At 37.8% G+C, this 284,834-nt stretch overlaps 23 protein-coding genes and 1 pseudogene across 36 annotated transcripts; 12 read left to right on the top strand and 12 right to left on the bottom strand.

Annotated features, from left to right (window-relative positions):
* Nucleotides 1–12,152: 12,152 nt before the first annotated feature.
* LOC108037907 (telomerase Cajal body protein 1 homolog) lies at nucleotides 12,153–14,018 on the top strand. The gene is made up of 4 exons (XM_017114581.2): nucleotides 12,153–12,249; nucleotides 12,305–12,956; nucleotides 13,017–13,205; nucleotides 13,258–14,018. The coding sequence occupies exons 1-4, from the start codon at nucleotides 12,231–12,233 to the stop codon at nucleotides 13,931–13,933; spliced, it is 1,536 nt and encodes a 511-aa protein (XP_016970070.2). The 5' UTR covers nucleotides 12,153–12,230; the 3' UTR covers nucleotides 13,934–14,018.
* On the bottom strand, nucleotides 13,934–14,689 carry LOC108037918 (actin-related protein 2/3 complex subunit 4). The gene is made up of 2 exons (XM_017114594.2): nucleotides 14,073–14,689; nucleotides 13,934–14,019 (listed from the first exon to the last, which is right to left on the bottom strand). Exon 1 carries the CDS (start codon nucleotides 14,577–14,579, stop codon nucleotides 14,073–14,075), a length of 507 nt encoding a protein of 168 aa, XP_016970083.1. The 5' UTR covers nucleotides 14,580–14,689; the 3' UTR covers nucleotides 13,934–14,019.
* A 5,965-nt stretch (nucleotides 14,690–20,654) lies between these two features.
* On the bottom strand, nucleotides 20,655–108,272 carry LOC108040678 (stathmin). 7 transcript variants are annotated; one of them, XM_044460290.1, is made up of 8 exons: nucleotides 108,096–108,272; nucleotides 107,036–107,144; nucleotides 60,755–60,838; nucleotides 51,663–51,832; nucleotides 24,589–24,774; nucleotides 24,378–24,524; nucleotides 21,009–21,164; nucleotides 20,655–20,878 (listed from the first exon to the last, which is right to left on the bottom strand). In XM_044460290.1, exons 2-8 carry the CDS (start codon nucleotides 107,061–107,063, stop codon nucleotides 20,792–20,794), a joined length of 858 nt encoding a protein of 285 aa, XP_044316225.1. In that variant the 5' UTR covers nucleotides 107,064–107,144; nucleotides 108,096–108,272; the 3' UTR covers nucleotides 20,655–20,791. The 7 variants fall into 7 exon arrangements, with proteins under 7 accessions (XP_044316225.1, XP_044316226.1, XP_044316227.1 ...); XM_044460291.1 differs by lacking the exon at nucleotides 108,096–108,272 and adding an exon at nucleotides 107,779–108,014; XM_044460292.1 differs by lacking the exon at nucleotides 60,755–60,838 and having other exon boundaries at nucleotides 108,096–108,270.
* A 1,507-nt stretch (nucleotides 108,273–109,779) lies between these two features.
* LOC108039136 (prolactin regulatory element-binding protein) lies at nucleotides 109,780–111,858 on the top strand. The gene is made up of 4 exons (XM_017116061.2): nucleotides 109,780–110,209; nucleotides 110,274–111,215; nucleotides 111,282–111,444; nucleotides 111,498–111,858. Exons 1-4 carry the CDS (start codon nucleotides 110,069–110,071, stop codon nucleotides 111,581–111,583), a joined length of 1,332 nt encoding a protein of 443 aa, XP_016971550.1. The 5' UTR covers nucleotides 109,780–110,068; the 3' UTR covers nucleotides 111,584–111,858.
* Nucleotides 111,859–114,166: 2,308 nt separating this feature from the next.
* LOC108039134 (Krueppel homolog 1-like) lies at nucleotides 114,167–132,546 on the bottom strand. 4 transcript variants are annotated; one of them, XM_017116059.2, is made up of 5 exons: nucleotides 131,401–132,546; nucleotides 121,602–121,821; nucleotides 117,568–118,268; nucleotides 115,886–117,252; nucleotides 114,167–115,398 (listed from the first exon to the last, which is right to left on the bottom strand). In XM_017116059.2, exons 3-5 carry the CDS (start codon nucleotides 118,249–118,251, stop codon nucleotides 115,071–115,073), a joined length of 2,379 nt encoding a protein of 792 aa, XP_016971548.1. In that variant the 5' UTR covers nucleotides 118,252–118,268; nucleotides 121,602–121,821; nucleotides 131,401–132,546; the 3' UTR covers nucleotides 114,167–115,070. The 4 variants fall into 4 exon arrangements, with proteins under 4 accessions (XP_016971548.1, XP_016971547.1, XP_016971549.1 ...); XM_017116058.2 differs by lacking the exon at nucleotides 121,602–121,821; XM_017116060.2 differs by lacking the exons at nucleotides 121,602–121,821; nucleotides 131,401–132,546 and adding an exon at nucleotides 119,756–120,077.
* Nucleotides 132,547–178,439: 45,893 nt separating this feature from the next.
* On the bottom strand, nucleotides 178,440–181,363 carry LOC108038716 (Krueppel homolog 2). Its single transcript, XM_017115542.2, has 5 exons — nucleotides 181,233–181,363; nucleotides 179,697–179,945; nucleotides 179,385–179,634; nucleotides 179,197–179,330; nucleotides 178,440–179,133 (listed from the first exon to the last, which is right to left on the bottom strand). The coding sequence occupies exons 2-5, from the start codon at nucleotides 179,900–179,902 to the stop codon at nucleotides 178,908–178,910; spliced, it is 816 nt and encodes a 271-aa protein (XP_016971031.1). The 5' UTR covers nucleotides 179,903–179,945; nucleotides 181,233–181,363; the 3' UTR covers nucleotides 178,440–178,907.
* A 1,046-nt stretch (nucleotides 181,364–182,409) lies between these two features.
* On the top strand, nucleotides 182,410–183,707 carry LOC108038717 (protein-lysine N-methyltransferase CG9154). The gene is made up of 4 exons (XM_017115543.2): nucleotides 182,410–182,826; nucleotides 182,897–183,043; nucleotides 183,099–183,258; nucleotides 183,312–183,707. Exons 1-4 carry the CDS (start codon nucleotides 182,803–182,805, stop codon nucleotides 183,680–183,682), a joined length of 702 nt encoding a protein of 233 aa, XP_016971032.1. The 5' UTR covers nucleotides 182,410–182,802; the 3' UTR covers nucleotides 183,683–183,707.
* Nucleotides 183,650–184,390, bottom strand: LOC108038718 (prefoldin subunit 1). Its single transcript, XM_017115544.2, has 3 exons — nucleotides 184,225–184,390; nucleotides 183,988–184,130; nucleotides 183,650–183,925 (listed from the first exon to the last, which is right to left on the bottom strand). The coding sequence occupies exons 1-3, from the start codon at nucleotides 184,252–184,254 to the stop codon at nucleotides 183,718–183,720; spliced, it is 381 nt and encodes a 126-aa protein (XP_016971033.1). The 5' UTR covers nucleotides 184,255–184,390; the 3' UTR covers nucleotides 183,650–183,717.
* A 1,579-nt stretch (nucleotides 184,391–185,969) lies between these two features.
* LOC108038714 (farnesol dehydrogenase) lies at nucleotides 185,970–187,097 on the top strand. The gene is made up of 2 exons (XM_017115540.1): nucleotides 185,970–186,917; nucleotides 186,983–187,097. The coding sequence occupies exons 1-2, from the start codon at nucleotides 186,138–186,140 to the stop codon at nucleotides 187,022–187,024; spliced, it is 822 nt and encodes a 273-aa protein (XP_016971029.1). The 5' UTR covers nucleotides 185,970–186,137; the 3' UTR covers nucleotides 187,025–187,097.
* A 491-nt stretch (nucleotides 187,098–187,588) lies between these two features.
* LOC108038713 lies at nucleotides 187,589–189,279 on the bottom strand. Its single transcript, XM_017115538.2, has 4 exons — nucleotides 189,212–189,279; nucleotides 188,954–189,131; nucleotides 188,013–188,894; nucleotides 187,589–187,958 (listed from the first exon to the last, which is right to left on the bottom strand). Exons 2-4 carry the CDS (start codon nucleotides 189,001–189,003, stop codon nucleotides 187,679–187,681), a joined length of 1,212 nt encoding a protein of 403 aa, XP_016971027.1. The 5' UTR covers nucleotides 189,004–189,131; nucleotides 189,212–189,279; the 3' UTR covers nucleotides 187,589–187,678.
* LOC108038709 (F-box/WD repeat-containing protein 5) lies at nucleotides 189,128–191,725 on the top strand. The gene is made up of 3 exons (XM_017115534.2): nucleotides 189,128–189,975; nucleotides 190,030–191,454; nucleotides 191,509–191,725. Exons 1-3 carry the CDS (start codon nucleotides 189,514–189,516, stop codon nucleotides 191,590–191,592), a joined length of 1,971 nt encoding a protein of 656 aa, XP_016971023.1. The 5' UTR covers nucleotides 189,128–189,513; the 3' UTR covers nucleotides 191,593–191,725.
* On the bottom strand, nucleotides 191,666–192,333 carry LOC108038715 (E3 ubiquitin-protein ligase PPP1R11). The gene is made up of 2 exons (XM_017115541.2): nucleotides 192,070–192,333; nucleotides 191,666–192,016 (listed from the first exon to the last, which is right to left on the bottom strand). The coding sequence occupies exons 1-2, from the start codon at nucleotides 192,269–192,271 to the stop codon at nucleotides 191,733–191,735; spliced, it is 486 nt and encodes a 161-aa protein (XP_016971030.1). The 5' UTR covers nucleotides 192,272–192,333; the 3' UTR covers nucleotides 191,666–191,732.
* On the bottom strand, nucleotides 192,177–208,893 carry LOC108038710 (QRFP-like peptide receptor). 2 transcript variants are annotated; one of them, XM_017115535.2, is made up of 5 exons: nucleotides 208,493–208,893; nucleotides 201,545–202,140; nucleotides 197,825–198,441; nucleotides 196,898–197,151; nucleotides 195,040–196,836 (listed from the first exon to the last, which is right to left on the bottom strand). In XM_017115535.2, exons 2-5 carry the CDS (start codon nucleotides 202,010–202,012, stop codon nucleotides 196,583–196,585), a joined length of 1,593 nt encoding a protein of 530 aa, XP_016971024.1. In that variant the 5' UTR covers nucleotides 202,013–202,140; nucleotides 208,493–208,893; the 3' UTR covers nucleotides 195,040–196,582. The 2 variants fall into 2 exon arrangements, with proteins under 2 accessions (XP_016971025.1, XP_016971024.1); XM_017115536.2 differs by lacking the exons at nucleotides 195,040–196,836; nucleotides 196,898–197,151 and adding an exon at nucleotides 192,177–192,256.
* LOC108038712 (NADH dehydrogenase [ubiquinone] flavoprotein 1, mitochondrial) lies at nucleotides 193,011–194,925 on the top strand. Its single transcript, XM_017115537.2, has 4 exons — nucleotides 193,011–193,128; nucleotides 193,338–193,694; nucleotides 193,751–194,585; nucleotides 194,651–194,925. Exons 1-4 carry the CDS (start codon nucleotides 193,017–193,019, stop codon nucleotides 194,835–194,837), a joined length of 1,491 nt encoding a protein of 496 aa, XP_016971026.1. The 5' UTR covers nucleotides 193,011–193,016; the 3' UTR covers nucleotides 194,838–194,925.
* A 4,718-nt stretch (nucleotides 208,894–213,611) lies between the features above and the next one.
* On the bottom strand, nucleotides 213,612–216,762 carry LOC108044005 (protein RCC2 homolog). Its single transcript, XM_017122851.2, has 4 exons — nucleotides 216,635–216,762; nucleotides 215,427–215,823; nucleotides 214,790–215,371; nucleotides 213,612–214,733 (listed from the first exon to the last, which is right to left on the bottom strand). The coding sequence occupies exons 2-4, from the start codon at nucleotides 215,769–215,771 to the stop codon at nucleotides 214,197–214,199; spliced, it is 1,464 nt and encodes a 487-aa protein (XP_016978340.1). The 5' UTR covers nucleotides 215,772–215,823; nucleotides 216,635–216,762; the 3' UTR covers nucleotides 213,612–214,196.
* Nucleotides 216,763–221,113: 4,351 nt separating this feature from the next.
* On the bottom strand, nucleotides 221,114–224,257 carry LOC108044003 (sesquipedalian-1). Of its 2 annotated transcripts, none has more exons than XM_017122848.2 (5): nucleotides 224,043–224,257; nucleotides 223,764–223,913; nucleotides 223,361–223,696; nucleotides 223,074–223,292; nucleotides 221,114–221,831 (listed from the first exon to the last, which is right to left on the bottom strand). In XM_017122848.2, the coding sequence occupies exons 1-5, from the start codon at nucleotides 224,140–224,142 to the stop codon at nucleotides 221,521–221,523; spliced, it is 1,116 nt and encodes a 371-aa protein (XP_016978337.2). In that variant the 5' UTR covers nucleotides 224,143–224,257; the 3' UTR covers nucleotides 221,114–221,520. The 2 variants fall into 2 exon arrangements, with proteins under 2 accessions (XP_016978337.2, XP_016978338.2); XM_017122849.2 differs by having other exon boundaries at nucleotides 224,039–224,138.
* Nucleotides 224,258–224,587: 330 nt separating this feature from the next.
* Nucleotides 224,588–225,930, top strand: LOC108044004 (protein slowmo). Its single transcript, XM_017122850.2, has 2 exons — nucleotides 224,588–224,709; nucleotides 224,820–225,930. The coding sequence occupies exon 2, from the start codon at nucleotides 224,890–224,892 to the stop codon at nucleotides 225,535–225,537; it is 648 nt and encodes a 215-aa protein (XP_016978339.1). The 5' UTR covers nucleotides 224,588–224,709; nucleotides 224,820–224,889; the 3' UTR covers nucleotides 225,538–225,930.
* A 3,146-nt stretch (nucleotides 225,931–229,076) lies between these two features.
* Nucleotides 229,077–242,747, top strand: LOC108043998 (phosphoribosylformylglycinamidine synthase). Of its 2 annotated transcripts, XM_017122841.2 has the most exons (4): nucleotides 229,077–229,171; nucleotides 229,460–230,558; nucleotides 232,336–234,612; nucleotides 241,907–242,747. In XM_017122841.2, exons 2-4 carry the CDS (start codon nucleotides 229,469–229,471, stop codon nucleotides 242,602–242,604), a joined length of 4,065 nt encoding a protein of 1,354 aa, XP_016978330.1. In that variant the 5' UTR covers nucleotides 229,077–229,171; nucleotides 229,460–229,468; the 3' UTR covers nucleotides 242,605–242,747. The 2 variants fall into 2 exon arrangements, with proteins under 2 accessions (XP_016978330.1, XP_016978329.1); XM_017122840.2 differs by having other exon boundaries at nucleotides 229,104–230,558.
* On the bottom strand, nucleotides 242,674–246,103 carry LOC108044000 (FAST kinase domain-containing protein 1, mitochondrial). Of its 2 annotated transcripts, XM_017122842.1 has the most exons (5): nucleotides 244,024–246,103; nucleotides 243,587–243,866; nucleotides 243,264–243,538; nucleotides 243,015–243,210; nucleotides 242,674–242,956 (listed from the first exon to the last, which is right to left on the bottom strand). In XM_017122842.1, exons 1-5 carry the CDS (start codon nucleotides 245,747–245,749, stop codon nucleotides 242,749–242,751), a joined length of 2,685 nt encoding a protein of 894 aa, XP_016978331.1. In that variant the 5' UTR covers nucleotides 245,750–246,103; the 3' UTR covers nucleotides 242,674–242,748. The 2 variants fall into 2 exon arrangements, with proteins under 2 accessions (XP_016978331.1, XP_016978332.1); XM_017122843.1 differs by lacking the exons at nucleotides 242,674–242,956; nucleotides 243,015–243,210 and having other exon boundaries at nucleotides 243,439–243,525.
* A 475-nt stretch (nucleotides 246,104–246,578) lies between these two features.
* On the top strand, nucleotides 246,579–247,484 carry LOC108044002 (metallo-beta-lactamase domain-containing protein 1). Its single transcript, XM_017122847.2, has one exon. The coding sequence runs from the start codon at nucleotides 246,667–246,669 to the stop codon at nucleotides 247,348–247,350; it is 684 nt and encodes a 227-aa protein (XP_016978336.1). The 5' UTR covers nucleotides 246,579–246,666; the 3' UTR covers nucleotides 247,351–247,484.
* A 155-nt stretch (nucleotides 247,485–247,639) lies between these two features.
* Nucleotides 247,640–250,068, top strand: LOC108044001 (myotubularin-related protein 2). Its single transcript, XM_017122844.2, has 2 exons — nucleotides 247,640–249,289; nucleotides 249,346–250,068. Exons 1-2 carry the CDS (start codon nucleotides 247,756–247,758, stop codon nucleotides 249,669–249,671), a joined length of 1,860 nt encoding a protein of 619 aa, XP_016978333.1. The 5' UTR covers nucleotides 247,640–247,755; the 3' UTR covers nucleotides 249,672–250,068.
* A 450-nt stretch (nucleotides 250,069–250,518) lies between these two features.
* Nucleotides 250,519–260,960, top strand: LOC108038450 (beta-1,3-glucosyltransferase). The gene is made up of 6 exons (XM_044460288.1): nucleotides 250,519–251,491; nucleotides 251,548–251,684; nucleotides 255,348–255,645; nucleotides 257,184–257,316; nucleotides 257,628–257,781; nucleotides 260,432–260,960. The coding sequence occupies exons 1-6, from the start codon at nucleotides 251,099–251,101 to the stop codon at nucleotides 260,958–260,960; spliced, it is 1,644 nt and encodes a 547-aa protein (XP_044316223.1). The 5' UTR covers nucleotides 250,519–251,098.
* Nucleotides 260,961–264,898: 3,938 nt separating this feature from the next.
* Nucleotides 264,899–265,633, bottom strand: LOC108039494 (trypsin delta-like). The gene has a single exon (XM_017116521.2). The coding sequence runs from the start codon at nucleotides 265,631–265,633 to the stop codon at nucleotides 264,899–264,901; it is 735 nt and encodes a 244-aa protein (XP_016972010.2).
* A 525-nt stretch (nucleotides 265,634–266,158) lies between these two features.
* On the top strand, nucleotides 266,159–266,405 carry LOC108039493 (annotated as a pseudogene).
* Nucleotides 266,406–284,834: the final 18,429 nt, after the last annotated feature.

A 284,834-nucleotide genomic window follows, 5' to 3' on the forward strand; every position in this document is an offset into this window, starting at 1 on the left:
ATTTTTAGAACACACTATGTGAATACTTTACAAAATGGCACCTTAAATTAAATAGTAGCAAATGTGTAAGCAGCATTTTCAAAGGACCAACAACTTGCAACCTCTATAAGAGCGCAAAAAAATTTTGTCCCAAATTGTTCATTTATTACAATATTCCTCTTCAAAATCAAAAACAATTAAAATACCTAGGAGTAATATGATGAAAATTAAACTTCATCAAACAGGCTGAATACGGCTTACAAAAGGCAACAATGAAACTAAAAGAAATACATCACATTTTTAAACCAATAATCATTAAATAAATGTAAAATAATTGACCTATTCACATTGACATATAGAAAGCTAATTCAACCAATTCTTCTCTATGGGCATGTAGCTTGGATGAGTCTGAGCTCTGCTCAAATGGAACATCTATGAACCTTCGAAAGAGACATACTTCGGAAGTCAACAGGCCATCAAAGAAACCGAGACACTCTCCACTATGTATCTAATAAAGCATTATATTCTGTAGCTAAAACAAAAAAATAGATGAAATGGCGGTTCAAATCTTAGAAAAATTCATCTCAAACTATAACATAGAACAACGAGAAATTCCTTATAGACACTCTACTGAATTAATCACACCGATCTTTATAAGACAACTAGATACAGTTGGAATCCTTACAATCAAAATAGAGAACTAATATTTAATAATAGGAAATTCCAATCCCTCAACCCTTATGATGGGTTAGTTTATATCTGAATACGATATAAATTAAACTCTAATCCCTCTCTGTAAATACAATGTAAATACACCCCCTAATTATAAGAAATAGCTATAAGACAAACCCAAATCATAACCAATTAATGTTCTCAGGTTTTTTTCTCCAAGAAAAATTTTTTTTACTGAAATTGAAAAAATGATACTACATAATTACATAAACGAAACAAACAATAAAATAAGTACAACAGTACAAATGTAATCATATATCCCAGTGCCTAATACCCTGATAAGCATAAAGCGTAGGGTTCAATATAAATTTAATTTACCAGTAAGCTTGAAATTTGTCACACATGTTTTACTATAGTAATAATATACTCTCTTTAATCTATGGAGTAAGAAACCATAGAGTAAGAAACTATATAGAGGTTTCATTTGCTCTGCCCGGGCCTCTGCCAAAGCTCTGCTGAGAGCCATGTTCGAAGCTAACTTCTTCAAACTTCGCCACTTCTCACATGTGCGAAGCACAAGCAATAGTATGGGGAGTTTTCGCACCAATCCTTAGGAATAAGAGCGACCAGTGCAACAATAAGAATTCACCATGGGCATCGTTTCAAGCTCGATTCGAACAAATGAAAAACTCTTTTTTTTTCGTTTTTCCCCTTCGTGGCATCACTGGCAAAGTCACTCGAGAGCGCGGGCAGAGCAAATGAAACCTCTATATCATTTCGATTTTGTCCTTTTACAATACAGCCTTTACATTTATTCGTATTTAACTTTAGGCGCCATTTTTTGAAATATGTGCATAATTGATCGAGATACGAATTAAGGTCCGTTTCTGCACTTGCGATTCTGGCTCCTAAAGCGAGAAGGAGTATATCGTCTGCATATATTAATGGTTGAATGCGAGCAGTTGAGGATGAGTTTGGGTCTATTTGGGGATCGGGTATATCACCTAGATAAACATTATATAGTGTAGGAGCTAGAATTGATCCTTGAGGAACACCTGCTGTTATTTTTCGTATCATTGAGCGTTCTGCACCATCGGGGCTGCAGACGAAAAATGATCTTTGCGCAAGATAGCTATGTAGGATCCTTGTAAGGTTTATAGATTAACCCGTTTGTCCACACGGTATCAAAGGCTTTTTTGTGCTAGATTTCCAAAGATAAAGCTATTTGCAACTGCTAGGGAGTGGTTTACGGATGTATTTTCTCTAAATCCGTATTGGAAGGGTTTGTGAATTGAATTTATATTCATGTGCTTTTTTATTTGGCTCAATAACATTTTTTCAAATAGTTGGCTTATAGCCGAGGGAATGGATATTGGCCTGTAACTTTGGAGTCGATCTGGCTTTTCCTTGTTTTTCGGAATCGGGATGACTCTACTGCACTTCCAGCTATTGGGGAAATATCCTATGTTATAACAGTGATTAAGTAATTTAGCAAAGTGACTAAGGATTAACATGTTACACTTTTTTAGGAGGAAGTTGCTAGAACAGTCAGGTCCTAGTGTCTTTTTTCCGTTTCCGTTTCTTATCCAATCAAGAAGTTCTTCGACATTAGTAAAACCAAGTTGAAGTCTAATATGTTTGACCTGTAATTTGAGATTTCGTCGAAATTGTTGTTTATTGAATTATTGACATGGGTGGTGTACTGTTGTAGAGACGAACAGCTCAATGTCATGTTTTCGTTTTGTTTGTGTATCTGTTCAAATGACCAAGCTATCGCATTGACCTTTTCAAATTTGGAATGTATGATTTCAGCGTTGGTATATCTATATTATTCTTTTCTATTTCTGTGAGGTGTATATCATAACTTAGGAGTTTGCTTTCTGAACCTTTGTTTGACAAAAATTTTAGGCTTATGTTTTGAGGTTTAATATATTTAATTTGATTTTCTACAAATTTTAGGTGGCTTATTTTAAGGTGAGTGTTTATTTGCATAGAAAGGTTGCTTATAAGTTGTTTTATTTGCAACTTTTTATTAGTTGGTAAGGTTGTTTGCCACTTGAAGAGCAGACGTCTTATTGCTCGGCGATTTTTAATTAGGTTTAGGCATAGGCGGCTGGGCCTAATAGTTTTGATTGCTCTGGTTGGGTCAGACACAATTTTTGGGATGGCAGCCGAAGAGTTTAGAGCCTGTTCTAGCGCTCGATTGAGTTGTTCAATATGTGCATCAATGTCAGCTGAGCTTAGATTGTTATTGTTTGGGATGTGGCTTATGTTTCTTAATATAGTTGTATTCTATAAGAGATCGTTCATTTCTCTGAAATTGTGTATGCACTTGGGGTCCGTCTGTGTCAGGTGGAATCTTTCCAATCGTATTTTTAGTTCCACACCAAAGTGGTCTGATGCAAAGTCTTTGAGGACTTTACAGCCATCACCTAGATCGGCGGGAAGTTCATTTGAACATATGAAGAAATCTATTGACGAATGCCTATTATTTTGGTTCTGTCGGGAGTGTTCTTCCGTGGGATAGAGAACGAGGCTTGGTTGCCCCAAAAGGAGTCTATAATTTTGTTTAGATCTGATGTGCACAAAGGATCTTTTGGCCGCTTGTAAAGTGATACGACAACGACGTTGTGACATAACCCATTTGACAGATTGTAGTTTATTTCTACGGCTGTTGCTTCTAAGAAGCGCAATTGTCCCATTTCTATTCTTTGGTATTTTGTTCCATTTTTAAGGCATATGGCATCTGAGGAACTTCGATTTTCAGTTTGGAGAACATGACGTTGCTCTATTCTTGTATCTGCTGCTCTAGATAATTGTCGAATAAACTGATAATGGGACAGTGTAATTAAGTGTTTTTGATTTAGACGGTGCTCAGCTATGAGCATGACCTCTGGTCTATGTTTATTCATTATTGAAGGATTCTAAAGGGTTTGTTTGTCTTAATCTGTTTTCCATATGTTTTTTAAGCTCACTGTTGGTAGTAGCTACTTTTTGTTGTGTTTGTACTTTTTTTGCAGTGGGTTTTGCTGCTGCCTGTTTGTTGTCATTCGTTGAGAACAGCGATTAAAAACTCTTTTCTCCCCTGATGAGTAAAAGGCTTTTTGCTTTGCTTATTACGCGTTCAATTTTGATATTTGTGGTTTTCCTGTTTTTGATTTGTTTTTCCCTAACTGCGATTCGGACTGGACAGACTTTTGCATTTGCAGTGTGGGCCCCCTTGCAGTTTACACATTTTGCTTCAGTTTTATCGGACGGATTTTCGGACTCTTTTATTGCGCATTGGCCAGGACCATGAGGAGCCGTGCATTTAACGCATCTATATCCCATATTCCAATTGCTGGCTACATGGGTGTATCTTTGACAGTTGTGACATTGTCTAACTTCGTTTTTGTTTTTCTTTAGCCCCTCTACCACTATGCGGCAGTTGAGCAAGGTTTTAAGATGGAAAACTTGTTTCATTTCTTCAATTGTTTCTACTTGGACTAACCAGAATTTATTTTTAAACGTCTTTACTGTTATCGATTTAATAAGAGGCAAACTTTCTTTAAGGGCCGTTTGTATATCGTCGGCTTTAAAAACCTCATGAGGTAGTTTTTTGATTACCATTGAGTGTTTTCTTAGTTCCTTTGGTGTGTATGAAAAGTACATTAGTTGTTTTGCTGTTAGTAATTCTTTAGCCTGAAGGTAGTGCTCTAGGCAAAATACCCTTATGTGCAATAGGTTTTTGTTCATTATGTTCAAGGAAAACTTGTTGTCTTTAATAAAATTGCGAAACATACCTGTAAGTATCTTCGGCTCGGCGTTATATACTACAATTATGGGTGGAATCAGTTTTTTCGACGCAGTCATCTTTTGGGCTCCTTGGGACCTTCCTGTCTGGGGTGTTTCATTGACGGTATTCCTAAGGTTGTCGTGGCGAGGGCTGCTGGTGCTCACCGTCTTTTTGTTGATTTTTGGTCGCTGCGTGCCGTCCGGAAGAGACGGGAATTCGTTGGCGTTATAGGTAGGCGCTGATGCATTTATAGTTGTTTTCTACTTCTTTTTTATTGCCCCGAGGTTTTTGTTGTTTTCGGGCATTAATTGGTTGGCTTTCCTGACGTAGAAGCTCAAGTTCGTCCATTAATCCCTTCAGTTGAGATTGGGTAATAGGAGCATTTTCATCAGTTTCTTCCTTTTCGTCGGAGACGGAGGATTCATCACTGCTGGAATTGAACAATCTGTTCTCCGGCGTCACCATTGCCAAGGGTGGAGTATTGCCCAATATCCAGGCTGTTCTGTTGCCCAAGAAGACCGAGAAGAAGGCTTAAACGTTCCAAAAGCAAAGCCAACTACATACTTGTACATAAACATACCCAACCGTCCTTTTCAGGACGACCAAGTTTTTACCAAAGAATTTTTATGATTTTCAAATAGAACATCAGGCATCAAAAAGTATTTCAAATAAAAACAAGAAAGGAAAGCTAACTTCGGGCGGAGCCGAAGTTGATATACCCTTGCAGAATACTCTGTAAATTATATTCTCCAAAATTATTCATATGATGCATTCTTAATACTCATAAAAAATCCCAACTTCCTAACTTTAAAAACACCAAAGTTATGGCATTTCCAATCCAGTTATATGGCAGCTATAGGATATAGTCGGCCGATCCATATGAAGTTTGGTAGGTCGGATTGATTGGCTAAAAATAAAACCCATAGAAAATCCCAACATCCTAACTTTACAAACACCAAAGTTATGGCATTTCCGATCAATCAGTTATATGGCAGCTATAGGATATAGTCGGCCGATCCTTATGAAATTTAGTATGTCGGATTGATTGGTCAAAAATAAAACCCATAGAAAATCCCAACTTTCTAACTTTACAAACACCAAAGTTATGCCATTTCCGATCAATCAGTTATATGGCAGCTATAGGATATAGTCGGCCGATCCCGGCCGTTCTGACATATATACTGCGTGCAAAGGAAAGAAGGGTGTTTGCAAAGTTTGAACTCGATAGCTTTAAAACTGAGAGACTAGTTTGCGTAGAAACAGACAGACGGACAGACGGACATGGCTATATCAACTCAGGAGGTGATCCTGATCAAGAATATATATACTTTATAGGGTCGGAGATGTCTCCTTCACTGCGTTGCACACTTTTGACCAAAATTATAATACCCTCTGCAAGGGTATAAATATGTATCTAGTGAACACAGTATATTGGGTTTTAAAAATGTTCGGGAAATTAAATAATAATTTTATTGTATAACTTTGTGAACTTGTGTTCCTATCAGTTAAACAATACAAAGAAATGCATTGGAAAATAACAATTCAAAAATCGAACCAAGCGAATTTAATTTTTAAGCTCAAAACCCTACTTAACTGTAAAATAATAATAGAAGCTTACAAACCTTATCCAAATGAGATTAAGCAATGACACAAATGCCAAAGATTCCTACATGTCGCCTCCAATTGCAATATGCCCTATAGATGCATAAAATGTACAGATACACACGCCCCAGGGCAATGTAAAATCAAACAAGAAAGGAAAGCTAACTTCGGGCGGAGCTGAAGTTGATATACCCTTGCAGAATACTCTGTAAATTATATTCTCCAAAATTATTCATATGATGCATTCTTAATACTCATAAAAAATCCCAACATCCTAACTTTAAAAACACCATAGTTATGGCGTTTCCACTCGTTCAGTTATATGGCAGCTATAGGATATAGTCGGCCGATCCTTATGAAATTTGGTATGTCGGATTAATTGGCCAAAAATAAAACCCATAGGAAATCCCAACTTTCTAACTTTACAAACACCAAAGTTATGGCATTTCCGATCAATCAGTTATATGGCAGCTATAGAATATAGTCGGCCGATCCTTATGAAATTTGGTAGGTCGGATTGATTGGCCAAATATAAAACCCATAGGAAATCTCAACTTCCTAACTTTACAAACACCAAAGTTATGGCATTTCCGATCAATCAGTTATATGGCAGCTATAGGATATAGTTGGCCGATCCCGGCCGTTCCGACATATATACTGCGTGCAAAGGAAAGAAGGGTGTGTGCAAAGTTTCAATTCGATATCTTTAAAACTGAGAGACTAGTTCGCGTAGAAACAGACAGACGGACAGACGGACATGGCTATATCAACTCAGGAGGTGATCCTGATCAAGAATATATATACTTTATATGGTCGGAGATGTCTCCTTCCAAAATTATAATACCCTCTGCAAGGGTATAAAAAGGTGACAACGAAGTAGAGAATGAGACAACCCAAGCCCGATGCATTAACTGCAAGGGGCAGCACACAGCTAATGCTAAAATATGCCCAAAAAGAATCGAATTACTAGAAAAAATAAACCGTAAACGAACTGAAGCTATAAACAAATCGACCCAAATCATACACAAAATGTTACCTCAAAATAAAATAACCCAAGGCAAAAGCTTTTCTTCCCTATTCAAAACAAAGTTCCCATATTAAGAAATTAACAATATGGCTTCCGCGAGGGAAACAACTTTATTTTTGAAAACATCCACCGTAGACGTGCTACAATAGCTTGTGCACTTGATTTCGAAAAGGCATTCGATACAGGCTGGACTCAAGGCCTGGTCATAAAATGATTAACATTTATAGATTCAACCCCAACACCGCAAGATTAATACAAAACTACCTAACAGACAGAACCTTTAGCGTTTCCAACCTAGATGGCACAGCAAACTCTATGTCCAGATTTATAACAGCAGGAGTGCCTCAAGGCTCTATACTGGCCCCCATTTTGTATAATATATATTTAGCAGATATGCCGTCATACGGACCACACGAACCAAATTCGTCCACCCGAATAATTAAACTTATTTATGCTGATGACATCCTTATCTTAGGGTCTGGTGCGTCCGCTCACCAAACCGAATCAGAAATGAACAAATTTTTAGACACACTATGTGAATACTTTACAAAATGGCACCTTAAATTAAATAGTAGCAAATGTGTAAGCAGCATTTTCAAAGAACCAACAACTTGCAACCTCTATAAGAGTGAAAAAAAATTTTGTCCCGAATTGTTCATTTATTACAATATTTTTCTTCAAAATCAAAAACAATTAAAATGCCTAGGAGTAATATATGACGAAAAATAAAACTTCATCAAACATGCTGAATACGCCTTACAAAAGGCAACAATGAAACTAAAAGAAATACATCACATTTTTAAACCAATGTCACACTCATTAAATAAAAGTAAAATAATTGACCTATGCACATTGACATATAGAAAGCTTATTCAACCAATTCTTCTCTATGGGCATGTAGCTTGGATGAGTCTGAGCTCTGCTCAAATGAAACATCTATGAACCTTCGAAAGAGACATACTTCGGAAGTCAACAGGCCATCAAAGAAACCGAGACACTCTCCACTATGTATCTAATAAAGCATTATATTCTGTAGCTAAAAAAAAAAAATAGATGAAATGGCGGTTCAAATCTTAGAAAAATTCATCTCAAACTATAACATAGAACAACGAGAAATTCCTTATAGACACTCTACTGAATTAATCACACCGATCTTTATAAGACAACTAGATACAGTTGGAATCCTTACAATCAAAATAGATAACTAATATTTAATAATAGGAAATTCCAATCCCTCAACCCTTATGATGGTTTAGTTTATATCTGAATACGATATAAATTAAACTCTAATCCCTCTCTGTAAATACACCCCCATTCCATTAAAAAATGTAAATACACCCCCTAATTATAAGAAATAGCTTTAAGACAAAACCAAATCATAACCAATTAATGTTCTCAGGTTTTTTTCTCCAAGAAAAATTTTTTTTACTGAAATTGAAAAAATGATACAACATAATTACATAAACGAACAAACAATAAAATAAATATAACAGTACAAATGTAATCATATATCCCAGTGCCTGGTATTAGGCTAATGATAAGCTAAAAGCGTAGGGTTAAAACTCAATATTAATTTAATTTACCAGTAAGCTTGAAATTTGTCACACATGTTTTACTATAGTAATAATATACTCTCTTTAATCTATGGCATAGAGTAAGAACAAAGACCCATATAAACAAATGAAAAACTCTTTTTTTCTGTTTTTCCCCTACGTAGCATCACTGGCAAAGTCACTCGAGAGCGCGGGCATAGAGTAATAATGTATAGAGCCGTCATTTGCTCTGCCCGCGCTCTCGAGTGACTTTGCCAGTGATGCCACGTAGGGGAAAAACGGAAAAAAAGAGAGTTTTGCAAATGTTCGAATCGAGCCTGAATCCATGCCCATGGTGGATTCTTATTGCTGCTCTGGTCGCTCTTATTCCTAAGGATAGGTGCGAGAATTCCCCATACTATTGCTTGTGCTTCGCACATGTTAGAAGTGGTGAGAAACCGAAGTTTGAAGAAGTTAGCTTCGAACATGGCTCTCAGCAGAGCTTTGGCAGAGGCCCGGGCAGAGCAAATGAAACCTCTATATAGTTTCTTACTCTATGGCGCGGGCAGAGCAAATGAAACCTCTATATAGTTTCTTACTATATGACCAATTTATTTAAAGCAGTCATAGCATAGAATAAGAAACTATATAGAGGTTTCATTTGCTCTGCCCGCGCTCTCGAGTGACTTTGCCAGTGATGCCACGTAGGGGAAAAACAAAAAAAAAGAGAGTTTTCATTTGTTCGAATCGAGCTTGAATCGATGCCCATGGTGAATTCTTATTGCTGCACTGGTCGCTCTTATTCCTAAGGATTGGTGCGAAAACTCCCCATACTATTGCATGTGCTTCGCACATGTTAGAAGTGGTGAGAAACCATGTTCGAAGCTAACTTCTTCTAACTTCTGTTTCTCACCACCCCTAACATGTGCGAAGCACAAGCAATAGTATGGGGAGTTCTCGTACCTTTTAATCGCTTTTTCATCACCAAAAATTCATCACTGCTGATTAATCGGCGATGAAACTTCATACAAATTAGTGATGAATTTAACATTGGCATGTCCTAGGAGTTACTCAGTGAAAAATTCATCACTCTTTAATCAGTAATTCATCAATCTTTTTTCAGTTTTTCATCACTCTTTAATCAGTAATTCATCACTCTTTGAACAGCGTTTACTGATGAACATGCGATGAACGAGTGATTAAAATGCGATGAAATAGTGATTAACGAGTGATGAATTACTGATTAAAGAGCGATGAATTCATCACATTTTCATCAGTAATTCATCACTCTTTAATCAGTAATTCATCGCTTTTTCATCTCATTTTCATCGCATTTTCATCGCTTTTTCATCGCATTTTCATCGCTTTCTCATCACTTTTTCATCACTTTTTTTTTCATCAGTAAAATTTATTCAGTAAATTTTCATATAAATTTCTTTTTATTTTATTACATTATTTCGTTATTATTTCATTTATTTCATTACATATAACTAATTAATTTAACTTAATTCAATCTACATATGTATGTATGTACGTTTTCAGTTGACTCGGAGGTGTTGAGGATGTTTCGGTTTCGGTGCTCTTTTTTTGACTTCGTGCTTTATGTACTGGCTCTTCCTGACCAAGTATATCTAAAATAGAAAAATTATTATAAAATATATAAAAACTTACTGCGTTTCTTGTTTTGCCGCCGGCCAAGTCCAGCTTAGTTTATGATGGCCCAACAGTTTTATTATAAGCTTCGCCTTAAATAATGAATAAATATATTAACAGTATATGTAGGTACAGTTCAAAATAATTAATAAAATAACACTTACCTAAATTTCTGATAAATTTAGTTATAAAATTTCACAAAAAATCTCAGTTTCGATCTGTTCTCTCCGTTTTCTCAAATGCAAGTGCACGTAAAAACCGCGAAAACAACTTCAGTTGAAAACAAGGCGCCGTTAATCCTATTGTTCTTTCCTTTGCCTAATTTGTCTTTTCATGTTTCGCTTCGCGAAATACCCTTGCAGACTTTGCCGAAATTGCTAAAACTGAAAAAATACCGAAAGGAATGAGGTATACATAAACAAACTAGATATGCATAGTTTCATGTCAATAGCTTTTATTCTGCAAAATTGTCATATACAAATAGGAAAAAAAGGGATATTTTCGCAGCCTTTAACAATTTTTCCCACGGAAGCAAGCGCTTTTACCCTAATCAAGATATGCGTAGATAAATAAGACTTGGAAAAATTTATGTCAGTAGCTTACACACTGCGCGAAATTCTGAAAATCATCAAATTTGGACCGATTTGATCCTATGGGGGCTATAGGATATAGACGTCCGATCGTCACGCGCTTTTACCCTTATCAAGGTATGCATAAAAAAATACGATTTGGAAAGATTCATGTCAATTGCTTATATACTGTGCGAAATATCCTAAAATCATTAAATTTTAACCGATTTCACCCTATTGTTCCTATGGGAGCTATAGGATATAGACGTCCGATCGCCAAGCGCTTTTACCCTGATCAAGGTATGCATAAAAAAATAAGCTTTGGAAAGATTTATGTTAATAGCTTTTACACTGCGCGAAATATCTTCCATTCTTGCAAGTTATATCCGATTGTTCCTATGGGAGCTATACGATATAGACATCCGATCTTTTAAACTGAGCTCGCAAACGGTATTGAAACAGACGGACAGACGGACGGGCGGACGGACGGACAGACGGACGGACGGACAGACGGACAGACGGACGGACGGACAGACGGACAGACGGAAAAGACGGAAAGTCACTTGAGAGCGCGGGCAGAGTAAATGAAACCTCTATATAGTTTCTTACTCTATGCTTAATGGCAAAGCAGAATGCTACATTTATTTTTCACTCAATGGCTTTACAGACACGTTAACATAACCCAAAAATGAGGGGAAGAGAATAACATGCTAAAAATTAGAGAAAACACAACTTTGTTATCGATATAACATGAGTGAAAGAGATTTGTGTTGAGAGCACGTTGTTGTATGGGTGAAACGTCGAGCCTCGTGTCGTCACGTCAGGCAGAGCGAACCGTTGGATTATACTGGAAATCTAATTGGCGGCTTGAAGTGTGGTGAATGTATTGAAAGTAAACAAACTAATGTTTTGCAGAGACATCATTTAAAGAATTAGGAGTTTGAATTGCCATTGATTTATATCTAACCCCTGAGCCACATTTCCCAGAAAAACCCAAAATTTCTACAAATTAAGCCATATATAAGCACATTTTTTGAATTTTATTTATGAGGCAACGTTGCTAAATGTTATTTGGGTTCTTTGAAGTGATAATTGGGTTATTTAACAGTACTAAAGTATCATAAATCTCTCAAAATATAACCAAGGCCCGCCAAATGTTTTGAATTCAACCCCTACTTGCTATACTCTTCAATCGCACGCAGCTCTTACGGCGGTTGTATCCTATTCCTGGTCCCTCGCACATGTTTGAACAGCTGATATTTTAACCACACCGTTCGAACATGGGCGTCGGGCCGGCGTCGAAAAATTGACAGGCAGAGCAAATGACGCCTCTATACGTTTCTTACTCTATGACTAGGCTTTAAATAAATTGGTATATTTTTGCACCCCAAGTACGGTTACACTGAGCTTGAGCGGCAAAAATGAGCGAGATGGGCGATTGTAAGTGGAATTTTAAAAACAAATACCAAATAGATAAACATAACTACATCTACAGCCCTTAACTTAAGCACATCCATGTGCGAAGTGGAGGCGTCCATGCTAAACCATAACGTGAGTTTCAGCAGCACAATGGTTACATCCACAGGGGATATTTCGGCGGCCAAACTCAGCGTGACTCTCTCAGAGGCGGAGATATTAAAGCTGCGTATGCGACAGTCTGTGAACGACAGTAATTGCTTGGATGCATCTGGGCCCATGGAGACGAGTCTTGAGGCTGAGACCTCTCAGGAGTTCGAAGAGGAGGGGGAGAGTGGGCGCGTTATCGACATAGATGACACTTTGGAGCTGACTTCGGCCAATATACAGGTTGTGCCGGAGTCACAGGCGCTTGTTGAAGATGTACTCCTCGAGTACTTCCGCGGCAGGCTCGTGGAGCTGGGGCGACGCTGCTGGACCTCGTCGCCGGAAGCCCAGCACTACACCAAGGGCTGCTACTGGTCCCCGGACGGCACATGCATCCTGGTACCCGTCCACCTAGACGGCATGCACGTCATGGAGCTGCCCACAGATCTCTACTCCGCGTCAACAGTGCAGCCGTCGCGCCCCCTGACCAAGCTCCAGTCAGCGGTACACGTGCCCGAGGGCGGAACCGTTTACGACTGCGTCTGGTTTCCACTCATGAACAGCCAGCAGCCAGACTCTTGCTTGTGAGTAGACTGCTAGTTGGTGACCTGTCCCGGTCTTACTGCCAATGAAATCTCCCCTAGTTGGCTGGCCACGCGGCAGCACGAGCCCATTCACATGTGGGACGCCTTCGACGGCGCACTGCGATGCAGCTACAGCGGGTATGATGCTGTGGACGAAGTCATGGCAGCCATTTCTTTGGCCTTCTCCCACGACGGCCAGAAAATCTACGCAGGATACAAGCGGTGCATCAAGATCTTTGACACGAGCAGGTGAGCCAGGAGATGTGCTCCGTTCGCCCATTAATCTTCTTCCACTTGTTAGACCCGGACGACTGTGCGATGATTACCCCGTAAAGTTTGCCATCTCTTGCATTGCTCAGAGCACTGACCACCCCCACACTCTGACCTGCGGCAACTGGCACGGCTATATTCAGCATTTTGACGTGCGCTGCAGTCCCAAAGAGGGTCCTCTTTTTACGCTGGGCGGACATAAGGGCGGCATCACCCAACTGCGATATGGCGGGAACGGGTCCCGCGAATGTCATCTGTTCAGCGGAGCTCGCAAGTGCGGCAAGATCCTGCAGTGGGACATGCGCAACTACAAGAAGCCGTTGGTCGAGTTCCAGCGCCATGTAGAAACCAACCAGCGCATTCAGTTTGACATCATGTGTGACTGTCGTTGGCTAACCAGCGGCGACACGAGAGGGTTCCTAAATGTTTGGGATCTCTACGAAGACGGAGAGGCCTCCGTGCTGCCCCTGCACTCAGACTGCTGTAACGGAGTGGGCTTCAACCCAGTAATGCCGGTTTTGGCCACCAGCTCGGGCCAGTACCACTTTACAGACCAAAATGCCCATATGGACAATGTCACTTTCAACGACTCGGCTGCGGAGGGGGCACCTCCTGAGGCGAATTCGCAGCAACTTGAAGTGGTCTACGAAAACTCAGTGGTCTTGTCTTGGTGCGGACCCACAGCAACCCAGCAAACACTGAAGTAGTAAATTATACAAAAGACGTCTTTATTCTTGAATCGATTTTGAAATACTTAAGCAAAGTAAACTAGGCGAGATGGGGTTGCGTTCACCTGCAAGGAGTTTATTAGTGGAGTGGGTGACTTTATAAGCTTGCCGCACTTACCTAAAAGCGTTTGAGGAACTCCTCGGCGCAGGTGCGGGCCCTTGCGTTGACTGCGAGCTTCATCTCGCTGATCTCCTTGTCGATCTCCTCCATGAAGCTTATGACGAAGTCCACCAGCTTGTGCTTGTACATCTGCTCTGTGTGGAAGTTAGTAATCAGGAAGCTGATGTCGTAGCCCTCAATTGGCTTTCGACGCAGGATTACAAAGGACTCGGCGCGGCGCATCATGAATCTGGTAAACTTGTGGCACAGGATGCGCTCGATCTCGTCCGCCTGCTTCACAGCGATGCTCACGCGCACCGAGTTGATCGAGGGCTCAATTAGGACCTTCTCGCGTTCGTTGCGCGATACCACGACGGGCGTGAGGACCAACTCCTTGCTGGAGCAGATCTCCACCTCCGGTTTGTTGTGGCGCTCCACGACCTGCGAGGGGAAGTCCTGTAGGCACATCGCTGCAGTCAGCGAGTGGCGCACGGCTGTCAGGTAGGGCTTCAGTGTGGCTGCCATTTGTGGGTGTCGGTGTGAATTGGCTGTGCACTTTTTACTTAATTTATTATGATTCACACCCACAAAGTTAATCTGCCAGGAAAAGTGTGACCTTGCGTCGCTACCAAGGAAATACCAAAAACGAAGGCGGCTCTACAAATAATACCGAACACTGAAGTAACTAACAAACAAATAGGGTATTCCGTATGCGACTGAATCGTTGAGAATTAAACAGCATTTGTTTCTATCCGCTTAAAAGAGTTGTTGGAAGAAAACAAATTGAAAATAAATAACGTGAAAATTAAGTTTTTCCGTCAATAAAATGAATAATAATGCAAAACTAAATTCAATCTTAGCCTTATAAACCCACGGAGGACATTGTAGCGGAACGGATGGAATTTTTAAAAGATGTGAATCTCGTGTTCCCACAAAGCCACCATCCAAAAACAACTGACAGCTGTCGTTGGACAAAATCAATTCAAATTTCAAAACACATTAAGAATAAATAAACAATTATTTTGCCGGTGACGCAGCAAAATAGGGACGGATAAAGCAAACAAAAAAAGAATTTAGTGCAGCCATGTGCCTTAAATGACCAAACATTATCAAAAATTTAAAAAAAATTTAAATTTAAGTTCTTTGTACACCGGCTGTCTCGACTTGCCAAGGTACTTGAGAATATCTTTAAGGGGCCCTTCCTGAAAATGTTTTTTGATTTGTTACTGTTTGTCAACAGCTGATTGACAGTAAGACCGTAGCGCACTGTGATTTAATTAAGCATAGTAATCAGATCAACAAAAACTGTACGCCAGTCATGAGAGAGAGCGAGAGGCAAACAGCTGGCGTTAACTTTTCGTCAGGCTTTTTTTCACCTCGGTACTCAGATCGACGAAAAAATACCAGAAAATTACTTCGCGTTGCCAACCACATGAAATGAACTTTTGGTGAACCCTAGCGCAAAGAGTAAAAAATTTAATCTTTTGGCGTGCCCTTCTCACTGTGCAGCTATGAACTTGAAATTAGCAAAAGTTATCAGTAAATTAAAAAAAACAACTGTTAAATTTAAATTGTATTGTTTTTTAATTTCTTTGTACAGCGACAGACTTGTCTTGCTAAGGCAGTTGATAATATCTTTTCCGCAAATACGATATTTCCTTACCAAAGTCCTTCTTATCATCAACTTCGATACGTGTTGAGGAGATCTGGGGGTTGACATTGTCCTTTTATACGATCCTTACGCTTTCCTGGCCTCTCAAATCCATGGATTAGCCAGTGTGCCCTGCATTTTGCAACTGCGTGGGTCCTTTAAATGCGGCAAAGGACTCCGAATGGAAAAAATGGCTTCTGAGCATCCTTTCCCCAATGTTGACTATCGATTTGCCTTGATGCTGCTTATTAAATTTTAATTTTTGGACACATGCGGTTGATTTTATTTTTACCTTGTAAAGTCAAACATCTTTTCCTTTATTTTAAGGCACTAAAACAATTTTAGCTATAAAATTAATCATTATTCCATTAAGATTATAGAGGCAAATGTGATAATTAAAAAAAAGTGGCCAAATCGATAAAGTTTTAACAAAATAGTTAATTAAAACCCAAGTGTGCCAATAATTTTGTTCAGGCAAATTTGGTCCATTCTTTGGTTTTTTATTTTTAATAAATTATTTATAAAAGAAAAATTAATGAAGTCACTTGTATTTAACATAAAATTAATGATTCTATCTAAAAATATTTTGTTTTATTTTAATATCAGCATATTATAAGAAGAAAAATAGCCTCAAAGTTTAACATGCTTGCTGTGCCAATAATTAAGTTTGTCACTGTACATAAAATGAAAATAAACATTGTATTATTGTCTCTTATTTAATTTCATCGCACTCACTATTTTTACCCGGTTCTTTCGGCATTCAATTTGCTCTCCCTATGTGTGAGTTCGATGAGTTGAGTACAGCGGCGGCGCACACATTCATTCACATTCATTGCATTTCGCAGCCGATTCATTCAACTCATTGGTAGATGAATGTCTCATAAGCCGTTTTGAATGCGGCTGCGCAGCCCTTTAATGCTTATGTAGGGATGCTTAACTGATGTTTCTATAAACGCTCGAATTTTTTGTGCTGGCTTTTCAACTGGCTTTTTCCTCACTTGCCCAAAAGCCAGCGAGAGAGCGCTCTACAGCAACCCCTCTACAACCAACCGCTCTGTATTCACAAACATTTCGCGCTGTCTAAATATACTCTTTATTTTAAATTCTAACATAATTAAAAATACTTATTTTGTATTTCCTTTATTATTATTCGAATGTAGTGTATTTTTTAGTAATGACCAAATATATCTACGTATATAAAGATACATAATGTATTTCATACATGACTTCACATTGGAATAATGGTCATTTGGGTATTCAGCGTGCGACGTGTGAACGATTTTTAGGAGCCTCAGAAATTTTGCGAATGAACAGAATAAATATTTTATATTTATTGTATTTTAAATATATGTATTTAAAAATATGTGGTATTTTTATATTATACGTATTATAATAACATTATTTAAAATTATTATCATAATATAAATTAAATGTATATAAATAATTAATTATTTAGAAAAAGAAAAACCTAAAGGGGAAACAAAAAAGGTTTGCGTGCTTTTCTATCTAAAAAAGCTTCAAATCAAATCTAAAAGGCACAAAATCATTAAACCAAATGTTATTTTTATACGAAATACTTAAAATATATATAATTTAAAAAAAATGTACTTGTATTATATTTAAATATACTCCTAGGGTAGCTAAATTTTGAAAATTAAACCTACCCTGTAAAAATAAATAATAAATATTTGTATATGTATTTGTATATTAACTATTTTATTTATTAAATATACTAAATAATTAAAATAGTTAATATGTTAAATATTCTATTAAATTGATTAAATAATTTAAATAGTCAATATATTAAATATACTATTAAATGCAGGTTGATTATATTAGATATTTGTATATTCGTATATTCGTATTTACTTTAAATATTTTAAGCCATTAAATAAAAGTTTAATATATTTGAATTAAAATTAAATTTAATATTTCCATAAATCATTAAATCAAAGTTTAATATATTTGAATAAAAATGAAATTTAATATTTCCATTTTAAAGTTAATAAAAACAGCCTTGGATAAAAAATAAAGCGAAATATATTTATTTAAACATCCTTTAAATATATTTAATTTAAATATACTTCGCTTTGTTTTTGTTTAACAATCATAGTAAATTCAAATATATTAAAAATATTTCAATATATTTTTAAATTTAATCAAGTAGTTTTATATGTTTTGTACTAAAAGTTATGTTTGTAGCTTTAAGGCAGGCTTGTACCTTGTGAAGTCAAAAAAATCAAATTTTTTTTTTGGAGTTTCGGATACATACATGTTTTAATTTTACTCTCCTAAAATTTCAAGTCGAAATCTCTTGAATTACGAAAGTTATCGGCCGTTTGGTGGACCGGTGTCAAGCGCGTTGCCATTATAGTGAAAATTTTCAAACGCGTTTTTCTCGAAACCATGTTTTCCGAGTTGGCGGAAGTCGTACAAGCCGCAAAAATTGAGCAATCGTCATGAAATTTTTTATACATGTTCCTCAGAAGTATGTGCATGGTATAGACTAGGATCTTTTGAAAATATTAAAAATTGTTTATTTAAAAAAATAATGAGTAACGAAAAAATGAGGAAAAAACCGATTTTTTTTTCAAAAGCTCATAATTTTTGCATTTTTTATGTTTTTTCAATTATCCTAGTTGAAGCCATGCGAGCAAGTGTACAGATTAAGAATATATTCGTTTTTTGCGTTTCAGATTATTTCTTAAAATTCCAAAAAATCCGCCATGAGGACGAGACATGCCGCCATTGTTCGGTACTCCCCCTCCCCCCTTCGCTTGGATCGCACTCAAAAAAATTGTGTAGCTTCAATAAACTGTACCCTACAACTGGCTAAAATTTTATTCCCACACCTACCATACTTTTCAAGAAATAAATTCCAGAAAAGGTGCAAGCCTGCCTTAATTTAAATATGCAGATATTCGTTTTTAAGGTTAATAAAAAGGTTTTCCATCAAGCTTCATTGCGACATGTATGTACATAAATGCAATTTAAATAAACATCCTGTTCAATCATAGAAGTTCTTTTGTCACACAATTAGTTTTTTAGTCCAGAAATGATTTCTGTCCGAAAATCGTCTTCTCGAACAAATACGCACACATACGCACTTGCTTATTCGTGCAATTCTATTTTTAGATTTTTATGCATATTTATGCATCTTAGAGATTATATTGGTCTTTGTTTCAACCGAAGCTTCGCGAAGTTGGCTTCGAACATGGCTCTCAGCAGAGCTTTGGCAGAGGTGCGGGGAGAGCAAATGAAACCTCTATATAGATTCTTACTCTATGACAAAACCTTCACAAAGTATTCCCTAATACCTTCAATAAATAAATTGTATAAGTTAATTGTAAACCACAAATATAAGTATGGGGACATACTCTCGTTCTCCAAAGTGTTTTGCTCGATGTTGCGAGTACAGTACATATGCGCCTAGGAAATAGTGGAGCAACTCTGCCACACGGATAAAGCCCCATCGCATGGCGCCATTTTTTTCTAACTCGATAGGAAACTTGAGGAAAGTTTGTAAAAATATATAAATTTAAAAAACAAGATTCACCAATTATAAATATTTCATTTATTTGTTTTACGCACTTTTATTATACAATTGTTATAAGTATTTTGCTCGCGTATGGTCAGTTATCTGTGGCTTATATGAACTTAATTTATGCGTGAACTTAAAAAATGTGTTTTTTTAAGCGATCGTATTTCTGGCATGTGTAAAGAACATTTTTCAAAAATGTATCGCTCTCTTCTTACTTAAAAGATTCGTACAGCTGATTATTGCATTAGATTATATTGATTAGCCATTAATATACATATCATAAATTGAGTAAATATCAAAGCATTTTTATCAATTGTATTGATGCTTTACGTTTATTTGTTCACTTTTCTTGAGTATGTTTGAAAGTTTTCGTGTCTGGGTAATTTTTTGGTCTGTGCGTGTGTGTAGTTGTTTTGCCATTGCTCTTTTTATTAAGAGTTTTATATTATTGATATTCATTTGTAGAAGCCATACTTTTACACGAGTACACATTTATAACGGTATATAATTTAAATTTAAGCTATCCTTTAAAGCGTTCCTTGGTGCAAAACTAAATAAAAAACCAGCAGGATGAAAAAATTTGCCTAAATATCCCATTTGTCTCACTTTTTTTCTATTATAACCCCATTCAATGTTTATAAATTTCTAAAAATAACTCGACGTTAGACAAAAATGCATTTCCATATAATACCCACATTTATGTATGCTTATACATATGTAGTTTGTTTTCATTTATATTAATGGTTTTTAAACATGTCTGTGTTGTATGTAAATAAAACCAAAATGTTTTTTGTGTGTTTTACATTATTTGATTTTTATTAAAGTTTTTAAGCATTTCTTATGTATTTTTTCTGTTTGACATTTATTTTATAAATAGAAAATGCGAAACTTATAAAAAATAATTATCTGTTAGTGTTGAGCTATTCAGCAAATATATATATTTTTTTAGCAAGTTAGTAACCAAAAATATTTATTAAATTATACATAAAATCATATATTTATTTAAGATATTTTGAAAAATGATACCCTCGAAAGCCATTTATCGATGCAAATACATCGCGATATTTTTAAAAGTATTAAAGTAAAAAATTAAAATAAAGGAAAGTCGTGAGGTAAAAAGTTTTAAGCTTAAAAAAACTGAAAGTCAAGCTGAAAATATTATTTCATTTTAAATTTTAAATGACAGGCTTTAAATTTTAATTTTCTGGCAGAGCTTTAAAGTTTAAATATTGACTTCCCATACTATTTATTTTTTGCAATAATTTGCCGTAAGCATCATTTCTTTTTACTTGAACTTAGCGTTTTACTGTTTGTGAGTAAATGTTCTTTCGTTATTCGGCTCAATTCGCTCAGAGGTGCTTTAAGATTTTCTTCTTGCCTTTTCGTTTCTTTCTATAATACTTGAGAATTTTGAAGAAATTGGTTTAATTTTAAATAGTTTTCTTGCTTAAATATGTGTTGGTGTATTATGCAGTGTTGCTATTCTTTTTGTAGTCGCCATGTTTGCAGTAAGTGAGCACAGCTCTCGATGCAATATCGACCTCTCTAGCCGGATGAGACAATGGGGTTCTGCTGGCCATCTATTTCCTGGGCCTGGGCCTTGTTCTGGCGCACTAGCTCGGCACGACGCTCCTAAAAGTACAAGAAACGATGAATGATTAGTGGGGATTCATTATCCAAAGGAGCTGGAACTGATGAAACAACAACAACCAAGTGCTACTCGAACAATAAGGCAAATGGTTGCTTTTTTGAGGGAACGTACGAGTTTTTGGACTTTTTCAATTTTCTTTTGCAATTCCTTCTCGCGCTTTTGCTCTGCGGCGAACAATTTGTTCTCATAAATGCGAGCTTTCTCCTCGAGCTTTTGACATTCCAATTGATCGTTCTGCGATTTGATTTCGGCAATTTTGATTGTGTTCTAAATGAAAGGATATAAGAAAAAAACCAAAAATTATATGCACACATGATTAAACACTTATTTACATAAAATCAAAATAAAACAAGAAAGGAAAGCTGAATTCGGGCGGAGCCGAAGTTGATATACCCTTGCAGAATATTCTGTAAATTATATTCTCAAAAAACTTATATGATGCACTCTTAATACCCATAAAAATCCCAACTTCCTACCTTTACAAACAGCAAAGTTATGGCATTTCCGATCGTTCAGTTATATGGCAGCTATAGTCGGCCGATCCCGGCAAGCCGAAGTTTATCTACCCTTGCAGTTTGTACAATTATCTCAAAGAAATATTTTGATAAATAGAAAAACAGCAAAATACAAATTTGTTCACATTTATTTTTTTTATATACTACCTTGAATAAAAAGAGAACTTTTGGGAAAGTTTCAAGCAAATAGCTTTACTGAGGGACTAGTTTGAGTAGAAATGGACGGACAGACGGACTTTTTACTGAAATTATAATACCCTCTGCAAGGGTATAAAAAGTAAGTGTACTTAAAATGTAATATATTCTAGAACATATTTTTACCTAAGTTATCTAAAAATTGTACTTAAAATTATAAACAAATCGTAAATTTAAAAAACATTGGTTATATATACATATACAATTGGATTATTTGGGATGTCGTTACAAACGACATGTCTGAATCCGTTTTACCTCAGTGTCAACTCTTTTGAAGCCTATACAGCTTAAAGGGGGAGGGGTATGGTTAATTCGGCCAAAAAAGGCCTCTTTTTATGAATTTTGTCACACGATACGGTTAATGTGAGATTAATTATTTTATAACGTACAGGCAGGGTGCCCGCAGCTTCGCTTGCGATGTCTTAAGTTTGCATTATTTCTGTCTCCATACAGGAAGCTCTTAAATTTAAGACAATATTTTTTTAAATAGTGCATTTTATGCAATGTTTATATCGAATAATAAGATTAAAAACTACAAAAACGCATTTATATATGTACAAAATGCAAGTATGCTAATTGGTATATCACAACTGCACATAATTAATAAAAAACAAAATGATCATTTAAATGTAAATCATTTATGACGATACTAATTAAGAATAGTAAAAAACGAAACTAACTGGCATAACTCACCAAATTTTTAAGTTAACATCAAAAATATCAACAAGTTTGCACATTCTATAGAAAAAATAAAAATTCCGAGAAAGGCGAACTAATATAATAATATTATTGCTCACATACGGTTATACACCAAAATACACGGTTATGCTAAGAAATTTTCTTGATACGACTCTGACCAAATTGAAAGTTTCCCCGTTAACTTCTTCTTTTGCGCACTTGCTACACTCTTTCCTTTCTCTCTATCTACTGCGATCTCCCGCTCTTATGTTTCCTAACAGCGCGTGGCAGAACACTGTAAAAATAAACACCGCAAAAAACAATTTGAATGGTATATTTTTACTACACTATCAAGATTTTCGCCAAAAAAACGTCTTTTGAGTATTCTGGCAGCAATAACTGTAAAGAGCACTTAAATTCGATAATAGATCGCCTTTTTGCTTAGTTTCTTTGTTTAGAAGATAGCTAGAGCTTTGGTAAAACCATCAAATGAATCGTTAAAGCTTAAGGAAAAACTTTACCGAAGGAATTTTTGATACTCAGTTTAGAAGTGCCATTTTTCGACGTTTGAAGATATTTTTTGCTAAATTGTAATTTTAGAACGGGTGTTAAAAATAGTAAAAAGGCTTAAATCTTAGCGGTCAATTTTTTTAAACATTTATAATGTCTTAAACTATTTTTGGGCGCAAACACGGATTCGATTGGTTAAACGATTTAGCGTCAAGAATTTTTGAAAGGAAATTTGACCTTTTTTCCAATTGAAAGCGATTGGGGCCACTTGGGGAGCCCCAATAAATCTTAGCAAATCAGTTTAAAGTTATTAGAATATAATAAAAATACATATTAATATTGTTAACCAGTGGTTTTGGCTGTGCGCTGATTCCCAGTTTTCTTACTGATAGCTTTATATATAGAGATAAAAGTACAACATTTAAACTAAGTTCTCACAAATTTTCATCGAAAAAAAAAATAAGCCGTTCGCAGCCAAGTTTCGTAAGCGCCTCCAAGGAAAAAGGTTTTAAACAAGAAAGGAAAGCTAACTTCGGGCGGAGCAGAATATTCTGTAAATAATATTCTTTTAAATAATTCATATGATGCATTCTTAAAACTTATTAAAAATCCCAAATTCCTAACTTTAAAAACACCAAAGTTATGGCATTTCCAATCGTTCAGTTATATGGCAGCTATGGGATATAGTCGGCCGATCCCGGTCGTTCCGACTTATACATACACATACAGCGTGCAAAGGAATGAAGGGTGTGTGCAACGTTTCAATTCGATATCTTTAAAACTGAGAGACTAGTTCGCGTAGAAACAGACAGACGGACAGACGGACATGCTTATATCAACTCAGGAAGCGATCCTGATCAAGAATTAATGTACTTTATAGGGTCGGAGATGTCTCCTTCACTGCGTTTCTTTCTAAAGGTAACTAAAGGTAACAATTTTTGAATTTTTGGTAACACTTTGAATTCAAAAACGTGATTTTAGCCTAAAAATTCGTGATTAGCCTAATCAGTAAAAAAAAAAACTTAACGTCAGTACCTGAGGATTTAGGTACAAAAATAGTGTGCCAAATTACAAAACGATTCGTCCAGTAGATTTTACAGGATCGTGTTCACCGACTTTGAAATGACAACTTTTCAGGAGAGCGTTTTAAAGTTTTCGACACCCGAAAATCGAATACAAAACGAGCTAACTCACCTACGTTCAACTACCTACATATGTATAACTTCGGAAGTTTTACTCGGATCAATCTAAAATTTTAACGCAATATTCTTCAAATGTTGTGCATTCAGAAAAAAAGGCAAAACAAAATTTAAATACCATTTATTGTCAAGAACATTAGAATGAATACAAAAAATGTTGATGGGCTTTGTGAAGACGAAAAGAATATTTCATATCAGATAAAAGATTATATACCAAAGATGGTTGTGCTTTTCCGATTAATAATAATCATGGCTTGATTTCTTTCTTAATCATGCAGATTTAGGGATGCGTGAGTTAAATAAAAATGTAATTTATATGTTTATTGAATAAAAGAAACTAAAATCCTTCAGTCATCTTGGTCGACAGCCACATGCACACTCACATGCTCTTTTAGACGATCCAACATTTTCTTAATATTTTCATCACGCAAAGACTGGGCAATTTTCAATTTTTCTTCGATTGCCTTCTGCTCGTTGGCCTTCTGCTGCTCAAGAGTCTCACGCGTCTTTTCGATCTCCTGCGCATGAATCTGTTTTTCGTTCAAATTAATAAAAATATTTTGTCAAGAATAGGATTATCATAAAACATTTAACCTTCAGCTTCTCCTTCATGTCACTGATGATGGCGTCTCGTTTCTCTACATGCTGCTCCATTTTAGACTCCAGCTGCTCCTTGGTCTGAGTTATGAACTCATTGGTAATCTCATCCTTTTTGCGAGTGGCTTCCTCAACCTTGGCAAGCTTGTTGGAAATATCAGCCATCTTCTTAGCTTCTAAAGACTGCAAAAGCAAAATATTTATTTGGTTAGATGTTTACCAATTTAAATTTAGAGGGAGACTGCTATGTAAAAGGCGGAAAAACTGAAAATCTGCTAATATCAAAACTAATTGTACATTGATCGAAAGGTATTGCCATACTAATTCTTTTCAAAAAGTTTTTGGGTTTGGAGAAATAAAGGGAAAGAAAAACAAGAAAATAATATAAAGATTTTAAAATATCTAGTTGTAAGGCGAGAGCAGGAGCCAATAAAGCTTTAATTCGCTTTTCCGAATTCTCCCCGTCTCTCGCCTCTTAGGTTAGCATAGGGTTTAAGAGAAGTTATATGAAAATTAAAGTCGAATTCGATCGACGACACTCCATTTCGTCGTCGCTCAACTCGCACATTTTCGCCCCCATATGTATGTATGTAAATACGTAACTACACCAACCCAAGTTCGCTTTTGTTTGTAAACACATGGTGAAATAATAACTTAAAACAATAGTTTTATTTAATATAAAATAAAAAAATCTTTTAATAACCGCTTTTTCTGATTTTAGTAATATACTTTAGCAACTTTATTGACAACTAAAGTCAAGTCGAGGTTATAGTAGAGGCACTCGACTGAAGTGTTTCTCCTTGTTTTGTTATTCATTTTTAAAAAATGGGTGGCAAGTTCCACATATTGAGAGAGTTTTTCAGCAAAAAGCCATTTGGGAACTCCAATTTGTAAAATACATATACATATATGTATGTATGTACTTCAAAAAGTCGCTAAACATCTTAGCTGTATCGTGAAACCTGGAGCACCCAAATATCATAGCGACTAATGGCGACAAATCTAGTAGCGGGGCAAAAAAATATGAGGCGGCATTATCCGATAATGCCGCCTCATATTTTTTTTGCCCCGATAATGATTATCGACTATGTTAAACATTTTTTATCATGAAAATAAACTTAATTTAATACTTCGTATGATAGCCATTATTTTTTATGGTATCGGCCAAACGTTTTGGCATATTTTGAATAATTTTTTTGGTGTATTCGGGGCCAATTTTAGCCCACTCTTCCTGAAGCCGTTCCTTCAAGGCCGATATGGATGAAATTGGCATTTTGTGGACACGGCGGTCCAACTCACTCCACAAATTCTCAATCGGATTGAGATCAGGCGATTGAGGAGGCGTTTCCAAAACTTTTGGACAGTTATAAAGCAGCCAGGACCTAACCTTATGGGCCTTATGTTTCGGGTCATTGTCTTGGTACAACTTAAAAGTCTCGCCAATGCCCATTTTTTCCGCCGACTGCTTCAAATTCTCCTTCAAAATTTTTAAATATTGGTCCTGGTTCATAATTCCTTCAATAAATACAAGATTTCCCACTCCTTTTGCGGAAATGCAGCCCCAAATCATCACACTTCCGCCGCCGTGTTTTACAGTCGGTCTTAGGTGTTTTTTTTGCAGCTCCGTATTTGGTTGCCGCCAAACCATGGTCTTGCCGTCACTGCCAAAAAGGTTAAATTTACTCTCGTCCAAGAAAATTACATCGTCCCACCAGCTTTGGTCCTTTTTCGAGTACTCCAGGGCAAAATTTTTCCTTAACTTCCGGTTACGCTCAGCCAGCAAAGGCTTTTTGCGAGCGACTCTGCCGTTGTACGGTACAACTTGTACCCATGGTTTTTTATGGTACGACGAACGGTTTGGGCTGAAACGGTCTTCCCATGGTCGGCGAAGAGTTCGGCCTTCAATTCTGGCGCACTAAGTCTAGGATTTTTCTTCACTTTTCGGACTATTTCCGCTTCTTCGCGCTCAGTCAATTTTTTCGGTTGTCCTTTTTGCTTAATTGAGGCGACTCTTCCCTCATTTTTAAACCGTCGGACGATGTCACCAACCGTATTCGACTTCATCTCCAGGATTTTGGCAGTTTCCTTGTAAGTTTTGCCCTCTAAATGCAGTTGGAGAACGAGTTTTCGCTGCTCCAAGGACGAATTTTTGCTCTTACGGCCCATCTTAAATTTTGGAGCTAAAACTTAGTATATTTGTCTGTTTGCTGTCAATTATTGACACATAGATGTTGGCTTTTCTGGGAAACCCATTTTTCGCGCTAATTTTTGGGTTTTTGGAGTTGCCACAGGGTTTTTTTTGACGACGTTCAAAAAATACCGAATACTAAAGTAACGCAAATTTTGAGCTTTTTTTTGTTTATATATGTTTCTTCTGTAAATTTTAAATAAAGTCTCAATATATATATACCTATGAAAAGGTAATATTACCAACTTTAATACCACATTAAAAAAAAATTGTTTTTTCTTAGTCTTGTACATTTTATTTGCTTTTGAAGTTTAAAAAACAAAAAACCGAATATTAATGAGATCCACTGTACATGTTCTTCGTAGGTCAGTGTGTGTTCGCTGCGTTCCTAGAATGTCATTTAAAGTAGGCGACGCATTGGCGAGACATATTTTGGAACATTGGATTGTAAATGCGCAGTTAGCGGGAAAATTGAGTGTCTGCTACTGAGTGAGGTCTGATCGTATGCCGCGAACTGAGTGAGAACAGAGGCAGGAGCAAAGAAGGAATTGGTAAAATTGAGCTCTGCGTTTTCGTAGGTCAGTTCGATTTGCGGCATAGAGACGAGCAGAACTTGCTGAGCTTTGAAAATTAAATAAAAATGAATCCGTTACCAAACGAGCCCCCGATATCAGAAGTGGGATCGGCTGAGCCTAGAGTTCAAGATTCAAACCAGATCCTCGCAGCTCTTGAAGCACAGAACCGGAATCTAATGGACATTATCAAATCCATGCAGAATCCAAGGCCGGTAGCAGATGCAAGGCCTGTACATGTTGCTTTGCCGAAATTTAATTCTGTGCGGGAGCAGGCATACTGGAGTGAAGGATCGCTCCAATATACGATGTTTTAAATGCGTCGAACTGGGAAATTACGCTAGTTCATGTCCTAAAATCCGGACCAGCGGAAATGAGATCTCCTTCGAGAAGCGTGAGGACATTTGCATTGTTTCCCCGACCAAGGGAATAATAAAAGCATCCGGTGAGTCAATACTATTTTGCTTCGACTCAGAAGCTGAATGTTCGTTGGTCAAGGAAAGTGTTGCAGACAAGTTTAAAGGAAAGCGACTTAACATGATGTTTTGATTGTGGCCGAAACTAAGCACGAAGCTTTAGATCGTGCTTTAGATTGTGCTAGAAACCTTGAGCAAGGCTGGATTTTCATTCAGTGTTCCTTTCTTAAAACTAGTATAGAATATCTGGGGTTTGAAGTGAGCAAAGGACAGATTCGCCCCAATCCACGCAAAATTCAAGCGCTGACAGAATTGGCACCCCCAAAAACGGTTACGCAGTTAAGACAATTTATAGGGCTAGCATCTTACTTTCGGCAGTTTGTACCAAAATTTTCAGAGACCTTAAAAATACTGTATTCGCTCACTTCAAAGAAAAATTCAGATTTCGTTTGGCTGTTAGAGCATGAAAGAATTCGCTCGAAAATAATATCCGTTTTAACCCAGGAGCCGGTGATAACCATATTCGACCCTCAACATTCGATTGAACTTCATACAGATGCCAGCGCAATTGGCTATGGTGCAATTTCGCTTCATAAAATCGACAAAAAGCCCTATGTTGTTGAATATTTTAGTAAATTCACGTCACCTGCTGAATCAAAATACCACACATAGGAGCTTGAGACTTTGGCAGTCGTCAATGCCATTAAACATTTTGGTCATTATTTACAGGGGCGTAAATTTGTTGTATTTACTGATTGCAATTCGGTAAAAGCTAGTCGAACAAAATCGTATTTTTCACCAAGGGTGCATCGATGGTGGGCTTTTCTACAGTCGTTTGATTTTGACATTCAGTACACGAAAGGAGAAAGAATGGCACACGTAGATTTTTTATCAAGGAATCCGATGATTAAAGAATGCAAGAGCGTAGAGAAAATTGTTGAAAAGCGAATTGAATTGACTGAGGTAACTGACAATTGGATAGTTTCTGAGCAACAACGGGACCCTGAAATAGCTGATTTATTAGCTAAGCTTAAAAATAACGAATTGCCGGAAAATTTAGATAAAACTTATGAATTGAGAAAAGGCGTTATATATCGAAAAATACAAAGGAACGGCAAAAACAAGTGTTTACCTGTAATACCTAGGGCATTTAGATGGGCAGTGATTAATCACGTCCACGAATCTATTATGCATTTGGGTTGGGAAAAAACCTTGGATAAGGTATATGGGTTTTATTGGTTTGAAAATATGTCGAAGTACGTTCGAAGGTTTGTCGAAAACTGCATTACCTGTAAACTAGCCAAGCCACCGGTTGCGAAAATTCAGGTGGAATTACATCCGATTAATAAGGTCGAAATTCCGTGGCACACAGTGCACATAAATATTACTGGAAAGTTGAGTGGAAAGAACGACCTAAAGGAGTATGTAATTGTTTTGGTGGATGCGTTCACAAAATTTGTTTATTTTCATCATATCTTAAATATTGACACAGAAAGTTCTATTAAAGCCCTTAAAGCCGTCGTGTGTTTGTTTGGTGTGGCTACTCGAATTATAGCGGATCAGGGCCGTAACTTTGCCAGCTCAGGATTTCGTGATTTTTGTTCTTCCCAAAAAATTGAGCTTCACTTAATTGCAACGGGCGCGAGTAGGGCAAATGGCCAGGTTGAACGTATTATGAGCACACTTAAAAGTATGTTGACCGCTGTCGAAACAAGTCAGAGATCGTGGCAAGATGCATTGGCCGAAGTACAGTTGGCAATGAATTCCACAGCTAATCGAGTCACCAAGGTCAGCCCATAAGAAATGCTTATCGGTAGGGAAGCTAGACCTTTCGGCCTATTGCCAATAGGTGAAGAAGAGGATAATTTAATTAATAGAGAATCCGTAAGAAAACAAGCTAAGGAGAATATGGAAGTTAATGCTCGTTACGACAAACGTAGATTTGATAAGAACAAAGCAAAAATAATTAAATTTAACGTTGGAGACCATGTATTGTTGAGAAAGGAAGAGCGACACCAGACAAAACTTGACCCAAAACATAAAGATCCGTTTGAAATCATTGAGTTACTAGATGAGTAAGAGAACATATAAGAGAACATATAAGTATGCGCATGAATTTTTGAGAGCATTGCCGAATAGACAAATAAGTGAAGAAGTTGATGAAGAATTCGACGACTCAAAAGGAGCTGAGTCTGATTCCCAAGTGGGAAATGAAGATATGGATGGCACTGTAGGTGCTTTGGAATCCCAAGAGGGGATTTAATGACCGCACCATAACAGATGGACATGTTATGGCGGGGGTCAGTGGTGACCGCACCATAGCAGAAGGACTTGCTATGGCGGGGGTCAGTGGTGACCGCACCATAGCAGAAGGACTTGCTATGGCGGGGGTCGGTAATTTGGTGTGAATGAAAATGCACAAGTTGATAAAGTTCATAAGTTAGTATGAATTGTTAAATATGGTTAAGAAATAAAAGTAATGTAAAGAATGTTATCAAGAAACTTATTCGTTTATGTTGGTCCAAATGCCTCAAATTATGTGAAGAAATTTTAATGAAGAGAATAAAAATGAATTACAACTGATATGTGAAAACTGTGTGATTTAAAGGTAGCACTCGAGGACGTGTGATTTGTCAGGAAGGCCGTGTCGGAGAGGCAATTACATGTTCTTCGTAGGTCAGTGTGTGTTCGCTGCGTTCCTAGAACGTCATTTAAAGTAGGCGACGCATTGGCGAGACATATTTTGGAACTTTGGATTGTAAATGCGCATTTAGCGGGAAAGAAGCATAGTAGCGGAAATTGAGTGTCTGCTACTGAGTGAGGTCTGATCGTATTCCGCGAACTGAGTGAGAACAGAGGCAGGAGCAAAGAAGGAATTGGTAAAATTGAGCTCTGCGTTCTTGGAGGTCAGTTCGATTTGCGGCATAGAGACGAGCAGAACTTGCTGTGCTTTGAAAATTAAATAAAAATGAATCCGTCACCAAACGAGCCCCCGATATATATGTATAAGTTAATCACAGAAATATTTCTACATTTTTTCCGAGAAATATTGCAACATTGTCGATGGCAACATTGCAACATTTCAATACAACGGTCAAGAGCCCGAAAGTTCAATAACATAAACACGCCAAGAACCCCCAAGTTCAATAACATAAACACACGCATCCGGTCAGCAGCCACAGCGCAGTACCAAAATGCCGATTCTGCAAACCTTGCAGTTTCAGCCGCTCCACCAGAACTAGGCCACCGCCGCGGTCTCTTCCGCGACGTCGACGTCGCTGCCCCAACCCACAGCTTAGATCAGGGAATTTTTAAATGAATAAAATCAGTCTCAAATTGAACTCCGAATAAATCAAACGTTCAAAACTTATTTTTTGGGTTTTTATTATCCTGGAAATTAACTGGCGCCCGAACAGGGACCAACGCGAGGAAAAACGATTAAGTTCCTTTTAGTGCAAATAATTAAAATATTTTTGTGCGACTCCGTTGGCCCAAACATAAAACCTGAAATCAGAGAGACTCCTTGGCAATTAATTTTGCAAGCTGAAGACGGTAACCGGTCGGTGAAAAACAAGTTTACTGATCCATCGGTGGACTACAAGTACTGTCAGGTACGCCCGCAGGACAACCTCTACTAAGTGTGAATCGCAGGATCCCCAGTAGGAAACAAAAAGGAAGACATCCGGATCACCAGGAGGTGTAGCCACATCATGATAAGTTAAGTGAATAGTGAATAAGTGAAGGCAACCAAACCAAAAGTTAAACCAAAATAAAAGCAAAAAATTCTCTACACTAAAAAAAAAAAATTTTTTATAAAAATCAAAAGTTAAAAATTTAAAATAAAATTTTAAAGTTAAAGTTCTAAAATTTGAATTCCATTTAAATTTAAAGTGAATATAAAATTTAAAATTAAATTTAATTATTTTGAGTTATTAAAATTTTATTCATATAAAATTTTTAATTAATAACCATTTTTAAATACCAATTGAATTAAAGTATTTTAAAGTATTTAAGTGATTTAAATTTGATTAAACATTTCTACTACTATTTAAATTCGAATTAAATTACAAAATTAATTTAAGCAAATGAAACATTCATTCCTTATCATATAAAAAAAAAAATAATAATTAATTTTGAAACTTAATATTTATAAGAATTATACTTATCAACCATTTTTATCGTAAGACAGACCCATGAAAAAAATCTCCTATGGCCAATCGGCATAATCTTATACGACCACCCGTCATTGATTTACAACCTCAAGAACAACCTCAACATCAGCCAGAACAACTTCAAAATTTAAATCAGGAAGAACAACGTCCAGCTAACATAGTTCAAAATCAAAGACAAATTCATAGACAGGAATTACATCAGGAACACAGAGACAATATGGCAGCATTAGAGTTACAAGAAGCAGTCAGACAAATAATTGCTGAACAATTACCGGTCCTATTACAACAAGCTCAAAACACAGGATTCGATTTTGCACAGATTCCAAATCAGGAAATTTCCTATGAAAATCGAGCTAACCTCGAAGGTTTGGATAGGGTACCAGACATCGTAAAAAGCTTAAGGGAATTTTCTGGCAACCCAACAGAATTCAGTTCTTGGAAAAAGGGTGTGGATAGAGTTCTTAAAACATATGAACACACTGTAGGCACATCTAAGTATTTTCGGATTCTACATACCATACGTAATAAAAACACGGGAAACGCAGACACTGCGTTAGAATCTTATAATACTCCACTCAACTGGAATGCCATTTCTAAATGTCTAACTTTGCACTACGCAGATATGCGGGATTTAGGCACTCTTGAATACCAAATGACAACTCTATGTCAGGGTGCTCACCAGTCGGTAGAGGAATTTCATTAGTCAGTCTACAAACACCTTTCGCTTGTTCTTAATAAGGTTGGATGTATGAAATTAGGAATGGAAGCCGAAAAACTCATGACGAAAATGTAGAGGGACATTTAGATTTATCTCGTCTTCTCGGTATGAAGGAACCAACCGATCTTCCTTCAGCTTTACATCTTTGTTTAAAGCTAGAGAACCAAGCGTTCCGTGCAAACCATGCAGTTAATAGAGGGCAACAATCCGGATTTAGAAACGTGCCTTCCCAAAACTTACCACATTCACAACCAACCAGACCACAGCCAAGCAGGCCACAGTGGTCATTCCCCATTAATAACCAGTATCAAAATCCTCTAGTTCCACCTAGACAAAATAATAATATGTTTAATCAACCACGACCCCAGTTCTACAATAACAATCAAATTCCACCAGTCCCACAATATACTGCAGTTCGACCTTCAGGAAACTTTACTCCGACTCGACCTTTGGCTGTAAAGCCACAACCACGACCAGAACCCATGGACATCGACAGGACCATGCAATCAAAACATATCAATTATATGAACAAACCCATACGTTTCGAAGCTGGTAAAAGACCACCAATGCCTCTAAACGAAGCCGTAAAAAAATCCAGAAATTTTAATATTCAAGCAGCCCCTCACACTTCTTCAGAAGTGGAAGATGAAACACCAACCCTTGACGAATATAACGAAACCATAAAATCACAGGACGAATCACAATCTGAATATCCCGAATCCCTAACAGAATATTCTGAATCCATAAACCAAGCCGACCAAGAATACCAATATGATTATACCTACCTTCATTTTTTAGACTAACAAACTCCTCATTGCCATATTTTGAATGCAAACTGAGGAGTGGAGAATATTAATTGATACCGGTTCAAACAATAATTACATCTTGCCAAAATTCGTAAAAAATCCTATAGAAAATAAATGCCCGTTTGACGCCATCTCGGTTGGCGGAAGTATTAAAATTACACATCACAAATCAGCCAATTTATTTAACGACCCTAATACAACAATTAAATTTTTTTTATTACCGACTTTAAAAACATTTGATGCCATTCTGGGAAACGACAGTTTAAAAAATTTAGGAGCAATAATTAACACTAATACCAAATCTATGCACTTAAAAAATGGAAAAACAATCCATATTAAAGAAAAAAAATTCAAAGCTGTAAATTTAATTATTCCTCGGACAGATCATCTTACTGGGACACAAAAATCAGATCTTAACCAACTTATTCAGAAATATCCGAATCTTTTTGCAGAACCAAACGGAAAATTGACTTACACAACAAACGTGAAAGCTGAGATACGTACAAACACTGACACACCAGTCTACTCGAAATTTTATCAATATCCAATGGCACTCAAAGACGAAATTGACCGACAAATAAAAGAACTTTTAGACACCAATATAATACGACCCTCTAGATCGCCTTACAATTCACCAGTGTGGATTGTACCAAAAAAATTAGATGCCTCCAATGTAAAGAAATATAGAATGGTAATAGATTACAGAAAATTAAATAGTGTTACAATAGCAGACAGATACCCGATACCAGACATAAATGCAGTTCTTGCACAACTGGGAAATAATAAAATGTTTTCTGTGTTAGATCTCAAAAGTGGGTTCCATCAAATTCTTTTAAAAGAAAGCGATATAGAAAAAAAACAGCCTTCTCCGTGAATAACGGAAAATTTGAGTTCACAAGACTTCCATTTGGACTGAAAAACGCACCATCTATTTTTCAGCGTGCCCTAGACGACATTCTTAGGGAACACATAGGGAAAATCTGTTATATTTATATCGATGACATAATTGTCTTCAGTCCAGACGCACAATCTCATTCAAAAAATTTAGATACAATATTTGAAACCTTAAATAATGCTAACATAAAATGCCAATTGGATAAATGCGAATTTTTCAAAAATAAAGTTGAATTTTTAGGATTTGTAATTTCAGATAAGGGAATAGAAACTAATCCAACAAAGGTAGAGGCCATCGCTAACTACCCCATTCCCAAAAACGTTAAGGAATTAAGATCTTTCCTTGGACTGTCAGGGTATTACCGACGATTTATTATGGGCTACGCTGCACTAGCAAAACCACTCACCACATTACTTAGAGGCGAGGATGGGAGAATTTCGAAGAAAGCTTCATCGAAGAAATCTATTCACTTCAACAACGAAGCCATTCAGGCCTTTAATAAATTAAAAAGCACCCTAATTTCAGAAGACGTAATATTACAATATCCAAATTTTAACGAGGAATTTGTATTGACAACAGACGCCTCCGATCACGCAATTGGAGCAGTACTTTCACAAAAAGACAGACCTATAGCTTTCATATCTAGAACACTATCTCAAACCGAAGAAAACTACGAAACGGCAAAGAAAGAAATGTTAGCCATTTCATGGGCAGTAAAAACACTTAGAGGATATCTCTACGGTGGAACCAAGGTTAAAATCTATACTGACCACGAACCACTTACACACGATTGTAATTGGAAGGGAGGGATAGCGATCAAGAGATGGAAATCATATCTTGACGAATATAATAAAGAATTACTTTATAAACCCGGAAAGGAAAACATAGTGGCCGATGCTTTGTCTAGGATCCCCATAAGCAACCAAATTAACTCATTAACAGCAACACAACACAGCGCGCAGAGCTCTGGTCATAACCTTATCCCCAGCGTCGAAGTACCAATAAATGCCTTTAAGAATCAGATATTTATTTACAAAGAAAACCCCCCCGACTACAAATTTACTATTCCGTTCCCCACCTTTCATAGACACGTTATAACTCGACCAGACTTTCAGAATATTGATCTTATTGAAATATTAAAAAAACATTTAAATCCGTCAATCCTAAATGGAATTTTCACATCAGAAGAGATAATGGGAGAGATACAGCGAATTTATCCGGAACATTTCGGATCCATTAAAATCAGATTCACACAAAATAAAGTAGAAGATTTGACAGAAGAAACTAAGCAGGAAGAATTAATATTAGAAACACATAACAGAGCACATAGAAACGCAGAAGAAAACAAAAACCAACTTGCAGAAAAATATTATTTCCCCAAAATGAAACAAAAAATAACAACATTAGTCAAACAATGCAGGGTATAGCCTAGTATCCAGATCGACAAACGAGTATGCTAGCGTAAAAACTTTAATCTTTCCAGTGTGACCAAAATTTCGAGAGTTCATCGGATTTAAGCGTGCTACGGTCGTACTGACAATCAGCTGGGTTTGTTGACAATCAGTTAAAATTCAAATATCGTACTTGCGGGAAAGAGCCTTTAAAAGATATTATCAAATACCTTGGCAAGACAAGTCTGCCGCTGTACAAAGAAGTTAAAAAACAATACAATTTAAATTTAACAGTTGTTTTTTTTTAATTTTATGATAATTATTTGCTAATTTAAAGTTCATAGCTGCACTTTTATTGTATTTTTTCGTACATTCTGGACCTAAAAAACATTTTGCTCTGACAAGAGGCACCCCAGATAGTATTAATGTTATTTTGTCCTCACATGTAAACACCTGCAATCGACTTTTGTGAGTTTTTTGAGTTTTTCCCTCCATTTCTTATAATGTTCAGTGAGAAGCGCACGCCAAAAGATTAAATTTTTTAATCTTTCCGCTAGGGTTCACCCAAAGTTCATTTCCGCAGACTGGCAACGCTATGCAATTTTCTGGTATTTTTTTCGTCGATCAGGAGACCGAAGTGAAAAAAAGGCCCGACGAAAAGTGAACGCCAGCTGTTTGCCTCTCGCTCTCTCTCATGACTGGCGTACGGTTTACGTCGAAGTGGATACTAGGCTTATGTAAAGAAGGCAAATATGATAGACATCCCCCCAATCCAGAAATTAAAGAAACCCCAATTCCTGAATACCCTGGACACATAATCCACATTGACATATTTTCAACAGAAAAGAAATTAGTATTGACCGCAATAGATAAATTTTCCAAATTAGCACAGGCAAAAATTATAAAATCCAAATCCACTGAAGACATTAAAAAACAGTTACACGAAATAATATTCTACTATGGAGTACCCAAATTTATAGTAATGGATAATGAAAAAGCTTTTAATTCAGCATCTATTACCTTTATGATGAGAGATCAATTAAATATAACCATTTTTAAAGCTCCTCCCTACAAAAGTTCAGTTAACGGACAGATTGAACGATTTCATTCGACCCTTTCGGAAATAATGAGATGCCTTAAAACCAAACAAATATACAACACCTTTGAAGAATTATTAGACAGAGCCATTTACGAATACAATTACACAATACATTCAGTAACGAAGAAAAGACCATTAGAAATTTTTTTTGGCAGAAATATTAATACCGACCCAGAACAATATGAAAAAAGCAGGCAGGATAACATAGAGAAACTTAAACAAAAGCAATTAATAGATTTAGAAAACCACAACAAAGAAAGGAAACCTATAAAATCATATCTACCAGGACAAGAAATATTTGTAAAACAAAACACCAGACTAGGCTCTAAATTATCCCCACGTTTTAAAAAAGAAATTGTCAAAGAAAACAGGAATACAACTATTTTAACAGAAGCAGGAAGGGTAGTTCATAAAAGTAATATTAAAGGTAACTAAGTCCGAAAACTCCTTAGGAAATTTTTGTCCACGCCAGTCCGAAACAAAAAAAAAAAACTTAAAAAAAAACAAAAATATAATAAATAAGATTACCTATAACGTTTACAGCTGTTGTCCGCTTGGGGTTATCAGTCCGTTCGTGAGTGATCGGCCCATAACCCTACAATACCGTTGTTTAATGAGACATTTTTGTAATTACAGGATGTTGTTTTTAATAACGCTGATACCAATGGCAATCGCGACCACCGACATAACAAATTATACCGATGCACATACTATAACAATTCATAAGGGTATAGGAAAATTACAGATATCAACAATAAAATTAATTCACGTCATAAATTTAAAACAGATTGAAACGGAACTATTACAAATAAGAGAACACACAATAAACAGATTACAAAATAGTTTACATTATCACACTCTGACACACGAAATAATTCAATCACTTTCTGCTCTAAGCACACTTACCCTAACAACAAAAAGCCGTCGAGCTAGGTCAATAAATATGATTGGCTCAGCTTGGAAATATATCGCAGGTAACCCAGATCACGAAGATTTAGTTATGATAGAAAGTAACCTCAATAATTTAATTAAAAATAACAATGACCAAATTATTATCAATAATCAGCTTCAGGACAGAATAAATAATTTAACAACCACTTCCAATATGCTAGCAAATTCAATTCAAAAAGACAGATTTTTTAATAATGATATTGCGTCGAGCTTGCAAACGCAAGTTAGACTTATGAAAGAAGAAATAGGAAACATTAAATTTGCAATACAATGGGCTAAAATTAACGTAATTAATACTCTTTTATTAAACGAACCTGAACTTAACGAAATAAATAAAATATCTCAAAAAAATAACATTACCTCGTTTTCAATTGAGGAAACACTGGAATTTGTTGATGTGTCTGTCTTACATAATAAAACAACCATAATTTACTTAATAAAAATACCTGAACTCGAACCAACTAACTATGAAAATCTTCTTTTAAAGCCTGTCATCAGAAACCAATTAATAATACATTTAGAAACTAATGAACTTTTTATATCAAACAATGTAATACTAGGCCTACCCCATGATTGTAAAACTTCAAACTATGTTAAAATTTGTAAAAAAGGAAAAATTGTTAATTTAAGTAATTCAAAATGTATTTCAAAACTAGCTCAGGGCAAGGAATCGCTGTGTGATTATAGTAACTCGGATGTAGTGTGCATACATACAGAGTACACACTGTACCATCGGCAACAATGTTAGCCAAGTCTGCAGGATCAGCACTCTTCAAGTGCAAACGTAATTTGACCACACACGCCATCAGCGAGTGATAAGTCGCGCCAGTTTATTCCCACAGCTTGGCGACTGCAACAAATATATCCATGTATGCACATAACATTCCATTCTCTCTCTCTGGGCACCGTTCTCAGAGATAAACATAAGCTAATATATAAGGCGGTTGCGTCGCTGCCGGCTTGACCGACAGCGCCGACCGCGCAACATAGAGCTAAGCCCAAATAGAATATAGGCCGAGCAGTCTAGAAACGACGGCAAGACAACGAAGTATCAATAAAAATAAATTATAAATTAAAATAAAACCAGTGCGTTTATATTTCTAACTAAAGTGCTGTGAACCATAAATTATATCTTAACATGGCGACCGTGACATGGATTTATGTCAAGCAATTAAAAACACTGTTAAAAAGTGATAAAAAATAAACAACAAAAAAAAAAATTTTATTACAAATAAAAAACACTATTGTAAAAAAAAAAAAGAGAAGAAAGAAAAAAATCATCAACAAAAATTGAAGAAAATGGTTATGGTTGTGTTACTACAAGATTATGAAATGGAATAATATATGGTACACAAAAAGCTATGAAAACTGAGTTGAAACGATTATGATAAAATATATCGAAAAACTTTAACGTTGAGAAAAGAAAACACCCTGATTAAAGGAAAACGGCCTGGAACCCTTCTTTTATCCTGCGACACATCAAATAAAATAGCTTGTGCGATGACCAGCACCGGCACCGCCCGAGTCCAAAGGGCCAGGAATATCTAAAAAAAAAAATAATAATTATAAAACAATTCAAATCATCAAAATAAAAAGGAAATAACCTGTGCGAGGACCAGCACCGGTACCGCCCGAGTCCAAAGGGCCCGGAACATCAAAAAATAATAGCCTGTGCAAGGACCAGCACCGGCACCGCCCGAGTCAAAAAGGCCCAGGACCTTGAAGACGAGAAGATACTAAGGACAAGGATGCAGAAGAACAATTTTTTTTGTATATATAAATATATTATAAAATTGTAAGTTTGAGCTGTACAAGAAGACGGCCCGAATTAGAACATTTTTTTGAAAGGCAGGAAAAATAATTTGTAAAAAGAATGGAAAATAATATAATAACGTACAACCAATTTTATTTTTAAAATATTTGTGTTATTTTGAGCTTTAAAAAGAAGATGGCCCAAAAAGATTATAAATAGGCAGGGAATTTTGAAAAAAAAAAGTAGTAAATATATTAAATATTAAATGCGAATATATGTTTGAAAATTAATTTTTTTTTCAAAATAAAAAAAAAAAAAAAAAAATTTATAAAAAAAAAAAATAAAAATGTAAAATAAGTAAACAGAATATAAGAATTAAAAAAAAAAAACTATAAACTTTAACAACATTTTTTTTAAATTACAATATTAGCATTGTCTTCTATTATTCTTTTAACTCCCCATGCAAAATTAAAAAATTACAATGGGTTGGTTCGGCTCAGACGACACCCAGTCTACGGGAAATAAAGCTAATGTTGTTAATAATGTTCAAATAGTTGATCATACGGATGCTATTAAGTCAATGTGGATACTACTTTTGATCCTGACAATTAGTAGCGTTGCTCAATTCGTGCTCGCATTATACGTTAAACATAATAAAATAATTAAAAGACGTTATATAAGCAGAGCTAACGACTTGGACAAGGTTTAAATTCATTTATCTTTTTTTTTACCCTATTGGAGAAACACTCATTTTTTTTGCATCTTTCTATAAAAGACATACATTTAAATATATTGTCCACCTAACAAGGATGGACCGTAAAACGAAAAATAATAAAAGGAAAGGAGGATTAAGAAAAAAGGCATTTAAAAGAATAGCCGCCATTCGAAATGAATTAGCAGCCAGTGATAATACATCATGGGAACAAGCATGTGAACTTCACGCAGAGCTAGACTCCCTAAAAAAAATTTGTAAGCTCTAAACTAAAGAAAAATCAAGAACCCGAAAAATGTTACAAAAATATTGAAATCATCGGGGAAACTGTTGACAATAAATCTCCTCCAAAAGATAAATTTTTGCCAGTTCTTAAAAAGGAATGCCCGGCAGACTGCCCAGGCCCTTTATTGTCACCATACTGTGAATACACATGCAAACACACAAAGCCCCAAACATACTGGTCTGTAAAATAATAAAATAATAATAAAAATAAAATAAAAACAAAAAAAAAAATTTTTTTTTATTTACAAATCTGTTTTTTTATTATGGATACAAACAGATGTATAGAAAAAACACGGGAAAGGGAACCCATGTTCGATTATAGAGTAAGATCTATCCTCGAAACACTTTGGAACCCCATCTCAGTGTATGAACTAGAAATTGAATATATGGAAAAATTCAACCTAAGTAGTTCCCCATTAATACATTGTAATAATACGCAAAAAGCTATAGTATTATCAACAATACAAAACTGTAAGGTTTTTTCCGTCATTGACAAAAATGCATTGCTTGGCAATATAATAATCTTTAAAATTATTATGAAATAAAGCCTAATGGATTGGAAAACTATTTCTGATAAATTAAAAGAAATAAGAACAAATTTCGACAAGTCATACAAATGTCTTTCGCAAAACCGAAATGTTCAGGGAACAACCATACAAAAACACGCTAAAGTTCTAGTAGACAGCTTTAATGAAGCACGCCTTATAATTTACGAACACAGAGATAAATTATCCAGTAAACACTGGACAGATATCTCAAAATTATTATCTAAATTTAAAAACAATCTTAAAAATATAAAAGAAAAATATAAGTTAGACATTTTAATTCCATCTATCCTTAATACACCATTAACATTTGAGGAGGAATTGAAATTAGAAGAAATAGAAGATAAAGATTCCGATACGGAAAATTTAGTCGAAACAAACAAAGAAACAGAATTCCCAAAAACCGAGGACATACACAACCTGACTATTCCAGCGGTATTAACGCTGACCGAACTGTCGGATTCCGAAGAAAATATATCATACGAAAATTTGGAAAATAATATAATCAATATGACGGACGACTCGATTGCCAATAGAGCTTACATGAAGGAAATCAGCTCGGCAATTCCAGAGTTCGATGGAAAAAAATCCACCTGCAAAGATTCTTAACAGCATTGAAATTGGTCAACCTTACCAAGGGACCATACGAAAACATAGCTGTTGAGGTAATCAAATCCAAAATAGTTGGAACAACATTGTACAAAGTACAAAACGAAACAACTATTAATAACATAATCAGTAAACTCCAGGTCACTATAGTGGGCGATTCTTCTGACGTTGTAAAAGCGAAATTATTAAACATATACCAAAAGGGAAAAACGGCTACGCAATTTACAACTGAAGTAGACAATCTACGGAAACTATTAGAAGCTTCTTACATTGACGAAGGATTAAGTGCCGAACATGCAGATACGTTCAGCACAAAAGAAGCCATTTCTACAATGATAAAAAATTGTGAAAATGTCAAATTAAAAACCATTCTGGAAGCAGGCACATTCAAAACAATGAATGAAGCTGTTACAAAATATATTCATTGCAGCACGGAAATGACAGGAAATGCAAACAACATATTTTATACAAATAAAAATAATTACTTCCGTGGTAATAACTATAGAGGAAACTATAGAGGAAACTATAGAGGAAGAGGCTATGGCCGAGGATATCACCAAAATAATTATAATAACTATAATCATTATGATAATAATTACAATAACCGAGGCCGAGGAAACTATCGGGGTCAAAACCGCGGTAATGGAGGCAACAACACAAACTACACCAATCAAAATGGCAGAAATAACACTGTGAGAATGGCTCAAACTAACTCGGAAAACGAGGAAGCTCCCTTAAGAAGTCAACAATAAAAAACAACACAGTTCACTCTATTACTCTTAATTTAAATATATTTGTAAAAGTAAAACATGAACTTACACAAAAATCACTCACCTTTTTGATAGACACCGGAGCGGATATTTCTCTCATTAAAGAAAATTCCGACAACTTCATTGATACGGACTTCAATAACACTATACAAATATCGGGAATAGGCAAAGGCTCAATAACTACAATAGGACTATCATTTATTGAATTAAGAACAAGCAATTATATAATACCACATAACTTTCATATAGTTCCCCATAACTTTTCAATACCGGTAGACGGAATAATTGGAATAGACTTCATAAAGAAATTTAATTGTATATTGGACTTCAATCAAGATAATGACCTTTTCATTTTAAGACCTGATAATTTAAAATTTCCAATAAAAATTCCAATTCTTCATAACATAGAAACTAACGAAATAATTATACCAGCCCGCTCCGAAGTAATTAGAAAAATAAATTTAACCGAAAGTAATAAAACCCTCCTAATACCAAATCAAGAAATTGAAGATGGTATATTCATAGGAAATACAATTTCCGATCCCCAAACCACATTCGTCCGAATTTTAAACACTACAAATGAGAACAAAATAGTTAACCTTAAGAACATTAAACACGAATCTATCGACAACTATAATATTGTCCATTTAAATGGCACAAATAGAAACGAAAAAGTCATCAATAAACTAAAACAAAATTTTCCGACTCAATTTAAAAATGTCTTAACAAATCTTTGTTCAAAATATAGTGACATATTCGGTCTTGAAACCGAACCGATATCTACTAACAATTTCTACAAGCAAAAATTAAGAGTAAAAGATGATGAACCCGTGTATATAAAAAACTATAGAAGTCCACAATGTCATAAAGAGGAAATAACTAAGGAAGTGGACAAACTTATAAAAAATAAAATAGTAGAGCCCTCAGTATCAGAATATAATAGCCCTCTGTTACTTGTTCCAAAAAAACCATTACCTGACTCAAAAGAGAAAAGATGGCGTTTAGTAATTGATTATCGCCAAATTAATAAAAAACTTTTAGCAGACAAATTTCCACTACCTAGAATCGATGATATACTTGATCAATTGGGCCGAGCAAAGTATTTCTCTTGTTTAGATCTTATGTCCGGATTCCACCAAATTGAATTGGAGGAATCGTCCAGAAATATAACTTCATTTTCAACGAGCTATGGCTCTTATCGTTTTACACGATTACCTTATGGCTTAAAAATAGCCCCAAATTCTTTCCAGCGTATGATGACAATTGCATTTTCCGGCTTGGAGCCATCCCAGGCATTCCTCTACATGGACGACCTAATAGTTGTAGGATGTTCAGAAAATCATATGTTGAAAAACTTAACAAACGTCTTTGAACTTTGCAGAAAAAACAATCTTAAACTACATCCAGAGAAATGCTCATTTTTCATGCATGAAGTGACCTTTCTTGGTCACAAATGTACAGATCAAGGTATAATGCCAGATGACAAAAAATTTGAGGTCATTGAAAAATACCCAGTCCCCACGGACGCTGATAGCGCCCGCAGATTTGTTGCATTTTGCAATTATTATCGTCGATTCATTAAAAACTTTGCAGATTATTCCCGTCACATAACTAAATTATGCAAAAAAGGTGTTAAATTCGAATGGACACCAGAGTGTCAAAGTGCTTTTGATTACTTAAAGAAAAAATTAATGAGTCCAACACTACTTCAATACCCCGATTTTTCTAAAGAATTTTGCATAATCACGGACGCAAGTAAGCAAGCTTGCGGAGCAGTCCTTACACAAGAACATAATGGCATACAGCTTCCTGTATCTTATGCATCGAGATCATTTACTAAAGGAGAATCCAATAAAAGCACAACGGAACAAGAACTACTAGCAATACATTGGGCAATTAACCATTTTAGACCTTACGTTTATGGGCGACATTTCCTAGTTAAAACAGACCATAGACCATTAACATTCCTCTTTTCCATGGTTAATCCAAACTCTAAATTAACAAGAATAAGACTAGATTTGGAAGAATACGAATTTACAGTTGAGTATCTTAAGGGAAAGGACAATTACGTTGCTGATGCGTTATCTAGAATAACCATCAAAGAACTAAAAAACATACAAAAGCAAATTTTACAAGTCACTACAAGAAATCAGTACAGACAGAATAAACCCTGCGCAGGGAAAAATCAAGCACAGCTGCCTAGGCAGTGTGTTGAAAAAGCTTCTATGCCCAAAATATACAACGTCCTTAACAACGACGAAGTAAAGAAAGTAGTGACCTTGCATTTAAATAATTTCAAATGCTATTTTAAGCATGGTAAAAAAGTTATTGCAAGAATAAATGTTTGCGATCTATATACCAATGGTACATTTGATTTAGGTCAATTTTTCCAAAGGCTTGAAAAAGAAGCCGGTATATACAAGATCAGCCAACTTAAAATGGCACTGTGTGAAAAAATCTTTGAAAATATTTCAGTTGATTCGTTTAAAAAAATGGGCAATAAAATATTAAAAAAATTAAGAGTAGCGCTACTCAAACCAGTGACCATAATAAAAGATAAGAAAGAAAAAGAAGCTATACTGTCTGAAAACCATGACGATCCACTACAAGGCGGCCATACCGGAATAGCCAAAACCTTGTCAAAAATAAGACAACATTTCTATTGGAAAAACATGTCTAGGGACATAACGAACTACGTAAAGACATGTCCAAAATGCCAGAAATCTAAAATAACTAAACACACAAAAACCCCATTAACTTTAACAGAGACTCCAACTATGGCATTTGACAGAGTAATTGTTGATACGATAGGTCCATTACCAAAATCGGATCAGGGCAATGAATACGCGGTAACTTTGATATGCGACTTAACGAAATATTTAATTGCCATACCAATACCAAACAAAAGCGCAAAATCAGTAGCTAAAGCTATTTTTGAAAATTGTATTCTAAAGTACGGTCCAATGAAGACGTTCATATCGGACATGGGAACTGAATATAAAAATTCAATTATTGAAGATTTATGTAAATACCTTGGTATAAAAAACATAACATCTACAGCGCACCACCACCAGACATTAGGAACAATAGAACGTAGTCACCGAACACTTAACGAATACATTCGATCCTATATATCCGTTGATAAAACAGATTGGGACATATGGCTACAATACTTCGTCTATTGTTTCAATACAACACCTTCTATGACACACAACTATTGCCCCTATGAATTGGTTTTTAGCAAACATCCAAATTTAAGTACATCTTTTAATTCAACAGATAGAATAGACCCTTTATATAACATAGATGACTATACTAAAGCCTAGTATCCTGATCGACGAAAACCGTACGCCAGTCATGAGAGAGAGCGAGAGGCAAACAGCTGGCGTTCACTTTTCGTCGGGCCTTTTTTTCACGTCGGTCCCCTGATCGACGAAAAAAATACCAGAAAATTCCATAGCGTTGCCAGTCTGCAGAAATTAACTTTGGGTGAACCCTAGCGAAAAGATTAAAAAATTTAATCTTTTGGCGTGCGCTTCTCACTGAACATTACAAGAAATGGAGGGAAAAACTCAAAAAACTCACAAAAGTCGATTGCAGGTGTTTACATGTGAGGACAAAATAACATTAATACTATCTGGGGTGCCTCTTGTCAGAGCAAAATGTTTTTTAGGTCCAGAATGTACGAAAAAACACAATAAAAGTGCAGCTATGAACTTTAAATTAGCAAATAATTATCGGTAAATTAAAAAAAAACAACTGTTAAATTTAAATTGTATTGTTTTTTGATTTCTTTGTACAGCGGCAGACTTGTTTTGCCAAGGTAGTTGATAATATCTTTTAAAGGCTCTTTCCCGCAAATACGATATTTGAATTTTAACTGCTTGTCAACAAACCCAGCTGATTGACAGTACGACCGTAGCACGCTTAAATCTGATGAACTCTCAAACTTTTGGTCACACTGGAAAGATTAATGTTTTTACGCTAGCGTAATCGTTTGTCGATCAGGATACTAGGCTTAAAGAAGCAAAATTTAGACTAGAAAATGCTTACAAAAGAGCAAGAATTATGCTAGATAAAAATAAACAAAAAGAAAAATCTAATTACGACAAAAACACTATTGATTTTAAGTTAGAGATAGGAGACCAGGTTTTATTAAGAAATGAAACCGGTCATAAATTAGATAACAAATATTTAGGCCCTTACAAAGTGGTAGAAATAAAAGAAAATGAAAACATAGTAGTAATGAGCGATAAAAATAAAAAACAAGTTGTTCATAAGGATAGGCTTAAAATTGTTCATGTATAAATACTTTGTTATCTCGTATGGCCTGATCAACCATACGGGTACAAAAAAAAAGAAGAAGGAACTTTACAACAACATTTTCCAATTATATTTCCAATTTATATTTCGTAATTTTACTTTTAACTACAATTTTATAATTTTTATCAAATTTTATTACATTTTTATTGACATTTTATATTCTTATATTTTCAAATAAACCATTTTTGATACTTAGTATGACCATTGTAATGTCATATATAAATACAAATATATATTCGCATTAAAAAAAAAAAAAAAAACATCAAATCAAAACATAAAAAAAAAAAAACAGACAAACAAACAAAACGAAAAAATAAAAATATAATTTCTTTTAAGACTTTAAGAATATATATATATATTATGATAAAATAACTTCATATATTACGTTATTTTTTAAAAGGAGGGAGATGTAGTGTGCATACATACAGAGTACACACTGTACCATCGGCAACAATGTTAGCCAAGTCTGCAGGATCAGCACTCTTCAAGTGCAAACGTAATTTGACCACACACGCCATCAGCGAGTGATAAGTCGCGCCAGTTTATTCCCACAGCTTGGCGACTGCAACAAATATATCCATGTATGCACATAACATTCCATTCTCTCTCTCTGGGCACCGTTCTCAGAGATAAACATAAGCTAATATATAAGGCGGTTGCGTCGCTGCCGGCTTGACCGACAGCGCCGACCGCGCAACATAGAGCTAAGCCCAAATAGAATATAGGCCGAGCAGTCTAGAAACGACGGCAAGACAACGAAGTATCAATAAAAATAAATTATAAATTAAAATAAAACCAGTGCGTTTATATTTCTAACTAAAGTGCTGTGAACCATAAATTATATCTTAACACGGACCACATTGAACCAATAGAGGAAATAGACGATGGCATACTACTCTTAAATGACTTTAACGGCAGCCTAATTTCAAACAATATTTCACATCAACTCAGAGGAACTTTCATGGTTACCTTTTTAAACGAAACTATAAATATAAATGGAAAAAATTTTACAAACAAAGAAAAAGTAATAATGAAACCCGAAATCCCACGAATTCAAATTACCCCATTGCAAGCACAACGCATTCAAATTCTGTCATTAGAAGCATTGGAAGCTCTACATATCAAAAATAGAAAGCACTTACAAACCTTACAGAATGATTCTACAATAAACCGAATAACCACAGTAACATTAATTTGCGCCATTGTTCTTGCATTGATCGTATTAAAAAACTGTATTCACAGAAAAGAAAAAGTAATCCTACATATTCAAGAACCGCCTCCACAAATTTTAAACAACAAAACTAATATTATAAATTCCTAAAAAAATAATACCAGAATTTAATAATATTCCCTATTTCTAACACCTCTTGAGGACAAGCAGGTTTTTAAGGAGGGAGAGTTAATCACAGAAATATTTCTACATTTTTTCCGAGAAATATTGCAACATTGTCGATGGCAACATTGCAACATTTCAATACAACGGTCAAGAGCCCGAAAGTTCAATAACATAAACACGCCAAGAACCCCCAAGTTCAATAACATAAACACACGCATCCGGTCAGCAGCCACAGCGCAGTACCAAAATGCCGATTCTGCAAACCTTGCAGTTTCAGCCGCTCCACCAGAACTAGGCCACCGCCGCGGTCTCTTCCGCGACGTCGACGTCGCTGCCCCAACCCACAGCTTAGATCAGGGAATTTTTAAATGAATAAAATCAGTCTCAAATTGAACTCCGAATAAATCAAACGTTCAAAACTTATTTTTTGGGTTTTTATTATCCTGGAAATTAACTTATATGTCGGAGATCAAGTACATGTTCTTCGTAGGTCAGTGTGTGTTCGCTGCGTAAGTGCATTTCCTAGAACGTCATTTAAAGTAGGCGACGCATAGGCGAGACATATTTTGGAACTTTGGATTATAAATGCGCAGTTAGCAGGAAAGAAGCATAGTCTCGGAAATTGAGTGTCTGCTACTGAGTGAGGTCTGATCGTATTCCGCGAACTGAGTGAGAACAGAGTCAGGAGCAAAGAAGGAATTGGAAAAATTGAGCTCTGCGTTCTTGGAGGTCAGCTCGATTTGCGGCAAATTAAATAAAAATTGCTTTGAAAATTAAATAAAAATGAATTCGTCACCAAACGAGCCCCCGATATATATGTACATATATTTAAGCCGCCAGATTTGTGGACGTTATAGTAGATCTAGTCAAAATTTGAAACAGACGGCCATGGATCCTTATCAAAAATATTAATCTTTTTAGGTCTGAGACGTCTGAATTTTAACGATTGTAATACACCCTTTTACTCTAAGAGTAACACGTACATATGTATAAAGTGTACTGAACAAAAACTAATGAGTAGTATCTGATCATTTTAGGGTAGTTGATTCTGAAACAGGTAAGATTATATGGGAACGATTAGGAACTCATTTAAGACGGGCTTCACGATCGCATCGATAAACAACATCACTTTTTAAAAAACCTTCATTTCGCAGATATGTACAGTGGCTCACAGCTTAAAGTATGCACTTCAAACCCCTAACTTCAAACTTCCATAGTGTTAAAACTATTGGGCGTACTGCAATGTGGTGTCAAATTAAAGATGATATTGTTTAGATTAAATTAGTGACTTCATTTATTGTCAACTTTTTCATTTTATAACCAAAACATAACAAAATAATAAAATACTGCTTATTTCTACCTCACAGCTTATTTCATGCAGCACCAAAATATAAAAATATTTGGAAAGTATTTATTATACCCGTTACTCGTAGAGTAAAAGGGTATATTGTATTCGTGCAAAAGTATGTAACAGGTAGAAGGAAGCGTTTCCGACCCTATAAAGTATATATATTCTTGTTCAGGATCACTAGACGAGTCGATCTAGCCATGTCCGTCTGTCCGTCTGTCTGTCCGTATGAAAGCTGAGATCTCGGAAACTATAAAAGCTAGAAGATTGGCATTTTGCATGTAGATTTTAGGAGTTCCTACGCAGCGCAAGTTTGTTTCAAAATGGTGCCACGCCCCCTCTGACGCCCACAAGCCACAAGCTGTGGCCACAGTTTTGATGCTATTATGAAAATTTTAATTGATATGAATTTGTTTCGTCAATACCTATCGATTGGCCTAATAAAAGTTTGCCACGCCCACTCTAACGCCCAAAAACCCATTAAACGCTTAAGCCTGGCTAGCGCCTACATTTCCGCCTTTCATGGCGCCATCTAACGGATGACTTTGGAACAGCTGGCCGAGGTGCTCAACAGAGTCAACGTTAATTCTCGATAAGGATTGCTATTAAAGGAAATTGCGATGGTTTTCATTTGTCAATACCGAACTATATCCCAAGAACTATGCAAATCAAATCAAGTTAGCCAAATTGGAGGTCTGAGTCAAACAATGGCGTATGTGTGTATGTATGTAAGCATATACATATGTATGTATTTACATTGTCCACAGTTGCAATTGCATATTTATATTAAGTTGTTTAGCTGAGTAACGGGTATCTAATAGTCGAGGCACTCGACTATAGCGTTCTCTCTTGTTTTTTTTTTGTTTTTTTAGTATTTAGTGTGGCAGCCTTTAGTGTCTATTAGCGCTTGAAGCCTTTTTGGCATCGAATCCACTCATTTTTTCGTCAGATCGGCTGATATAATGCTCCTCTCTTTGAAAAGAGCATCCTACAGCTGGTATTTGTTCGAAATGGAGTATTTTCGAATATTATTCTCCAAAATTGCTCACAAATTTTCGATCACGTTTAGCTGTGGAGATTGAGACGGCGGAATCATCACATGGGGACAGTTGTAGCTCAGCCAAGACTGCACAATACCCGCCTTGTGCTTTGGATCATTGTAATGATAAAAACGGAAATTTGACCTTATTCCCAGATCCTCCGCACTTTGCAACAAATTGTCCTTGAGAATATTGAGATATTTCATTTTGTCCTTTGTAGACTCAAAAAAGTCCAGTTTTCCTGGACCAGCAGCGGACATACAGGATTCCGCCGTCTCAATCTCCAGATCTAAACGTGATCGAAAATTTGTGAGCAATTTTGGAGAATAATATTCGAAAATACTCCATTTCGAACAAAAACCAGCTGTAGGATGCTCTTTTCAAAGAGAGGAGCATTATATCAGCCGAACTGACAAAAAATTAGTGGATTCGATGCCAAAAAGGCTTCAAGCGGTAATAGACACTAAAGGCTACCACACTAAATACTAAAAAAAACAAAAAAAATATATACTTTCCAAATATTTTTATATTTTTGGTGCTGCATAAAATAAGCTGTGAGGTAGAAATAAGCAGTATTTTATTATTTTGTTATATTTTGGTTATAAAATGAAAAAGTAGACAATAAGTGAAGTCACTAATTTAATATAAACAATATCATCTTTAATTTGACACCACATTTGATGCAGTACGCCCAATAGTTTTAACACTATAGAAGTTTGAAGTTAGGGGTTTGAAGTGCATACTTTAAGCTGTGAGCCACTGTACTTCATTGCTATACGATAAATATTCATTAAGGGTCGGAAGTTGCGAACTTTTGACTGAATTAACCCGCTTCAAGGCCATAACAATTTTTTATTTTACGCGCTGAACAGAATTTTTACCAAACTTTGTTGGGAGACTTTTAAAAAATGTTTGTTCAATTATTATTTAAAAGGGAATATAAACATATTGATATCACCAAAAATTGGCATACCAAAGCAAAGTACCGAACTACAAAGTTTGGCTTCTAAAAATGATTCTTTTCTTTAAGCGTATAAGAGTAAAGTCTGCACATTGAAAAATCAAAATCCAAAAAATGTTTTTTTAATAGGTTGTAGTTAGGATTTTAATTAGCAGGGAGATTTAAATGTGTGTAGACTCACAATACGACGCTCTTCTGCCGCCTTTAGCTTTTGCTCAATTTCCTCAACGCTCACGTTCTTCCCGGGGGTCACCGGTCGCTTGGGAACGGCCACGTTGGGTGCCGGCTCGGCCAGGATGACCTCATAGCTCAATCCTCCGCGGGACTTCTCCTGGCATCGAATCTCTGTGGCTATGGACAAAAGAGAGTAGGGGAAGATGGTTAGAGTAATTCAATACTTGTGCATTTGGGGTGCATCGGATGGTTGTGGTTTAGGGTGAACTTCAGTCACCCCTAACATGTCTTTACCCCATCAAAGAAATATGACGTCATTTTTAAACTTGCTGCCCTTGCTTAAATTTCGGTCCGCCGACCGATTCACTGAACCCAAAATCAAGAATAGCAGGCGTTATCTTAAGTGTGAGAAATATAATTGCTACTTGTAAAGGGCATTTTTTATGGTGTCTTTATGTCAAAATATTTTTTATAATATAATAATAAAAGGGCGCTTAAATAATTAAGAAACTAACTTAAACCGATTTAACTTTTCGAATAATATTTTTTTTTGCTAAATATTAAAAAGCTTTTGAGTAAAGGACAGTCCATATAATAGTATTACTGTGATAGGATTATTATCGAACTATTGACCTGGTTTGTAAAATAAGCAATCAAAAATAAAATGCCATTAATTAAAAAACATTTTTGATTAAAAAGGGATTTTTAGGATATTTATTTCTATAGTAATGAAAGGACAACTAAACAACTTAAACAAATGACTGTTTAAAGCGGTAGCGTCTTTTTTTAGAGTGGAGTCTTAAATAAATTTTAATGAATGCTTGCTAATTCGTCTGCCAGACCAAAATAGGCCAGAAGTATAGAGACAAAAATAAGTCGACAAAAAAAAATTCCATCTATTTAAAGTATTTTATTGACAGTAACGGATAGAAAAAAAAACAATACAGGACAAAATTATTCCGTAGGCAGAAAAACTCAGAAAAAGCAAATGTCTTGTTGAGTTTATAACATGGAGTAAATCATTTGATTTTTTTTAAAAGTAAAGGGAAGTTTTGCAAATCTTGATATCAATGAAAAGTCTGTTTTACAAATTTAAAGTAAACTCAATTTTTTTGATCTTGCCTTTATATAAGCATTATATTAAGCATTACATTTGCGAAGTCTTAGAAATAATAAACAAATTATTGTATCAGAAAATTTAATATCAAGTCGTACACCCCACTAACGTTAAAAGTATCCAAAATCAGAAATTGCCGTTTATTATGTATTCGTGAGATTAAAAAAATATTGCTCATTTTAAAATATATATTTTTGTTTAACTCTCTCTCTCGAATGTATGACATTTAAAACCAAAGATTAATAATTTATTTCATTGTTTTATATATTTTTCCGATTGTTCCTTAGCATCTACATATGTATATGAAGTGATCGATCCAAACTAAAACATAATTTCTCAAAATATTAATATCACTATTTCTCGGAGCGATAATATTGCTTACAAGTTTTTTTCCGATTGTTGTTTAAGCTATATGAAGTATCGTCTGGAAGATTTATCCAGATAGCTTGAAAACTAAGAGACTGACAGACAGATGAACGGACGGACGGATAGTATACATAGAATGGCTAGTTTGCCCATTGTAGGTGTGCGTACAGCTTTTGTGTGGCGACTCATTGTCGCTAGTAGTTTTAAAATGCACAGTAGCTGAGAAAAAGGGACACACTCTGCTGCTGAACATGGTCTGATCCATGATACAATAACTTACTTACTAAACAGTTCCCATCTCACTCGCACTCATTGTTTTAATAGTAGGGTACCAAAATTTTCCGACGAGACTACCTTATGTTATTGTATCATGGTCTGATCGTAGAGCGCTGACTGAATGAGAGAAACAGAGAGGGCAATATACATTGCAGGAATTGTGAAATTAGACAGAACTCTGTGTTACTGAAGTCAGTTGGGAAGCGTCTCTTGCAACGAACAGAACTTGCTGTGCAATTATACAAAAAAGTGGAAAGAAATGAGGGATCTCCGTCATATACAGTGGGGTGCAAAAGTGAGTACATGTTTGCATATTTCACATTTCGGAGCGAATTATGAAGAAAACAGTAAAGCAAATGGAAAAAATGTTTATTCTCTTTATTCATATAATTCAAGTTCAGATCAAGTTTGAAAACCGCACCGATCGGATGGAACAATCGGATATAACTTGCAGGAATGGAAGATATTTCGCGCTATTGACATAAATCTTTCTAAATCTTATTATACCCGTTACTCGTAGAGTAAAAGGGTATATTGTATTCGTGCAAAAGTATGTAACAGCTAGAAGGAAGCGTTTCCGACCCTATAAAGTATATATATTCTTGTTCAGGGTCACTAGCCGAGTCGATATAGCCATGTCCGTCTGTCCGTCTGTCCGTCTGTCCGTCTGTCTGTCCGTCTGTCTGTCCGTCTGTCTGTCCGTATGAACGCTGAGATCTCGGAAACTATAAAAGCTAGAAGATTGGCATTTTGCATGCAGATTCTAGGAGTTCCTGCGCAGTGCAAGTTTGTTTCAAAAAGGTGCCACGCCCCCTTTAACGCCCACAATCGCTTATATACGATTTTAAAAATTTAAATATTTCGGAAAAGTAAAAATGCAGTTTTATTGTGTTTATCAATACCTATCGAAATGTAGAAGAAATTTTTCAAATCGGACCATTCGTTAAAAAGTTATGCGTGATCAAAGTTTCTATCTCCATCTCCCTCGCACTCCCTTTACCTGAGTAACGGGTATCTGATAGTCGGGGCACCCGACTATATCGTTCTCTCTTGTTTTTTTATGAATACCTTGATCAGGGACGTCTATATCCTATAGCTCCCATTGGAACAATAGGGTGAAATCGGTCAAAATTTGATGATTTTCAGAATATTTCGTGCAGTGTGTAAGCTATTAACATAAATTTTTTCAAGTCTTATTTATTTACGCATATCTTGATCAGGGTAAAAGCGCTTGCCGATCGGACGTCTATATCTTACAGTTTCTGTAGGTAGAATTGTTAAAAGCTGCGGAAATATCCCTTTTTTTATATTTTTATATGAAATTTTTGCAGTATAAAAGCATTTGACATGAAACAATGCAAATCTAGTTTATTTATGTATACCCTATTCCTTTCGCTTCCTTTTCAATTTGAGCCATTTCAACAAAGTCGGCCAGGGTATTAAAACTTCGGCTTGCCGAAGTTAGCTTCCGTCCTTGTTACTATTGCCTTTTTGAATGTTGTGTTAAATTATTATACCCTTGCAGAGGCCATGTCCGTCTGTCCGTCTGTCCGTCCGTCCGTTTCTACGCAAACTAGTCCCTCAGTTTGAAAGCTATCTGCTAGAAACTTTCCCAGAAGTTGTCTTTCTGTTGCAGGTAGTATATAAGTCCGATCGAGCCGGATTGGGCGACTATATCATATAGCTCCCATAGGAATAATCGGAAAAAATTCAAAAAAATTATAACTTTGTTGTTTTTAATTTTTTATTATTCCTTGGGAGTTGGTAATATTTAAATATAATAGAATTACGGTTTTAATTAAATTAAAATCGGACAACAATATCATATAGCTGCCATTGACACGATAGCCAAATCCAGCGCAAAACGACATAGCTTCATTGTTTTTAGTAATATAGGAATATACATCGAAATGTACCCGTTTTGTAATAACTGCAAGGGTATATAAACTTCGGCTTGCCGAAGTTAGCTTTCTTTCTTGCTTAACTTGCATTTAAATTGTTTTTTTGCATGAGTCAGCAGAATAACCGTTGAAAAAGTAAGCTTGGTGAGTGTGGAATAGGAAGTGGAGTTCTTAGCAAATTATGTTAATAGCCTTCATTTGAAATTTAACATTTTTCCATAAAACAAGGGTGATTTTAATTATAGTGACCTTAGTGTAATTTTTCCATGGGAAAATATATTATTTTGCCTCCTGTCCGTTTTATAACAAACTACTTCATAAAAGTGGTCAAGCCAACAACTTGACTTACCATTTAAACGTAAATCGATAGCCACCATTGTGAATCACAGACAATAATACAAACACGGTAGTACGAATTAATAATAAAGAATTTTAAAATAATATATTTTTAGTCCTTCTCACGAAGCTGTTGTCGCGCAGATATTCGCTTGGCAACTGAACCAATGGACGAACGGAGTGTCTAAAACTGTGATGAAACCGGCAAAGGGCCACAACCATGCGGCACAAAAATGTTGCACACTCTCACAGTCCTTTGGGACTGGTCTACAGAAGTTTGTCGTGTAGCATACTTATTGGTATATGCTGCTCAGCCAAAAAACAAACGGCGTCCGTCGCTTCTATGTTGTTGTTAGTTTCCGGCGACAGTCGTCTGGCAAGCAAACGCCCAATGCACCGCCAATGGGGCAGTCAAGTTGAGGGCCCTAATTGGTTTTGGTTGCCAGCTGAGCTCGACATCATCACCAAAACGAACGGCCTATGAATTGGGCAAGAGAAACTAAGCTGGAAACAGGGAGTGGCTGCAGGGATTGATTCGAGTTTGAATATGGATTTTTGGTTTTGCCAGCTGAAGATCGAACTGAATTGTTAGAAGTTAGTAAACAACCCAACACAATTCTCATATTAAACAACATCTAAAAAGCATAGGGCTGAAAATAAAAAATCTTGGCATTTTTTTCGATTAATCGCGCACTTTCCATTTTATTACTGAACAATCCCTCTACTGATCAGTGCAATTTTTACATGTTGTCGATCTTTTTAGAACTAAAGCTATAACTTCCGCAGGCCGAAGTTTTAAAACCCATTTAGTCATACCAAAATGAAAGACAGCATGCACTGTAAGAATTAACTGCGGGTATCATTATGGTGGGTATGACAGCTATACAATTAAATCAACTCAACAAATGGATTTCCCTGAAAACAATTAATGGATCTTTGTCAACATTTGTCAACATTGTTCAGCTAAGTCTGATTTGCCTACATACTCTAAATCCCGTTGGAAACTTTTGGGTCAGGTTATAAACACCCCCTGTAATGGCCTTCTTTTCTATATACATATATAATTATTAAGGCATTCTTAAAGCACAATTCGCTTTGAAACAAAACTGCTGATTTACCCATTGCTAAGCAATTTTAATAATTAAGCTTTTTGACTACCAACTTAAGAAAATTGTTTTTTTTTCGAAATATTTGTGGCTTACTGTTTTCCACAACATTCATTCAAATTTTTTTTTCTAACAACTATTTTGAGACTTTTTTATACCCTTGCAGAGGGTATTATAATTTCAGTCAAAAGTTTGCAACGCAGTGAAGCAGACATTTCCGACTCCATGAAGTATATATATTCTTGATCAGCATCACCAGGAGAGTCGATCTAGCCATGTCCGTCTGTCCGTCTGTCCGTCCGTTTCTACGCAAACTAGTCCCTCAGTTTTAAAGCTATCTGCTTGAAACTTTCCCAAAAGTTGTCTTTCTATTGCAGGTAGTATATAAGTCGGAACGAGCCGGATCGGGCGACTATATCATATAGCTGCCATATAACTGAACGATTGGAAAAGCCATAACTTTGGTGTTTTTAAAGTTAGGAAGTTGGGATCATCTATGGGTTCATAAGGATTTCATAAGGATCGGCCGACTATATCTTATAGCTGCCATATAACGGAACGATTGGAAATGTCATAACTTTGGTGTTTTTAAAGTAAGGGAGTTGGGACTTTTTATGAGTATTAAGAATGCATCATATGAATATTCTGCAAGGGTATATCAACTTCGGCTCCGTCCGAAGTTAGCTTTCCTTTCTTGTTTGTTACTGTTACTGCTTACTTCAGATGTATATCGTGCTAATAAAAAGAAACTTTTAAGTCTATAGATTAAATTTAAATAACAATTTTTTTTAATAAAATTTGTTAGATTTGATTCTCACCTTTACATTGAAAAAAATTTAAATGAAAATTACACTTTTTACCTTACCTAAGTATTTATTTCTGCAAATATCTTTCCTATATACTCGACCAGCTCAGGCTCTAAAAACGTTCTATTAAGTGATTATTAATAAATTTATTTATTTAGAAAGAAGAAATCAAAAGTCAGTCGGGCAAAAAAAAACACAACGAAATTGCCGTAAAAATATGTATAGAAAAGGTCAATGCACTATAGATTTTTTTATAGTTTTCGTAGCGCTATTTGCTGCCCTTTCCACTATTATGTTCTGCCTTTTTGTTTATTTTGTGCATTACTGGCGCAATTGAGGTCCTCTTAGACTGAGTAAATAGGAGCCATGTTTTTCTATATTTGGCGCAAAGTCGAGTAAGAGAACGATAGCATAGTGTAATTTTAATTATATTGTAAAAAACTTCAAAAATTGATTCCGAAGTTTTCATTTTCTAAATGGACAGTAGAAAGTAACACAGTCTAAAAGGATTTGAGAATGGTAAAATCGGGAAATCCTTCAAAAAAAAACACTTCAAAATGTTACAAAAATCCAAAAATTGAATAAAACAAGAAAGGAAAGCTAACTTCCGGCGGAGCCGAAGTTGATATACCCTTGCAGAATACTCTGTAAATTATATTCTCCAAAATTATTCATATGATGCATTCTTAATACTCATAAAAAATCCAAACTTCCTAACTTTAAAACAAGAGAGAACGCTATAGTCGGTTGCCCCGACTATCAGATACCCGTTACTCAGGTAAAGGGAGTGCGAGGGAGATGGAGATAGAAACTTTGATCACGCATAACTTTTTAACGAATGGTCCGATTTGAAAAATTTCTTCAACATTTCGATAGGTATTGATAAACACAATAAAACTGCATTTTTACTTTTCCGAAATATTTAAATTTTTAAAATCGTATATAAGCGATTGTGGGCGTTAAAGGGGGCGTGGCACCATTTTGAAACAAACTTGCGCTGCGTAGGAACTTCTAAAATCTACATGCAAAATGCCAATCTTCTAGCTTTTATAGTTTCCGAGATCTCAGCGTTCATACGGACAGACAGACAGACAGACAGACAGACAGACAGACGGACAGACGGACATGGCTAGATCGACTCGGCTAGTGATCCTGATCAAGAATATATATACTTTATAGGGTCGGAAACGCTTCCTTCTAGCTGTTACATACTTTTGCACGAATACAATATACCCTTTTACTCTACGAGTAACGGGTATAAACACCAAAGTTATGGCATTTCCATTCGTTCAGTTATATGACAGCTATAGGATATAGTCGGCCGATCCTTATGAAATTTGGTAGGTCGGATTGATTGGCCAAATATAAAACCCATGGAAAATCCCAACTTTCTAACTTTACAAACACGAAAGTTATGGCATTTCCGATCAATCAGTTATATGGCAGCTATAGGATATAGTCGGCCGATCCCGGCCGTTCCGACTTATATTCTGCGTGCAAAGGAAAGAAGGGTGTGTGCAAAATTTCAATTCGATATCTTTAAAACTGAGAGACTAGTTTGCGTAGAAACAGACAGACGGACAGACAGACGGACAGACGGACATGGCTATATCCACTCAGGAGGTGATCCTGATCAAGAATATATATACTTTATAGGGTCGGAGATGTCTCCTTCACTGCGTTGCACACTTTTGACCAAAATTATAATACCCTCTGCAAGGGTATAAAAATAACTCACCGTAGTTACCTTTAGAAACATCTTTACTAATAAACAATTTTGTTTTAAATTTTTATAAGTTAGGAACCAAACTCGGATTGATTGGCCAAATATAAAACCCATAGAAAATCCCAACTTCCTAACTTTACAAACACCAAAGTTATGGCATTTCCGATCAATCAGCTATATGGCAGCTATAGGATATAGTCGGCCGATCCCGGCCGTTCCGACTTATATACTGCGTGCAAAGGAAAGAAGGGTGTGTGCAAAGTTTCAATTCGATAGCTTTAAAACTGAGAGACTAGTTTGCGTAGAAACAGACAGACGGACAGACGGACATGGCTATATCAACTCAGGAGGTGATCCTGATCAAGAATATATATATTTTATGGGGTCGGAAACGTCTCCTTCACTGCGTTACAAACTTCTGTCCAAAATTATAATACCCTCTGCAAGGGTATAAAAATAGTATGATCGCGAAACTCACACCTCCATTTTTTTTGTATTTCCTCCGTACTATGAGTGAGACTTCGGATATCCAACTAGCACAAATAAAGTTTCTATATATCATGCAACACCGCAGTCCAGTTTAACGAGCGGTTAAATTACTGAGTCGCCATTGTAGTTTTTGTTATGGAGGTCGGATCTGATGGTGTGTGTTGTGTGCCTAAGATTGTTTTATGGCCAACGGACGTTTACTTTATTAGTCGTCAGCATGCAAGGTGGAGTAAGGTTCTGCTGGTACGACATACATGTGGGGTGGATTGCCGGTAAAATTAAAACAATCTATGAAACCAGATACCGAAACGTTCGTCAATGTGGCGCCGCACTCCGAAAGTCCGCTCATCGATTATTTTAGTAAGGTTTAATAAGGGAGTCTTCTAATTGAAGGAAATTATTAATCTTTACGTGATTTGATTAATATATAGATTGTATTAAACTTTAGCACTGTTAATAGAATATTTTGAAATATATGAATAACTCTTAAAGAAAAGGAATCATAAAATAATTTATGCTTAGTCGTATATCAGTCATATCTGCCAACCCAGGTAAAAATCATGTTATTCATTCATTAATAATATAACAATAATTAAAATTTTTTTGTAGCCAACAATAGAACGAACGTTCGTTCTTGTTCTTAAAATTATTATTGGCAGACAAAAAAAAACCGAATGAGTCACATCACATCGGAAATCGAAATTTAAACTATTTATATGATGTTTTTAAAATGTACCGTTATTTAAAGATAACGAACAGATACATCATTCAAGTTGAAAAATAAAACACATATGCTTAATTCGTAAGCCACAAATCCCAAAAAAATCAAAAAAAAAATTGCCAATAGAAAACAAATTTTATATCCCTTTTCGTAATCCAGGGGTCCACTTCAACAAATCATTGATATGAATCTTCATGCTATATTTTGACTGTAAACAAGTGTTATTATTAAAAAAAAATTATATGTTATACTTACTTATAAATTTGACTTTCTTGCTGAGCCGCGGCTGCTTGGAACGAATCTTATTATTTTTCTTTATTGGCGCAGATCTCCTTGACACTATTTAATTCCAAAGAGCAGGGCCACATTTTGGAAAGCATGTTTAGAAAAAAGTTTAGTTTTTTAGAACACATTGCTTACAACTCGTTTTGAATATTTTCGATAACTGTTTGACCATTTATCTCTGAAAGAACACTATAGTCGGATTCCCGACTAAGGGATATTCGTACTCATTTATTGACGGGTGTTCAAAATATTACAAATTTTACTTTTTGATGAATAAAATAATTCCGTACTTCCGTACTAGTTAGATGTGCAGACATTATGATTAAATATTTTATGTTTTAATACATTTTGGTTTACATGTGTATCAAGATTGAAGAATTTCCGTTTGAAAGACTTTAAAATACCCAAAAAATGCATGCACATTAAAAGCAAAAGTCATCCTTGTTTGAATTGCTAACCGCGAGAAGGACCTTTAAGAATGTACTACAGATGTGACCACTAAATTTAATATCATTTGAGAGCTATCAAGCAACTGGATCATTACTGCAAAGATCTGTGGTTGCACGATTTAACAAAATATATTATTTATAAACTTTAAAATTAAAAGTTTACTTTAAAAAAAATTGAATTGGCGAAATGGTCAAGGACATGATAGTTGGCTGATTGAAACCCGTTGAAGAAAGATTTCATTAATAGCTCTTGATAGCTTAGTTTGTTCAAGCTGACTTCATTCATGTATTTCTTATTGTTTAATTTCTTTGCGACTGAGACAACATTATTTTGGCCGAATCGTGTGATTTGTTAAAACACGTCTGAGATGCGAGGTAGCTAAGGCGAAAAAAGTCCATAATGTAAATAAAATTGTATGTTAAGGCAAGTTAAACCTCGCACAACAACATTTTGGATTAGCTCTGGTTAAATTTGTAAGAACTAGGAAATCCAGATTTGAGAGTTTATTCAAACTGACTGTCAATTAGATGGGTATGTTGATATACTGTAAACAAATCAATTTGAACAATTGAACAAAAACGAAAATGTTGAGAGCAAGTATTGTGGCAATAGAGGAGGACACTTGAAAGAATAAACATTGACGCAAGAAAGGACCCTTAAAAGATATTCTAAAGTATCTTGGCAAGACGATAATTATTTTGTTCATAGCTGCTTTCTCAAACCATAGATGATCGTAGAAGCACACTGCTCTGACAACAAATGAGTCAAAAGATTTAATTTTGTATTCTTTTTGGTTAGTTTCAGGTGGTTTGACGATTTGTATACCGGGGTGAGAAGAAACCCCGACGAAAAGTATTTTTTTTTTTTTTTTTGCTTGATCTTAAAACTAGACTTACGGACCAATTTAACGACCTTCGATTATCCTCAAAACACCTACCCCATTTATGTGGGGAAAGAAAGAAACGATTGCTGATGGCTGACAGGATGAGTGTTTTATCCAATGAAAATCCAATTGATTGGGCTGAGGTTCCTCACCCGCAAAGCAAACGAAAAGATTATTGCTCGTCAAAGAGAGAAATTGCAAATTAAATTTACGGCGAAACAAATTGAACAAAAAGGTGGACACATAAATACAAAACAAGAGAGAACGCTATAGTCGGGTGCCCCGACTATCAGATACCCGTTACTCAGGTAAAGGGAGTGCGAGGGAGATGGAGATAGAAACTTTGATCACGCATAACTTTTTAACGAATATTCCGATTTGAAAAATTTCTTCTACATTTCGATAGGTATTGATAAACACAATAAAACTGCATTTTTACTTTTCCGAAATATTTAAATTTTTAAAATCGTATATAAGCGATTGTGGGCGTTAAAGGGGGCGTGGCACCATTTTGAACTTGCGCTGCGTAGGAACTTCTAAAATCTACATGCAAAATGTCAATCTTCTAGCTTTTATAGTTTCCGAGATCTCAGCGTTCATACGGACAGACAGACGGACAGGCAGACGAACAGACGGACATGGCTAGATCGACTTGGCTAGTGACCCTGATCAAGAATATATATACTTTATAGGGTCGGAAACGCTTCCTTCTAGCTGTTACATACTTTTGCACGAATACAATATACCCTTTTACTCTACGAGTAACGGGTATAAAAAATTGTCTTACTGTAATGGAAAGGCTATGAAACTGAGAGAGAATGGACAATAAAGCTGAAGGAATTTGGATTAAATTTATAAAAGGTGAGTAGACGAAGGTCACAAGTCGGATATTTAACATCGGAATTACATCAAGAGCTCTAGACTTTTTCAACGTAATAGGGTATCACTCAATAATCTTGCACATGACTTTACCTCTTTATGAAAAAAAATATATTCGGCTGCGACATTTGCTTTAAAAAACCAAACTCATTTTTCCAACCAAAGTAGAAGCAACCTTGTTCCAAAAATGCTTTAGTTCTCATTCAACTAAAAAGAAAAGTTCATCGGGAATACACAATAACACGAGATATACGAATGTACAACATATATGAAAGGCTATAAAATCGTCTAAGCAAAATCCTAATGAAGAACAAGCAAGATCACTTTGACCAAATGTTGGAAAATGCAAGTCCAGATGCATTGGCCAACTACTCTTTATGGAATCGATTAAAAAGACAGGTCACCCCGAAGTCTCCTATTTAAAAAGCTCTTCCCAATAAAACCCTTAAAAGTCTTGTATTAGTCCTGTAGTTTTGAGGCTGAGTCATTAGCCAAGTGCATGGAAATCTGCAGTCATATCGATTATTCCCAAGCCTGGGCGGCTCACCGAAGTAGATGCCAATAAGTCATCTACCTGCACTGGGAAAAATTATGGAAAGGATGTTGGAAGATCGGATTCTTAAGCTAGAAAGCGTGAGCAGAGCTATTCCAAAGTAGTTTGCCGGTGCTCTTCTGAATGGAATGCCTTAAACTAAATCTAATAATCGAATTCAAGTCAAAACTGTAGAAGTCGCCAAAATACTATAAGTTGTAGTGTCGACATATATAAATAACAAGAAAGGAAAGCTAACTTCGAGCGGAGCCGAAGTTGATATACCCTTGCAGAATATTTTGTAAGCTATGTCATTTCTGATCGTTCAGTTATATGACAGCTATAGGATATAGTCGGCCGAAGCTTATGAAATTTGGTAAGTCGGATTAAAATAAAACGCATAGAAAATCACAACTTCCTAACTTTACAAACATCAAAGTTATGGCATTTCCAATCAATCATTTATATGGCAGCTATAGACTTTTATAATGCGTGCAAAGGAGAGGGTCGGAGATGTCTCCTTCACTGCGTTGCACACTTTTGACCAAAATTATAATACCCTCAGCAAGGGTATAAAAATATATAATAAAACTGAGGAACTAGTTTGCGTAGAAAGTGGACGGACAGACGGACATGGCTAGATCGACTCTCCTGGTGATGCTGATCAAGAATATATATACTTTTTAGGGTCGGGAATGTCTCCTTCACTGCGTTACAAACTTTTGACTGAAATTCATGCTTTTTATTTGTGACATTCACCAAATAGCTTCGCCGTAAAACCAATATAAGAAATATTAATTATGTTATGTTATGCGTCTGCATCGTTAGGAACATGCAAAAGACAAAAGGGCGACCAAGAGCCTACTGTTTGGATAATGTAGAAAAATTCGGCTTGTACGTGACACAGTTGCACGTGTCTGAATAGGATATACATACATATGTTACATCTTGTTAAGCATTGTGGAAAATATAGAAACTAGAGAAATTTAGTTATGAAAGAGACAAACGAACTGATGGAAGGAAACACAAAAATTTATTAAAAGCGTACTGATGTACGTGATTTAATAAAATTAAATTAGTTGGAATTAATAGCACGGGAACACACTTATGTGCAATTATAGATTGATAATTAATTTTTATTACTTTAGTCCAGCTCTGTTAACAAAAAACAGAAAAGTAAGCAAACTTTGAAAAACCGAATATTATATCTGCAAATAAGTAAATTTCATCTAGTTTCATCTAGATAGTTTTCAAACTGAGAGTCAAGATTTCGTAGAAACGGACTGACAGACAGATCGACTCTCCTGTTAATGATGATCAAAAACACAACAAAAGGAATCTGAAGTTGCTTAATCAATTATCGGGAAAGTGGTAAACAAAATTTTGTTATGTAAAACAACCTGACCACAATATGTTGGCGTGCGAAAATTTAAGCGGCGCCTAAAAGGCGGCAAGTTCCATTTGCCTGTGACTAAGTCGCCAATTGTTTTTAGGTTGCCACAAGGACATTTCATTAATGAGATGCACTAACACCTAATCGGAACAATTTTCCTCGTTACGGGCATAGAACTACTACTAACGTATTCAAAGTACGATTCCCTATACTGATGGTGGCACCATGATGCCGATACGATTTCCATGCGCCTTTTCTGCCAGACTAAAATGATTCTGTCGTTGAGTTAAGTTGATTTGCAGTCTCTATAGTTATATCTCCGACTTTAGCTATCGCCCTTGTGTCGCGCAATTTATCTTAATTGATTTCTGACGTAGGCTAGAGCAGAGAATCAAGGATGCAGTTCCATTTGGAAACCAAACCATTTCACTTAAGAGCATTAAATGTTATTAATGTAATTTTTGCTGCTTTTACATACAAAGTGCTTGTAATTTATCTAATTGCTCGCCTGGTTAATAATTACCCTTACAAAGCACAGCAATAAACATTTTTTGTTCTACTTTTCAAATTGTACGTTAAGGGAATAATATTTTTATACCCTTGCAGAGGGTATTATAATTTCAGTCAAAAGTTTGCAACGAAGTGAAGGAGACATTTCCGACCCTATAAAGTATATATATTCTTGATCAGAATCACCAGGAGAGTCGATCTAGCCATGTACGTCTGTCTGTCCGTCTGTCCGTCCGTCTGTCCGTCCATCCGTTTCTACGCAAACTAGTCCTTCAGTTTTAAAGCTATCTGCTTAAAACTTTCCCAAAAGTTATCTTTCTTTTGCATGTAGTATATATTAGGTTGTCAAAAAAGTCTTGCGGTCTTGGTTACAATAATGCGATTCAAGTCAAATATGCGCCGTTTTGTTCGATGACGCGTTCCCAACGAGATGCCCCTCTCATAGAAGCTCGCTTCCCTATTGGCAAAAAACTCGGAGAGCCAATTTTCACAGGACTCTCTTGTGGCCAACTTCAGACTACCAAGCGCGTTCGCCATGGACAGAAACAGGTGGTAATCACTTGGTGCGAGATCCGGACTATACGGTGGATGCAAAAGAACCTCCCATCCGAGCTTCCGGACCTTCTGGCGCGTCACTAAAGATGTGTGTGGCCTGGCGTTGTCCTGGTGGAAGACAATTCATCCTCTGTTGATCAAAGGTGGCCTCTTTTGCATGAGTGCTGTCTTCAAGCGGTCCAGTTGTTGGCAGTACAGGTCCGAATTGAGCGTTTGGCCATAGGGTAGCAGCTCATAGTGGATTATTCCCTGCCAATCCCACCAAACACACAGAAGAACCTTCCTGGCCGTCAATCCAGGCTTGGCCACCGTCTGGGCCGCTTCACAGCTTTTCGACAGCTTTGAAGCTATCAGCTTGAACCTTTTCCAAAAGTTGTATTTTTATTGCAGGTAGAATATAAGTCGGAACGAGCCGGCCGATCGTCTATATTATATAACTCCCATTACAACAACCGGAAAAAATTGTTTTTATATAACTTTGTTGTTTTTAATTTTTTGTTATTGTTCTTTGGGATTTGGTAATATTTAAATAGAATGGAATTACGGTTTTAATTGTATTAATATCGGACATCTATATCAAATATCTCTCACAAAAAAATCGAAAAATTAAATAAAATATATAAGAAAAAAATGTATTTTGCTGTTGTTTTATTTATCAAAATATTCCTTTTAGTTTTGTCAAAATCGGACAACATCGTTTCTATTGCAGCTATATGACTGCAATATAAATTATGGAATTACGGTTTTAATTAAATTAAAATCAGACAATCAAAATAGCTGCCATAGAAACGTGGGAAAATGCAGCGCAAAGTTGACACAGCTTCATTGTTAATAACTACAAGGGTATTTAACATTCAGCTGTTTGACTGCAATAGAAACTAGGGTTGTTAATAATATATCAAAATATCAATATATCGACATTTTTTCCTGAAAATGATATATTTATATCGTGATTTTTTATTTGCCCAAATATCGGAATTGCGACATTTTTTTTTGTTATTATACCCGTTACTCGTAGAGTAAAAGGGTATATTGTATTCGTGCAAAAGTATGTAACAGCTAGAAGGAAGCGTTTCCGACCCTATAAAGTATATATATTCTTGATCAGGGTCACTAGCCGAGTCGATATAGCCATGTCCGTCTGTCCGTCTGTCTGTCCGTCTGTCTGTCCGTCCGTATGAACGCTGAGATCTCGGAAACTATAAAAGCTAGAAGATTGGCATTTTGCATGCAGATTCTAGGAGTTCCTACGCAGCGCAAGTTTGTTTCAAAAAGGTGCCACGCCCCCTTTAACGCCCACAATCGCTTGTATACGATTTTAAAAATTTAAATATTTCGGAAAAGTAAAAATGCAGTTTTATTTTTTTTTTATACCTATCGAAATGTAGAAGAAATTTTTCAAATCGGACCATTCGTTAAAAAGTTATGCGTGATCAAAGTTTCTATCTCCATCTCCCTCGCACTCCCTTTACCTGAGTAACGGGTATCTGATAGTCGGGGCACCCGACTATAGCGTTCTCTCTTGTTATACCCTTGCAGAGGGTATTATAATTTTGGTCAAAAGTGTGCAACGCAGTGAAGGAGACATCTCCGACCATATAAAGTATATATATTCTTGATCAGGATCACCTCCTGAGTTGATATAGCCATGTCCGTCTGTCCGTCTGTCCGTCTGTCCGTCTGTCCGTCTGTCTGTCCGTCTGTCTGTTTCTACGCAAACTAGTCTCTCAGTTTTAAAGCTATCGAATTGAAACTTTGCACACACCCTTCTTTCCTTTGCACGCAGTATATAAGTCGGAACGGCCGGGATCGGCCGACTATATCATATAGCTGCCATATAACTGAACGATCGGAAATGCCATAACTTTGGTGTTTTTAAAGTTAGGAAGTTGGGATTTTCTATGAGTTTTACATTTGGCCAATCAATTTGACGTACCAAATTTTATAAGGATCGGCCGACTATATAGTATAGCTGCCATATAACTGAACGATCGGAAATGCCACAACTTTGGTGTTTGTAAAGTTAGGAAGTTGGGATTTTCTATGTGTTTTGTATTTGGCCAATCAATTTGACGTACCAAATTTTATAAGGATCGGCCGACTATATCCTATAGCTGCCATATAACTGATTGATCGGAAATGCCATAACTTTGGTGTTTGTAAAGTTAGGAAGTTGGGATTTTCTATGGGTTTTATTTTTGGCCAATCAATCCGACCTACCAAACTTCATAAGGATCGACCGACTATATCCTATAGCTGCCATATAACTGATTGATCGGAAATGCCATAACTTTGGTGTTTTTAAAGTTACGAAGTTGGGATTTTTTATGAGTATTAACAATGCATCATATGAATAATTTTGGAAAATATAATTTACAGAGTATTCTGCAAGGGTATATCAACTTCGGCTCCGCCCGAAGTTAGCTTTCCTTTCTTGTTTTTTGATATTTTTGTCTTTGGTCACTCTGAATTCCAAAGCGACATCGAGTGAAAGAATTCAGGCACGAAATAAAAAATTGAGTGTAAAATCAAACTATACGGATAAAAAAAACGGCGTCCCCCATCAAATGTGTTGTGTACGACTCAAGAAGCAGGATGACTGACGCACACATAACGCAAAGGGTATTATTAAAATCCCTAAACCCTGCATACTGGTCATAAAATATATATAATAAAATACTATTGTTTTTAAAAAGAAACTTATTGTATTTTTATTGTGAGCGGTCAATTTTTTCATTTAAAACAAAAAATAACAAATATATCGAAATTTTTATCGTTTTATCGTCGATACGATATTTTTAAAATGTTCGACAACCCTAATAGAAACGATGGCAAAATGCATCGCAAAATATAAGCTTAGAAATCGAAATCTAGTCGTTTTGTAATAACTGCAAGTGTATATAAAGTTCGGTTTGCCGAAGTTTGCTTCCTTCATGGTTATGTATGTATTTCGCAAAGCACCTTAATCTCCTTGTAGACAGAACTGACTCCCATCAGTTAAAATAGGCATGACGTATGTCATTAGACGTTTTTATGTAAGACTCGGCTCTGTCAATAAATCAATAAATGCCGTCCTTTGTCGTCATTTCCCTTGTGTATTCGTTGGTCCGTGTGCATATTGCGCAATCACTTCGCTAAATTTATGTGTGTGTTTGCTGTTGTTTGCGGCGATTACTGCGTTTTAATGTCCCAATAGAATAATAATAAATATAACAAGAAAGGAAAGCTAACTTCGGTCGGAGCCGAAGTTGAAATACTCTTGCAGAATATTCTGTAAATTATATTCTCCAAAATTATCTATATGATGCATTCTTAACACTCATAAAAATCCCAACTTCCTAACTTAAAAAAACAAAAAGTTATGGCATATCCAATCGTTCAGTTATATGGCAGCTGTAGGATATAGTCGGCCGATCCTTATGAAATTTGGTAAGTCGAATTGATTGGCCAAATATAAAACTCATAGAAAATCCCAACTTTCTAACTTTAGAAACACCAAAGTTATGGCATTTCCGATCAATCAATTATATGGCGGCTATAGGATATAGTCGGCCGATCCTTATGAAATTTGGTAGGGCGGACTAATTGTCCAAATATAAAACCCATAGAAAATTCCAACTTCCTAACTTTACAAACATCAATGTTATGGCATTTCAGATCAATCAGTTATATGGCAGCTATAGGCTATAGTCGGCCGATCCCGGCCGTTCCGACTTATATACTGCGAGCAAAGGAAAGAAGGGTGTGTGCAAAGTTTCAATTCGATATCCTTAAAACTGAGAGACTAGTTCGCGTAGAAACAGACAGACGGACAGACGGACGGACGGACATGCTTATATCAACTCAGGAGGTGATCCTGATCAAGTATATATATACTTTATAGGGTCGGAGATGTCTCCTTCACTGCGTTGCACACTTTTGACCAAAATTATAATACCCTCTGCAAGGGTATAAAAATCAGTGCGTTTTTTAAACAAGCGTGTAATATAGACATTATACGAATTTAAAGCGTCAAAAACGTCCTGTGTTGTAGTATGTAGTTGTGCTGCTAAAATTAAATTCCAACTCCATGAACAGACGGTGACTCACCGCTTGCCGGCTGACTGGCGCCACAGCCGATGCACAAAAAGAAAAATCCTTTATTGCCAACTCTTTTCTTGACGATTTTTATGTATATTCCACGTCGTTCCGAAAAAAAGCTAACGTGCTACATAAAATAATATGAGGTGTGTAACAAACGAGTGAGATTAAATCATATACTTATAATCTTATAATCATTTTCATAGTTGCTTTCATTTCATTTCTCCCAAAATATGACTATCGAAAATTATATATATTGATCTAGTCAAAATACAAATTTTAAGTTATTTAATTATATGTTACGAAATGACATATTATAACCCGAAGGTTAAATACCCTTGCAGTTATTACAAAACGACTAAATTTCGATTTTGCGCTGAATTTTGCCATCGTTTTTATGGCAGCTATATGATATGGTTGTCCGATTTTGACCAAACTAAAAACGTAGTTTGATATAGTAAATAATTTCTATATCTCAAAGGAACATTTTGAGAAATAAACAAGAAAGAAAAGCTAGCTTCGGGCAGAGCCGAAGTTGATAACCCTTGCAGAATATTCTGTAAATTATATTCTCCAAAACTATTCATATGATGCATTCTTAATACTCATAAAACTCCCAACTTCCTTACTTTAAAAACACCAACGTTATGCCATTTCCAATCAGTCAGTTATAAGGCAGCTGTAGGATATAGTCGGCCGATCCTTGTGAAATTTGGTAGGTCGAATTGATTGGCCAAAAATAAAAACACATAGAAAATCGTAACTTCCTAACTTAACAAATACCAAAGTAATGGCATTTCCGATTAATCAGTTGTATGGCAGCTATACGATATAGTCGACCGATCCCGGCCGTTCCGACTTATATACTGCGCGCAAAGAAAGAAGGGTGTGTGCAAAATTTCAATTCGATATCTTTAAAACTGAGAGACTAGTTTGCGTAGAAACAGACAGACGGACAGACCGACAAGCTTATATCAACTGAGGAGGCGATACTGATCAAGAATATATGTATATACTTTATAGGGTCGGAGATGTCTCCATCATTGCGTTGCAAATGAAATTATAATACCCCCAAGGGTATAAGAAGGGAGAGCTAAAAATAGTTGCACCGACTTGGCAGCACTGAACTTTGTTTTTATTTGTATTAATTTATCGATATATACTCTGAAATTCAAAAAAATATATATTTTCAAATCCCCGTCGATTTGGATATTGGTAGTTAGAAAATTTAATACTTTGAAACTTCAATAAGACAAAACTAAAACTTAAGAAAGGCAAAACTAAATATATTAGGGTAACACCATAAATATGCATACATTTGAGTTTTAAAGTTAAAAAGCCAAAACACAAAAGCTGAAAACAAAATAAATAATTTGCATTTCTTATGGAATTATTTTGAAACCTAAAAGGTGTTTTCGCAATATTCGCAATAGATTATGTCAGTAAAAACTGTTTTGTCCCAAAAAATCTTTTAGGAAGGGGACGTGGCCCAATGGTCGAAATGTGTTTCCGAGACAGACGGACCTACCTAGACCTAATCTACTTTTGATAATAAAAGTAGTTCAGAATTTAATTTAAGGTTAATTTGTTCCTGTTTGACGAGTACGAGTATTTCCATTCAATACACTAAAAACCACTTTCAGATTTTTTGGTCAGACTGTTACCAGCATTAATTCTTACCCGCTGGCAGAATTCCGGGTGCTCGGCACGTGTGGCAGAAGCACTGCATAACGGAGTCGCGTACTAATCCAATTAGCATGATGAGCTCTAGTTCCTTTCACACAAGTAAAGAACTGGATGTGCGCTGCTGGGATATGTGTGGACTTCTACTACCGGTGTATTTTATTACGGGTCGTGCTCGCTTTTTTGGGCAGCACAAAAAATCAATTTATTTTCACAGCGATTTCGATTTTTTACAAGAGGGAGAGCAACCACTTGAAGATGGGCCGAACTTCAGTTTCAATATTAAACTGTTAAGCAACTGAGCAGTTCTGCTGAAAAGTGTGCTGTGAATTTCGTATTTGATATTCGCGACGTTGATTTTCTTGTTATTGTTGCTGCGGCTTTAAGTGGAATCCTTTGAAAACGACGGAACGAGGCAACGAAACGTAACGAGCACAGCGAAAGACAAAGACCAACTAAATTATGCCGAAGTTAATTTTTCAGCAGCAGGCGAATGACTGGCGACCAGTTTTTGCTGGCGCCGGAGTGTCGTCGAAGTCGGAGTTGGCGTCGGCGTCGTGGGGAGGCAAGGACAATGCACAAAAGGACATACCCCATTTACGGCCCGGCGGGGGCGGTGCCAGCACCCCCAAGTCAGAGGCGTAAAACAGCTAGAAGAGAGCCGAAGAGCGGCCAAGAGAGTGTGAACGAGCACAGTCTGTTTGTGGGGGTTGTATTTGATATTTGGCGAGAAGTAATAATGCAAATTTTTTGCTTTACTGAGATGAATACTAATCTTAAATTTCCTGCGTTTTAAAAAATGCACTTTATCATTAAATTGCTGGGCCTATTCCTAACTTTCGAAATTGCGAAATAGCCAACTTCGAAAATCGAAGCCTGCGCAGTAAAGAAAATCGGGAGGAGGTTGAACTGAGAGCAATCGATTGGGAGAGCGGAAGTGCATTCGGAAAACCAATTCGAACTTTAGGCCAAGCCAATAATGCACCGACACCAGTTTATTTTTATAAATTCTGGCGATATTTAATGTATGAATTATACAATATTTTTTATCAAAAACCTCAATAATATTGCATTTATTTTGAATATGTCCCACAGTTTTCTCGGATCATTACCGCCTAATAACAGAATCTGAAGTAATATCAAAACGAAAAGTAAAAACCTATGTATATATGCTTAGGAAATACCTTTAATAAATAAAAGATGTTCTTGCCAATTTTAATCCTGACTACGAATTTTGTATTTTTTGTCTAGTTTTACTGTCTAAAATTCAAGAAATTAAATGGATTTCAAATGTTATTGAGAAAATAAAAATAAAGCGGTGTAAATTAAAATTTTTTAAGGCTTGAAATGGCATCGCAATCGAATAACGATATCGAAAATCGATGCCTTTAAATTACACAACAAATGTCGAAAATATACGGGAATTGGCAAAGCGGTGTCGATAGCAGAGAGTACGAAGAAAAGCGAGAAAACAACTATCTTAGAACAATAAATAAAACAGCGATGACTCAAAAAGCAGCCAAATGCGAAGAGTGGTGACGAGTCAGATTTTGTTCGTCGACTGCACTATGGGCAAAAAGTACATTTTTTTGCCAAATATCGAAAAAAGTGAGCAGAATTTAAATTGAAGGTGATACATAATAGTTTCGATTTAAATTGAAAATGAAAACACTCTTTCTTAAAATAACTTGTTTAAAAGTACGTGTAAGTCCGTTGAGCAAAATTTTCTCCAAAACAAGAAAGGAAAGCTAACTTCGGGCGGAGCCGTAGTTAATATACTCTGCAAGGGTATACAAATGTAGAGCAGCCCATTTAATATTGGTTGTTCAAATTATTGTAGACAACCCCTTTTCCACTTAAATTTGGTTTGTCAAGACCTAAAATTTCCCGTTTGGACATTGACGCACCATGATCAGTACAATAAAATGGCCCTTACGACACCAAGCTTGTTACCGGCAGACCCCTATCTACTTGGGTCCTATGGTTAATATAGAGACAGACTGTTTAACTACTATCGCTTTTAAATTCTTTTACTAATACCCATTTTGTGTTAAATACATTCAGAGAACTCAAAAATTTGTTTTCTAGCGACTCAGAAGCTTGTGAATATTCACATTACCATGAGTAAGTTTATGAATTAAAGTAGAACGTTTGGCTAGAAATGGAAGGTTAATATAAACAAGGATAAGAAAACATAGTCGTTTGCCGCTCGGGATCCCAATAAAAACAGACAACCACTAAACCAAGAAAAAAACGAAATTTACATTTTTAAAAATTATCTCTTCAGAGAGTTCAAGTGCACCGGAAAACCAAGCATTCGTTTCTGGAGTAAATTGTCTATATAATTTTTAAAGCTGGTACTACGGGTTTCGGTATTTTAAAGTAGGTGTGGTTGATTGTAGCAGTCTTCCTATACACAGAGAAAATCATTAATCAGTTATTTTTTCATAACTACTTCTCCACTTGAGGCATACCAATTTGATATTTTTCTAAAAAAAAAAAAGAAAATAAAATTATAACTTCGTTGTTTTTTCACATATACTCTGGTGTTGGACGGTACGGTTATACTGTTATACAAATTGGGTAGACAAATCATTTAACTGTCATACCGACGATGGAAAAATGTATCGGAAAATCGACCAGCTTAATTGTTTTAAGGGGGGGTATAGTATTTAAATTTTTTTGTTGTGGACTTTTTTTAAATTTTTTTCTGAATGCACAACATTTCGAGATGTTGTGAAATGTCGATCCAAATAAAACTTCCGAACAATTAAACGTAGGTAAGTAAGGGCGTTTTATATGCAATTTTTTGGGTGTCCCAAACTTTAAAACGGTCTCCTGAAAAGTTGTCATTTCAAAGTCGGTGTACACGATCCTGCAAAATCTATCGAACGGATCGTTTTGAGATTTTGCACAGTATTTCTCTACCAGATTCCTCAGGTAACGCTGTCGAGCTTCTTTTTTTTTGAAAATGTATTATTTTTAGAGCAACAAATAACTCGATGTTTTGGGCGAAAATCGGGGTTTTTGACTTTCAAGTGCCTTACAAAATTTAAAAAAAAATGTAAAAAAAATAAAAACTCGACAGCGTTTTCTGAGGAATCTTGTCCTTGCAATTTGATTTTTTCATATCAGATGATTCTGAGAGCAATTATCATGTACACCGCAAAACTTGTTTTCTTCGAGGCGCCGGAGATTGTCTGTATCTCACTCAATTTTTAATATTTTTGGATGAAAAATCCACACATGTTGTTTATATGTTGCCCTATCACATGCAAAAAACAAAATTCAGCTGAGACTATCCGTATCGCCAATAAAAATTCTTTACGTAAAAATTCTTTACGATTTTGCACCGAATTAACTATAAATCAAAAATTAAATATAGAACATTTACTTTTTGTATATAAACATCAGCTAAAGAATGATTGCTTTCCTACCTTATTCATATCAGATTGATATGCTATACTCATTGTTACTATGTTATTATACCCTTGCAGAGGGTATTATAATTTTGGTAAAATATGTGCAACGCAGTGCAGGAGACATCTCCGACCCTATAAAGTATATATATTCTTGATCAGGATCGCGTCCTGAGTTGATATAAGCATGTCCGTCTGTCCGTCTGTCTGTCCGTCTGTCTGTCCGTCTGTCTGTCCATCGGCCTGTCCGTCTGTCTGTCCGTCTGTCTGTTTCTACGCGAACTAGTCTCTCAGTTTTAAAGATATCGAATTGAAACTTTGCACACACCCTTCGTTCCTTTGCACGCAGTATATAAGTCGGAACGGCCGGGATCGGCCGACTATATACTATAGCTGCCATATAACTGAACGATTCGAAATGCCATAACTTTGGTGTTTTTAAAGTTAGGAAGTTTAGAATTTTTAAGGTTTTTATTTTTGGCCAAATCATCAATCCGACCTACCAAATTTCAAAAGGATCGGCCGACTTTATCGTATAGCTGACATATAACTGAACGATTGGAAATGCCACTCTTTGGTGTTTTTAAAGTTAGGAAGTTGGGATTTTTAATGAGTGTTAAAAATGCATCATATGAATAATATTCCTAATTTAAAGTTAGGAAGTTGGGATTTTTAATGAGTGTTAAAAAGCATCATATGAATAATTTTGGAGAATATAATTTACAGATATATACATACATATTCTGCAAGGGTATATCACCTTCGGCACCGCCCGAAGTTAGCTTTCCTTTCTTGTTATGGTATTCATTTCGTATCAGTTTATAATTATTTTTATTTTAGGGTGTTATGTTTTTTCTAGTTCCATAGGCAACTTTATTTCGTTTTGGTGTAAAATTTAAAAACCTGATTTATTTTATAAAATCTTTTTATAATTTATTAACCCTTCATTTCGTACCATAATAAATCGAAATCAAAAAGATTTGCAGCCTTTTTATATTTTTCAAAGACTTTTCGAAATAAGATTTGATATGCAAATCATGCCAATGTTTCGTATCCGAGGTGTGTTCAAAAAGTACCCGGAATTTTTAAATTACGCCGGTCTGGAGAGTCAGGTTGTAATTTATAATTATACCCGTTACTCGTAGAGTAAAAGGGTATATTGAATTCGTGCAAAAGTATGTAACAGGTAGAAGGAAGCGTTTCCGACCCTATAAAGTATATATATTCTTGTTCAGGATCACTAGCCGAGTCGATCTAGCCATGTCCGTCTGTCCGTCTGTCTGTCCGTATGAACGCTGAGATCTCGGAAACTATAAAAGCTAGAAGATTGGCATTTTGCATGTAGATTTTAGGAGCTCCTACGCAGCGCAAGTTTGTTTCAAAATGGTGCCAAGCCCCCTCTGACGCCCACAACCCACAAGCTGTGGCCACAGTTTTGATGCTATTATGAATATTTTTAATTGATATGTATTTGTTTCGTAAATACCTATCAATTTGCCTAATAAAAGTTTGCCACGCCCACTCTAACGCCCAAAAACCTATTAAACGCTTAAGCCTGGCTAGCGCCTACATTTCCGCCTTTCATGGCCCGTGGTAGCGCCATCTAACGGATGACTTTGGCCAAGGTGCTCAACAGAGTCAACGTTAATTCTCGATAAGGAGTTATATTAAAGGAAATTGCGATGGTTTTCATTTGTCAATACCGAACTATATCCCAAGAACTATGCAAATCAAATCTAGTTAGCCAAATTGGAGGTCTGAGTCAAACAATGGCGTGCATATGTGTTTATGTATGTAAGCATATACAAATGTATGTACATATTTACATTGTACACAGTTGCAATTGCACGGCAAAGATAACTCCTTTCAAAGAAAGCTATTCGCTATACCCGTTACTCGTGTTGTGCAAACATTTAGACTTTAATATACATAATACTATTTAAGAATGTATGTGTTTAGCCAATATAAGTATGTATGTTTAATATTTCTAGTCAATTTATTGCACTCAAAAACATAAACATAAACACAGCTGCTGGTGCAGGACAAAAGCTGCCTGCGCTAAAGCAGCGCTGGTGCTGATGCTCGTGCTGTAAAGCTGCCAGCACTAAGAGATCGCCGAATTCAAATTGATAATTTGAACTTTTTGTCTTTTTTTCCTGTGGTCACTATAATTCACATTATGTTTAAAAAAAAAAAACACAAGAAGGTATATTTATATTAAGTTGTTTAGCTGAGTAACGGGTATCTAATAGTCGAGGCACTCGACTATAGCGTTCTCTCTTGTTTTTTTTGTGTTGGTATACACTTGCCAGAAAAGTATGCGTACAAACATGTCCAGCCACTTTGAAGTTAAAAAAAAACGTGTTAAAAAAATCTTAAAAATTGCATTTTTATTTTAACAGATAGTGTATTTATTCACCTTTCGTTTGATGTAACTCTTAATTTCTAACACTTATATTTTTCCTAATATTAACAAAAATGTACAAAATGGGCTGATTTCGCATCAGAAAAAGTATGCGTACAAAAACAAAAATCATCAGGAAACTCCATATTTTTGGCAAAAGGACTTGAATTTAATACGAAGTCGGGTACCCCTTTCGTTTTAGGACTTCATCCAACCGATTTGGCATGGACTGGACCAATTTCGTTGTGTCCTCCACCGATATTTTATTCCATTCCTGGACCATCACATCCTTCAGCATATTCTTTGATGTAATGGTGTGCTGGCGGATTCTGCGCTCCAGGAGGTCCCACAAATGCTCAATGGGATTGATTTCTGGGGACTGCGGTGGTGAATTTAACTGGTTTTTCACATTGTACAGCAACCAAAGCTTCGTATTCATGGCGCAATGCTTTGGGTCGTTGTCCTGTTGGAACCAATAGTCATTCTCCAGTCCCAGTTTCGTGGCGCTTTGGTGTAAATTTTCTTTTAGGATGTTGATATACACCTTGTGATTCATTGTGGAATCAATGAAAACAAGATTTCCAACTCCACTGGCCGCCATACATCCCCAAACCATTACACCACCACCACCGTGCTTGACGGTTGGGGCAAGGTTTTGGATATCGAGGGCTGTACCTTTCTTTCGCCACACAAGCTTACGGCCCTTTATCCCGAATATGCAAAACTTGCTTTCGTCGCTAAAAATCACTTTTTTCCAGAACACCTGGGGCTTGTTATTGAATTTTCTGCAGAATTCCATTCGCTTGATTTTGTTGACCTGTGATATTAGTAGCTTCTTTCGCGCAGTACGGCTGTAATAGTCTTCCTTCTTCAAAATTTTGCGTACAGTGTCATCATGAAGATCCTTATTAAACTTGTCCTTAATATCCTTTGTAATTTGGGAGGCTGTTTTCCTTGGATTTATTTTAACAGTCTTCAAAACGCTTCTCTTCTCACGGTCAGTGAGCTTTGGTGGTCGACCAGAGCGGGGTTTTGACTCACAGGAGCCCGATAAATTGAAATTTTCAAGGACTCTTTGCACAGAGGAGTGTGATCTGCCAACTATCCCACCGATTTCCCGAAGAGTTTTCCCTTCATCACGTAGTTTTACTATGATTTTCCTTAAATCATAGTCAATTTCTTTTGTCTTTTTCCCCATCATAAAAATAACGTCTGGTTACAAGATGAATATGCCAGAAATGATTAGAAACATGTAAACAAATTTTGATTTACAGTTATCAATGCAAAAACAGCAATTTAAAAGCTTTAAATGCAGTTCTTTTTGCATTCCTGTCTTTTGTACGCATACTTTTTCTGATGCGCAATCAGCCCATTTTGTACATTTTTGTTAATATTAGGAAAAATATAAGTGTTAGAAATTAAGAGTTACATCAAACGAAAGGTGAATAAATACACTATCTGTTAAAACAAAAATGCAATTTTTAAGATTTTTTTAACACGTTTTTTATACCCGTTACTCGTAGAGTAAAAGGGTATATTGTATTCGTGCAAAAGTATGTAACAGCTAGAAGGAAGCGTTTCCGACCCTATAAAGTATATATATTCTTGATCAGGGTCACTAGCCGAGTCGATATAGCCATGTCCGTCTGTCCGTCTGTCCGTCTGTCTGTCTGTCCGTCTGTCCGTCTGTCTGTCCGTCCGTATGAACGCTGAGATCTCGGAAACTATAAAAGCTAGAAGATTGGCATTTTGCATGCAGATTCTAGGAGTTCCTACGCAGCGCAAGTTTGTTTCAAAAAGGTGCCACGCCCCCTTTAACGCCCACAATCGCTTATATACGCTTTTAAAAATTTAAATATTTCGGAAAAGTAAAAATGCAGTTTTATTGTGTTTATCAATACCTATCGAAATGTAGAATAAATTTTTCAAATCGGACCATTCGTTAAAAAGTTATGCGTGATCAAAGTTTCTATCTCCATCTCCCTCGCACTCCCTTTACCTGAGTAACGGGTATCTGATAGTCGCGGCACCCGACTATAGCGTTCTCTCTTGTTTTTTTCTTCAAAGTGGCTGGACATGTTTGTACGCATACTTTTTCTGGCAAGTGTATATGGTGAGTCGTTGACGTCGTTTAACAGCTCCTGAGCGATGTTCATGCGTTTTTTTGGTCGAAATTCAGCAGTTTTGGAATGAATTTTGCTGCCTCTCGTGTCATACCCAAAACATTTCCAAAAATGTTATGACATGAGCCAATTGATATGTTAACCTTATCAGAAACTTCTCTAATTGTGATTCGGCGATCATTCATAACTATTTTTTCCACTTTTTTTACATTTTCATCGATTATTGACGTGCTGGGTCAACCAGAGCGTTCATCATCTTCAACGTCTTCGCGGCCATCTTGAAAACGATTATACCATTCGTAGACACTGGTTTTTTTCATAGCAGACTCACCATAGGCCTTTTCTAACATTTCACACGCTGTTTTAAACTTTATTTCATTTTTTAAGCCAAATTTAATACAAATTCTTTGACTCTTCAATTCTTCCATTGTTTAAACAATCAAAAATCGCCGAGCTCGTAAAACACGTCAAACCTCAGCGACTACCACAGAAAAAGTAAACAGTGAATATAGCTGAAAATTTTATCATACTTTAGGGCATGTATACCAACACAAAAAAAATTATAAATTACAACCGGACTCTCCAGACCGGTATAATTTTAAAATTCCGGGCACTTTTTGAACACACCTCGTAATCATATTAATGTGCGGTTTCTCATCAATATTTTTAATTGATATCTTTTCATAATAAATAAGATTATATAAAAATAAACGTTTTGATAAAATTTTTATATAAATCGAGGACGGAAGCTAACTTCGGCAAGCCGAAGTTTTAATACCCTTGCAGACTTTGACGAAATTGCTAAAACTGAAAAAGTAGCGAAAGGAATAAGGTATACATAAATAAACTAGATTTGCGTCGTTTGATGTCAATTGCTTTTATACTGCAAAAATGTCATATAAAAATGGAAAAAAAGGGATACTTTCGCAGCCTTCAACTATTTTTCCTACGGAAGCTATAAGAAATAGACGTCCGATCGGCAAGCGCTTTTACCCTAATCAAGATATGCGTAAATAAATAAGACTTGGAAAAATGTATGTCAGTAGCTTACACATTACGCGAAAAATTCAGAAAACCAACAAATTTGGACCGATTTCACCCTGTTGTTCCTATGGGAGCTGTAGGATATAGACGTCCGATCGTCACGTGCTTTTACCCTAATCAAGGTATGCATAAAAAAATACGATTTGGAAAAATTCATGTCAATTGCTTATATACTGTGCGAAATATCCTAAAAATCATTAAATTTTAACAGATTTCACCGTATTGTTCCTATGGAAGCTATAGGATATAGACGTCCGATCGCCAAGCGCTTTTACCCTGATCAAGGTATGCATAAAAAAATAAGATTTGGAAAGATTTATTTTAATAGACGGACAGACGGACATGGCTATATCGACTCCCCTATTGATCCTGATCAAGAATATATATACTTTATAGGGTCGGAAACGTCTCCTTCACTGCGTTACAAACTTCTGACCAAAATTATAATACCCTCTGCAAGGGTATAAAAATGTATAAGTGAAAAAAGAGAAGTCAATGAATATCAAACTGGTTATCTGTGTATACTATCACCGTTTGCTCTTAAAATTTAAGTCTACACTAGTATTTCGAATTCGTTTCTGTTGTGGAAAACTAAACTTGACTCTTACCACACATCCAAATAAAAAATACTTCATTTTTTAATTGACTTCAACAAACTTCTTCAAATTTATCTTCCTTTGACCACAGTAGATTAAAGTAACAGTGGCGGGACACGATAAGGTCGACAAGGATATAGGCTGTACTTTCAATAGCTGAACGACGCCAGCCAAACTCACCGCACTTGGAACGACCGATGAATCACAATGTTAATGGAGAAATGGGGTATGCCAATAAATACTGTTCGGCCTTGCCATCAGCATACTGACAGCACTGAAAACTAAGCAAAATTATTAAATATGTAATAATGCACAGACTAACAAAGCAAAACAGTTTCAAAATAAATTTACTCCAGCTGATAGCGTATTTCGACAGTTTTAGGTGTCACATCTGCTGAACTGCAGTGCTAACACCACAAGTGGGGAGCAAGCAGTATTCCCGCCACCCGCTAACAGTTTTCACGCTCTCTTCCGCTCTCTCAAATATATGAACTGCTTTTTTGAAATATGCAGTGACTTCATAATCAATATGTCTTATAACTTCTAAAGTAATGCTGCAATGGAAAATTTGGTGTATCGATAGATATTGACCAAAAAAGTCCTTTTTAGTGCGCTTTTGATATATACCGATCAATATCTGGCCCCTACCAGGTCTCTGAAAAGATTTTAAAGATTGTTGGCGTTAGAGTGGGCGTGACGACACTTTGAAATAAATTTTGCGCCGCGTTAAATCGCTATGCTAAATTCCAAATCTCTAGTTCTTGTGGCTTCCGAGATCTCGACGTTCATACGGACGGACAGCTGTTGATCCTGATCAGAATAAATATAATTTATACCTCTTACATACTTTCCAACAAACACTCTATGAGTTTAAAAATTAATGAGAATTTATTCCTAATTTAATGAAATTTAGTACTAATTTAGTCTTGATTGCCTCGACCGCCAGTTCAAAAGCGGGAGAACATTTTTAGCGGCAGTTCTAATTTCGACTATTTTGTCGCTTTTTTTCTATTTTGTTTTTACATTTGAGAGAATTTTTGAACAGAGAGAAATCGATAGCTTACCGTTTTTCAATATAAATTTTAAATTATTTAAATGTAAAAATGATTCGTATTTGTAAATATTAAATTTACTTTTAAATAAGAAAAGTTTATAATGTGCCTTATATTTGTTCGTCATAATATTTAATATCAGAAATTTTGTGTGTTGAAAGTCGATCGTCAATAGCTTTTTTCTTGTTTGATATCAGACATTTCTGTTTTAAACATCAATCATTCATTAGTATTAGTCGTAGCTAATTCTACTCCTTTCTATCCTTTTTTATGCCATAAAAGGGACTTTAGTAACATTTTCGATATTTTGAATATATTTATTGATTACTAAATTTGTTTATTAGGATTTTTTCCCAATGCATCCTCACTTCTTTTCGGCCATTAGAGTGATGACCCAATGTTTTAATATTGTAGTTATGCATTTTAAGTCTGATTTTTGGATGTCTAAAATTATGGAGTTTGAAAGGGAAACGCCAAAAACTTTGGTACTTTATAAAGAAAAATTTTTAACGTTGATGACAATAAAAATAATAATTATTTTTAATAGCATTGTCAGCCGTAATAAATTAAAAAAAATTTTCCTTCGTAAAGCTCAAAAATAAAGTAAGGACCAAAAGAAAAAGAATATAAGCACAATAAAATAATAAAAAGTATGAGCAAATTGCCTTTTTATACCCGTTACTCGTAGAGTAAAAGGGTATATTGTATTCGTGCAAAAGTATGTAACAGCTAGAAGGAAGCGTTTCCGACCCTATAAAGTATATATATTCTTGATCAGGGTCACTAGCCGAGTCGATATAGCCATGTCCGTCTGTCCGTCTGTCCGTCTGTCTGTCTGTCCGTCTGTCCGTCTGTCTGTCCGTCCGTATGAACGCTGAGATCTCGGAAACTATAAAAGCTAGAAGATTGGCATTTTGCATGCAGATTCTAGGAGTTCCTACGCAGCGCAAGTTTGTTTCAAAAAGGTGCCACGCCCCCTTTAACGCCCACAATCGCTTATATACGATTTTAAAAATTTAAATATTTCGGAAAAGTAAAAATGCAGTTTTATTGTGTTTATTAATACCTATCGAAATGTAGAATAAATTTTTCAAATCGGACCATTCGTTAAAAAGTTATGCGTGATCAAAGTTTCTATCTCCATCTCCCTCGCACTCCCTTTACCTGAGTAACGGGTATCTGATAGTCGCGGCACCCGACTATAGCGTTCTCTCTTGTTTGGAGTGCATTTTATAGATATTGAAAGCAACTCTCAGCATAGTGGGGATGTGGAAAAAGATTTGATTGTCATTGCGACTTCCACCCATCGGTTTAACGCCTCGATCTTACTAACTATAAAAGCTTATTTTGTCCCAGGGTTTTCCGCTGGAATATTATACGCCAACCCTCGCTCAGTTTGTCAGCTCCTACACATGCACACTTTCGTGTAGTTTCTGTGTCTGCTGGCGACTTATTTTGTTATAGCCTTATGCATGACTCACAGGGCCTCCCCAACGAGCACTCCATCCCCTCGCCCTTAGCCACCCCCAGTGACTTTTTTTTCGAAAAGGCGCAACTAACATTTTTGTTATAACAACTGTCGCCGTCGTCGTCAGCATAGTGGTATTTGTAGTCTCGTCGATTCTTGCTAAATAAAACCAACAACCACAACTAGCCTCCAGCAATCAATTGCCTCCCCCTTGAGAGAAAAGTCCATGCTAAATTAAGAGCTGAACGGAGGTTAAAGTCTATTTGCATGTTTAGTACAAACTACAAGTCCAACTCCTTTAGCCAACCCAAAAGTCACCATATGCACAGAAAAAAAATAGATTTAAGAAATATTTCGTAAAGTTATCTTTTGTGGCTAAACTTAGAACAAATCAATTTTATAATATCCGGTAAAAATACAACATACAGTAAATTTTCTAAAAAATTTAAGACCCATGTAGTTTGTTTTTGCGTTTTATATTGTATTGACGGTTGCCTACACTGCTACAAAAAAATACTTTATATTCGCCTTAAAACTAAAAACAACTTTTGGGAATGTTTCAAGCAGACAGCTTTAAAACTGGGGGACTAGTTTGCGTAGAAACAGGCAAACTTTATAGGGTCGAGAATGGTCTCCTCCACCTCGTTGCAAACTTTTGACTGCAACTATAATACGCTCTGCAAAGGTATAAAAATCATAACATTTTGTTGTTCTTTGGAATTTAGTAATATTTAAATTCTATGAAGTTATGGTTTTAATTTAATTAAAATAGGACATCTATATTAAATAGCTCCCATAGAAAAATCAAAAAATAGTAAACATAAAAATAAAAAAAAAATTTAATTTGCTATTTTTATTTTTATCAAAATATTCCGTTGAGGTATAGTAATTATTTACTCTATCAGAATTATGCTTTTAGTTTTGTCAAAATCGGACAATAATATCATAATCGTCTTTGACTTTCAAAGTGAACGGTCGTGTTTTTTTTTCTGCGCTTCGAATTTTGTATTTTGTTTTCGTTTATTCCCATCGGTGGGTTTTATAAAAACAACATTAAATTTTCTTTCGGTTATTTAAACATAAATTTAAACTCCGTTCGCTTCGCGAGTGCACTTTGTATTGATACTAATAAATTGTTTTAGTTTTTCGTAATTCTTATCTGTGTTTTCTATCCTATTTATATCCCCGCTGTTTCTCTTTTGTGCATGCACTTTAACTTATTTACGCTCCCGCTCTCTTGCTCTCTTTGCTTTGAAAGTTCTAAGCGTGCAGTTTCTGCGCTCTTGCGGTACTTACATATAACTGCTCGTTTATAAATTTCAATTTGCTTTCTTGGTACAGTGGTCCCAATAAATATAAAATGAATAATACAAATTTTGTCTGCTTCTGCAAAAAATGCAGCCTCGTAATCAGGGCTGACCAGTCTAATATGACTTGCTGGCTGTGTGAAAATATGGTCACACCAAGTGCGCTGGTTTTACTGGCCGGACAAGTGATGACCTTTCGAAGGGGCCCAATTTGCAGTTTTGTTGTGACGCTTGTGTCGAGGTTGCGAACGAGATGAAATCGTTCATGCGCCAAACTAAAGGCGGCCTGATGAGGCTGATTAGCTGTTTCGGAGTTGCTAGAGATAGTTTTCGCCGAGCTGATGATCTCCTCTCTGCGCTGGACTCGCAGTTTAATAGTCGTAAGCTATTAGAAGAGTCCCCTAAGCGCAAAAAGGCCGCTGGTGGTAAGGAGCAAAAGGGGAACACCCCGCAACCGAAATCAAAAGAACAACAGAGCATTCCGGCGGATCAGCAGCTGATTTCAGCAAACCCTCAAATGTTGCTAAGATCAGCAGCTAAAAAAGATTCGGTATCCGAACAATCCGTTACAGAATGCATGCAACCAGGGACTTCTAAGAATTCCGATTTGTCCGTAGTGGTTTCACAATTAGTGGATCCACCTATCTCTCAGAATGTAGCATCACCACCACAAGGGACTACTGAGTCCGGACAACCGGCTCAAGTTGGTTTTGCAGAAACAATGTCTGCTCCACCAAAATCCCTTTTAGTGGTTCCACTAAAGAAACAAATTTTCGTTTCTCGGCTTTCCCCTGATCAAACATCTTCTGATGTATTGTCTTATATACAAGACAAAACTAAAGCCGATTGTAATAGTGTAAAGGTGGAAAAGTTTAAGTTTTCTTATGCTAGAGACATTTCATCTTTCAAGATAACTGTCCCTAACGAGCTTTTTGAAGTCATATGCTCGGGCGACTTTTGGCCGGATAATATGGTTGTAAAAGAGTTCAAGGCTAAGATAAAGAAGAAGGGGCCCGTGGGAGTAAAACTTCCTAGTAGAGGCCAAACCAGTGTACCAATTTCAAAAAACTAACTTCTAACCTCCTTCTTTCCTATCAGAATGCAAGAGGTTTGCGTAGCAAACTCACTAAATTGTATTCCGATAGCCTTTCCTTTGCATCTCGTATTATTGTGTTCACAGAAACCTGGTTAAAGCCGGAGATCTTTAGCTCCGAAGTTTTTCCAGGTAAGTACACAATATATAGGTATGACCGTCCCTCTAGACGTGGAGGTGGAGTCTTAATTGGAATTGATTCAAACTTTCCGTCTGAGGAGTTATTTTTTTGATGAATTCAATACCATTGAATTTATTTGTGTAAAGTTATCGCTTTCTGGTAACTTTATATACATAACTTGCTCTTATATTCCGCCGTTGTCTGAACTTCCTGATTATTTAAATCACCTATCCGTTATTAAGTCCGTTGCAAATAAGCTTTCCGATAGGGATCAGTTGATAGTTCCAGGTGATTTTAATATACCTGGAGTTACTTGGTCCACTGAGGATGGATCGAATGTCTTACTACCTATAGCACAGCATGATTTTATTGATGGCCTGCTTGACATATCTCTATCTCAAGTAAACCATGTTCGAAATTCATTAGGTCGCCTACTTGATTTGTGTTTTGTATCGAATCCTGAAGGTGTGTTTCTGTCCAGAGTAGCACCACTCACGCAACCTGAAGATCCATATTACCCAACAATCGAACTTTCATTTGATACGGGTAGAGTTATAGAAGAAAAATCAGAAAAATCCAAACGAATACATTGTTTTCGCAAGGCAGACTTTCTGAGGCTTAATAATTTTATTTCTGGCTTTAATTGGTCTGATCTTTACTTATGCAATAATATGTCCGATGCAGTTAATGTTTTTTATACTGCAATAAACTCATTTTTTAATTCCTGTGTTCCGTGGTACTATCCGTCAACGCCCAATAAATCACCTTGGTTTAGCAAAGAGTTGACACACTTAAGAAATGTAAAGTCCAGACTTTTTAGGAAATATAAAAATACCGGTTCTCAATCTGCTTTTACTAGATATTTAAGTGCTCGGTCAAGATTTACCGTGCTTAATGCTCAGTGTTATAATAGTTACTTAAACCGTTGTAAGGTCCAGTTCTCTCAGGACCCGAAACAGTTTTATAATTTTGTTAACACCAAGCGTAAATCTAATTCTTTTCCTTCCTCGCTGTCGTTCGAAAACATGACGGGAACCACAGATCAGGCAATAGCCGATATATTTGCCCAATTTTTTCAAACGACTTACTCTACTTTAGATTATTCATCTCAGCCTTATTCTTACACCATGCCCAAGTCAAACCTCATATTCTGTCCCACTTTAACAGAAAGCTCTCTTCTTTTGGATCTTCTTCGTATTAAGCCTGTTTATTCGCCAGGGCCCGATGGTATTCCTGGGTGCGTGCTTAGGTATTGCGCTAAGGCCCTGTGCAAACCTCTTCACAAGTTGTTTACCTTATCTCTAGAAACGTCCCAATTCCCAAATATTTGGAAGGAATCATTTGTTATTCCTCTTTTCAAAAAAGGCAACAAGTTAGAAGCCAGTAACTACAGAGGTATTTCTAAGTTGTCAGCTATTCCTAAGCTTTTTGAAACAAGAAAGGAAAGCTAACTTCGGACGGAGCCGAAGTTGATATACCCTTGCAGAATATTCTGTAAATTATATTCTTCAAAATTATTCATATGGTGTATTCTTAATACTCATAAAAAGTCCTAACTTCCTAACTTTAAAAACACCAAAGTTATGGCATTTCCAATCGTTCAGTTATATGGCAGCTATAGGATATAGTCGGCCGATCGTTGTGAAATTTGGTAGGTCGGATTGATTGGCCAAAAATAAAACCCATAGAAAATCCCAACTTGATAACTTTACAAACACCAAAGTTATGGCATTTCCGATCAATCAATTATATGGCGGCTATAGGATATAGTCGTCCGATCCTTATGAAATTCGGTAGGTCGGATTAATTGGCCAAAAATAAAACTCATAGAAAATCCCAACTTCCTAACTTTAAAAACACCAAAGTTATGGCATTTCCGATCGTTCAGTTATATGGCAGCTATATGATATAGTGGCCCGATCCCGCTCGTTCCGACTTATATACTACCTGCAATAGAAAGACAACTTTTGGGAAAGTTTCAAGCAGATAGCTTTAAAACTGAGGGACTAGTTTGCGTAGAAACGGACGGACGGACAGACGGACAGACGGACAGACGGACGGACAGACGGACAGACGGACGGACAGACGGACATGGCTAGATCGACTCTCCTGGTGATGCTGATCAAGAATATATATACTTTATAGGGTCGGAAATGTCTCCTTCACTGCGTTGCAAACTTTTGACTGAAATTATAATACCCTCTGCAAGGGTATAAAAATTATTACTCCTCATTTGCAGCACTTTTGCAGATCAATTATTTCTCCGTGTCAACACGGATTTATTAAACGTAGATCCACAATTACAAACCTTCTAGAGCTCACTACATTTGTGATAAAAATACTATCTTCAATAGTAGTTTTCAAACAGATGTCATTTACACTGACTTTAGTAAAGCATTTGACTCTGTAAATCACTTACTTCTTATTCATAAACTTGACCTTTTAGGTTTTCCAGTTGATCTGCTTAAATGGATTTCAAGTTATCTAAATGGCAGGTCACAAAGGGTCCTTTTTAAAAATTCAATTTCTGAAATTCTCCGTGTTACCTCCGGTGTCCCACAAGGGAGCAATCTGGGTCCGTTACTTTTTACATTATTTATTAACGATCTTCCCTCAATTATAAGTCATTCTCGCGTACTTATGTACGCAGATGATGTTAAGTTGTGCCTGCAGTATAAGGACATTTCCTGCCATTTAGACTTGCAATCCGATCTAGATAATTTTCAAAACTGGTGCCGAGATAATTTACTAAATTTAAACGGCTCCAAGTGCAAGCTGATGACTTTTTATCGGGCCAATCCGATATACGCGACTTACACGTTAAGTGGCAGCTCTTTGGATAGAATAACTCTTGTAAACGATCTTGGCGTTCTCTTGGACCCTAAACTAAAATTTTCTAATCACATTTCGTCCATGGTTAATAAAGCCAGAGGAGTGCTTGGATTTATTAAAAGGTGGTCAAAAGAATTCGATGATCCTTATTTGACTAAAACTTTATTTATTTCGCTAGTCCGTCCGATTCTGGAGTATGGGTCTCCCGTCTGGAGTCCACAATACGGAATACATATTGGTCTGTACAAAAAAACTTCCTTCTTTTTGCTTTACGGCGCCTAAACTGAGATGCAAATCTTATCTTACCTTCTTATTCTAGTAGACTTCTTTCGATTAATTTACCGTCCCTAGCCAACCGTAGAACGATGCTTGGTACTATCTTTATTTATAACCTTATACATGGTGATATTGACTGCCCCGACTTGTTAAGTCGGCTAAACTTTTCTGTGCCAAGTAGATTAACTAGAAATTATATTCCCCTAATTTTAAATCATTGTAGATCTAACTATGCCTTGCATGAGCCTTTCAGAGTTTTATGTTCTGACTATAATAGACTTTTCCCTGTAATATCAAATCTTGACTCTCTGCCGCTCCTAAAACGATTAATACTTGCTTCATTGGCACAAGATTGATATAACTATTACTTTTTTCCCCGGACCTTTACCTTTATTTTCCTATCTCGCGTCTATCCTATCGCGAATCGTGCCGTACGATACACGGCTGCGCCCCTCGGTCGGTTGAGCGGGTAAGTGGGCCGTAGGACTCAGCGCTTAAAAAAAAAAAAAAAAAAAATATAGCTCTCATAGAAACGATGGCAAAATGGAGCGAAAAATAGACATAGCTTCATTGTTTTTGTCGTTTTGTAATAACTGCAAGGGTCTATAAACTTTGGCTTGCCGAAGTTGGCGTCCTTTCTTGTTATACCCTTGCAGAGGATATTATAATTTTGGTCAAAAGTGTGCAACGCAATGAAGGAGACATCTCCGACCCTATAAAGTATATATATTCTTGATCAGGATCGCGTCCTGAGCTGATATAAGAATGTCCGTCTCTCTGTTTCTACGCAAACTAGTCTCTCAGTTTTAAAGATATCGAATTGAAACTTTGCACAGTAATATGTCGGAACGGCCGGGATCGGCCGACTATATCCTATAGCTGCCATATAACTGAACGATTGGAAACTTTGGTGTTTTTAAAGTTAGATTTTTTATTTTTGGCCAACTAATATAATTTACAGAATATTCTGCAAGGGTATATTAACTTCAGTTCCGCCCGAAGCTAGCTTTCCTTTCTTGTTTTTTTTGTTTTAGAGTCTTTTTGCCTATTTTGTAATACACAAATTTAGATTTTATATAAATAAGTCTAAAATATAAAATCTAAATTTGTCTTTAATACATTAACTTTCTTCAACTTTTGTCAGAGCTCGCGCGAAACACGTCCGCTCTCTTCGGCTGCACTTGAGTTTGACAGAACTTTTTTTTTATTGTGAAATAATAACGAAATGGTAACAAAGATAGGTGCACTGTTACCTAACTGGGCAACTTAAACAAATCAGAAATAATGTACAGAAAAATTAGTTATGTCAGCAGCACATAATAAACATAAATTATAGAAAAATTATTTAAATTGAGCCCAAGGATATACGAGATAGCTAGGCTGTTAGGATGACCTTCAAGCCTCTATTTTTGTTCAATCGCCCGAATTTTATCCCCAATTTTTGGTACTTTGAAGTCGCGCTCGATGTCCGCCGTTCTCATGTACCATGGAGCTCCTGAGATCCTCCTTGGCTTGAAGTACCCGTATTTTGTTGAGGTGCTTTTTAGCTGTGATACCGTACACCTGTATTTCGTAGAAAAGGCTCGGAGCTAGAATGCACTTGAAAATTCGAACCTTGTTGTCCAGCGAAAGCTCGTTTTTAGCGGAGAGTAGCCAGGACATGCGATTTAACTTAGTTTTATAAGAATGCAGCAGCGACTTGACATGGCTTTCGAATTTGAGCTTTCTGTCTAGAATGACTCCTAGACATTTGTGTGATGTTGAGTGAGTTAACATTCTACCATTTAGCGTCACACTCGGGCAGTTTCCGAAGGTCACGTTTGCGCATTTAACTGCATTGATGCACACGTTCCAAATCCTAGCCTATTCCTGAAATGCATCTAGATATTCTTGGAGACCTATTTTTGCCAGATCGATGGAGCTGTTTCTGGTGAGCACCGCGGTATGGTCAGCGTAGGTTGCAAACAGCGTATCCCTTCCTGCAAGTGCTGTGATTGGCGAGTGGGTTGGCATGTCGGGAGAGATTATTGTATACAATGTAGGGCCACGCACACTACCTTGTGGAACACCCGCTTCTATAGGCTTGGTCGACGACTTATATCCATCGGTCGCCACATGAAAAGAGCGTCCTTATTAGCAAGAAAAGCTGTGGTGTTAGCAATTTCTGGCTTTGTGAAGAAGTCCGGGATGCCGCACTCTGTCAAAAGCTTGCTGGATATCTCCTCCAAGGCTTCCAGCGCAAAGTTGACAACTCTATGTAGTTGCTCTGGGGTGCCATGCTGTCTGCGGAACCCAAACTGGAACTTGGGAATCGCACGGGTGACAGCCTCAACACTCAGCATTCTGTTTAAAATCAACCTCTCCATTATTTTTCCTAAAGAAGGAAGAAGACTGATAGGCCTGTACAAATCCACATTTGATGGTTGCTTTCCTGTTTTGAGTATCATAATGATGCTCGCCGGCTTCCAAGCCCTCGGAAAGTATACCAAACGCAAGATGCTGTTGAAAATGAGGACCAAAAATAGCAAAGCTTGATCTGGAAGTAGTCTGATGGTCCTGTTGTCCAGCAAGTCCTCGCCAGGGGCTTTCTTCACTTCTAGTTTCGAAATTAGATGCTTAACTTCGTCCAGCGTGACAGGATCTGCTGGCAAAGCCATTTGAAACGGGGTTTCTAGTGACTCCGCAATCATTCGTCGATGGCTCTCTGGCGCAATGTCATGTGGCCTAAAACGTTGCTCTAAATGGTTCGCAAACACTTCTGCTTTGTCACTACTAGTGCGGCACCAGCCTCCTGCAGGGTCCCTAAAAGCAGACTTTGTTGTGGGTGGCGTCTTGTACCTTTTAGTTATTGCTATCGAGCAAGTTGCCAATTTGGATTTGTTTCCTGCGGGCCAGCACTTTGTGAAGACGATTGGCCAATCTATTGTGAATCTGCTGGATTCGAGCATCACCAGTTCTGGCGTACTCTCTTCTGACTTTGCGCTTAATTCGGAGGAGTTCGATGATTGCAGGAGGAAGCTGAAGCTGTCGTTGTTCATTCGCATGCTGCCGGTTTCTAGGAGCAGCTCTTGTTGCAGCTTATGTTAGCTGGTTCATGAAGATATTGATGGCGTTGTCAATATCCTCCTCCTCTTGAATTTCCATGTTAAGGTCCAACTCCTCCTCCAAGTGCGCCTTGAAAATTCTCATATCGGCACCACGAGCGAGTAAACGATCCCGTAGTGGCTTCCTTAACGGAGTAGCGTACATTTCAGGCAGTATAGGCGTATGATCCGAAGAAAGTTCGTGGAGCGTTCGGACATGGATCCTATTGTTGTTGATGCCATTGGTAACAAAGAAATCAATTGTTGATGGTGTAATTTGTGGGTTGTAAAAATAGAAAGTGGGCTCTACCGATGCAACAATCTGGTATCGGCTATTCGCTACTACTTCTTGCAACAGTTTGCCTCTGGAGTATGCCCTCGGGTTGCCACTCGTGGGGCCCCACCATGCATTTTTGGCATTGTAGTCACCTCCAGCAATAAATTTGTTTCCAAACTCGGAGAACAGGGATTCAAATCCCACTCTGGTCCATGGTACATTGGGTGGGAGATACATGGCCGAAGTTTCAACTAGTCCCTCCGTTGTTAGCAGATTTACTCTAATCTATTGCCTGTCCACAGTTGAGATAGAAGGCTGTGGAGTGTAGCTCAATTTGGAACGCACAATGACTGAGGCGCCACCTTTGACGTTCCCGCTGGGGTGAGAGGTGTGGAAAAAAGAATATCCTGGCAGAAATATACGCTGTCCTTCTTTTATATGTGTTTCAGTGGCTAGCATGACATATATATTATGAGCACAGAGGAATAGCCGGAGCTCTTCAGAATTCTTAGCCAGCCCCCGTGCATTCCACAATCCGGTTTTTATAGTCGGATTTATCATTTTGGCATACGAGAGATCAGAACCGTGACCAGTTCTCGAAATGCCTTGTTTGCCTCCAAAGTTTCTTGAACCAGCTTAAATAATTGGTCAATTCTTCCGTTTATCTCCCTTATGGAGTTCTCCAACGCCAGGAATTTATTATCAGGCAGCACGTTTGGTTCTCGCTGGGTATGTTTAAGACGCTCGCTGGGTAAGAGCGCTTGACGTTGAGCCCCTTTGGGGCGAACTACCTCAGCGTAGGAAATATTGCAACTGACAGTGCTAGCAGGGATGAAACTCCGAGTGATGTCCTGGTTATGTTTTCCTCTCGAAGTGTTGCTGGAGGTAAGGAGCCTTGGCTTTGGTTTTATCATTCTGCTTTTTTCAGCCTGATCACCTCCACAGTTGATGCACAAATAGTCATCACTAGTGCATAGTGCATTTGAGACATTGCAAAATTTCGTTTCTACGAGAAGCGCGGTCGACAGTAATCCTATACATGCCAAGTTTATGTAGTTTTAAGACCTCTGTCGCTTGTGGCCCTTGTTTAAGATTGACGAAAAATAGGTTTTGCCGAGTCTTGTCATCATCTTCAGCGTTAATCTCAATATTGCGCCAGTCTGCCTTTCTGGGACAATAACGCACGAGTCCAAAGCCATTTCCAATTTTAGGGGGTTGTCAACATTAGGCACACAAATTGCTGGAGGCTTGCGACCCTTTTTTGCGTTTGTTTATTTTCATTGGCATCTACAGGTGTTTCTGGCTCGTCGTCAGAACCAATTTCTGGTATGTCCATCTGCATAACATGTCTACCTTCTTCGTCCAGAGCTGCAAAGCGGTTATTACTTAGTGCCGCTGCCTTCGAGGGGGATGCCGAATAATCCAATCTCCCCCTTGGGCTTTTCGCGACCTTCACCTTAGCTTTAGTGATGGTTTTGGGTGGGCTTGCAGAAACTTTAAGCTTCTTGCTTACGAGCTGCTCATGGGATTGAAACAAACATTTTTTCCTTTGAGCCATTGCTGAGAAGAAGTCGTTCAACGATGTATTAGCGGTCGTGTAGCCAAAGCCGGGGAAACATTTGAACCCATTGTAGAAGCCACAGTATATGTAGAAGCAGATATCAAACTGCTTTGAGATGTAAATATTGTGCAGATAACGCTAGTATCACTGCTGGTTGTAATTGTCAGAGACGAGGTAGTTAAACTAGCCGATTTGCTATGGTAATCAGCATAAATTTGGGAAGAAGGTGTGCTGCTATCCATTTCCGATTAGGCAAAGAATAGAAATTAAAAACAAAGTCTTTAAATGTCTTAACTTGCAGCCTCACGCCAGGCAGTGCGAGCAAGCGAGAGTCAAATTCACAGTAATTGCACTTTGGTTCAGTTTGTTCAATTTAGCGAAAATAATAAAGACACCAGAGGGCGGTGTCTAAAATTAGATTGCGCGCAGATAAGAGATCACGAATAACACGAACGTCCGAAACAATTGCATAAACTCAAAATAAAACAAGAGAGAACGCTATAGTCATAATAGCATCAAAACTGTGGCCACAGCTTGTGGCTTGTGGGCGTCAGAGGGGGCGTGGCACCATTTTGAAACAAACTTGCGCTGCGTAGGAACTTCTAAAATCTACATGCAAAATGCCAATCTTCTAGCTTTTATAGTTTCCGAGATCTCAGCGTTCATACGGACAGACAGACAGACGGACAGACGGACGGACGGACATGGCTAGATCGACTCGGCTAGTGATCCTGAACAAGAATATATATACATTATAGGGTCGGAAACGCTTCCTTCTACCTGTTACATACTTTTGCACGAATACAATATACCCTTTTACTCTACGAGTAACGGGTATAAAAATCCAATTGCGTTAGTTAAAGAACAAGATTCCTCAGGTAACGCTGACAAGTTTTTATTTTTTTTATTTTTTTTCCGATTTTTTAAGGCATTTGAAAGTCAAAAACAGCGATTTTCGCCTAAAACGTCGAGATATTTGTTGCTCTAAAAATAAAAAATTAAAAAAAAAAAAAAAATCGACAGCGTTACCTGAGGAATTTAGTTGAGAACAACTGTGCAAAATTTCAAAACGATCCGTCCGATAGATTTTGCAGGATCGTGTACTCCGACTTTGAAGAGGGTAACTTTTCAGGAGAGCGTTTTAAAGTTTTGGACACCCATACAAAACGAGCTAACTTACCTACGTTCAACTGTCCATAAGTTCGGAAGCTTTACTCGGATCGATCTAAAACTTTAACACAATATTCTCAAGATGTTGTGTATTCGAAAAAAAAAAAAAACAAGAAAGGAAAGCTAACTTCGGGCGGAGCCGAAGTTGATATACCCTTGCAGAATACTCTGTAAATTATATTCTCCAAAATTATTCATATTATGTATTCTTAATACTCATAAAAAATCCAAACTTCCTAACTTTAAAAACACCAAAGTTATGGCATTTCCAATCGTTCAGTTATATGTCAGCTATAGGATATAGTCGGCCGATCCTTATGAAATTTGGTAGGTGGGTTTGATTGGCAAACAATAAAACCCATAGAAAATCCCAACTTCCTAACTTAACAAACACCAAAGTTAGGGCATTTCCGATTAATCAGTTATATGGCGGCTATAGGATATAGTCCTCCGATCCTTATGAAATTTGGTAGGTCGGATTGATTGGCCAACTATAAAACCCATAGAAAATCCCAGCTTCCTAACTTTACAAACATCAAAGTTATGGCATTTCCGATCAATCAGTTATATGGCAGCTATAGGATATAGTCGGCCGATCCTTATGAAATTTGGTAGGTCGGATTGATTGGCCAAATATAAAACCCATAGAAAATTCCAACTTCCTGTCTGTCTGTTTCTACGCCAACTAGTCTCTCAGTTTTAAAGATATAGAATTGAAACTTTGCACACACCCTTCTTTCCTTTGCATGCAGTATATATGTCGGATGCCATATAACTGATTGATCGGAAATGCCATAACTTTGGTGTTTGTAAAGTTAGGATGTTGGGATTTTCTATAGGTTTTATTTTTGGCCAATCAATCCGACCTATCAAATTTCATAAGGATCGGTCGACTATATCCTATAGCTGCCATATAACTGAACGATTGGAAATGCCATAACTTAGGTGTTTTTAAAGTTAGGAAGTTGGGATTTTTTATGAGTATTAAGAATGCATCATATGAATAATTTTGGAGAATATAATGTGCATAATATTCTGCAAGGGTATATCAACTTCGGCTCCGCCCGAAGTTAGCTTTCCTTTCTTATTTTTTATCTGTTAGTTGCCTAAAACCTCTAAAGTTTCAAATCGATCTGATTAATACGAAAGGAGATACAGGTTTTAAAAGTTGCGCCCTTCAGTGTAATAGATATTTTTTTTTTAAACTAATTTTTTGAAGCCCGCGGACAAAAGTTATATTTATACATAACGACAACAACACCAATGATCTTAACACTAACAGAATAAATGCACTTTTTAATGTTCATGGTCCCGGTCTTGATAAAAAATTGTCTTAAATGTGTGTTATTACCCCTTTTTTTTAATTACTTAGCAAAAATGTAATCAAAAATTAACAAGAAAGGAGGCAAGCCGAAGTTTATATACTCTTGAAGATATTATAAAACGACTACATTTCGATTCCTATGCCTGCATGCTGCATTTTGCCATCGTTTCTATGGCAGCTATATGATATTGTTGATCGCTTTTGACAAAACTAAAAGCGTAATTCTGATATAGTAAATAATTACTATATCTAAAAAGAATTTTTTGATAAATAGAAAAACAGCAAAATAAATTTTGTTGTATTTTTTATTTATTTTTAATTTTTTGCTTTTCCTAAAGCGATTTTAATTTAATTAAAAAAGTAAATCCACAATATTTAAATATTACCAAATCCCAAAGAAATAAAAATTTAAAACAACAAAGATATACTTTTTTAAATTTTTTTTCCGATTGTTCTATATGATATAGTCGCCCAATCCAGCTCGTTCCGACTTATATTCTACATGCAACAGAAAGACAACTTTTGGGGAAGATTTAAGCAGATAGCTTTAAAACTGAGGGACTAGTATGCCTAGAAACGGACGGACGGACGGACGGACGGACGGAAAGACGGACGGAAAGACGGACGGACAGACGGTCTCGAAATAAATTTAAATTTATAAGCTAATAAATATTTCTATACTTCATATTTAAATTAAATAATAACCGCCTCAGGGTATTAAACTACGAAAATCTTGAAACGTAATCTGCTGGCCCAAAAACGTAATTATGGAGAAACCCCTGAACCACTCTGACCAGAAACTTTGGCTGGAGTTGCTCCTTGTTTGGTTAGGGCTGCATTGTTGCCGCATTTCTCAGATGGAACCGCCACTCAACTTCCGGTTCAATAAACTTTTGCGAAAAGTGTTCGCGCACATTGTATTCCTCCGACCTTTTTCGCTCTCGCTCCTTCTTCTTCTCTATATAGAATTGTATATATATACTGATAACGATTTTTCCTAACTGAACTGTTTAGTTGTGAGTGTGGCAACAACTGAATTTTATTAAGCGCTTTAAAGTAGGTCTCGTCTGTCAGTGTTTGTCTGTGAGTATAGGCAAAGTTAACTGCAACGGTTTAGGGGACTTGGTCCGATATGAACCTTTTACGGCACAAATTCTGTAGTTCCGCAAGAGGTATTTTACTGTGTACACGTTTCATGAGGGAGTTCTAATTACAATAGTGGTACACATGGCTTCCAATTGAGGAAATTAACGACAAATCATCTATTTAAGTTTAATTGTGCTTATTTCTTCTAAAATAGGAAAAACCAAAATGATTGTCAAATTAATTGAATTTGGCTTAACTAATATATTTACAATATTTATGGGCTGGATAGGGTTCTTTGGTGCTGGTCATCATTCGCTTATAAATAAAAAATGTAAGTCAATAATTTTGCGGGAATTCTTTAAACAATAGTTCGATAAATTTCGTAATCTTTGAATATACTTTTATTTTTTTTTTATTTCAGCACTTAAAGTGTTGTTGCGAAAGTTAAAGCATGATATTAATTTTATAAATTTAAAAAGGAACCATTTAAACATTGAATAAATATTCTAAAATTAACTAATATTTCTGATGTGTACAAGTTCTAAGTATGGTATTCTATTAACTTAATTGTGTTGCTATTTTAGTAATAGTTCGAGTCAATGGACTCTTAATCCACGTAGTGACGAAGCGCACCCACTTTAAGAAAATTGAAATTTAGTGTTTTAGCTGTATTTTTATACCTTTGCAGAGGGTATTATAATTTTGGTCAAAAGTGTGCAACGCAGTGAAAGAGACATCTCCGACCCTATAAAGTATATATATTCTTGATCAGGATCACCTCCTGAGTTGATATAGCCATGTCCGTCTGTCCGTCTGTCTGTTTCTACGCGAACTAGTCTCTCAGTTTTAAAGATATCGAATTGAAACTTTGCACACACCCTTCTTTCCTTTGCACGCAGTATATAAGTCGGAACGGCCGGGATCGGCCGACTATATCCTATAGCTGCCATATAACTGATTGATCGGAAATGCCATAACTTTAATGTTTGTAAAGTTACGAAGCTGGGATTTTCTATGGATTTTATATTTGGTTAATCAATACGACCCACCAAATTTCATAAGGATCGGCCGACTATATCCTATAGCTGCCATATAACTGATTGATCGGATATGCCATAACTTTGGTGTTTGTAAAGTTAGGAAGCTGGAATTTCCTATGGGTTTTATATTTGGCCAATCAATCCGACCTACCAAATTTCATAAGGATCGGACGACTATATCCTATAGCTGCCATATAACTGATTGATCGGAAATGCCATAACTTTGGTGTTTGTTGAGTTAGGAAGTTGGGATTTTCTATGGCTTTTATTTTTGGCCAATCAATCCGACCTATCAAATTTCATAAGGATCGGCCGACTATATCCTATAGCTGCCATATAACTGAACGATCGGAAATGCCATAACTTTGGTGTTCTTAAAGTTAGGAAGTTGGGATATTTTATAAGTATTAAGAATGCATCATATGAATAATTTTGGAGAATATAATATACAGAGTATTCTGCAAGGGTATATCAACTTCGGCTTCGCCCGAAGTTAGCTTTCCTTTCTTGTTTTTTTTTTAAATTCGCGTCGGATAAGACCGATAGTCCCTTTAAAAATTAAAAGAAGATTTTGAGGCTCACTTCAAAATGAAAATGATTGTACCTTTGTTAGTGTAATCGATTTGATTGTGTTAACAGATCGAAAAAATAATGCTGTACGACTTTTTAAAAAGTTATTTTAGCGGGAAAATAACCTAGATTTAAAATGCCTAACTTTCTAAACTTTGCTTATTTGGCACGCTTTGATAGAAAATGTCAGTGTTTTAAAAAGATGGTCGAACGAGAAAATTTTTAAAACGCATATTTATGAGGAAACCCAACATAATTCCAACAAAGGGAAGATAATTAATCATTACCTGCGGAACAAATTATGTATATTTGGTATTGCTAATAATGTCATTGGCTGGAATTAACGCAAATAAATAAAAACAAAAATGCGCAATCAACAGAAAACAACGAAAAAATTGTATTTAATTTTAGTTTTAGCATGCGAAATATTATTATTAATGAGGATTTTATATTTAATTTTAGGATATGCAATTTAAACTTTATTGAATTATTCTTACTATTTATGGAATCAGGAACGCTGCCTTCTCCCTGCTACTCACTTTTGCGAAAATTCAATATACTGATTTAACGGTAACTCCTCAAGTAACGTGTTTAACATAGATAACCTAGGCATAAAACCTTGGGAAAACTTGTAAGCGGATATATGTACATAGACTGAATTAAACAAGATTAACTTAAATTAAATTACATTTTGGGAAACTCCGCAATGGCAATGAAGGTACGTGCTGGCAGACATTCTCCTAGTTCTTTACTTGTGCAAATAATTATATATTTCTATCATGTCGAGTCCGCAATATGTCATCATCGGCATCATCCCTGTTCTGTTGCAAACTTTCTTTCTCCAGTCTGGTGATAAAAAACTTTTGACTGTCGTTTGAGCCGATATTTCACAATTGGGGGTGACAAAAAATCTCTTTCGCGCAAATTCGGTTGATATTTTATGAACTTTATGAAACAGTTATTTTTTATTTTGCTATAGCAAAAAACCCCGTAATTAAACATAGCGGTTTTTGTTAAAGTTTTTTTAAACACCGTTTTATTAAATCAGAAATAAATAACACCTCTCACTAGCCTATTTTAGTTTTTATAGTGAAATATTAAATTAGTTAAGATTGAAGCAATTAAATGAAATAAAAACAAAGGAAAGCTAACTTCGGGCGGAGCCGAATTTGATATACCCTTGCAAAATACTCTGTAAATTATATTCTCCAAAATTATTCATATGATGCATTCTTAATACTCATCAAAAATCCCAACTTCCTAACTTTAAAACCACCAAAGTTATGGCATTTCCGATCGTTCAGTTATATGGCAGCTATAAGATATAGTCGGCCGATTCTCATGAAATTCGGTAGGTCAGATTGATTGGCCAAAATTAAAACCTATAGAAAATCTTTCCTAATTTTACAAACACCAAAGTTATGTCATTTCCGATCGTTCAGTTATATGGCAGCTATAGGATATAGTCGGCCGATCCCGGCCGTTCCGACTTATATACTGCGTGCAAAGGAAATAAGGGTGTGTGCAAAGTTTCAATTCGATATCTTTAAAACTGAGAGACTAGTTCGCGTAGAAACAGACAGACGGACAGACAGACGGACAGACAGACGGACAGACGGACATGCTTATATCAACTCAGGAGGTGATCCTGATCCAGAATATATATACTTTATAGGGTCGGAGATGTCTCCTTCACTGCGTTGCACACTTTTGACCAAAATTATAATACCCTCTGCAAGGGTATAATGATCAAAAACTGTTTTATTTTTGCTAAACTATGTATATACTGTAAACAGAGCTATTAGTTGCGTTTTTTTTCGTAACGTGTATCTTTTTTACGGGCCAACTGTACAAAAATTGGACAATGCGGCACACGGGTTTTCTTTAAATACCGCCAATTAGTTTCATAAAAAGTTTGAAATACTGAAAAGTCTATAGTTCTTATACCCGGTACGTTACTTGTAGAGTGCCTTTTACTATTGTATTCGTTGAAAAGCAAGTAACAGGTAGATGGAAGCATTTCCGACCATATAATGTATACATATTCTTTTTTAGGATAAATATTTTTTCGTACTATTTTCGATGTACCAAAAGTCAGAGTAAATGAAATTTCGAAATAAAAACAAAAATGCCGTGGTGTTAATGCCAAAATGTAATACATAATTATACATGCTCTCTATTTGACTTATAACTTTGTATTTAGAGTTTTGAGCAACACAGTGCATTAAATAAACTCCTCATTACCTCCTGTGATGGTGCAAAGCTATAGGTAATGAATTATGAATTCATAAGAGATCTAAAAATAGATCTTATGAACAATAAAGAAAAATACAAGAAAGGAAGCAAGTCTTTGCAGGCGTTGCAGTTATAACAAAAATTAAATATTTTTGATAACGACTTTATATCAATTTTATAAAGCAACACTAACACCAAAAATTTTTAAATGTAAACTCTAAAAACATTAAAAAATCGTTTTAATAATAACAAGAAAGGAAAGCTAACTTCGGGTGGAGCCGAAGTTGATACACCCTTGCAGAATATTCTGTAAATTATGTTCTCCAAAATTATTCATATGATGCATTCTTAATACTCATAAAAAATCCCAACTTCCTAACTTTAAAAACACCAAAGTTATGACATTTCCAATCGTTCAGTCATATGGCAGCTATAGGATATAGTCGGCCGATCCTTATGAAATTTGGTAGGTCGGATTGATTGACCAAAAATAAAACCCATCGAAAATCCCAGCTACCTAACTTTACAAACACCAAAATTATGGCAGTTCCGGTCAATCAGTTATATGGCATATAGGATATAGTCGTCCGATCCCGGCCGTTCCGACTTATATACTGCGTGCAAAGGAAAGAAGGGTGTGTGCAAAGTTTCAATTCGATATCTTTAAAACTGAGAGACTAGTTTGCGTAGAAACAGACAGACGGACAGACGGACATGCTTATATCAACTCAGGAGGTGATCCTGATCAAGAATATATATACTTTATAGGGTCGGAGATGTCTCCTTCACTGCGTTGCACACTTTTGACCAAAATTATAATACCCTCTGCAAAGGTATGAAAATATTTTATGAAGTGTAAAACTTTACCTTAACGGGGTATATACCTTTTTTTGTCGAAAAAATTAAATGAATGATTATATTTTCTAAAAGTTTAGATTGTTGACAATGTTTATGCAAAAAATTTTGAAAAAATATTTAATAGTTTTTAAGGTGTGGCTGTTTTCCTTAAACGCCTTTTTTTAAAGAGCCTTGCGGTGATAATTCCCCAAGACAAACGGGTCAACTGATACCGAAGTAGTATCCTGTACTTGAACGAACGTTTTGAAAAAATTTGTAAACAAGTGTTTTTGATCAGCATTTACAGGCGAGTCATTATAAACATGACACTTTTTGAACATATAATTTTTAACGTTTACGCCGATCAATTGGCCACCTTTCTAGTTAAAGTAATTACTTTGAGCTTGCAAAGCCAAAATAATTGATTAAGCAAAAAAAAAATCACAAACCCAGGGCTTTAAACGAGGAGGCTGGTAACAAACACACTTAAAAACGAGGACGGAAGCTAACTTCGGCAAGCCGAAGTTTTAATACCCTTGCAGACTTTGCCGAAATTGCTAAAAGTGAAAAAGTAGCGAAAGGAATAAGGTTTACATTTGCATCGTTTCAAGTCAATTGCTTTTATACTGCAAAAATGTCATATACATATAGAAAACAAGAAAGGAAAGCTAACTTCGGGCGGAGCCGAAGTTGATATACCCTTGCAGAATATTATGTACATTATATTCTCCAAAATTATTCATATGATGCATTCTTAATACTCATAAAAAATCCCAACTTCCTAACTTTACAAACACCAAAGTTATGGCATTTTCGATCAATCAGTTATATGGCGGCTATAGGATATAGTCGGCCGATCCTTATGACATTTGGTAGGTCGGATTGATTGGCCAAATATAAAACCCATAGAAAATCCCAGCTTCCTAACTCTACAAACACCAAAGTTATGGCATTTCCGATCAATCAGTTATATGGCAGCTATAGGATATAGTCGTCCGATCCTTATGAAATTTGGTAGGTCGGATTAATTGGTCAAATATATAACCCATAGAAAATCCCAACTTCCTAACTTAACAAACACCAAAGTTATGGCATTTCCGATCAATCAGTTATATAGCAGCTATAGGATATAGTCGGCCGATCCGTATGAAATTTGGTATGTTGGATTGATTGGCCAAATCTAATACCCATAGAGAGTCCCAACTTCCTAACTTAACAAACAGCAGAGTTATGGCATTTCCGATCAATCAGTTATATGGCAGCTATAGGATATAGTCGGCCGATCCCGGCCGTTCCGACTTATATACTGCGTGCAAAGGAAAGAAGGGTGTGTGCAAAGTTTCAATTCGATATCTTTAAAACTGAGAGACTAGTTCGCGTAGAAACAGACAGACGGACAGACAGACGGACAGACAGACGGACAGACGGACAGACGGACATGGCTATATCAACTCAGGAGGTGATCCTGATCAAGAATATATATAATTTATAGGGTCGGAGATGTCTCCTTCACTGCGTTGCACACTTTTGACCAAAATTATAATACCCTCTGCAAGGGTATAAAAAGGGATACTTTCGCAGCCTTTAACAATTTTTCCTATCTCCTTTAAGATATAGACTTCCGAGCGGCAAGCGCTTTTACCCTAATCAAGATATGCGTAAATAAATAAGAATTGGAAAAATTTATGTTAGTAGCTTACACACTGCGCGAAATATTCTGATAATCATCAAATTTGGACCGATTTCACCCTATTGTTCCTATGGGAGCTATAGGATATAGACGTCCGATCGGCACCCGCTTTTACCTTGATCAATGTATGCATAAAAAAATACGATTTGGAAAGATTCATGTCAATAGCTTTTACACTGCGCGAAATATCATCAATTCTTGCAAGATATATCCGATTGTTCCTATGGGAGCTATAGGATATAGACATCCGATCGGGGCGATTTTCAAACTTGATCTGCGTACACATGTTTTAGGACGAGTGTGAAAGTTTCATATGGCTAGCTTTTAAACTGAGCTCGCAAACGGTATTGAAACAGACGGACAGACGGACGGACGGACAGACGGACATGGCTAAATCGACTCCCCTATTGATCCTGATCAAGAATATATATACTTTATAGGGTCGGAATCGTCTCCTTCACTGCGTTACAAACTTCTGACCAAAATATAATACCCTCTGCAAGGGTATAAAAAAAATGTATAAAGTACAAAAGCATTTTAGCCGAATATTTTCATATTAATAAAAGGATTTTTATATTATCATTTGCATTCAACAATGCATATGTTTAAATTAAAAATAAGTAATTTGTCTATATTTACAGCTGTGTTCACAGAAATAGCAGTGCGACAGAAGAACAACTATAAAACGGTTTTTTGGAATATTCCTTTTTGTAAGTTGATCTATTGCACATTGATTTTGTAAAATGGAACATAGAGATAAGAAATAAGCAAACGTTTCGTTAGATTCGCTTTATTTTTGAGTTATTTTGATATTTTTTCTCACATACCAATAGTTTTGGCTGTTCACCGAAATAGCAGTTTTTGATTTTGTTTCGCGAAAAGTGCCGAAATTGTTTGTCATTTTGTGAAAAGGGAGTTTAATTGAGTTCATTATTATAGTTAATACGACAATATACTTTTACTACGCAAAAATTTCACTTTAGTGGGTTAAGGACTTCAATGCTCCAAGCGAGAAAGGGAAGAGATCATTCGGCTTAGAAAGGAGGGCAGAACATATAAAATTATTCTAAGACTGTTGAAATGTTCTGCCAAGATGTTGTCCGATGCCATAAAATATGAACCGAAACCAAAAAAACGAGGTGGGATTCGCAAAACCACAACTGGAGAGGACCGACGCATGGTACGCTTCAGCAAAGTTAATCCTTTTGCTTCCTCTAGGGATATAAAAGCAAATATTGGCTTGGGGATCAGTGATGTGACCATTCACCGTCGACTTCTTGAGCAAAATTTGAATGAGCGAAGTTCACGGAAGATGCCATTACTTGGTAAAAGGCATATAAAAGCCAGGTTGGAGCTCGCCAAAAGCCACTTGAACTGACTAGTATCCAAATGGCGTATTATCCTTTGGACAGATGAGCCCAAACTGGTTTTATTTGGTGGAAAAGGATCAAGACAATATTACCGTCGACCTCCAAATACAGAGTACCACCCAAACCATACACTGAAGACAGGAGAGCACGGTGGCCTTAAAATCGTGGTATGGGCATGTTTTTCATACAACGGTGTAGGTCCCATACATATGATCGATGGGATCATGGAGCAATATACATATGCACAAATACTTAAAACTGTCATGCAGTCGTATGCTGAGAAAGAGATGCCTTTAATTTGGACATTTCAGCTGGACAATGATCCTAAACATACCAGCAAGGTGGCCAGGGAGGGGTTTATTAAAGAAAAAGTTGATGAAATGCTATGGCCAGCACAGTCCCCGGATTTAAATCCGATTGAAAACTTGTTGGGAGACATCAAGCGCTACGTATCAAAGAAGTCCCCGACTTCTAAGCAGCAGCTTTGGCAATTTGTGCAGGAGACATGGAGCCAGATTCCCCTCAAGCGTTGTCAAGGATTGGTGGACTCAATGCCACGTAGGTGTGAGGCTGTGATAGCTAGTAAAGGCTATTTAACAAAATATTAGATCATAGATGAATTGTATTTCAGTAAGAATAGGTTATTTATAAGATATTTTGAAATTTATTACATTTTTTTGTTAATTGTTTACTTTGACTGCTATTTCAATGAACAGCATAATATATACTTTTTTTGTTGTTATTAGCTATATCTTCTAAAGTGTTTAAGTTACCCAAATGAAATAATTGTTTTATTATTTATAATTAAATACTCTAAGCCTTTATGGAAAAACTTGTTAACAAAGTAGTGTTTGTAATAGTATTTTTTAATCTTAAACGTGCAGGTCGTAAGCACTGCTATTTCGGTGAACACAGCTTTATATTAAACTAAATACACTTATATAAATATAGTTAAAAATGTTGAGTTCATATAAGAAGCTAAATAATAAGCAAAACTTTAACTATACAACTACAGTAGAATCCGGTTATAGCGACTTTCAAGGGACTGACGATTTTACGTCGTTATACCCGGATGCACTAACCATATAAGTTTGTATAATATAAGTTTGTATGGGGACCAACCAAACCATCTAGTTTTTGTCGCAATAACCGGACGGACACTATAAGCGGAGTCGTTATAACCGGATTCTACTGTATATGCATCTATAGGTGCAAATAGTCACCTATTTTTTGCTCCGTGTAGTTGGGTAAGTTATGTGGTAAAATTTAAGAGTATTGCAAAAAAGAGATACAATTAATGTAAATTACCTTCTGTGTTGCCATTATTGTTCACCATTTTAAAATTTGTTTTCAAAGGTTTACCAAAAGTTTAAAAATATAACATGAAACTATACGAAAAATCACAAAATCGAAAGCTCTGAAAATAAAGAAAACACACATAACATTAGAACAAAGTACTAATTCCTTGTACCTTGTACATATTTTCTAACGAGTAGAAAGGGTATCCTTTTACTCTACAGTAACAGGTATGCAAGCGACAATAAATCACCTGATAAAATTGACTTTAATTCCTTGCCGTTGCTTTATTAGAAAATACCTCATTGTAGCTAATAATTAAGGGAGTTACATTTCAATTAGAACACATGAGAATAAGCTACTTATTGACTTTTTAAGGGCTCAATGTCAACGCAACGTCTTAACATTAAAATAAAAATGTTTGGTTTTTGAATAATTTAACAACACAAAATAAACATACCATTACAAACGGCGAGACTAAATTTAGTCTTAAGCTTAAGCTTTCTTAATTTACCTTATAGACGACCACCCTTATGTACACACAGGTGTAAATACACATGGTCTAAAAATTGAACTAGCTTTCAATGGAAGAAATATATTTTTTAACAAAATTATTACTGGCTATGTGTAGAGTAGCCATTGCGTTGAAATAAAAAGGTTTGGTTTTTATATATGTGTATTTACTGCACAAAAAACCTATCATTACAAATAGTGACAGAGGGGTTATCTTATTTTATCTAATAAACTCAGCTCACCAGAACTCGAGATAAAAAATAAACGAATTAGGCCTAAAACAGGCAAAAAATTAATTTACACTTTAAACATTAAGGGTGGAAATGCAAGTGCACTAAAAAATCGAACTTTCCTCTCTGGCGCAAATCGTCGTTTAAATTTTGTAAGCTAGTGCTATGACGGAAGACAAAAAACACAAAGCAAAAAACAGCGCTGGCGTGGAGTTCCAGTTCTTGCAACTGCGCACTAAGGCGTTAAAAAGGGATCTTGAACCGGCTCATTCCAGATTACATTCAATGTTTGGAGACTACATTTGTATGTAGTTTGTACATGTATGTACCTTCGTGTTCCTCAGCAGCACAATTATTTTGCACACGCACACTTATTTAAAATATTCAAATGAAGGCAGAAAAACTAAAAGTTCAACATTTTCACAGTTAATGTGTTTTGAGAAACGTTCGTCCCCTTTTTTCCCGTTGAGATCGCGTCAGCGATAAATATACGAATGAACAAGAAACCGAAAGCAGAAAGGAAAACGAAAGCATCGGCGAAGCGTCTCGGTCGGTAAGCACCAGCTGTGCCTTGTTGTTAATGGAGAAGCTGCGCTTAGTGTGAAAGAGATGGCATCTGTGCCAAAGGTGGTTCATTTGTTTGTTTGGCTTGGACGGTTGCAATTCAAATGACAATTTCGAAAGTATGTACTCTTTAAAAACCTGAGGAGCCAAAACAAGCTTTAGCCTAGTATCCTGATCGACGAAAACCGTACGCCAGTCATGAGAGAGAGCGAGAGGCAAACAGCTGGCGTTCACTTTTCGTCGGGCCATTTTTTTACGTCGGTCCCCTGACGAACGAAAAAAATACCAGAAAATTCCATAGCGTTGCCAGTCTGCGGAAATGAGTTTTGGGTGAACCCTAGCAAAAAGATTAAAAAATGTAATCTTTTGGCGTGCGCTTCTCACTGAACATTATAAGAAATGGAGGGAAAAACTCAAAAAACTCACAAAAGTCGATTGCAGGTGTTTACATGTGAGGACAAAATAACATTAATACTATCTGGGGTGCCTCTTGTCAGAGCAAAATGTTTTTTAGGTCCAGAATGTACGAAAAAACACAATAAAAGTGCAGCTATGAACTTTAAATTAGCAAATAATTATCAGTAAATTAAAAAAAACAACTGTTAAATTTAAATTGTATTGCTTTTTAATTTCTTTGTACAGCGGCAGACTTGTTTTGCCAAGGTAGTTGATAATATCTTTTAAAGGTTCTTTCCCGCAAATACGATATTTGAATTTTAACTGCTTGTCAACAAACCCAGCTGATTGACAGTACGACCGTAGCACGCTTAAATCTGATAAACTCTCAAACTTTTGGTCACACTGGAAAGATTAAAGTTTTTACGCTAGCGTAATCGTTTGTCGATCTGGATACTAGGCTTAAGAAACACCTTGCACCTTACCCCAGGTAGTATTAATGTTATTTTGTCCTCACATGTAAACTCCTGCAATCGACTTTTGCGGGTTTTTTTTTTTTCCCTCCATTTTTTAAAATGTTCAGTGAGAAGGGCACGCCAAAAGATAAAATTTTTTAATCTTTGCGCTAGGGTTCACCAAAAGATAATTTCAGGTGGTTGGCAACGCGAAGTAATTTTCTGGTATTTTTTTCGTCGATCTGAGTACCGGGGGGAAAAAACGCCTGACGAAAAGTGAACGCCAGCTGTTTGCCTCTCGCTCTCTCTCATGACTGGCGTACAGTTTTCGTCGATCCGAGTACTAGGCTTAATTAAAGAAAATGTACCAATTGCCTCATCTGGTGTTGGAGGCCAACAGCTGAAATGTTACGTTGACATATACTGATTGCTATGAAACTAATATAATTGATTTTATTTAGCTAAATACCCATTTTCAATCAGACTTTTTGTTGTTACCGAGTTCAAATAATGTATAATAAATATATATTTTTAAATAACGGTTTTTGGACAAGACCAAATTTTTTTTTTGTCTGCCGTTGAACAGTCTTTATTGTCTATCGATGTATCGATAGCGCGCTCTGTCACCGCTTTTCAGTGTACGTGGATTTTAATACAACTTTCACGGGCTCAAAACAAAAAAAAATTGGCTCCTAATGAGAAGCGGAGACTGAAAAGAACCAGAGTTCCCCAGCAAGCGATTGTTTCAAGCCTTTTGACAGTTGGAGTTTGCGAGCCGTTGGCCAAATTAGATGTGCCTGTCCTGCATCCTGAGCTGATAATCTAGAGTCCACCAAAATCCCCAGCCCCTGTATTCGGTCGATTTATATATACATATATTATTGATAATGGCCCCAACCCGCCGACCCAGCGATGGCCTGCTGGCCCGTGTGAACTTCCCGCTGTACGCAGTTGACATGCTGACCAGCCGCCATATCCTTGTGGCCGGAGGTGGCGGCTCCAGTAAGACAGGAGTGGCGAACGGCTTTGTACGGTTTGCCTACAATCTGCGCTTATCAACGTTTTCCCCTAATGACCGACCTGTCTTTCCAGGAGATCTACGAGCTGTACCACAATGGGAGCCACTTTTGCGCGGAGGAGGTGCTGCGCCACGAGACGGGGGCCAACGTGGTGATGAACTTTGCGGTACGCAACGGTGGTAGGAGGGGATACCTGTGTGCTGGCCAGGAGGCGCACTGCCAAATGTACTACGTCCAGCCCCGCGTTCAGTCCGAGGAGGAAGGGAATGGAAACGGAGTCGAGGATGGAAAGCCCGCTGCGGCAGAACGGCCACACGAGAACGGCAATTTGCGCCAACGCAACGCGCACTCGGGTGTAGAACCGGTGGCCAACGGGCATAAGCAACCCCTCTCCACCTCCGACATACTGCGGCAGTTTCAACGGCTGCGCTTCGACATCCAGGCGGCTGATGTCGTACAGACGGACTTCCTAAAGGGTAGCGAGCCTCTGCAGCGCGTGGTGCGCATCAGCGGGAACGGTAGACTAATGGCTACTGGCGGCACGGACGGAAAGCTACGGGTCTGGACATTTCCTCATATGACCCTTGCCGGTGAGATGGCTGCGCACAGCAAGGAGATCGATGACCTGGACTTCAGCCCCGACAGCAAATATATTGCCAGCATCTCCAAGGATGCTCAGGGCTTGATGTGGGACCTGGGCAGCGGTCAGCTGCAGCACAAGCTGCAGTGGAAAACGCCTGAGGGGGCCAAGTACCTGTTCAAGCGGTGCCGCTTCGGAACCGTAGAGGCCCAAAAGGACCACTACCGGCTCTTTACCATCGCGAATCCTTTGGGAAAGGTGGGGCGGCAGCGTGGATTTCTACAGCACTGGGATTGCGCCAGCGGGAAACTGCGGCAGGCTGTTACTATCGACGAGAGCCTTTCGTCACTGGCGGTGCGAGATGATGGGCGATTTGTTGCCGTCGGCACGATGTTTTCGGGAAGCGTATCCATGTACATAGCATTTAGTCTGCAGGTAAGAATAGCTCATTGTTATGGCGATTCAGCTAGTATTACACTTATTTTCGTTTCCGGCTTGCAGCGTGTGCTCCACATTCCCCATGCACATTCTATGTTTGTGACGGGACTTCAGTTTCTACCCATCACCAACGAGGAGGGACCGCCCATCTCCAGCGACACGGAAGCAGCCGTTCTGTCCATTTCTGTGGACAACAAAGTTTGCATCCATAGTCTGCCCCAAAGACGTAAGGACCAAATACACCAACTTTGAAATTATCTCACGTTAACTTTCTTTCAGGTACAATACCCGCCTGGATTGGAATTGCCTTTTTGATCGTCATGATTTTCGCGGTTTTTGTGCTGTGCTCCTACATTGGCATCTGATGTTCAGCCGCCAAAAGGGTGTTTAATTAATTTACATTATTAGTTTTAAAACAGGGTTTAGTTTTTCAATAACCCACAAGTCCCTTCAACACTTCACCTCATCCCACCCTCCCTCATGTTAATTAATTTAAGTGTATAGTTTGTGCCGGATGCCTTATCTCTTATAACAATTAAAATGTTTGCTTAGTTTTATCATAATTTTGCTTATCTTTGTAGCATCCGTAAATGAAGCGATGCTCGCTGTACATGATTAAAAAAACAATTTTATTTCATAATTACAAAAGAAACTCGGTGGGGGACAGCAGCAGTAGATTTAGCAGTTAAATGAAATGTTAGGTAATCGAACTGTGGTGGGTTTAGCACACCAATCTTGTAGTCACAAATAATTGATATAAAATGAAAAGTTAAGTCCATTCGTTTTTAATGAAATTATTACGTTCTTTATAAAGGCTAACCATTTTATTTATAGTATCTGAAAGGTATGGGAATCACGGAAAAGATATTTTATTTAAAACCAAAAAAACAAAGTGATACAAGTTTTAATTTATGGATGTGCACATCAAGTCTAAGAAAATTCATTAGTTTAGCAGAAATAGCGATAAAAATTAAAATTTAATTATTACTTTGTCCCGAAATTATTGCATTCAACAGATCGAAATGGAAAACGTCTGTTCCGCTAGCTTAGCGGGAAAATAGATAAAAACAGCTATATTTTCCATGCTCACTGTTTTAATTTCTCGGACAGGTAAAGTCTTTGTGAAGAAAGTTTAAAAGCCTAATAATAAGTTCAAAAAACAAGTTCGCCAGGGGAGAATCATTAATCTTTCTAGTGTGACAGCGTTTTTGAGAGTTTATCAGAATTGAGCTACGGTCGTAAAGCGGTTTGACAGGCAGTTAAAATTCAAAAATCTTATTTGCATGAAACGGCCCTTTAAGGATTTTCTTAAGTACATCGGCAAGACGAGTCTACCGGAGTACAAAGGAATTAAAAACAATTAAAATTTCCTGTGTGTTTATCAGAATAGAATGTGCTATAGTACGACTACTACCAGTCATTTCTCCAAACTCAAAAAATAACATCCTTTGAGATGGTTGTATAATAATTTCTGCGATTAAATAAATTTGTTTTTTAAACAAGTTGCAAGGGGCGAGAATTGCAACGTTCGACTGTTTAAATCTTTCAAAAATTTTAATGTTTAGTACCTTAAAATAAATAAGTAAATAACACTCACCTGAATTTCTGATAACTTTTTAAATGTTATCAAAAATAATGTAAATGCTTATAACTTTATTAATATTTAAAATTATGTTTTAATTATTTATTTATTTATTTTGAAGAGCTTTAGAAATATTTTCCATAAATTAATAAACGAAAGAAAAGGTCAAAATCTTTTCAGCCAAGTTCGCCTGAATTGTCGATGAACAACCTAAGTTTAATACTTTTGAATGTGTGGAGTATTTACCAATTTGTAAGTTTGTCAAAAGCTTAATGCCAATTGCAGTAGGCAGTCCGGCTGAATTGTCGATGAACAACCTAATTTTAATACTTTTGAATGTGTGGAGTATTTACCAATTTGTAAGTTTGACAAAAGCTTAATGCCAATTGCAGTAAGAAGTTTTCAGCGCAGTTAAGGCTTACGATATTTTTGAAAAAAATTATAGCCTCTTTCGACCTATGGGGATATAATTAAAGTTTTAAAAAATTTCAATTTTATAAAAATCTATGTATATCATAGCTGCCATAGGAACGATCAAAAAGATCGGCATAGCTTCTTGGCATAAAAATCGAAATATAAAATTAATTAATTTTATGGAACAACTGCAAGGGTATATACAGTTTTCTACCATTCTTGTTACACCCTTGCGGATCGTAGTATAATTTCAGTCAAATGTTTGCAACGCAGTATCTCTTCACTGACCCTATAAAGTATATATATTCTTCATCAGCATCAATATAGGAGAGTCGATCTAGCCATGTCCGTCTGTCCTTCCGTTTCTACGCAAACTAGTCCCTCAGTTTTAAAGCTATCTGGTTGAAACTTGCCCAAAAGTTGTATTTCTATTGCAGGTAGTATATAAGACGAATCGAGCCGGATCGGGCAGCTACATCATATAGCTCCCAAATGAACAATCGGAAAAAAATTAATTGTTTTGTAATAACTGCAAGGGTATATAAACTTCGGTTTGCCGAAACTTGCTTTCTTTCTTGTTCAATATAATATAGCTCTTGGATAACTTGGATGCACAAAAAGGGTCAGACATTTTCAATCTGAAAAGAACGTAAAAATATTAAATAATTTATGAACTCGGATTCCAACAAGTTACATGCATTCTTATAAAAACTTTGCCATTCTGCCTTACTGGCTTAGACAGCTCCTTTTTTTAAAATTTTCACTTTCACACTGAATATAATTAAATATATCGGAGAGTAAAATGGTTCTTTGAAAATTATGTAACAGGTAGATGTATATTCTTAATCACGATCTGACACAGAGCAAGTTTATTTCAAATATATACCGTCCTTTAAAAAAAATCCATTTCTAGTATTATACCAGTTCCTGTATTAAAAAATGATCATACAAATATTTTGTATTACACGCTTGTTTATTGACTTTCTGATTTCATTTGCGATGTTTCTTGCAATATTTTACAATTTAGACCTTAATATTTAACCTTCGTTTATAAAAATTATGTTCTGGCGCACTTAATTTTAATTGTTATCTTCTCGTTTGAAAATGTATAAACCTAATTATGCTTGCTTTCTTCATTTTTATCAGTTCAATGTTCTCCGTTTGTAAAACTAATATTACCAATCCGTGATTATTACTTTCTTATTTAATGTCTATGTGCCGTTATATATAAAATATAAAATGCATATAAAATGATGGGTTCATAATGTCTAAGATGGCGCTGACACTATTGGTGGAGGAGAAGGAAATAGTTTGGCGAGCAGAATTTATTACAATAATAAATAAGTATTATGTGTATTTATAAACATTAAGTGCCAATGTGGCCTTTTGCATCCTTTATTATTTGTGTAATCATGCACATAACTTGTTAATGTGTACGGTTTAGGGTTGGAACTTGTTAAATGATCTTATTTAATTTTATCTTAGTTATGCTAATGCATAATGCCAATTGCTGCAATTTGACTAAGTGGCAACACAGGAAAACAAACTATATATGCCAAAATAAAATGAAAATATTACAATCTTGGAAACCTATTTTAAAATCAAACATTTAACAAAAATTGGACCAGTCACCTTGAGTTCCAATAAAAAAAGTAATAGTAATTTTAAAAGAAATTTTATATTTTTATAATACTTTTGGCATTTTATATTTTCGGTGGTCGAAAACAATCCCTCTGCTTTATACCTCTTCGTTTATTTTTGGCCTAACCTCAAACTTCAGAGAAAAACCTTAAACTAATTTCAGTTAGAATTTGCTTGGACAGTCTTAATGCTGATTGGGGAGATGCCTTGCACCCCTAAGAGGCCTTAGCGAATTGAATGACCGAGCTCATTCTTATCACCTTGCCCCCAGGTCCCTCCCCGGCGCCAACGGAAGCGGCGGCACTGGCGGGGGCGGGGCCATCCCCACCAGCCCCCAGAGCCTTTTCAGACTCTACCTGGCCGTCGTCGCCCTTGTTCATGTAGTGTTTGCGCTTGCGCAGCGGCAGGGTCATCACATTGCGGTCGGCCATCATCAGGGAGTCGCTTTCTGGCGAGGAACTCCGCTCTGGGGACTCCGTGCTGGACCGTAGTCCAATTGCCGCCTCCACGCGTCGCACGATATCCGGATTGGGTAGAGCGGATCTGAAAAAATTGAACAAATAGTTAGTAAGCTAGATTGCAGCTTATTTTTACCCCAACTCGACTTAATAGCAAAACATATTTCATTTATATGATTACTTGGTTCAAATTTAATGTAATTAGGTTTAGCTCGTTTTATTTGTGATACAAAATGACTGTTTTAGGTGGGCAGTAACATTTCTACTAATGTCCCGTTTTACTTCATACCTACGAAGCTTTGTAAGGATATTCTTTGACAGTAAGGGATTGAATAGAAACAACAAAAAAATAAAAATCAACAGTTTAGTTTTAACAATAATCACATAGGAGAACAGAAATAGCTAAGCTGTTTACACAAAACTACAGAAAATTAAATTTTGTATTATTACATTATATTCAGCTCTATAACTTATTCTAGAAAATAAAAGACGAAACAAATAGCACGAATTTTTTAAAGAAATGTGCACATAAGTTGGTGGATTGGTTTGAGTTGAAAGACAATAATACTCACTCATATTTGGGGACCGGCGCATAGCCCTTGTGCAGTCCGTGGCGAGCGAGATCGCCCCTTTTGAAGTGCTCGATCAGCATGGTGGCTTCATGGGTGTCATCGTAGTTGGCCGCGAGATCACTGACATGTAGGGTGGGCACCTGTTGCTGCTGGGTCTGCGTCTGCGTCTCCGTGGGAGGTAAGTTGTGACCACGGCGGAGCTGCATCATTTGCCATGCGGCTGCGTGTACGTCTTCATCCTGGACCTGGTCGTCGTGATGGCGACGCGCCATATTAGCTGCTTCGAGCAGGGCGGGATTAATCGTGGTCCCCGAGGCTTGCGGCTGAAGCTCCACAAGACCCTGAGGGGCTTGCGGCTGAAGCTCCACAAGACCCTGAGGGGCCTGGTAGTATCCTATAGTCTGCACTGGCGCCTGACCCTGTTGCATGCTCAAGTCCGTGGGCAGCTCCTCGTCCGCATAGCTGTGCGCCGGTTGAGCGCTTGATACACCACTGTCCCGGCTCAAGGCATCCGTCTCCATCTGGGCGGGCAGGTAGTGGGCCGACGTGGGTGGAGGCGAGGCCAGGCTGCTGGCCGATGGCGAGTACGTGGAGCTGAGCGAACTGGGAGAGAGTGGCGAGGAAGAAGCAATGGAAAGTGCTGCTGGCCCGGCTTTGGATCCACGCGGCTGACGTGCCTGGCGGGCCTTCTTTGTGACCGGTGGCGAGCTGGGCGGCGAGTGGTTGCTGCTCTCAGAGGTGCTGCCAACTCCTTGCAAGGACGGCGACCCGGAAGAGGAGCCCACGGATGGCAACGGCGCTGCTGACTCCGCCTCATCTTCGGGAATCTCGTTGGCGTGCCCCTTAATGTGCGCCTCCATCTCCTTCTTGCTCTTAAAGGTCTCGTCGCAAATGGTGCACTTGTAGCACTTGGAGCCGTAATGCTGCACACGGTGCAGCTTCAGCACGTGGTTGTATCCAAAGTCCCGGAAGCAGATGTCGCAGTGATAGGGCTTTTCGCCGGTGTGCGTCCGGGAGTGCACCTTGAGCTGCTTGGAACAGGTGAAGCCCTTTCCGCAGCCCGGTTCCGGGCACTTGTACGGCTTTTCGCCCGTATGCGTACGCATGTGGATCACAAGCTGGCCGGACTGGATGAACGTCTTCTCGCACACGGAGCACTTGTGAGGACGCTCGCCGGTGTGTATGCGCATGTGGCGGTGCAGCTTCCCGGAGTGCTCGAAGGCCCGTCCGCACACGTCGCACTTGTACGGCCGCTCTTTGGTGTGGATGCGCCGGTGCACCTGCAGGTTCTCCTTTACGCTGAACAGCTTGTGGCAGAACTCGCACTCGAACGGACGTTCGCCGGTGTGGGTACGGTAGTGGCGGATCTAAAAGAGTAGCGTATAGGATTATTAGCTTTAACATTTCACGAATCTTTTAAGTTGTCTTTCAATAAAAAAAAGTCATCAAACTATCGAACTCAATTTCGTAAATTTTTAAGGTACCTATCTTAAAGATAAATTGTGAAGCATTTATCGTTATAAAGACATAATATTATAACAGTTTAAAAATATAAAATATTTTTCAGCCTTGTTCTTATGGTAATAATTTACAATTTTACAAAAACTAATCAAAAATCCCAAGTGAAACATAATAACTAACAATTTCATAGATTTATAGGGGTTGTTTGGCGCGAAACTCACCAGTCTGGCAGGAACGGCAAATGTCTTCTGGCACACGTTGCACTGATACGGATCGGCTCCGGCAGCCACGTTGGCCAGGGGCTTGATGGTCGGGCTCTTGGGTATGCCAACCGGAAGACCCGCATCATTCATCTCTTTGGCCGTCGTTGAGGCGGACGCAGCGGCTCCAGCGCCCACTCCAGCGTTTAGCGAGAGGTCGGCGTTCTTGGCGTGCGACTTGGTGTGCGAGGTGTGGGCCGACTTGCTGCCAAAAGTCATGCCGCACTGATCGCACTTGAACTGCGGCTTGTTGGCGATCGGTTTGCGCACCTGGGACACAGCTGCTGCCGCCGGAAATAGGCCGGTCGGCTCCGTCTTGATCGGCTGAGCTGCTGTGACCGGCGTTGGAGCAGTCGTCGTAATACTTTCATGTTGCTGCTGCTTTTGGTGCTGCTGGATTGCCAGTTGGTAGCTGACGAACTGCTGCTGCTCCTGGTGATGCTGATCCTGCAGCTGCAGTTGCAGTTGCCGCTGCTGTGGCGTCTGCAGCAGCTCGAACTGCTCTTGCTGGCCACTGGACGGCGGCAATCCAAGGTCTACACTCGCGGTCCTCGCCGTCAGCGGGGGCGGCACCTGAAGACAGAACTGCGCCTGACTAGATTGTTCCGTTTTTATGAGCAGCTGGTTGGCGGAATAGTAAACCATGTTGGATGTGGTTGAGTCTGCATTGGGAAGAACGAAGGAAAAAAATTGAAATTAGATTTTTAGGAAACAAATACAAGTGTACAAGCAGATCATTTCATTTGTAAGTTGAATGGTTTTTGTACCTTATTTACACTTTATTCAGAGAACACCCAAATAACATAATGATCTAATTTTTAGGAATTATAATTAGCATAACCCATGTATTCATCAATACATTGCATTAACTCATTTTTATGTTTTCTGAGTGTATTCTACATAGAATTAAAATGGCTGTGATTAGTTTTGTCAAACTTTAACGACTATTTAAATTTATCTTTAAAATTGTTTATTTTTAAATAACAAGAATTTATTGGTTATATGAACTTATACCAATTTAGTATTAAAACTTTTTTGGTATATTTTTGTTTGGTTGTTTTGGAAATAATATTTATATATGTAAGCAGACGAGTATTCTAGTTTGGACCATATTGTTGCCATTTGCTCTAAATATAACAAATTAAATGGCAATTGCTTAATGCAGGTGAATCTAACTCATTTTCCTATATAATCCTGAGTAACAGTTCGGTCGATCCTAATCTGCGTCTCAGGAAAATAAAGAAAATACCCCCCACAGAACTGTTCAAACGGGTGGTTGGAAAAGCCTCGTAACGAGAAAGAAGAAGGGGGTTAAAGGGGAAAACCCACCCCTTAAATTTATTCTACGCACTTTTTGTTATTGCCGGCCGGAGTTTTCCAAAATAGGAAAACGTAAAAGCTTATGAAAGAGAGGAAAACTGTAAGCGAGAGAGGAAGGGCGTGGGGAATTGGGAAGAATTTCATTGAGACCCTTGCATTTTAAAAGTCCCAACTGGGATATTTGGGAGATATTATTATATGCCCTACGGTTTCGACCCGGCATATTTTTCTATCCTGTTCCTCTCTCTCTCTCTCCCATTCTCTTGTTTACTAATAAGATAGTATGAACCCCCACACCTTACCCCAAAACGAAAATTGCGTATACCAAAACAAAATGGCGTCGTAAGATAACTTTTTTTTTTACTTGTTTTGGAAAACACAAATTTTCGGCGACATTAGCCATTTACCTTTTGCCGACGATTTTTTTGCTTGAGTCTTGGATATATCCAACAACTCAGTGCCCGATTTGTGGAGTACATCTTTGATCCAAATATGTTTGGGTGCCCAAGTTTTTTTATCATTCTTGCTTTCGGTCATCTTAATTAGTTTTATTAATAATAATATGACTTTTAAAATTTTAAAGTCTAATCGTTACATAGGAAGTCTTACAAATTTGAAGAGATCTTTTTTATATATTTGTATATTATTAAACTTATTCATTGATTTGGGTTACAAAATCAGACTTTAGCTGAACATTTTTCAGTTTAAGGGTATCAGTCCATGGTTTTATTTGTCGGCAGTCTTCAGATTATTATGTATCCAGTTTTATTAATGTTATTAAGTTATTTTGGTTAGGTTTGACGTTTTTAGACAAGAATTTTCATTTGACGAGTGATTTTTTCTTTAATCAGATTCTTTTTGATGATTTTAATAATTTTTTTTAAATCCTTCGATTGTTGCACGGTGTGTTGGTAGGTCTGGATATTTTGCGGTGGCTGCTGCTGATGGTTGCGGCATTGGTAATGACCGCCTTGGGCCGAGCCCTTGTTCATGCGCATTTTTCTAAATGATCTCAAAATATCATTCATTGAAAAGTCGGTCATTTTAGAGGTATAGACCACATACACGCACAAACTCTACAAAATTTTTACATCGCCGCTCACGAGGTTTTCGGTTTGATGGTGTATCGGAGACTGGTGGGTGAGTTCCCGAAATATCTACCTCAAACCTAAAAAGACCTCGACACGGAAAAACCAACCACCAACAAAAATTGTCCCATTAGATCCGAAATTTCCCCCAATTGGAAAATGTTTGAGTAAAATTTCAGGGAAATTTAAGACTTGTTCTCTGTTTGAGTGGTTCGCGATTAGAGATGAAGTGTAAGTTTACTGTACTCCAAAATAGTTAGGTAGTCATAAACTGTTAATTGCTATCTGAGCTACCTGTCACACTTAAAAGCCATTCTTAATGAAAAAATTAAATAGCATACGCATTAAATATAGAAAAATCTCTTTATTGAAAAATATTAGAGTGAAATGCCAAAGGGAATTTCTCACTTTTTCCCTGTTTGAGCGCTTTGCGACTAAGAGATAAGGTGGAATGTTTCCTAACTTCAAAATTTCCCCTGTGCTTAGGGAATGAGTCATGAACAATAAAGCCAATTGGTATCTGGAATTTTTACATTTCGGTACATAGAATAATTCTTAAGTAAAATAAAAATAGCATTCGCATTGAATCAGTTTTGATGTGCTAAGTGATGAAATTATTTGATGATTCTTTGTTTTCGAATTTTGTTTTTGAAAGAAACAGATAAAGATTTGTGTTCTTATGATTGGTTTATCGTCCCTATCGCGTTTTTATTTATGTTTTTTACTTGACAGACAAAAATAAAATAATTGTAATATTGATAAATTTAACATTAAGTAGTGGGTGGACAATCGACGCCACATTTAAGGAATCCCTCCCGGAGTCCATCTATAGAAAGCCAACCAACGACCAGTTTCCACCTTCGACAACTTAATATTTATAAGAAACCTTCCAAAAACAGAATGAGCGCAAGAAGCAAATGTTGAAATACAAAAAGTTTTTGTGAAGGCAAGTTCAAAAAACTTTATCGGCTTTCGTTGTTATTGTTGCTGATGTTTATTCGGCTGTGCGTTAAACTAGCGCAAAAGTTCATTAACATTCAACACGAAAACTATTTCTGAGCGAGTATAGATGGAGAACAAGCATGATCACCGATTCCTCGTTTCGTTTGCTCGTGCTCTTTTGGGCTACCCGACCATAAAGTTTCTGAAGGTTTGAACGAACAAAATATTTTGGGGGAAAAATACATTTATCTATTATGAGTTAAAATGATTGCCCGTGTGCCACAATGCTCCACTATAGATCTAGCTTGTAATGGAAAGGAAAGAGAGAAAGAGTAGGGAGAGCTATCCCTCAGAAAAGTTAAAGTGCCGTTATTTTGTTGGGATAGCTCCGAAATGAAGAGACTTGAAACTGGTCTTTGGGAGAAAAGATTGTGTTTGGATAGATCAGTAAAGTTGCTTGACGGGTAGAATTGTGATGGCATACCATGAAATGTAAAAAACTTTATGTATTAAACATAATTTGTTAAAGATAAAAACGCTTTAAATGCAATTATCGAGCAAAGTTTTTGAAAAAGTCTGAACATTTTCAAAAAATACAAATCTATTAATCTGTTTCTACATTCACCTCTTCTCATGCATACTTACAAATTTATGGAGTTGGAGAGCTTGGGTTTGGTGTCTTTTTAAATTTAAAGCAACTGTAAGCTTTTCTCTAGATTCCTCAGCCGCACTCCGATTTGTTTATTAACATATTTCTGGGTAAGTTTTGCCTCTGTCTGAAGTATCCATTTCAAGTAGTCAACTTGAGGACTGTGATATATTTTTACCAGCCCTCAGTTTTCTAGCCTAAGTTCGATGAGCTCGCCTGATAAGATAAAGCGATAAAATTAAAATCACTCACAGTGTTTGTATTCTGGGGAAGTCTTTTCAATGAAATTGTATACATATGCACATATATATGTACATATATATATTAAAGCTCAAGGCAGGCTAGCCAAAAGAGAACTATTAAAATCGATAAGATACTTTAACAAATGAAATTGGAGCAGCAGAAATTTTCGAAAATTTCATATATTGACTCATTGAACAGACTTTGTCACAATATTATTTATATTATTGTACGAATACACAAAGACAAAATGGAAAAAGTACAATTCATTAATAAACAGTCAGTACAGTTTTATACAAAATGTCATTAAAAAAGGTACCAAATATGCCATGTCATTTAAAGTCATTAGCCCGTTCTTGAAACTAAAAAAAATTTTATAATTTTAAAATTCTATAAATTAAGTAAAATCGGCATTTAAATAAATGAAACATTTTCACCGCCTAAAACCGCCTTAACTTGACAAAAATGTATGATTTTAAAAGGATATTCTTTAAATCATTATTTAAGTTATAATATTTATGTATTTGTTTATTTTGAATAGATATCATAGCCACAAAAGCTTTTTAGAAATAAAGTACAATAAGCTCGTTTGAGCAGTTACCAAAACAAAAGAGCTCTATGGGGCTAACTTATAAATCTGATCATTCTTCTTTAAAGCTTTATTTATATTGCGAAGGTCTAGACACGACGCCTGAGCCTAAGCTGCGCTGCCGCTGCCGCCGTCCGCGATGTCGACGAGCAACGCACAATTTGCGTGGGGTGCAGCGGTTGGCCTAGGTCAAAAAGCGACAAAGACACGCAGGCAGCGAGTTACAGTCGAGCGAGAACGCACACAGAGTGGGTGGAGGGGGGATGGTCTGAGAGGGTTCATTAATGCCGGACTAGCAAATGTGGTGTAATATGCCCAGTTCACAGTTGCGCTTGTTGGCGAAATTAAATACTTGTCGTAGAACGTGAGTACACAAGATTTGAATATACATATGTATATGTAATGTAGGTACGTGTGCAGAAGTGGCCATCCCATTGACGTGTTTTCACTTTTTTTAACATCTATGTACATACAACGATTGCTACATAAATGGCGCAGCCAGGAAACCTTCCCTTTCGTTTTATACTCCATCCCCCACCCCACCCACACTGGGCGTTTTTGTTGTTGCTGTTATTGCTGCAACAGTCACCGCAAACAACATGCTTACTCATTGCAGAGAGCGACACTGAGGGTGGCTGACTGACGGAGAGAGGGAGAGGGAACGAACCAGCACGCGCATTGATTGTGAGGCTGTCGAAAACCCGCGAACGGCCTCCTTACGGCATCCCGAGTTGCTGATTCTCAGCGAGCAAGTCGAAAACCCATGCACGCCCTCCACGTGTAGTTCAAGTTCATGACAACAACGAGAGCAAGCGAGCGAGAGAGCGTGGGTCGCCACGGGTGTTGTGAGAGGGTGAGAGTGCAGCTTAGCTCTGCCGCTGCTTGCGTCGACGCTGCGCCGCAGCTAGCGCTCTGTGCAGCTAGTCGAACTGTATCTATGTGTGTGCTTCAGACAATTTTGAATTGCATACTTTTTCAAAACTCTTCGGGATATTTCGTTCATTTTAAAAATCCGCATAGAAATCATAACAAAACGACTGAGAATACCGGCTGCTACTTAATGTCTCATGTTCCCTAAAAGCAAGAATTTCAAGCCAAAGCAACAATTTTTATATTGTGTCTTGAAAATTTACGAATTTTATTAATTTGAGAGCTTTACGGCTTAGAAAAACATTACAAAAGTCAGCGGAGAAATGTAGGCTTTTAAAATTTCATAAATCGCTGTTCTTAAACAGAACTTCAGAGACCTTCTAAGAGTACCGGGTATAATTACATTACAGAATTGCTTAATATGGTTCCGCTTTAGTTACAATGCTGCTCAATAAAACGCTGCCATCAGCGGCAAGAAACGTTGATGGCGGGCAGAGCAACCTCAATCCGACAAAGGGTTAATGAACTATGAAAAAAGCTCACAACGAAATTTTTTTCGAAAAGTGTAGAGAAAAGATATCCAAAAAAAAATGGTCGAGCATGAGTGTTTGTGTGCATGAAGTCCCAAGTCACACCGCTTTTAGGGGGTGGGGATACAGACACGATCGCAGCAGAGCCAACAGAAACCACAGTCAATATATGTACATATGTACATATGTGTATGTAACATGTTCGGAAAACCTCAAAATAATTACAATAAATAATTCGAGTACACATACAAAAAAGAAGACACAATCAGCAGTAGCAACAAAGAGGCACAAGTGTTTTTTCGCTGACAACTGGCCAAAGCGGTGACAAAGAAAGGACATATGTAGCTGACATGTTGAATTAACTTTGCTTGCGCTCTCCTTTTGTTCTGAAAACCAAATTTAAAAAAGGTTTTAACGACACTCTAAAAATAATTATAATCAGTTACTCGGACTCGGGTGAACTTTTTGGGGGGAGTGCCAAAGCTTGGTGCTCTCGATATTTTTGGAGTACTACTGTGGGGGGCAAACGAGTTGGACGATAGCTTCCGGCTTAACGAATAACAATGTGACTAACAATATCGAAGGGCTTATCCCGGGGGCGTGTTTTCGAAACTGGATATACACTTGGCTCTCGCTTAACACGGGGGTTACGTTCCTAGAAATCCTCGTGTTAAGCGAAATCGTGTTAAGCGAAACATGGATTCAGTACAAAATAATGTGTTACGTTATCAAAATTTAAAATTGACAGCAAAAAAAAAAATTTTATTGTTTAAATTTGGTCTGTTTTTATTAAAGTTTCATACATTTGTTCGAAATTAACCAAGGTTATTATGTATGTACATATATGCCTTTAATAAATGAATAACATTCATATTTTCAAAATTAAAAGTTGGTATTAAATTAAAAAAGTTGCTTCATATAATTAATCAACAGGTTAAACTTTATAGAAATACTAGCAGGGTGCCCGCAGCTTCGCCTGCGATGTCTTATGTTTGCATTATTTCTGTCTCCATACAGGAAGCTCTTAAATATTAAGACAATATTTTTTAAATAGTATAATTTATGCAATGTTTATATCGAATAATAAGATTAAAAACAACAAAAACGCATTTATATATGTATGTACAAAATGCATTTATGCTAATTGGTATATCACAGCTGCACATAATTAAAAATAACCAAATATTAATTTAAATGTAAATCATTTATGACTTTACTAATTAAGAATAGTAAAAAACGAAGCTAACTGGCATAACTCACCAAATGTTTAAGTTTACATCAGAGATATCAACAAATTTGCACATTCAATAGAAAAAATTTAAATTCCGAGAAAGGCGAACTAAAATAATAATATTATTGCTCACACACGGCTATACACCAAAATACACGGTTATGCAAAGAAATTTTCCTATTAATTAGGCAAAGCCTACTCTTTGTCAATTAATAGGAAAGTTATCACAAAAACACAACTTTGAAATGCATTTAAAGTTTAAGCCAGTTTGTTTTTAAAATGTTTTCTTTTTTGGTGGCTTCTCATCAAAAAAATCTGTAATTTTCGTTTGTTTGGTGGCTTTTAAAGCTTCTTTATAGCACTCCTTATAAGGCAAAAGCGTATAAGAACGAGGTTTTTAGCGTGTTAAAAGGGGGATGGGAGCCAATTTGTAACCGTGTAGGACCGAGTTCGTGCTAAAAGAGTCCGTGTAAAGCGAGGCCAAGTGTACTTGCGATTTAGTCTAAGACTTTCTTATCTCTCGTTTTTGTTCAAATATCATTTGCTGCTGACGGGTTGCAGTTTTTCAATTCGTAATCGACACTTGGCGGAAGATCTCGAAGAGAGTCGAGCAGAGACGGTATGTATTTTGAAGATTGAAGATTTATTTTTCGTCAAAACACGTTTAACAGGTTGACTGCTAGGGACCAAATCAGCTGATGAAAGATCTTCCATAATAGAAATTCAGCACTGCTTATTCAATCACAAACTAATATTGAGATTCCAGAGAAATGGTAGATTTGGAAAACAGTTTGCCTTTTTGGGAGCGAAGGCTAATTAATGCCAGACAGAGAAGCCAGCACTGATGCCTTGAACTTGAATTTCGGAGCAGAGCAGCGACTGAAAACTGGCCTTCAAACGACGCTCGGTACAGTGAACACTCGGCATACCAGAATTAGTGAAAGACGAAAGGAAACGAATCTTGCAACACGAGCAGCCAAAGCGCTCGACTTCAGAGTGTACAGCCAACGCGCAGCGTCAAAAATTGACGTCGCTGCAGTCTTGTCCTTGAACTTGGTAAACATTTTTAATGCTGAATTTTTCGCAGGCGATTGCAGACACTCATGCAATCGCTTTCAAATGCACACAGCTGCAATACTGGCTGAGGGCGCATTGTTCATATATGTATATGTACATATGTACATACATACATACATACTGTGTCCGTACTTATCGTTTTTATATAAAAATATACAATATGTATGGTTTAGTAATTAAGAGCTTTAATGAAGAAAAAAATCTATCCTTAACTTTAAAGGCACAGTGGCTTAACAGTTTTAACAATCAAATAATAATAAAACAAATAATAATAAAACAAATAATAATAAAACAAATAATAATAATAAATGAATACATATCTAAATAATTATTATTATTAATTATCTCATATCTTGACTGACAACTTAATTAATCTAAAATATACAAATTTAAAAGTACAATTTTTATGGGTATGGTTTATTTGGCCGAAAAAAGCCTTATTTTCATGAATTTTTTTAAGCGATACGGTTAATGTCAGATCAATTATTTTAAAACCATATTAAAGTACCGCATTTAAACTACGTTTTCACAAAAAAAAAAAATAAATGAGCCGTTCGCAGCAAAGCTCCGTAGGCGCCTCCAAGAAAAAAGGTTTTGCGGTGAACAGCATAACTCGTTACTGGATCATCGGAAAAACGCAAAAAAAAATTTTGTATTAGTTAATTGTTTCTAGAGGTAACTACGTTGAGAATTTTTTTTATTACATTTTTGAATTTTTGGTAATATTTTAAAGTCAAAAACGTGATTTTAGCCTAAAAATTCGATATGTTTGTTATTATAAAATGAAAAATAATAAGTAAAAATAAAAAATTCGACGTCAGCACCTGCGCTTTTAATTGTGTGCAAATTTCAAAACGATTCGTTCCTGCAAAATCGGTTTCACCAACTTTGAAATTCAGGAGAGCGTTTTTAAAGTTTTGGACACCGAAAAATTGCATACAAAACTAGCTAACTCACCTACATTCACTGGAAACCACTAAAAAGTTAGTTTCTTCCTTGGGAAATCGTCTCAAAGCTGTCCTGAACCAGAAAGGAGGACATACCAAATATTAGCTTTTAAATTACAAATAATAAGTTAAGAAGAATGAACTGCACGAAATAAGCTGCGGCATGAAAAAAGCCTGCACATTTGGTTTTTATTTAATAAGTATTTTTTTTTTTACGATTAAGGAAATCGTTTTAATTTAATAAGCAAGTTAATATTCCCTTTTAAAATACTGCATTTAAATTTTTCTGTAATCTTTCTTAGTTTAGCAGGAATAACGACTTGAACTTTTTTAGGTAACTGCACGAAATAAGCTGCGATCCACTGTACGTTAAACTGCCCATAACTTCGGAAGTTTTACTCGGATGAATCTAAAATTTTAACGCAATATTCTTCAAATTTTGTGCATACGGAAAAAAGGGCCAAAAATTTAAATACCATCCCCCCCCTTAAGTCAACGGTTTTCTGTTTTTTAAAGTACGTTTAAGAAATACATATATTCTTGAAATCTTCATCAAATTATTTCAGGGTATAATTTAATCGTAACTGACCATAAAGAACGATGTCACGATGTTTATTAAATTGCAATCAATGATCTTTTGTATTGATGGATAAATATTATCTTAAAAATATTCTCTTCATTAAATCAAAATTGACTGTTAGATTGTTATTTTGGCGCGTGTTGATTATCAAACTGTATTTTCATACTTTTTAAAACAGAAGGGGCACGCTTCAATTTTTTATTAATTATTTCGAATAAAAAAATAATAACAAAATACTAAAAAGAAATAATAAAGATATCAGAAATTGCTAAATAATGTTTGTTAACCAAGGTCAACATTTTTTATTTATAATAATATCAAAAAAACACAGCAATTGGGTGAGTGAGAAAGAGAAGGCAACTTTACAGACATCCTATATATGGTCACGCATACTATATACAAAAAAGAGCTTGATAAACAAACAGGCAGCAATCACAAATTCACAAAAAATGGCGGATTCTTTAGGGGTCAGGGATTTGGAAGAGTGGCGGGTGCCTTATAGAGATACAGACATTTTTGGCATCACACACAAATACTCACGTACCCATACACAGGTTTAAGTATTACGCATGTCTGCGAACCGGCTTTTTTGCTTTATTCCCCATTTGCGTTAGAATATTTGGGCAGCATTCTTGCCTGTATGTATCTCTCAAAAATATACAGAACAGCAAAAATTTCCTCAGTTGTTTGGTGAGGTGTTCTAACACGAAACTCAATGGGGTAGGCACAGGGTCGGTTGCTTAATCAGCCTAAAATCGAAGGTTTGACTTTTTCTGCACTCACGAGTTTGTCATGTGACTTGGTCTTTGCCCCGATAAGTAGAAGAATACAGCAAGAATATGCCCAAAATAATTTACCGATCAGTGCAATCGGAGCGTCGAATGGGCTGATAAGGTTCATGTTTCCTTTTTATTTTTCGCTTTTAATGACATCTAATCGCGGTGTGGCACTTTTATAACAAAAACACTTGAATTTGTTGCTGTGTTGTGTTCTAAAAATAAATGCCAGTTATAAATATCGGCAATTTGGTTTATGGCAGAAGTTATTAAAACTGAAATGTTAGAATAAGCAATATGTTAATATTTTGAAAGCCGATGTTCTAATATCAAGGGTATACAAAATAAATAAATAATAAATTTTATATATTCGACCCATACGTACATTTTTGTAAGATTGACTCAAACCATTAAATCCCACGATTTTTTTATTTTATTTCCGCCTGCCGCTCTTCATTGCTATTTCATTTATTTTGGCATCCCCTACACCCACTCTCACCAAAAAAGGCGTAAGAATATAACCTAAGCACGCCACCATTCACAAAGCGGAGCGAGGTACACCAGCTGCTCTCACATAAAAACGTACATTTGAATATCACAAGAGCGATAAGAAATCGGTTGGCCACTTCAATAATTGCCAACAGGTGGAACGTGAATGAACGCAGCTACGACAACCCAAGCCAGCGCGACCCGAAACGAAAAGCGAATCAAATCTGCTTGCCAATATTGGCGATAGCGATATCAGAATTAACGTATTGTATTTTTCTACTTTATAATCGGTATTTTTGTTTTTGTGCCCCGCAATGACAATTTCCTGTGAACATAAATACCTCAATATCAATTTGCAAAGATTAAAACCGAAAAGAATTCTTCGCAACTTGCTAGTTAGTGTTATTTTCTGATTTTTTGTTTATATGTTCTTTTCCCTGACGTTGGCACTAACCTTCGGACACAAAATTAGCGAATATCTTGATAATATACAATGCGGACAGTTTAGGGCTTAAATTTTATCGATCGATAACATGTGGCCAAAGCGTAAGAGTAAATTTTTAAAAATTATTTACATATTTGGAGTCCCCCGACTCCTTACATACCTTACAAACAACCTTTAACATGTTCTTTTATTATTATTATTACTATTATTCAATGCGCGGTATAATACTGTGGGCAAAAAGTAAGGTGAATTTTCAATTTAAAATTCGCGGGCTTAAGATGGCGGACTAGTTAATTTTTTCTTGAGTTGGCAGGACTGTTGATGACATCTGGCGGTAATTTCATGTCAATGTCAGTATCAGTACTATATTTACGCTTGTGTTTACCAAACAATCAAGAGTGCATTTGTCAATTTTTACAATGTCTGATTTAATTGAGCAGAGAAGTGCCACCAATTTTGTTTGCGGAATGAAATTTCGGCTACGGAAACGTTGAGGATGTTGCGGAAGGCCTTTGGTGATTCTACCATGTCCCAGAAAAATGTTTATAAGTGGTACAAAGACTTCAAAGAGGGTCGGGAACGTGTTAATGACTTGGAGCGCCATCAACTTCAACAGATGACCAACACGTCAATGTAGTGAAGGATTTAGTGCTCAAAAATCGTCGGTTGACTGTTAGAGACCTTACTGATATGATCGGAATATCAGAAGGATCTGTGAAAACCATTTGGGCCTACGTAAAGTCAAATCTCGTTTGGTACCGAAAACGCTCAATTTCAGCACTCGTTCTTCGTGACCAAATCGCCAACAATTCGACGCATATCGTTCCGCAACCACCGTATTCTCCTGATTTGGCTCCGTGTGACTTCTGGCTATTCCCAAAACTCAAGAGACCACTCCGGGGAACGCGTTTCGAGTCGATTGAAGAGATAATAGCGGAATCGACGAGGGCTCTCATGGCTGTACGGGAAAGGGACTTTTTGGCCTGTTTCGAGGATTTGAAAAAACGTTGGAATAATTTTTTTTATCGGGAGGGGATTACTTTGAAGGGGATGAATTTGATTCAGGAGAATAAATAAAGAATTTTCACTTTACAAACAAATTTACCTTACTTTTTGCCCACAGTAGTAATTCAATAGTTCTTCAAACCGAAATATACAAATTTGCATTGTCATGACTATATGTTAAATATTTTTATAACATTTAATAACTTTGGAATGTTCTTTTGGGTCCAAATGAAACGATCGAATACCAACAAAATTTATGAAAATCATTTGTCAAGTGGCGAAATCCGTTAATAAAAGGAAGACTTGCAATGATCAGTTTGATAAAGCTGCCCTTTTCTATGAGGCTTCTGTAAAACAGATCTCTTGATATGTATTCACTATCAAAAGAAAATGGCTCGATCCGGTCAAGTGTTAAGGCCACGAAGGTGACTCACCAGTGGTTAGGAAACACCTCTTGAACATCGATCGAACCATTATCAAAAATTGCGAATACCTAGAACCATTTATATTAGCCTATTGTCATGATGACTCAATGACCGATTTTTAAGCTAATTGAGTCCTGAGTCATCATGAATAAGGTTAAGACAGACTGGATAGTTTCATTGAAGGTGTGTTTTGGGGACTTTTTTCCTTTTTCCTAAGATATACTGCATTGCGGTAATCGGTAAAATGAACTGAAATAATGCATCATGGGGAATGTGAGATTGTGATACTTTTCTAAGCTTATCATTGACGTGCCATATTCGGTTTGACGTAGATTGCAAATCTTTTTAGGAGAATCTTTTTCCTATTGCGAATGCGACATGTTAAACAATAAAAACTTTAATAATGTTAAGTAATTAAAAATACATTTGTATATAAAAATGATATAAAGAAGTTTTTATAAAACAATTCTTAAGGAAAATCAACATTTAAATAGTGTTAAAGCAATATTATATATCAAAATAGATTAGGGTGGTAAATACCAATGGCATAACAATCGAAATAATTAATAATACAGAAATGCTCACACTTACCATAAATTTGATCAGAAAAATCCGCAAAATGCAGTTTTTGAGTCCTCTTCGACTGCGAAAAGTAATCCAAAGTGGGTTTGATATTTGTGGCGATTGCTGAACACTTGTTAGATGTTTTTCTGATTTTTGAAAGTTCTATGGAAGTTGCGCGTCTAAACACGCGAATCGACCAGAGGCAAGTGTTTTTCCGCCGAAACTTTTTTACTGCGGCGCGTTTGGCGACCAGACCCGTAATCGCAATCGCTGCGACAATTCCCTCTCTCTCACTTGGTGATGACCAATTACAAAATTCACTGAGACCGTTAGAAGAGGAACATTTCTGTTTTCCGTTTCGTTATTGCTTTAGTGTTATTGTTATTGTTGTTGCTAGTACTGGCGCTACTGAGTACTGGTGCTGAGCAAGCGATCGTACGTATACTTGATGTGAAGCATTCGTGGGCGTTCGGGTCTTTTCGGCCGTGCCACTCGTTAACAACCTTCGCGCTTTGATATTATAAAATTTTTATTTTCAAGTTTAGAACCGTGCTTCTCTCTTTCGCTCGTCTCTAAAGTTTTTTGCTGTTGTTTTCCGATTTCCGTGAATATATTCTGGCGACGAGTGTGTGGTCCAATGTGCGAGTGTGTGTGCGATTGCTATTTATTATCTGCTGGGCAACTAGCATTCGTTGTTGTTATCTTTGCGCACAATCACACGCCACTATAAACAATATTGACCTAGGTTGTTATGTATGTGAAGGTATACATATGTATAACAAATTAAGGTTTAGTTTCACTCAAGCCATTTCATTCTTTGCACTTCCTAACATTACTTTTGTAGCTTAACTTTTTAAAATTTCGTTCGACTTAGGATTTTAAATATTAGAGCTGAATTTTATTTATACTGGTTGTCAGTCTTTAGATATTATGTACACACAACGTTTAAAATGTATTTATAAATTGCACTTGAGTTGAAAATATACAATGTATAAATTTAACGAGGCTTCGGCCACTCCCACTACTGTTCTTTATAAGGCAAACGAGATCAATTGGTATTGTGATTAGGTTATGTCGAGCGTTGGATGTTCTTTGCGATTTGCAGTTGCTGAGCTTTAGCTTTCTAAAACTAATCGAGGTCCAAGTTCCCGGAGAACGTCCGTCCGCGTTGCCTGCTCGTCAAAAAATACGAGAACCGAAAATTTCGCCGAGAACAAAGCTTGCAGAGGCAGCGGTTGGCGGCAGAGCAGCGGCAGCAGAGCGGCTGAGGCAGCGGCAGCAGAGCGGCTGAGGCAGCGGCATCGACTGCGACGCCAGCCCAGAATTAAAGTTGATATGTGTGTATGGGTGTGAACCGGCAATTGCCGCAGCTGCCCCTCAAACACACACTCACACACAAATGTTTGCCAATATAGGTGGTCCGCCTTCGCAGTCCTCGTATTATTCGCAATTGTTGTTGCTGGTGGCACGGCAGCGACGTCGACAGCGACAGAGGCAGCACCGCTTAACTTACTCAATAAAAATTTTATTATGATATCTTCGCACACGTAAAAAATGTCGACGGTTCGCTGGCGTTTGGTTTTGAATTGTCGGTAGGCTTTCGGCTTTCCGTTCTTATCGACGTGTTGGATGTGCTGGATGACGTATTCGCCAGAATTGGCTGAATATCAGATTTGTTAACAAAGAGTATGACTTTGCGACAGCCAGGAGTTGCCAGTCACCGTCCAATGTTCGCCAATTTGATTAGGTCTGCAGTCTAGCTGCCCCCAATCCTCGAATAAACCTTAACTTTCATAACACTAACTTCACAAGCCCGAGGACTTACAATGTACAATTTACAAGTTGAGCCATGCAGAGAAAATAGTGCTATGAAATGCAATTTTTTAGGTTTAATTATAGATTAGAATTCACTTTTCATTTTAAAAAAAGTTCGCTGGGAATTAAATGTCCAGAATTCATTTTACCATGTTTTTAAATACCAAAATCAATCATTTTGAACTGAATTATTAATATCAATCATATAACTGTCCATAACTCTAACTTTTTTGTTGGAAGATTGTTTTCAAAACCTTTTTAAAATAATCTACCTTCAATTAAAAAAAGCTTGTTTACTTAAGTTTTAAATATACATATGTACATACATACTTTTATTTTAAAAACAAAACGTCATCAGACACAATGTACTCCACCCGTAAAATGAATTCGTTTTCTGTTTTACGTTTGTAATTAAAAAGAGTGTATTGACCCGAGATTTCTTTTGTGACGACGATAACAGTGAAATGAAAATAAAATTATCAAAATATCGGCGTATAAATAAACGACGAGGGCACAGAATTCGGAGAATCCAGAAATTGAGAAATTTCAATGGCCGCAGAGTCCAACATTTTGGGCGGCGAAGAAAGCGGCGCTTAGCGCATTTCCTGCAATGCCGCTGCGCTGCTACGTCGCTGCTACTGCGCTGCTGCCGACAGGGGGGAGTGGATCGCGCGGGTCAGATGGTGCAATAAATTCAAGCTTCATCCCTTTTGGACAGCGACCAACACCAACAAAAGCGGCCGAGAGGCGCACACAAAAACCCAGACCCCAAATCCAGAAGGTCTGGCAACTTGCAAAAAGGGCAAGAGCGATGCGAGCAGCGGCAGAATCCGGGGAAATGTTCGCGTGGCGGACGTGCATTGGTTTTCAACGACATTGAGAGGACGTGCAACGATTTTCGGCCTTGTTGCACATGCAGGAGAGAGGCGGTGGTGTCGGGAATGGGATTGGGAGAAGCATAGCCAGAATCAGAACCCGCGACATGTGCGTGCGTTTGCCTGGGTATCCTCCTGGCACTTACCATTTCAAAGGCGCCGAAGGCCAAGAGTTTGTCAGCTTTTACTGTGTGGGAGGGAGGACCCTCTAAATGAAAAATAATAACAATTTAGATACTTTCCCCGGGTGAACAACTAAAACTGTCCCAAATATATTTTTAAATCCCAAATCGATTATTTTGCTTTAATTCAAAATATATATATATAGATAACCAACATTTAATTATTATATAACGTTTAACACTTATAAGTTTTTACATTTTTTATTCTACGTTTTGCATTAACATTACGGTGTTTTTGGGTCTGCCTTTGAGGTTTATCACTTATGCGTACTGTTGCCTTTGATTAAATAGTTTAGTTGTATTCACGCCACCATTTATGTATATTTAGAATTTATAATTGAAAGCCAAGTGTTACCAAAAAATGTTTGAATTATTACTGTTTTTCCGGTTTTTAGGTTTTAATATATATACAAAAGCAATAAAAAAACTATACCCAAAACCTTTTTTTGTTCCTCTTCTGTATTACATTTTTTACTAACATTTTTTTATTTTTTTGTCAAGCAGCGACAAAGGGGTATGAAATGGGGGGTTTTTTTTATTACAAAACAAGAAAGGAAAGATAACTTCGGGCGGAGCCGAAGTTGAAATACCCTTGCAGAATATTCTGTAAATTATATATACTTTTTAGGCTTCCTTTTCCAAATTAAAAACAACAAAGTTATACTTTTAAAAATTGTTTTTTTCCGATTGTTCTTTGGAGCTATATGATATAGTCGCCCGATCCGGGCAGTTCCGACTTACCTGCATAAGAAAGACAATTTTTGGGAAAGTTTCAAGCAGATAGCTTTACTACTCAAGGACTAGTTTGCGTAGAAACGGACTTATACTTATACTTTATACTTACTGTCGGAAACGTCTCCCTCACTGCGTTGCAAACTTTTGACTGAAATTATAATTCCCTCTGCAATGGTTTTAAAATAAAAATATTTTTTTTTAAACACTAATGCATTATTGCCAGTTTCATTCAATATAAAAAAAACAAGATGGAAGTTAACCCGTAGTATTTTCATATTTATTTCATCAAAGAAAGAAAGGCATAATTGTGAGCCGGCCGCTTAGGCGTTCTGACAGATTACGAACCTGTTAACTTTGATTACAATAAAAATAAAATGCGCCGTCCAATTTGCGGTTAAAATTAGATACTTACATGGGCCGTGGGTGAACCACGGAGGGGAGTGGGGAGTAGTAGTAGTTTACAATCAGAGTGCAAATATTAGGGAACTCACAACGTACTGTCAACGCTCGTGTGAAGCCCATTATTTATACTGAATGGCGTAACAAGTTTGAGTGTTATAGCTACCGCAACTTTGTAAATGCCCTATTACGTAGGCCCTTCCGCACAGGGTCCGGACTAGACTAAGGAGAGCGCTTATCGTGCCAGACTTGCATAACCTAGAAGGCATGAAAGTAACCACTGCACATTGGGCAGAACGACTGGTTTTGGTCATAAGGTCCAAACTTATGTAAAATATTTTCTTAAATTTTTTGACTTCCGTTACAAAAACATGAATATATATTCTAACTATAGGTTAGAAGTGCAAAGTTGATATATATAAAATTGTTATACAAAATTGGATTGCCTGCCTTTAGAAAAATATTATTTATTTTTCAGGCTTCAGTTATTCCAAATATTAATCGAATCAACTTTATATACCATAGGGGGCATATATGTATAAGATACGTTTTTGGTGTCGATGAGAAAACTTTTACCCGACTTGGAATTTGGATTCAAGAGCTCGGTTGGATGCAACGTTGGGCACTGTGCGCCTACTTGTTGTGGTACCAGCAAAGGTTAGAATTGTCCCTGGATGGTGTGTTGCCCCGGTAATTGTTGTTGCTGGGCGATCGATTATAGCTTTGACCCTGTGTCTGATTTTTGGTGCCGAGAAGGTGTCTTGGCTTGTTGTTGATCTTCTGCAGAATCTTGTCAATGTCGTCCAGGCGTTTACCTTGTTGTGTGATGCGATCCTCCTGTGAAGCATGGTGGGTGTTTTACTGTGATACTGCACACTTGTGGTCTGAAGCGTCGTAGTTAATAGAATCCATCACAGCATCGGAAGCAGTTGCGAGCTGCGCGAGGATGGTGTCGAGCTTTCAAACAGGCCTAAGATTGCTGCACGTGTAGAAGGTGGGAGGCGCTTGATCCAGTAGCTGTAGTTGGCTAAGTAAATGACTTGGACGACCGTCGCTCAATTAAATTCCTGCCGCAAGTCTGTCGAGGTGCAACATCTCTGATTCGGCAGATTTGAACAAAATGGCTGGCTTAAGCGTGGAGTACGTATTCAATTGTGGTGGTTTGTTGACAAGATCGTGCACTTGATCCAGGTATTTGGGATCAGCGTATGCGATTGCTGCTGCGTTTTCTCTTGCTCTTTGGTTGCACCGAGGCCTTGAGCAAAAACCAGCTCTCCAGTTTGATGAAAAACATTTCGATGTTGGTGATAAAATGTAGTTGAGGGAAGGGCATACCGAGTTAACAGCACTCGCATCAGGAATTTTCCATGGCTCCTGCGCGTCGTGGAAATCTTCCTTGTCATGCATTGTTTTAGGTTATGTTCAGGTTCTGAGTAAGACTGCACTTCGTTCGCTTTGATTGCAGATGTTCGGATTGTCGGGAGTCACCAGTTATGGTAGCCTAACAACCAAGGTAAAATCATGCACTTGATTAAACGAAGAACTTTAAAGTTTAAACTATAATATGTATTTTGTATTTGTTAAACTGAGGTATTGTTAAGTGAGATTTCTTTTTGGTGGGCTTCCGTAGCGTCGTTTTTGAGAGAATGTTGCCAAAGTATATTTTTTGGATAAGTCTGTAATTTTAAAAGTCTGGGAAGTTTCCAGTGATGGCAGATTGCAAAATCTGATCGCCGCAGGTATAACAGAAAGTTCAGCCTCAAAGTATGAACCAAGGCTTGCCACCCATTTGAAATTATGGTTGCGTAGGTCAAACAGCTGGAATTAAAACGAAATCTTTTTCGTTACTAAGTCTTCCGCGGGAAACGTGAGTTAAAAAAGATTTTCCCACCGCTTCGTAAAACTACATATATCGCGCTCAGCGCTTAAGTCACGATTTCCAACCGCGATTTTCCTACGTTTTTCGTCGGCAGCAATTGCCCCAAAGAGCACATCCCGCGGCTCGAGGAGCACCCCCTGCCAGAAGTACAAATGCGGCTGCCTCAAGGAGCACCCTCGACAGAAGATCACCTCGCACCTCAGTCATCGCATCGAAGAGCACTCCTGACTGAAGTTTTAAGGTGGCTGCCCAAGGAGAACCCCGCCAGCTGTCCGCCACGCCTGCGCCCAAAGCCTGCCAGAAGACCCAAAATCTGCTGCCCAACGGAGCCCCTCGACGGCAGCCCTTCACACCCATCGTCAGACGCCTCGCGCACCGCCTCTATCCCGAAGCGTTTTTTTGCAAAACGAAATTTTTAACACATTACAACTTTAACAGGAACAAATATAAGAGAAGGCGTTTAAATGTTTGATATTAAACTAAGAACAGTTTATAACATTATAAACCGCGCGAAAAAAGAAAGATGGCTATAATTACATAGTTCAAATGGCAGACCCGAAAAACTTTCTCGATGAGACTGTGATATTTTGTTAAAAATAATTGATCGTAAAGCCTAGTATCCAGATCGACGAAAACCGTACGCCAGTCATGAGAGAGAGCGAGAGGCAAACAGCTGGCGTTCACTTTTCGTCGGGCCTTTTTTTCACGTCGGTCCCCTGATCGACGAAAAAAATACCAGAAAATTCCATAGCGTTGCCAGTCTGCGGAAATGAGCTTTGGGTGAACCCTAGCGAAAAGATTAAAAAATTTAATCTTTTAGCGTGCGCTTCTCACTGAACATTATAAGAAATGGAGGGAAAAACTCAAAAAACTCACAAAAGTCGATTGCAGGTGTTTACATGTGAGGAGAAAATAACATTAATACTATCTGGGGTGCCTCTTGTCAGAGCAAAATGTTTTTTAGGTCAAGAATGTACGAAAAAACACAATAAAAGTGCAGCTATAAACTTTAAATTAGCAAAAAATTATCAGAAAATTAAAAAAAACAACTGTTAAATTTAAATTGTATTGTTTTTTAATTTCTTTGTACAGCGGCAGACTTGTCTTGCCAAGGTATTTGATAATATCTTTTAAAGGCTCTTTCCCGCAAATACGATATTTGAATTTGAACTGCTTGTCAACAAACCCAGCTGATTGACAGTACGACCGTAGCACGCTTAAATCCGATGAACTCTCGAAATTTTGGTCACACTGGAAAGATTAAAGTTTTTACGCTAGCATACTCGTTTGTCGATCTGGATACTAGGCTTAAGCCATGAGACAGTGCGAAAAGGACTAAATCGCTACAAGTACTTGTCATATGTGGGAAGAAAGAAACCCCTACTGCCTGCTGTCAATATTGAAAAACGATTGCACTTTGGATTATTCAATTCTAACAAATCGTTGGAGTACTGGAATGTCGTAATTTTTTGTGACGAAACCATGATAATGATGTATTATCATGACGGAGCAGCAAAAGTTTGGCGGAAACCAAATACATCCCTCCTGGTCAAAAATACTGTCGAATTTTCAGTTATGGTGTGGGGTTGTATATCATCCAAAGGCGTTGGAGAACTGCGCATATTTAACGAAATAATGACCAAGGAGATCTATTTAAATAGTTTACAAAATGAATTGACCAGAAGTGCCGAACATTTTGGCTTCGTTGATCCCGAAAACAGCAGCCAACTCAATTACAAGCTGTACCAGGTCAATGAACCGACGCACAAATTGCAGAAATACTATTGAAAACTTGTGACCAATACTTAAGAAAAAGGTAGCAAAACGTCGCCCTACTTCCAACCTGCCTCGATACGGTGCATTACTGAAGAGAGGCAAAAAATACCAGAATATTACTATATTAACAAAATAATTTCGTCGATGTTGCATCGCCTCAGGGCAGTAGTAGAGGCTAATGGCGGACATACTGATATTAGCCAGTTCTATCTCGTTATACGAAGGATATATATATACTTTTTAAAACAAATGTTTGTATTTTGCAAAGAATTAATAGACATCAAATATTTTCTTTTATTTTATATTTTTATTTATTTATTATGTTTCTCTTTATAATTTGCTTATTTTTTGTTAATTCCATTAAAGAATAAATAAATGAAATATATTGTAAACACTGAATATGAAAACATGTGCCTTTAAAAATAAAATAAATTAATAAATAAATTAAAGTTAAAATTGTGTTACCTTTTTCATTTTGCAAACAATTAGTTGACCTACTGCATATGCATGTAAGTCACACGAGCTCCAAGTTTGGGCTTAACAACATTCCAAACCACGGGCAGGAAAAACCACGATAACGACTTTCGACACGCTGGAACGATGTGGAACGTGGAACAGCAAAGCTATGTAAATTTTTAGCTGATGTTGTCAGATTTTGACAAAACTAAATGCGTAATAGACCTCTGCATGAATGCATCCAAAGTAGGGATGTCGGAAATATATCAAAATATCAATATATCAATATTTTTCCTGTTAAAAAAAATATAACATCGCCATATTTTTTGGGCAAAAAAAGGCGATATTAATATTTTTTGAGATGATATTTCCGATATTTTATATTTGGTCACTCTTAAGCCAGAAATGCTCTCAGTGGAAAGGCTGAATATTTGTCGCGATTTTTGCCATGTTCTCCAACCTTTTAAAGAAGCTACTGATAATGTGAGCGGAGATTAGTGATTCTTATGATTCCTATGATTAATACAAAATTAAGAGAAGCTAATATGGGTACCGCTGAGGGCATCCCAACAAAAGATACCATTCTAAAAATATCAGAAAAGCGATTGAGTGGTTTGCTGAAGAGTTGCTTGAGAGTGGGTATAATATTTTTTGTTATACCCGTTACTCGTAGAGTAAAAGGGTATATTGTATTCGTGCAAAAGTATGTAACAGCTAGAAGGAAGCGTTTCCGACCCTATAAAGTATATATATTCTTGATCAGGGTCACTAGCCGAATCGATATAGCCATGTCCGTCTGTCCGTCTGTCTGTTCGTATGAACGCTGAGATCTCGGAAACTATAAAAGCTAGAAGATTGGCGTTTTGCATGCAGATTCTAGGAGTTTCTACGCAGCGCAAGTTTGTTTCAAAAAGGTGCCACGCCCCCTTTAACGCCCACAATCGCTTATATACGATTTTAAAAATTTAAATATTTCGGAAAAGTAAAAATGCAGTTTTATTGTGTTTATCAATACCTATCGAAATGTAAACCATCATGCAGGGCCTGAAAAAAGGCTGTTGGGTGAATATCCTTACCAAAGTCCTTCTTATCATCAACTTCGACACGTGTTGAGGAGATCTGGGGGTTGACATTGTGCTTTTATACGATCCATACGCTTTCCTGGCCTCCCAAAGCCATGGATTAGCCAGTGTGCCCTGCATTTTGCAACTGCGTGGGTCCTTTAAAATGTAGCAAAGGACTCCGAATGGGAAAAATGGCTTCTGGGCATCCTTTCCGCAATGTTTACTTTCGATTTGCTTTGATCCTGCTTATTAAATTTTAATTTTTGGACACATGCGGTTGATTGTATTTTTACCTTGTAAAGTCAAACAACTTTTCCTTTATTTTAAGGCACTAAATCAATTTTAGCTATGAAATTTATCATTATACCATTAAGATTATAGAGGCAAATGTGATAATTAAAAAAAAAGTGGCCAAATCGATAAAGTTTTAACAAAATAGTTAATTAAAACCCAAGTGTGCCAATAATTTTGTTCAGGCAAATTTGGTCCATTCTTTGGTTTTTTATTTTTAATAAATTATTTATAAAAGATAAATTAATGAAGTCACTTGTATTTAACATAAAATTAATGATTCTATCTAAAATATTTTGTTTTATTTTAATATCAGCATATTATAAGAAGAAAAATAGCCTCAAAGTTTAACATGCTTGCTGTGCCAATAATTAAGTTTGTCACTGTAGTTCGGTATTGACAAATGAAAACCATCGAAATTTCCTTTAATAGAAATCCTTATCGAGAATTAACGTTGACTCTGTTGAGCTCCTTGGCCAGCTGTTCCAAAGTCATCCGTTAGATGGCGCCATGAAAGGCGGAAATGTAGGCGCTAGCTAGGCTTAAGCGTTTAATGGGTTTTTGGGCGTTAGAGTGGGCGTGGCAAACTTTTATTAGGCCAATCGATAGGTATTGACGAAACAAATACATATCAATTAAAATTTTCATAATCATCAAAAGCATCAGCTTGTGGCTTGTGGGCGTCAGAGGGGGCGTGGCACAATTTTGAAACAAACTTGCGCTGCGTAGGAGCTCCTAAAATCTACATGCAAAATGCCAATCTTCTAGCTTTTATAGTTTCCGAGATCTCAGCGTTCATACGGACAGACAGACAGGCGGACAGACGGACATGGCTAGATCGACTCGGCTAGTGATCCTGAACAAGAATATATATACTTTATAGGGTCGGAAACGCTTCCTTCTACCTGTTACATACTTTTGCACGAATACAATATACCCTTTTACTCTACGAGTAACGGGTATAAATAGTCTATTGTGTCTCAAATTGCTCATATGTGCAGTTCATGGTTGATAAAATCAAATATTATAACGTTTTTTTTTATTATACATATTCTTAGGCCTATAAAAGACCCAAATTTACAGCAACAGGAAAACTTTATTAAAATTTAGCTGAACATTAAAAAATATCAAAAATACTCGATATATCGATATTTTTTACGATATTTTTTAATATCATCGAGGGATATTTTTTAAACAGCAAATATCATAAAAACGATATTTTTCAAAATCCAACAACCCTAATCCAAAACGACAAATGAATCACTTAGTCTAGAAGTGGGCACACTTTTTTTTCTGCACAGTATATTTGGGTGTGAGTGAGTAGGGTCCCTGCAGTACCGTTCATCACCTTTTAATCGCTTTTTCATCACCAAAAATTCATCACTGCTGATTAATCGGCGATTAAACTTCATACAAATTAGTGATGAATTTAACATAGGCATTTCCTAGGAGTTAATCAGTGAAAAATTCATCACTCTTTAATCAGTAATTCATCACTCTTTTTTCAGTTTTTCATCACTCTTTAATCAGTAATTCATCACTCTTTGAACAGCGTTTACTGATGAACATGCGATGAACGAGTGATTAAAATGCGATGAAATAGTGATTAACGAGTGATGAATTACTGATTAAAGAGTGATGAATTCATCACATTTTCATCAGTAATTCATCACTCTTTAATCAGTAATTCATCGCTTTTTCATTTCATTTTCATCGCTTTTTCATCGCTTTTTTTCATCAGTAAAATTCATTCACTAAAATTTTCATATAAATTTCATTTTTTATTTTATTACAATATTTCATTATTATTTCATTACATATAACTAATTAATTTAACTTAATTCAATCTACATATGTACGTTTTCAGTTGTCCCGGAGGTGTTGAGGATGTTTCGGTTTCCGTGCCCTTTTTTTGACTTCGTGCTTTATGTACTGGCTCTTCCTGACCAAGTACAGTGGATCGCAGCTTATTTCGTGCAGTTACCTAAAAAAAGTTCAAGTCGTTATTCCAGCTAAACTAAGAAAGATAACAGAAAAATTTAAATGCAGTATTTTAAAAGGGAATATTAACTTGCTTATTAAATTAAAACGATTTCCTTAATCGTAAAAACAAAATACTTATTATAAATAATAATAAGTGTTATAGTTTGGGCCTGTATGGCAGCTTGAAGTTTTGAAGTTATCATGGATGGCCAAGATGTACCTACAGATTCATAAGGAAAACCTGCTCCAAACTGCTGAAAAACTGGGCATACGCGATCGATTTCGATTTTACCAGGACAACGATCCGAAGCATTCAGCAGGAATTGTGGAGGTTTATCTTGTCTGGAACTGCCCTCATGCCGTCTTAACGCCAGCACAGTCTCCAGACTTAAATGTGATCAAAAATTTATGGGAAATATTGGACATCGCTATAAGGAAGAGGAAGATTTCGAACAAAAACGACATGTAAAGTGTTCTTATGGAAGAATGGCCAAAAATTCCAGTGGAAACCAGTTAAAAGTTAGTTTCTTCCTTGGGAAATCGTCTTAAAGCTGTCCTGAACCAGAAATGAGGACATACCAAATATTAGCTTTTAAATTACAAATAATAAGTTAAGAAGAATGAACTGCACGAAATAAGCTGCGGCATGAAAAAAGCCTGCACATTTTGTTTTTATTTAATAACTATTTTGTTTTTACAATTAAGGAAATCGTTTTAATTTAATAAACAAGAGAATATTCCCTTTTAAAATACTGCATTTAAATTTTTCTGTTATCTTTCTTAGTTTAGCTGGAATAACGACTTGAACTTTTTTTAGGTAACTGCACGAAATAAGCTGCGATCCACTGTATATCTGAAATAGAAAAATTATTAAAAAAATAAAAACTTACTGCGTTTTTTGTTTTGCCGCCGGCCAAGTCCAGCTTAGTTTATGCTGGCCCAACAGTTTTATTATAAGCTTCGCCTTAAATAATGAATAAATATATTAACAGTATATGTAGGTACAGTTCAAAATAATTAATAAAATAACACTTACATAAATTTCTGATAAATTTAGTTATAAAATTTCACAAAAAATCTCAGCTTCGATCTGTTCTCTCCGTTCTCTCAAATGCAAGTGCACGTAAAAACCGCGAAAACAACTTCAGTTGAAAACAAGAAAGGCAAGCTAACTTCGGGCGGAGCCGAAGTTGATATACCCTTGCAGAATACTCTGTAAATTATATTCTCCAAAATTATTCATATGATGCATTCTTAATACTCATAAAAAATCCCAACATCCTAACCTTAAAAACACCAAAGTTATAGCATTTCCAATCGTTTAGTTATATGGCAGCTATAAGATATAGTCGGCCGATCCTTATGAACTTTGGTAGGTCGGATTGATTGGCCAAAAATAAAACCCATAGAAAATCCCAACTTCCTAACTTTACAAACATCAAAGTTATGGCATTTCCGATCAATCAGTTATATGGCAGCTATAAGATATAGTCGGCCGATCCTTATGAAATTTGGTAGGTCGGATTGATTGGCCAAATATAAAGCCCATAGAAAATTCCAACTTCCTAACTTTACAAACACCAAACTTATGGCATTTCCGATCAATCAGTTATATGGCAGCTATAGGATATAGTCGGCCGATCCCGGCCGTTCCGACTTATATACTGCGTGCAAAGAAAAGAAGGCTGTGTGCAAAGTTTCAACTCGATAGCTTTAAAACTGAGAGACTAGTTTGCGTAGAAACAGACAGACGGACAGACGGACATGGCTATATCAACTCAGGAGGTGATCCTGATCAAGAATATATATACTTTATAGGGTCGGAGATGTCTCCTTCACTGCGTTGCACACTTTTGACCAAAATTATAATACCCTCTGCAAGGGTATAAAAAGGGCGCCGTTAATCCTATTGTTCTTTCCTCTGCCTAATTTGTCTTTACAAGTTTCGCTTCGCGTCAAAGCAGGGTATATAAAACCATGTCCGACTATGCAAAATAATCACATAACTTTAATTCACTTAAAAAAGGAATCAATACCTTTCAAAACTATCATAATAATTTTATTTTTAAAAAGTATTTCCATAAAATAATATAATTAATAAGAATCAACGACTACAATACAAAAATTATGCTCATTTATTTTCAAGGGTGTATAATGGTCGATCTGATTTTAATACATTGTCGTCCACCTCTCAGCTCATTTTATGGGAGAGAGACGGAGTAAGAGAGGGAGATGAAAATTTTTCTGCGTTGCCTACGATCGGGGACTGAGAGTTTCGGCTCTGCCTGCGCCGCACTCGGCTCTGCCGACTTTGCCTTTGGCTCTGCCGGCGTCGCAGTCCGCTACTGATTAAACAGTGATGAATTTTTGTAGTGATGAATTTCGGAACTGCAGGGTACTGTACAGTGAGTGAAATTTCATGACTGGTAGATACACACATACATAGATCTCGTGTGTATGTATGTCATAGAAAGAATACGATTAAAAAATTGATTTGTTTTTCGTTTCAAATGTATTTATTATAAAATAAAGAATTTAGAAATGATTAATATTTTAATTAAAACTAATTATAACAATTATTTTAAGTTATTAAAGAATCTATATTTAAGTTATTAATATTGGAATGAAGGAACATTATTTTATTTACCATGTCCTTAGTGGTGGCAATTTTTGACTGCACTCATCTGCACAGTTGTACACAGTCAACTCGCAAGCTGTACAGCGTGTTCAAAAAGGACAAATGCTGTACTCACTCACGAAGACTACAACCATATACTGTACTCACTCGAAGTGAGAACACTGAAAATGTTGTGCTATCTTCTTCTGGCCTATAGAGTATACTGTACAGTAAAGAATGAGTGCAGTATTTTTAAGAACACCATACTACTGTACAGATCTGTTATGCTACAAATGAGTACAGTCATGCAGAAGTCTAAAGCGTAATTCTGATATTACTTATCTAAAATTTTATTTTAATGAATAGGAAAACATCATAACAAATTTTTTTTTATTTTTATTTTTTTAAATTTTTTTTCTTCTATGGGAGCTATGTGATATAGATGTCTGATTTTAATTTAATTAAAACCGTAAAAAAAATTAAAAACAACAAAGTTGTACTTTTTTAGATTTTTTTTTCGATTGTTTCTATGGGAGATATATGATATAGTCGCCCGAGCAGGTTCGTTCCGACTTATATACTACCTACAAGATCGCGTGCTTTTTAGGTAATCGATTAATCTTAAAAATACAGAAAATAGTTATTTAAACATGTTGGTTTTAGCTAGTTGTATAAACAACTCAGAGCTGCACCGAAAAAATATCGCCTAAAAAACCAACAGCATCAGGACGAATCATCAACGTTAACTCAAAACACCCTAAAACAATGATTATCAGTACAGCAGTAGGTTGTATACAACGGATGCTAGCCATTTCGAACAAATTATTCATGAAGAAACCAAAAATGAAATAAGACAAATTTTAAAAGACAACGACTTCCCAAACCGTCTAAATAGAACATAAATTAAAAGACACCAAAACATGGAACAAAAAACAAAATGTAGAGAACCTACACAATACAGTCCGTAACATATATACCAAGACTACGCCTTAAAAAGTCAGAATTTTACAATAAAGCCTAGTATCCACTTCGACATAAACCGTACGCCAGTCATGAGAGAGAGCGAGAGGCAAACAGCTGGCGTTCACTTTTCGTCGGGCCTTTTTTTCACGTCGGTCTCCTGATCGACGAAAAAATTCCAGAAAAATCCATAGCGTTGCCAGTCTGCGGAAATGAACTTTGGGTGAACCCTAGCGAAAAGATTAAAAAATGTAATCTTTTGGCGTGCGCTTCTCACTGAACATTATAAGAAATGGAGGGAAAAACTCAAAAAACTCACAAAAGTCGATTGCAGGTGTTTACATGTGAGGACAAAATAACATTAACACTGTCTGAGGTGCCTCTTGTCAGAGCAAAATGTTTTTTAGGTCCAGAATGTACGAAAAAGTGCCTAAAAGTGCAGCTATGAACTTTAAATTAGCAAATAATTATCGGTAATTTAAAAAAAAACAACTGTTAAATTTAAATTGTATCGTTTTTTAATTTCGTTGTACAGCGGCAGACTTGTCTTGCCAAGGTATTTGATAAAATCTTTTAAAGGCTCATTCCCGCAAATACGACATTTGAATTTTAACTGCTTGTCAACAAACCCAGCTGATTGACAGTACGACCGTAGCACGCTTAAATCTGATGAACTCTCAAACTTTTGGTCACACTGGAAAGATTAAAGTTTTTACGCTATCGTAATCGTTTGTCGATCTGGATACTAGGCTTAAACAAAAAATAACAATAGCACATAAGCCCAACAATCCCCTGCGACCAAAATGTAACAAGACCAAGTCCAAAATACAAATGTTTGACAAAAACAATGTTACAATACTACCATGCAATGGAGATACAAATGAAAAATGTGATAGTATGTAGGAACCCTGCAGTATCGTTCATCACCTTTTAATCGCTTTTTCATCACCAAAAATTCATCACTGCTGATGATTAATCTTCATACAAATTAGTGATGAATTTAACATTGGCATGTCCTAGGAGTTAATCAGTGAAAAATTCATCACTCTTTAATCAGTAATTCATCACTCTTTTTTCAGTTTTTCATCACTCTTTAATCAGTAATTCATCACACAGAGACAGATTAAGAGAGGGAGATGTAAATTTTTCTGCGTTTCCTACGATCGGGGACTGAGAGTTTCGGCTCGGCCTGCGTCGCACTCGGCTCTGCCGACTTTGCCTTTGGCTCTGCAGGCGTCGCAGTCCGCTGCTGATTAAACGGTGATGAATTTTTGTAGTGATGAATTTCGGAAGTGCAGGGAACAACTAAATCCAAACTAAAAACTCGAATATCACAACACAGATCAGACTTCAAATTAAGACACCAAGCTAATATACAAAAGCACTTATGGCCCACTGTAAAACCAGCGGTCACTCGCCAAATTTTGAAGCAACGACTATTTGGAACAAGAACAACATTACAAAAAACGCTTTACCATAGAAATGTTACATATATCAAACACACCCACAAGCACTATAGTTGAAAAATATTACATTTTGACTCATCAGCGAAAATGACGTAATATTTTTGGGTCCAAATGACGTTCTTACGTATGGCGTAAAGCCAATACAGAGCTGCAGGACAAACATCTAAAACCCTCCGTTAAGCATGACGGCGGACACGTTATGGTTTGGGCCTGTAAGTCCGCAGCAGGAGTCGGAAACATTAAATTTATTGAAAGCACAATGGATAAAAATGTTATCTAAATATCCTTAAGGATAATTTACTTAAAAGTGCTGAGAAATTGGGAATATAACAGGGTTTTCGGTTCTACCAAGAACCCAAAGCAAAAGTCGGGTATAGTTCTATATTGGCTGGGTTACAGTTGTCCCCATGTAATGAGATCGCCAGCTCAGTCCCCCAATTTTAATATTATTGAGAATTTGTGGGCTTTGCTGGACTCAAAAATTCGGGAGCGCAATATTTCCAATAAAAATGACTTGAAGACGGCTTTGCTCGAAGAATGGGCTAAAATCACCCCAGAAACCACAAAAAATTGGTCGAATCTATTCCCAATCGACTGAAGTCGGTTGTGGACCATAAGGGAGGACATACCAAATACTAAAAGATAAAAAAATAATTTTTTTGCAATTTTTTATAATTAATTTGATGAACTGGGTTTTTAGTTTTTATTGTTTAATTAAGAAGTTTCTTGCTATAATAAATAAATGAAAACATATTTTTTAATTAAACAACAGTTAACCTTTCTGCGTTTTATTTTTATGGGTATCTCTTATGGTTAAGGAGTTATACCTGTTTGATGTTGAAAATTAGGTGTGGGTCAAATAAGCTGTGAGCCACTAAAGGTGTAATAATTTTTAAAACTTTGTTTTTCATTGTCTAAATTTATGTTATTTTATGTGTTTTTATATTGATTATAGTTGACTTGAAGACGGTAGCCGAAGGGCAACCGAAATATATTGGAAAAATAAAATTTAAAAACTTTTGTTTAAACATTTTTTCAATTGTTGACCTCGAGCCGGAAAAACTCAAAAAAAGTTTACTGAAAAGTTGCTTTGTCATTCCCACAAAAAAGGGGTGACGTGACTAAGTCTTTCGCGGAAACGGGAGTGAAAAAAAAAAAATTTTCCCACCGCTTCGACAAGGTAGATCGTTTTCCAATCGGAGTTGCAGCTAATATGGACTACTCGACTCCGGAGCATCAATAAGTTGCGTTGGAGGTAATCTAGCCACCGAAATTATAGAGAAGGAAATGTCGTACAAGGCACTGAAGACCAATGCTGCCACAGCGGATGGAAACCCACAACAAATACTTGGAAAAATTAAAGTAGACATAGAGTACGGCAACGTCTTCTTTACATAGTACCCTCGTTAAAACAAGTTCTTTACTTGGGAATAGATTTCTGGAGGTTATACGACCTTCACCCAAAGCAATTGCAAGTAGCCGCGATAGAGTCAGGCGAGATATGTGGGGACGGTAGCAATTGTGATGACGATAGTCACAATCTGTCAGAGGGAGCAAAAGCGAAGCTCATAAAGCTTACCATCAACGTTGTCAATGCTAAGCCCTTTAAACCAAACGCTTTCCGATTCCTCAATTACTCCTAACTGCAAACGGGAAAGAGACGCAAAGCGTTTGGCCCTCACCAATAGTGATGGCCACCAAACCTGGCAAGGTTTGCTTAGACTGTCGCAAGGTAAATAGTTTCACCGAAAGGACCCCTATCCGCTTTCCCAAATTGTTGAAAGCTGAATACATCTCTAGCCTATACTTTAAGGACGCATATTGGCAAGTGGACTTACAAGTTGAATCCCGGGATAAAACGGTTTACTGTTCCAAGGAGGCCCCTATATCAATTCACGGTTATACCTTTGGGGCTATGTAATGCCACCAGCACAAAGATAGAATATTCATCTACTTGGATGACTTCTTAGTGGTCTCTACGAGTTTTGAGAGTCACTTGGAAGTGTTAAACTAGCGTGATAGACCATCAACATTGATAAGAGTCACTTCTGTATGCGAAGAGTGCGATATTTGGGACACATCATTGGCGATGGCGGTAAACGAAAGGATCCCGAAAGGGTGAAAGCTATCACTGATTTCCCCATCCCAAGAACTGTGCTTGAGAATTTTCAAGTGTCTTTGCGGTTGGTATAGGAAGTTCGTGCCAAATTTTGCTTCGCTGTTTGCCCCGCTGACTGATCTGATGACGACTAGCACTTGAGGAGTTGAAAAGTCGCCTTTGCCTGACACCCGTATTGTGCAATCCATATTTGCGCCTTGCGACGCAAGCAAAACGGGTGTCGGAGCTGTGTTACTTCAGGAGTCGGAGGAAGGTAATGAGCGGCTGAACAAAGCACAACGAAACTCCACAGTCACGTAGCAAGAATATCTAGCCTTAATTGTAGCGCTCAAGAATTTCAATGCATATGTAGAAGGTCACCAGTTCGGTACGGTGGGCAATATCATTACAGCGATTCAAGTTCAGAATTGAACACCGAAAAGGACACACGTTGTGTCGCAGCATTGGATTTCCGGGAAGGATTGTTGGTTGATTTAAGCTCAGAATATTTCAAGTCAGCCGAGGAGTTTGCCGCGAAAGTGTCTGCTAATGAACAGAACGGAGGACGGTTACGTATACAGGAAAGCTGAGCATCTAACTGTAGAGCAGGTCCACGAGTACGAATACGCTTGGAAACTATGGTTAGTTAAAAATAATTTTAAAAATGCTCAATAATATAGATTGTTTTTGTAAAATTTATGGGTAATTAAAACATATGCTAATTTTAAATAATTAAATGATACACTGAGAAAAAAACTAAAGAAAATAAAAAACAAGAAAGGAAAGCTAACTTCGGGCGGAGCCGAAGTTGATATACCCTTGCAGAATACTCTGTAAATTATATTCTCCAAAATTATTCATATGATGCATTCTTAATACTCATAAAAAATCCGAACTTCCTAACTTTAACAACAACAAAGTTATGGCATTTCCAATCGTTCAGTTATATGGCAGCTATAGGATATAGTCGGCCGATCCTTATGAAATTTGGTAGGTCGGATTGATTGGCCAAAAATAAAATCCATAGAAAATCCCAACTTCCTAACTTTACAAACACCAAAGTTATGGCATTTCCGATCAATCAGTTATATGGCAGCTATAGGATATAGTCGGCCGATCCTTATGAAATTTGGTAGGTCGGATTGATTGGCCAAAAATAAAATCCATAGAAAATCCCAATTTTCTAACTTTACAAACACCAAAGTTATGGCATTTCCGATCAATCAGTTATATGGCAGCTATAGGATATAGTCGGCCGATCCTTATGAAATTTGGTAGGTCGGATTGATTGGCCAAAAATAAAATCCATAGAAAATCCCAACTTCCTAACTTTACAAACACCAAAGTTATGGCATTTCCGATCAATCAGTTATATGGCAGCTATAGGATATAGTCGGCCGATCCTTATGAAATTTGGTAGGTCGGATTGATTGGCCAAAAATAAAATCCATAGAAAATCCCAATTTTCTAACTTTACAAACACCAAAGTTATGGCATTTCCGATCAATCAGTTATATGGCAGCTATAGGATATAGTCGGCCGATCCTTATGAAATTTGGTAGGTCGGATTGATTGGCCAAATATAAAACCCATAGAAAATCCCAACTTTCTAACTTTACAAACACCAAAGTTATGGCATTTCCGATCAATCAGTTATATGGCAGCTATAGGATATAGTCGGCCGATCCCGGCCGTTCCGACTTATATACTGCGTGCAAAGGAAAGAAGGGTGTGTGCAAAGTTTCAATCCGATAGCTTTAAAACTGAGAGACTAGTTTGCGTAGAAACAGACAGACGGACAGACGGACAGACGGACAGACGGACATGGCTATATCAACTCAGGAGGTGATCCTGATCAAGAATATATATACTTTATAGGGTCGGAGATGTCTCCTTCACTGCGTTGCACACTTTTGACCAAAATTATAATACCCTCTGCAAGGGTATAAAAACAAAACAATACCAACGAGTACCTCCTAGTTTACATTTTGTATTTCCAAGGCCAGCCAATGATACATTCTTTTTTCGATCTTTTCTTGCGCTCAGTCGAACATACAGGGACACCCTGAAGTAAATGTTAGGCGGTTTGATTGCACTTATATAGCCTTAACTGAATAGGATTAATAGTGGCTAACCCCCGCGTAAATAAAAGTAATTTAAGATAAAAGAGAACCAAAAGCGAATGAATGTAAATTAAATGCGCTTACCAAACTAATATAAGGAAGACACCACTGTACTTTAGTTTCTGCAACCTTAATTTAATTGACAATGTATGAAGTAACTTCTGATGAACCAAATATAATCGACATGAAAACTTACATTTTTAATAATTGACTCCACGGATGATTCCATGGGCGTAGATGGATGGTGATCATAGGTTGGTTGGTCATTCCGCGGCTCTCCACGAATCTCTTCCTAAATTTATTTATCGTTTTCTTCCGTTTTTGATAACTTTCCTTTTTTTCGTTGTTAGCACGCCTAGTATCCACTACGACGCAAACCGTACGCCAGTCATGAGAGAGAGCGAGAGGCAAACAGCTGGCGTTCACTTTTCGTCGGGCCTTTTTTTCACGTCGGTCTCCTGATCGACGAAAAAAATACCAGAAAATTCCATAGCATTGCCAGTCTGCGGAAATAAACTTTGGGTGAACCCTAGCGAAAAGATTAAATCGTGCGCTTCTCACTGAACATTATAAGAAATGGAGGGAAAAACTCAAAAAACTCGCAAAAGTCGATTGCAGGTGTTTATATGTGAGGACAAAATAACATTAATACTATCTGGGGTGCCTCTTGTCAGAGCAAAATGTTTTTTAGGTCCAGAATGTACGAAAAACACAATAAAAGTGCTATGAACTTTAAATTAGCAAATAATTATCAGTACATTAAAAAAAACAACTGTTAAATTTAAATTGTATTGTTTTTTAATTTCTTTGTACAGCGGCAGACTTGTCATGCCAAGGTATTTGATAATATCTTTTAAAGGCTCTTTTCCGCAAATACGATATTTGAATTTTAACTGCTTGTCAACAAACCCAGCTGATTGACAGTACGACCATAGCACGCTTAACTCTGATGAACTCTCAAACTTTTGGTCACACTGGAAAGATTAAAGTTTTTACGCTAGCGTAATCGTTTGTCGATCTGGATACTAGGCTTTAAAATAATGTGTAGCTAGTGTGCTGATCTGTCTACGCATTCCTACACAGCCAAAGCGAACGAGAGTCGGAACATAAAAAATGTTGTTGCTTGCAGAAAAAAATTCCTTGAAAATATAAATCTTTTCTTGGATTTAGAAAACACAAGAAAGGAAGCAAACTTCGGCAAGCCGAAGTTTATATACAGTTTATATATAAAAACAACAAAGTCATAATTTTTTTGAATTTTTTTTCCGACTGTTCCTATGGGAGCTATATGATATAGTTCCGGCTCGTTCCGACTTATATACCACCTGCAATAGAAAGACAACTTTTAGGAAAGTTTCAAGCTTTAAAACTGAGGGACCAGTTTGCGTAGAAACAGACGGACGGACAGACAGACGGAAATGGCTAGATCGACTCTCCTAGTGATGCTGATCCAGAATATATATAATTTATAGGGTCGGAAATGCTTTCTTCACTGCGTTGCAAACTTTTGACTGAAATTATAATACTATCTGCAAGGGTATAATAAAGTTTTATGTCGAATTTCTAAAATTTTGGGTTCATTTTGCTATGAGTGTATGGGTATAATTAACATAATACTCTTGTTTTATTTCTTAAGCCTAGTACTCAGATCGACAAACGAGTATGCTAGCGTAAAAACTTTAATCTTTCCAGTGTGACCAAAATTTCGAGAGTTCATCAGATTTAAGCGTGCTACGGTCGTACCGTCAATCAGCTGGGTTTGTTGACAAGCAGTTAAAATTAAAATATCGTATTTGCGGGAAAGAGCCTTTAAAAGATATTATTAAATACCTTGGCAAGACAAGTCTGCCGCTGTACAAAGAAATTAAAAAACAATACAATTTAAATTTAACAGTTGTTTTTTTAAATTACTGATAATTATTTGCTAATTTAAGGGGCATAGCTGCCCTTTTATTGTGTTTTTCGTACATTCTTGACCTAAAAAACATTTTGCTCTGACAAGAGGCATCCCAGATGGTATTAATGTTATTTTGTCCTCACATGTAAACTCCTGCAATCGACTTTTGCGAGTTTTTTGAGTTTTTCCCTCCGTTTCTTAAGCCTAGTATTCAGATCGACGAAAACTGAACGCCAGTCAAGAGAGAGTGCGAGAGGCAAAAAGCTGGCGTTCACTTTTCGTCAACGCTTTTTTTCACCCCGGTCCTCAGATCGACGAAAAAATACCAGAAAATTGCATAGCGTTGCCAGTCTGCGGAAATTAACTTTGGGTGAACCCTAGCGAAAAGATTAAAAAATTTAGTCTTTTGGCGTGCGCTTCTCACTGAACATTATAAGAAATGGAGGCAAAAACTCAAAAACTCGCAAAAGTCGATTGCAGGAGTTTACATGTGAGGACAAAATAACATTAATACCATCTGGGGTGCCTCTTGTCAGAGCAAAATGTTTTTTAGGTCAAGAATGTACGAAAAACACAATAAAAGTGCAGCTATGAACTTTAAATTAGCAAATAAGTATCAGTAAATTAAAAAAAACAACTGTTAAATTTAAATTGTATTGTTTTTTAATTTCCTTGTACAGCGGCAGACTTGTCTTGCCAAGGTATTTGATAATATCGACGTGAAAAAAAGGCCCGACGAAAAGTGAACGCCAGCTGTTTGCCTCTCGCTCTCTCTCATGACTGGCGTACAGTTTTCGTCGATCTGAATACTAGGCTTTATATCGTAAAGAATGTTCAATGTTTCTGACCCTTAACTTTCCTGTCCACTCAAAGTCGCCCAGTCTGCCTTACATTTTGCTACGGGAAGTGTTTTTTAAAATACCGCAAATGGCTCCGAATGACAAAACTATTAACATCGGGCGGAGCGGAAGTTGATATACCCTTGCAGAATACTCTGTAAATTATATTCTCCAAAATTATTCATATGATACATTCTTAATACTCATAAAAAATCCCTTCATAACTTTAAAAACACCAAAGTTATGGCATTTTCAATATTTCAGTTATATGGCAGCTATAGGATATAGTCGGCCAATCCTTATGATTGATTAGCCAAAAATAAAACCCATAGAAAATCCCAACTTCCTAACTTTAAAAACACCAAAATTATGGCATTTCCGATCGTTCAGTTATATGGCAGCTATAGTCGGCCGATCCGACTAATATACTGCGTGCAAAGGAAAGAAGGGTGTCTGCAAAGTTTCAATTCGATATCTTTAAAACTGAGAGACTAGTTTGCGTAGAAACAGACAGACGGACATCCCTATATCAACTCAGGATACTGAGAACATATATACTTTATAGGGTCGAAGAAGTCTCCTTCACTGCGTTGCACACTTTTGAACAAAATTATAATACCCTCTGCAAGGCTATAAAAATTATTATAATACCATTTAGAGTATAGAGGGAAATGGGATTAAGCAGGAAAAAGTGGTCAAATCGAGAAAGTTTTCACAAAACTGTCCATAAAGTGTGCCAATAATTTGGTTTAGGTAATTTGTTTCTTTTCTTTATACCCTTGCAGAGGATATTATAATTTCATTCAAAAGTTTGCAACCCAGAGAAGAAGACATTTCCGACCCTATAAAATATATATATTCTTGATCAGCATCACCAGAAGAGTCGATCTAGCCATGGCCGCCTGTCTGTCCGTCCGTCTGTCCGTCTGTCCGTCCGTCCGTCCGTCCTTCCGTTGGTACGTCCGTCGGTTCGTCATATAGCTGTAGCGCAAAAACGACATAGCTTCATTCTTTTTACTAATATAGGTATAGAAATCGAAATGTTTGTAATAACTGCAAGGGTATATAAACTTCGCCTTGCCGAAGTTTGCTTCCTTTCTTGTTGGTTTTTATTTTAAACTAGCAAGGTGACCGCAGCTTTGCTTGCGGTGGATAATTTTGAATGTAGATATGTCTGCTGTGTGTTGATATAATTTTGTTATATTTTATTGTTAAGTTTAATTTAGTTTTAAATTTTTTATTTTTAAGTCTTAAGAAGAAATCAAAATCAGACACAATTTGCCGATGGGAGAAATGGGGAATATTTTATGATTTTCTAAGATTTTTCTAAGATTTGCCCCCCTACCCTTTTCCCAAAGCCCAGCGGCTTGAACGCTTTGACGGTGTTGCATAATTTAATTTTAATTTATTGTTAATTTATTGTTAAGTTTAATTTAGTTTTAAGTTTTTAATTTCAAGTTTTAAAAAGAAATCAAAATCAGCCGCCGTTCAATTATTGTAGTACACAGAGTCAGAGAAAGAGAGAGAGAGAGGCAGTGCGAGAGAATGTATTCGGTGTTCAATGCTTGTGTATAATTTGTTGGAATTATTATTCCTACTTTAGGCTAATGTAACTTTTTTTAGAATTGACCTAGAGCTTCAGTAAAACCACCATATGAATCCTTAAAATATCAGGATTCCCTCGATAAATTTTCATATTGCTAATTGACTTAGATCAGTGTTTTTTTGCCGTTAGGAAAAAATGAGGAAGATTCTTAGATTTTTAAAAATGGGGGCATGTTTGTGGCCAAAATAAATCTTAGCAAATCAGTTTAGTGTTATAAGAATTGAATGGTACAAAATTTTAATGGGGTCATTTAATTAGTTTAGGATGTGCGTTTATTCTTAGTTTTCAATGAACAGTTTTATATATATAAGTTAAATTATTTATTAAAGAGAAATTAATGAAATCACTTGTATTCGATTAAAATATTTTTTTTTCTTATAAATATCAGCATATTAGATGAAAACGAAGACGAAAGCTAGCTTCGGCAAGCCGAAGTTTTATTACCCTTGCAGACATATAAAAATATAAAAAAGGGATATTTTTTCAGCCTTTAACAATTATTCCTATGGAAGCTATAAGATATAGACGTCCGATCGGCAAGGTATGCGTAAATAAGTAAGACTTGGAAAAATGTATGTCAATAGCTTATACACTGCGCGAATTATCCTGAAAAGCGATTTCGGCACGCGCTTTTACCCTGCTTAACGTATGCATAAAAAAAAATCGATTTGGAAAGATTCGTGTCAATAGCTTATATACTGCGCGAAATATCTTGAAAAACATCAAATTTTAACAGATTTTACCTTATTGTTCCAATGGGAGCTATAGGATATAGACCCAGATCAAGGTATGCATAAAAAATACAATTTGGAAAGATGCATGTCAATAGCTTTTATACTGCGCAAAATATCTTCCATTCTTGCAAGTTATATCCGATTGTTCCTATGGGAGCTATACATCCGATCGGGGCGGTTTTCAAATCTGATCTAAACTGAAACTGAGGGACATGGCTATATCGACTCCCCTATTGATCCTGATCAAGAATATATACGGAATATATGTCGGAAACGTCTCCGTCACTGCATTACATTTCTGACCAAAATTATAATACACTCTGCACGGGTATAAAAACATTTTTAAAGTTTAACTGCTTGCTGTGCCAATAATTAAGTTCCTCACCATCTTTATTTTTGGTGGCAGATGGTGGATTTTTGGAAGTTATTGCGCAACCAATTCTGTAAAATATTTTGACATCGGATAGGAAATACAATCAAAACCAAGATGTTATTTAAAAATATGGCTTACTCCCCTTCTTTTTAAAGCTGTTTATAAAATCGTATGAATAGAGTAACTACATACTTATAATCCCGCACTCGCTGTATTTTTGTTATTTAAATTACGAAATCAAGCTGTACTGCACGCGAAAAATTAAAGATTACAAAACAGCTTTGCGCTGTTGTTCTCAATTGTTTTTCCGCGGTATAAACATACACCTGTATGAACATACATACATACAGATGTGCAAACAAATAGGTCTAAACAGCGGGCTCCATTTGTTTCTAATCTGAACTATAGCCGGTTAATTGCCGATTCAATTAGACAGGCATACTCACATACGCACTGCTTGAAACAATGTTTCTTCACTGTACGCGGAGTCGATAGCAGGTGACAAGAGTGGCGGAGTGGCGGAATTAACATTCTGCCCGTACATACATACATCTACAAATAGTCAGACTGCGTCAATAATAAATGCATTAAACGCCACAGTGAGTGCAACTGTCGCTCTCTGCACTTCTCATTGGTGTGTACTCTTCTCGCTCGCTCATTCGGTTCATTGACCGCCAACACGTGCATCGCTAACTGTTGCACGTCCTCTTCTATTTCGTATGGCCACCGGTTGTCGAAAACCATGGCGTCGCCTCCCCACATTGCACGTTGCATTTATCGCATGCACATGTTCGCCGGGCTCCTTCCTCCTTCCTCTCCTGCTATCTCTGTCGCTTAACTATAAAATGGTTCATTATAGCTAGACAGTCTTTTCTTTTGTTGCGGTGTTTCTGACTGATTTTTCGCCTTTTGCTTTACAGAAACGTGCGGCATGCACTTGTGTGTGCGTCCATAACAAAATTATTGCTTTACATAAAAAAATTTGCCTGGTCAAATAAACCATAGACTTATTTCTGTACCTATTACAAACTATGAACTATACAAATGGTAGTACATGTATTTATACCCGTTACTCGTAGAGTAAAAGGGTATATTGTATTCGTGCAAAAGTATGTAACAGCTAGAAGGAAGCGTTTCCGACACTATAAAGTATATATATTCTTGATCAGGGTCACTAGCCGAGTCGATATAGCCATGTCCGTCTGTCCGTCTGTCCGTCTGTCTGTCTGTCCGTCTGTCCGTCTGTCCGTCCGTATGAACGCTGAGATCTCGGAAACTATAAAAGCTAGAAGATTGGCATTTTGCATGCAGATTCTAGGAGTTCCTACGCAGCGCAAGTTTGTTTCAAAGGTGCCACGCCCCCTTAAACGCCCACAATCGCTTATAGACGATTTTAAAAATTTAAATATTTCGGAAAAGTATCGAAATGTAGAAGAAATTTTTCAAATCGGACCATTCGTTAAAAAGTTATGCGTGATCCAAGTTTCTATCTCCATCTCCCTCGCACTCCCTTTACCTGAGTAACGGGTATTTGATAGTCGGGGCACCCGACTATAGCGTTCTCTCTTGTTTTGTTCTTGTTTCTTTTACTATTTTAAAGTAAAAAGACCATTTACAATTTTTACTTAACTTTTTGGTTATTATCTCGCTTGTGAATTTATAGTGTCCAACTGGTTCTAGAGCTACATGCGCCAACAACAAAAAATTCATACACGATAAAGACTCCACAGGTGAATTTTTATACCCTTGCAAAAGGTATTAAAATTTCAGTCAAAAGTTTGCAACGCAGAGAAGGAGACATTTCCGACCCTATAAAGCATCACCAGGAGAGTCGATCTATAGCTATAGCCATGTCGTCTGACCGTCCGTAGAAACGCAAACAAGTCCCTCAGTTTTAAATCTGCTTGAACCTTTTCAAAAAGTTGTCTTTTTATTGCAGGTGGTATATAAGTCGGAACGAGCCGTATCGGGCGACTATATCGTATAGCTCCTATAGGAAAAATCGGAAACAATTTTTTTTTTTAATTTAACTTTACTGTTTTTAAAATTTTTTTTGTTCCTTGGGATTTCGTAAAATTTAAATACTATGGAATTGCGGTTTTAATTAAATTAAAATCGAACATCTAAATTATATAGTTCCCATAGAAAAATTTAAAAAAATACAAATGAAAAAATATTTTCAGTTATCATGTCCATCCGTTCGTCCGTCCGTCTGTCCGTCCGTCCGTCCGTCCGTCCGTCCGTCCGTCCGTCCGTCCGTCCGTCCGTCCGTCTGTCTGTCCGTCCGTCCGTCTGTCCGTCCGTCCGTCTGTCCGTCCGATTCTACGCAAACAGTATTAAAGGCATCTGCTTGAAACTTTCCCAAAAGTTTCTTGTTCTTTGGGATTTGGTAAAATTGAAATACTATGGAATTACGGTTTTAATTTAATTAAAATCGGACATCATATGATATAGGTACCATAAAAAAAAGATGGCAAAATGTAGTGCAAAATAGACTTAGCTATAAAGTATATATATTCTTGATCAGCATCACCAGGAGAGTCGATCTAGCCATGTCCGTCTGTCCGTCCGTCCGTCTGTCCGTCTCAGTTTTCTCTCAGTTTTAAAGCCATCTGCTTGAAACTTTCCCAAAAGTTGTGTTTCTATTGCAGGTAGTATGTCGAAACGGTACAGATCGGAAAAAAATTTTAAAAAATGTCAAAAGTGTGCAACGCAGTGAAGGAGACATCTCCGACTCTATAAAGTACATATATTCTTGATCAGGATCGCCTCCTGAGTTGATATAAGCATATCCGTCTGTCTGCCCGTCTGTTTATTTATATGCGAACTAGTCTCTCAGTTTTAAAGATATCGAATTGAAACTTTGCACACACCCTTCGTTCCTTTGCACGCAGTATATATGTAAGTCGGAACGGCCTGGATGAGCGGACTATATCCTATAGCTGGCCTATAACTGAACGATCTTAAACGCCATAACTTTGGTGTTTGTAAAGTTAAGAAGTTAGGATTTTCTATGGGTTTTATTTTGGTCCAATCAATCCGACCTACCATATATCATAAGGATCGGCGGACTATATCCTATAGCTGGGATTTTTTATGCGTATAAAAAATGCATCATATTAATAATTTTGTACAATATAATGTATAGAATATTCTGCAAGGGTATATCAACTTCGGCTCCGCCCGAAGTTAGCTTTCCTTATTTGTTTTTGTGTATATTTTATGATTTATTTTGAGTTCTGGCTAACCTATTTTAATCATTGATTGCTCATTTTAATATAAATATAACACAACTGACTCATTAACACATCCCAAAAATTGGATTACACATTTTTTTATTCAAAGCTTAATCAATTTTGCCTTATCATTTCCTACCATTAATAGCATCACTAAAATATACCAAACGAAGTAAGAAACAATTAAATTAAAATTAACCGACCACAGAAGTCAGAGTTCAGTAAATATAAATTACCTTTTACATTTATGTTAGGTTTAATTTTGTTTAATAAATAAAAAAAATAATAAACAACCAATACAAAATTTGAAACTTTCGGCAGCTATCCTATAGTTGTGAAAGACGAAAGTAAGATAGAAACAATCAATTTGTGCTATTTTGAAAATAATTTATTTAATTAATTTTAATTTATGACCGCAACAGAATAAAAACAGAACTTCTTTTATATTTTGTATGTAGATATACATTACATGTCAATGAACTTTTGTCTCAGCTTGAAAAAACACCTATGTATAAGGCTGTTAGAAATTAGCTGTTCTTATATAGAGAGTTATTAGCAAAGCATTTGCAATAATAAGCAAATTAGGATTTATGGGGCATTGCATTACCTCACTGCAAATTACATTCCAGCTGATCATACTGATTGCGTTCGTAGATTGCGAAAATACGTCGTATTATAATAATATATGTAGGTGTAAGACATTTAGGTTTAATAAGGTTATTTATAGCGGAATGTTCCCCAACCCAAACGTTATATTACATTATTGTGTTTTATATATTTTGGTGTAACTATATGTATTTTTTAAAGAAATAACGAAAAGGTGTGTAAGTTTTTATTAAGCTATGTTACTCGATTTTTATTATAGTGTCCTGGGATGTAAAAAAAATATTTGCCGAAAACATGTGTTTGTCGGTCTACGTAATATAAAATGTTACTGGAGCTAAAGGCGCTAGGGGAGGTGGTGGCCACTTGGACTTTGGTTTTCTTTAAGTGTTTTCTCAACCCAAGCCCAATTTTGATTTAAGCTTAATATACAAAACTATCATATATTGTCGAGTTAATTCCTAATGAGTTATCCGGAAAGTTTGGTGGAGGGCCTATAGGCCTGCTATAGCAGCGGCGACTTCGTAAAATATTTGTATATAAAAAAAAGTACTGCTTAAATTTATAAATTAAATAATCCTAAATATTAAATTAATTAACATTTTTAAATAGTTAATATAATAAAGTTGTCTGAAACCGGAATTTTACAATATTTTTTGTTGACAATTATGTTTTAACTTTTGTTTCAGAAAGCTAATTTTTTTGGATTATTTATATGATATAGTTAATCAAAACTAAACTAAAGCAATGTCAAAGTGATAAAACAATCATAATTTTATTTGTAGATCACTAAAATATTTAAAAAATTATTTTTTAGATGATTAATTGTTTTATTGTAAACATTTTGAACCAATACTTGTTTAATTAATTTTTGCAAAAAATTAGTTTCGGTATATTTCGTCACATATATTTCAACTCTGTAGTCGCCGTTGGCCGACTATGCTAAGCCGAACCACTAACCATATAACATGTTGTATGGTTAGTGGCCGAACATATCAAAAGCAACCTAAACCTTGGTACGATGTAAGCTGATAATAAAACTATTTTCTAAGCAACCTTGCCCACCCTCCAAAGCCAATCCTTGCCGGGCATTGACTTTGCTTTTAAGTAGCTCTCTTCTGCTGACACCTACCTCTATCACCCACTCGACGATTTTTATACCCTTGCAGAGAGTAGTATAATTTCAGTCAAAAGTTTTCAACGCAGTGAAGGAGACATTTCCGTCCCTATAAAGTATATATATTCTTGATCAGCATCACCAGGAGAGTCGAACTAGCCATGTCCGTCTGTCCGTCCGTATGTCCGTCTGTCCGTCCGTCCGTTTCTACGCAAACTAGTCCCTCAGTTTTAAAGCTATCTGCTTGAAACTTACCCAAAAGTTGTCTTTCTATTGCAGGTAGTATATAAGTCGGAACGAGCCGGATCGGGTGACTATATCATATAGCTGCCATATAACTGAACGATCGGAAAAGCCATAACTTTGGTGTTTTTAAAGTTGGGAGGTTGGGATTTTCAATGGGTTTTATATCGGCCGACTATATCTTATAGCTGCCATATAACGGAACGATTGGAAATGTCATAACTTTGATGTTTTTAAAGTTAGGAAGTTGTGAATGCATCATATGAATAATTTTGGAGAATATAATTTACAGAATATTCTGCAAGGGTCCGCCCGAAGTTAGCTTTCCTTTCTTGTTTAACCTGTTTTTACGGATTCACGCGGCGTTGAAACGGATGTCAACGTCGCATGTAAGAAATGCAATAAGGCAAACGTTAATTCTTAAGGCAACTGCAATATTTTCTATAATTTATGATGACAAGATCTATTAGCGCAACGGAGAATTACGACAATTGTGTAAAATGAATTTTGCTGTTTTTACTTTCGGCAGTTCCGGTGCTATTATACGCTTTGTTTTTATGTCCATAAATTTAGAAAACGTGTCCGGAGCAAAGTGGGCGGCCACAAAAATATACATCCCTATGTTTAATAAAAACTAAAAAAGAAAACGTTTATTTATTCAAGACCCACTAACTCAAAACTTTAAATCGTTTTTTCTCAAAACTATGATTTTAAAAACGCGGTACACGATTACGAAGAAACTACTAAACCGATTTTTGATTTCTAAAAAGTGTTTTGCAGATTATACATTGAACGAGTGCATGAATATCTGAAATTGTGAAAAAAAGTTATTTTATACACTTTTCAGCCCAATTCAGCAACAAAGAAAGACGAAAAAATGGCACTTTTTTTTCAAGACGTGATTTCAATATTTTAAAATCGAATTTTTTGAAGTTGCAGACATTAATGCACTCGGGGGAACCCTGCTGAATAATAAAAAATGTTTTTTGTATGTTTCAGTAGAAAACTTTGGGCTCCACACTGTACCGCAATAAATCCGTCAGCCGCGTCGCGCCACACGCGACCTTGAATAAGTCCGCCATTTTGTTTTTTAGAATTTTCAAAAAATGTTTTTCTCATACTTTAAACATGTCTTCAAATATATGCAAAAAATTATTCGTGTAAGTTTTCATTTTCCAAGTGAAAAAATTCCCAAAAAACAACTACTTTTTCACATGTTACTTGAGAAGCCCCCCTTAAGGTGGGTAAGGTTAATTCGGCCATAAAACGGCCTTTTTTCATTAATTTTGTCACACGATACGGTTAATGTCAGATTAATTATTTTATAAGCGTATAAAAGTACAACATTTAAACTATGTTTTTACAAATGTTAATCGAAAAAAAAACAAGAGAGAACGCTATAGTCGGGTGCCCCGACTATCAGATACCCGTTACTCAGGTAAAGGGAGTGCGAGGGAGATGGAGATAGAAACTTTAATCACGCATAACTTTTTAACGAATGGTCCTATTTTAAAAATTTCTTCTACATTTCGATAGGTATTGATAAACACAATAAAACTGCATTTTTCCTTTTCCGAAATATTTAAATTTTTAAAATCGTATATAAGCGATTGTGGGCGTTAAAGGGGCGTGGCACCTTTTTGAAACAAACTTGAACTCCTAGAATCTGCATGCAAAATGCCAAATCTTCTAGCTTTTATAGTTTCCGAGATCTCAGCGTTCATACGGACGGACAGACAGACGGACATATCGACTCGGCTAGTGACCCTGATCAAGAATATATATACTTTATAGGGTCGGAAACGCTTCCTTCTAGCTGTTACATACTTTTGCACGAATACAATATACCCTTTTACTCTACGAGTAACGGGTATAATATATTAGCCGTTCACAGCCAAGCTCAGTAGGCGTCTCAAAGAAAAAAGGTTTTGCGGTGAACAGCATAACTCGTTACTGGCTCATTAGAAAAAATTGAAAAAAAAATTGTTTATTAGTTAAGATGTGTCTAAAGGTAACTACGTAGAGTTTTTTTTTATTAGATTATTGGATTTTTGAAGTCAAAAACGTGATTTTAGGCTAAAAATTCGATATATTAGTTATTATAAAATGAAAAATAATCAGTAAAAAAAAAACTCGACGTCAGTACCTGAGGATTTAGGTACTGAAATAGTGTGCAAAATTTAAAAACAATTCGTCCAGTAGATCTTGCAGGAAAGCGTTTTAAAGTTTTTAGACACCCAAAAATCGAATGCAGCACGAGCTAACTCACCTACGTTCAACTACCTATAACTTCGGAAGTTTTACTCGGATCAATCTAAAATTTTAACGCAATATTCTTCAAATGTTGTGCATTAAAAAAAAAAAAAAATAGGCAAACAAAAATTTAAATACCATACCCCCTTAAGTTTTGGGTCAAGAAGGACGCCAAGGTCATCAATATGCGTGATTCTAGACAACGCACCACTACCCGTATAAGTGGCATATTTCGGGTTCACCCTTAAAAATGTCATTACTTTACACTAGCACTATTTAAATCCAAAAGATTTTCACAACACCATGTTTGAAAAGCATTTAGGTTCGATTGTAAGTCTGAATTGCTGGAAATTTTGTTATATTGCAGGCATTAATAAATAATGTAAAAAGAAGTGGGCCAAGCCACTTTGGCCTTGTGGGACGCCTGGCGTAACTCAGATCAAATTAGAGATAGAGTTTTTAAAGAGGACTCGTTGAGTCCTACCACTTAGATAACTTAAGATCCATGTTAAAAGATCACATGGAAACCCTAATAAGTCTAGCTTTAATACAAGAAGCGAGTGATTTACTGAATCAAACTCTTTACTGAAATCAGTGTAAACTACGTCAGTCTGCATGTTCTTTCTGAAGCCATTTATTACAACAGACGTTAGCTCCAAGAACCTCTTGTCGTCGTAGATCTTCGCCTTATAAATCCATGTTGACATGGAGATATAATTGATCTACAAAGATGTTGCAAGGGGGGTCTAATAACGTTTTCGAAAAGCTTTGGGATGGCGGATAATTTGGATATGCCTCAGTAATTGCTTGTATTCGATTAATTTCCTTTCTTATGAAGGGGAATAACAAATGTGAGTGGGAAGTGAGAAGATTCCAAATATAAGGTAATCAATTTGTGCAGAGTCTCAGCACAGTATCTAAGCACGCAGAGAAGAGAAAGGAGCTTTCGCGATCGGAAATATGTTAAGTTAAAGACACTTAAAGGTGTAGACACGTTGAAAAATATTTGAGTTAACCCCGGTGGTTTCAACAAGAAAATGAAAATTCGGTGCGCAAAACAAAAACACGACCGTTTACTATGATGACTGAAACACATAGACATTTTTACAATACTACAATACATTACCACTGCTAATAAGTTGAAAATTTGAATGTTGATCCGAAAAATATATTGTTCTTTTCGGAAGCGCAAGAATAGCTTATCAGGCGGAAGCACAAGAAAACGGGTCAGTATAATATATATCTCGGAGACATCGCCAGGGGCTTTGTAATAGGAGATGGCCTCTATCTCTCCTGTCCATTAATGGAGCATCCTACCAATGTTAACGAAGTCGCTTCATAGTGAAAACGGCTATTTCCGTGATAGCCCAATTCCATATGAATTCTTGACAGAATTTATGGTTAAATTTATAATATTTTAATTGTAAATTACCTGAATATATTTTTAAGTTGCTGTGTATATCTCTAACTAAATAATCAAAACAAAACCAAAGTTCAGTTTTGTTTTGAACTATTTTACTTTACTTAGCAATAGAAATAATACTTCTGAAAAAGTAGTTTGCGTAGAAACGGATATTGATGAATAATATATGCAATATAGAAAGAATCTATAGTGTCATAGGAATTGGATTAGGCAACATTTTGGTTTAATTCAATATTTATTAATATAATACAACGTACTTGTGGCGTTAACCCGTTATATACGGGGAGGCCAAATAAATCTTCCTTCTCTACGGACAGGAAGTAACTGAATACCAAAAAAAAAAATACAACGTACTTGCGCAATCTAGAAATACAATCAGTATGAGTAGCTGGAATGTTATATGCAATGGGTTATGCAATGTGCTCTTATCGGCATGGATGGTTTATTGCTTATTTCTAATTTGTTTGTTATTTCAATTTCCGTGCTGATCAGTCTTTCTCTAAGAACAGTACAAAAATTTAAACTGTGTTTACTGAGGGTTTCTCCTTGTTGTGACAAAAGTTCACTGACATATAATAATAAATCAACAAAAAACAAGAAAGGAAAGCTAACTTCGGGCGGAGCCGTATCAACTTCGGCTTCAGCAGAATACTCTGTAAATTATATTCTCCAAAATTATTCATATGATGCATTCTTAATACTCATAAAAAATCCCAACTTCCTAACTTTAAAAACAACAAAGTTATAGCATTTCCAATCGTTCAGTTATATGGCAGCTATAAGATACAGTCGGCCGATCCCTATGAACTTTGGTAAGTCGGATTGATTGGCCAAAAATAAAACCCATAGAAAATCCCAACTTCCTAACTTAACAAACACCAAAGTTATGGCATTTCAGATCAATCAGTTATATGGCGGCTATAGGATATAGTCGGCCGATCCTTATGAAATTTGGTAGGTCGGATTGATTGGCCAAATATAAAACCGATAGAAAATCCCAACTTCCTAACTTTACAAACACCAAAGTTATGGCATTTCCGATCAATCAGCTATAAGATATAGTCGGCCGATCCTTATGAAATTTGGTAGGTCGGATTGATTGGCCAAATATAAAATCCATAGAAAATTCCAACTTCCTAACTTTACAAACACCAAAGTTATGGCATTTCCGATCAATCAGTTGTATGGCAGCTATAGGATATAGTCGGCCGATCCCGTCCGTTCCGACATATATACTGCGTGCAAAGGAAAGAAGGCTGTGTGCAAAGTTTCAACTCGATAGCTTTAAAACTGAGAGACTAGTTTGCGTAGAAACAGACAGACGGACAGACGGACATGGCTATATCAACTCAGGAGGTGATCCTGATCAAGAATATATATACTTTATAGGGTCGGAGATGTCTCCTTTACTGCGTTGCACACTTTTGACCAAAATTATAATACCCTCTGCAAGGGTATAATAAAAAACTATTAAACTGTCAGAACGAACATTAAATGGTGTTGATTCTTGTAAGTACCCTGCAGTACCGTTCATCGCCTTTTAATCGATGAATCATCGCCAAAAATGCATCACTGCTGATGATTAATCGATGAATCTTCATACAAATTAGTTATGAATTTAACATTGGCATGTCAGTGAAAAATTCATCACTCTTTAATCAGTAATTCATCACTCTTTTTTCAGTAATTCATCACTCATCACTGATTAAAATCAGCATTTACTGATGAAAATGCGATGAATTACTGATTAAAAAGATATGAATTACTGATTAAAAAGTGATGAATTCATTGCATTTTCATCAGTAATTCATCGTTCGTTAATCAGTAATTCATCGCATTTTAATCAGTAATTCATCGCTTTTTCATCTTTTTATTTTATTACATTATTTCATTATTATTTTATTTATTTCATTACATATAACTAATTAATTTAACTTAATTCAATCTACATATGTATGTATGTACGTTTTCAGTTGACTCGGAGGTGTTGAGCATGTTTCGGGTTCGGTGCTCTTTGTTTGACTTCGTGCCTTATGTACTGGCTCTTCCTGACCAAGTATACATATCTAAAATAGAAAGATTATTATAAAATATATAAAAACTTACTGCGTTTCTTGTTTTGCCGCCGGCCAAGTCTAGCTTAGTTTATGCTGGCTCAACAGTTTTATTATAAGCTTCGCCTTAAATAATGAATAGATATAACAGTATATGTACATAGGTACAGTTCAAAATAATTAATAAAATAACACTTACCTAAATTTCTGATAAATTTAGTTACATATAACATTTCACAAAAAATCTCAGCTTCGATCTGTTCTCTCCGTTCTCTCAAATGCAAGTGCAAATAGAATAACAAAATTATTACTTAATTGTTTTTAAACATATACAAATACTATTAAAAATTTAGTTTCTATCAATATTTTTATAAATTTGTTTTACATTGTCATGGAAAAATCGCATGAAATACACAAGAAAGGAAAGCTAACTTCGGGCAAAGCCGAAGTTGATATACCCTTGCAGAATATTCTGTAAATTATAATCTCCAAAATCGGATCGGTTGGCCAAAAATAAAACCTAAACCACCAAAGTTATGGCATTTCCGATCGTTCAGTGATATGGCAGCTATAGGATATAGTCGGCCGATCCTTATGAAATTTGGTATGGTAAAATAATTGGATTAAATACTTGGATCGGCCAGCGTGAGGATCCTTTAAAATGTCGCAAATGTCTTCGAAAAATGGCTTCTGGGAATCCTTTCCCCAATCCTAACATTCGATTTGGTATGAACCTGCTTATTATACCCTTGTAGAGGGTATTATAATTTTGGTCAAAAGTGTGCAACGCAGTGAAGGAGACATCTCCGACCCTATAAAGTATATATATTCTTGATCAGGATCGCGTCCTGAGTTGATATAAGCATGTGCGTCTGCCCGTCTGTCTGTTTCCACGCGAACTAGTCTACTATCATAAGGATCGGCGGACTATATCCTATATAATTAATTTTATGACCGTTACTGCCCGTTACTGTCACTCTCTGCATTATAAAAGAGTATGAAAAGGGTAGATATGTCAAATTCAAAAGAAGTATGAGTATTAAGAATGCAATAAGAATGAATAATTTTGGAGAATATAATTTTTAGAATATTCTGCAAGGGTCTATCAACTTCGGCTCCGCCCGAAGTTAGCTTTCCTTTCTTGTTTTTTTTTCATTTCTATATTTTTCAGAATTTTAAAGTAAATTTGTTGAACGAAAATAACAATTTGATTTTGAAGCGATGAAAAAAAAATGCAATTTCGACCTTTTATTTGAAAAGTGTAATTGTCACAAAAAATCATAAAAATTACTCATTCGATCGCGTAAAGGAGGTTTCCCCCTTAAGCCAAGTATCCTGATTCAAGGTATTTAATAATATCTTTTAAAGGCTCTTTCCCGCAAATACGATATTTGAATTTTAACTGCTTGTCAACAAACCCAGCTGATTGACAGTACGACCGTAGCACGCTTAAATCTGATAAACTCTCAAACTTTTGGTCACACTGGAAAGATTAAAGTTTTTACGCTAGCGTAATCGTTTGTCGATTTGGATACTAGGCTTAAGCCTAGAGAGCGAGAGGCAAACAGCTGGCGTTCACTTTTCGTCGGGCCTTTTTTTCACGTCGGTCTCCTGATCGACGAAAAAAATACCAGAAAATTCCATAGCGTTGCCAGTCTGCGGAAATTAACTTTGGGTGAACCCTAGCGGAAAAGATTAAAGCCTAGTATCCAGATCGACAAACGATTACGCTAGCGTAAAAACCTTAATCTTTCCAGTGTGACCAAAAGTTTGAGAGTTCATCTTTTGGCGTGCGCTTCTCACTGAACATTATAAGAAATGGAGGGAAAAACTCAAAAAACTCACAAAAGTCGATAGCAGGCGTTTACATGTGAGGACAAAATAACATTAATACTATCTGGAGTGCCTCTTGTCAGAGCATAAATAAAAGTGCAGCTATGAACTTTAAATTAGCAAATAATTATCAGTAAATTAAAAAAACAACTGTTAAATTTAAATTGTATTGCTATACCCTTGCAGAGGGTATTATAATTTTGGTCAAAAGTGTGCAACGCAGTGAAGGAGACATCTCCGACCCTATAAAGTATATATATTCTTGATCAGGATCACCTCCTGAGTTGATATAGCCATGTCCGTCTGTCCGTCTGTCTGTTTCTACGCAAACTAGACTCTCAGTTTTAAAGCTATCGAATTGAAACTTTGCACACACCCTTCTTTCCTTTGCACGCAGTATATAAGTCGGAACGGCCGGGATCGGCAGACTATATCCTATAGCTGCCATATAACTGATTGATCGGAAATGCCATAACTTTGGTGTTTTTAAAGTTAGGAAGTTGGGATTTTTTATGAGTATTAAGAATGCATCATATGAATAATTTTGGAGAATATAATTTACAGAGTATTCTGCAAGGGTATATCAACTTCGGCTCCGCCCGAAGTTAGCTTTCCTTTCTTGTTTTTTTAATATCTTTGTACAGCGGCAGACTTGTTTTGCCAAGGTATTTGATAATATCATTTAAAGGCTCTTTCCCGCAAATACGATATTGAAGCTGCTTGTCAACAAACCCAGCTGATTGACAGTACGACCGTAGCACGCTTAAATCTGATGAGCTCTCGAAACTTTGGTCACACTGGAAAGATTAAAGTTTTTACGCTAGCGTAATCGTTTGTCGATCTGGATACTAGGCTTAAGCAAAGAAAAGGGATTCCCAGGAAACTGCCAGATCATCACCGGTTGATCGGTTTATTTTGATATTAGTATACTAATCTACTAAATTATTAAAATATATTCCCATTCTTTAATTGGTTTTCGACAATTTCCTTCAGTCTTGTCGAAACCGGATGACTATATTCCGTAACTAACATTACTAGCGGTTTCAAATCGAATTTTTTTTTATTACACGATATAGATATTGTAATTATAGATTTTATAATCACCACTCCCAGTCTGTTCTTGCACTTTATTCGCTGAATACAAAAGATATCCACACAAAATGTTACCAATTGTATTAAATATTCGAGATAAGAAAATTCCCCAATACCTTTTTTTTTGCGTATTATGTTCGCTTTTTTGTGTTTCCGTTATTTTCTGTTTTTTTAAGATTTAAGAATATGTGTCATATTGCTGAAGATGTTAGTTCTGATTTAATTCACTCACAAACTTCCAATTCTAAGCTTTTCTACTCTTGGTTGGTTTGGAATCTTTTTCTCCGGTTTTTGTGTCTTGGGTTTTTGGTTATAAGGCTTGGCTATTTCTTGGTTCAATGACCCTGAGCCTTGCAATTTTCTTTTCGTATTCTTGAACCAAAATTTCCCTTTTTTCAGGGGTTGCTTTTTCGGGAAGGATGAGGTGGGAGGGTGGTTTGGAAAATATACGTGCGCATGATTTTCTTTTCAAAGACATGGGGCGACTTTTTCCCACCTTCTAGTAAGTGTGGGTGATTTTTGTTTTAGAAGGAACAAATACTATAATGTCTTAAATAAGAACTTTAACTGTCCGACAATGTTTTTATGAACTTTTAGCAGCGAAATTGTTTTCCTTTAATTTTATTTAATGTTTTGAATCCCAATCCTCAATTAGAATCAGAAAGCGCTTTCTCTTGAAACATTTACATAGTCCAAATACAACAATTGTGTAGTAAATAGGCCAATTTTAAGAATAGCGAAGAAAAATAGATAACCAGAAAACAAATAAAAAAAAGATCATTTAGTGATAAAAAAACTAGGAATCATGAAAATGAGCAGCCAGTTCGAAATGGAAATTGAAAAACCATCAAGGGAGTGAGAGAACGAGAGGGAAAATCGCCTAACGACTTATCTATTACTATGGATACCGTTACTCAAGGGAAGTCACTGGCCACAGCCAAAAAAAAACAAGCACTTGTACTCCAACCAACACTTTACACATACATACATATGTATGCGTAGCTCCAGCCGGTTATGTCATGCCCATTAAGTCCAATAGGAGAAAAATTCCCCTTGAGTTCATTTTAAGCGATTTGAGTTAAAAACCATTTCAGCTCAAATTATAATAGTTAAGGAGGGATATTTCAAGCAAGTTTTCTCTTGAGTAATTTTAAGCGATTTGAGTGAAAACCATTTCAGTTCAAATTATAATAGTTAAGGAGGAAAATTTTAAGCAAGTTTTCTCTTGAATAATTTCAAGCGGTTTGAGTGAAAAACATTTGAGTAAAAATTTTTATAGTTGAAGAGGGATATTTCAAGCAATTTAACGTAGTGTTTGGGGGAACTGTTTGAAGGCCATTAATTGAGTTTTTCTTAAAGAAAAGAAACGACAAACAAAGCTATTTAAAGCACTTTCATTCTGAATAATATATATTATTTTTTAATTTATAAAAGTATTTGTTTAATCTTGCTAAGATGGTTATCTATTCCGTAAGCTTTTCATTGGATTTAAGCATTCCTTCCAAAAAAAAGTTTTTTCTTTGCTTTTTTTATATTACCCATATAAAGCGTTTGCCAATCGAAATTCACAATTTTCCCTTCCTACAGACGGCAAAAATTTCCCAATCAGCTGTTGGAGCTGCGCAAACTCCAAGCGACTACGCAATACAATTGAAATTGCTTCGAGAGGAACTCTGCGTAGTTTTCTTAGAGGCCTTTTCCAAGAGAGCCAGAGTGACAGAGTGGGAAATTGTTCGGTTTCGGAAATGCTGTCGTGACCCATTTTCGTAAAACATTTTGTGAAGAGTTCAAAGACCTCAAGTCGCCCAACGGGGACCGTGGAGACAGGGAAGGAAGAGGACAGGAATGGGAATGGTAATGGGGAACGGGATCGGGGAGGAGAGGCGGACAACCCCAAAGACAGGGGCTTATTTTTCAGCTGTGCTTTCTGCTTTCGATATCTACTTTTATTTTTCACATTACAGTCAGAAATTCTGACAGCAAATGCAACTGCTTTTTGGGAGTTTATTGTGGGGACTTTCATGATGTCATTTAGGAAGCTTGTATATTTGGTGGGGGTCGACGAGGGTGGAAAGTGCATCATCATTTTGCTTTAGTTTCAATGTTGTGCGTGTGTTTCTACAAGGGGTTGGCTTTCCGAAGCCAAACATTCACAACACAGACCTTTTGACTCGACTTCAGTAGCTTGACCCATATAAACAAATTTTTTTTGACACCAATGTTTCATTGCGTAATTGGTAGTGCACCACAGATTGCATTTATATATAAAAACTATAGTATACTATAGTATAGACCAATAATCAAATTTAAATGAAGACCAATGAATTAATAAACTTTAATTATTTATCATTTAATAAAGAAATAGTGTTTTGAAAAAACGTTACGTCTGCCTAAAGCTTGCCAATTTTTCAAAAGCATTACAATCTACACAACTGTTGTATTTGGTAAAGTTTTAGCCAAATAAAGAGGCTTTCTAATGCCACGATACTATTTTAAAAATAGCTTTAATTCCCATTCCTCTCCCACTCCAACATAATATTCAATTATATTATTTCAGTGGGGTTTCCACTTGCGTATATTGCTTTTTCGTGGAACTCAGCTAAATCACTGAGTCCACATTTTTATAGTTTTTGATGCCATATAAACTAAAGTTTAGCGTTCGCCCCAATTGACAAGACTACAAATCAAATCACTTTTTAAGGGTATAATACAATGCGGTGAAAATTTAAAGTTCCTCCTGCTGACTTTGGATAATCGGAACAAGAAAACAATTCTTTAGCCGAGGTAAAGTTCAAGAACCCCATGAAATCGTCAACACAATTACATACGTTGCCATCGACACAGACACCAGTCTGTGCCATAAACTGGCTCACTGGCGGAAAAAGCACCATCTCCAAAGTTTATCCTGCACTGAGAACGAAAGTGAGTCTTTCCACCTCCAACAAAGCTTCAGTGCCTTCACCCTCATTCGAGCAAACTGTTTTTCGGCGCTGCACAAGAAGTTCATTGAACTTGAGAGAATTTCAAAAGCAGTCCAAAGCCACGCACACCATCTCCACCACAACTCCAAACGCCCTGTCGTCACATCCAGAATCATTCCATTAGTTTATGTATACATATCTAAGTTTAAGGTTGGGTGGTGAATTATACAAACGAACGAAAAATATGCTAAGGATGTTGTTAACTGATGTTAATGTTGTTAATGATCCTTAAATAAGAAATAATAATAAACTATAAGCGGACTTACCAAGTGTTTAATGAAGAAAGCTCTAAGAAAAAATTATTCATTTTAAGTTTTAAAATTAAAAATAAAAGATCTCCTAGAAATGGTTTCGAAATCCATAACTGTTTTATTTTAATTGTTTGAAAATTGTTTTATATAGATTTATGTGTTAATAGATTTTTATTGGATAAACCTTTACCGTCCAAAGACATTTCTTTAACTTTTCAACTTCTGTACTAAAATATAATACTATTTACAAGGGTATAATTAAAATTGGGTCAATTTACAAATGGTTTTCTAGAAAAACGGAAACTTTGCTTTGAAATGTTTTCAGAAATTAAATAAAACAAGAAAGGAAAGGGCGGAGCCGAAGTTGATATACCCTTGCAGAATATTTTGTAAATTATCCAAAAACGAGGACGGAAGATATACCCTTGCAGACTTTGCCGAAATTGATCAAATTGAAAAAGTAGCGAAAAGAATAAGGTATATATAAATAAATTAAATTTGCATAGTTTTATGTCAATAGCTTTTATACTGCAAAAACGTCATATAACGAGGACGGAAGCTAACTTCGACAAGCCGAAGTTTTAATACCCTTGCAGACTTTGCTGAAATTGCTAAAACTGAAAAAGTAGCGAAAGGAGTAAGGTATACATAAGTAAACTAGATTTTCATAGTTTCATGTCAATTGCTTTTATACTGCCAAAATGTCATACAAAATAAAATAAAAGGGATACTTTCGCAGCCTTTAACAATTTTTCCTAAGGAAGATATAAGATATAGAAGTCTGATCGGCAAGCGCTTTAACCCTAATCAAGATACGCATAAATAAATAAGACTTGAAAAAGTTTATGTCAGTAGCTTACACACACGCGAAATATTCTGATAATCATCAAATTTGGACCGATTTTACCCTATGGTTCCTATGGGAGCTATAGGATATAGACGTCTAATCGGCATGCGCTTTTACCCTGATCAAGGTATGCATAAAAAATACGATTTGGAAAGAATCATGTCAATAACTCTAACAAGAGAGAACGCTATAGTCGGGTGTCCCGACTATCAGATACCCGTTACTCAGGTAAAGGGAGTGCGAGGGAGATGGAGATAGAAACTTTGATCACGCATAACTTTTTAACGAATGGTCCGATTTGAAAAATTTCTTCTACATTTCGATAGGTATTTTTAACACAATAAAACTGCATTTTTACTTTTCCGAAATATTTAAATTTTTAAAATCGTATATAAGCGATTGTGGGCGTTAAAGGGGGCGTGGCACCTTTTTGAAACAAACTTGCGTAGGAACTCCTAGAATCTGCATGCAAAATGCCAATCTTCTAGCTTTTATAGTTTCCGAGATCTCAGCGTCCATACGGACGGACAGACAGACGGACAGACGGACATGGCTATATCGACTCGGCTAGTTACTCTACGAGTAACGGGTATAAAAATCATTAAATTTTAACCGATTTTACCCTATTGTTCCTATGGGAGCTATAGGATATAGACGTCCGATGTTCACGCGCTTTAACCCTGATTAAGGTATGCATAAGAAAATACGATTTGGAAAGATGCATGACAATTGTTTATATACTGCGCGAAATATCCTAAAAATCATTAAATTTAAACCGATTTTACCCTATTGTTCCTATGGGAGCTATAGGATATAGACGTCCGATCGCCACGCGCTTTTACCCTGATCAAGGTACGCATAAAACAATAAGATTTGGAAAGATTTATGTCAATAGCTTTTACACTACGCGAAATATCTTCCATTCTTGCAAGTTATATCCGATTGTTTCTATGGGAGCTATAGGATATAGACATCGGGGCGGTTTTCAAACTTGATCTGCGTACACTTGTTTTAGGACGACTGTGAAAGTTTCAGATCGCTAACTTTTAAACTGAGCTCGCAAAACGGTATTGAAACAGACGGATGGACGGACAGACGGACATGGCTATATCGAATCCTCTATTGATCCTGATCAAGAATATATATACTTTAAGGGGTCGCAAACGTCTCCTTGACTGCGTTACAAACTTCTGACCAAAATTATAATACCCACTGCAAAGTTATAAATATTCATATGATGCATTCTTAATACTAATAAAAAAATCCCAACTTCCTAACTTTAGTAACACCAAAGTTATGGCATTTCCAATCGTTCAGTTATATGGCAGCTATAGGATATAGTCGGCCGATCCTTATGAAATTATGCTAGGTGGAATCGATTTGCCAAATATAAAACCCATAGAAAATCCCAACTTCCTAACTTAAAAACCGTCAAAGTTATGGCATTTCCGATCGTTCAATTATAAGGCAGCTATAGGATATAGTCGGCCGATTCCTCCCGATCCGACCTTTATACTGCGTGCAAAGGAAAGAAGGATGTGTGCAAAGTTTCAATTCGATATCTTTAAAACTGAGAGACTAGTTCGCGTAGAAACAGACGGACAGACAGACGAACAGACGGACATGCTTATATCAACTCAACTTCTGAAAAAAACAGTTTCCAAGCAAAAATGAAATCTAAGAGAGCGAAAATATTTTAATAAATTTAAAATATTATTGTTTTCAAATATTATGTAGCCTATTTTTAGACTTAATTTGTCAACAAAAAATCTTAAAAGAAAACAAATGCTATAATGCTGTTCAACTGGAGGATGTCATATTTATCCCCTTTACTTGTGGAGTAAAGCCATGTCCGTCTGTCTGTCCGTCTGTCCGTTCGTATGAACCTCGAAATCTCGAAAACTACAAGAGGTAGAGATGTGGGATTTACCATGAAAATTATAGATTTTCTTACCCAGCGCAAGTTTGTTTCAAAATGTTGCCACTCCCAAACTTGAGACCAGGTATTGGGGCTTTATGCCAAAACCACACTTTTAGTGGCTTATTCGGTCATTATCATTGGTACACAAATCCCAAATCGAAATTAAATTCAACTTACTTGGCAATAGCAGATAAATATACCTTACCGCCAGATAGCTCGGAATCTTTTTTGTTTGCCATAGCGATAGATTTACCAGATAGAAATTGATTTTTTTTAGAAATTCTCTAACAGAGTGAATTTTGAAAGTAAATTGTTTTGTGTGTTCTGATAGACATTAGTCAAAAAAATATATTAAAAAATATTTATTTTTCATCTGACTACGGAATTTACGATTCGTGAGCACAATAATAAGCGTTCCCAACTTTTGATTCGCTGCGTAAGAATCAATAATATATACAATTTCATTTAAATTATCTAGTCTCCGAGGTCTCGACCTTTATACGGACGGAGATTTAAAAGCATGGCAAGATTGATTCGGCCATTGATCCTGATTAGGAATATTTATATACTTTATAGGGTCTGAAACGCTGGCTGTTACATTCTTGCCGACGAATGTTATGTTTTCTTTTACTCTGCGAATCACAAGCTTTATTAATGTTATGTTTTCTTTTACTCTGCGAATCACAAGCTTTATTAATTTTATGACAGATATCTATAATTTAGACAATTAACTTAGCAAATTTTCTAAATTATAAATATCTAAATTAAGAACATTTAAAACTGTTATTTCTCGAAAAATGAAATTTATAAAATAATTGCAGACAACACCTGAAGAAACTTAAAACTTGTGTAAATCAAACATACAACTCTTCACTTCTACTAAAAAAAAGTCAAAAAAAAATTAGACAATTCGGAAAGTATTTATACCGTTGTACAATTTCAATAGTATAAAAAACAAATTTTATTTCTAATTGTTAAAAACCTCCAAATTTTCATAGCAAAATAAAAAACAATAATTTGACAAACACCCCAAAATAAATTCAATTACCTTTTTAATCATTTAATTTTACTTTACTTCTTTGTATTTTTAGTAACTTTTCACATTCATAAAAAATATATGTAAGTAATTATTAACATCATCTGTTGTCCAGGTTTTGAATTTGATTAGATTTGTCAACATATAAGTTAGTGCAAAACAAATTAAACTAGTTTGTTTGGGATATAATGGTAAAAATACGCGCCTTGAATGTTGATTCCGAATGGTGCACTTCGTGCGCGGCTATATATATATGATCGAAAAAAGAAAAATGTTCTCAAAAATTACAATAATACATAGATAAATTTAAACTTAAATGCCGAAACAATCCTCGATTTAAAATGGTGCAACGAATTTTGACTAATAAATAAAACGGATGAACCCCAATCTCCTGTGTGAACATCTATGTAAACGGATTGGTATTTAAATAGGCTTATTCAGATGTCTTTTGATTGTTACATTCGGCTAACAGTTTTTTACTGCTGCGGCGGGGCCGGCTGTGGCTGCGGCGCCAGGCGATTAATAAACCCAATGCCTCCGCGGATGATCTTGCCAACGGCAGGCGGCGAGCGGGCGGCCAGCGCCTCGAAGGTTATGCGGAGCTCGGCGAAAGCGGTGCGCGGATACGGATTACGACGTGAGCTGTAGCGCATCACTAGATAGTGATAGTAGATTATAGGCGTCATAAGACCTGCGTGGCTCCTAAAATGACAAGAAAATCAGCATTAAAGAACATCTTTACCAAAACAAATATGAAAAACTCACATGAAGGTCAGCACAATGGCATAGGGCATAATGAAGATCTCGCAGAACGCAGTGGCCTTCAGGATATTGGCTGCCTGAAACTCCACAATGGAGATGATAAAACGGGCACCCCACCACGAGTTCTGGCCAATCAGCTGTAAGTACATGGTTTTTAGTTAAGTGCTTGTTTCGATAACGGATATCCTTACATCCAGGAGCTTAAGCGAGTAGCTGGAAGCATGCAGAACCGAGTACAGCAGCACTGGGATAAGAACTAGCAGTGATGGGCGGATGTTAAAGAAGATCAAAGAGTACATCATATAGTGACACGAGTCCTCGGCGAACAGTCGGGCTAGAAATTCCCGGCTGAAGGAGAATGCGGGCACCCTCTGATGCAAACGCAAGGCAGAGATGGCCGCATTGGCCAGCAGGACCTTGCTGAATGCGCTCTGTTGTGAACTGTTGTGAAATGAGTGTCAGTTAGAATAGTTAACAAAGGTGCGCAAAACGGCTCTACTTACGTGAAGATTGGCAGCACGTAGCTGACTGTAAAAAAGACGACTAACAGGCGCAGAGCCCAGAGTGCGGAATCGATTCGATTTGTCTGGAAATGATGTACGAGTTTGGCCGGCACATTCTGTGGTTGAGATTGCTGCTGTGAGGATCCTTCGGAGCTGTTGGTCTCGGCGCCTTCGGAGCGCGGAGGCTGATCGGTGGGTGTGCTCATGATGAAATGGCTTCTCTACTCGCTTACCGTTCTGTTTTTTAGTCTGCAAGGTAGTTATGAAAAGGCAAAAATGTAGAGAAAACGTTATGAGGTTACCTTCGGCCTTATCGGCGGGAATTTGTGTGCTATCTCGGGGCACTGACAACGATAAGGCAACTCTGGCCAAATAACCGCGACCTTATCTAATGTGTAAAAGTGTTTCAACTTAAAGAGCAACGCTGGTGATCCACGCTCCGACTACAGCATTAGACTGCGGTGGCTTTGCCTTTTAGGGGCCGAGTGGCACGCGCTTTAGGTCTTAATTGAAAGTTAAGACCAACTGTTAAACCAGTCAAATGGAAAGTTGGAAACGAACACACTTAAAACGAGAACGGCCGTGCCAGAAGGGCGTTTTAATGCCATGATGATTTGACCACAATTACAGACAGTGCTTTGCATAGCCAAAAGAAAACAAAAAAGGGAAAAGCGACCGCTTTTAAACAACCATGTACCTGCAGCTTTCGGCGTTCAGTTCGGCAATATTATATTTCCGGCAGCGGTTTATGATGCCTAGCTCAGTAAAACAAAGATTTGATACGAACTCGAAAATAAACTGCTAGGCACCAGCTTGCGTTACAGAGATCGACGAACTACAAACTATTGTGCGGTGTTGTTACGAAATGCGGAACACACTTCAAAATAATAATACACAAACTGGTGGCAGCAGGTGGGATGGGGAGTTTGGCCTGCATCCTACGTGTACTTTTGAATTATTAAGTGAGTAATGGGACAGCAATATTGATTTGAACAAGTAAACGGAAGGTCCTTTGATGGAACTACATACATATGTAGGTCAGCTAACAGACCCCAATCCAAAACTCAATCTAATGAAAATTATGTGGACAAATGAAGTCACAATATAGGTATGCAGATTGGGCAGACTTAGGTACACGTCAGAGATCCAAAAGGTGCCGCTCGCAAATTAAGGCTGATTAACCTGACTGAACTCCACAATGAACCAAAATCGCAGTGACACGGTGCTTAAAGTGCAGGGCCCCTTGCCGCTGGGCTGTGGAAATTGGTTACTCGCCGAAATCGGATGCTTCCTCCGCCGGAAGCAGCCGCGTAAAGCTAAACGGAGACCTGCATAATTTCCTATTGTAGTGCCAGTCGGATTCGGCAGACAAATCTAACACATTATTATCCGATTTGGGACGATGTCGGCCGAAGAAAGTTGAGTCAGGTTTCTTTTTGCCTTTGGATCACCGGACTTCCGCCGCAAAAACTGTTTAGCACGAAAGTCCTTATGGAGTGTAATTTTTGCTTAATTTGTACGGCACATCACACATACCTCTCAACTCTGCTTCGTTTAACTCTCCTGTGATATGGTTCCAAATTAAATACAAGTTTTTCACGTAAATACGTATTGGTCGGTGCTCTCGTGCGAACTAAATATGGCCGTGAGCCAGTTCGATTGAAATGAACTAGCCAATGCACAGGGTAGCCATCTATTTCCAGTGCTCTGTTTTTCTCGATCTTTCGAATTGAAAAGTCCACGTACTTAACAGTTTCATCAGCAATAACATTTGTTGATTTATTTCAACAGATAAATAAAAAGATTTGCAATGTTCCGCCAAAAATGAGAGAAATACCTCAAAAATGTTAAATCCCACAAAGCACATCCATTTGGGATTTGTTTCTTAAACTTACGTAGTAGTAAGAAAAGTGGGTTCCGTCAAGCAGCTATTTACTTATAAAATTAGATGTAAGCTTTATTTTTAATGTTTAGATAACCATAATTTTATGGTTATTTGTAAAACTCGAGGCAGTGTTTAGCACTTAAAAAATCTATAACAGATACTGTTGATTCCCAACCTCACCACTTATGCAACCTGAATATCCCTTTTACATTTATAAAAAAGAGTTGTAACATATGAAAAAAGTAAAATCCAAACTTTATTATAAAGTGTGCGGATCACAATCATCCTTTTTTAACACGAAGCTTAGAACTTAGCTTTGATCTCTCAAAGCGACAATAATAATTTTTGAGTCATGGAAAAGAATACCGCCCACGACCCAAAGTACTCTATTAAAGCCGTTAAACACGGTGGTGCGAAAATCATGTTGTGGAAGAAAGTGAATTCCGAGTGCTACTCCATTGAACCAGCAATTTGTTCCAATTTGGTGGATTCAATGGGACACCGGTGAAGTCATTAAAAATTTCGGTAGCACAACTATATATTAAAGTTACCATCTAAACTAATAGGCTTTGAAGCTACAAAACTGTTTTCCATAGAATTAACTCAGTCGTTTCTATTACTTTTTCCAGGCCTAGTAATTTAAAAAATTATTTTTGAGTTCATTACGTTTTTTGAAAATTATTGTTTTGTTATATTTTGACACATAATTGTATCGACTATCAATCCAAATTATTAAACTTAAAAAAAACAAAATTGGCTGAAGAAAAGTTTGAAAAATACGAAAAAAAAAATGTCGTTTACATTATTTTTTCCATGATTGTATATTAAAGGTTTGACAGGGCTTGCAAAATAGTTTATAACTTTACAAATTTCGTAATCTTTTTAAGAGACTATTTTAAAAACATAAGCATATGTAAGTGTATAACAGTGGAGGATACTAGTTTATTAAGAATTTCATATTTAAGTAGATAATTTTCTGATTAAACACAAATCGGATACATAAGAACGGAATGGATCTGTTTTACTTCTTGGCGTCAATAAGGATCAAATGGCACCAGAGCAATAAAATATTAGCTTAAGGATCACCATAACTTAACAAAAATTTGCTTTCGAAACAAATAAGCTGGCTGTAAATTTATTTTGGGGACGTTCACGCCGCCCAGAACAACTGATAGGAATCCCCCTACTATACTGCTGTTGGTATCGCGAATGTTTTGACACATGCATATGTACGCAGGCTTGTTGGTCAGTGTTGATGTGCTCGTTTGCTCTAGTTCTTCCAAACGCACATTTAGTTTGCCTTTCCGTTTTATAGATCATGATGGACGATGACGTTTCGCTGCCCGCCGACACGTTGGCTATCCTTAACGAATTCCTGTTGGAGCGTTCCAAGCGCGAAGCTGAGGAGGAAAATCAAATTTCCAATAAAACCGGCAAGGATGGTCATTTCGAGGAAGATTGGGCAAGAACATCTATGAATACATGGAACATTGGCGCTTACTTCTCCCGTTTTGCAGCAACTCAGTCAGTTTTGGTACAATACGAAAACTAAACTTACTTTACGGGATGTTGTGGGCAAGCTGCTGGCGGAGCGAAAAGCGGATTCGGGGGACTTTCACATAGCACTCCTCTCCTGCCCATCGCTTTACAAGGACATTAAAAATATCCATGACAAGGGTAAGCAGTCTGACTAAATTCCGATTGCCTATGATCATCGTCTTCTCTTCTAGTCCACATCTTCGAGTACGATCAGCGATTTGGAGCGTACGGCACGGACTTTGTGCACTACGACCTAAACTGCATAGGCAGCAATCCAGACTACCTTAAAGCACACCACCACCAGTATGACCTCATCGTGGCTGATCCGCCCTTCCTATCCCAGGAGTGCATCGCCAATACATGTGAAATAATCACCAGGCTGCAGAACGACCCCACGCAGTGCAAGCTGATCCTGTGTTCTGGGAAAGTGGTTGAACCCTGGCTAACAGCGCGCCTGCCCGTGCTTAAGTGCAAGTTCCAGCCGGAACATGAACGCAATCTGGGCAACGAGTTTGTCAGCTACGCTAACTTCAATTTAGATAAATATATTGAAAATAAATAAGCAATTCCGTTGAGGGATGAATGCCTGGGTGGAGTCTATTTTGCAGTCAGGTCGGCCTCCTTGCGCTGCTGCACCAGCTCGCGCAGACCGTCCTCCTGATCCTTGAGCGACTTCTGCAGGAACTCCTTCTTTTTCTCAAGGAGCTCTATCGCCTTGTCGCACTTTTCCTGTTTGGCCTTTAGGTCCTCGCGCATATTCTGCACATCAGTCAGCAGAAACATGCGACCCACTGACTGGTAAACTCTAGAGGAGAATAGATTATTATAATGAGCCATTGGGAGATGATTAATAGCGATTCGAACCACCTTGTGTCGTCAGAGAGGCTACTCGTGCCCTTCTCCGTCAGCTGGTACTTGTGTTTGCCCGTCTTAACCATGTCGCACTTCATGTCGATCATGTTGATCTTCTTGGTCGTCTCCAGTTTGTTAATCTGCATCTCAGTAAAGGCCTGCGGGATAGAGGCAGCGGTCAATGGAAATATTCTTCTGCGAAGCACGCGCTTCCCGTCGGCAGCAGCTTTTTGCGATGTGTTCACCGCTTACCTTTTTCAACTCTATGTCCATTTGAGCCATTTCGCCTAATAACCGTTCCTTCACTGATAAATTAAACTTAATCTGCGGTTTTCGCTGAGAATTTGATACAAATTGCAACACCTGCAGGCAGCTCTTAGTTTTCTTATTTTTTGTGTGTCCACACCCGGTGGGTCGACAGGTATCGATAGTATGCTCTGCACAATCGATAACAAAAAAAAACTAATGCTGCAACCGTTAAATTTAAATTCTTCGGTGCTCAAACAGCCGCTTAAAAAATTGTGGTGAAAAATTTGTTGCGAACCATTTACACACAAAAGGAGCTGATCACAATAATACACATTTTTCATAACTTTTCAATGCCACTACAGAGGAAAGAGAGCCAGATTTTCTGCAAGCAAAGCCCTGCCGTTGCCTTAAATATTTTCCATATGTTCTTTCAAATGGTCAAGCCTTAAATGATATTTTGTAAGAACTTTGGGCTCCATTTTTAGATATGTACACATATTGTGTATTGTATTCCGCGAGCAAGGACATTTCTGACATTGTATTGTGCAGATACAAGGCAATTGATCTCCCACAAACAATTTGATTTAACGGACCAAATTTTCTATTCGCAGAAGAATCGGAATGACCCAAGCCCTTATTCACCAGAACGAAGATAAAGAATCAAAATTGTAGTTTTTAGGAGGAGTCAATGTAGGCTGAACAATAGTAAAAGTTTTCCTAGTTTTTAACTTGTGCAGTTAAGCGAAAATTGGGAATGAGTAATGTTAAGTGTGTATCACCTCTTGAATCCGTTATTCATCTAGCGTTTCTGCATTAAAAGCTAACTAAATTCTTAGCCCCTAACTTCGAGGATTAACTCCATTTATTTCGAGAACGGAAAAATGAATTAGAACTCAATTTAATACATGTTGGATGACGCCTATCAGAGGACCAATCAGCGTCCATGCAAAGGTTTCGATGATTCTTTCCCTAAAAATCGTAAATTTATTTGACTTTTTGCCGAGCAAAAAGGCTTGGAATCAAGCCTGGATTTTATTTTTATACAGAGAATAAAATTTGGGTGGTATTACTGAAGGGGACTTTTGTCAAGAATGCCCTAATTTATATTTATTATATTTTTTCAAAATTTCACTCCTATTATACCTACTTTAACACCCAGAACCCGCGAAACTTTGTCATGTCACCCTGAGACATGGTAGAATCTAGTTATGTTATTGTACGGCTTATGTTTATTAAATATATGACTCACCAGAAACTTTCCAAATCGAACCATTATTTTAAAATTTATAAGAAAATTTTCAGCATACTTAAAAAAAAACAATTAATATAGTTCGTTTCTACGCAAACTATTCCCTTAGTTTTTAAGCTATTTGGACAAAACTTAGCAAAAAGCCTTTTCTAGTTAGAATGACTAATTTAAACAATCGTTTTGATCAAAAGCAGAACATGTTCATTCTGAGAATTCGGATATTCCATTTCAGAAAGTCTTATTTTCTTAATTAGCTAACCACAAAAATAGGTTTAATTGAAATAATGAACAATAATAATAAACATTTTTTTAAGCAAAAAATTGTGATCAAACTCTTTAATGTTTACATTTTTAAAATAAAAATTCCTTTTAAAAAAGTATACAGTTTGTATTTTATTAAGGAGGAATTAAAAAATAATAATTTAAAATACGGCGTAATTTGAGTATAATTTGTTTTTTCTGAAAATATGTTAAAAAGGTTTTTTCTAATATGTTTTGATTGAGTTCAGTGTGTTCAAAAAAATTTGACAAAACTTTGTTTTGGGATTCCTGTGGAGACTCTGTCCCTCCGTGTTCTAGGTTAAGCCGCTGCTCGCTATTCCGCGCGAACTTACCAGCTATAGCAGTTGACCATTAGCGAAGCACCTTAATTTCGAAGCACGAAGCCATGCAACTGCTCCTGAGGCTCTCGGTGCCGAGCCATGCCGTGTCAGCTTTTCATTCACAAGTCGGAATGGAGCGCTGGCAGAACAAACTGGCTGTGGTTACCGGTGCCAGCGGTGGAATAGGAGCAGCTTGTGCTCGGGCAATGATCGGAGCCGGACTGCGGGTAGTGGGCCTGGCACGTCGCGAGGCCAAGATGAAGGAGCTTAGGGAGAGTCTGCCCTCGCATCTGCAAGCCAACTTCATTCCACGGCAATGCGATGTCTCCAAGGAGGAGCAGGTTCTCAGCTGCTTCGAGTGGATCGAACGCGAGCTAGAGGGCGTCGACGTGCTCCTGAACAATGCCGGCATTACGCGAGAGACCGAACTGGTCACTCGGGGCAACACCCAGAAACTTAGGGAGGTTCTTGACACCAACGTGATGGGTGTGATTTGGTGCACGCGCGAAGCCTTTAATAGCATGAAGCGGCGGGGCGGCGAGGGCCATGTGCTCATCATTAACAGCATCGCCGGACACCAAGTGCTCAACTTCATCGACGTGCTACCCTCGTTTAATATCTATCCGGCCACCAAGTTCGCCATCACGGCAATCACGGAGACCTACCGCCAGGAGTTCCAACTCCACAGTAACCGAATTCGGGTGACTGGCATATGTCCCGGGGCGGTGAACACAAAAATCTTCCCGGAGGAGATCCATTTCTACGTGAAGGACATGGCCAGGCTGGAGCCAGCGAACATTGCGGACGCTGTGATGTACGCTCTTCGAACCCCACCTCATGTGCAGGTGAGCAGATCTCTTTTCCCATTAATGACATTAACATATTACCAGTTTTTCTTTCCTATCCTCAGGTTCACGAAATTACAATCAAGCCCATGGGCGAAATCTTTTAAAATTCAAACTGTACTAAACTTATTTCTGTCAAGTAAACACTAGTCAACAATGGGATACAATATTCCAAAATTTAAAATTTTTTTTAATGAAGCTAGAACGATGTTCCGATTTTTTAAAAACGCGTAATTTTAAAAATACTAAAAATAATTTATCTAAGTCCTGGTTTTGGTTACCACGAAAATCATTTCAATGTTATATTTATTCTCAGGTAATTCTCGGGTTCCAGGGATTTGGTTGAATATGTTAAGAGCTCAAAGATCAGTGTATAATTCTACAAAGGATCAGGGCCGTCGAGAGCCACACCGGGCCCCGGGCCACGGTCCCTTTTTTGATTCTTATTTGAACTATACAGAAGTGATATACATCAGAAGCTAAATGAGTTTAGTTACAGAACAAAAGTGGACTTTTTGATTTAAATTTATCTTTCTCAATTTTTCTTAACACCAAAATTTTCGATCAAAATTTCCTGCTGCCGGGCCCCTGACCAATGCGGGCCCCGGGAAAATGACCAGGCAGTACCCCACTCTCATCTGGCCTGCAAAGGATAGAGGAACAAAACCGAGTTTACGAGGCCTTTACAAAAATAAACTACTTTATCAAGGCAACAGTATGTACATACGAAGTGTACATAAATAATATGTTCAGCATTCGCACTACGATCGGTTAAGTGCTTCCAGTCGCTCAATTAGCGCTTCTTCATTCAACCGGTGCATGCACAGGAACTGTCCGTTAAAGAAGAGAACAGGAATGTCATGCCTAAAGAGACGCAGGAAACGAACGTTTTCCTTGCGGTCGATGTAAACCTTCTCCAGGCGGTATCGGCCAGCAAAACGCTCCTCTAGACTGTGCACCAGCTCATCGCACAAGGGACACGGCTCCCTGGTATACAGAGTGATCAGAGGCAACCCCTGCTCCTGATCAATGCTGGGCACCCTGAAATATTAAATCTGGTCAGTAAAAGCCGGCACAAACACGATCGATACGCACAGCTTTTCGAGAACCATGATCATGGAGCGGCCTTCCGGCATGCCCATAAAGGCGCATCCCAGTCCGCCAGTGGGGAGGGAGTGAACCAGGTGTGTGAGAAGGTGGCTGGCTGTGATTTGCTTGAAGTCGTGCGTGCACAGCCGGTTAGCCTGGAGATCACCAAGTATGCTTTCTGGTATTGCCTTCTGCGTGCCCGTGACCATGTTCCAAGTGTAGATCTCGCTGGGAGTAATGGGTTGCCTTCCGTTCAGACGGTACATTGTCTGCTCGTGGTCCTGTTCCACGGCAAACTCGCGCAGCAAGGCGAGCGGTTGTAAGTTCAGACGTTGGGCCGTCTGCAGAGTGGTCCAGGAGAGGGCTGCTGCGCCCATCGTAGGCGGCGGCTCAGGGGCAGTGGTCAATTCTGGTCCAACCCGGTTGCGAGTCCGTGGCTGCTGCACAGCCATCAGTTCGTTGGCCAGCACGCCGTGCGTCGGCTGCATGACCTGGCAGCGCAAGTCTCCCGTGATTATGCACTGGTCTCCCACGCGCTGAAGGCAGTCCAGGGTCATTTGCAGCGCACCGATTGAGCAGACGTCGTCCTGTATGGCGAGGGTTTCGCACGTGAGGCCCAGGTCCTTTGCCACTCTGGTCAGCCGCTCCTTGCATTCTGGAGCCGGAGTCTTGAGCGAGGAGCAGACGATCAGTTTTTTGTATTCCCCGCGTGGCACACTTGTGCGTTTCACCAGTTCGTCCACCACCATGCTCGCCAGCTGCTGCTCCTCTGCCCGGAATGGCACACTAGGTGTTCTTACAGCAGCCGCAATCACCACCGCATTGCTATAAGATCCGCCCAAATGACTCTGAGCCAGCGGGCTATAGTGGCGCAGAAGCTGCCATACGCTGTGGAGTTCGGAAATCGGTTGGCGATTCGAACATCTCAAATGTACATATGTATTTACCTACGTATATAAGAAAAGCTCACTACCTGGGCTTTAGCAAGCGAAGACATCCCGGCATTTAGATTTTGTAAGTGTAACGATTTGAAGGCCTAATTCTCTGGTGTTACCTGATATTGTTTACATCTGTCTGTATAGCACTCATATCCAGTACGTATTTGAGACAGGGGTATATTGAAAACTCATAATATTCAGAAAATAATAATTTGGAATTAATAAAAGTGTAATTGCAAAAACCTGTTACAGAAAAAAAAAACGTACTTTTTTTCTATTTTAATATTTGTAAACAATACTGAAATATTAAACGATTGAGAACCTGTGAATTTGCGTGATATCTTGTTTTTCGATATAATTTAGTTTATATCGATACTAAATGAAGTGAGAGTGGTCGTTCGATGTTCTTGCAACAGCTGTTATAACAAAACGATAACAATAACAATAAGGGAGAAAGTTATCTTTGATTTCGAAGCCGCAGAAACAGAGCGATCTGAACCAGCTTTACACAGCGCACTTACATCGTAATAAAAGCTTAGGAACAATTTGCCACGGCATTCGGCAACCCAATGGAAGTGACCTTCAAAAAGGCCCGACTGGTGAAAGACAGAAATGCAGCGAAAGTGGAGGACGAGGAAAGCGACGATGGCTCCATCGGACCCGACTCCTTCGGGTGGTGGGCCCTGCCAGAGCCAGCGTTACTTATGATCTTCGAGCAGCTGAGTGTGATAGATCTGCTGAAGGTCAGTCGCTGCTGTCGGAGGTGGCACAGCATTGCCAAGGACGACCTACTGTGGCGCCACAAGTTTCAGGAGCACTTTAGGGCCTCTCCGAGCATTCCGCTTAAGCCGGGAGCCGAGAGCTGGCGATCGGAGTACAAGCGCCTGTCCATGCACATACCCTTCGTCCAAGCGCAGCGACTAGAGCCTACTGTGGAGAACAACCATGGCCACACACATCAGGTGCTGCATGTGAGTTTCGCCCACAACGGCGAAATGTTTGCCACCTGCTCCAAAGACGGCTATGTAATAGTGAGTCCACATCCAACTCCCAATAGAGGCACACTTAATCCCTCCTTCTTGCAGATATGGAACGCCAAGCACCCGTGTTCGGAGAAGTATGCTCACAACATGAAGCAGTTCAGCTGGAAGTACTCCCAGTACTCGCAGTTCAATCAGAGCGATACCTTGCTCCTCGTCTCCGGTGTCCACTTTGGATCACCACAGTCCACTTCCGGGGAGATTGCGGTATTTTATCTGGGGGCAACCGAGTCACACTTGCGCTGCCGGGTGGTCAACCGCCCTTATGATATCTTTGGCACTTGGTTCAGTGACCAGTATCTGATCTCAGGCGACTTGCACTGGCTGGCTCATCTAGTGAGCACTTCTGTCCTGTGGCTGAACAAGGCCAACCAGGAGATCGACTCCGAGCATGTACCGATCATGAGCCAGCTATACAAGTTCTACAACCGCAACGCCAGTTCGGTACGAGCCATAATGGTGGCCAGGTGCCCGTGGCTGGACGAGAACAACGATCCGCTCGTCAGGCTTGCCGAACAGGAGAGTGAAAGTGCTACGCTCTCCCCACACAATAGCGAACAGGGCTCTAACTCGCAGGCCAGTGGCAATCCTCTGTCCCATGCGGCCAGCCTTCGACGCACAAGGAGCGCCACTCCCGAAGAAAACTTCTTGCCGGACATCAGCGAGCGGCGTTCCAGAACACGACCCGGAGATGCCACCATTCACTATTTGGAGGAATACAGGAAAGCAGTGGCCTCCGCTAACGAACCGAGTGAAGACGACGAGGAGGAATTGAACGCCATGGATATACAAGAGGAATACGACGAAATGGAAAACAGCATGCCAAAATATCTAATTTTTTCAACGGGTTCCAAGACGTTTACACCCCACCAAATCGGTTTCAAGCGCATACGAAACGTATACTTTCCGAAAAAGCTGGATCCTGGCCCAACTCTGAAGGAAAGAATAGCTGCGAAACGGGCCGCAGAGCAACAACAGCAGCAGACTCCGCGCACCGATCCCGATTGGTGGGACTATGAGTCAGTCAAGGATAGGTTCGATAAGGTGGACAAGGTGATAGATCTGCACGGTCACATCATTGGCATGGCCCTTAGCCCTGACCACCGCTACTTGTACGTCAATACGCGTCCCTGGCCGAAAAACTACGTGATCACCAATCCTCTAGAGCCGCCACCCATCGCCCAAGAGATCGACATCCACGTAATCGACCTCATGACCCTCAAACGTGTGGGCAACATGCTGCGGGCTCACAAGGCCTACACGCCTAGCACGGAGTGTTTCTTTATCTTCCTGGACGTCTGCGAGGAGTACGTCGCCAGTGGGGCGGAAGATCAGCACGCTTACCTTTGGGACCGATACTATGGCATCAGCCTAGCCAAGTTTAAACACTCAGACGTGGTTAACAGTGTGGCTTTTAATCCCCACGATTCGGAGATGCTAGTAACCACCAGCGACGATTACACGATCAAGGTATTGACAAAAAAGACTCCAATGTTGCACTGCTAAACATAAGTATTCCCACAGGTCTGGCGTTCACGGGCAAAGGCAAAGGAGTTTAAAATTCCCCATAATGTGAGCGAATCTTTTGAGCTGAAGCCGAAGAAGTGAATCTCGCATCCGGCTCAAAATTCCCAAGTGGTTCTTACTGCCCGAAAATATCGTCTTTGTTTGTAAATCTAAGTGCTTGCTGCTAGTTGGTTCCGTGCTGTTAACGTTTATAATTATACATATTTAAATTGGAGTACGCGCTACGAACTATCCGCTTGTTCAAAGTCAACCCTTTCGGTTGGGGGTTTCCGATTGGCCGGTGATTCAACAGGTTCGGCTGGCGGGAGGCTGGAGTCCGCAGCTTGAGTAGATGTCGATGGTCCGTCCGGATGACTGGCGTCCTGGCATGAGTTTTCTCCCTGATCGTGACTATGTTTGGCGTTCCTTTTTCGCTTCTCGGGGTGTCCAAAACAATGCTCGCAGTCCTCGTCATCTTCAGAGGAACTCTCGTCAAACGCTAAGGGTTTTTTGTAAATGCAGCAGCCTGGAATAAATGTAAGTCAGTCATTGTCTTTGAAAGTGTATGGGAAGGCTTACATTTGGACTTCTTCCGATTCAAATGCTCGTTGTCTATGACCCCAGCATGAAACACTACACGACGCTCGTCCCGCGGATGTTCCAGGCGCAGTTGCAGCGTGGGTGTCGTCCGGGTAGCGTCCGAAGGAGCACCAACATCTACTTCGTCAACTATTTGAGTTGTCGTCCCATTGCCAGTCTCATTATTCTGCTTTTGGGCCATTTTCAACGAAAAAATAACAGAAATTATAGTGTGAACGTATTATAGGTCTGACAGATTTAAAATTGTAGCCCAGCTTACATTAGACTAGGGCTACCTTATTGCGTTTTGGGAAAAACGATTTTATTATTTACCAAAGCAAAGAAAATAAGACAAATTAAAAAAAATAAATTGTTTTTATTAATGCACATTTTATAAATGTTTTCAGAACATTTAACATGGTTCTGAAGAACATTTTAGTAGTGCAATACGTAATTTAGCTATTATGAGTTAAAACAAGGAACAAAATATGATCTTGAAAAAAACACTTTAATTTGTATCTTGTTAAAAAATAGAGGACTAAATAGAAAGCTATCCCTAATCTAATTCAATTACTTAACAAAACCCAATGAATGGCGTAAAAAGTGTGCATATTTCAACCTGGTGATTACTTAATTTCGTATAAAGCACACTTAATTTTAAATGAAAAATAAAATAGAGCAAAGACGTTGGCACTGATAAAAACAAAGTGAAAATAACTCTAATTTGACCCTTATATAATATTTTTATTATTTTATAGCTTATTTAAAATTAAAAAAGTTATAATTTAACCCGTTGCGAGAGTCTTGATATCATTCTTTGTTCATAAAACTGCGTTTTAGTCAAACTACAACAGCATGGTGCAATGTAATGTAAATGCACCTACCATGAACAATAGTAACAGCTGATTCGTTGCAAGAAGGCCCATGCTAAATCTAACCCAAAGAATATGTTGTCGATCTGGCAACGTCGCGAACAAATGTCACATTTCAGCTGTCAGTCAGTCGTTCCGAAAATGGCTGCAATTGTGCGATTTAATTTGTTAACAAAGCCGCATATTGGTAAATAAACACCGAAGATTTTCCCAAAACCATTAATAAGTTGCTTAACAGCTTGTTTCGCATGGATATGGCTGTTGCCACAAGTTATCCAAGCCTTGAAAACAATCGATTCCCTTGCCATCAAATTATGTAATTTTGGCGCATAACTAAACAAAAGTGTTCCAGTTTTCTGCGCAATTTATTGATTTTGTCCCATGTATGCATTGCAGGGGCGGCTTTGCCAGTCAGCCTGCAGCTGCTGCGGTTCCAAAGCACCCAAGCTCCGCCTCCAGGGACTCCCCCGCCACAAACGAAGACCAAGTTTGGTCCGCTGGCGGACGAGGATCGCATCTTCACCAACCTTTATGGTCGACACGATTGGAGGCTGAAAGGAGCCTTGAAGCGCGGCGATTGGTACAAGACCAAGGAAATTGTGTTGAAGGGTCCGGACTGGATCGTCAATGAAATTAAGACGTCTGGCCTGCGCGGCCGCGGAGGTGCTGGCTTCCCCAGCGGCATGAAGTGGTCCTTCATGAACAAGCCCGGCGATGGACGCCCCAAGTACTTGGTGGTGAATGCTGATGAGGGTGAGGAAAAAGGCATGTGTTCCGAAAGCACCTGGTGATTATATGTTTACCCGTAGGAGAGCCTGGCACCTGCAAGGATCGTGAAATCATGCGCCACGACCCACACAAGCTGGTTGAGGGCTGTTTAATTGCTGGGCGGGCCATGGGCGCCCAGGCGGCCTACATCTACATTCGTGGCGAATTCTATAACGAGGCCTCCAACATGCAACTGGCTATTGCCGAGGCGTATCAGGCTGGTCTTATTGGTAAAAACGCCTGCGGAACAGGCTACGACTTCGATGTTTTTATGCACCGAGGCGCTGGAGCTTACATTTGCGGCGAGGAGACCGCTTTGATCGAGTCGCTGGAAGGAAAACAAGGAAAGCCGCGCTTGAAGCCTCCCTTTCCCGCCGACGTTGGGGTCTTTGGCTGTCCAACCACGGTTACCAACGTGGAGACTGTAGCCGTGGCTCCAAGCATTTGTCGCCGTGGCGGTCCATGGTTCGCCAGCTTTGGTCGCACACGTAACTCGGGCACCAAGCTCTTTAACATTTCTGGCCATGTGAACAGGCCCTGCACTGTGGAGGAGGAAATGTCAATCCCGCTTAAAGAGTTAATTGATCGTCACTGCGGAGGAGTAACTGGTGGATGGGACAATCTGCTGGGCGTTATTCCCGGCGGCTCTTCCACACCTATCATACCTAAAAATGTGTGCGACGACGTAATCATGGATTTTGATGGTTTAATTGCTGCCCAGACATCGCTGGGTACTGCGGCTATCATCGTTATGGACAAGTCGACGGATGTGATAAAGGCAATCGCTAGGCTAATATCCTTCTACAAGCATGAGAGCTGCGGACAATGCACGCCCTGTCGAGAGGGAATCGGCTGGATGAACAAGATTATGACTCGGTAAATCCCCTATACATACATGTTATAAAAGAAAAATTAACTGTTAATTTGATTTTCCGCAATAGGTTTGTCAAGGGTGACGCGCAACCCTCTGAAATCGATATGCTGTGGGAGATTTCCAAACAAATTGAGGGTCATACTATATGTGCGCTTGGTGATGGTGCCGCATGGCCAGTCCAGGGCCTTATCCGTCACTTCAGGCCCGAGATCGAGAAACGAATGCAGTTGCATGCAAAGCGCGCCAGCAATTAAGTTACAAAGTTATAGCTAATTTTATTGATTTCATAAACCAGAGCGCGTCTTGATGCATATAAAGTGTAAAGTTCTCTAAACGATTTAATTATTTGATTTTTGTGTTACTCAATTCAATTTTCAGCTTTTAATGTGCCCCTTCCGAGCTCAGTTTAAAAGCTGAAGATTTCGCAATCGTATTTTTTGTATGTGTACGCAGATCAAGTTTGAAAACGGCGGAGATCGGACGTTTATATCCTATAGCATAGGAACAATCGGGACAAAATGTTAATTTTAATGTTTTCTTTTTTTTTTTCAATTTTACTATAAATCACTGGTTTTCAATAGTTTCAATATATGATACATACTAACCGTACGGTTTTATGCCGGTATTATGCATGGCCTACAAGATAGATTCTTGAAACTTTCCAAATAGTAATTGGCGCTCCCTTTCTTGTGAGAAGGCGAAAATTGGTTTTTATTTTTGAAAAATCTGCAAGGGTATTAAACAGTGAAAAATGGTAATTTTCAATTCGATTAGTTTACGGGCCAATATATTCTGGAATTTCGGAATGATATTATAAATTCAGATATTTTCGTATAACCAGAAATCCACAACTTATTAACTTCAAGGGATATTCCAGACCACCAGGCGATTGAAAGATTGAATAAAACAATTATTTACTATGGTACATATTTATAGAATTTTTTATAGTTTCTCTTCTTTCGATGACGATTTTGTAAAGTACAAAACGATGATTATTTAAAATTAGCTTAAGGTTTATAGCCACTAATTCCAAGGCGATAACAAATGCTGCTGCTTTAGATGGTTTTTAAGATAGTACTATACCCTTCAAACTAATAACTTAAAAGCTGTTAACAGATGGTCGCTCGCAGCGGAGCATATATAAAAGTCTAGAAAATTAGAAAAAGGTGGCTACTGAAATGAGTAAAATGAAACCCGATCCTGAGTTTAATCTTTTGGCTTGTTCTTACATCTGAAACGCGAAAATCTTCGCGGGTTCTATGCTTCTGCAGCGTGAATTGCACTATACACCATGTTCAGTTTACTGAACGATATTAAAAATGTTTAGAAAAAGTGTATAAAGAATTAAGTCGAAGAATATCTATACAATACTAGTTTTTATCCCTTTTTTTTGCTCACATTCACATTCATTTTTTGTATGTATTTACTCGTATATATAATTATTTATGTTTTGTTAGGTATGCATTTGAGTTTAAGTTTAAATCGTTTAAAAGTTTTAGATCGTTCTTTAGTTTGATTTGTTTTTCGTTTGTTTAACTTGGCTCAAAGCGTTCACATATTGCTTATCTATGAGAAGGAACATAGTACAATATTTCAGCTTAAAAGACTAAACAACAAACAAGTCACTAGAAGGATTTTGTTTTTAATTTTTTTGCTTGTCTTTCATTAATAGATTTTTCTCCTTTTTTGGATAGCTTCAGGCGCACATCATCGTGTAAATAAGCGTCAACTAACACTGCTATGTATGGTAGTAAGTATTCTATAAGTAGCGTGTATATTTTGTATTCTGCAGTAGGTTACGCCAACTAGTTGTGTAGAGCTTTTGAAAAACATCTAGATAGTTCAGTTTGGTTGGGTTTAAGTTTGAGGTCCCGGGGTTCGGGGTCGAAGTTTGTTATAAGTAAGTCCGGGACTTGGGGAGGGCGAAGGTAAAAAATATATTATATATGCGTGTATATAAATGTGTATATATGTATATCAAGTTTAGTTTAGTATCACACTAGTAGAGATAATGCGAAGAGGCCTGAGCTCTATACTGTTTCGGTGTTAGCTTGATCAGCTTGGGGTTGAAGGCCCCCAGGGCCGCCTCGTTGGTTGACGACGGGGGTGGTGGGGCGGTGTGGGTCCGGAAGCGCGACCTCAGGAAATTCTGCATGGAGCGCAAGCGGATGATAGGTGCGCATGGAGATTGTCGAAGCGAATTGTGGTTGAGCGCCCAGTATATCACCGGACTGATGGCAGAGTAAAAGTAGCCTAAAAATGGTCCGTTGGTCAGTGACTGGTCTTATTGCACAACTGAATTGACTTGACTTACCTAGCAAGAGGCTGAAGTAGACGGAGGTCTGGCTGCAGTGCTCTTTGCTGCCAAAGTTCTTGTAGAAGATGCAAAAGACGTGAGGTGCCCAGCAGGCTATAAAGATCACTGCCGACGCGATGAGCATGTTAGCCAGGTGTCGGCGTGACCGAAGTGTAGAGGTCTGAGGCAATGGTATTCCAGGTGTTGCCGGTCCCTTCCCCGCCCGGTTGATGCGCTGTCGCTGGGAGTGGGCGCGAATCTCCCTCATGGCCCTAAACATATTTATTTTTTTAATCGTAGAACTAAAAGGCGTCTTAAATTCAACATTTCTTCCCCCTAGTAATTGCACAGAAATCATTTTTTTATAAATTAAAAAATCTAATCCAAAACTTCAGTCCGGATAGAATGTTTTAAATTTAAAATTGAAATTGAATTTCCACTATTTTGTTTGGAAGATTAAGGCAAATATTTGCGTAAAAAGCACAGAGATTTATATTTCATTTTAAAGCCAGATTCAGTTTAATAAAAAAAGTCGACAATCAGTGGCGGATCCAGAGACGATTCTTGGGGGGGAAAATGAATTTATCCTTTATTGCAGAGAATATTTTTCTAGCAAACAAGTGAAATTTTCAGGTTCTGCGGTTCCCCCGTGGATCCGCCACTGCGACAATGCTAAAAATGAAGAAATAAAAGTTTAACTGGCGGATAAACTTATCTGAAACAAGTTTAAGATATAGTCGTACGATTTTTACAAGACTTAAATCGTATTGTAAAAAATGATTTCATCATTTAAGCTAAATGTCAGCACGTATTCATTTTATATATTGACCACGATTTTCTCAAAACTGGATTTGAGATTTCAATCTTTTAATAAGCATTCATTCTTGGATAAAAAAACACGGATTTTTTCGACCAGTATAATTTGGACGACTACTCACTACTTACCTAGGCGATATGGGATTGCTGGAGCGGTAGGAACCCGGTTCGAGGCCCGATCCAATAGAGCCTGGCTGCCGTGGGTGTAGAGTGTGCAGTTGGATGTCCCCTGGACTGACGGCCATTGGACCACCGCCGGTGCCTGTTCCGTTCCCGTTCGAAGTGTCGTCCGCCGTGGTGGGCCCCCCGCAGGCCTCCTGCTGGGCGTTAGGACAGCCCGTCACGATAACCATGTGGGTCTGGCGTCTCAGGATGGGGATCGGCAGGGGCAACTCCCCATGTGCAGCCCGCGCCGTCAGTGAGAGGGCGCAAAGCTTGCGACGTACGCCGTAGTGGTTGAGCAGCACGCCCACGCCTGGGAGCACAAACACGGCAATTGTGTGGAAGAGGATGAAGGACTTGAACATGGCACTGGCGCCCAGGTCAGAGGTACAGCTCGCGATAATCTTGTAGGCAAACAGGAATGGGGTGCTGATAGCCGCAGATGCTAACCAAGAAAGCAGAGCCAACGAGACGTGCAAGTAGCGGCGCTGGCGAAGCTGCGCCAGTCGCGGATGTTTCACGGTGGCGTAGCGGTCCAGGGAGAGCATAAAGAACGAGATGGTGCTGGCCGCTACGGGCATGACCTGGCGAGGGTTAATGAGATGTTGATTTTTTTTAGTCTTATATAAAATGTAGGTTTTCTTAAGGGGGTCTTCTAGTCTAGAAATTTGAGAAAATCGAAAAAAAAAATTTGCCATAATTCGATAGTTTCGATATTCAAAAATATCTTCCTAAAAGGATTTTTCAAAACTCAAATTATTTTCAAAGTTATAGCCGTTTTAGTGACGTGGCAACTAGACCGGTAGAGCGAACGACTGGAACAATAAAGCTTTAAACGCGTTTTTCTCGAAACTAATTTTTTTGATGCGGTCGCCACTATATCTCAAGTTATAATCAGTCGATTTACTTGAAATTTGGCATGAATATTCTTTAAATATATCTCTATCGCCGGAACCAACAAAAAATATAAAATTTTAAATTTATAATATTTTTAAAAATTTGACAAAATGTAAAAATTAGTAAAAAAAATCGACTTTTTTCTTTAAGTAGCCGCCATTTCATAAAAAAAGTTGTTTTTTTTTGTGCTTCATGCCATAGCGACATTCGTAATCATTAAGAATTGTTTTATTTTTTAAATAACGACAAGCATAGAAATCATGGCGACGAGGACACGGCCTCTTCTTTCCCCTCTCTTCTTCAAGAACAAATAACTTAATGAAAAAAAATTTTTTTTTTGAAATATATTTTATGTACTCCTTTAAGTTTAATAAACAAATGATAAATAAAGCGGAACGTAAAAATATCTATTGCTTTTATTTTTATTAATTGTTAATAAAAAGCTCGAAATTCAAGCCTTTAGACTCGAAGACCCCCGTAAGGGGGGTATGGTTAATTCGGCCAAAAAAGGCCTATTTTCATGAATTTTTTTACGCGATAAGGTTAATGTCAGATAAATTATTTTATAATTATATTAAAGTAAAACATTTAACCTACGTTTTCACAAATTTTCATAAAAAAAAAATTAATGAGCCGTTCCCAGCAAAGTTCCGTAGGCGCCTCCAAGAAAAGAGGTTTTGCGGTGAACAGCAGAACTCGTTACTGGATCATCAGAAAAACCAAAAAAAATTTGTTTATTAGGTAATATGTTTCTAGAGGTAACTACGTTGATTTTTTTTTTATTTTTTTTATTATTCAATTTTTGGATTTTTGGTAAACGTAATTTTGGTAAAACGTGATTTTAGCCTAAAAATTCGATACATTCGTTATTATAAAATGAAAAATAATAATTCAAAAAAAAACTCGACGTCAGTACCTGCGGATTTCGGTACAGAAATTGTGTGCAAAATTTCAAAACGATTCGTTGAGTAGATTTTGCAGGATCGTGTTCATCGACTTTGAAATTGCAACTTTTCAGGAGAGCGTTTTTAAAGTTTTGGACATCGAAAAATCGCATACAAAACGAGCTAACTTACCTACGTTCAACTGCCCATAACTCGGATAAATAAAAAATTTTAACGCAATATTCTTCAAATGTTGTGCATTCAGAAAAAAAAATTTTAAAAAAAGAGGCCAAAAAAAATGTAAATACCATATAAGCAAAAATGTGCGTAAAAGCACTTGGGTGAAGTTTAAGTTGAGTTAAGTTTTGGCCGAAAAACAACAAATTACTCGTCGATCAAGACAAAACATAAGCAAATTCCATTAAACCAAACAATTACAATTACAAATTTTATCGACAGTTTACTTTAGAGATGAAAGTTTGGTTTACCGTTGCTTTTGGACTCCCGAATTAAGGAAATGACTCGTAAAATTATTTTATTGAACCATGATTATTTTATAAATATTTTTCAATCTAAGAAAAACTTGTATTTTTCGAAAGATAGAAAACTTTTTTGTCCGCAAACAGGCTCGACTATAAGATACCCGTTACTCAGCTAACCAATTTTTATACCCTTGCAGAGGGTATTATAATTTCAGTCAAAAGTTTGCAACGCAGTGAAGGAGACATTTCCGACCCTATAAAGTATATATATTCTTGATCAGGATCACCTCCTGAGTTGATATAGCCATGTCCGTCTGTCCGTCTGTCCGTCCGTCCGTTTCTACGCAAACTAGTCCCTCAGTTTTAAAGCTATCTGCTTGAAACTTTCCCAAAAGTTGTCTTTCTATTGCAGGTAGTATATAAGTCGGAACGAGCCGGATCGGGCGACTATATTATATAGCTGCCATATAACTGAACGATCGGAAAAGCCATAACGTTGGTGTTTTTAAAGTTAGGAAGTTGGAATTTTCTATAAGTTTTATTTTTGGCCAATTAATCCGACCTACCGAATTTCATAAGGATCGGACGACTATATCCTATAGCCACCATATAACTGATTGATCGGAAATGCCATAACTTGGGTGTTTGTAAAGTTAGGAAGTTGGGATTTTCTATGGGTTTAATTTTTGGCCAATCAATCTGACCTACCAAATTTCATAAGGATCGGCCGACTATATCTTATAGCTGCCATATTACTGAACGATTGGAAATGCCATAACTTTGGTGTTTTTAAAGTTAGGAAGTTGGGACTTTTTATGAGTATTAAGAATACATCATATGAATAATTTTAAAGAATATAATTTACAGAATATTCTGCAAGGGTATATCAACTTCGGCTCCGGCCGAAGTTAGCTTTTCTTCTTGTTAAAATAAAGATGCCCCAGCTGATGGTGCATTTCTAAACACCACAAGCTGAGACCAAGCAGGATCCCCGCCCCGCTAACAGTTTTCTCGCTTTCTTCTTTAAAATTAATGCGCAGCGTTACGAATAAATTTGCATAATGTCAAATGATTCTGTTCATCCCTTTGAATTAAATTTAAATCGTCTGCTTTATAAATTTAACGTAAATATTTTCTGAAGCTTAATTTTTTATTGAAAAATTTCCTGTGGAAATTTATTATTTACTTTTCTTGCCCCAGTACTTTTTGAAAAACAAAATCATGTCTGCTTAATTATTGCACATTTCTCGAAGACATTGCCAACAACAACAAAGAATACAATTTTAATTTACCCCAATGTTGCTTAATAAATTATCTACGTTTCTCACAGTTTCTTAAACCCCGATTTTAAGTTAATGTCGCAAATTAAAATAAATTACCTTGAAGTGTCAACAGAGGAATTTAATATGTCACAACCCAATTACCTGAATGTAGTGTAAGACCTTGCAGAGCACAAGCGGCAAAGATCGCGTCCGACGGTTCATCGCAAGATTAAGGAGCGTGACCGGGGCCGAAATGCCGGTGACCAGTAGGTCGGCAATACAGACGGCCAGTAGCAGCGGGTTGCGTAGTCGCACCGAGGAGGCCGAGCACAGAGTCAGCACCAGCGTAGAGTTCCCCACAACGCCGCCGAAGACCACCAGGCCGTAGCTGACCGCCAAAAGAAGCAGCGTTAGCGAGGAGATGGAGTGCTCTGAGTCAATGTCGTCGGGATTTTCCAAGCTAAAGTTGCTATAGTCGAAGTCCTGCGCGTACCCAACCTGGTCCGTAGGCAGCTGGTTGGTCTCCTGAAGCGAGTAGTGCAGCTCAGCGGAGTCGACGCCATGGCTGGGCTCCGGGTGATGGCGCCGGTACGAGTTCTCCCACCACTGCTGCAGATTGTCCCGGTTCATGATTTTGATCCCGTGGCGGAATCCGTCCCCGACTCCGATGCTCCTGCTACAGGCCTGTTCCGTATTCGATTTGGGCTATCTTCGATGGTGACGCGTTTGTCTGGTCGCCTCATTTCATACTAAAGGAGCTGCCATGTGGTGTGCGACAAAAAAAAGTAGAAATGTAACAAAATGCCATCAAAATGTCCTCCCCCAAACAACCACCCACACATAAGTCGCCGCCACACATATTTGCCAGTTTGGCACTGACACTCAAGCCCACTTAAAGATACATATATACATATGTATGTAACTAATGCTCTTTGTTGCGTTCAGTACCTAGACCCTCTGACACAACGCAACCTTGCACCTTGTGCACTCGACAAACAACCCCAAGGCTTGCTCCTCTTCCTCGCTCTTCTCAAGTCCCAGTTTCCATCAGGCGAAGGCCTTTCACTACTTTTTGTGGAGGACCTTAGGCAAAAAATTTAATTTACCTTTTTACGACAACCCTATTGCACTCATTACTCGTTGCTCGTGGATTACAAATGAACACGTTAAAAAGTTAATTTTAATCTTGCTTTGCAACCAAAAAATAATGTAACAATCTATAGAAAACAAATATTTATGTTCTCAAAGAAACATTGGTGAAATACGCGCTTCTAATAAAAATGTAATTTTTGAGCAATGTAAAGAGAGCTTTTCCAATCATCCGATTTTTTTAGGATTGTGTTTTTCGGTAAAAATCACGCTTATGGGAAAGAAAACAAGAAAGGAAAGCTAACTTCGGGCGGAGCCGAAGTTGATATACCCTTGCAGAATACTCTGTAAATTATATTCTCCAAAATTATTCATATAATGCATTCTTAATACTCATAAAAAATCCCAACTTCCTAACTTTACAAACACGAAAGTTATGGCATTTCCGATCAATCAGTTATATGGCAGCTATAGGATATAGTCGGCCGATCCTTATGAAATTTGGTAGGTGGGATTGATTGGCCAAATATAAAACCCATAGAAAATCTCAACTTCCTAACTTTACAAACACGAAAGTTATGGCATTTCCGATCAATCAGTTATATGGCAGCTATAGGATATAGTCGGCCGATCCCGGCCGTTCCGACTTATATACTGCGTGCAAAGGAAAGAAGGGTGTGTGCAAAGTTTCATTTCGATAGCTTTAAAACTGAGAGACTAGTTTGCGTAGAAACAGACAGACGGACAGACAGACGGACAGACGGACAGACGGACATGGCTATATCAACTCAGGAGGTGATCCTGATCAAGAATATATATACTTTATAGGGTCGGAGACGTCTCCTTCACTGCGTTGCACACTTTTGACCAAAATTATAATACCCTCTGCAAGGGTATAAAAAGATTGTGAATAGTACTCAGTGGGACACACAGTTTTACATCTGGCAAAATCTGGTCTATGGAATTTGGGTATTAGGTCAGGTTTCTCGAGACTCGGTTGAAGGTCCGCTCACACTGAGGTAGAGTTTATCCAACTTAGTTTGGATATTCCTTCAGCGGCTAATCAATTCAACAACCTTTTATTTGTTAAATTTTTAAAAACCGAAAATGCCTTTTGGTTTTTTTGTTAAAAAGTCATGGTAAATCGTTAATATACAAGCTGGCAAGCGCATTAGTTATTATAAAATCAAACAAGAGAGTATGATTTAATAAACGGCCAAAAATAAAATAAAACTTGTTAAACCCTTGCAGAGGGTATTATAATTTTGGTCAAAAGTTTGTAACGAAGTGAAGGAGACGTTTCCGACCCCATAAAGTATATATATTCTTGATCAGGATCAATAGGGAATTCGATATAGCCATGTCCGTCTGTCCGTCTGTTTCAATACCGTTTGCGAGCTCAGTTTAAAAGCTAGCGATCTGAAACTGTGAAGTCGTCCTAAAACATGTGTACGCAGATCAGGTTTGAAAACCGCCCCGATCGGATGTCTATATCCTATAGCTCCCATAGGAACAATCGGAAATAACTTGCAATAATGGAAGATATTTCGCGCAGTGTAAAAGCTATTAACATAAATCTTTCCAAATCTTATTTTTTATGCATACCTTAATCAGGGTAAAAGCGCGTGGCGATCGGACGTCTATATCCTATAGCTCCCATAGGAACAATAGGGTGCAATCGGTTAAAATTTAATGATTTTTAGGATATTTCGCGCAGTATATAAGCTATTGAAATGAATCTTTCCAAATCGTATTTTTTTATGCATACCTTGATTAGGGTAAAAGCGCGTGACGATCAGACGTCTATATCCTATAGCTCCCATAGGAACAATAGGGTGAAATCGGTCCAAATTTCTTATTATTTACGGATATCTTGATTAGGGTAAAAGCGCTTGCCGATCGGACGTCTATTTCTTATAGCTTCCGTAGGAAAAATAGTTAAAGGCTGCGAAAGTATCCCTTTTTTTCCATTTTTATATGACATTTTTGCAGTATAAAAGCAATTGACATCAAACGATGCAAATCTAGTTTATTTATGTATACCTTATTCCTTTCGCTACTTTCTCAGTTTTAGCAATTACGGCAAAGTGTGTTAAAACTTCGGCTTGCCGAAGTTAGCTTCCGTCCTCGTTTTTTTTTTGAAGTCCCAGAAAAGTACAAATAATTCAGTTAAATTCGGTCCGTCTTTTTCTGAAATTGTTTCTTAAATTTTCATCAAGTTGTTATACCCTTGCTGAGAGTATTTTAATTATAATTTCAGTCAGAAGTTTGCAACGAGTTAATTTTAGACCCTATAAAGTATATAAAATCTTGATCAGCATTACCAGCAGAGTCGATCCAGCCAGGTCCGACTAGTCTCTCAGTCTTCTATTGCAGGTAGTACATACGAAGGTGGTTCGAAGTACTTAGCCTCCAAAAGAAAAACGAAAATTTTGGAAAAGTGGCGATTTATTTCTCAACATAATCTCCTTTTAGCTCGATATACTTGACCCAGTGATGCTGCAACTTCTTTAACCCGTCTGAAAAATACGTTTTCTCGAGGTCTGTAAAATAGGCCTCTTTGTCGGCGACGACCACCTCATTCGACTCAAATTTCTGTCCAGCGAGTGACTTTTTCAAGCTTGGAAACTAAAAGAAGTCACACGGGGCCAAATCTGAAGAATATGGTGAATGGGGTAGCAGTTCGTAGCCCAATTCGACTAATTTGGCCTTGGCGAGGGCGGAAGTGTGAGCCGGTGCGTTGTCATGATGGAAGAGCACTTTTGTCTTCGCCAAATGGGGCGATATTTTCTGCAATTCGGTAGCGAATCGGCCCAATAATTCGGCGTAGTACAGTCCTGTGACCGTTTTGCCCTCCTCCAGGTAGTCGATGTAGATCACACCTTGTAAATCCAAAAAAACGGAGGCCATCACCTTTCCGGCCGATGGGACAGTCTTTGCCTTCTTCGAAGCAGGTTCGCCGGGTGAACTCCACTGTTTCGACTGTTCTTTGGTCTCTGGTGTGTACCAGTGGATCCATGTTTCGTCGACGGTCACGAAACGACGGATTGCGCTCAAACAGCGTCAAACACTGCTCTGAAGTAGCCTCACGATTGCGTTTGTTGTCCGGAGTGAGCAAACGCGGCACCCAAATTTCATGCAGGATTTGACCCACGCGGTCTTTTGACATGCTTACTGTCTCAGCTATCTCGCGTATCTTCAATCGGCGGTCTGCCAATACGAGATCGTGGATTTTTGTCACGTTATCCTCCGTGGTATCCGTTTTCGGGGTACCTGGGCGTGGCTCATCAAAAACCGACGTGCAACAACGTTGAAACTCGTTAAACCAATTTTTGACGGTCGCCATCGAAGGAGAAGAGTCGCCGGCGACTATATCCTATATAATTAATTCTATCCTATATAATTACTGCCCGTCACTCCCTTGCATTATAAAAGAGGCTGAAAAGGGTAGATATGTATGTCAAGTTCAAAAGAAGTATGATTATTAGAAATGTATTATATAAATAATTTTGGAGAATATAATTTACAGAATATTCTGCAAGGGCATTTCAATTTCGGCTCCGCCCAAAGTTAGCTTTCTTTTCTTGTTTACCATATACGCATACTAATCGAAATTTAAAATTTTTACTTTTTGTAGGGTATATAAACTTTGGCTGGCCGAAGATTGTTTTATTCCTTGTTATTAGCTTTTTTACGAAATAATTTTAATTTTATAAATTTAACAAGATTGTTTTTATTGCGGCTATAGGACATGGACTTCCGATAAGAGAGTTTTGAAAGTACAACTTCTTTGAGATATTTTCCAGCGGGTTTAGAAAAAGGAATAGACCAAAGATACATTTCAGCTCTAGCTTTTTGTTGTAATGATAATCGTTCCAGACATTAAAACACCGATTTAATTTTTGTATACAAACTGACAAAGGAAAACAGATTTTTATTTTAAGAGCTCAAAAATCGTGTTTTTTCAATAATTTTGGAACAGAGCTTTTGATCCCTAGCTAAAGTGGTGTCATTCGACCCATATTTCCAACAAGAACGCAACCAGTCAACTTTAAAATATAGCCGAACCGGCCACAACATCACCAATTCTTGAAATTTGCACAACAGCGCTATAGTTTAATAGATTTTCATTAACGATTCCGATAGAGGAGCCCTACCAGTTTGGATATATATATATATATGTATATATATATTCTGCGAACGACAACTAAGTCTTCATTTATACATAAATCTAACCTCTTTAAGTAGTTTTTGGGGTTAGAACAATTTTTGCTATTCAAAGAATATTTTTATACCCTTGCAGAGGGTATTATAATTTTGGTCAAAAGTGTGCAACGCAGTGAAGGAGACATCTCCGACCCTATAAAGTATATATATTCTTGATCAGGATCACCTCCTGAGTTGATATAGCCATGTCCGTCTGTCCGTCTGTCCGTCTGTCCGTCTGTCCGTCTGTCTGTTTCTACGCAAACTAGTCTCTCAGTTTTAAAGCTATCGAGTTCAAACTTTGCACACACCCTTATTTCCTTTGCACGCAGTATATATGTCGGAACGGCCGGGATCGGCCGACTATATCCTATAGCTGCCATATAACTGATTGATCGGAAATGCCATAACTTTGGTGTTTGTAAAGTTAGGAAGTTGGAATTTTCTATGGGTTTTACATTTGGCCAATAAATCCGACCTACCAAATTTCATAAGGATCGGCCGACTATATCCTATAGCTGCCATATAACTGATTGATCGGAAATGCCATAACTTTGGTGTTTGTTAAGTTAGGAAGTTGGGATTTTCTATGGGTTTTATATTTGGCCAATAAATCCGACCTACCAAATTTCATAAGGATCGGCCGACTATATCCTATAGCCGCCATATAACTGATTGATCGGAAATGCCATAACTTTGGTGTTTGTTAAGTTAGGAAGTTGGGATTTTTTATGAGTATTAAGAATGCATCATATGAATAATTTTGGAGAATATAATTTACAGAGTATTCTGCAAGGGTATATCAACTTCGGCTCCGCCCGAAGTTAGCTTTCCTTTCTTGTTTTTTTTTTTTTTTTTGGTTTTTGTTCGTACAAATCCTTGCTAACAGCTTATCCAAATAATACCCTTTAAATTATAGTGATATCGGCACTTAACTTAACAGCCCTTGCGTTTCGCCATTCCAAGGACTAACCTTATTGATAGTGAAATGTATATTTATTAATTTACGTCACTCAAACGTCAGCAACAAGCACAAAGGTGACAAAAGAGCGGCTGAAAGGTGAAAGAGAAGGCGAAGGAATGGCCGCAAGGATTTGTGGGGAGCGAGAGGAAGCGTAGATGACGAGATTTGCCATTGATGTTGCTGCTGATGTGAAAAGTGCCCGCCACAGGTGAGTTAATGTGGCACATGCAGATACACAGATACATGCAGCTGGGAGACCTGTCCTGGCCAAAGCACGGGATACACATCCCATTGCCTCACTTTTGTTTGGCAGGATGACGTTAAAGCCTGCCCGTAGCTTTTTGTCTGTCCTTATTGATTTCGGCAGCTTTTGTATTCGTATTACGAGGCAAATGGTCAGAGGTTATGGGGTAGTCAAGGGTGCTTGTCCAGGCTTCATCTTCTTTGTTGGCTTAGTCGTGACCGCCACAATGCCAAAAAAAAGCCATTGTAACTGTGCGATGAACAATAATTATAAATGGAATTTATAACTTCTTAACGAAAGAGCCAACTAATTTCTGTCTCATTTTGAGGAATAGATTTTAGGCAGGCCACTTTTTAATTAGTTTCTATGTCGAATGGTGGAGAACGCGTCGGAGTCCACTCATCCACAAACACACACCCACATCGTAAATCTGACAAGTGCTTATCGCAGGGGCTACGTAAATATCGACACCATAATTACTAACCGTAAAAACGCGTTGCATGATAAAGTCAAAAGTTATGTTACACAGACACTCGCACATACAAGCACACTAAAACAGGCACACATATAAACAAGGATTCCCCACTACGAATACGTAACAACCTACCCTGTTTTGCTTAACGAAATACATATATTGTTGCTTTTGTTGCTGATCCTGCTGCTCGTTGATGTTGTGTTGTTGATGTCGCCGTTGCTTGTTTTATCGAAGGCACTGTAAATTACAGTTGGAGCTATTTTGCTTCATCGGTTGTTGCGCCGTCGTGATAATTAAACAAATATTTATTTTCTGCGTAATACTCTTACGCACTCTTGTAAAAAACTGTTTAAAAAATGATGCCCGTCGACTTTTTTGAAATATTTAATTGATATTGTCAAAGGTGCGCGCGTATGTGAGTGTATGTTAGTGTTTGGATGTATGAGTGTAGGGGGGGCCGAAAAAAAGGTAAAATGAAACTCAAGGCGCGACGTGCAGGGACTGTTCCTCAGCGGCGCACATTACTCGACAGGACCACGACGGAAGACTGTGCCAGGGAAAAGTGCGGCGGAACTCCGGCCGAATAATAGGACTACAAAGTCAAAAGGCGTCGGGTGCGAGAGAGAGCTTTCCGACGGAGCTTTTAGCACACTTTCGCTTTCAATCGACAGGACATCAGCATGCAAGGCTGAACTGGGACTTCAGTCAGAAAAGGTTAAAATTCGGAAAATGCCGTCAAACATCTCTCGGAGGACTGACCCTTTATCCTTCCGTAGTGCGGCTAATTTCTTATTTGAAATTTGATAAATTCACCATTCAAGCGGAAAGCTACAGTCGAACGTTATTCAAGCTATCTAACCAACATATTTTGTGAATTTTGAAATATACATAAGCTGAAAAATATAAATTAATTTTATTTTAATAATTTGTTTTTTATTTAATTTTTTTTTATTTTATTTTTCGACGTAGAAATTTATATGTAAAAAAGCAACGAAGTTATAATTTTGTTTCTTTTTTTCCCGATTATAAAATTTTGGGATAATATATGGTTGGACGATCCGGTTCGTTCCTGCAACGGAAAGAAGACTTTTCGCAAAGTTTCATCTGAATAGCTTTAAAACAGAGGGACTAAGAAGCGTATAAACGAACAGACATGGCTAGATCGACTCGCCTGGTGTTTAAGAATATAAATACTTTATAGGGTCAGAAAAGTAGCCTTCACTGCATTGAGTAAAATTATAAAACCCTCCGCAAGAGTATACAAATTGGAGTACTATAATCCTTTTGATGTCATTGAAACGAATATAATAACATTAAGGCCTGGATATTTCGAATGTTTTCAAAAATAATCGGCTGTATCCATTACCACGTGTCAAAATAAACTTGATCACTTTGTCATTTACTGGAAAACTTCAAATTAAATATTTGACAGATACAATTAAATGCAAAATACTTATTTGGAAATTTATTCATTTTAATTTCAATAAGAATATTTTATATTTTAACAAAATATGTTTTGGAAGACTTTCAAGGTATATTGACAATTTACGTGTATATCTTCTGGCTGTCAATAGAACGATTTTCAAAATTTCGTTGTTTTTAAGATATTTGGTTAAAAAATTTGGTAAAAAATATTAAGTGAAAATTTATTTTTTATTTTATTTTTTTATTATCAAACAAAAACATATCTCAGTGAAGTAAAAAGTCGTGACGATCGCACTTTCAAAATACAAAATTTCTGGTATTAAATTTTGTGACGAAAAATGATTAAGCAATCGTTTCGAACAGATCCAATTTTTTAATTGTTATTTTTACACTTTTACCAGAGAGATAAAAATACTTTGGTTTTATTTAGTCTGCAATCCCCTTAGTGAAAGCAAAAAACGAAAATATTTTGAAAAATATAAAAAAATTTAAGAGACATCGTTAACAAAAATCGTTTGCCACCCCTCAAATATATGTATTTTACATACATATTTAAAAATAAATAAAAATAAATAAATAAATAATACAAATTCTTATGTTTGCCAACTTTTTAAAAAGTAATAATTTATAAAAATAACTAGAAAGGCAAGCTAACTTCGGGCGTAGCCGAAGTTGATATACCATTGTAGAATGTTCTGTAAATTATATTGGTTGGCCAAAAATAAAACCCTTAGAAAATCCCAACTTTCTAACGTTACAAACACCAAAGTTATGCCATTTCCGATCAATCAGTTATAAGGAGAGTCGATCTAGTCATGTCCGTCTGTCCGTCCGTCCGTTTCTACACAAACTAGTCCCTTAGTTTTAAAGCTATCTGCATGAAACTTTCCCAAAAGTTGTCATGCTACTGCAGGTAGTATATAAGTCGGAACGACCCGGATCGGTCGACTATATCCTATAGCTGCCATATAACTGAATGACTAGAAATGCCATAACTTTGGTGTTTTTAAAGTTAGGAAGTTGAAATAATTAAATAATATTGGAGAATATAATTTACAGAATATTCTGCAAGGGTATATCAACTTCGGCTCTGCCCGAAGTTAGCTTTCCTTTCTTGTTTGTTCAAAAAATTGATGTTCACTCTTTTGCAAAAAAATTCACACCTCTTTAAAAAAATATGTACATTCTCGCCCACCTCTTACAAAGTAATACTTTACAAAATACGTTTGTCCACCTCTAAAAAATAGTTTATTTTAACAAAAAATGTTTGGCCACTTCTTAAAATCGTTATTTCGACCAAATAAATAATTATCAAAAATAATAAAAATAATAATTTAAATTTGACCATCTCTTAAAACTAGCATTTTTTAACAACAATCGTTTAACAAAAATCATTGTCTTAAAAATAGTTGTTTTAACCAAAAACGATTGCCCACCTCCTTAAAATAACATTTTGAACAAAACTCGTTTGCTTACCCCCAAATATTATATTAATACTTATTTCTCAAAAATAAAACTGACCATGCTTGACCACCTATTAAAATGTAATAAAATAAAAAATCGTTTTCCTAATTCTTAAAAACATTTTATTTGAATATAACAAAAAGCGTTTGAAGTCGTCTAGTCATGCTGATCAAGTACTAGGTGGGGTGAAAAGTAACCTCCTTGACTGCCAGAATGCGCTACTACTGCAAAGAAGGTTATGGTTCCTTACGGTGCGTTCATATTTAGGCAAGCATACCAAATTTCAGTGCGATACTGCCCTTACTTTTGTTTTAGCAGCTGATTGTTGTTGACGTGTTTGGCATCATGTTGAATATGGACAAAAACTATTTTCGTTCTCTCCTAAAACATAATTTTTTGAGAGGCAAAACGGCGAAGGAAACAAAAGAAAAATTCGACAAATATTATGGGGCAAATGCTCCATAGATTACACCGTGATATATTGGTTTCGAGAGTTTCGTGGTGGCCGCAACTCCACTACCGATGAAGTCCGCAGCGACAGGCATTCCGATGCGGTTACAGAGGACCATGTCAAAATGGTATTGGCTGATCGCAAAGTGTAAGTGCGCGAGTTAGCAGATGCTACAAAGATCAGTATTGCGCGCACACGCCATATTTTGAGCGAGATTCAGCATATGAAAAAATTATCCTGCTCCTGGATGCCGCTCATGCTCACTCTGGACCAAAAACTCGAACGCGAGAGCAGTTCGAAAGTGTGTTTGGACTTACTGATGCGGAATCCGGCGGACTTTTGGCGTCGATTGGTAACTGTTGATGAAACCTGGATCCACTAGTACACTCCAGACCACTCCGGACCAAAGCGGCCGAGGGCGGCCCGATGGGTCGGAAAGGTTATGGCGTCAGTTTTTTGGGATTGTCATGGCATGGAAAAACCATCAACAGCGAGTATTACTGTGCATTGTTGGAGCGATTGAAGGCCGAAATCGCTGCAAAACAGCTTCACATGAAGCGAAAAAAAATTTTGTTTTTGCAAGACAATGCACCAGCGCACAAGAGCGTAGCAACTACGGCTAAAATAAGTGACTTAGGGCTCCAATTGCTTCGGCATCAACCTTATTGTCCCGATTTGGCTCCCTCGGTCTATTATCTTTTCCCGAACCTGAAAAGATATCTCATTAATAAACAAGAGAGAACGCTATAGTCGGATGCCCCGACTATCAGATACCCGTTACTCAGGTAAAGGGAGTGCGAGGGAGATGGAGACTAGAAACTTTGATCACGCATAACTTTTTAACGAATGGTTCGATTTGATAGATTTCGATAGGTATTGATAAACACAATAAAACTGCATTTTTACTTTTCCGAAATATTTAAATTTTTAAAATCGTATATAAGCGATTGTGGGCGTTAAAGGGGCGTGGCACCATTTTGAAACAAACTTGCGCTGCGTAGGATCTTCTAAAATCTACATGCAAAATTCCAATCTTCTAGCTTTTATAGTTTCCGAGATCTCAGCGTTCATACGGACAGACAGACGGACAGACGGACATACAGACGAACATACAGACGGACAGACAGACGGACAGACGGACATGGCTAGATCGACTCGGCTAGTGATCCTGATCAAGAATATATATACTTTATAGGGTCGGAAACGCTTCCTTCTAGCTGTTACATACTTTTGCACGAATACAATATACCCTTTTACTCTACGAGTAACGGGTATAAAAATTTAGCTCACGCGAGGAAGTCATCGACGCCGCGGAGGAGTATTTTGCAGACCTTCCGAAAAATTACTTTTCGGATGGGATCAAGAAGTTGGAAAATCGCTGGAATAAGTGTATCGAGCTAAAAGGGGACATTGAAGAAAATAAAAAAACATTTGAGAAAAAAAAATTTTGTTCATTCCCAAGGAGGTTACTTTTCACTCCATCTAGTACACATATGTTAATACTCTATAGGGTCTGAAATGACTCCTTCAACTGCATAGAACCATGTGGCCAATATGACAAATATAGCCATCCGATTTATTGGTCAAAAATGGCATAAAAACATTTAATTTGACGAAAACAAAAAAAAAAATAATCCTTTCGATTGACAGCTATATAATATGGACGTCCGATCAGCGGCGTTTCAAACTTGTTCTGTAAAAAGACGATTGCGAAAGTCTCACCTGGTGATGCTGATCAAGACTACATATGCTAAAAAAAAAGAATATTTGGCGGTGACATAATCAAAGATTTGACGCTTTCATTCGGGACGATGTTGGAGAAGGCGCTTTTTAGACATTCCTAATTTTCAGTATGTTGAGAAAAAAGGAGACCAATCGAGACGCAGATTAAAATAATAGATAGACCCAATCTAAATACTAACACTCTTTTTATTTAAATATTCCTTTGTATATGATTAAAATGCATGATGTACTAGTAATAGTTGCAACTGGTATTGGATTCTTTCCATGGTATACTTTTTATATGTAACCTATGCGCTTAGTTTGTAAATTTATGTGTTTTATAGTTTGTGGCTTGCTTTTGTGCACTCTGTTCGAAATGAATGCAGAATACTGTAACTTGTTACGTGTAAATTTAAAATTACAAATGGGACAACATATGTTTTGCGGGATTGGCTGTAAGCCTAAAGGTGGGCGGCAATAAATTATAGAAAAAGGTATAAGTTAAGAATAGAATTGTATCAGTTACGAAAATAAATTAGAGCTTGAAAACAAAATACATTTTATCCGTATTCTGAGATTATCGTATAGTATGTAGATAGCGAGTTTTGCGTGATAATGAACTTTTAACTTATAGCATAAAATTTTCTGGATTTGTTTAGTTTCACTTTCTATAAGTAGCAGCAGAGTTTCGATGATCAGTTCTCAGGGTTTCCTACGTGAATCAGTATTGTTGTTGGCAGCATTTGATTGCTTGTGGAAAATTCGGCACACCACCTAATTATCGATGGTGTACTCGGGCATTTTCTCGTACTTTTGCTTGGTGGCTTCATGGCTGGTGTCCACCAGCAACACAGTGTGGGAGTAACCCATGGTCACCTGAGGTATTTTGATGTTGTCCAACTTTGGCACCTCCTTGGGTACCGTCGACGACTTCTGGAACTCCCCGATGCCCAGCTCTCCAAACGTGGGCGATGCTCCCCAGGCGATCAGTGTGTCGTCGGCTGAAATCATTATTGATGTGTTGGCACAGCCAATATCGGTGATGTTCCAACCCGACAGATCCTGTACTGGTTTCGGATACATATTAGCCTCTCCAGTCTTCTTGTTCTGTCCGAACAGAAAGAGTAGGCCAAGCTCGTTGACGATCAGACTAAAAGTGGATCCACAATAGACGCTGCGCCCTCCACGACCCTGGGTATCGTAAAACTTCATTAATCGCGGTACCATCTCGTCCTTGGGCTCGGCGTGTCCGAGGCGCCCAAAACCGCCAAAGCCCCAGCTGTAAACGCGCTTTTTGGAGTCGATGGCCACCTGTAAGGCAAATTTTCCGTGAGATACCGAAAAATTGGAGGAAAATTTCCTCTTACCGTATGGTTGTTGCCACAAGCAAAGTCCACGATTTGCACACCATCAACTGGTGTCACATGACCCTCCTTGCTCTTTTCTATGTACAGCACCACTTTCTTGGGCGACGTCTCGAAATGGAATGACAGCTTGTTGGCGTTAACAAAGTACTTTGCGTCCGTGTTGTGGCCCAGCTGGCCATACTCGGGCAGCCCGAACGTGTGCAAGCTGCCCTTTATATCCAGAATGACCGAGAACTCGGCCCCGCAACCGATCCGGATGATCGGCGGCCCACGATAGTTTATCGGCGTTGGCGAATAGATGTTGGCGTGGGTATTGCCCACGCCGCACTGGCCAGACTTGTTTTCGCCGCAGGCATACACGGTGCCGGTGTCAGTGAGAAATAGAGTGTGGTGCCGGCCAACAGCTGCCTGCACCACGTTCAGCTGTTCCAGGGCCGGAATGAGAGTGGGCTTCTCTGCCAACTTAACATCCTGGCTGAGGCCCAGCTGGCCGCTGGGATTGCGCCCGAAGCCCATCGCTTTACGGTCCATGTTAATGACAATGGTGTGGGCGGCACTTGGTCCGCTGGCCACATACCGGTACTGCAAAAGAGAAACACTCTGTATACACTTCAAAGAGACGATGGAGGTGTCTTACCTTCTCGTCCGTGAACCGGTGAAAGCTGTATAGGTTTGGGCGCACCTTCGTAACGTTTTTGCGGTCACGCTTGCCGGTTAGGTCCCAGGTCACCATGCCTGCGACCAGCATCTGGCCCGGGGTCTTTTCCAGCGTGGCTAGCAAGTCCTCAGGCAGCTTGCTGGGTGGGTCAAGATCGTCATGGGGGATAAGAACCTCCATTTGGTTGGCGGCAGCCGCCTGCTGATGCACACCATCTTCGTCGGACTCATCGCTGAACTCGTCCTCGTAATCCGACTCCTTCTTCTTCGGGCGCCGCTTGTTGGGGCCGGCTCCGTTCCCACCTGCCTTGCGCTTGGCGGACATTTTCTTGGTGCTCGTGTTACTTTTTAACTGGACTGGATCTCTCTACACGCAACTGGAAGGGAGCAGAGAAGATGAGTTGGGCACTGAAAACAAGAACCAGAATTCGCACGCAGCAGAGCGTATCGCGTAGTGTTTATACTATAAAATTCATGAATACTTGAACATTTACAAAATATAACCCTGTTTATGCGAGACACGCAAATTCATGAAATTTATATATTTATTACTATTTTTTATTTATTACTATTTTAACAAATGGACGTGTATATTATATGTCACTATTTTTTATCTTAAGGCCAATTTATTTAAAGTGCTTTCCAATAGCGAAAATAATGTTTCAGATGGGTTGAGATGGATCTTTCCAATTTCATTTAAAAAACAAAATTATCTTTAGTTAATCTCGATTCATGCGATGGTGTTAAAAATTTTCTTGACATGAATTTCGCATAAACACACGACTACCCGAAAAAACAGCTCTTCCTCGTTTGGTGGTGTCTGTGGCGTGCACGGCTGTGTGACTGTGTTAGTGTGGTGGTTTTGCACAGAAACAAAATGAAAGCCACTGCAACCGACGCCACAGATAGAGTGGATGCTTCTCGTATCCGATAAAAAAAAGTTATTAACAAGATACAAAAAAAACAATAAAGATTGGTTTGGCTTATGAACAATTCACAAAACTCGAAAAGAAAAATTCACAGCTAAAACCAAGACGAAATGGCCGGCTCAAAAATAACCTTTGAAATGGAAGCGTCTCTTTACAAACGCAGACTTTCATAAATTTAGCAGAACAGAGGTGTTTGTTGATATTGGGTGCACTTTCACCATTTCACAGAGGAGTTTATCATCATTTTATTTTAACTTACAGTTCTGTGAGCGGTTTTATTATTTTTGCAGCAAAATTACAAACAACAAACAACGCTAGGTTACAGCCAAAGATGGACATGTAGTGTGACCGCGTCTTTACGGTAAGACAAAATGTATCGATGTTTAAATCAAAGTATGTATCGTGCCAAATTTTTTAAATATCGATATTTTTATTTATACGTCCGTAAAGCCTAGTATCCTGATCGACAAACGATTACGCTAGCGTAAAAACTTTAATCTTTCCAGTGTGACCAAAAGTTTGAGAGTTCATCAGATTTAAGCGTGCTACGGTCGTACTGTCAATCAGCTGGGTTTGTTGACAAGCAGTTAAAATTCAAATATCGTATTTGCGGGAAAGAGCTTTTAAAAGATATTATCAAATACCTTGGCAAGACAAGTCTGCCGCTATACAAAGAAATTAAAAAACAATACAATTTAAATTTAACAGTTGTTTTTTTAATTTACTGATAATTATTTGCTGATTTAAAGTTCATAGCTGCACTTTTATTGTGTTTTTTCGTACATTCTGGACCTAAAAACATTTTGCTCTGACAAGAGGCACCCCAGATAGTATTAATGTTATTTTGTCCCCACATGTAAACACCTGCAATCGACTTTTGAGAGTTTTTTGAGTTTTTCCCTCCATTTCTTATAATGTTCAGTGAGAAGCGCACGCCAAAAGATTAAATTTTTTAATCTTTTCGCTAGGCTTCACCCAAAGTTTATTTCCGCAAAATGGCAACGCTATGGAATTTTCTGGTATTTTTTTCGTCGATCAGGAGACCGAAGTGAAAAAAAGGCCCGACGAAAAGTGAACGCCAGCTGTTTGCCTCTCGCTTTCTCTCATGACTGGCGTACGGTTTTCGTCGATCTGGATACTAGGCTTAAAGCCCTAACATTTGATCTCATTAATATATTCTTAATCAATGGTTTTTGAGTCTTGATTACAAATAATTATGTCGAATATGTCAAGTCGACATGACTTTTTTGGTCAAAATTAACAATAAAACACAATTTTTTGCTATTAACTTCCAAAATACGATATGCATCAAAAACGAAACCAAATAAAAGTGTAGATCTGGTTAAGATACGCATGTTATGTTCAGTAACTTTTTGAAGTTAAGTTAATATTTTGCTAGAAAGCGGTAGCAAACGTTTGCCTTCTTTAAAAAAAACTCCCACCTATTTTAGATCAAATAAATTAATTTTAAATACAAATTTTATCAAGCCTGGTGGACGTCGAGTTATGATAACATCAAGTTCAGGGCCATACTCCGTTTTTTCGCATAGGTATAGCATAGGAAACTAGTGATGAACAAAAAGAGTTAAGTCGACTAATTATCGACCAATTAGCAAATTGTTTTAAGGAGTAGTCAGATTTTTATGACCCGTTTGGCCTATTGGTCGGCCACAATCTAATACTAGCTCTAGTATCCTCTAGATCCAAATGAAAACCAAGAACTGCTCTTCGGATCTTAAGTTGTAAAGTTAGCTCAATGTGGACTTAGATCTGATGAACTTTTTAAAATTTGGTCACACTGGAAAGATTATAGCTTTCGTTGGCGAACTTGTTTTGCGATCTGAGTTCTAGGCTAAAAGAAAAGCATCGAATATCTGGGCTAAGGCTGTGGCGTTCACCCGTTATATACGGGGAGACCAAATAAATCTTCCTCCTCTACGGTCAGGAAGTAACTTAATACAAAAACGAGGACGGAAGCTAACTTCGGCAAGCCGAAGTTTTAATACCCTTGCAGACTTTGCCGAAATTGCTAAAACTGAAAAAGTAGCGAAAGGAATAAGGTATACATAAATAAACTAGATTTGCGTCTTTTGATGTCAATTGCTTTTATACTGCAAAAATGTCATATAAAAATGGAAAAAAAGGGATACTTTCGCAGCCTTTAACTATTTTTCCTACCAGTGGCGGATCTAGGGGGGGGCGAAAGGGGCAAGCGCCCCGGGCGCCACATCTAAGAGGCGCCAAATCGGGTCCGACTAGCAATATATGTTTCGAGAATTCATATTTTCCCGCGGCGCTGCGCATGTAACGCTCCCTATAGAATACAAGTGTAAGTGTTTTATGATGTGATTAAAAGGAAAAGGGACGCTCGAAACGTCATAATAAACTTTCTCGCTTAGAGAGAGAGAGAGAGAGCGAGCAGTATACGTGTTAGGTTATGCGCGCGTTTGTTTACATACATTCCAATCAAGGCAGTGTTTTTCTATTGCAACATTTAATCAAGGTACTTATGCTTCGCTGTTATTTATCAAATATTATTCATTGAACCTTCCATTTCTTGATGTTCTAAAAATATATTTCTACTATTTCAAATTAGGCGTGGAAAACACAAAAATGAAACGAATAAACCAAGTGGTGCCCAGTTCAAAAAAATCCGGGCACAAAAACAACACACCGAAACGATAAATGCAAATCATTAGCTGAAATTTATTCTAATGATTTAAATGGTACGAAATTGTATCACGATATCAAAGATGTCATTTTTCTTCTGAAAAGGGCCAATAAAAAGGGAGAAAGTCTTGATCTCACTCCAAAAGGAGTACTATTGTATATTTCATCGTTGGGGTTAGAGGCGTACAAAACACTTGTGACGGCATTGAAAATTTTGCTGACTCTACCATTGTCCGTGGCTTCGTATGAGCAATCATTCAGTAAACTGAAATTGATAAAATCTTATCTCCGCACAACCATGAACCAAGACAGGCTGTTAAATTTAGCTAAACTTATCTATTGAAAATGAAGTAGCAGCATCACTCGACTACAATGATATTATTGCTGAATTTGCGGCAATCAAGGCCAGAAAAGTTATATTCTAAAAGTAATATTTTTTTGTCTTGCAAAAACACAAATAATAATTTTTTTTCCGTTGTAACTGACAAAAGAATCGATATGAAATACAATTCTTCAAACATATAAGCTTTTAATAATTAATAACCTATTTACACTTAAAATACTCCTAATGTTATTCGTACAGCAAATAGGGAGGGGCGGAATCTTTCGCTTTGCCCCGGGCGCCAGCAACCCTAGATCCGCCACTGTTTCCTACGGAAGCTATAAGAAATAGACGTCCGATCGGCAAGCGCTTTTACCCTAATCAAGATATGCGTAAATAAATAAGACTTGGAAAAATGTATGTCAGTAGCTTACACACTACGCGAAAAATTCAGAAAACCAACAAATTTGGACCGATTTCACCCTGTTGTTCCTATGGGAGCTGTAGGATATAGACGTCCGATCGTCACGTGCTTTTACCCTAGTCAAGGTATGCATAAAAAAATACGATTTGGAAAGATTCATGTCAATTGCTTATATACTGTGCGAAATATCCTAAAAATCATTAAATTTTAACCGATTTCACCGTATTGTTCCTATGGGAGCTATAGGATATAGACGTCCGATCGCCAAGCGCTTTTACCCTGATCAAGGTATGCATAAAAAAATAAGATTTGGAAAGATTTATGTTAATAGCTTTTACACTGCGCGAAATATCTTCCATTCTTGAAAGTTATATCCGATTGTTCCTATGGGAGCTATAGGATATAGACGTCCGATCAGCACGCGCTTTTACCTTGATGAAGGAATGCATAAAAAAATACGATTTAAAAAAATTTATAGCAATAGCTTTTACACAGCGCGAAATATTCTGAAAAACATAAAATTTGGACCGATTTTACCCTATTGTTCCTATGGGAGCTATAGGATATAGACGTCCGATCGCCACGCGCTTTTACCCTGATCAAGGTATGCATAAAAAAATACGATTTGGAAAGATTCATGTCAATAGCTTTTACACTGCGCGAAATATCATCAATTCTTGCAAGATATATCCGATTGTTCCTATGGGAGCCATAGGATATAGACGTCCGATCGGGGCGATTTTCAAACTTGATCTGCGTACACATGTTTTAGGAAGAGTGTGAAAGTTTCAGATCGCTAGCTTTTAAACTGAGCTCGCAAACGGTATTGAAACAGACGGACAGAAGGACAGACGCACAGACGGACATGGCTATATCGACTCCCCTATTGATCCTGATCAAGAATATATATACTTTATAGGGTCGGAAACGTCTCCTTCACTGCGTTACAAACTTCTGACCAAAATTATAATACCCTCTGCAAGGGTATAAAAAAGGAATATCTGGGCTACAACGTTTTGGAAGGTGAAAAAAAACCAAATCGCATTTTCTGAAATAAACTCTGGGTTAAAGTTCGTCAGGCCCAAGCGAAAAGATCTTTTAACGTGTATGTTGTCAGAAGTGTTTCTTGGATTAAAAAAAGAATGGAAAACACACAGAAATGTGCATATTTTTTAGATTTTTATAATGAAAATAAAAAAAAAAATTTTAATTGGTAGTGTTCCTTGTTTTTATCATTATTAGTTTTTAAATTCTGTTACTCATAGGCGTAGTAAGAGTTAAGAGGGGTTTTGGAGAATTACACTAAAATATGAAGCAATTCGTAAACAACCTTTAAAAGTTTTGAATTTATTAATAACTTTTGATAATTATGTAAATCCAAAAATATAAACCAAACTTACTTTCATGTGAAATAGACTCTGATCAATTAATTGAGTGATTTAATCAAGGTATTGCCCGGAATTGAACTTACATTTTTTTTAAATCTAGAATTTTGAAATAAAATTGCCACTTTGTATTATATTTCGCTTTTCGGTCGCGTGCTGTTCTTGCACCTATAAATAAAGCTGACCCCTTATGGCTTAAGACTTTGATATCTAAATTTTCGTTCATTAAAACCAAAATAAATATTTAAAATAAGCATAGTTAATTAAATTAAAACTTGATTTGATTTAGCACAAAACGGATAATACATGAAATTGGCTTGTTGTTAAAGTAGGCCACTCCTACATTACAACTGTATGAGAGGCTGTCCCTGTCGCTCTCGATAGGCGGAAACATCAGGCATAAGTTCCTGCCGGTAGTGCTCATGGTTGCGGGTGAAATCCTCCATCGCTCTAAGCCGTCGTCGCTGTCGCTCAGCAGCGCTAATGACCCTGCTGCTGTGGTTGTTATTGGCGGGGCGCGATAATACTGTGAAGACGCCAGCCGCTCCCGGATCCCTAGCGTCCGGATAGAAAACGCTGGTGGCGACAGAAGGAGCGGGTATGTGGCGGCGTTGCGCCTGGGGCGTTCCACTCGGACTTCCATTTCCGTTGGCATCTGCAAGTGTACAGTACTGTAGCATGGCTTTGGCAATATGCAACCGATTTGGTTGGGAATTTTTCTGACAGCGGCTTGTTATACACGATTATATACTGTTGGTAAGATCTTATCTCTGGCTTCGACTATCGGTAGACCCACATTGTTTTGGGGAAAACAGCCTCAATTACATACATACATAGAGCCCAAGAAGAGTTGAGTTTAAAATCGGCTCCATACTCGAGGTTGATTTGTTAGAAATAATCGAATAACAGCCTCTATTATGTGCTGAAACTTTAATGATTACTTTTAAACAGCTAAGCTTAGCATAGCTCACAACAACAAAATAAACAACTAAATCAGACGATCAATATGATTTATTCCTTGGATTTTTACAAGTTAAAAGATGCTAATAAGATGATATTAAGTAATATGCGTGTATTTTGAAAAACAAAGTTTTTCTTTTAATTTTTAAATCATTCGTAAGAGATTAATAGAGTAATTTGAAGATGTAATATATAACTGTAACACGAAGTAGCAAAAGCTTGAAGATTATCAAATGTTTATTAAGGTACCCAATCAGCATTATCGCTAAACCAAATTATCTTGTAAAAATTGGGCCTCTCATCTGAAATTTATTCGAGCCGGCTGCGGCGTCCAGTTCACCAATATCATATTTTAAATATATTGGCAAGCTAGTATCTTTTAATTAAAGCTAAATTCTTGGCCACAACATTAAATTATATTCGTTTGGGTTCTTCTTAAAAACCAAACGTCCACAGAAATCAATTAAAAAAAATTAATACCAATTTTGTCTAACTATACAAAATTACTCTATCTCAGTCAAAAGCGATGAAGTTTTGTTTTTCTTTTTTCCCGATTGTTTACATGGGAGCTAAATGCTACGGTAGATCAATCCGTGCCGACTTATATGGAGAGAGGCTAGATGCCTAGAAACTGACAGACATGGCTGGATCAATAATTAATATACCTTATAGGTCTAAAATTTCTACTTCACTGCGCTGCAAACTTTGGACTGAAATTGTAATATCATCTTGAAAGGATTACAAATTGCTCAACAAATTTGCGGTCTATCGGTGAATTAATATTAGCTGCGTTGTTTGAATCGAAAATTCTTGTGAACTAAGCTAATTTACTTGAGCTGTTTTGTTGGATGGGCAGTCAAAGGGCTCCACGAGTGCTTTAAATATGTGCATACTATGTACTATATATATATAAGAAATGCATGTATGTACTCGTTACCTTGTTTGACCATCAGCTTCTCCTGCTGCAGGCGAGCGTTGCTGGAGCCGAAGTTTCCGTTGACAAAGGGAAGGGGCGACATAACAACCCCGGCCCTAAGGGAAATTTCGGGAGGAGGAGGGGCGGGTCTGTTAAAAGGATTCGTTCGCCTGGGCGGAGGCCTGGGTTTTGCTCCCTCCAAAGCACTTTTCGGACCTTCAATGGCGTTACCAAGCATTTCTGCGTATTAAAGAACGCGCAGAATTAGAATATACGGATCTTGGAAATACCTCACAGAGGTGGCTCACTGTTTCTCGAGTCCTCGATTTCGTGTAGCTCTCGCTTTAGCTCGGCCATGATTATGCGCTTGTACTCGTAACCGGCACAGGTGAGCGCTTTCATCCACGTCTCCATGCTCTCCTGGTTGTCGGCGGATAGTATGTAGGTACGGTTTCCATTAAAGGCGATTTCAAAGCAATAGTTTTCCACCTCGTTGGACAGCTCAATGGTGCAGCCCTCAACAATAATTAGACCCAGGGGCTCCTTGTCTATGCCCGACTCGAAGTAGAACAGCAGGTTGCCCTTCAGCACGAAGTAGCGTCGCTGAAAGGCTTTGTTCACCTCTCCCCGTTTGTTGAGGAAGCCTGCAAGGTGATCGGGTGATTAATGCATTATAATGGTCAATATACGAGCAAGGGCTCTGTCCCATACCTTCCATGTCAAAGGGCGGTGTTCTTGCGAAGATGTACAGGTTCTTCTCGTTGATTTTCATGGCTAAACTGACTTCGCCTGCATTCGATGTAAATATAGGCCCTCTTTTGCTCCTTTCGTCTACTATTCTTGCGATGAGCATGTAAAAAGCTGAACAGAAAACAGCTGTTAGTCAGTGCTGCCACACCTCACGCTAGTTATCGAATTCTGGTTCCGGAACTGCAGTATACTGCTTCCTTGTTTTAACTGTGATTTCGGCCAAATGTCGTACTTACTTACGGAAATAGCTCTGGAGATGCTTGGTTACAAGTTTTACGACACCAATGGCACCTTTCACCTGACCAACTTCCAAAACAACTCGGCGCACAGTGAATCGCATCCTGACGAGCCCTCTCTGACTGAGTTTATCGAGCAGAGGACAGAGCAGAAGGAGGCGAACCTAGACGTCACCCCCGCCCCCTCCGCCATTCTCGATTCACGCAATACGCGACGCACACCGGCCAAGGCACTGGCCAAAATCATGGATTACGAGAGCGAGAAGATCGTCAACCAGATCAGCTCTCGCTTAGAGCGGTCGGTGTGGCGGCGGGCGGCGGACAGCGAGGAACTGCTGGGAGAAGTGATGGACGAGGAGAGGCGGCTGATCAGGGCGGACGCTATCGAGATGCGTAAATTCCGCGACTTCCTCCAGTCACGCTTGCAACGACTGGACAAGCGGCCCTTCGAGAAGTATGTACGAACCTTCGGCACGGAATAGGATTAGGATACAATAGAAGTGAAATAACTCTAGATCTAGCCGTTAAATTGTTTATAAACATTAATAAAAGAATTATTGTGCACAGGGTGCCTACGGCACTTTCTTTGTCTGCGCCGGTGTATCCACCCCATTGACAGCTAGGACTATCGGACCAACTTTCATCTCTAGCAGCGCACAACACGAGTAAAGGTCAGCTCTCGTAACTTGCTTCTGAAATATTCAATAATTCCGATTTTCCCGTCAAAATTTGATCCGTGAACCGTTCCTAACGCTCTTTCCCGATTCGTCTGTCCCTGCAGGCTCAGCTCAGCCCACAGCTCGTAGGACTCACTTCCCACTCCCGAAGGTGACGACAACGGCGCTTGCATAATGAAAATCTGGACGTCGGAGCATATTTTTAACCATCCTTGGGAGACGGTTACGCAGGCGGCGTGGCGCAAGTACCCCAACCCGATGACACCCTCCATCATTGGCACGGACGTGGTCGAGCGGCGGGTGGTGAACGGAGTGCTGCACACGCATCGGCTGGTGCAGTCCAAGTGGTACTTCCCAAAGTGGACGCACGCCCTGATTGGCACGGCAAAGACTTGCTTCGCCAGCGAACGATCCACGGTCGACCCAGAGCGCAAGCAGATGGTTCTAAAGACAAATAACCTCACATTCTGCCGGAACATCAGCGTCGATGAAGTACTCTACTACGAGCCGCATCCGGCGGACGCTAGCAAGACTCTGCTCAAGCAGGAGGCCACGGTGACAGTGTTCGGAGTCCCACTGTCCCACTACATGGAGGACCTCCTTACATCGACGATCAGCACCAACGCGGGCAAGGGTCGGCAGGGCCTGGAGTGGGTGATCGGGCTTATCAACACAGAGGTCAAAGGGATCGCCCGTGGCACAGACGAACTCCTTCACAGCACGCGGCGCTCCATCGATGAAGTCACGGAGAGCGCTCGCAAAAGCATGGATGAGATCAGCGCGCAGGCCGCCAAGGCGGCGAAGGCTATGCACATAACATAGGTGCTGAGTAGGCGACAGTGCATGGTCGCGCGGAGGCTGTTTAGTAGTGAATTATTTTAGATGGAGCAAGATCGTCGTTTTAGTACAACAATTAACCAATGGCAAGATGGACATCTAGCTACATGTGCGGCTGCAACAACAAAAACTTTTCTCAAGCCATTAAATATATTTTATAACAAATCTTCACCGAACGATCCGGCTAACTGTTATGGCTGGTTGCTTACGATCCATAAGTTTAGCCTTTGTCTGGCAGATTTCGATGGGACTCACGATAATGCTGACACCTATTTATGCAGATTAATACACATAAAGTACAATGTCAAAGTAAGCTTTGTAAGCCGGCGCAGAAATCTAGGAACGAGAAGAGCAATTAAACGAGAAATTTGCCTACCAGTCAGTGTATTATTTTGATTCTTTGCATAAACAGTTTGTGTACAAAAAAGAATATTCGTGTTCTGTGACTTTTTACAAACTTTTAACTATTACTTATACAAACGTGTCTAAAACTTCAATTTTTTTTAATTCGTCTTCGTGCAACAATTCTGTATAAAGTGAAAGGATTAGAAAAAAAAATAGGTTATCGGTCAGTGGATTTCGGATTTAAAACTTTTCGTTGACTAAGTTATCCATCTTTTATTGCAAATTTACTGGATAATTATGGTTCTCTTTATTTTGTTGTTAAATTTTGTACTGTATTGGCGGTAAAATTAATATCAAACAAGAAAGAAAAGCTAACTTCGGACGGAGCCGAAGTTGATATACCCTTGCAGAATATTCTGTAAATTATATTCTTCAAAATTATTCATATGATGCATTCTTAATACTCGTAAAAAATCACAACTTCTTAACTTTACAAATACCAAAGTTATGGCACTTCCGATCAATCAGTTATATGGGGGCTATAAGATATAGTTGTCCGATCCTTATGAAATTTGGTAGGTCGGATTAATTGTAAAATAAAGCTCATAGAAAATCCCAACTTCCTATCTTTAAAAACACCAAAGTTATGGCTTTTCCGATCGATCAGTTATATGGCAGCTATATGATATAGTCGCCCGATCCGGCTCGTTCCGACTTATATACTACCAGCAATAGAAAGACAACTTTTGGGAAAGTTTCAAGCAGATAGCTTTTAAACTGAGGGACTAGTTTGCGTAGAAACGGACGGACGGACAGACAGACAAACATGGCTAGATCGACTCTTCTCGTGATGCTGATCAAGAATATATATTTTTTATACGGTCGGAAATGTCTTCTTCTCTGGGTTGCAAACTTTTGACTGAAATTATAATGTCCTCTGCAAGGGTATAAAGAAAAGAAACAAATTACCTAAACAAAATTATTGGCACACTTTATGGACAGCTTTGTGAAAACTTTCTCGATTTGACCACTTTTTCCTGCTTAATCCCATTTCCCTCTATACTCTTAATGGTATGATAATAATTTTTATACCCTTGCAGAGGGTATTATAATTTTGTTCAAAAGTGTGCAACGCAGTGAAGGAGACATCTCCGACCCTATAAAGTATATATGTTCTCAGTATCCTGAGTTGATATAGGCATGTCTGTCTGTCTGTTTCTACGCGAACTAGTCTCTCAGTTTTAAAGATATCGAATTGAAACTTTGAACACACCCTTCTTTCCTTTGCACGCAGTATATAAGTCGGATCGGCCGACTATAGCTGCCATATAACTAAACGATCGGAAATGCCATAATTTTGGTGTTTTTAAAGTTAGGAAGTTGGGATTTTCTATGGGTTTTATTTTTAACTAATCAATCATAAGGATTGGCCGACTATATCCTATAGCTGCCATATAACTGAAATATTGAAAATGCCATATCTTTGGTGTTTTTAAAGTTAGGAAGGGATTTTTTATGAGTATTAAGAATGCATCATATGAATAATTTTGGAGAATATAATTTACAGAGTATTTTGCAAGGGTATATCAACTTCCGCTCCGCCCGAAGTTAATAGTTTTGTCATTCGGAGCCATTTGCGGTATTTTAAAAAACACTTCCCGTAGCAAAATGTAAGGCAGACTGGGCGACTTTGAGTGGACAGGAAAGTTAAGGATGAGAAACATTGAACATTCTTTACGATATAAAGCCTAGTATTCAGATCGACGAAAACTGTACGCCAGTCATGAGAGAGAGCGAGAGGCAAACAGCTGGCGTTCACTTTTCGTCGGGCCTTTTTTTACGTCGGTCCACAGATCGACGAAAAAATACCAGAAAATTTCATAGCGTTGGCAGTCTGCTGAAATGAACTTTGGGTGAACCCTAGCAAAAAGAATACAAAATTGAATCTTTTGGCGTGCGCTTCTCAATGAACATTATAAAGCCTAGTACTCAGACCGACAAACGAGAATGCTAGCGTAAAAACTTTAATCTTTCCAGTATGACCAAAATTTCGAGAGTTCATCAGATTTAAGCGTGCTACGGTCGTACTGTCAATCAGCTGGGTTTGTTGACAAGCAGTTAAAGTTCAAATATCGTATTTGCGGGAAAGAGCATTTAAAAGATATTATCAAATATCTTGGCAAGACAAGTCTGCCAGTGTACAAAGAAATTAAAAATCAATACAATTTAAATTTAACAGTTGTTTTTTTAATTTACTGATAATTATTTGCTAATTTAAAGTTCATAGCTGCACTTTTATTGAGTTTTTTCGAACATTCTGGACCTAAAAAACATTTTGCTCTGACAAGAGGCACCCCAGATAGTATTAATGTTATTTTGTCCTCACATGTAAACACCTGCAATCCCTCCATTTCTTATAATGTTCAGTGAGAAGCGCACGCCAAAAGATTAAATTTTTTAATCTTTTCGCTAGGGTTCAATCAAAGTTCATTTCCGCAGACTGGTAACGCTATGCAATTTTCTGGTATTTTTTCGTCGATCTGAGGACCGAGGTGAGAAAAAGCGTTGACGAAAAGTGAACGCCAGCTGTTTGCCTCTCGCTCTCTCTCATGACTGGCGGACAGTTTTTGTCGATGTGAGTACTAGGCTTAACTATGAAGTCGTCAGATGGACGAGAAATCAAACAATATTGAGGATATCATATGATATTTTTTAACATAACAAGGATGTCAAGTCTTTGACTAAAATTATTTCCTTGTTGGAAATGGTAACTGTCATGGAAAACTTACATAAAGGTATTGAGATATTGAAAGGTATACAGATAAACCGCCAAATATAAAAGTTTTAACTTTTTAAAATCACAAAAGAATTGGTAACCTTTCGGAAATTTTAAGAAAAAAATGAATTAAAATTAAAAATGAATTATTAAATTAATTATGAAAAATGAGAAGTGCCCTTGCTAGCCAAACTCTTAAGAATTAAAATTAATTTATTTTGTTAACTGGACTTACTTATTGTACTTTTAAGTTTTGATAAAAAAAATATTTTTAAGGATTGGACAAACGATTTTTGTTAATATTTATATATTTACATTTTTTATTTTTATTAGTAGAACCCTCTAGCGGGTTCAAATTAGAACGCTTGGTGTCCGGCCTTGCTCAACACTGGCAAGCTCAGCACAGAGTGGTGGAATCAAAGCGAAGAATGAGAGATCTTAGTTCGCAGCTCTAACGCACGTGTTGCTCTGCTCAGTCTTATTGTGCTTCAATTTGCGGTACATACTTGGTGTTGGTTACTACCCAATTGAAAACGGCTGTTCGTGATGGAAAATATGTTTACGCTAGCTTATCGGCGAATTCCCAGCCTGACAAAAACAAGTTGTGACGGCAGTGCAACGGTTGCCTGTATGCGATTTCATTCGATCTGCTGTAACCTGATCTGCTGCTGTGGTATAGGTGCCGCAAGTTGATAACCCCAGTGGGCACGGCAAGCCAAGATCACTCGATTTGACGCGATAGATGCCCGCACTTTTTATACTAGATCAGCATTTCGTTTCTTACAGCCCAACGACATGGTCATTCTTCGCTACTATGATGCGCAGGCACACAGCGCGGCCGAGGAGCAGAAAGCCCTGAGGCGACTGCAGGAAAGGAACGCCGCCGTGGTATCTGTGCGCATGGAGCGTTGCTATCATCTGGAGTACAGCGGGCAGGCAGAGCATTCTCTGGCCTTGGATGAGCTACTGATCTGGCTGGTAAAGCAACCCTTGAAGAGCGGCCAGAGCCTGGTCAGACATTCCGTTCTCCAAGCGGAGAGCAAGCTCCAGTTGATCCTGGAGATCGGTCCACGCTTTAACTTTTCCACGCCCTACTCCACAAACTGCGTAAACATATTCCAGAACCTCGGATACACCGAGGTTCGTCGGGTTGAAACTTCCACCCGCTACCTTCTGACTTTTGGCGATGATTCGGAGGTGCCGGAGGCGGCCTGGTTCGTTCCTTTGATAGGCGACCGCATGACACAGTGTCTATACACCGAGGAGAACACCCCCATTGCGAGCTTCGATGAACAGCTACCAGAACGTCAGGACAACTGGCAAGTCGTGCCCGTGTTGGAGGAGGGGCGGCCGGCACTGGACCACATCAATCAAAAGCTTGGCCTAGCCTTCAACGAGTTCGATCTGGACTACTATCACGATTTGTTCGTCAAGGAGCTCGGCCGCAATCCCACAACAGTGGAGCTGTTCGACTGCGCCCAGAGCAACAGTGAGCACTCGCGTCACTGGTTTTTCCGTGGACGCATGGTGATCGATGGGGTGGAACAGCCCAAGTCACTTATAAGTATGATAATGGACACACAAGCTCACTCGAACGCCAACAACACCATTAAGTTTAGCGACAATAGCAGCGCCATGGTGGGATTCCAGCACAAGGCCATTGTCCCAACCTCCGTGGTGGCTCCCGGACCAGTGCGCTTGGAGAGCGTGCAGTCTGACCTTATTTTTACGGCGGAAACCCACAACATGCCCACGGCTGTGGCGCCCTTCAGCGGGGCCACTACTGGCACGGGCGGACGACTACGTGATGTTCAAGGCGTGGGCAGAGGTGGGGTTCCAATCGCGGGAACGGCTGGTTACTGCGTGGGAGCTCTTCACATTCCAGGTGAGTGAAACAAATATATACATTCAAAATTCTTTCTTCCGCTAGTTTACAAAAATTAAATCGATAATTTACTCTAGAGATGGTTTTCCAGTGCAGATAGATTAAGAAATGAAGTGTAAAATAGTTTTTTTATACCCTTGCAGAGGGTATTATAATTTTGGTTAGAAGTTTGTAACGCAGTGAAGGAGACGTTTCCGACCCCATAAAGTATATATATTCTTGATCAGGATCAATAGGGGAGTCGATATAGCCATGTCCGTCTGCCCGTCTGTCCGTCCGTCCGTCTGCCCGTCTGTCCGTCCGTCCGTCTGTTTCAATACCGTTTGCGAGCTCAATATAAAAGCTAGCGATCTGAAACTTTCACAGTCGTCCTAAAACACATGTTTTACGCAGATCAAGTTGGAAAACCGCCCCGATCGGATGTCTATATCCTATAGCTCCCATAGGAACAATCGGATATAACTTGCAAGAATAGAAGATATTTCGCGCAGTGTAAAAGCTATTTACATAAATCTTTCAAAATCTTATTTTTATACCCTTGCAGAGGGTATTATAATTTTGGTTAAAAGTGTGCAACGCAGTGAAGGAGACATTTCCGACCCTATAAAGTATTCTTGATCAGCATCACCAGGAGAGTCGATCTAGCCATGTCCGTCTGTCCGGCTGTCCGTCTGTCTGTCCGTCTGTCTGTTTCTACGCAAACTAGTCTCTTAGTTTCAAAGATATCGAACTGAAACTTTGCACACACCCTTCTTTCCTTTGCACGCAGTATATATGTCGGAACGGCCGGGATCGGCCGACTATATCCTATAGCTGCCATATAACTGATTGATCGGAAATGCCATAACTTTAATGTTTGTAAAGTTACGAAGCTGGGATTTTCTATGGATTTTATATTTGGTTAATCAATACGACCCACCAAATTTCATAAGGATCGGCCGACTATATCCTATAGCTGCCATATAACTGAACGATTGGAAAGGCCATAACTTTGGTGTTTTTAAAGTTAGGAAGTTGGGATTTTTTATGAGTATTAAGAATGCATTATATGAATAATTTTGGAGAATATAATGTACATAATATTCTGCAAGGGTATATCAACTTCGGCTCCGCCCGAAGTTAGCTTTCCTTTCTTGTTTTATCCATACATTGATCAGGGTAAAAGCTCTTGGCGATAGGACGTCTATATCCTATTTGATGATTTTCAGAATATTTCGCGCAGTGTGTAAGCTACTGACGGACGTCTATATCTTATAGCTTCCGTAGGAAAAATTGTTAAAGGCTGCGAAAGTATCCCTTTTTTCTATTTTTATATGACATTTTTGCAGTATAAAAGCAATTGACATCAAACGATGCAAATCTAGTCTATTTATGTATATCTTATTCCTTTCGCTACTTTTTCAGTTTTAGCAATTTCGGCAAAGTCTACAAGGGTATTAAAACTTCGGCTTGCCGAAGTTAGCCTCCGTCCTCGTTTTAAAGTGTTGTACCATCTATATGCTGGGTTTGTTGACTAACAGCTAAAATGTAAAAAACTTATTTGCCGGAAAGACCTTTCGAAGGATATTCTTTAGTATCGTGTAATTTGTAATGCGGCCTTTCTAGCTTCGTGGATGGCTTTTAGTTCTCTTGAAATATTTGAGGAATAGTAAGGAACAAGACCAGTTTTATAATAATAATCTTTTAAAATAACATCATCAGCAACTTATCCCTTATACTCTTATACTTTCGGGAATAGTTTACTCAATTTTACCTTTATTGATTTTAAACCACGCAGGTTATAAACAGCCGTACGAGCCCTCAGACTATAAGTATCCTGAGACGTTTGCACCCCCGCTTCAGGTGCTCATAGAGGCGAGCAACGGCGCCTCAGACTACGGAAACAAGTTCGGCGAGCCGGTGATCTCCGGCTTCGCCCTCTCATATGGCCTCAACAGTGCAGCTGTTGCGAGCCACCGGGATGAGTACGTAAAACCGATCATGTTTAGCGGTGGCCTAGGCACAATGCCCGCATCGATGCGTGAGAAGCTGCTGCCGACTCGCGGCCAGCTGCTTGCCAAGATCGGCGGCCCAGTGTACAGAATAGGAGTGGGTGGCGGTGCCGCAAGCTCTGTGGAGGTACAGGGATCTGGAGACGCAGAACTAGACTTCAACGCCGTTCAGCGGGGAGACCCAGAGATGGAGAACAAGTTAAATCGCGTTGTACGCGCCTGTCTAGAACTTGGCGACCAGAATCCTATCCTGGCCATTCACGACCAGGGAGCTGGCGGCAATGGTAACGTTCTTAAGGAACTTGTAGAACCCGGCTTCGCGGGAGCAGTTATTTTCTCCAAGGAGTTTCAACTAGGCGATCCCACAATCACTGCCTTGGAGCTGTGGGGTGCCGAGTACCAGGAAAACAACGCCATTCTCTGCAAAGATGATCAACGCGATCTGCTCGAGAAAATCTGCCGACGTGAACGGTGCCCTATTAGCTTTGTAGGAGTAGTGACTGGGGATGGGCGAGTCACGCTGCTGGAGAAGGCTGCCCCTAAGGACATTGAACAGGCCCTGAACGAATGCAACCCCAGCACGCCTTCACCGTTTGACTTGGAGCTCAAGTATGTCTTGGGCGATATGCCTAAAAGAACGTATGAGTTGAGCCGCGAGCCGACTCCGCTAAAGGAATTGCGTCTGCAGAAAGACTTGCACCTGGAAGAGGCTTTGGAAAGAGTTCTTAGTTTGGTGGCAGTCGGTAGTAAGCGCTTCCTCACAAATAAGGTGGATCGCTGCGTTGGAGGGTTGATCGTACAGCAACAGTGCGTGGGTCCGTTGCAAGCTCCACTTTCGGATTACGCGTTAACCACCGTATCTCACTTTAGCACTTCCGGTATTGCCACCTCAATTGGTACTCAACCTCTCAAGGGTCTGCTTGATCCCGCCGCAATGGCCAGGATGTGTGTGGCTGAGGCGCTTAGCAACCTTGTATTTGTAAAGATAAGCGAACTTGCAGACGTCAAGTGTTCAGGAAACTGGATGTGGGCTGCAAAGTTGCCCGGAGAAGGAGCGAAGATGTTTGACGCCTGCAAGGAGCTCTGCAAGATTCTTGAGGAGTTGCATATCGCCATCGACGGGGGAAAAGACTCTCTGTCCATGGCTGCAAAGGTGGAAGGCGAGACAATAAAGTCCCCGGGTACTCTTGTCATCTCAACCTACGCTCCCTGTCCGGATGTTCGGCTAAGGGTTACACCTGATATAAAGGGTCCAGGCTTGGGCTCCCAAACTGTCTTGCTCTGGATAAACCTGGAAGACAGCCTTCGCCTAGGTGGCTCGGCTTTGGCTCAGGCCTACGCCCAGCAGGGCAAGGAGGCACCTAACTTGACAAGGAGTGATCTGCTGGGTAAGGCATTTGCAGTCACCCAATCGTTGTTGGGAGAAGGCCTTCTTAAAGCAGGACACGATGTCAGCGACGGAGGATTGCTCGTTTGTCTTGTGGAAATGGCGATCGGCGGGCTGAGTGGTCTCAGGGTGGATATATCGGAGCCTTTGGCCAAACTAAAGAACTACAGTACAGCTGCCGAGGAAATCAATCGTCCCGAGCTGGCGCTTCTCTTCGCGGAGGAATGTGGATGGGTAGTGGAAATATTAGAGACGGATTTGGAGCGAGTGCGATCCACCTACGAAGTCGTCGGAATACCGAACTACTATTTGGGCGTGACTGATGGATTCGGACTCGATTCCCGTGTGGTAATCAAGCAGGGTGCATCAGAGCTGCTGGATCAGCCCCTCCGATTGCTCTACCAGAAGTGGGAGCGCACAAGTTATGAACTTGAAAAGCTTCAGGCCAACCCAGAGTGCGCCCAGGCGGAGTATAAGAGCCTTGAATATCGCAAAGCCCCGCGATACAGGGGTCCCTTGAATCTGCAGGCAGAGTTAACTCTTAAACGATCCAACGCCCCAGTCCGTGTGGCAATACTCCGGGAGGAGGGTGTCAACAGTGAGCGTGAGATGATGGCCTGCCTTCTAAAAGCTAACTTCGAGGTGCACGATGTGACCATGTCGGATCTTTTGCAAGGTAAGCTAAAAATCGCATTAAGGGGGAAGCCCCAATCTAGCTTTAAAATTTGAAAGATTTCTTGTAATCTGTTAGATAAAGATAAATGATGTTAGAGACTTAAATATTCTCATATATCATATATCTTAAATAAATTTCAAAAATTTCCTGTAAGCTGTTGGATAAATATAAATGATGTACAGACTTCAAATTTCTCATATATCAAATTAAAAATGTAATTAGGAAATATAGAGTTTTTGCAAACTTAATCTATTTAAACAAAAACTTCATTGATAAAGGTTAATTGAAAAAAAAGTGTCAAAGTATTCAAACTTAAAACGTTAAAATCAATTGATGAAGTGATAGGTTTTTCTGTCAATTTTTCAATTTATTTATTTATTTATATAAAGCTAGCTTAAGTTTTAAAACTATGAACTAACTATAATAAGAGCATTAGCAGCTGAGGCCTTCCGCTCGTCTGGGATGACAGTAATAATTTAATTTAGAGAAGTGAGAACAATTTTAGATTTTGTGAATAAGTTGGGCTTTTTGAAGAAATGAAATGACTTTAGTTATGTTTTCATTGGAAGGGTTTGCTATGATGTTGGCTGGGTTGTCAGAAAGGAAGGATGTAGCTCTAGGTTGGGAGAGGGAGGGGCAGGAGCATAAAATGTGGTCAATGTTTAAATGAGGGCTGTTGCAGTATGGGCAAGTGTTTGGAAGGGATCTGTCAATGTAGTGTGAGTTTGTAAGTGAGGTGTGTCCTAGTCGAATTCGGTTTATAATTATTTGGGTTTTCCTATTATGATTGGTGTGCGATTACGTAAAGCTGGAAGGAGTATTTTTAACGATATTGTTGTACCAGGGAGAGGTATTGTTATGCAGGTCGGATTGTTTTAATTTAATGTACTTTTTGAGGTAGTGTGTAATGTCGTTAGTGTTGTTGTTTTGTGTGTATATGAGCGGGTATTTTTGTGTTTCTTTTGCTGTTTTGTCAGCATTCTCATTGCCTTTTATGCCGATGTGACTAGGGATCCAAATTAGTTTGATTTTTGGGAAATGATTGGTAATTAGGTTTCTTATGATTGTAGGGTAGAAGGAGTGGTTGTTAAAATTAGTAAGGGAGTTAAGGGACGATAGGGAGTCTGAGCAGATTGCGTGTTTTCCTGGATTTTGTAAAGCTGTTTTTATAGCTTCGTGGATGGCTATTAGTTCGCTTGTAAGGACTGAGGAATAGAGGGGAAGAAGACCACATTTGATGGTGTTGTTTTCGTCGGTTACGCTGAAGCTTGATATGCCATTTGCCATCGAGCCGTCGGTGTAAAGGAATTGGTGGTTAGGGAGGGTGTTTTTTAGGGATTGGAAAAGTTGTTTATAGGTAGTTGGAGGGATGTTGGCTTTACTGTACTTGGACAGATCAGTATTTGTAGCTTTTATTATTAGTTCCATGTTGTATTTTTTGTTGGGGTAGCTTTTGATTGGTAGGTAAGGGAGGTTTAGTTTTTTGCAGATTTCTATGGTTCGGTCTATTGTGCTTGGGTATTTAAATTTTTTATTGGTGGTCTTGGTTAGATGACTAAGGGGGGTGTCGTAAGAGTGAATTAATTTATTTAATAGTTTGCCCGTTGAAAGTTCTCTTCTGTGTTCTATTGTATAAATGTTGGATTCAATGAGAAGGTTGTTGGTTGGTGTAGTACGAAATGCGCCTAGTGCTGCTCTAATTGCTGAATTTTGAATGGTTTTTAAGTGGTTAATTAAGTGTGTAGGTGCGCTACCATAGATAGGTAGGCAGTAGTCGATTTTAGTGATTAGGATTGATTTGATAATTTGGATAAGGGATGAGGTGTTGGTGTTGTATTTTGGGGAGGATAGGTGTTTGATGATGTTTAAGGGTTTGCGGAGGCTATCTTTTAGTCTGCTTATGTGGGTGGACCAGTTGTATTTATTATTAATGGTGAGGCCTAGGATTTTTGTAGTGCTAGTTTCAGTGATGGTTAGGGAACCAGTATATATTTTTGCTCTGCAATTGTGTTTCCGACATATGTGGAGGTGTTGACTTTTTTCAATCGAGAGGGAGGAACCTGAGTAAGTACACCATTCTTTAATTTTTTGGAAGACAGCTGTTAGATTTGTAGAGGGGTTTTTTTTTCTTTTGTGTTCTATGATTAAATGGAAATCGTCAGCGTAGGCCGTAAATTTAAATTGTCTAGGAATGGAAATGATGTTACAAAGGGAATTGTAGGCTATTAGGAATAGGATAACTGAGATGGGAGAGCCTTGTGGGATGCCGTTGTCAAGTGGGAATGAGTTGGAAAGTGAGGTTCCGTTTTTGATTATGATTTTCCTGTTGTTCATAAAGTTGGCCACGTATTTTAGTATTCGTGGGCCTACTTTCCATTTTTGGAGTTGGTGGATGAGAGAATGTATTCCTATTTTATCGAAGGCTTTAGCGAAATCTAGGGATATTATTGAAATGTGTCGTTTTAAGGAAAGGGCTCTGGTCGCTAGGTGGTCTACGTATAGTAGACTGTCTAGGACAGATTTTCCCCTTTTAAAACCGAATTGGTTGTTGTGCAAAAGTTTGTTGGTTAAAACAAACCACCACAATCTTTTAGCAATAACTTTGTCCAGAACTTTTGCTAAACATGGGTTTAGGGCAATAGGTCGGTATGATTTGGGCTCGATTTGGGGTTTTTGGGGTTTTAAAATAGGGAGGACTAGGCTGAGTTTGTATGATTGAGGGATATGAGAGTTGAGAATATTATTAAAGTGTTGTAAAATTTTCAGTTTAAAAGGGGTAGGTGTGTTTTTAATCATGCAGTAGGAGATGCGGTCCGGTCCTGGAGTGGCACCTTTGAGAGAGCTAAGGGCTGATAGAAGTTCTATTAGGGTTATGTCTTTTTCTATTTCAAGGGCTGAGTGGCATGGTAAGTAGTTTGTGGTGTAGTTGACAAGGCTCTTATTTGATCTAAATGTAGTAGAAAAATTTGAGTTCTCAGCTTCTTTTGACCAGACGTTACCGAAGGTGTTTGCTATTTCTGATGGATTGGTGGTGTTAGTATTTACGGACGTTGATGCACTATGATCAGCGCAAACAAGTGGCCCTTACGACACCAAGCAGTGCTTGTTACGCGCGGAGCCTAATAGGCGTAAAAACGAGATCGCGAGAAGTTAAAAGCACAATGTAGAAGCGGACAGACTAAGATTTCAAATACGTACGAGACTAATACTAATACTAATTTTGTGCTAGGTAAGATAAAATTAATGATTTTAGGCTTGGCAAAGAGTCGGTAGTAGATATAATGTGGTATAGTCTATTATAGTCGTTACACAGTACTCTAAACGGTTCATGCATATCAAAGTTAGATCTACAAATATTTAATGTAAGAGGAACATAGTTCCTGGTAATTCTATTAGGCACGGAGAAGCTTATGCGACCCAGTAACTCGGGACTCTCCACATCCCCGTGAATAAGTTTATAGATAAAAGTTGTGCCAAGCATCGTTCTACGGTTTACTAAGGATGGTAGATTAATTAGGAGAAGTCTACTAGAGTAGGATGGTAAAATAAGGCTTGCATTCCAGTTAAGGCCCCGTAGAGCAAATAATAAAAAGTTCTTTTGCACAGACTCTATCCGGTCTATATGTACACCATACTGAGGACTCCAAACTGCAGAACAGTACTCCAGGATTATACGGACTAGTGAAATGAAGAGAGTCTTTGTAACATAGGGATCATCGAATTCCTTTGACCACCTCTTAATAAATCCAAGTACACCCCTGGCTTTATTCACCATAGAAGTAATATGGTCACAAAACTTAAGTTTAGGGTCAAGGAGGACGCCAAGGTCATCGACATGCGTAATTCTAGACAACGCGCAACCACCCAGCGTATACGTTGCATATTGTGGGTTCACCCGAAAAAATGTCATTACTTTGCACTTAGCGCTATTTAAATCCAAAAGATTTTCACAACACCATGTTTGAAAAGCGTTTAGGTCAGATTGTAAGTCTGAACTGCTAGAAATTTCGTTATATTGCAGGCATAACTTAACGTCATCTGCGTACATAAGGACACGCGACTTTGTCAAGACTAGAGGGAGATCGTTTATAAATAAAGTAAAAAGAAGTGGGCCAAGGTGGCTTCCTTGTGGGACGCCTGAAGTAACTCGGATCAAATCAGAGATCGAGTTTTTAAAGAGGACTCGTTGAGTCCTACCACTCAGATAACTTGAGATCCATGTTAGAAGATCACATGGAAACCCCAATAAGTCTAGCTTTAATACAAGTAGCGAGTGATTTACTGAATCAAACGCTTTACTAAAGTCAGTGTAAACTACGTCAGTCTGCATGTTCTTTCTAAAGCCATTTATTACAAAAGACGTTAGCTCCAAGAGGTTTGTCGTCGTAGATCTTCGCCTTATAAATCCATGTTGACATGGAGATATAATCGATCTACAAAGATGTTGCAAATGGGGTGTAATAGTGTTTTCGAAAAGCTTGGGGATGGTATGGGTGAAAGGGTTATAGATAGTGTGGATATGTTTAGTGGGATAGAGTCCGCATAGACGTTTAACGTTTGCCCACAATCTAGTTGGGTCAGAGTTGGGTTGGATTTCGGAGGTGAAGTAGTTGATGGCGGTTTTTTTGGCTTCTCTAATTGCTCTTTTGTATTTTGCGTTGGCTTTTTTGAATTCAATTATATTTTCTGAACTGATGTTAGCTTTAAGCAATTTCCATTTTGTGTTTTTCGTGTATTTAAGGCAAGCTAAGTCGTTGTTCCACCAGGGAACAGTACGTTTGAGGGTAAAGATAGAGTTTTGGGGTATAGAGAGGTGGGCACTTTGAATTATAACTTTTTTAATTATGGCAGCTTCTTTGTTTATATTATTGGTAGGTTGAGTACCTGAGCTGTAATTTAAGATATTGTCACTATAAAGTTTCCAGTTTGCTTTTTTGAGGTTAAAGGAGGGTTTAGCGGTAAAGGATGGGGATGTATGCTGGAACAAAGAAATAAGTAATGGGAAGTGGTCGCTGCCATTGAGGTCGTCGATCACTTTCCATGTTATTTCGGGGGCAATGTTGGCGGTGGCGAGAGAGAGGTCGATATGTGTAAATGTGTTGTGTGTTGAGTAGTGAGTCGGCGATTTGTCGTTTAATAGAATGTAGTCAGAGCGGTCTATAAATTTTGCAACGGTGTTTCCTCTGGAGTTGGGTCTGGGGGAACCCCAATAAGGGTGCCAGCTGTTGAAGTCACCAAGGACTAGTGTGGGTAGGTTTGTTGGGGATAGGACGTTTTCTAAGTTGTTTAGATTGAAGTGCTTATTGGGAGAAATGTATGTAGAGATAAGGGTGATTTTTTTTTTGGAGTCTAAGGTAAGAGCTACAGCTTCAAGATCTGGATTTAGTGGATGTTGTGAGTGGGAAATGGATTTATGCACTAGGAGGGCTGTGCCACCGAATGCATTTGTACTGTAGCTGCAGTAAATTAAAAAGTTTATGGGAATTGGGAGTGATGTAGTGCTCGATATGTGTGTTTCTTGTAGGGCTATTATATGTGGATTAAATTGTTTAATAATTAATTGAAGTTCGGGATAGTTATTTCGGTAACCTTTAATGTTCCACTGGATTATTTTAACCATATTTATAGTTTATTGGGGTGTGGATAGATTAGTTAGTTTCCATGTCACAAGAGTCGCTCGAAGCTTCTCCAGTTTTTGTTAAATTAGACTTGACTTTTTTGTTTGCATTTTTGTTTGCGGCTTTGAGAGATGCTAGCATTCGCTTTGATGTAGAGAGAGGTAGGATTTGAACTGGGTTAGTGGTTGGTTTGGGGGTTGGGTGAGTTGAATTGGAAGAGTCTAATTTGTTGTCTATAGAAAGATCTGCGTATGAAGTTAATTGTTTCCTGGGGGTAGATTGTCCTTGCTGTGTGAGGTTGGGTCCTTTGAGTTGTTGAGGTCCTGAATTTTGTGAAGGTGTAGTGTTGTGATGTGTGTGAGGTGTTGTTTTGGCGATGGATGAGTAGGAAATGGGTGAGTTGTTTGAATTTCTTGATCGAAGTATTGTTAGGGCAGTTTTGTTGTCGCATTTTTTGGTTGTATTTATAGCAATAAGCTCTTGCTGGGTTTTGAAGATTGGGCATCTCCTGTTGTTTGAGTTGTGGGGGTCGATTTTTTGGTCGTCATTACAATTTATACATCTTTGTGGCCTAGTGCATTTCTCCTGTGTGTCTGTGTGGTGTTATTCTCCGCAGTTATAGCAAATTTTTTTATTTTTGCAGAACTTGTGTAGGTGGCCGAATTCGAAACAATTATTACATCTTAATGGGAGTGGAATGTATTCCCTAACTGCGGTCCTTTGATAGCCAATTTTAATATTCTCTGGAAGGTCATGGCGGTTAAACGTAATTATTATTAGGCCAGTCTCTTTAAGTGTGCCGTTTTCCCTTTTCAGTATCTTTTTAACTTCACATACGTCCTGGCTAGCAAGTTCTTTTTGTATAATAGTTTCTTCTATTCCTCTTAGGTCATTCGAGTAGATTACACTTTTGGTTGAGTTTAGTCCGTTGTGGATACACACTTCGACTTTTATGTCAGGAGCAAAAGCTTTCAATGCGAGTAATCTATTGGCTTGGGTGTTGGTTTTTGTTTTTATGAGTAGTGTTCCGTTTCTCAGTTTATTACAGTCTTCTACCTCCCCGCCACATGTGAAGTCAATTTGTTTTTTTATTAGAAATGGGTTGATGGTGCTAAGATCTAGATGTAGATCACACCTTCTAATAATGAGGTATTTTGGGCCAGGAGATCTTAACAGTGCCATATTTTTTTCGTGGGCAGTTATTGGACCTCGATCGGGGGGATCCCCCATCACGCCGTCACTGTCTTTTTACCCGTTGGTTGGTCTTGCACTTTTTTTGGTTTGCGCACTTGTGCACTTGTGGTTACTGTTAGAATTTTGTAGAATGTTGTTGGTAGTTTTTTATTTTTGTGTTTTGTTTTCGGTTTGCTTTGGAAGCGAAGGCACGTCTGGTCTCTATGAGAGTGAGTTTGTGACTGATGCAATTTTTCAATTATTGGTACGTTTTGCTTTACAAATTTACAAAAATTTTTTTTTGTTATGAATAGGAAGAAGAATGGGAGAAAATCTACTTCCAAATGTCATGCTGTGAAAAAACGTAAGGATCTCGGCATTGACAATGTAAACCATTATAATGCATACGTAGCGCATCTTCCGACCCCGAAAATTGCGAATTTTTTTATAAAAAAAATAAATTTTTAAGAATTACTATTAATCAAAATATGTTTTTGTTGCAGGTACCACAAACCTGGCCGAATACCGAGGACTAATCTTCCCGGGCGGCTTCAGCTATGCAGACACTTTAGGATCGGCCAAGGGTTGGGCAGCCAACATTCTCCACAATCCTCGCCTGCTGCCTCAGTTTGAGGCTTTTAAGCGCCGTCAAGAAGTCTTTTCTTTAGGCATTTGCAATGGGTGCCAACTGATGACTCTTATTGGATTTGTGGGCAGTCCAGGCAGCGAAGTGGGTGTAGATCCTGAAGTAGCCCTGGTCCATAATATATCCCAGCGATTCGAATGCCGCTGGGCTACAGTTAGGATTCCAGCCAACCGCTCTATAATGCTGGAAAACATGAAGGATCTAATTCTAGGCTGTTGGGTGGCTCACGGTGAAGGTCGTTTTGCATTCCGGGAGGAGAAGCTCATAAGCCAACTACATTCGGAAGAGCTGGTTACATTACAGTATGTTGATGATGCAGGCTTGCCGACGGAACTCTATCCCCTTAATCCGAACGGCAGTCCTCGCGGAATAGCCGGTATTTGCTCGGCGGATGGACGACATTTAGCCCTAATGCCACATCCGGAACGTTGTTCCTCCATGTACCAGTGGCCCTATGTGCCACCGTCCTTCGAGGTTTCCCCAAGAAAGGCAGAGAGCCCTTGGCAGATTATGTTTAACAACGCCTACAATTGGTGTGCTAAGTCAGATCCATAGGAATCCTACGGGGGTACGAAACTCTTGAATACATTTTTTGTATTAATGCCTCGATTAATCGAACTGCAATTTACAATATCCGAATTTGTTTACTATAAATCTAATAAACTTTTGAAAATTAAAATAAACGTACAAACACGAAATCTAATGGCAAATTTTTAACAAGCACTTAAGGTAGTTGGCCTTGGCTGCAGACGATGCCATATACTTGGAGTTCCAGTCGTGTTCGTTGATTTGCATTACCTTGTAACCCATCATTTCTAGATGTCTCATCTTCAAAGATTCAGGACCCCGCAGGGCAGTCAGATCGTTCTCGCAAAATGAGTCAAATTTAAGCAGTAGTATAGCCACCCTAGAAATTAATACGGTGAATATAGTACATCAATTTTAGATGGCAAATGTTGGCCTACTTCGTTATACGATCCAACATCGTCGCCTCCACGGGAGGTGCTGGGACGGGTTTTCTATTTCGATCGAAATGTATCACAAAGTCTATTTGGTAGCCGTAAGGAGTCGTGTGATTGCAACGAAAGTGATTATCATTCTGAAAAATATTCTGCAGCATCTGCTTAACTTCTACAATGGACCCACTAGGAAGCAAGGACTCTGCAAAAGCTCTATAATTTAGACTTTTTAAGAAAAAAAAAAGTTATACTTACTTTTGCTTTTCTGAGCCTCTATGTAATTCTGCTGAAACCAGGGTACATTCGCCTCGGGAAAATCCAGGCATACAGTGCGATTTAGCTGCATGACTAGGTTAAGGACCCGCTCCGGATAAGTTGCCTTTGAGTAGCAAACCTGAATTTCCTCCTCAATACGCTGAATGAACTTCACGCAAAATACTTGATTGATCAGCTGCTCAGGTATTGATTTGTAGAAGCACAATGCTAGACATGCCTGTACAATCGACAAACCACTCATCTGTTCAAAGTCTCTAAAAGACATTAATTATAGATCTGCCTTATGGGATAATTATGCACACCTTATTAATACTCCAGATGCATGGTTTAAAACTTCAAGAGAGGAAGGCGTATACCCTAAATTATAGGAACAGGTTAAGACCTTCTCTACTGTGTCGCCGGTAATGTGAGCATGCTGTTCGGAAATGTAGCCGAACATGGACTCCAAAAGCTCGGGGACAAAGAAATGCGATGCGTTAAAGTTGTACGCCATGTCCCGAACTACCCGGGAACTGAGATCTTTGCAGTGAAGGTTTTTATACTGCAACAGGGCTCCGTTGTAAGCCATCGTATTTTTAAGAGCTGTAAAGTCGGAAGTGAATGTTTAAACTGAGTAGTAGTTAAAGTAGTTAATGTTTATGGTAAATAAAAACTGCACACTTTATGCGCAAATATGCGTTCAACATTTGTTGTAACTTATAATAGCAAAATTTAGCTATCTTTACACATTTTTACTTACTCTTCCGATGACTTAGTGTTCTTACAATCATGCTTAGTTCACTTGCGTTCAGCGGATCCTTTTCGACATTGGCCAAGTGTCTCTCCGCACAGCTGATGAGAATGCTATCCATGGTGGACAGCTGCATGGCAGCAAGTGACGGAAGATGCTGGCGAAACCTTAGTTCGCAAGCTATTTGCATTCCTCGACTGAGAAGAAAGCAATCCTGGATGGCAAACTGAGGAGCCATGGCGAGCATCTTGCTAAGCAGAATGTTGGGGAACTTTTTCCAGGCTAACGGAGTCTGTCCGTAGGCCAGTACAAACGCTGCGAGGCGTGCGAACTTCGTCGGCAGCCTGCCCGCTATGTCCTTCTCCACGGCACTCATGCACATGCGACTCAACTTTCTTTCCAGTTCCAAATGACGATAGGTTCCTCCCAGGTTATTATTGAAGTTCATGTAGCGCTGGCAATGTCTCAAAAACCGGAGGTGCGTCTGCTCCTCCCGGCAGGAATCCAGTTCCCGAATAACACCCGACCAGTATGTGTTGCAGAATCTTAAGTCGGAGATTTTCAATGCTCGAAGAACACTGAAAAAGTGTCCGCTCGCATTAGGAAGCAGCCAGGCGTTCTCGGAGTACAATAGCTCCCGAAAAAGCTGCGTATTTTTATCCCTTTGCAGCGGCGTGGCAAAAGGAACGGCGCATGAGAGGGCGTCAACCGTGCTTTCATCCTGCAGCAGCTTCTCCGTGGCTTTCTTGAGCGGCTCCATTAGTGCAGCAGGCTCCTGATGATGCAGAAATGCGCGGCACATGCTCTTTAGGTCTCCGGACTCCATCTGGTGAATGCAGGGTCGCAAAGCCAGCATGACCTTCCGAATCAATTGGGTGTGATGCTGTGACCACCATGGAATATTTAGCATGTGGAGCACCTTAAGAAGAGCCTTTGGGGTTTTGCTGCTTAAAACGCCGCTTTCCAGCAGTTTACCCAATCGCTGCTTAAAGTGCAAGAGCAGCTCCTCGTCGATTAGAAAGTGCAGCTGAAAGAGGCACGTGGACAGAAGACGCACCTGTTCTTCACTGTGGCATAGACTTATGTGTTGCTCCAGGTGGGGGACAAAGTTCTTACAAACGAGTGGGGTAAAAAAGTCGCGTTCCAAGTTTATTCCCACCGATAGGCGGGACAAAGCCGTCAAGGGGATGACCTGACCATGCACTTGACTCTCGATCAAATAAAGAGCTCTCGTTAGCACAGCTTCCACGGTCGGTTCGCAATTTTGTATGTGCATTTTGCGCAGATACAGGTAGCATCGGCTGAGATCGTTGACGTCCAGATGGTCTACATGAGGACCCAGTATCGGCAGCGCTTCCTTTAGCACTCGTTCTGTGATGGCATCTTTTTCTTGCTGATCCATGCCTTGATAGGCCTGCCACAGCAGGGAGATTCCCTCCGCCGCATGGAAGCCCTGCAAGCTGTCACTGGTTTCCAGCAGTTTCAGAAGCTTGTCAGTCGTCTTAGCCTCCTTCAACCTGGTGAGAAGAGAATCCTGATCCCGTACTTCGTCGAATTTTTCCTGGAGATCTCCATTTATAAGGTGCAAGCGTCTTCTTACCGGCAGCAAGGTCGCTGTTTGTATGGGCGGTCTTTCGCCAATGCTTACATGCCTTCTCAGGAGCTGAAGCTGACGCACTTGCAAAAGGTATTGCAGGTACTTCCATTGCGCCCGCGGTAGATAGTTCAGATACATCGTGGTTTATCTATGGCTCATTCAGAAAACGTTAAATAATAACAAAATTGCGCCTTATAAACATGTGAAGGAGTTTGGAAAACAGCTGGTCGCAGTGTTGCAAGGTAGCCAAGTTTAATCCAACTAAAAGTCTTGGTACCAGATGATTTAAATAGGTTCGCGCGTAAGAGAAATTTATTGTATCTCCACATTAGTTCAAATTAATATATTGTATTTTAAGAATACATTAACATTTGCCTCTTAGTGCATTACTGTCCGAGGGCTGCATTTTTATAAAATATTATTAAAATACTAACATAACTTGTAAATAAAACTGTATGATTTAGTGTTTGAAATGTTTCTAGAATACAGAAAAAACAGTAAAAAAAAACTTTTGGCTTTTCAAAATCTCGGCAGCAGAACAAAGAGCAAAATTTTACGATTTGCAAAATTATCCATTTCTGCAAATACAGCCTTTTGGATTTGTATCCAGCTGAAACAGCAGCCCAATCCTGTTCTTTTTAAAGGGTGTTTTGAAATAAATAAAATCGCCGTAGAATTTTATGTTTAATTTTTCGCTGCACGGAAACCTGGAAAACAGACGGTTCACAATAGTGATAAATATTTATTATTGAACAGTTTTTGTCTGCTCTCTTTTAAGCGAAGTGAATGCTCGAAGAAAAAGCAATTGGAACGACCATATACTGCTGAATTTAAGCAGAACTCACACTTGGCATATTCGTGTGAAAATCAAAAACATTTCACCTAAAAAGAATCTACCCACTCTATACTCGTTTCACCTGACGCACAATATGTTTAAAATTCAAATTAATGCAGGTTAGATTTTAGTAAGACCGTAATTTAAGGTTCTTATAGGCATTAATTATCGGGTCACACTAGGCATCGAGCGGAAGATGTTTTGTTTTGCTTAATAAATAATGGCACTAAATGATCCGACCCTGCGGAACCAAGTAATCGTGCTCCAGGACGGTTATTCTCGCCAAGAAGACGGAGACGAGTCCACCATGAGAGCGAACTGCACCTGCACGCTGGTCCGCTGCAGGGATGGCACCAACGTCATAGTGGACACAATGACGGCCTGGGATGGAGAGCACCTTCGTTCGTTGCTGGGAGAGCACGGCCTGGGTGTCGAGGACATCCAAGTGGTGGTGTGCTCCCACGGACACTCTGACCACATCGGGAGCAACTACCTGTTTCAGAAGGCACGAATGCACCTGGTCGGGGCGTGTGCGTCGCATCGCGACCTTTACATGAATCACTTTGGCAGCGGAGAACAGAATGAGGAACTGGCGCTGGACTCTAATGCTGAGGTGATTGTAAGGCGGTCGCCAGGACACACTCTCAGTTGCGTTTCCGTGATTGTCGACAACTCCCAGTTGGGGGGACGGGTAGGTATCACCGGAGATCTCTTCGAGCGAAGCGAGGATATAGACGATGAGAGCATTTGGAAGGATGCTGGAAGCGAGAGTGAGAAGCTCCAGCGGGCGGAGCGCAATAAAATGGCGCATATTTGCGACTTTATTGTTCCAGGACATGGTCCTTTGTTCCCCGTGACCCCATCAATGCGTTCAAAGCTAAAAGAAGACGCGTCTAGTGCCTAACCTAATCCGTTTAAAATATATGTTAATTTGCATAAATCTACTTCCCAATTATCAGACATGGCTAATCCAAGTTGACAAGAGGCCGCGACCGCGAGTTAGGGGGAGTTAACTGAATAAAAAAACAATACAGTTAATTTGACAATCATTTTTTTTAGTTTTTCTATGATTAATTGTTAAATTTAAGTTCATAGATACTATAAAAAAAATCGTTCGTCAAATTTCGCGCCATTTTAGAAATGCCCATTGGTACTTTTGGGCGAAAGAAGGGAAATTTGGTATTATTGCGCGCCGCGAGTTGGCAGCACCGTTGCATGATTTCAGTGAATTGCATTCAGCTAACAATCAGAAAACACAGCTGCGCAACTAGCAAAACAAGTTACAACTATCATTTGTATCCATTCCATAATGGATTTTTCCACGAGCCTAACCGACAAGTTGGCCTCCAAGACTGGCAGCAGTAACTCGCTGGACAGCAGCTCCAAGTCCAGTTCGCTGGGCTCCAAGCACGGAGGCGGGGAGAACGGCGTTCTGCGAGACACGCCCTTCAGTTACCTGGACGGCGAGGAGGACCAGGACCAGAAGAACGACGTGACCTACGTGTGTCCCTACCGTGGCCCCGTGTTCGGCGCCCTTACCATTACCAACTTCCGCCTCTACTTCCGGTCGCTTCCTCTGCGGGATCAGGAGCCGCCAGTGGTCGTCGACGTGCCGCTGGGCGTAATAGCGCGCGTGGAGAAGATCGGGGGGGCCACTTCGCGGGGCGAAAACTCGTACGGCATCGAGATCTTCTGCAAGGACATGCGCAACCTGCGTTTCGCCCACAAGCAGCAGAATCACTCCCGCAGGACGGTGTTCGAGAAACTGCAGACCAATGCCTTTCCGCTCTCGTACAGTGGTCGTCTCTTTGCCTTTGCCCATGCGGCTGCCAACTCAGTGAATGGAAGCGGAGGCTGGAATGGCTGGGCGGTGTTTGAACCGCTGGCGGAGCTTCGGCGCCTGGGCGTTCCTAATGACATGTGGCGGGCCACCAAGCTAAACGAATGTTACGCCATTTGCGATAGCTATCCTGCCGTGTGGGCTGTGCCCAAGGCGGCATCCGATGACTTCTTGAGGCGCGTAGCTCAGTTTCGCTCGCGTTGTCGCCTTCCAGTGCTTTCCTGGATGAATCCCCGAACCCAGGCGACCATCACGCGGTGCTCTCAGCCCCTGGTGGGGGTGGGAGGCAAGCGAAATTCAGACGATGAGGCCTACCTCAGCTTTATTATGGAGGCAAACGCTCAGTCGGACAAGCTGACCATTATGGACGCACGGCCCAGCGCCAATGCAATTGCCAACAAAGCTAAGGGCGGCGGCTACGAGTCGGAGGACGCATACAAAAATGTGGAAATCAACTTCCTTGACATTCATAACATCCATGTGATGAGGGAGAGTTTACGAAAGGTAAAGGAGGCTTGCTTTCCCACCACCGACGACTCGAAGTGGCAGACAGCTATCGACAATACTCTATGGCTAAAGCACATCCGGTGCATTCTGGCCGGAGCAGTCAGAATAGTGGACAAGGTGGAGACCATGAGTACCTCCGTTGTAGTACACTGCTCAGACGGCTGGGATCGCACGGCTCAGCTAACGGCCCTCTCCATGCTGCTGCTCGATCCTTACTATCGAACTGTGCGTGGCTTTGAAGTACTCATCGAAAAGGAATGGCTCTCTTTTGGCCACAAGTTTCAGCAACGCGTAGGTCACGGCGACAACAAGCACTCTGATGCGGACAGATCACCAGTGTTCCTGCAATTCATCGACAGTGTGTGGCAGGTCAGCCAGCAGTTTCACAATGCTTTTGAGTTCAACGAGCACTTCCTGATAACAATTGTGGATCACTTGTATTCGTGTCGGTTTGGCACCTTCCTTTGTAACACGGAAGCCGAGCGAGTAGCCGAAGGTGAGAGTCCCAGCTATTTGAATTTGCATGGAAAGCAATAATATATTTTTATCCAGATCTGAAACATAAGACAACTTCCTTGTGGACGCATATCAACTCTTCGCTGGATCAGTACTTGAATCCCCTATTCCCCTCCTTCACGCACGGTGCCGAGCTGGTGCTGCGTCCTATCGCCAGCGTGCGGTCCGTCCGCCTGTGGAAGGGGCTATATTGTCGCTGGAACCCGGGTCTATGCGCCCCCCAGCACGGCTGCCAGCGGACCCGAGAGCTGCTCTCCAAGCAGGACCAACTGTTTAGACACGTCAACGAGCTGCGGCTCAAGTCCAACAACCGCAGCAACAACATGCAGACAACTACGAGACTGGCCTCGCCTATGCACTAATAGTATTCCTTTTTTAATTCCCTCGACATGAACGCATAATCATATTTTATGTGAACTGTGGTACAACTCAAAATGAAAAAATGCTTTTTAGAAAGGTAGTATATACTATTTCTGAATTCTCTTTTCTAATAGTTGCTTTTTAAATTATTCAAGAAGTTGAGCAGTTGCAAATTAAATGAAATCGTAATTGAAATAATAAAATTATTTATATTCGAAAATCTTTGATCAATGATCAATACTGTAAACATCACCAGCAAACTTTTTTTTTATTTTAATTTGGATTGCTCATTTTTATTTTAATTTCAAAAAGGCATTAAATCATTCGGAACGGCATAGATGGGTCAAAGGGCTTGCAGTTCTGATAAATGATTAAATAAAGAATATTTTGACAAAATTATATTTTTTTGGTTTTCCTTTGAAATACCTATTTCTCCAAACCCCATTATTGTGAGTTACATGCTTTTCAAGAAGTCGTGGAACAACTTTTTTTAATCGAGCTGTTTAAAACAATTAAAACGGTTACAGGAGAAGAAAGCCGCGATTCGAAGCAAACACGAAACAACTTTAGTTTTGGAGAAGCCAAACATCGATTTTATACCCTTGCAGAGGATGTTATAATTCTGTCCGTGCGTCTGTCCGTTTCTACGAAAACTAGTCACTCAGTTCTAGGGCTATCTGCTTGAAACTTTCCCATAAGTCGGAACGAGTCGGATCGGGCGACTATATAATATAAATCCCATAGGAACAATCGGAAAAAATTTTTTTTTTTATCAATATAACTTTGTTGTTATACACTTGCAGAGGGTATTATATTTTTTGAGCCGATGGAACCGATCGGCCGAATATATCCTATATAATTAATTCTATGACCGCTACTGCCCGTTACTGCCACTCCCTTGCATTATAAAAGAGGCTGAAAAGGGTAGATATGTCAAATTCAAAAGAAGTATAAGTATTAAGAATGCATGATATGAATAATTTTGGAGAATATAATTTACAGAACATTCTTTAAGGGTATATCAACTTCGGCTCCGCCCGAAGTTAGCTTTCCTTGTTTAAATACTTTTTGGTTGGACTCATAGCAAGTGGGGTGCCTCCTAAATCAATTGATTATTTTAAAGCCACTGCTTATTCACACAGAAGGAAAGGCAACTGTTGCATGCACCTAGTGATTCATTCATAAAATCTGGTCCTTACAGGCGCCTGCGCGTTGGACTACGCATACGAAATCACGAAATCCCGAAGCCCGCTTTCACTCCACCAGGCCACTAGGCATTTCGACTTTCCGCCAAAATTAAATCACAGTTGCCTCAGTACGTTTTCGCACGTTCATAAGGGCGGTCGTGTTCCGTTGGCGGGATGGAATTCGGAAGTAGAATGTAAAAAAAACTTATGGAAATCGTAGAGTTCCGTAACAGACATCAGAAATGTCTTCTAGGATGTGTGTGGTGCTGGGGCTCTTGTATTTTGCTAGTGTGTGCTCCGGCAGAATGGAACCAGGAGAGGTACTCCTGGTCATCGCCTGCCCTCCACTTCCTCGCCAAGCCAAAGATGAGTGCTTCGCCTTGTCCGACAGCGTGCGGAAGCAGCATCGGCAACTGGAACGAGCGGAGATCTTCCCCGGGGACTATGTCTTAAAGGTCCATGTGATGCAGGAGCTCTTCAACTACTGGACCCTACTGGACGCACTGCCACATCTGCGAGGCCAGACACGTCTGCTGAATGCGCGCACGGAATGGATTATATGGTGTCAGCACAACACGCGTGTGTCCTCGCTGCGCGGCCTGCTCGAGCAGCTGCGTCGCCAGGACTCTGGGGAGGTGAGTTTTTCACCTGGAGTTAAGACATGAGTCCTGTACCGACGTCCCTCCTTAAGCTCTCCTTCCACGGCCATGCATTGTACGATTCGGAGGCCACCATTATACACCATTTCTCAAACTACAAGGATCCCCAACGGTTCCCGTACCCCATGCTTAGCGCTGGAGTTGTTTTTACAGGTGTTCTGCTGCGAAGGTAAGTAAAATATGTAAATAATTCATAAATAATTAACCTATTTTTGTTAAAACAGACAAACTTGTCAGCATTTCTATAACATATTTATGAATAAAAAATATTAAAAATACTTACATTTTCCGAAAAGAAATAATTAAAATTGAACGATCAAAAATTTGCTTTCACTGTTAACTAAATAAAAATACTTTTGCTTCCGACTATCCATTGCGTCTCAAAATTGGTCACCGCAAAACGATAAAATAAAATAAAACAATTTATACTCTTGCCCAAAAAAAATATAAAAATCAGCCAATTTGAAAAACAAATAAAACTCTATTTACTCTTGTCTACAACTTGCAGAAAAATCAGGCAAATTAGTAAACAATATAATACAAAAACAAGAAAAGAAGCATACTTCGGCAAGCCGAAGTTTATATACCCTTGCAGTTATTACAAATCGACTATATTTTAATTTATATGCCTAAAAACAATGAAGCTGGTGTCGACTTTGCGCTGCATTTTGCCGTCGTTTCTATGGCAGCTGTATGATATTGTTGTCCGATTTTAATTAAATTAAAACCGTAATTCCATAATATTTAAATATTACCAAATCCCAATGAAAAATAAATAAAAACAAAGTAATTTTTTTCCGATTGTTCCTATGGAAGCTATATGATATAGTCGCCCGATTTGGCTCGTTCCGACTTATATACTACCTGCAATAGAAAGACAACTTTTGGGAAAGTTTCAGGCAGATAGCTTTAAAAGTGAGGGACTAGTTTGTTGTATTTTTGTTGTATTGTTTTCAACTTAAATGTAATAGTATAATTAATATTTATGTCGGCGTTTTTTTATAATGCTAAACATCAAGATGTTTTATTTAAAATTCCAAACTTCGTCTTCTGTCAGGCTTGCTTAATGATGTTGTTAAATATATAAACATTTTTATAAAATTATATATAAAGGAATTAGTAATAAGGATGGGAATTTTCTCCTTCTTAAAATTGTTATATATGTAATTTATAATTGTAGTGTTATTGAATTACTCGAGGTCATACGTTGGTTATATTTTAATTTCTTCTATAACGCAACGATTTATTCCACTTAACTTTCATCACACTTACACTGCCTGGGGAGTGAACCCGACTATGATAGGACTAGCTAGTTTCGTCTGCACGTCACCTCAGACTCATCAGCTATCTACGGGGATGGAATTAATTTATATAAATTAATTTATAATTTTCATATAAATTTATAATTTTCATATAAATTTATTATTTTCATATAAATTTAAAGGATATTAATTTTCTCATTCCTTAAACTATTTAAACAAAACTGATTATACTTTCTCGTCTTCTTAAGTTAATACATACGAATTTAAGGGACTTTTTATTTGCGAAGAAATAAGTAAAATTTGTTAGCCATTCTGAAAGATATTACAAAAAAAATATTTTCTTAAATTCTATAATAATTCTATAAGTGTCGCAAATTAAGTTTTGAAAATCACAATTTATCAAAATTAAAAGCCATTAAGTATGCTCAACGAAAAAAGTTATAAAAATTAATATATATTTAAATAATCCCCAAAGTATTAAAAGAAAATATATATAATTGTTTATTTATTTATTTTTTGTCGTCGAAAGGTTAGATCTTATGTCCGCAAAAAAAAATTACGGCAAAAACATAAATAATGGTCAAGATGTTCAAAGAGCAAAACAACATTATAAATTGGTAATTACAAAATAAAGAGCAAACAAAACAAGAGAGAACGCTATAGCCGGGTGCCCCGACTATCAGATACCCGTTACTCAGGTAAAGGGAGTGCGAGGGAGATGGAGATAGAAACTTTGATCACGCATAACTTTTTAACGAATGGTCCGATTTGAAATTTCAAATACATTTCGATAGGTATTGATAAACTCAATAAAACTGCATTTTTACTTTTCCGAAATATTTAAATTTTTAAAATCGTATATAAGCGATTGTGGGCGTTAAAGGGGGCGTGGCACCTTTTTGAAACAAACTTGCGCTGCGTAGGAACTCCTAAAATCTACATGCAAAATGCCAATCTTCTAGCTTTTATAGTTTCCGAGATCTCAGCGTTCATACGGACAGACAGACGGACAGACGGACATGGCTAGATCGACTCGGCTAGTGATCCTGATCAAGAATATATATACTTTATAGGGTCGGAAACGCTTCCTTCTAGCTGTTACATACTTTTGCACGAATACAATATACCCTTTTACTCTACGAGTAACGGGTATAAATACGAATCAAGTCATGAAATTAGCAAAGGGAACTGAAAAAAGTTAGTTACAAGTCCATCAAAAACACATATTACCGAGTATATTTGTTTCTTTTTTGTTATAATACTTAATAGTTAGTAATTATATTAAAAGAAGATTTAAAAAAAAGAACAAAATTAAATTAAACGAAATATAATTAAATAAATCTACAAAATATTTTGCTGTCAGGTGTCAAATCTATGAGTTGTATAATCTTCGATTAAACTAATAATTGTTATCCAGGAAAAAAATAGGTTAAAAACTATTGCTTGGAATTAGTTCCATATTACACTTTTGTCAAGACTATTATAAAGAGGAGAATAAGACACTCAACTTATTTTTTTCCGTTTAGTTTAAACTTAAACAAATCATAATACCCTTGCAGAGGGTATTATAATTTCAGTCAAAAGTTTGCAGTGAAGGAGGCATTTCCGACCCTATAAAGTATATATATTCTTGATCAGCATCACCAGAAGAGCCATGTCCGTCCGTCTGACCGTCTGTCCGTCCGTCCGTCTGTCCGTCCATCTGTCCGTCCGTCCGTCCGTCCATCTGTCCGCCCGTCTGTCATAGTATATATGACGCCACCACACAGATCGCAAAATCAAAATAGCTTTATGGTTTTTAGTTATATAGGCATAAAAATTAAAATGGAGTCGATTTGTAATAACTGCAAGGGTATATAAAGATCGGCATGCCGACGCTTGCTTCCTTTCTTGTTTTATTTTATAAACAAAACAGTTCTGGCGCATCAGTATTTGGTTAAAATCTTAAATAACCAAATTGAACAATAATTGCATTAATATGTTAAAGAAGTGATTTTATTTTTTTGGTATTTTAATTTTTAATAAGTAAAACCCGAAAACCAGGGCTAATTAAAATAACAATATTTAAAATAAACTTCAAAAAGCAATTGTTGGCCACTGAGTTTAAAATATTTATAATCGTTACTCGTGAAGTAAAAGGGTGTACTGTATTTGTTAAAAAGTGTTGGTAAAATAAATCATTTCCGAACCTATGAAGCCTAAAAATTTAAAAATTTTGTAGAAAGATGATATTTATTGGGTCAAAAACTATCGACACATACCAAATATTCCAAATCGTGAAACTGTTACAGAAGTTATTATGAAATTAGGTTTAAGATGGCAAATGACGCCAGCAAATAAATATACCTTAAATATATCTGTTAGGGGCATTTTTTTTTTAAATTGGTTAACAGCGGAACTGGAATTTGAAAGCCGCGGCACTCGTCTAAAGGCATTCCTTCTTGTTTACTTTTTGATTTTGAAAAACCTGTGTAATCTTTTAATGCTACATAGTCAAATTTTAATAGTGTGATCTTATTCATAACATTCATACCTTTTCATACCATACACAATAAACCCTTCGTTTTCAGGCTGGCGGAACTTGTTGCTTCTAATGCCCAAAACACTACCCTTCCCAGCGACTTCTCCATCGACGCCTCTCATGAACTGGCGCGTTTTATATACGAAAACGTTACGCCCGACCCGCATTCCGGCACACCGGTGTCCGTGAGGATTACTCTGAAAAGTGCCAGCTACATTTGTCCCACCTTCGTATCCATGCGAACTGCAGGTACTCCAAACAGAGGTCCTCGTTGCATGCTGCATGCAAAGCCGGAGGAGCCGCCTGCTGGCCTGCTATCGACTTCAGAGCACCTGAAGGAGCGTTGCGTAAGTTTATTTATGACTTGTTGTAGTGAAAGCATATATCATCTTAATAGGCCTTTGATTAAGATGAGGTATTTGCAAAAATGTCGATTTCCCCATTTCATACAAAAAATATTTTTTACTCTTGAAATGCCTACCAAAGTTTGTTCTTTCGTTGATAACAAAATGCGGGAAAATTAATTTTGTAATGGTATAACGACTTTGTATTATTGTATATATAGTTATTTTTTATAAAAATGTCATCAATATGACGACAAGATATTGAGCTAACTTCCGACGTTACGTACCCCTTCAGCTTTAAAAGAATTACTAGTCCATCACACTACTTCATCATGCGTTACATATCTACATACAACTTATATAAAACACAACGTAGATATGCGGGTAAGATCTTTTGCAAGTGAGCTATTCGATTAGGTCGTCTTTAATACATTTAAAAACGTATTGGGTACTGAAACCGATAAAATATGCTAAGCGCCGAATTAAAGGTTTAAAAAAAGATAAAGAATAAGTTTTAAGATTTAAGATTTAAGATTTAAGATTTAAGATTTAAGATTTAAGATTTAAGATTTAAGATTTAAGATTTAAGATTTAAGATTTAAGATTTAAGATTTAAGATTTAAGATTTAAGATTTAAGATTTAAGATTTAAGATTTAAGATTTAAGATTTAAGATTTAAGATTTAAGATTTAAGATTTAAGATTTAAGATTTAAGATTTAAGATTTAAGATTTAAGATTTAAGATTTAAGATTTAAGATTTAAGATTTAAGATTTAAGATTTAAGATTTAAGATTTAAGATTTAAGATTTAAGATTTAAGATTTAAGATTTAAGATTTAAGATTTAAGATTTAAGATTTAAGATTTAAGATTTAAGATTTAAGATTTAAGATTTAAGATTTAAGATTTAAGATTTAAGATTTAAGATTTAAGATTTAAGATTTAAGATTTAAGATTTAAGATTTAAGATTTAAGATTTAAGATTTAAGATTTAAGATTTAAGATTTAAGATTTAAGATTTAAGATTTAAGATTTAAGATTTAAGATTTAAGATTTAAGATTTAAGATTTAAGATTTAAGATTTAAGATTTAAGATTTAAGATTTAAGATTTAAGATTTAAGATTTAAGATTTAAGATTTAAGATTTAAGATTTAAGATTTAAGATTTAAGATTTAAGATTTAAGATTTAAGATTTAAGATTTAAGATTTAAGATTTAAGATTTAAGATTTAAGATTTAAGATTTAAGATTTAAGATTTAAGATTTAAGATTTAAGATTTAAGATTTAAGATTTAAGATTTAAGATTTAAGATTTAAGATTTAAGATTTAAGATTTAAGATTTAAGATTTAAGATTTAAGATTTAAGATTTAAAGCATAGGAGGCAACTAATTTCAAGATTCATTTGATCCCATATGCCAATGGACCACCCCGAGCAATTAGCATTTGAAACCTCCATAACCATAAATTGTCTATACTTGATTCTCTCCGTTTCCGCATCTGCCATATCTGCTTTCCTGGCCACTCCCACCCACGTGAACAGGTGTACACGACCGGGTCGCACATATATTTCGCAATCAAAACCTGTGCGAAATTCCATAAGGAACGCATAACAATCATCGAACGCACCTGGGCAGAAAACGCCCAGAACAGGAGATACTACAGCGATGTGGCAGGTGAGCACCCCGATGACAATGAGCGGGCAATTAAACCAAATGTGGGCTGCGGAGGGTGCGGAGGGTGGTGCAGGGGTTGCACATGCCACGACTGCGGGCTCATCGCATTACCAAAAACACGATGAGGCGGAGTGACGGGAAAACTAAACACATATGCATATATGCATGGGCAAACACCCGACTTCTGCCTGTTTGATTGAGAGTTCTCATCCCCGCTCCCCAGTTTCACCCTGCGAGGAGCAGTCCCACTTATTGAATATTCATTGATTTGACTTTCCGACTCCCCTTTCTTCTTGCAAAAACCTCAACAGACGTTGGCATACCGACAATCAGCACTGGGATACCGAATGTTCAGACTGGACATTGTGCCAAGACAATGGCAATTTTACAATTATCCCTCAAGGATATCGGTGAACAAATGGACATACGCTGGCTCATGCTCGTCGACGATGACACGCTTCTTAGGTGAGGGGTTTTTGGCTTTTGACCTAATGGGGCTATTTTGAGTCGGCTAAAGGCTAATGCGAGATATGTTTAACGGTCTAAATTTACAGTAAATAATAGTTAAAGCGAGTTATTTTGTTAAAATCTATAAAAAACTTTTAAAATCGACGCAATAGAAAATTGGTTTAAATTAAAGAAAGTTGGTTTTTAAAATCAATTTTGAATCTTTCTTAAAATCAGTCATTAACTTCGTTAACTTTGAAACAAAGAAAAACAAGCGATGTTTTTAAAATTAAAATTATTTTCTTTAACTGTAAAATATGGCATTTCTTCCCTTAAGGTTACCTTTTTTAAAGTAGTAAATAAAAACTAAAATATTAAAAATATTAAATTAGAAAAGAAAAAATATTAAAAGAAAAAATTATTTTCTTAAATGTTGAGAAGGTTTTTTATACCCGTTACTCGTAGAGTAAAAGGGTATATTGTATTCGTGCAAAAGTATGTAACAGGTAGAAGGAAGCGTTTCCGACCCTATAAAGTATATATATTCTTGTTCAGGATCACTAGCCGAGTCGATCTAGCCATGTCCGTCTGTCTGTCCGTCTGTCTGTCTGTCCATATGAACGCTGAGATCTCGGAAACTATAAAAGCTAGAAGATTGGCATTTTGCATGTAGATTTTAGGAGTTCCTACGCAGCGCAAGTTTGTTTCAAAATGGTGCCACGCCCCCTCTGACGCCCACAAGCCACAAGCTGTGGCCACAGTTTTGATGATATTATGAAAATTTTAATTTTCTGTATTTGTTTCGTCAATACCTATCGATTTGCCTAATAAAAGTTTGCCACGCCCACTCTAACGCCCAAAAACCCATTAAACGCTTAAACCTGGCTAGCGCCTTTCATGGCCCGTGGTACCATGGTAGCGCCATCTAACGGATGACTTTGAAACAGCTGGCCAAGGTGCTAATTCGAGCGGCGAAAAACATACAAGAAGGCATATTTATATTAAGTTGTTTAGCTGAGTAACGGGCATCTAATAGTCGAGGCACTCGTCTATAGCGTTCTCTCTTGTTTTTTCTAAAATACAAGTATATGGTGCCTTTTCCCCAACTTTTTTTCTATTTTGATTTTAGAACAAACAAAAACGAAAGCTAGATTTGGCAAGTATACTATGACAGCTAAACGATATAAAAACTTAATATTAAGCTAAAAACAAGAAAGGAAAGCTAACTTCGGGCGGAGCCGAAGTTGAAATACCCTTGCAGAATATTCTGCAAATTATATTCTCCAAAATTATTCATATGATGCATTTTTAATACTCATAAAAAATCCCACCTTCCTAACTTTAAAAACACCAAAGTTATTTCATTTCCGATCAATCAGTTATATGGCAGCTATAGGATATAGTCGGCCGATCCTTATGAAATTTAATATGTCGAATTGATTGGGCCAAAATAAAACCCATAGAAAATCCCAACTTCCTAACTTTACAAACACCAAAGTTATGGCATTTCCGATCAATCAGTTATATGGCAGCTATAGGATATAGTCGGCCGATCCTTATGAAATTTGGTAGGTCGGATTGATTGGCCAAATATAAAACCCATAGAAAATCCCAACTTTCTAACTTTACAAACACCAAAGTTATGGCATTTCCGATCAATCAGTTATATGGCAGCTATAGGATATAGTCGGCCGATCCTTATGAAATTTGGTAGGTCGGATTGATTGGCCAAATATAAAACCCATAGAAAATCCCAACTTCCTAACTTTACAAACACGAAAGTTATGGCATTTCCGATCAATCAGTTATATGGCAGCTATAGGATATAGTCGGCCGATCCCGGCCGTTCCGACTTATATACTGCGTGCAAAGGAAAGAAGGGTGTGTGCAAAGTTTCAATCCGATAGCTTTAAAACTGAGAGACTAGTTTGCGTAGAAACAGACAGACGGACAGACGGACAGACGGACATGGCTATATCAACTCAGGAGGTGATCCTGATCAAGAATATATATACTTTATAGGGTCGGAGATGTCTCCTTCACTGCGTTGCACACTTTTGACCAAAATTATAATACCCTCTGCAAGGGTATAACAACGAAAGCATAATTCTTCTAAAATAACCAAGATCAGCTAGTTTTATCCGATCTTTTATATACATATAAACAAATAAGATTTAGAAAGTAATAAACGGACATCATATAGTCAAACAGGTTCCTTTTGTAAATCATAAATACCAGAAAAGTTCTAATCCCAGAAAAGAAAGACGGCAAACTTATTCTTGCAAAGGAACTAGTTTGCGTAAAAACGGAAAGATGGACTGACGGACGGTGGGACAGACGGACATAGCTAGATCGACTCGCTGATCAAGAATATAGGGTCGGAAATGTGCACATCGCTTGCAACGCAGTTGAAGTTGTTTTCTTGTGAAGACTATATCCCACAGCTTTTATAGAAACGTTCAAGGCAAATTCACGAACTGGCCAAATAATATAACTGCAAGGGTATACGAACCTTGTCTGCCCGGCTTCAATTTCATTTCTCGTTTTCATATTTATTTTCCGGCTCAAATGCATGATGGAGCATTCAATTAAAATATTTATATTGATATATCCGACTCATCGGGCACTTGCAATTTCCGCCTCTGATTCCTGCCCCCTTTCCCCACAGTGTGCCCCGAGTAAGCGCCCTACTGAGCTGCCACAACCACACGGAGTTCGTGTATTTGGGCCAGAGGTATGGCTACCGGCTGCGCGCCCCAGACGGCTTCAATTACCACACGGGAGGGGCCGGCATCCTGCTCAGTCTGCCCCTGGTGCGGCTCATCGTGGAGCGCTGCACCTGTCCCAGTGCGAGTGCCCCCGACGACATGATCCTGGGCTACTGCCTCCAAGCGCTCGGCGTGGCGGCGGTGCCGGCTGCTGGCATGCACCAGGCTCGTCCGCAGGACTACGCCGAGGAGCTGCTGCTGCTGCAGCCGCCCGTTTCCTTCCACAAGTTTTGGAACACGGACCCGGAGTACACTTACCGGCGGTGGCTTGGAGGAAGCTCGGGCAATTCGAGTGTCCCTCTTGCGGCGTACACGCAGCGGGTCACTGCTGCTGCACTGCGTCTGCACGAGCGGCAGCCTTGCCCCGTCGTCGCCGGATTTCTGCAGGAAACGGGGCTAGAGTCGTCTGGCAAACGTTTGGATCTTTAATTCGCTCAGGTGAGTGCTAATGAAACAAAAAAAAGTTTTGCCAGAGACGTTAGTGGGGCTGGCGGGACAACCCAAAAACAAATCTACAGGCAGCCACAGTCATCAAGCGGCTGCCAAGCACACGAATTCTCATTTTCTATAGACCAAAAAATGAAAATCTGTGGCACCAGCATACGAATGGGGTTCACTCAAAGCTGGGTTTTCCGACTGTGTTGCGGCTTTCGTGTCAGTTTAATTAGTGAAAATGCTCGAATTCGAGTATAATTTTGTTGACTGTGGTTGGGCTTTGAACTATTCCTGTGCCTGGCAGCGCGAAAGTCATTGGCTGCATTTCAACTAACACAGATTTGAGGCGGTCTAGGACAGCTTAGAAACTTTCATTTAAAAGCAGATTTAAGCAGTGACATTAATGTAAGATTGAGATTAGCGAGTGGCTTTAATTAACAGTCCAGATAGCTTATTTCGGAAAGCTGAATATTATTATACCCTTGCAGAGGGTATTATAATTTCAGTCAAAAATTTGCAATGCAGTGAAGGAGACATTTCCGACCCTATAAAGTATGTATATTCTTGATCAGCATTACCAGAAGAGCCGATCCATGTCGTCCGTCTGTCCGTTCTTCCGTTTCTAGGCAAACTAGCCTTTTAATTTTAAAACTATCTGTTTGAAACTTTCCCAAAAGTTGTCTTTCTATAAGTCGGAATGAGACGGATCGGGCGACTATATCATAAATTATATATAAACAAGAAAGGAAAGCTAACTTCGGGCGGAGCCGAAGTTGAAATACCCTTGCAGAATATTCTGTAAATTATATTCTCCAAAATTATTCATATGATGCATTCTTAACACTCATAAAAATCCCAACTTCCTAACTTGAAAAACACGAAAGTTATGGCATTTCCAATCGTTCAGTTATATGGCAGCTATAGGATATAGTCGGCCGATCCTTATGAAATTTGATAGGTTAGATTGATTGGTTAAAAATAGAACCCATAGAAAATTCCAACTTCCTAACTTAACAAAAACCAAAGTTGTGGCATTTCCGATCAATCAGTTATATGGCGGCTATAGGATATAGTCGGCCGATCCTTATGAAATTTGGTAGGTCGGATTGATTGGCCAAATATAAAACCCATATAAAATTCCAACTTCCTAACTTTACAAACACCAAAGTTATGGCATTTCCGATCAAGCAGTTATATGGCAGCTATAGGATATAGTCGGCCGATCCCGGCCGTTCCCACATATATACTGCGTGCAAAGGAAAGAAGGGTGTGTGCAAAGTTTCAACTCGATAGCTTTAAAACTGAGAGACTAGTTTGCGTAGAAAGAGACAGACGGACAGACGGACAGACGGACATGGCTATATCAACTCAGGAGGTGATCCTGATCAAGAATATATATACTTTATAGGGTCGGAGATGTCTCCTTCACTGCGTTGCACACTTTTGACCAAAATTATAATACCCTCTGCAAGGGTATAAAAACAATGAAGCTATGTCGATTTTGCGCTGCATTTTGTCATCGTTTCTATGCCAGCTATATGATATTGCAGTCCGGTTTTGACAAAACTTAAAGAGTAATTCGGATATAGTAAATAATTAGTATATCTCAAAGGAATATATTGATAAATAACAAAAACAGCAAAATAAATAATTTTTTAATTTTATTTTTAATTTTTATACCCTTGCAGAGGGTATTATAATTTTGGTCAAAAGTGTGCAACGCAGTGAAGGAGACATCTCCGACCCTATAAAGTATATATATTCTTGATCAGGATCACCTCCTGAGTTGATATAGCCATGTCCGTCTGTCCGTCTGTCCGTCTGTCTGTCCGTCTGTCTGTTTCTACGCAAACTAGTCTCTCAGTTTTAAAGCTATCGAATTGAAACTTTGCACACACCCTTCTTTCCTTTGCACGCAGTATATAAGTCGGAACGGCCGGGATCGGCCGACTATATCCTATAGCTGCCATATAACTGAACGATCGGAAATGCCATAACTTTGGTGTTTTTAAAGTTAGGAAGTTGGGATTTTCTATGGGTTTTACATTTGGCCAATCAATTTGACGTACCAAATTTTATAAGGATCGGCCGACTATATAGTATAGCTGCCATATAACTGAACGATCGGAAATGCCACAACTTTGGTGTTTGTAAAGTTAGGAAGTTGGGATTTTCTATGTGTTTTGTATTTGGCCAATCAATTTGACGTACCAAATTTTATAAGGATCGGCCGACTATATCCTATAGCTGCCATATAACTGATTGATCGGAAATGCCATAACTTTGGTGTTTGTAAAGTTAGGAAGTTGGGATTTTCTATGGGTTTTATTTTTGGCCAATCAATCCGACCTACCAAACTTCATAAGGATCGACCGACTATATCCTCTAGCTGCCATATAACTGATTGATCGGAAATGCCATAACTTTGGTGTTTTTAAAGTTACGAAGTTGGGATTTTTTATGAGTATTAAGAATGCATCATATGAATAATTTTGGAAAATATAATTTACAGAGTATTCTGCAAGGGTATATCAACTTCGGCTCCGCCCGAAGTTAGCTTTCCTTTCTTGTTTCAGTTCCCTTTGCTAATTTCATGACTTGATTGGTATTTTTGTTTGCTCTTTATTTTGTAATTACCAATTTATAATGTTGTTTTGCTCTTTGAACATCTTGACCATTATTTATGTTTTTGCCGTAATTTTTTTTTGCGGACATAAGATCTAACCTTTCGACGACACAAAATAAATAAATAAACAATTATATATATTTTCTTTTAATACTTTGGGGATTATTTAAATATATATTAATTTTTATAACTTTTTTCGTTAAGCATACTTAATGGCTTTTAATTTTGATAAATTGTGATTTTCAAAACTTAATTTGCGACACTTATAGAATTATTATAGAATTTAAGAAAATATTTTTTTTGTAATATCTTTTAGAATGGCTAACAAATTTTACTTATTTCTTCGCAAATAAAAAGTCCCTTAAATTCGTATGTATTAACTTAAGAAGACGAGAAAGTATAATCAGTTTTGTTTAAATAGTTTAAGGAATGAGAAAATTAATATCCTTTAAATTTATATGAAAATAATAAATGTATATGAAAATTATAAATTTATATGAAAATTATGAATTAATTTATATAAATTACATATATAACAATTTTAAGAAGGAGAAAATTCCCATCCTTATTACTAATTCCTTTATATATAATTTTATAAAAATGTTTATATATTTAACAACATCATTAAGCAAGCCTGACAGAAGACGAAGTTTGGAATTTTAAATAAAACATCTTGATGTTTAGCATTATAAAAAAACGCCGACATAAATATTAATTATACTATTACATTTAAGTTGAAAACAATACAACAAAAATACAACAAACTAGTCCCTCACTTTTAAAGCTATCTGCCTGAAACTTTCCCAAAAGTTGTCTTTCTATTGCAGGTAGTATATAAGTCGGAACGAGCCAAATCGGGCGACTATATCATATAGCTTCCATAGGAACAATCGGAAAAAAATTACTTTGTTTTTATTTATTTTTCATTGGGATTTGGTAATATTTAAATATTATGGAATTACGGTTTTAATTTAATTAAAATCGGACAACAATATCATACAGCTGCCATAGAAACGACGGCAAAATGCAGCGCAAAGTCGACACCAGCTTCATTGTTTTTAGGCATATAAATTAAAATGTAGTCGATTTGTAATAACTGCAAGGGTATATAAACTTCGGCTTGCCGAAGTATGCTTCTTTTCTTGTTAATAATGGAGCCATAGAAATCGAAATGTAGTCATTTTGTAATAACTGCAAGGGTATATACATTTCGGCTTGCTGAATTTTTCTTCCATTCTTGTTTTCTATAATCCTTTATTTCATTCAATCTTTATTTAATTAGTGATCAAAGTAATTTCTACCGTCATTAAAGTCTTTGAATAGCCCTTAATATCCAAGGCCTGAGCTCAGCAACGTTAGCATAGACTCCAGGAAAATATGGATGAGCACATATTCCTCCGAAAGAGACTATTCCTACCAGTGTGCCATTGAACACCAAAGGACCTCCTGAATCCCCATTGCAGACACCTTTCCCCGGAGCAGCGGCACAGATCATTTCCTTGGTGATTTGACCATAGTATGAATTTCGGCAGGCATTCTGATCAACAATGGCAACCGTGGTCTCTAATAGAAAGTCAGAACCCTTCCCATAGGTTCTGGTCCGTCCCCATCCAGAAACCGAGACTAATGATCCAGGTCGCGGATAACTATTGGCCAAAGGAATTGAGCTCACACCGCAGCCCATTCGAAGACTAGTCTGAAGTTTGATCACTGCAATGTCATGTGATATTCCATAGTAACGCCCAAACTGCTCATGTTTTATGATGCGCAAGACATTCACGACTTGACCACCGAAATTCGAAATCGATGAGCCCACTCTCACTTGGAAAGTATCAGGACTATCGACACAGTGAGCTGCCGTTAGAACTATTTTCTCGCTATATATGACCGCGCCGCAGTCATGAATGCCATTTTTAAGGAGGGAAGCCTGCCAGGGAACCGCTTCAATCGACACCGAATGTCCTCCCACTATGCGTTCCGGAGTCCATTTCGAGCAGACCAGGGTAACGCTGTAGATCAGGAAAATCCAATGGACGTACATTTCGAACTAGAGTTTAAGGAATGAGTGATTTAAAGGTATAACATCCACTCTTTTATACAAATTTGCTTTGCCAACGGCAAACATATAAATAAACATATAATTTAATATTATAAATGTAAAAATAGGAATGGAATGTTAATGAAAAGATTAAAAGCCTGATGTTTTTTTAATAATTAGAAACTTCTTTTCCGGATATAGTTTTACCAGATTAAACTTTGTTAGCCAAAAATAGGTTCAGAAACTCCTTTTTTTCTAAACAAACAAGCAGCTCCATTTAATTTTATCAGACAACCGCTTTAACACGTTAATTGGATTCTTTTTTCAGAATTTTGGACTAAGCTTGGCTGACTAAGCACTGAAAAACTAAATGTAGTTTGTTAGCAAAGTATTTTTGTAATGGCAGTACAAGCCACATACCTTAAATATACGAATATTCAATAACATTCCACTTTCTATTTTTAAAAGGTGTATAAAAGAGTGGATCATATAACTTTAAGTAACTCATTCCTTAAACTATAGTTCAAAATGTTCGTCCAGTGGATTTTCCTGATCTCCAGCGCTACTCTGATCTCCTCCAAATGGATTCCGGAACGCTTCATGGGAGGTCATTCGGTGTCGATTGAAGCGGTTCCCTCCTTAAAAATGGCATCCATGACTGGGCGCGGTCATATATAGCGAGAATGTAGTTATAACGGCAGCTCACTGTGTCGATAAATCTGCTACTTTCTCGGTAAGAGTGGGCTCATCGAATCCAGATCTGACTTTCTACTAGAGACCACGGTAGCCATCGTGGATCAGAATGCCTGCCGAAGTTCATACTACGGAAGAATTAGCAATGATATGATCTGTGCCGCTGCTCCGGGCAAAGACTCTTGCTCTGGGGACTCTGGAGGTCCTTTGGTGTTTAATGGCACGTTGGTAGGAATAGTCTCCTTCGGAAGAGACTGTGCGGATCCATATTCCCCTTGAGTCTATGCCGACGTGGCTGAGCTCAAGCCTTGGATCTTAAAGGCTATTCAAAGAATTTGCACTTGCCATAAACTAGTTTGATCACTTCATTAAATAAAGATTGCATAATTTACAGATTTATACCAAAAATATTTTCAAACAAGAAAGGAAAGCTAACTTCGGGCGGAGCCGAAGTTGAAATACCCTTGCAGAATATTCTGTAAATTATAATCTCCAAAATTATTCATATGATGCATTCTTAACACCCATAAAAATCCCAACTTCATAACTTTAAAAACACGAAAGTTATGGCATTTACAATCGTTCAGTTATATGGCAGCTATAGGATATAGTCGGCCGATCCCGGCCGTTCCGACATATATACTGCGTGCAAAGAAAAGAAGGGCGTGTGCAAAGTTTCAATTCAATTTAAACTGAGAGACTAGTTTGCGTAGAAACAGACAGACGGACAGGGTCAAAAGTGTGCAACGCAGTGAAGGAGACATCTCTGACCCTATAAAGTATATATATTCTTGATCAGGATCACCTCCTGAGTTGATATAACCATGTCCGTCTGTCCGTCCGTCTGTCTGTCTGTTTGTACGCGAACTAGTCTCTCAGTTTTAAAGATATCGAATTGAAACTTTGCACACACCCTTCTTTCAGTATATAAGTCGGAACGGCCGGGACCGGACGACTATATCATATAGCTGCCATATAACTGGACGATCACAAATGCCATATCTTTTGTGTTTGTAAAGTCAGGAAGTTGGGATTTTCTATGGGTTTTATATTTGGCCAATCAATCCGACCTACCAAATTTCTTAAGGATCGGCCGACTATATCCAATAGCTGCCATATAACTGAACGATTGGAAATGCCATAACTTTGGTAAAGTTAGGAAGTTGGGATTTTTATGAGTGTTAAGAATGCATCATATGAATAGTTTTGGAGAATATAATTTACAAAATATTCAGCAAGGGTATTTCAACTTCGGCTGCGCCCGAAGTTAGCTTTCCTTTCTTGTTGAAAATAAGTTTAAATTGAGGTCACTTTTATACCCTTGTAGAGGGTATTATAATTTCAGTCAAAAATGTGCAACGCAGTGAAGGAGACATGGTTCTACGCAAACTAGTCTCTCAGCTTTGAACCTTTTCCAAAAGTTGTATTTTTAATGCAGGTAGAATATAAGTCGGAACGGCTCGGGCGACTATATCATATAGCTCCCATAGGAACAACAAGAAAAAAATTCCAAAAATGTTAACTTTTTGGTTTTAAAATTTGGGATTTGGTAGTATTTAAATACTATGTAATTACGGGCTTAATTAAATTAAAATCGGACATCTATATCATATAATTCCCATAGAAAAATCAATAAATTAAAAAAAAAAATTAAAAAATTTGTGTATTCCTGTTTTTTTATTTATCAAAATATTCCTTTGAGATATAGTAATTTTTTACTATATGAGAATTACACTTTTAGATTCGACATTGCTTCATTGGATTTCGTAATATAGGCATAGAAATGCAAATGTAGTTGTTGTTTAATAACTGCAAGCGTATATAAACTTCGGCTTTCCGAAGTTTGCTTCCTTTCTTGTTTAAACTAATTCTGAAACTGTTAATTGTTATAATTCAGAGTGTATATATGGGTATATTTTAAAAAAGAACATAGTTATAATTGTATTTCCCTTTGCCATGATTTTTCCAATGGCAGTTCTAGTTTTTTAAAAAGTACTTTTCTCGTTGTTGGGGGAAAAAATCCCAAAAACTAAATATATTTAAAAGGGTATACAACAGTGTAGAATTTAGCTTTTGGCTCTGATTATTTGATTGCTTCTCGGTCGGTTTCTCCGCAAACATTTTTCCGCGATGTCATTAGCATAATCCACAGATCAATATCAAACCACTAGCACAACTTTTGCATGCAATTTGCATTTGATTTCACTTTGCGATACTTAAAATCACTGTGAAACCCTAAGTACCTGCTTAACTCTGCATTTTTTCGCACCTTGGTCGCACTTTAACCTCATTAAATGTAAATTTAAAGCGATTCAAGGAACGAAATCGTTAGTGCTCTACAATCAGAGCATCAACAGTTAACGCCTGACTGCATTTTTCGACTTCGCACTCGGTCGGTAACCATTTCTTCCATCCTGCTTCTCTCCCATTTGCTTTTCCTATTGGAGTATTTTAGAGATAACCTCGATTCCTTAGCCCTCTTGTCGCCCCTATTTAACATACAATCTGCATCTATTATTCAAACACTAATCAATAGTTTTCGCAGGCTTCCAATGTGGGTGACTAACGAACTCTATCAGACAGTTAAAAACAATGTGTCAGTTTGTTGGTGTAGTCCGTTGACAGCCCTAATGTCTCTAATCAGTAGACACTTAATAATTAATCGACTGAGTGAAAGTTGTTGTCAACTGCAGTTGACCGCAATATATTGTTAATGGCGGGCTCAATGGCCAACAATAGCGAATAATGTATTCTCATCTACAAATTATCGAAATTTGCAATATGTTAATTTTACTGCACCCCAATAACATGTTTATCTGAACAAGAAGTTTGGCCGCGAATGGACCAAAAATCAAAATCATATAATTTCCTAGGGGTATTAATAGCAATGAAAACTGGTTCCGAAATTATCATGATGGCGACGGCGGGAGCTTCTCAAAACGTAAACCGCGGTTTTCTCAAAACAGTATTTTTACGACTGGCGCATGAGGTTACTCAAAAACTATTGATCCAATCGGTTCCAAAGATCTTCTTTACTTTTCAGCTTAATTTGAGGCTGAAATATGGCGATTTCAAAGGTCTGCCATTTTGTTAATTTTTGTGTGAAAATAATAATCCTAGTTTATGCCACAGCCAAGCATGTACTCTTCCTAATTCCGTTGGAATTTTTGGTTTCAGATGTTCCAGTGAGCGGAAATCACATGCGCCGCCGAAAAGAAGGGCTTTTGTTTAATGACAAAAAAAAACAGCAACAAAAAAAAAACAAGAAAGAAAAGCTAACTTCGGGCGGAGCTGAAGTTGATATACCCTTGCAGAATATTCTGTAAATTATATCCTCCAAAATTATTCATATGATGCATTCTTAATAGTCATAAAAAATCCCAACTTCCTAACTTTAAAAACACTTTCCAATCGTTCAGTTATATGGCAGCTATAGAATATAGTCGGCCGATCCTTATGAAATTTGGTAAGTCGGATTGATTGGCCAAAAATAAAACCCATAGAAAATCACAACTTCCTAACTTAACAAACACCAAAGTTATTGCATTTCCGATCGCTCAGCTATATGGCAGCTATAGGATATAGTTGGCCGATCCCGGCCGTTCCGACATATATATACTGCGTGCAAAGGAAAGAAGGGTGTGTGCAAAGTTTCAATTCGCTAGCTTTAAAACTGAGAGACTAGTTTGCGTAGGAACAGACAGACGGACAGACGGGCATGGCTATATCAACTCAGGAGGTGATCCTGATCAAGAATATATATACTTTATAGGGTCGGAGATGTCTCCTTCACTGCGTTGCACACTTTTGACCAAAATTATAATTATTATAAGCTAACTTCGGGCGGAGCCGAAGTTGATATACCCTTGCAGAATACTCTGTAAATTATATTCTCCGAAATTATTCATATGATGCATTCTTAACACTCATAAAAATCCCAACTTCCTAACTTAACAAACACCAAAGTTATTGCATTTCCGATCGCTCAGCTATATGGCAGCTATAGGATATAGTTGGCCGATCCCGGCCGTTCCGTCATATATACTGCGTGCAAAGGAAAGAAGGGTGTGTGCAAAGTTTTAATTCGATATCTTTAAAACTGAGAGACTAGTTTGCGTAGAAACAGACAGACGGACAGACTGACAGACGGACGGACGGATAGACGGACATAGCTATATCAACTCAGGAGGTGATCCTGATCAAGAATATATATACTTTATAGGGTCGGAGATGGCTCCTTCACTGCGTTGCACACGTTTGACCAAAATTATAATACCCTCTGCAAGGGTATAAAAAGAAAGCTAACTTCGGGCGGAGCCGAAGTTGATATACCCTTGCAGAATACTCTGTAAATTATATTCTCCGAAATTATTCATATGATGCATTCTTAACACTCATAAAAATCCCAACTTCCTAACTTAACAAACACCAAAGTTATTGCATTTCCGATCGCTCAGCTATATGGCAGCTATAGGATATAGTTGGCCGATCCCGGCCGTTCCGACATATATATACTGCGTGCAAAGGAAAGAAGGGTGTGTGCAAAGTTTCAATTCGATAGCTTTAAAACTGAGAGACTAGTTTGCGTAGGAACAGACAGACGGACAGACGGGCATGGCTATATCAACTCAGGAGGTGATCCTGATCAAGAATATATATACTTTATAGGGTCGGAGATGGCTCCTTCACTGCGTTGCACACGTTTGACCAAAATTATAATACCCTCTGCAAGGGTATAAAAAGAAAGCTAACTTCGGGCGGAGCCGAAGTTGATATACCCTTGCAGAATATTTTATAAATTATATCATATGATGCATTCTTAATACTCATAAAAAATCCCAACTCGCTAACTTTAAAAACACCAAAGCTATAGGATATAGTCGGCCGATCCTTGGTATACATATAAAAAATCCCAACTGACTGGCACCTTAATGAACCCTTTATTTAGTCCATATTAAAAGCTGTGGACTAAGATATTTTATTATACCCTTGCAGAGGGTATTATAATTTTGGTCAAAAGAGTGCAACGCAGTGAAGAAGACATTTCCGACCATATCTCTGTTTCTACGCAAACTAGTCTTTCAGTTTTAAAGATATCGAATTGAAACTTTGCACACACCCTTCTTTCCTTTGCACGCAGTATATAAGTCGGAACGGCCGGGATCGGCCAACTATATCCTATAGCTGCCATATAGCTGAGCGATCGGAAATGCAATAACTTTGGTGTTTGTTAAGTTAGGAAGTTGTGATTTTCTATGGGTTTTATTTTTGGCCAATCAATCCGACCTAATTTCATAAGGATCGGCCGACTATATCTTATAGCTGCCATATAACTGAACGATTGGAAATGCCATAACTTTGGTGTTTTTAAAGTTAGGAAGTTAGGATTTTTTATGAGTATTAAGAATACATCATATGAATAATTTTGGAGAATATCATTTACCGGTTATTCTGCAAGGGTATATCAACTTCGGCTCCTCCCGAAGTTAGCTTTCCTTTCTTGTTTGTTTTTATTTTATTCGAGGTGTAAAACTCTATAACCTAAAAATTAATTATTTATAATAAAAACATTTGCATGTATACATATTCATTAAATATGTTTTCCAATTCAATTATAGTCTTTTGAGGGATATATAGCATATATAAGACCTGGAAAGCTGACGTTTTATAAACTCATAATGTAAAAATAAATTCCAGGAACAAATTTCTGGTGTTTAACATTTACTTATAAATGCAATATTTAGAAAGGTTGAAGATAAGAGCCATTTGCATGTGTTGTTTATTTTATCTTCCGTTAAAATTAATGCCATGCGATCCCGTGAATTTGTTCTTGTTGGTATCTGTTTATTTGCTCTGTGGCCTGCTTCTCCGTTCCCCGACCCCTCAAAGTAGCTTATCTCTCTCACGACAGAAGAAGCAGCCGTGCACGAAGTCCTGTCGCCGTGTCGTCTACGTGCATACTCATCGCCATGCGTCCTAATTAGTTGCGGATTATTCAATGAATACCAAGCCGAGCCCCAACACCCAAGTGGAAGTCAACTGCAGCAGCCGCATGGCCGTGGTGCGACAAGTTGAATTTAAAACAAAATTTAATTAACAGCTTGCAGCTATATAATTTCCGCATGTGAGTCGTGTGTCCCATCCAAGTAGTTCCCCCGCAGAAACCCGCTTGCAAAGGTTAAGAGCTAAGGGGCATCAGTTCAATCTTTACCCGAATTGCATAAAACACATTCAGCATAAAACACATATTTTTCATTATTTTCATCATTATTTTTTCTTCAACATAAAATAATACATTTTGTGCGTGATACACGAAAATGTAATGTATTTAATGTAATGTAAATGTAAATGAATTATTTTTTTTTTATGTTTTCTGTGACTTCCTCCTTTTATTAAGTCAATTGTTTTTATATATAGGCTTCAGTTTTTGGTTGATTCGTCCCTTTTGTTTCCTCCCGAGGTACATTTAATTTTATACATATTTTGGCAGCTTTAGAAGTTAGAAAAAATGTTTGCAAGTGGTGCGCATATTATCTTAAGTTACAAGGGCATGTAGAATTTTCTTTTGCATAAAATTACAGTTTGTCCTGTAGGGGAAGCACACATATAGACACTAGCAGAGATTGCGTGGACACATGACTGTTGCTTGTGGCTGTTTGAAAGTAGATTATGCTGAACAATGTCACATCACTGAGAGTCCAACTAGGGTAAGCTCTGTTAATCTGGCTTGGAACATCAAGAAGTTAAACCATAAGAAAATTTAAGTAACCGCCCTCGAGCTGGTCAGGCTAAAAGAGAAATCAAGCATGAAATTGTTTAAAAGATTTCTTTACACAATGTGAGTTAAGTCCTTGGGGATTTGTGAACAGCTTGCGACAGGATCGAGCTAAGAGTTCAAAGGGGAACAGTTGTGGGCAAAATATTAGTAGTGGCCCTAAAAGGAAATTTATATTTTGATGTTAAGTTCATTTGCAAAGACAATTCTTTAAATTAGATATTGAAGTAGTGCATTTGAAAATGACCATAGTAAGAAGTAACCAAAAATAAATAATAATCATAAATTTCTAGTTATGGAGACGTTAGACTCCAGCTCTCTAAAATAGATATATTTATGTGGCAGCCCATATATGTAGGGTAACTAAGCCACTAGTATCAGATGATACTATGGTAGGATGGCGAAAATTCTTAAAATATATCATTAAATTTGAAAAGCTTCCCATAACAATAAAAAACATTTTAAAAAAATTAAGGGACTATTTAAAAAAAAAAATATTTTTTTTGACACTTGCAGATGATATTATAATTCAAGACAAAAGTTTGCAATGGTGGGAAGGATAATCGATTAATAGAAGTGTCAGTTTATACGTCTGTTTCTATACCGCCTGTGAGCTTTATTTAATGAAATAATTGTAATAACCGAATGTTCCTATGACAGCAAGATGATGTAGTCGTCGCCTTATGTACATTTTGTTTGAGACGGTCTCTTCCGATTTATAGTCTGCCTGCAATAAAAATATTATCTTTTTTAAAGTTTAAACAATTTAAACCAAAGAGATGTTTGTGGCACACTTGATAGGATTGAAAATCTGTCCATAATTCTGTTGCAAATCTATGACTGAAATTATAAGCCTCCCTCTAAGGGTTGAAAAAATCAGTAAACCATTATTTTGCACACAGGTGTATTTTTCGACTTCTCGTGTTAGTGTCGTTTGGGGCCAACATCAGCGACCATTTCCCAGTTGACTTTAGACAAATGTTTTAGTTTGTCTTTGAATTTTGAATTCCTGCACTGGCTAAGCCAAACTTGAAGATGTTAATAATGAAGATGTTGATAATGAATGATTTCGACATATGCATATAGGTATGAAACATATACTATATGTAAAATATAACACTTTTTAAAGCCCTTATCTTATCCCTCTTTACCTTTCATCATGTACTTAATTATTGTAATGGTTTGCAATAAGTTAGTTGGTTTTCAGAACATGTTGGGAACTATACGTTACAGGGCCTTCGCATTGATCGAATATTTAGTTATTATTCCTAGACTCTTTTTAAATAAGCATGAACAAAGTATGAATGGACATAACTTCGCGACTTCCCTAAAGAAAGTTGCACAATTATATTTTAATTTCTAATTTGTTTACCTTATGTGTGTAATTAAAACTGATAGGTATATAGGTACCATTGCCGTTATCGAATCAATCTGCTAGGATACCCATCGTTTACCTTGCTTTTTTCTTTGTTTTGACTCGGTGCACGCCTCAGTTCTCAGTTAACGTGCAATACATTTTTGTCCATGTCTCAACTTAAGTTTAACTCAAGGAAAAGGCATTTTGTGTCTATCAGGGCGTCTAATCGGCAGTCCAACCCATCTAGCCGACTTACCACGTGCAATAAATTCACAGGGGCAAAGTCTGCACTATTTTCCTCAGCCTCAGGACTTTTTCTTCGTCTGGATAGGATAGGAAGCCGGCTCGGGATGAGGCAGGTGGGGAAGGGATCTCCTTTTCAGTGCTAAGCTACGCGCCCGTACGTGATCTGATAGCGAATGAAAGGCAACCGCAGTCATGTGTGTGCAAAGTTTCGACCAAGTCGAGTTGCCACATTTGTTTGGCCTAAAGGACACGCACCTGCTTGGCCAACCACCTCCCAAATTCATCCCTCCGCCCATTCCAACCACCCCTGGTCGAGCACCCGCACAAAACGACGAGGGTTTTGCGCTGCGCTAATTCACTTTAAATTGGTTTTTGACAATAGGGTTTCCACTTCCTTGTACGAATTATCAATGATAAATGACTTCGGTACCATCTGATACCCTTGTGTTTTGTATGGAGCCGAAGTAAAATGTAGCAAAACAACTTTTACGTTTGATTTTGTTGCTCACGTTCACAAGTATTTTTCAGATATTAATTTATATGGAAAAGCCCAACTCAGTTTATAAATATTTATACTCTCCACATAATAAAAAGCTCCGAGTTTGTTGAATTAACTTCTCAATAGTCCTCAAAAATTCCCTTCCGCCCAATATGTCAATTTTATCGCTAATGACATCAGGTGGGCAGGGTCCGAAGTTAATAAATAGTCTATAGCCAATTGAACCGAACAGACGAACTCGAGGACAAATTTTTTTTGGGCGTAATTTATTTTTTGTGTTGCTTTCCATTATTAATGAGCTAAGTTTTAGAACCTTTTGTGCCAACTTTCGCAACTTCCCCAAGACCAAATTTGGGTCCAAGTTAAGGAGAAAGTCCAGGGTCTATTGTCGATACGATTGGCTGCTTATCGACGCATCGCATCGGAGGGGGCGTGGCATGTCAACGATACTAATAACAATAATATCCCCTTCATTTTGCCTCTGGACTTATATATTTCGCCTCCCACGAAGGCATAATTAATCGAAATAATGGTGGAGAATGGTGTTCGCCCAATTAATCATAAAGCCGTTCAGCGGGATCTAGAAGCATTTAAGGAGAGGTGGCAGCGAATACTCACCAACATTTTGGGTCACGTTTAAGTGCCAAACGATTTGCATACAATTATTGTTTTGAAGAGCAACCACAAAGGAATACCAATGTTTGTATACCCCATAATGAAAATATTCTATTCTATTTCGTAAAAATATCGATATCTCGATTTATATAAATAAACAAAGAAATTATGTTGATTTGTATTTTTTATTGCCTACAAATCCCTTTTTTCAGGTTGATTAGCATTTGAAAATGACTTTTCAACATGTTATTTGATTCAAGTATTTTTTCCCTAGTTCAGTTTAACTATCATTTTCTACACACTTGTATGTTAAAAGCTAAATAAATAACACAATAATCAACAACACGAAAAGAAAAAATAATTTGGCTTCTAGAAATGATTGTGGAAAGCATGTCCAAACACATTTTTTTTAAACAAAAATTTCTAAGTCCGATTAAAAAAAAATTTTTTTAAATTGTATTTGGCTGTTCCTCTATTGATTAAAACATTCCTTCGAGATATAGTAGTTATTTACTATATTAGAATTACGCTTTTAGTTTTGTCAAAGAAATCTAAAAGTATTCGTTTTGTAATAACTGCAAGGGTATATAAACTTCCGATGTAGATTAAACTCAAGGCATTACTCAAAATGGTACAAAAATATGATATTAGGAAAAAGCAGACTTCGCATTTAAAATAAAAAAAGTCGTAAACATCTTTATGGATTTCATGATGATATATTTTTTTAAAACAGCACTTACATACAGCACAAAGTACTTATCAGTTACGACTAGCATTATATTTGACTCATTTTATCACATGCATGTAGCAAACCTTTAGCGAAATAAATTAGTTGCACGTGACATCTTAAATGGACACAGCTTTTTCTATAATTTCCTCCATTGAAATAATGCTTGGTGAACCTCAATGGCAAATGACAAATACATTGGTTTACTCGTTTGGGATTGCGTGAGTTTGGCGCCGAACTACTTCCTATAAATGGACGCACATAAATCTAAAGTGAGACGAAAATCGGTCAGAAAGCTTTTACGCACAATTGACAAAATCCCGTAAACTTAAAATGGACAGGTGATTTCCATAAATCACATTCTAGAACACAAAATGGCAATTTATTCTTTAAGTAACAGACTTAAAGAAAAATTGCTTAACCATTATCTTAAATAAAAATGGAAAACTCAACTCGCGAAGTGTTCCCCTTTTAATTTAATGTCTACTCCGTCTGTTACATATGAAATTGTCAATATCTATTATTCAAGTGTACGCGCCAGCTAAGCGAACATTTTTAATGAATTCGCAACTTATTCCATTTTTGTACATTAATTTACCCAGGCATATCACACAGTCAGACTTACATTTTGAAAAGAAACCTTGTAGCAAACATACACTTAGACTGCGGCTTAGTTCGGTTTGTCGGACAACTCTCACTGTGTGAACTAGGCGTCGTAATATAAAAAAAATAAAAACATTTTTATTTTAATACAAAAATTTAATTTCCACGTTAGAAATGTATTTTTTTAGTATCTTCATCTCCGTAATATATGGACAGTCGCTAAGCCACATAACATTTATCCGATGTTGTGATCGACGTTTGATAAATGTTTCTAATGTTTTCTTCTAAAGGCAAAAAAATATTTTTCATCCTCATGGTCCGATCGGTATCAAATTAGGGTTACTTCAAAAAAGTTGTAATTTAGCCCACTGTACATAACATCGTGCGGCTGCCGCAGCATATACTAATTAGTCAAGGATTTTGCATTAAGGAAACCATTTTTGACTTTCAATGGAAAAAAGGTAGCGTACGTGACTCGTTTTTAAATTTTTAGTGATTTATCCTTTTTATAAGTACACCAAAAAATAAAAATAAATAACATTTTGCACAAGAAATTTTTAATCTATCTTTATACCCTTGCAGGGGGTATAATAGTTTCAGTCAAAAGTTTGCAACGCAGTGAAGGAGATATTTCCGACCCTATAAAGTATATATGTATATTCTTGATCCTATAAAGTATATATCGGGGGCTCGTTTGGTGACGGATTCATTTTTATTTAATTTCCTAAGCACAGCAAGTTCTGCTCGTGTCTATGCCGCAAATCGAACTGACCTCCGAGAACGCAGAGCTCAATTTTATCAATTCCTTCTTTGCTCCTGCCTCTGTTCTCACTCAGTTCGCGACATACGATCAGACCTCACTCAGTAGCAGACACTCAATTTCTGCTACTATGCTTCTTTCCCTTTAACTGCGCATTTACAATCCAAAGTTCCAAAATATGTCCCGCCTAAGCGTCGCCTACTTTTAATGACGTTCTAGGAAATGCACTTAAGCGAACACACACTGACCTACAGAGAACATGTACCAGCTCTCCGACACGGCCTTCCTGACAAATCACACGTCCTCGTGTGCTATCATTAAATCACTCCATGTTCACACGTCAGTTGCTATTCATTTTTATTCTTTAAAACATTTCATTAACATTTCTTCAATTAAACATAATCTCATTAATTCATTTAGTTATTCTTTAATAACATTATTCTCTTTTTGTAAAATAAAACATTTGTGCATTTCCTTTGGCACATTTTAACAATTGTGTAATTCCTTTAACACATCTTACTATATAACATTAGTGTAGTTCCTTTAACACTTTTTAACATTTGTGTAGTTCCTTTAACACATTACAATAACATTAGTGTAGTTTCTTTAACACTCTCTACATTACTTTTATTTCTTAACCATATTTAACAATTCATACTAACTTATGAACTTTATCAACTTGTGCATTTTCATTCACACCAAATTACCGACCCCCGCCATAGCAAGTCCTTCTGTTATGGTGCGGTCATTAAATCCCCTCTTGGGATTCCAAAGCACCTACAGTGCCATCCATATCTTCATTTCCCACTTGGGAATCAGACTCAGCTCCTTTTGAGTCGTCGAATTCTTCATCAACTTCTTCACTTATTTGTCTATTCGGCAATGCTCTCAAAAATTCATGCGCATACTTATATGTTCTCTTATATGTTCTCTTACTCATCTAGTAACTCAATGATTTCAAACGGATCTTTATGTTTTGGGTCAAGTTTTGTCTGGTGTCGCTCTTCCTTTCTCAACAATACATGGTCTCCAACGTTAAATTTAATTATTTTTGCTTTGTTCTTATCAAATCTACGTTTGTCGTAACGAGCATTAACTTCCATATTCTCCTTAGCTTGTTTTCTTACGGATTCTCTATTAATTAAATTATCCTCTTCTTCACCTATTGGCAATAGGCCGAAAGGTCTAGCTTCCCTACCGATAAGCATTTCTTATGGGCTGACCTTGGTGACTCGATTAGCTGTGGAATTCATTGCCAACTGTACTTCGGCCAATGCATCTTGCCACGATCTCTGACTTGTTTCGACAGCGGTCAACATACTTTTAAGTGTGCTCATAATACGTTCAACCTGGCCATTTGCCCTACTCGCGCCCGTTGCAATTAAGTGAAGCTCAATTTTTTTGGGAAGAACAAAAATCACGAAATCCTGAGCTGGCAAAGTTACGGCCCTGATCCGCTATAATTCGAGTAGCCACACCAAACAAACACACGACGGCTTTAAGGGCTTTAATAGAACTTTCTGTGTCAATATTTAAGATATGATGAAAATAAACAAATTTTGTGAACGCATCCACCAAAACAATTACATACTCCTTTAGGTCGTTCTTTCCACTCAACTTTCCAGTAATATTTATGTGCACTGTGTGCCACAAAATTTCGACCTTATTAATCGGATGTAATTCCACCTGAATTTTCGCAACCGGTGGCTTGGCTAGTTTACAGGTAATGCAACAAACCTTCGACAAACCTTCGAACGTACTTCGACATATTTTCAAACCAATAAAACCCATATACCTTATCCAAGGTTTTTTCCCAACCTAAATGCATAATAGATTCGTGGACGTGATTAATCACTGCCCATCTAAATGCCCTAGGTATTACAGGTAAACACTTGTTTTTGCCGTTCCTTTGTATTTTTCGATATATAACGCCTTTTCTCAATTCATAAGTTTTATCTAAATTTTCCGGCAATTCGTTATTTTTAAGCTTAGCTAATAAATCAGCTATTTCAGGGTCCCGTTGTTGCTCAGAAACTATCCAATTGTCAGTTACCTCAGTCAATTCAATTCGCTTTTCAACAATTTTCTCTACGCTCTTGCATTCTTTAATCATCGGATTCCTTGATAAAAAATCTACGTGTGCCATTCTTTCTCCTTTCGTGTACTGAATGTCAAAATCAAACGACTGTAGAAAAGCCCACCATCGATGCACCCTTGGTGAAAAATACGATTTTGTTCGACTAGCTTTTACCGAATTGCAATCAGTAAATACAACAAATTTACGCCCCTGTAAATAATGACCAAAATGTTTAATGGCATTGACGACTGCCAAAGTCTCAAGCTCCTATGTGTGGTATTTTGATTCAGCAGGTGACGTGAATTTACTAAAATATTCAACAACATAGGGCTTTTTGTCGATTTTATGAAGCAAAATGGCACCATAGCCAATTGCGCTGGCATCTGTATGAAGTTCAATCGAATGTTGAGGGTCGAATATGGTTAGCACAGGCTCCTGGGTTAAAACGGATATTATTTTCGAGCGAATTCTTTCATGCTCTAACAGCCAAACGAAATCTGAATTTTTCTTTGAAGTGAGCGAATACAGTGTTTTTAAAGTCTCAGAAAATTTTGGCACAAACTGCCGAAAGTAAGATGCTAGCCCTATAAATTGTCTTAATTGCGTAACCGTTTTTGGGGGTGGCAATTCTGTCAGCGCTTGAATTTTGCGTGGATTAGGGCGAATCTGTCCTTTGCTCACTTCAAACCCCAGATATTCTATCCTAGTTTTAAGAAAGGAACACTTAGTTACATTGAATGAAAACCCAGCCTTGCTCAAAGTTTCTAGTACAATCTCCAATCGATCTAAGGCTTCATCCTTAGTTTCGGCCACAATCAAAACATCATCGATGTAAACGATGGCGTAAGTGTAAGCAAGACTTCCCAATGCTGCAATAATAGCGCACTGAAACACGGACGGAGCGTTTTTTAAACCAAACGGCATAGTCAAAAATTCATATTGACCCTCGGGGGTGACAAAAGCGGTTCGCTCAATTGAATCTGGATGTACCGGTATTTGGTAGAAGCCGCTGGCCATATCGAGACATGAGAAATAACTTGCCCCACGCAGCCTAGCAATCTGATCAGAAATCAAAGGCAAAGGATACTTGTCTGAGACTGTGTTCTCTTTCAAAGCACGGTAATCTACACAAAGACGATCACTGCCATTTTTTTTTTTTTTAACGAGCATCATAGGACTAGCGAAAGGTGAAGAGCTGGGACGAATAATATTAGATTTAAGGAGCTCATCGATTTTAGAACGTACATGCACTTTCTCATCTTCGCTAAGTCTATATGGCCGGCGCTGCACTGTCTTTTGTAGATCTATTAACCTAATTTCCAAGTGCCCTGTTGTTACCCGAGTCTTTGGTATTCCCTCTATAAACCAATCAGAATAACGTTCCAGAATATTTTTCAAGGCCATCTTATCGGAGTTACTCAAGTCGCCATCGGAATCTACAAGGTTTTTATAATTGGCAAAATTTACGACATTCACTCTTTTAGTTTTGTAAATACTAAATTTTTCAGCGTCTATTGCTACACTAAAGCCCTGGCTTAATATTTCGCGACCAATCAAAACATCGTAATTTAGATATTTGTCCATTACAACATGCAATAAAGTTTCTACGCAATACTGTTCAATATTTATATTAGAAAGGATTTGCATTGTACTATAGATAGAGTCGTTACAGATGCCATTTAGTTTCACAATATTGTTTAGTCGCTTTCCTTTAAACTTGTCTGCAACGCTTTCCTTTACCAACGAACATTCAGCTCCTGAGTCGAAGCAAAATGGAATTGACTCACCGGATACATTTATTATTCCCTTGGGCGGGGAAACAGTGCAAATGTCCACACGCTTCTCGAAAATCTTCTCATTTCCGCTGGTCCGGATTTTAGGACATGAATTAGCGTAATGCCCCAGTTCGTTGCACTTAAAACATCGTATAATGCGATCCTTTCACTCCAGTATGCCTGCTCCCGCACAGTCAGAACGCTTTCGGCAAAGCAACATGTACAGGCTTTGCATCTGCTACCGGCCTTGGATTCTGCATGGATTTGATAATGTCCATTAGACTCCGGTTCTGTGCTTCAAGAGCTGCGAGGATCTGGTTTGAATCTTGAACTCTAGGCTCAGCCGATCCCACTTCTGATATCGGGGGCTCGTTTGGTGACGGATTCATTTTTATTTAATTTCCTAAGCACAGCAAGTTCTGCTCGTGTCTATGCCGCAAATCGAACTGACCTCCGAGAACGCAGAGCTCAATTTTATCAATTCCTTCTTTGCTCCTGCCTCTGTTCTCACTCAGTTCGCGACATACGATCAGACCTCACTCAGTAGCAGACACTCAATTTCTGCTACTATGCTTCTTTCCCTTTAACTGCGCATTTACAATCCAAAGTTCCAAAATATGTCCCGCCTAAGCGTCGCCTACTTTTAATGACGTTCTAGGAAATGCACTTAAGCGAACACACACTGACCTACAGAGAACATGTACCAGCTCTCCGACATATATATATTCTTGTCACCAGGAAAGTCGATCTAACCATGCCCGTCTGTCCGACCTTCCGTCCGTCCGTCTGTTCGTCAATTGAATTTTAGAAATTTTTGAACAACTAAATTGAATATAAATGTTCTTAATAATTGTATACCTTATGAAGTTATGCCAAAAAAAAAAAATGAACAAACCGAACAAATTATAATTTTGTAACAATTTTACTTTGAGCAATTATGACAAGAAAAAAGTAAATTGCGTTAAAAACGCGTATTAAAAAATTGGGATAGAAAAGACAAATTTTCCCTTCTAATTTTTTGCACAACTTTTTTTTTAACAATTTATTATTTATCTTTACCGAAATACTTTTTTGGAGTAAATGGCCGATTGCTGGTCTGAAGATAAGGAAGCAAACTTCGAAGTTTATATACTCTTGCAGTTATTACAAAACGACTACATTTCGATTTCTATGCCTATATTACTAAAATGCCTATAAAGTAAAATATAATTACTATATCTCAAAGAAATATTAAAAAAATCGAAAAACAGCAAAATATTTTTTTTTCCATTTATATTTATTTTTAAAATTTTTTTATTTTTCTATTGGAGCCCATAATATATAGACAACTTTTGTGAAAGTTTCAAGCTGACAGCTTTAAATCTGAGGAACTAGTTCAGATTGAGTTAAGTTGTCTAAAATTCGGGTCAATTTTTAGATTTATGAGCGAGTCTTATAAAAAATCTAATATTATTTATCTGATTACTCAAAAAAAATATAATTAATTAAATTCTGGCCAAAAGTAACATTTTTCAATTTAGAAAGCCTATTTACACTAACAAAAGTTTCCAATCAATCACTTAGCAAGTTAGACAGTAAATTGGATTCAAAAAATAAGTTTCGAGAAAAACGCTATTGAACCGAGAACGTCAGGCTCAATGACCTGAAGGGCGCAAGTTCCAGAGCATATATCTCATTAAGCATTTATTGATTTAAAATTTTTTGATTATGATATTTTTACATTCACTGTTTTTTCAGGGGTGTTGTTCAATTTGAATTACTCATTTTAAAGTATTAGAAAAAACGTTCGTTTATGGAAGGAACAATGGCCACTAATCAAAGGACTTTATTCGCAGATTCAAATGCAAAATTGTATAATCAATTAAATGGGTTTGTTCCACAGCATTTTGAGTGTTAATTACACTTGAGGATGGCTTCACAGTTCAAAACCGCAATCAAATTGCATTATTCAATCAGCCCCTTGCTCCCTTGGCGGAAGAGATGGGTGGGAGTGGCTGGAGGGATTTTCTTGCTAATACATTGTCAAATGGTACTGCAATTAAGGCCAGTTTTTCAATCCATTATGATTAACGATTTACATGAGGAGTGCCTTGCACTATACACCTTGCCACTTCGGATAACAGTTGACTGATTATATGTAATGATAATTATGCACAAAGAAACACTGCTGTGGTTAAAAAATTTAAATTAAGTTTTCAATTAATTAGCATCTATTCGCAGAGCACAAAACCCCAGGCAGCAAACATGCCCAGCAAACTTCCGCTTTCGGCATGCGGCCGTTGAATAAGCGCTGCCTGCGGTCATTGGATATGTACGTGGGTACTGGCCCCGGATGCAGTTGTGGTGTGCAGTTTTTGTTTTCGGACCATTTGACGGGACCGTCCACACACACGAAAGAAGGGAGATTGAGCCGGACATATAGCGCAAAACAAAATCGGACGAATGCTAAATTACGTGCAGAGCTTACAAAAACATCTGGATTCGCCCTAACTGATGCCGCATTCTGCTCCTGCCTTTTTCTACACTAATGCTGCTTAATTATTTTCCGTTTGCCTTCGAACTTACATTTACAGTCGGTATAAGTTCAATAAATGGTAAAATTCTTGTTTTTAGCCTTTAAATAAAGCTTCGAACCTTAAAACTTATATTAACATGAAAATAAATAGATAGTCTGCTATTTAAGAAACTTATCTATTAACGATAACTGAAGATACTTCCCAAAATTACGAAGGCCTAGAGGCGTATGGTCAGTATGAGCGCTATATACACAATTAATAAAATAGTAATTTATACATAAATATTAAAAAGAGAAAATCAAAATTACATAATTTGGTATACATAACAAATGGGATTAGGAAAGTTCAAAAATTTATATTTCACTTTCTAATACCATCTACAAGGATATATATGTCATGGCATTTTAAAATATTTTTTTATAGAATATAATAAATCAGAAGTTATATTTATTAAAAAAGTGACAACAATTAAAATGGTGTCCTTGCGACAGTGCTGCCCATCAACAATCGTATACTTTATCTATGTTTTCCACCTTTGTGGTATTTAGTCCGAAAATCAAC

Source organism: Drosophila rhopaloa, unplaced genomic scaffold (assembly GCF_018152115.1).
Source record: "Drosophila rhopaloa isolate 14029-0021.01 unplaced genomic scaffold, ASM1815211v1 contig_2, whole genome shotgun sequence".
NCBI classification, from domain to species: domain Eukaryota; kingdom Metazoa; phylum Arthropoda; class Insecta; order Diptera; family Drosophilidae; genus Drosophila; species Drosophila rhopaloa.

What these genes read in the sequence shown, in the direction of transcription:
- LOC108037907 (XM_017114581.2), top strand. An exon ending in CAGCAGCCAGACTCTTGCTT is followed by an intron (nt 12,957 to 13,016) that starts GTGAGTAGACTG and finishes AATCTCCCCTAG; the next exon opens with TTGGCTGGCCACGCGGCAGC. An exon ending in AAGATCTTTGACACGAGCAG is followed by an intron (nt 13,206 to 13,257) that starts GTGAGCCAGGAG and finishes TCCACTTGTTAG; the next exon opens with ACCCGGACGACTGTGCGATG.
- LOC108037918 (XM_017114594.2), bottom strand. Translation starts at nt 14,579, where the DNA reads ATGGCAGCCACACTGAAGCCCTACCTGACAGCCGTGCGCCACTCGCTG.
- LOC108040678 (XM_044460289.1), bottom strand. Translation starts at nt 71,825, where the DNA reads ATGCTAATTGGATTAGTACGCGACTCCGTTATGCAGTGCTTCTGCCAC. An exon ending in CAAGAAAGTCAAATTTATAA is followed by an intron (nt 51,833 to 60,754) that starts GTAAGTATAACA and finishes TTTTGTCCATAG; the next exon opens with CCACAGAGATTCGATGCCAG. An exon ending in TTGAAAAAGTCCAAAAACTC is followed by an intron (nt 20,879 to 21,008) that starts GTACGTTCCCTC and finishes TTGTACTTTTAG; the next exon opens with GAGCGTCGTGCCGAGCTAGT.
- LOC108039136 (XM_017116061.2), top strand. Translation starts at nt 110,069, where the DNA reads ATGGCCCCAACCCGCCGACCCAGCGATGGCCTGCTGGCCCGTGTGAAC. An exon ending in CAGGAGTGGCGAACGGCTTT is followed by an intron (nt 110,210 to 110,273) that starts GTACGGTTTGCC and finishes CTGTCTTTCCAG; the next exon opens with GAGATCTACGAGCTGTACCA. An exon ending in CCATAGTCTGCCCCAAAGAC is followed by an intron (nt 111,445 to 111,497) that starts GTAAGGACCAAA and finishes ACTTTCTTTCAG; the next exon opens with GTACAATACCCGCCTGGATT.
- LOC108039134 (XM_017116060.2), bottom strand. Translation starts at nt 119,969, where the DNA reads ATGACCGACTTTTCAATGAATGATATTTTGAGATCATTTAGAAAAATG. An exon ending in GATTAAAGAAAAAATCACTC is followed by an intron (nt 118,269 to 119,755) that starts GTCAAATGAAAA and finishes TTCCCAATGCAG; the next exon opens with ACTCAACCACATCCAACATG. An exon ending in GCGCCGGTCCCCAAATATGA is followed by an intron (nt 115,399 to 115,885) that starts GTGAGTATTATT and finishes CAATTTTTTCAG; the next exon opens with ATCCGCTCTACCCAATCCGG.
- LOC108038716 (XM_017115542.2), bottom strand. Translation starts at nt 179,902, where the DNA reads ATGAGCACACCCACCGATCAGCCTCCGCGCTCCGAAGGCGCCGAGACC. An exon ending in TACGTGCTGCCAATCTTCAC is followed by an intron (nt 179,635 to 179,696) that starts GTAAGTAGAGCC and finishes ATTTCACAACAG; the next exon opens with TTCACAACAGAGCGCATTCA. An exon ending in ACTCGCTTAAGCTCCTGGAT is followed by an intron (nt 179,331 to 179,384) that starts GTAAGGATATCC and finishes ATGTACTTACAG; the next exon opens with CTGATTGGCCAGAACTCGTG.
- LOC108038717 (XM_017115543.2), top strand. Translation starts at nt 182,803, where the DNA reads ATGCATATGTACGCAGGCTTGTTG. An exon ending in GTCATTTCGAGGAAGATTGG is followed by an intron (nt 183,044 to 183,098) that starts GCAAGAACATCT and finishes CCCGTTTTGCAG; the next exon opens with CAACTCAGTCAGTTTTGGTA. An exon ending in TAAAAATATCCATGACAAGG is followed by an intron (nt 183,259 to 183,311) that starts GTAAGCAGTCTG and finishes CTTCTCTTCTAG; the next exon opens with TCCACATCTTCGAGTACGAT.
- LOC108038718 (XM_017115544.2), bottom strand. Translation starts at nt 184,254, where the DNA reads ATGGCTCAAATGGACATAGAGTTGAAAAAG. An exon ending in TGGACATAGAGTTGAAAAAG is followed by an intron (nt 184,131 to 184,224) that starts GTAAGCGGTGAA and finishes TCTATCCCGCAG; the next exon opens with GCCTTTACTGAGATGCAGAT. An exon ending in AGCCTCTCTGACGACACAAG is followed by an intron (nt 183,926 to 183,987) that starts GTGGTTCGAATC and finishes ATTCTCCTCTAG; the next exon opens with AGTTTACCAGTCAGTGGGTC.
- LOC108038714 (XM_017115540.1), top strand. Translation starts at nt 186,138, where the DNA reads ATGCAACTGCTCCTGAGGCTCTCGGTGCCGAGCCATGCCGTGTCAGCT. An exon ending in GAACCCCACCTCATGTGCAG is followed by an intron (nt 186,918 to 186,982) that starts GTGAGCAGATCT and finishes TCCTATCCTCAG; the next exon opens with GTTCACGAAATTACAATCAA.
- LOC108038713 (XM_017115538.2), bottom strand. Translation starts at nt 189,003, where the DNA reads ATGTCTTCGCTTGCTAAAGCCCAGGTAGTGAGCTTTTCTTATATACGT. An exon ending in AGCTTTTCTTATATACGTAG is followed by an intron (nt 188,895 to 188,953) that starts GTAAATACATAT and finishes CGAACTCCACAG; the next exon opens with CGTATGGCAGCTTCTGCGCC. An exon ending in ATCATGGTTCTCGAAAAGCT is followed by an intron (nt 187,959 to 188,012) that starts GTGCGTATCGAT and finishes TTAATATTTCAG; the next exon opens with GGTGCCCAGCATTGATCAGG.
- LOC108038709 (XM_017115534.2), top strand. Translation starts at nt 189,514, where the DNA reads ATGGAAGTGACCTTCAAAAAGGCCCGACTGGTGAAAGACAGAAATGCA. An exon ending in CCAAAGACGGCTATGTAATA is followed by an intron (nt 189,976 to 190,029) that starts GTGAGTCCACAT and finishes TCCTTCTTGCAG; the next exon opens with ATATGGAACGCCAAGCACCC. An exon ending in GCGACGATTACACGATCAAG is followed by an intron (nt 191,455 to 191,508) that starts GTATTGACAAAA and finishes GTATTCCCACAG; the next exon opens with GTCTGGCGTTCACGGGCAAA.
- LOC108038715 (XM_017115541.2), bottom strand. Translation starts at nt 192,271, where the DNA reads ATGGCCCAAAAGCAGAATAATGAGACTGGCAATGGGACGACAACTCAA. An exon ending in GAATCGGAAGAAGTCCAAAT is followed by an intron (nt 192,017 to 192,069) that starts GTAAGCCTTCCC and finishes CATTTATTCCAG; the next exon opens with GCTGCTGCATTTACAAAAAA.
- LOC108038712 (XM_017115537.2), top strand. Translation starts at nt 193,017, where the DNA reads ATGTTGTCGATCTGGCAACGTCGCGAACAAATGTCACATTTCAGCTGT. An exon ending in GTTAACAAAGCCGCATATTG is followed by an intron (nt 193,129 to 193,337) that starts GTAAATAAACAC and finishes TATGCATTGCAG; the next exon opens with GGGCGGCTTTGCCAGTCAGC. An exon ending in GGTGGTGAATGCTGATGAGG is followed by an intron (nt 193,695 to 193,750) that starts GTGAGGAAAAAG and finishes GTTTACCCGTAG; the next exon opens with GAGAGCCTGGCACCTGCAAG.
- LOC108038710 (XM_017115535.2), bottom strand. Translation starts at nt 202,012, where the DNA reads ATGAACCGGGACAATCTGCAGCAGTGGTGGGAGAACTCGTACCGGCGC. An exon ending in AGCAATCCCATATCGCCTAG is followed by an intron (nt 197,152 to 197,824) that starts GTAAGTAGTGAG and finishes AAATATGTTTAG; the next exon opens with GGCCATGAGGGAGATTCGCG. An exon ending in CTACTTCAGCCTCTTGCTAG is followed by an intron (nt 196,837 to 196,897) that starts GTAAGTCAAGTC and finishes GACCATTTTTAG; the next exon opens with GCTACTTTTACTCTGCCATC.
- LOC108044005 (XM_017122851.2), bottom strand. Translation starts at nt 215,771, where the DNA reads ATGTCCGCCAAGCGCAAGGCAGGTGGGAACGGAGCCGGCCCCAACAAG. An exon ending in ACCGGTTCACGGACGAGAAG is followed by an intron (nt 215,372 to 215,426) that starts GTAAGACACCTC and finishes TCTCTTTTGCAG; the next exon opens with TACCGGTATGTGGCCAGCGG. An exon ending in CTTGTGGCAACAACCATACG is followed by an intron (nt 214,734 to 214,789) that starts GTAAGAGGAAAT and finishes TTTGCCTTACAG; the next exon opens with GTGGCCATCGACTCCAAAAA.
- LOC108044003 (XM_017122848.2), bottom strand. Translation starts at nt 224,142, where the DNA reads ATGCGATTCACTGTGCGCCGAGTTGTTTTGGAAGTTGGTCAGGTGAAA. An exon ending in GCATCTCCAGAGCTATTTCC is followed by an intron (nt 223,914 to 224,042) that starts GTAAGTAAGTAC and finishes TTTTCTGTTCAG; the next exon opens with CTTTTTACATGCTCATCGCA. An exon ending in GAAGCTGATGGTCAAACAAG is followed by an intron (nt 221,832 to 223,073) that starts GTAACGAGTACA and finishes GTACACTTGCAG; the next exon opens with ATGCCAACGGAAATGGAAGT.
- LOC108044004 (XM_017122850.2), top strand. Translation starts at nt 224,890, where the DNA reads ATGAAAATCTGGACGTCGGAGCATATTTTTAACCATCCTTGGGAGACG.
- LOC108043998 (XM_017122841.2), top strand. Translation starts at nt 229,469, where the DNA reads ATGGTCATTCTTCGCTACTATGATGCGCAGGCACACAGCGCGGCCGAG. An exon ending in GGGAGCTCTTCACATTCCAG is followed by an intron (nt 230,559 to 232,335) that starts GTGAGTGAAACA and finishes TAAACCACGCAG; the next exon opens with GTTATAAACAGCCGTACGAG. An exon ending in CATGTCGGATCTTTTGCAAG is followed by an intron (nt 234,613 to 241,906) that starts GTAAGCTAAAAA and finishes TTTTTGTTGCAG; the next exon opens with GTACCACAAACCTGGCCGAA.
- LOC108044000 (XM_017122842.1), bottom strand. Translation starts at nt 245,749, where the DNA reads ATGTATCTGAACTATCTACCGCGGGCGCAATGGAAGTACCTGCAATAC. An exon ending in AACACTAAGTCATCGGAAGA is followed by an intron (nt 243,867 to 244,023) that starts GTAAGTAAAAAT and finishes CCGACTTTACAG; the next exon opens with CTCTTAAAAATACGATGGCT. An exon ending in GCATCTGGAGTATTAATAAG is followed by an intron (nt 243,539 to 243,586) that starts GTGTGCATAATT and finishes AATGTCTTTTAG; the next exon opens with AGACTTTGAACAGATGAGTG.
- LOC108044002 (XM_017122847.2), top strand. Translation starts at nt 246,667, where the DNA reads ATGGCACTAAATGATCCGACCCTGCGGAACCAAGTAATCGTGCTCCAG.
- LOC108044001 (XM_017122844.2), top strand. Translation starts at nt 247,756, where the DNA reads ATGGATTTTTCCACGAGCCTAACCGACAAGTTGGCCTCCAAGACTGGC. An exon ending in AGCCGAGCGAGTAGCCGAAG is followed by an intron (nt 249,290 to 249,345) that starts GTGAGAGTCCCA and finishes ATTTTTATCCAG; the next exon opens with ATCTGAAACATAAGACAACT.
- LOC108038450 (XM_044460288.1), top strand. Translation starts at nt 251,099, where the DNA reads ATGTCTTCTAGGATGTGTGTGGTGCTGGGGCTCTTGTATTTTGCTAGT. An exon ending in ATACTACAGCGATGTGGCAG is followed by an intron (nt 257,317 to 257,627) that starts GTGAGCACCCCG and finishes AAACCTCAACAG; the next exon opens with ACGTTGGCATACCGACAATC. An exon ending in GACGATGACACGCTTCTTAG is followed by an intron (nt 257,782 to 260,431) that starts GTGAGGGGTTTT and finishes CTTTCCCCACAG; the next exon opens with TGTGCCCCGAGTAAGCGCCC.
- LOC108039494 (XM_017116521.2), bottom strand. Translation starts at nt 265,633, where the DNA reads ATGTACGTCCATTGGATTTTCCTGATCTACAGCGTTACCCTGGTCTGC.